Source organism: Podarcis muralis, chromosome 17 (genome assembly GCF_964188315.1).
Source record: "Podarcis muralis chromosome 17, rPodMur119.hap1.1, whole genome shotgun sequence".
NCBI classification, from domain to species: domain Eukaryota; kingdom Metazoa; phylum Chordata; class Lepidosauria; order Squamata; family Lacertidae; genus Podarcis; species Podarcis muralis.
The window spans coordinates 32,005,368-32,290,273 of record NC_135671.1 but is presented as its reverse complement, the minus strand read 5'-3'; the positions used below and the strand labels follow the sequence as shown (position 1 = coordinate 32,290,273).

General features: G+C 46.9%; 6 protein-coding genes and 1 pseudogene across 24 annotated transcripts in view; 3 read left to right on the top strand and 4 right to left on the bottom strand.

The window, feature by feature from the left end:
* PLPPR2 (phospholipid phosphatase related 2) overlaps positions 1–37,680 on the bottom strand; it is a 41,263-nt gene extending 3,583 nt beyond the window's left edge. Inside the window, exons 1-8 of one of the 4 annotated variants that reach the window (XM_028712011.2) lie at positions 36,875–37,545; positions 27,906–28,011; positions 24,596–24,784; positions 16,765–16,885; positions 14,165–14,421; positions 10,859–11,035; positions 5,219–5,359; positions 341–465 (exon numbers count right to left, since the gene is read on the bottom strand). In XM_028712011.2, coding sequence (XP_028567844.1) covers positions 341–465; positions 5,219–5,359; positions 10,859–11,035; positions 14,165–14,421; positions 16,765–16,885; positions 24,596–24,784; positions 27,906–27,971 — 1,076 coding nt within the window. In that variant the 5' untranslated portion in view covers positions 27,972–28,011; positions 36,875–37,545. Of the gene's footprint in view, positions 1–340; positions 466–5,218; positions 5,360–10,858; positions 11,036–14,164; positions 14,422–16,764; positions 16,886–24,595; positions 24,785–27,905; positions 28,012–36,874 lie in introns of all 4 variants that reach the window. The other 3 variants (XM_028712012.2, XM_077921137.1, XM_028712013.2) reach the window with 3 other exon arrangements.
* Positions 37,681–43,790: 6,110 nt separating this feature from the next.
* On the bottom strand, positions 43,791–72,022 carry CCDC159 (coiled-coil domain containing 159). 5 transcript variants are annotated; one of them, XM_028712016.2, is made up of 12 exons: positions 71,539–72,019; positions 68,903–68,995; positions 66,152–66,194; positions 65,387–65,460; positions 62,105–62,186; positions 60,412–60,583; positions 59,343–59,410; positions 52,842–52,918; positions 51,341–51,429; positions 48,583–48,659; positions 47,573–47,682; positions 43,791–45,640 (listed from the first exon to the last, which is right to left on the bottom strand). In XM_028712016.2, the coding sequence occupies exons 1-11, from the start codon at positions 71,830–71,832 to the stop codon at positions 47,582–47,584; spliced, it is 1,170 nt and encodes a 389-aa protein (XP_028567849.2). In that variant the 5' UTR covers positions 71,833–72,019; the 3' UTR covers positions 43,791–45,640; positions 47,573–47,581. The 5 variants fall into 5 exon arrangements, with proteins under 5 accessions (XP_028567849.2, XP_028567847.2, XP_077777015.1 ...); XM_028712014.2 differs by lacking the exon at positions 43,791–45,640 and adding an exon at positions 45,647–46,996; XM_077920889.1 differs by lacking the exon at positions 43,791–45,640 and having other exon boundaries at positions 45,647–48,659; positions 71,539–72,020.
* Positions 71,707–86,268, top strand: TMEM205 (transmembrane protein 205). Its single transcript, XM_028712017.2, has 4 exons — positions 71,707–71,835; positions 79,346–79,467; positions 81,600–81,763; positions 85,582–86,268. The coding sequence occupies exons 2-4, from the start codon at positions 79,368–79,370 to the stop codon at positions 85,882–85,884; spliced, it is 567 nt and encodes a 188-aa protein (XP_028567850.2). The 5' UTR covers positions 71,707–71,835; positions 79,346–79,367; the 3' UTR covers positions 85,885–86,268.
* Positions 86,269–101,448: 15,180 nt separating this feature from the next.
* On the top strand, positions 101,449–137,583 carry RAB3D (RAB3D, member RAS oncogene family). 2 transcript variants are annotated; one of them, XM_028712483.2, is made up of 5 exons: positions 101,449–101,685; positions 122,421–122,648; positions 128,937–129,055; positions 132,506–132,630; positions 136,868–137,583. In XM_028712483.2, exons 2-5 carry the CDS (start codon positions 122,421–122,423, stop codon positions 137,056–137,058), a joined length of 663 nt encoding a protein of 220 aa, XP_028568316.2. In that variant the 5' UTR covers positions 101,449–101,685; the 3' UTR covers positions 137,059–137,583. The 2 variants fall into 2 exon arrangements, with proteins under 2 accessions (XP_028568316.2, XP_028568317.2); XM_028712484.2 differs by lacking the exon at positions 101,449–101,685 and adding an exon at positions 118,397–118,566.
* Positions 137,584–150,606: 13,023 nt separating this feature from the next.
* On the bottom strand, positions 150,607–174,111 carry TSPAN16 (tetraspanin 16). 3 transcript variants are annotated; one of them, XM_077921071.1, is made up of 8 exons: positions 173,905–174,110; positions 168,311–168,434; positions 167,231–167,437; positions 162,982–163,056; positions 160,875–160,982; positions 158,468–158,605; positions 157,233–157,316; positions 150,607–154,213 (listed from the first exon to the last, which is right to left on the bottom strand). In XM_077921071.1, exons 2-8 carry the CDS (start codon positions 168,410–168,412, stop codon positions 154,157–154,159), a joined length of 771 nt encoding a protein of 256 aa, XP_077777197.1. In that variant the 5' UTR covers positions 168,413–168,434; positions 173,905–174,110; the 3' UTR covers positions 150,607–154,156. The 3 variants fall into 3 exon arrangements, with proteins under 3 accessions (XP_077777197.1, XP_077777198.1, XP_077777199.1); XM_077921072.1 differs by having other exon boundaries at positions 168,311–168,377; positions 173,905–174,109; XM_077921073.1 differs by lacking the exon at positions 162,982–163,056 and having other exon boundaries at positions 173,905–174,111.
* Positions 174,112–179,409: 5,298 nt separating this feature from the next.
* DOCK6 (dedicator of cytokinesis 6) lies at positions 179,410–274,746 on the top strand. Of its 8 annotated transcripts, XM_077921470.1 has the most exons (50): positions 179,419–179,667; positions 195,449–195,539; positions 197,963–198,138; positions 199,086–199,154; positions 201,605–201,734; positions 203,306–203,518; positions 203,944–204,029; positions 205,335–205,401; positions 206,770–206,919; positions 207,555–207,635; positions 208,321–208,477; positions 209,970–210,094; positions 211,049–211,142; positions 211,807–211,969; positions 219,371–219,488; positions 220,174–220,244; positions 220,557–220,695; positions 221,750–221,851; positions 222,044–222,130; positions 222,689–222,920; positions 224,190–224,348; positions 228,179–228,354; positions 230,747–230,851; positions 233,730–233,819; positions 235,399–235,494; positions 236,190–236,330; positions 237,252–237,365; positions 238,249–238,419; positions 239,855–239,994; positions 240,085–240,254; positions 242,370–242,521; positions 243,396–243,578; positions 245,024–245,150; positions 245,419–245,503; positions 246,459–246,555; positions 247,265–247,399; positions 248,543–248,695; positions 251,355–251,513; positions 252,938–253,038; positions 254,516–254,708; positions 255,060–255,203; positions 257,006–257,137; positions 258,617–258,631; positions 264,863–264,988; positions 266,928–267,017; positions 267,766–268,002; positions 269,033–269,176; positions 269,476–269,582; positions 271,028–271,195; positions 272,612–274,746. In XM_077921470.1, the coding sequence occupies exons 1-50, from the start codon at positions 179,624–179,626 to the stop codon at positions 272,652–272,654; spliced, it is 6,348 nt and encodes a 2,115-aa protein (XP_077777596.1). In that variant the 5' UTR covers positions 179,419–179,623; the 3' UTR covers positions 272,655–274,746. The 8 variants fall into 8 exon arrangements, 7 of the variants coding, with proteins under 7 accessions (XP_077777602.1, XP_077777596.1, XP_077777600.1 ...); XM_077921472.1 differs by lacking the exon at positions 233,730–233,819 and having other exon boundaries at positions 179,420–179,667; XM_077921471.1 differs by lacking the exon at positions 258,617–258,631 and having other exon boundaries at positions 179,420–179,667.
* LOC144325987 (uncharacterized) lies at positions 213,889–218,354 on the bottom strand (annotated as a pseudogene). Its single transcript, XR_013391157.1, has 3 exons — positions 218,047–218,354; positions 216,959–217,129; positions 213,889–214,035 (listed from the first exon to the last, which is right to left on the bottom strand). The product of XR_013391157.1 is annotated as an uncharacterized LOC144325987 (transcript).
* Positions 274,747–284,906: the final 10,160 nt, after the last annotated feature.

The following is a 284,906-nucleotide window of genomic DNA, read 5'->3' as shown; positions in this document are numbered from 1 at the left end:
GCTCACCTAGTGTAGGTGGATGGGAAACTTCTTGCTTCCTTCCATACTTCCTTTCCACCTGAAGGGTCTCCTCAAACCATCAAAGCAACTGACCCAACTCCCTTGACATCTTCATGTCTGTCTCTCTCGATCCATCCATTCGCACAGCCCTCTCTTCTCAACTCTTGCGGCCCTCAACTTCCTTGACCTCTAGTTATTCCCTACGCTGACGCCTTGCCCAAATATTATTCTCCCTCGATGAGTGTTCCGCCTTGAGCAAGCAGTGGGGATGGCATCTTGCAGGGGGCTGAGTCTGACCCAAAGGCAGTTCCCTCCCCCTTCCTCCGGATCAGTCACTTACTCGTAGGGGCGGGCCATTGCTGCGTTTCCAGGCGCCGCCAAGCGGAGAGATCGCGCTAGCTGCCTTTCCAGGCCTCTTGAGAGTAGTGTAGAAAACTCCTGTTCTTCTGGGGGGTCCCTCACCTGCTACATCCCCACCCCACCCCAAGGGGGGCGGGCAGGCAGCACCATAGCAGGGGAGTGGGGGAGCACACACGGATGGTTGGGAGAGAACGACACAGAGATTGAAACAATTAGCTGCTTGGTCAACACACACTTGCTTGGATTGGGGAGGGAAGGAAATGGAAGTTTTGGATTATTTTCAAGGTGTGGAGAATGGTGAGGGCTTGGGGACAAGGTGGCTCATGCCACACAAAGAAGGACTCGCGAATCCCAAAAGTTGCAGAATTCGGGGCATGGAAAGGTTCACAAAAACTCACTCTGTTTATGTGTTGTGAGCGGGAATCGCTTCCCGCAGCTGCAGGGGGGCGTGGCCAGGCCCCCTGTGTCATTGGAGTCCTGGGCCTGTGTCACACACTCCAGCCAGCCAATCCAGTGGGCTGGTGGGCGTGGTTTTGCTGTTTAAAAAGGCCGCGGGCCCTACAAGCTCCTCCTTCTTGTTCCCGGCTTCCTCAGATCACCCGCCCTCCCTTTAGGCTTTGCCTCAGCACCTGACCTTGCTATGGACCTCAGTCGGTCGCCTTGGTTGCCCAAGGGGCCTGGTAGTAAGTAAGTTCCACTTGGCAGATTGGGTCCAGCCACTTGGTTTTTCACCTACCTCGTAGCAAATTGTCACAACTTTGTAAGGCACTGGAAATGCATTGTGTGTCGGAGGGGAGGTTGTGGCCATCACCTCCCCCTCCCTTTGAAGGGTATTCTGTTAAAGGGATCTAGCGGTCGTGGTTCCTGTCCGAAGCCCAGTTGGCGGCTAGGGCCATGGCTTGACACCTGGTGACTCTGGTGGAAAGCTTCCAGTTGATTTGCATCAACAAGCTCCCCCTACTGGTTGTTAACCCTCATGTGACTCCCTGCAGAGCGGGCAGGAGTCAAGTATAGTCTGTTCGGATCCCAATGCCTAAGCCAATACCACTCACATTCTGTAACCAATAAAGTTGTGGCCTTTTTTAGCCCATTAACCTAAACTACTTGTGTCCGTGTGTCTTATTTCATCACAAAGCAGGGCCTCGACTCACAACTATGTAAACTCATGCTTTCTGTGTAGAAGGGCCACTTTCTCCTTGCCTGCCTGCCTGCAGCATTTGGTTGGGGGCAGAGGACCAAACAGGTACATAATCAGCCCCACAATTCCATCACAGGGGTTGTGTCTAAAGCAGGGATGGTGACTATGTGGCCCTTCAGATGTTGTTGTTTGAAAGTGTTGGGACTGCAGCTCAGCTTGTACTGGAGTCTGATGTGTCTGCATGGGGGAAAGTAGACACAGAGAACCTCCCACTTCAAATTTGCATCAGCCCCAGCTAGTACGGACAATAGCCAGGGGTGAGGTAGTTCACCAACATCTGGAGGACCCACAGGTCCCCTACCCCTGCCCTACACTGCCAATCCCACCCAACTATGCTGAAGGTGAGACTTTGCTTGAACAGGAGTCGCTCTGGGCTTACAGATATGTGAGCAGAGAAGGGAAGGGTGGACTGAGCAGGCTCTGAGATAAGCAAATTGCAAGGAGATTGGGAATTCAAGAGAGTTGGCTGGCAGGTGGCTTTCTCCCTCGTGGTCCAATCATCATTGTGGCGGTTAACCTCCCCGCATCCAGGGAGGCAGCTAGAGTTAGGGGCTCAAGAACTAAGGGGAGTAGCTAGCCTGACACACTTCCCTGTTGAGGTTAGAGCTGGCAAGATATTGGCCATGTCTTGCTGCCCCCTGCTTCCTCCTTTTCATCACCCTAAAGATCCACCATTCCAAGTTCTGCAACTCCTTACCTCCTGCTTCCTGGCCTTCCCTTATGCTAACCTTCCCCTCTCAAACGGTTCAGAATAGCTCAGCCAAGAAGAGCCTTTTTCCTTCTGACAAATGAACCCACCCTACTCAATTTTTTGGCACTGCTCCATTTTATTCTTGGCATCAAGTCTAGGCATCTTTAAAAGCTCTCTCCATTCAGACTGTGAGCCAATGGATCAAGCACTTTTTGCATGTTGGATTATTTTTTTCTGTGGTTATTTGTTTTAGACAACAAGGCACTTTTTAAAAAAGCACCTGTGTATTCCTTTTGCTTTTCTATGGAAGAAAGCAAGACATTAGCAGGAGAAAGAGGACTCCTAGCAAGTAGAGAAGGGAAGGACAGGGCAAGAAACCCAAGGCCTCGTCAGGAGAGGGAGCAGACATAGTGCAACATAGCGAGCGAGCGGAAACTGCAAGTGCAAAGAGCCGAAAGGTCTTTCCAGGATGTCGAAGCAGGAAGCAAAAGTGTCTCTGGAAGATAATAGGGAGCCAGTCCAGTAAGCAGTAAAGAGGAATGACATGATCAAAGCACCGCCATGCGGTATGGATTATTCAGCAAGCAGAACTTGGAAGAGAAATGAAACATTTAAGGTGGGAGAGAGCCAGACAGAAAACAAAACATGACGGGAATCCCAGATGAGAAACAATCAGAGCCCGAAGCAACGATTTAGCAACTGATAACAGAAAGGGATGGATTCTGGCAATATTAAAAGGAAATGTGTGGCATGATCTACAAAGAGAGAGAATTTGATGAGGTGGGTGGGGGAGAAAAGGTTACACAAACACACACCCCTGACACACAAACCTCACCAAGGCTACATACTTGGATAGAGAATTGGAGACCCGAATCCTTATCGAGATAAAAAGGAGTGGGGGGGGGGGGGGAAAGGTGGTTTAGAATGGAGGGAAAACTCAATGCTATGCATATAGATTATTAGTGAGTAAAAGCTCTGGTGCAGAAAATAACAAAGAGAGCAGTTGTAAGTGTAAAAGAGGCCAAAAGACGAGTTCGGGTGTGTCACATTCACGTGTAAAGGTTGGCAATCTAAACAGATTTTGTGAATAACTGAAAGCTCGGGGATACACCAATGAATGTTTATAGTCAGCTTGGTTTGGCTGTTGGCATTCATTCATACATTTCTAAAACTGAGGAAACACATACTCTGCTTTCAGACAATCGTGAATTAATCTGTGATGGTGGGTACTCAGGCGTGAATATTCACCAGGTTTCAGATATCCCTGTAAGAAGGGCAATTCTCAGAAACCATGCCAAAGGGGCTGCCCAGTTGTTCATCAAGGCAACAGCTAGTCAGTCCTCCCTTTGACCACTCCTGAAGTGGAGCAAAGAGATAAGAGAGTGGCTGCAGGACAGCTTAGGTACCATGTGATGGGCAGCCAGACATGTCCCATCACACAAAAGAGGTTGCTTTGTGTGAACATAGCTCTGCCCTCCCGTCTTCCTCAACCCCTGCCCCCTTCCCTCTGCACAAATTCATCTGCTCTCCAGTCTTCAACAGTCACCTTGGAGCTGCTCCCTACATCTGAGACAACCTGTTTTTCGTCTTTGCCTTCCCTCTTAAAACCCATTTCTTCCACCCAAACATTTCCTGGATTACCACAACCTCCTTTCTTGCTTCCTGATTACTCCCTCCAGCTATCATCTCTCATTTTTCACTAGACACATTATGTCTTCTCCCAGTTTTGTCCTTTCCATCACACCAAGATTATATGGGCCTCTAAGCAACAGAGACTTTTGAATTCTCCTTGTTTGGTGTATTATGGTACATGCCACTTTCATGGTGGAACTCAGGTAGTCATACATGGAATTCCCCATAGAATATCTCTTCTAAATTACTGCATCGAGCCCAGAACTTCATGTTGAGGACAACAAAAGGCACCAGGAATGAAATGTATGATTGTGGGAAGCTACCGGTACTTATGGACTATCTGAAGCTAACACAACAGAGCATTTCCCAACTCACTCCTTCCAGTGCTCAAGCTTTTAATTGCCACTTTCCATCCCTCACTGTCACCCCCTCCTCACTCTACTTAAACCCTTTGCATTCTTTCAAATCACCACTTTCTCCTTCTCTTTTTCCTTTAGTCCAACCTATGCTCCTGTTTAAAAGTGGCATTTTACAACCAGCTTTTGCTGCCCTTCCCCACCCTAACTTCATGACAACTCAGGGTTCTGATGAGAAATTCTCCAAGTAGGACTGAATGATGATAGCCTTACATGTATATCAGAAGATATATCTATTTATCTATCTATCAGACCCAGCACTCCAAGCAACTGGGTCTAGGATCTAAAATGGAGGCATTTCCCTCTGGGATGCTGTATGGGATTTAGGTAAAGGTAAAGGGACCCCTGACCATTAGGTCCAATCGCGGCCAACTCTGGGGTTGCGGCGCTCATCTCGCTTTATTGGCCGAGGGAGCCGGCGTACAGCTTCCGGGTCATGTGGCCAGCATGACTAAGCCGCTTCTGGTGAACCAGAGCAGCGCACGGAAATGCCGTTTACCTTCCCGCCGGAGCGCTACCTATTTATCTACTTGCACTTTGACATGCATTCGAACTGCTAGGTTGGCAGGAGCAGGGACTGAGCAATGGGAGCTCATCCTGTCCCCAGGATTCGAATTGCCGACCTTCTGATCAGCAAGTCCTAGGCTCTGTGGTTTAACCCACAGTGCCACCCAATTTAAGTGGTGGTTAAAACCAGTTGATCAGAGAGCTCTAGTTCCTCCCCACTCCTGCTCCCACTGTGTCATGTAGGCCTGTCACGGCCCACTGACTGAGGAGGGAGCCCAACGGAGGGCCACATTTTGCCCACAGCCCACCCCCAAACCTGGGGCCGACTGTGTGTCCTTGCATAAGCTGTAGAGATGTTTCAGGATGACGCAGAGCAGGAGGTAGGCAAGGGTTGCTGGGCGGGATGCCACTTACCTGAGCCACACTCAACTTTTCAAGGGAACTGTCCACACATGGCAAGCCCATGACAGGGACACTGGGCAAGCTGCTTTCAGTTGGGGTTGTTTTCTTGGCCGTAGGCGGGCTGCTCTGGAAATTGTTGACCACGCAAGTCACCTGCCAGCAAAAGAAGGTAGGAGCATAAAAACACTCTTCGCCTGATCCCGAACAATACAGTGAAAGAAAAAGGTAGACATTCTGCCCAACTTTAGTTCTACTACTAAACTTTCTGCCCAATTTTAGTTCTTCTACTTTAGTTCTTCACTTTCTGCTCATGTTAGCCTTCCTTGACTCCATGCCCATGGCTATTGACCAAGCTCCCTGAGTCGTCCTTTCCTTTCCTTTTTTTCCTTTTTGTATATATTTTTTATTAAATTTTCTGTTTTACACTTTAGAAAATGCATTTAAACAACCTTAAAACATCAATGACTTCCCCTCTTCTCTTTCCATGGTTCATTTTGCATAACACAAATCCCTGCATATTTTACATAAACTAAACCACTCAGTATTCCATTATTACATCCATCAAACCTTGTTTGCATTGTTGAATTTATCTTAATGCTGCCCATGTTTTCAAGTGTACACAATTTCCCCCCATATATGCAATAAACATCTTCCAATCTTCTTTAAATGTACGTTCTTCTTGTTCTCTTATTCGATATGTTAGGTCCACAAGCTGTGCATATTCCATCAGTTTAAGTTGCCATTCTTCTTTGGTTGGGACATTGTTCATTTTCCATTTTTGGGCTAACAAAACATGGGCCACAGTGGCGGTATACATAAATAACCTTTTTTGACACCTGGGAATTTCCGTCTGAATTATCCTCAACAAAAAGGACTCTGGAAAAGTACTTTTAAGCATTTTTTTCCAATTCATTATGAATTATTACCCAATACTCTTTTACCCTTTTGCCGGTCCACCACACATGGCACTTTCTGCTAATGCTAGCCTTCCTTGACTCCGTGCCAAAGGCTATTGGCCAAGCTCCTTGACTCCTTTCCATATATGGGGAAAGCCCTGGTGGGTCAGACCAAAGGGGGCCCAGGCAGTCACACATTATTTTCCCACAATGGCCATGGGAAACCCACAAGCAGGGGAAGAGTACCCTAGCCACACAATGAGCCACACAATTTGTTTGGGGCTGCAGGGGCTATTGTAGTCCCTATGTGCACTACAGTACCTAGGGAAGGTATAAGAATCATCGGGCCTCCTGATGTTCTTGGACTACAATTCCCATCATCCCCTGCTGTGTCATGTTCAGTTGCTCCCAATGTTTCCTGAGGTCCCCTGCAGCAATACCACCATCTGCTGGCATTTAAACAAACACACTTCTGTGCTCATAAATGAACTCTAATGAAACCCTGGTAAGGTCCTCTTAAAAGGCACCACCAAACCTGATCAGATTCAGGTATTCTTGGAGGACGCTGGTTTTCTGGATCCATATCAACCAAGGGTTAGGTGTGCTTTTGTCACTGCCTTGGGTTGCCCTGTGCTAGGAAGGAGACAGTAGAAATGTGATCCTCTTGGTTCTTCTAGACCTCTTAACCATTTTTAGCATCATCTACCATGATGCGCTTCTGGGATGACTGACCTAGTCAGGGGTTGCAGCTCCACAGGGTTCAATCTCATCGCCTATGCTATTTAATATCTACAGTACATTAAGCTGCCAAGTGGGGCATTCTGGAGTGCATTATCAACTTTTTGGATGGACCCACAGACACGTTTCTCCTTTTCATCTCCTCTGGGCGTGGATGTGCTGGGCATAGCAATGGACTGGACGAGAGGAACTAAATTAGGCTAAATCCAAACAAGACAGAGGTGCTGTTTGAAGATGGCTTCTTGGTCCAGAGAAGTGGTACTCAGACAGTTCTGGAGGTAGTTGCACTCTCCCTGAAGGAGACTGGGAACATTCCTACATCCTTTGTTACCACTGAAGGTACAGATGTCCCTGTGGTGTGGACTGCTGGTGGCACAACTGTGACCCTGTCTTGGATGGAGATAGCCTAGCATTAGTGACCTATGCTCTGGTAACCTCCCTCTATATTAATGCAGGAGGCTGCCCTTGAAGGTGGTTCAGAAACTTCAGTTGGTGGAGAATTTGACAGCACGGTGACTTACTAGGATCAGGTGTTCTGAGGATATTACACAGGTGGGTGCCAGGATGTTTCTGGGCCCAATTCAAAGTGTTGGTATTAACTTTTAAAGCCTTATGCAGCTTAGGAACCTGGTACCTGAACTCCTCCTAAATAAGCCTATCTTAACTTTATAATATGGGACACGGGTGGCGCTGTGGGTTAAACCACAGAGCCTAGGATTTGCCGATCAGAAGGTCGGCGGTTCGAATCCCCACAACGGGTTGAGCTCCCGTTCCTCGGTCCCTGCTCCTGCCAACCTAGCAGTTCGAAAGCATGTCAAAGTGCAAGTAGATAAATAGGTACCGCTCCGACGGGAAGGTAAATGGCGTTTCTGCACTGATCTGGTTTGCCAGAAGCGGCTTAGTCATGCTGGCCACATGACCCGGAAGCTGTACGCCAGCTCCCTCAGCCAATAAAGCGAGATGAGCGCCGCAACTCCAGAGTCGGCCACGACTGGACCTAATGGTCAGGGGTCCCTTTACCTTTACCTTTTTAACCTTATAATTGTCAGTGGGGGCTCTCTTCAAGATTATGTCTCCACTGGAAGTATAGAGAGTGGCATCAAATTGGGAATTACCCAAACTGTATAGAAATTACCCAAACTGACAGAATTACCCAAACTGTATAGAAATTTATTCATGTATGCAACTACAGCGGCAAGAATGTTACTCGCCCAAAAGTGGAAAGAAGAAGAAGTCCCAGCAAAGGAAGAATGGATGCAAAAACTTCTGGAATACGCAGAAAAATGGTGAAACTTACCGGAAGAATAAGAAATCAAGATAACAAACTTTTTATAAAAGAATAGAAATGGTTTATTGAATATTTACAAATAAATTGTAAACAGATAAGAACATTGGCAGGATTATTGTAATAATCTGCAGTTTTATAAGAGTATGTATTTAAAGTAGATGAATAAATGAGCAAATTCAGTTAATTTGGATATGCAGAAAATATTAAAAATGAATTTAAGGAACTGCAGAAAGAGGGGGAAGGAAGTCAAGTTTTGAAAGTTAAAATGATATATTTACAGATAAATTGCAAACAGAGAGAAACATTGGCAGGATTATTGTAATAACCTGCAGTTTCATAAGAGTATATATTTAAAGTAGATAATTAAATGAGCAAATTAAATGAATTTGGATATGCAGAATATATATTTTTAAACCGCAGAAAGAGGGGGAAGGAAGTCAAATTTTGAAATGCTAAATTGATTGTGAAACTAATGAAATGTATAAACTTGAAAAGTATAACTAAAAACAAAAATACATCAAAAACTGAAATGTTAAAATGATTGTAAAATTATTGAAATGTATAAAATTGGAAATTACAACAAACACACAAACAAAGAAACAAGAGTGGCGTCAAGAGACATGACTTTTTTGGTGATGGCACCCTTTCTATAGAACACTTTCCCCAGGGAAGATCACCTGGTGCTTTCTGTGCCATCTTTTCGGTGCCAGGCAAAGCTATGCCTCACCCCACGAGTTTGTTCATTTTTCTGTAGTCCTTGGCAATTTTGTCAGCTTTAACAGTGGTACGATTTTTAGGGCTTTAGAATTAACATCTCACCCCTGCTGTTGGTTTGTAACATTATTTACGGAGGCTGTTATTTTGGAGAGGCAAGCTTTTTACACGTAGTTTTGTACAATGCTTGCCAATGTTTCCATGTAATTGCATTTCCTACTTTGTATGTTGTACGGCACCTAGAGGCTTCAGTGTAGGTGAAGTGCTAATCTGATAATAATACTAATAATCTGGTGAGGAGGCTCCTGTAACTGCTGTGCAGACACTTATTAAATTAGGCTTCTTTCGTCTTCCAAAACAACTACTCTATTCCCAGCTTAAGAATAGAAAGCGAAATACCGGTGGACAACAAAAGAGGTTTAAAGATGCTCTCAGAGCAAATCTGAAAAAATATAGTATAAGCACTGATAACTGGGAAACACTGGCCTGTGAGTGCTCCAATTGGAGAACAGCTTTTACCAAAGGTGTCATGGGCATTGAAGACACTCGAACTCAGGAAGAAAGGGAGAAACGTGCTAAGAGGAAGGCACACTTGGCAAACCCTCACCATGATCAACTCCCACCTGGAAAGCCACTTCCGCCTTGAGGAGGACGTGGAGTTGTGGTCTTCACGGCCCACCCACGTGCGCAGTGGGTGGGAGGCCAGCCCAGCGTGACTGGGGGATTCCCGGCTGCGTCACCCCCCTAGCCAGCCAATCGGGTTGGTCCAGAGGTGTGGCCTGCCCCATAAAGGTAGGACGCAGCCGGGGAGCTCCCTCTTTTCTGCCTCCAGCTGCTTCAGTTTTCCCACCCTCCCACCCTTTAAGGTTTTCTTTCTTTGACCTTGCTCTGGACTTCTGTTGGTCACCGTTGAGGGGCCTAGTAGGATTTTTTCCACTTGGCAAATTGGCACCAGCCACTTGGTTTTCACCTACCTTGTAGCACATCGTCACAACTTTCTGGGTATTGGCGGTTAGGCATTGGAATAGGTCTGTAGATGGAAAGAAGGGAGGCAGCGCCATCACCTGCCCCACATATTGAAGGGTAGTCCATTAAAGGATTCCAGGGGGCGTGGCCCTGTCCAAAGCCTAGGAAGGTTAGGACCTAAGGCACACCCCCTATTGGTGACCCCGGGGGAGCTCCTAGTTGATGTGGATCAGCAGGACTCCCCCTACTGGTTATTAACCCTTCCCGGACTTCAAGCGGACGGGCTGAAGAAGAAGAAGAGTTTGGATCGGATATCCCGCTTTATCACTACCCTAAGGAGTCTCAAAGCAGCTAACAATCTTCTTTTCCCTTCCTCCCCCACAACAAACACTCTGTGAGGTGAGTGGGGCTGAGAGACTTCAGGACTTCAGAGAAGTGTGACTAGCCCAAGGTTACCCAGCAGCTGGATGTGGAGGAGCGGGGAAGTGAACCCGGTTCACCAGATTACGAGTCTACCGCTCTTAACCACTACACCACACTGGCTGAAGTCAGATATAGTCGGTTAGGTCCAATGCCTAAGCCAATACCGCTCATCAACTGTAACCAATAAAGTTGTGGTCTTTTTTAGCCCATTAACCTTAATATTTGTGTCATTATTTCTACTGGGGGGGGGGTCGGGAACTCGCCACACAAACCTATGCCCCCACTGTGGAAGGATGTGTGGATCCAGAATTGGCCTCCACAATCACTTACGGATTCACTGATAAAACCATGTTCATGGAAGACAATCTTAATTGCCAAAGAGAAAAGAATGAAGAGAGCAGAACAGAACATTAGCCTACAGCTCACGGAGTCCCTCCTTGAAGGCCCACATGGCACAACTCCTGAGCATCTAGGCCATCTCCCTGCATCTCAAGGTCTTGCACCAGATAGCATCCTGCATCTGGAGGTGGGGAAGCCCGAGCTCTCTCTTCCCCATGTCCTGTGTGGAAGCCCCGCCTCCCCCTGCCTGCCTTCAGTCTTGCCCACGACAGACACACCATCACTTACCAGGAAGGCAGCAATGGCCCCACCGGTGAGGAACCCTGCCAGCACATCGGACCAGTGGTTCCGATACTCCGCAACGCGAACCACACCCACCAGGAAAGCAGGGCACAAGAGAGCCAGGCACAGGGAGGGCTTGGCCAGGCGAGAGCCCTTCAGCCGGAAGACCAGGGTCACGTACATCTGCAGGGGGAGGGAGGAGCAACAGAGGGTCACAGTCGGAGGCTGGCAATGAGGGCAGTTGCTTAGTCTTCCTTGGAGGGTGTTAGGAACGCATAACAGAGTAGGGGGGCATTGCAGGATGCACAGCTGTTATATTGTCGTCTTTAAAAAATGTAAATAAAGAAGATGGGTTTACAGTTCTTATTGCGAATATTCTGTATTGTGGAGCTTCCAGAGAAGTAGCAGTCAACTGCAGAGTCCTGAATCATTCCCCGCCCGCCCCCTGCAGCTTCCCACTGAAATGGGCCTTAGAGCAACCAGCAATTTCCTACATTCCTGTAGCTGCCACCACCACATTTCCCCAAGACCAGTGACCAGGTGTGTCAGCTTGAGGGGGCCAAGATACTTTGTGTACCTCACAAAGTTCTTAAGGAGGGAGCCAGGCCCCCACGTTACATCAGAGCTTCGCACTACGTGGCGCGTGCGAAATCAGCACATTGCATGACGTGTCGTGTGACATTGGACATCGGATCCCTCAATAGTGGGGGCAAGTCAGTATCCCTGCCCCTGACCACTGTGCCTCCTCCCTAATGCTCTCCCCCCCTCTCTTTCTCTCTCTCTATCTCACCCCCCCAATGGAAAGCTCAGTACACACAGCACTGCTTTAACCCCAATTGAAACAGTGTGCCCCATATCGGTTCTCCTGTGGGAAGGCTCCTTTTCTTCATTCTCGGGGGGCTGACCAGCCCACATATCTGGGGTCGGGAAAGGTTCTCTGCCAAGTCAGTTTGGCCAGCAGTGCATCTGTGCATGTGCGTCTTTCTTCCTGCAAGACTCGTCTGCTTTGTTCTCTAGAGCTGGTTGTTCAGCTTATTAATCATGTTAATAATGAAAATCTTAATAATAATAAATCTTAATCATGTAAATCTTAATCATGAAACTAGCGAGTGCACAGAGCTAATAAATAAGCAAGCCCCTTTCTGCAGTGCCGCATGGTCTGAATTGCACTGTGTTTTATATGCAGGAAGAAGCCTAATGGGGAAGCTGGCTCGGCAGCCCAGGATAGAGGCTGCTCTAATCATCTTTCGGTCTCTTCCAGTTCTTTGATATGATGAATTTCTCTCTCGTTCGCGGCTGACATCCACTGCTTGCCCCAAGACATTTCGCTGCCCAAGGCAGAGCCCATGTATCTTCTCTCTCTCCATCTCTCTCCCTCTTACACACACAAACAAACACAGGCAAACACTTGGAGAAGTCTTGTTCGACATGCAGATATTAAGGGCTCATCCACACTTCTGTTTGTCCCTTGCCTAGAAAGCACAGGTCGGGGCAGTTTTCTGGTCCGAGCAATTTTGCCTCTGCTCTGTCGCTTTCCCTGGAAATCCTCTCTGTGGAACAAGCAGCATTCTGCAGAAAACCAATTGCCATTGGTTCCAATTCAGTAGCAGAGCAAATGGAAGTTTGGATGAGCCTTTATTCCTGCCTTTATGTATTCCCACCCCATAGCAGATTGCTGCCACCACCACAGCTAAACTCTTTCTTGCTGATCCTGGGCGTCCCCCAGATGTTGTTGAAGAGGCAAAGGGAAATTATTTAGAAACATAGAAACAAACTCGCCGGCTGGATCAGGCCAATGACCCATCCATAGCTGTCAACTTACAGATTTGAAAATAAGGGACCAGCAGCCTCGAAAATAAGGGATCAGCAGCCAAAATAAGGGATTTTAGTCACCCACCTGAAATAAGGAGTTAAAAGGGACCAGATAATTTCCAGAGGTTGCTGCTCAAACTGATGAAATACTGCAATTAAATAACTACAAGCAGCAACCACTTTTCGTGCAAAATGAAATCCAAGCTACAAAGATGCTACCCCAGGCAGAGAGGCTCAGTTCAGTGGCCGTGAGGAGGATGGTGGCGGAAGGGCCCGAGGCTCCCGCCAGTCCTGGCGGGGAGGGGCTCCCGGGGGCTGAGGCTGGTGAGAGGAGGCCGGAGGGGGGCGGGCCGGGCAACCAAGCAACACAGTTGGAGCCTCCCTCCTCCCTGGCTGGCAGGGAGGGAAGAAGAGGAGCTGCTTCCTTTGAAACCCGGGAAATTTAAGGGACATCATCAATAAGGGACAGCAGCGGGACACAGTGCTGGGATAAGGGACTTTCCCGCCAAATAAGGGATGGTTGACAGCTATGGACCCATCTAGTCCAGCGTCCTGTTCTCACAGTGGCCAACCAGATACGCCTTGTGGGGAACCAGCGAGGGGAACATGAGCACAAAAGCCCTCTGTCCTCCCGCGGTTTCCAGCTACAGGTATTCAGAAGCATGGTTGCCTCCAACTGTGGCGGTAGACCATTCAGTCTTCTCCATATGGAAAGAGGGTAGGTTCTCTGCTCAGATCAGACAACACTTTGTGACACTGCTGAGCCACCGAACCCATTTCTTTTCTGAGCCTTGATAGCAAAAGGCCCACTTTCCTCCCCTCTTTTTTCCTTCATGCCCATCAGAAGGCACCCCAGCCCTCCCAAGGAGCCCACTTTGGGGTGGAGCAAGCAAAACCCAGAGCTGGCTGGCATGCCTTGCGATCGTAGGTCAGGGTTTCCCCAGGGCTGCCACACATCCAGATTTCCCCAGACACTATCAGGATTTCGAAGCCACAAATGACGTTTGGGAGGGAATTTCCAAAAGGTGACGCTTTGTCCTGGATTTTAGGCAAGTCAATCAAATGTGTTTTTGGGGGGGGGGGCATTTTTGTTATTAAAAACAACAACTCTACAGCTTTTGGGTTTTCCTAAAAAAACCACAACTCAAAAATTTTGGGGTCTTCCTAACTTTCAGGGTGTCCTGGTTTCCCCTTTTTGAAATATGAAAACCCTAGATTTCCCAAATTTGAGTCTCCAGCTGTTTTGGGGCTACAACCCTAACTAGCAGGAGCAGTGGCCATGGATGATGGGAATTGTAGTCCAAAACCAGCTGGAGACCCAAGTTTGGGAAAACTTGGTGTAGGTGGCCTCTGAAAGGTCGGGCCCAGCAGTCACCTCCACCACATCCAACATGTCCTTGTGGGAAGAGATGGGCGCTTTCTTCGTACCCCTGCCACTTCAGCTCCCTCCTCACTCCGAAACCCATTTCCCTGGCCCCTCCACCCACCAGAGCCTCGTACCACAGTATAGGCTACAGCGTAGGCACTGAGAGCAGCATCCTTGGAGGGGAAGGCCTTGCGGGCGGCGGTGACCAGGACGGGGTTCCCCGTGCAGGCGGCCTTGTCCGTGACGTAGATGGTGCCTGGGGGTGCCTGGCAGCCGAGGGCAGTGTAGTTGGGTCGACACACCGACAGGAAGTGCGGAGTCTGGTTTCCGGTCACCACCTGGCCAGCGTTGGCAAAGATAGTGGTAGTGAAGAGGCCAAAGGAATAAATGCCTGTGGGGAAGGAAAGGGGAAGAAACGGGCTGAAAGGAAGGAGATGAGCAGCTGGAGGTGGGGAAGCTGGCGTTTGTAAAAGATATATCGTCCAAAACTGGTTTGAAGTCCATATCGTGATATCGGTTTCATAATTTTTCGCCTGGCAGCAGTGCCGGATTTACGTATAAGCTAAGCAAGCTGTAGCTTAGGGTCCCACTCTCTTGGGCCCCCCCAAAAAAATTAAGGGGGGAAAAACCTGGATGTACATTTCCAAAATATAAGATAAAAAACAAATAAATTAAAACCTACATACAGCAACAGTGTTTTGTGTTGTCTAGGCTCCTATGATGTAAGTCATGGGCCCCGCCTGCTAGCCTGCTCCCTAAAATATTACTGATTTGCTCATTTCTATATATAGAGTGCCTACATTCTGCTATTTATAATTATTAGTAATTTGCATGATATATTTACACCTATTATTATTTCATGTTATAGCAAGTTTATAGAGACTAGATTATAAGTAACTTGTGTTCTAAAGGAACTTTTGTTATTGCCAAATGCCAGTGTGTTTGCATTATTAAGTTTGTTATGAATAAAAAATCATTTTAAGTTAGAGCTTAACAATTATTTCACTATTAATATACTTCTTAATTGTATTTCAGTTCAACAATTACTTTGATAAAATACATATTTTGTTATGTGCAAATGGCTTTAGATACCTATTAGGTCCATAAATTACCATATAGCATATATTCAACACACAAAAACAGCGACAATTTGTTGCTGACAAAGTACAGCTGGACATATAAAGGGCCCCATTACCTTCAGTAGCTTATGGCCTCATCAAACCTAAATCCGGCCCTTCCTGGCAGTATACCATGAATTATCATGTATGTGTGCGCTATGCAAAAATCACAATGTGGGCAAAACCATGAAGCCAGCCTATGTGTCTCTCAATTCCTGCATCTCCCATTAACTCTGCTGGATCAGCTCTCCCCTGCCTCAAGCAGGCAGCAATAAATCACAAGAGCAAAATCACGATGCAGGAAAAACTATGAGGCCAGCCGATGCCTCTACATAGCTCCCTCCTTATTTCAGACACCATGATATAGCTGTATATCACGATGTTTAGCTGGCCTATATACTGCGATGTTGAAAACGAGATATCGCCCAGTCCTAGTGTGCATTGTGTGTGGAATGTAGTGAGCTTTGCATCTGCAGAACGTCTGCTTTGCAGAGAATTGTGCCAAGTGCAAATAAAGGTGCTATTGAAGCTAAAGCTGCCACAAGAGGATGGAAACTTTGGGGCCATCCACACTTTCATTTGGGGACGCGGGTGGCACTGTGGGTTAAACCACAGAGCCTAGGACTTGCCGATCAGAAGGTCACCTGTTTGAATCCCTGCGATGGGGTGAGCTCCCATTGCTCGGTCCCAGCTCCTGCCAACCTAGCAGTTCAAAAGCATGTCAAAGTGCAAGTAGATAAATAGGCACTGCTCCGGCGGGAAGGTAAACGCCATTTCCGTGCGCTGCTCTGGTTTGCCAGAAGTGGCTTAGTCATGCTGGCCACATGACCTGGAAGCTGTACGCCGGCTCCCTTGACGAATAAAGTGAGATGAGCGCCACAACCCCAGAGTCGGCCACGACTGGACTTAACGGTCAGGGGTCCCTGTACCTTTACCTTACACTTTCATTTGTCCCATGATTTCATGTCACAGGTCCAAGAGGAATATATTTTTTGTCCCGCTGCTTTCCCCACAAAACCTTGTCGTTTACTGTCAAATTGGAACAAACGTCAATCGAGTTTTCTCTTCCAATTCAGCAGTAAACAGCTCCTTTTCCTGAGGAAAGGGGTGGGACCAAAAAAATCCAACCTCTCAGATCTGTGATTTGAAAACACTTGAAATCATGGGCTGAACAGAAGTGCAGATAGGCCTTTTGCTTCAGTATTTATGTTAACTGATGACTGGGAGACTGGGCCTCTCTTAGAAACTGCCGGCATATTGCCAGATAACTTGCTTATTTGTGTCTCTCTCTGGGACCAGAGAGAGAACAGTCCTTAGGTAAGAACCTAAAGAAAACTAGACTGCATTGATAGTTGTTTAAGAGCAATGAGCTGATTTGTATTTTAGTCGGTTACCTTTTTTTTGTAACCAGTTTAAAGATGGTTTGCAGTAAAACTTTGGAACTCTGTTTTTCTCGGCGTGGAGAGCTTATTGATCCATATTCTGCACAAGGTCCGGATCAGGGAATTCTGCTCACATAACTCTTAACAGGGTGGAGCTGAAAGTGGGGAGGGAATCTTGGGAGTGACCTTGAGCCAAGAAAACGAGGGAGCATGGTAAAGTCATCTTTCACTTACCCAGAAAACGAATGATGCGCCGTAGAAGGGGGTTGAAATAGCAACACTCTCCTGAGATGATTGTCTTCTCCTCACGTCTCTCAGGCTGGAGGAAGAAGGCAGCCAGTTCTCCAACAAGAATCTGAGGCAGGCAGGTGAAGGGTAAGAGAGAGAGAGAGAAGATAAGCTTTGGCCAAGTCAAGTCCAATTCATTAACCACCGAAGTGAGAAAGAAGCTGTTTCTTTGACAGTGCTTCTGACACAGTGATTTTACACCACTTGTGGGTCCAACACACTTATTTAGCAAGATGGGGCTCACTCTTTATCGGGGTATCCATTTCTGAGACCATAAATGGCTGAAACAAATATATGGGCACTTGCTGCAGAAAAAGATGTGACTATCTAATTCTGCGCTTTGACCCTGGTCCCCAGCCGAGTCCAATTTAAGTCTGCTCCTGTCGGCAGAGATGCTGTTATTGCTACTGTTATTGGCCTTTATTGGCATAAGTTTAAGCAATAAAATCATACAACGTCATCCAAATACATTTATAATCCAAAACACACACAATATATAGATAAAGTCTAGATAGCCGCCATTGAGTAAATCAGGCCACTTTAGACTTAGCTTAAAAAATCTCGGCAAAATACCCCAAAACAATCTTTGTAGTTTCAGGAGTATCATCCCTCAATAAATATTGGATTACAGACTCTTTGTAAATTGATATTTTAGGATGTAAGGAAAGCACAAGGAGATCTCTGCCAAGGGTGTCGAAAAGAGGGCAGCCCAAAATTATGTGATGTATCTGGTGTCTTCTTATTACAGGAGCAGAATCTGTTCTGGAAGGGGGTTTTTTGGAAACCTTCCGAACAAAACAGATGAGGGGTGTTATGTACTGAAGTTCTCACCCTGGGCCAGCAGGGGGATACTGTAGATAGTTTTCACTCAGGTCCATGTATGCAAATAAGGAATTGAAAGAGACGTTCAGTGATTGGATAGTTACAGAAAGTTGTTACTGTTGTGTTGTAGTGGAGCTCTATATAAGCAGGCTGGCTGAACCCTTCAGTTCAGTTCAGTTCTGGCCTGTGAATAAACAGGAGCTGTCTGAAGAATCGCTGTGTCGTCTGATATGTTCACCCACAACTTAACAAGGGGAATGCATTTAGACGAGCTAGCATAAAATCTCTGCGATGCAATATCTAGATTATAAAAGTAATTAGGCATTACTCCATGGTAGGGCTGCAATCCTAAGTAAGCAGATGAACATACAAAAGGCTGGGGGGGGGGTAGAGTTTTGGGATTTCATGGTCTAGCAGCCTCTGCTTGATGAGAGAAAAGATTTGTGACTCATCCGATAGAAGAAGGGAATCTATTGCAATCCCTATTTGCCTGAGTTTGAGGGTAATATCAGAAAACCATGTAAAATTATGTGTATCTCTGCTACTAATCCTGACATTTGTTACTTAGGATTTCTCCAGACATTCTTTTTTAATCTTCAGTTATGCTCATGGTGGTATCGGAATAGTTATATGTGATCCTGCTTTCCATACTGTAAAGTGACTATGAGAGGGTCTATTATCTCATTTCAAAAATAAAAATTTAAATAAATTAAATTGAATTGAATAATAATAAATCCACATTTCCCCCCCCCCCTTAAATAAAATACAGTCATACCTTGGTTCTTGAACACCTTGCGAGTTGAACGTTTTGGCTCCCAACGCCGCAAAACCGGAAAGTGAGTGTTCCGGTTTGTGAACGTTCTTCGGAACCCGAATGTCTGATGCAGCTTCTGATTGGCTGCAGGAGCTTCCTGCAGCCTATCAGAAGCCACGCCTTGTTTCCCAAACGTTTTGAAAGTCAAACGGACTTCCGGAACGGATTCCGTTCAACTTCTGAGGTACCACTGTATATGAAATGCAGTCACTACACATATATTTAACCTCAAAAAAATTACACACACACCCAGCTAAAGAATAGTTCTTTTGGAAAAACCGGAGGTGTCCTTTAGCTTCTCTTAGTTCCGTTTGTTTAAGCTTTTTACATTTCTGGCAGTATTGTGTTATGCATTAATTATGCACAGGCATTTATTTATTTTTATTTCCATGCATTAAATTTGTATACCGCCCTTTATCTGAAGATCTCAGGGTGGTTCACAGCATAAAAATACAAAAATCCCTGAATTTCAGCATAGACTTTCATGGACCACAGACTACTTTGGGGGTGGGGGACCTGCTCATCTTTTCTCCACATTTCACATGTTGGTATGCCAGAAGGTGTGGTTTAAATGTTGTGGGAAACCCAGGCTATACAGTCACACGATGTACCAGCCAAGAGGACTACTTTGGGGGGGTGAGCAGGAATATTTAATCTTTCTTTCAGACATCTCTGAACAGTCTGCTTGGCAAAGAGTTCTTTGCAACAGCCTCTGGCCCATTCACCCATCTGCAGGTTTTTAGCTCAAGAAGAGTCACAATCTCACTTAATATTTCACTTCCCCAGTCAGTTAGTAGGGAGTTACAGTCGTACCTCGGCTTACAAACTTAATCCGTTCCAGAAGTTTGTTCTTAAACCAAAACCATTCTTAAACCAAGGTGCGCTTTCCCTATCTATATCACTTCCCCACTAGATGGTACCGTGGTTGTGGGGTGGGCAGCAGCACTGAGATACCTTAGCTAATGGAATGGACCATCAGAGGGAGCTGGGCCTATGAGGAGAGACATGCCCCATCTCTCCAACCCCAAGGGAGCAGAAGGTGCCATAAAGAGAAGCAGACAGACTGGAGCAGCAGTGAAGCCACAGATGCAGGCATAGAAATGGCTGGAGGGGTGTCAAATCACAGCTGCTGCCTTCCCTAGTCTTTCCCTCTTCCTGGGGTGAAAGCGGGGGAGAAACAGCATCCATGGGAGGCAGAGGATAAAATTATTTCAAGGAAAAAACAGGAAAAAAATATATACTCCCTCCCTCTAGAAGCAGGTCTGCCCCCCTCGTTACTGAAATTTAGGCATAGTTTGCAGGTACAATCCAAGCTTTTGGGATTGAGTAGGGTCTTCACCACTGGGACGCAGGTGGCGCTGTGGGTTAAACCACAGAGCCTAGGACTTGCCGATCAGAAGGTCGGTGGTTCAAATCCCCACGACGGGGTGAGCTCCTGTTGCTCAGTCCCTGCTCCTGCCAACCTAGCAGTTTGAAAGCACGTCAAAATGCAAGTAGATAAATAGGTATCACTCCGGCAGGAAAGTAAACGGTGTTTTCGTGCGCTGCTCTGGTTCGCCAGAAGTGGCTTAGTCATGCTGGCCACATGACCCGGAAGCTGTACGCCGGCTCCCTCGGCCAATAAAGCAAGATGAGCGCCGCAACCCCAGAGTCGGCCACGACTGGACCTAATGGTCAGGGGTCCCTTTACCTTTACCTAGGATCTTCACCATGGTTATGTGTTTTTTCCCCCATCAGTTGGACTGAGGTGATGCTATGGTTTAAAGTCTAAGGCTTTTCTAATTGTGATAATTATTATTTAATTATCATTGTCTCCATTGTATATATTCGGAACTACATGTTGATGAAGCACAGCTCAAAAATGGGAGGGAAGGGCAAAGAAAATAAGTAAACAAATTAGATAGATATTTAAAAATAGGATTGGGGGTCCTTTATTTGTCTGCTTTTGCTGGCAGTGCAAGAGATCTCGTGACACTGACACAAAAACTCTGCACATACAGTAAGGAAAAGCATGAAAGATCATTATCCCCTCTTCTTTTCTCCCCCCTCTCCCCGTTTCTCTCCCCCCACATCTCACAAGGTCTATGACAGCAGAGTCTCATGCCAAATGTAACAGACCTGTAGAAAGGACTCTATGAATTGAAAACAGAGATGTTAAATGTATCCTTGTTAATTATGAAAATCCTTCAGTAAAAACAAACGATTGCAGAGCAACAGAAGGTTTGCAAAGAAATGGCCAAAGGCTGTGAATCACTTGGAGTGTCAGAAGTTCCATTATGGGTTTTTGGACATTTCCACAAGGTTTTTGGGTACTATTTCACATTCTCCCAGGCAGGTTGAAGGTCAACAGAAATCATTGAGGGAGTCTATTTCCCCCAGGCCACTGACCGAAGGCGGAAAAAGGATTTGAACATCTGGAAGCATCCCCTAATGATAACAGCAGTATGTCGATGAAACGCGTTACCTTGAGGAAGTAGCACATTTTCCTTTTCTGGATTTTTCATTTCCACTTAGGAAAAGGCCTGACAGGAATCTGACAGTGCTGGGATGGAAGTCTAGATAGGGTATGCCATACATCTGGATTTTTCAATATATGGAATACTGTCGTCGGTAGCAGTGCTCAGTTGGAAATCAGGAAAAACATATGGGAAAATCCGGACGTATGGCAGCCCATGTTGACAGTGCCGTTTTCCCATAAAAATAGCTCAAAAATGGCATTTTTAAAAGCGATGTTGCCAAAAAAAGCTTGACAACTTTTCTGTCTGGATTTTCACAGTTTGAAATATGGCAACCCTAGTCTAGCAGGGTTATCCATTCTTATCCCATCCATTCTTAAGGAAATCAGCCCTGAGTGCTCACTTGAAGGACAGATCCTGAAGCTGAGGCTCCAATATTTTGGCCACATCATGAGAAGAGAAGACTCCCTGGAAAAGACCCTGATGTTGGGAAAGATGGAGGGCACAAGGAGAAGGGGACGACAGAGGACGAGATGGTTGGACAGTGTTCTCGAAGCTACTAACATGAGTTTGACCAAACTGCGGGAGGCAGTGGAAGACAGGAGGGCCTGGCGTGCTCTGGTCCATGGGGTCACGAAGAGTCGGACACGAATAAATGACTAAACAACAAAAACAAGTCTAGCAGGACAAGCCTTAGCAGGAAGCAACAGTGGGAATCCAGTCCAGGCTTTCTAGAGCAGAACAATATTCTAAAGGGCTTCCAGTCCACAAATGCTTTTGAACCCACATGGCAAGAATGCATCATGACAGGGCCAGCTCACCCATGAGGCAAGGTGAGACAACCACCTGAGGCAGCAGGATCCACAGGGGCAGCAGATCTCAGTGTAGATCTTTATTCCCTCCTTGTTCTGATGTAGATCTTCATTCCCCTCTTATTCCCTGGCAGCGTTAGGCGTCATTTTGGGGTTTACCTCCGGTGCCCAAATGTCTTGGGCTTGCCCTGACTAAAGATGACAACAACATTTGGTAGACTTTGGATAAAAAAAGGATGGTGTGCAGAAACATCTCCTGAGTTGAACCTGTGTGCACTATCAGAGGCATTATGCTTCTGAATACCAGTTGGTAGGAATTGCAGGTGTGAAGAGTGCCGTTGCACTGATATTCTGCTTATGGGCGTCCTAGCGGCGCAGGTGGCACTGTTTGAATCCCTGTGACAGGGTGAGCTCCCATTGCTCTGTCCCAGCTCCTTCCAACCTAGCAGTTCAAAAGCATGCCAGTGCAAGTAGATAAATAGGTACCACTGTGGCGGGAAGGTAAACAGCGTTTCCATGTGCTCTGGCACTTGTCACAGTCCTCCATGCACCAGAAGTGGTTTAGTCCTGCTGGCCACATGACCCATAAAGCTTTCTGTGGACAAACGCTGGCTCCCTTGGCCTGAAAGCGAGCTGAGCGCCACAACCCCATAGTTGCCTTTGACTGGACTTAATCGTCATGGGGTCCTTTACCTTTTCTTTTTACTGTGGGCATCCTGTAGGCATCTGGTTGTGTACTGTGAAAACAGGATGCTGGACTAGATAGGCGCTGGATCTGATCCTTCAAGCTCTTCTTATGTCCTTACCCTGTTCTTTCGGTCACCCTTCAACAAACACCCAACACCCAAATTGGTCTACATTTCCTGCAAGGACACCTGCATCTATAGTAGTGGTTCTCAACCTGTGGGTCCTCAGATGTTGTTGGACTACAACTCCCATCATCTGCTAAATTGTAGAACTTGTTAACACAAGTCGGAAAGGATATAATCAAACAATATATCCTCTCCTGCATCCCTAAACATTCCCACAAAAACTTGTCTTTTTTTAGACAAGCTTTTTAAGTTAGGGCATTATTTTTTTTAATTAATAGGTGATTGGGAGGTTGTTATCCAAAAACTGTGTTGTTGATTTAAATGTTGCGTCTGTACTTTGGGTATCCCACAGACACAAGTCTGAAAATAGATCAAATGACGGCAAGATGATTGTTTTGAAAAAGCTGTTTTAAGATTGGGTTGGTCAGGATATCATTAACCAGCGACCTTCTTGCAATGTGGGTCACTGTCCTTCCTCCAAGGGAACCGTTGTCCAGACACTGACAAGAGATGGCATCTGAATTAAAGGAGGGCACTGGGATAGCAGCAGCGAGAATAGAGTCAGACATTCAGCTTGCATGTTTAACAGAACAGTAGGGTAATATTAACTCTAAATGTGTGCAATGAAGACAGTCCCAGTAAGCTTGGCTCAGTCCTACTGTATGCATGTCAGTCTGCAATTTCTCCTGCATATTAATTCATGATGCACTTAAGATGAGATCCAGTATGATGGACTGGCGAAAGGGTTTGACTGTGGGTGTAGGGAGAACTGGGTTCAAATACATGCTCAGTGCTCTTAGGCCAATCCATGTCTCCCACTCTCTCCCACTTCAACAAGATGGTGTGAGGATACATGGGAAGATGCACATGCTGCCTTGAGCTCCTTACAGGAAGGGTGGGATTAAAATGTAACAATAGATTAGATGAATAAATTTGAGGTGGAGCATTGCAAATTCTCAACATACACAAGAGTAAGGATGGAAGGACATTTCAATTCTGGTTCTCTTGGTTTCCTATTTTTCCATAGTTCTGCGAATTTCTCCTAATTAACATATTTTATACGTAGTTTTGACACACGTTTGTGTCAAACATACAATGCTATTATATGTTATTTTCAGTAATATCTTCATTTTTTGCACCCTTCTCCCTAATACATGCCTTTTTTTAAACATTGGTTGGTTGGAGAACTGCATTGCAAAGTTCAGGGACGTGTGAATTTCAAAGGATAGCTGTGTTTTGGTTTGCATATTGTTCTAGAAAATGTGGATTTCATGGATTCAGCTTTAAATGAAATCCAAATTTAATTTCTCCTCTATCCCTATATGTGAGTGTCTTGCTCGGACTTTTTTTTGCGTGTAGCGGCAGTTCTTGAAGAATTCATACATTATAAATTCCTATACAAAGTGGCCGGACTAGAACCTCCTGGGCGAACGCAGAGCTTGAAATGTGTGCCTCCAAAGTTTGCGATGTAGCGTTCAGCTAATAAAATGTACCAAAATGCATAATTTAGGGTTGTGTGTGTGTTTGTGTGTGTGTGTGTGTGTGTGTGTGTGTTCTCAGAAAATGCATTCCAAAATACTATTTAAGTTCACATTTAAATATGCATTTTTGTAAGGACTTTTTTCATAATTGCAGATTAATGCAGAAATGGGACAGTACTGTCTTATGAATGAGAACAGGTCAAATTCATGCGCCCGAAATGGACAAATCTGCCCAACCTTGGTGGGTAGTCACAGCACACCTACATCTCAAGCATATTTCTGCATGTGTGTGTGTCCGGCACATTTGATCTACATGCCAGAATGGTTCTTGAATTCTAGTACAAAAGAAAATGACTGAACAACTCCACACCATTTTTCTGGAGGAGCTTCAAAGTTCTTTGCAAAGAAAGAGGTAGCTGTACCTCTGCTTCATTTAGCCCCTTGACTTTGATATCTGAAACCACGCTCCCTGGTGATCTTACCCCCAGAGGGAACATGTGGCCCCTAAAGCTCACAACAGCAGCAGGGGGGTTGTCACCCCTTCCATACCCACCCACCACGTGCCCTGCTGGGCTCTTACCGTTACGGTGGGCACAGCAGTGACGAGAGAGTAGACGAGGACGGGAGGTGCCCGGCTTGTGTCTTCAGGGCCAGGGTAGGGCTTTGCGTAGGCACTGTCGTAGCAGAAGAAGCCTTGGAGGTGCACCGGGAAAGTGTTCGTGTATTCAAAGTGGTACGCCAGCACCACAGTGCCCGCCATAATCACCAGCTGGAAGTAGAACATGGCACATCAGGCAGGGAAGCGGCGCTGAGGACTGAATGGGAGACGGAGGCAGCCAGGAGAGCCGGGTCCCTGGAGCCGCTGGAGCCTGGCAGCCCCCACCCCGCCCTCTGCCTGCTCCTCCGTGCAAGATTCCTCGTGTACTCCTTTTCACGCTTGGGTGCCTGCTGTAGCTGTGCATCACATCACGGCTGGCGGGAGAGGCACCGAGCCTGCCTGACTCAAAGTCAGGCAGACAGTTGCCTCCTTCTGATGCAACCCCTCCTTCTCCTGCCCCCCCCTCCTGAGCACCCAATAACTCCCCGGGCTCCGTTCCATATCCTGGTGATTTACTGCAGATGATTGCAGGGAGAGGGTAGGTGTCTGAGACCACATGTAGGTGACCACTGCCAGGTGTGCGTGCAGGAGCCAAGCCCTGTGACCAATAGGACTTTGCAGGACTGGGGCCTTCCTAAGTTTGTTCTGAAGAGGCAAGGCGCAGCCTCACAGGTGAGGCCGATTGGTAACTCACAGCAGCTGGTGGCAAGAGCCAAGAAAATATATAAGGTCAGCATTTCCCTTTGGCTCTTTGCCACAGCAACAAGCTCCCTGTCTTGCTTCCTGATCCTTGAACCTCAGCTTCTTGATCCTCAGACCCTTGACTTCTTGACTCCTTGCGTACTGATCCTCGATCCTCAGACCCCTGACTTCGTGCCTCTTTGCTTCCTGACCTTCAGACCCTTGGCTTCTTGACTCCCGGCTCTCTGACCCTTGGACTCTTGGCTTCCTGACTCCTGGTTTCTGGAGCGCCGTTCCTACTCCCACCCCGCCATCTTGCCTCCGGTCCTGACATCCCCTGCCGGGACTTTGATCGCCTGTGAACCGGACCGTGGCAACCGCATTTTCAGGGTCTTGGGAGTGGAAGGGCAGAGCTCTCATCCACCTGCCCGTTTTGTTTCCCATCCCTGCCAGCCTGCCACAGCCAGGCAACTTTTCAAATGGCACCCCATGTGAGTGGCACATGTGAAGGAGCTCTGTGCAAGGAAGGGGCAGCGGTGTCTCACTGCTGACACTGCCACAGAGATGTACACCTCATTGCTGGTCTCCCTCTGATGGTCTCCCTCTCCAGATTGCGTGTGGAGGTCTGGAGTGGGGAAGTCTATGTCTGTATGCCCCTCTTCAGACGTCCATACTCAGCATCTCCCAGAGTTGCTCCTGGCTCCATGGGGTTGGGTGGGTGTGGAAAGAGAGGCCCTTGCAAAATTAGCAAGGAACCATAGAATTGTTGACTTGGAAGGGACCTCAATGATTATCTAGGTCAACCCCCTGCAATATAAGAAACACCGCTAAAGAATCTCGGACACATGGCCATCCAACATCTGCTTAAAACCCTCAAGGAAGGAGAGTCCACCACTTTCCCAGGGAGTCCATTCCACGGTCGAATGGCTCTTACTGTCAGAAAATTCCTCCTGATGTTTAGTCAGAATCTCCTTTTTTGTGATGTGAATCCATTGGTTTGGGTCCCAACCTCTGTGGCAGCAGAAAACAAGCTTGCTCCATCTTCCATGGAATAGCCCTTTAGATCAGGGGTAGGCAACCTAAGGCCTGGGGACTGGATGCGGCCCAATCGCCTTCTCAATCTGGCTCACAGATGGTCCGGGAATCAGCATGTTTTTACATGTGTAGAATGTGTCCTTTCATTTAAAATGCATCTCTGGGTTATTTGTGGGGCATAGGAATTCGCTCATGTTTTTCCCCAAAAATATAGTCTGGCCCCCCACAAGGTCTGAGGGACAGTGGACCAGCCCACGGCTGAAAAGGGTTGCTGACCCCTGCTTTAGATATTTGAAGGTGGCTGTCATCCCCTCTTGGTCTTCTCCAGGCTAAACATACCCTACTCCCTGAACCATTCATCATGAAGCATGTGCAGCATCAGTCTCTGCACCCCAGCAAAGCAACAGAGCTGACCCAGCAACTGAGGGAACAACTGTGTGCAATCACGGGTCCCTGTTGATATTCCAAAGGCTGCTGCAGCAAAATTGCTTAGATTACGCTGAGCAGCTGTCTGCGCTGGACATGAATAAAATACTTCGAACGGCTTCAAAGGACTTAGAAGCACAGTTAATACGAAACACAATACAGCGGTGCCTCGCAAGACGAAATTAATTCGTTCTGCGAGTTTTTTCGTCTTGCGAATTTTTCGTCTTGCGAAGCACAGTTTCGGAAAAGTTTTGGAAAAGCTTCAAAAATCACCAAAGTCTTCAAAAACCTCAAAAAAGGCTACCACACCGCGTGCTATGAGTTGCTCCTCGAAGTCAAGTCGCAACTGTATTAACGGTGTTAAGAAAAAGGAAACAAACTTGCAAGACGTTTTTGTCTTGCGAAGCAAGCCCATAGGGAAATTCGTCTTGCGAAGCAACTCAAGAAACCAAAAACCCTGTCGTCTTGCGAGTTTTTCATCTTGCGAGGCATTCGTCTTGCGAGGTACCACTGTATGTTCAAGCACATTGCTGAACAATGATTCTTCAACATCAACTTTGTTGGACAGGTCATGTTGTGCGGATGCCTGATTATTGTCTTCCAAAGCAACTACTCTATTCCAAACTTAACAATGGAAAGCATAATGCTGGTAGTCAACAAAAGAGGTTTAAAGACTATCTCAAGGCAAACATTTCAAAAAAATTAGTATAAGCACTGATAACTGGGAAACACTGGCCTGCGAGTGCTCCAATTGGAGAACAGCCTTTACCAAAGGTGTCACGGGCTTTGAAGACACTCAAACTCAGGGCGAAAGAGAGAAACGTGCTAAGAGGAAGGCATGCTTGGCAAATCCTCACTGTGATCAACTCCTGCCCGGAGACCTATGTCCCCACTGTGGAAGGACGTGTGGATCCAGAATTGGCCTCCACAGTCACTTACGGACTCTCTGTTAAAACCGTGTTCATGGAAGACAATCTTACTCAGCTACGAGTGATCGCCAAAGAAGAAGCAGCACCCCTTAACTACATCATTGGGGTTGTCCTTGTGCAACTGAGCCCTGGAGGCCTAAATAACCCATGCCGGCTACTCCTTTCTCAGTACCTGGGAAACAGTCACATGTTCATTTGGCTAAATCCAGTGGCATCCTTACCTCTACAAACACAAAGCAGGGGATGATGGAGATGCTTCTCTTAAGCTCCTGCTTATCACCAGCCATGGCGACAGGGCCCGGATCTCTCCTCAAGGAAAGACGTAAACTACAGAAAGGAGATACCAAAGCCAGTTGGTCAAGTGGCTTCCGGACAAGCAAGAATATTGTTACGCGCCATTCCTCTCTCTGAAAAGTGTGAGATTCCAGGCACTTACCCAGGATTTATGTTTCTTTCAGAAATTAGGTAAAGACTGAGGTGTCTTTACAATATATGGTTTTATTTACACAACCTAGATGGAGGGATTGCAGAGCATTTGCATCCTATGATGGACACAGGTGGCACTGTGGTCTAAACCACTGAGCCCCTTGGGCTTGCAGATCAGAAGGTCGGTGGTTCAAATCCCCGCGACGGGGTGAGCTCCCGTTGCTCTGTCCCAGCTCCTGCCAACCTAGCAGTTCGAAAGCACACCAGTGCAAGTAGATAAATAGGTACCACTGCGGAGGGGAGGTAAATGGCGTTTCCGTGCGCTCTGGCTTCCGTCACGGTGTCCCATTGCACTAGAAGCGGTTTAGTCATGCTGGCCACGTGACCCGGAAAGCTGTCTGTGGACAAACGCCGGCTCCCTCGGCCTGAAAGCAAGATGAGCGCCGCAACCCCATGGTCACCTTTGACTGGACTTAACTGTCCAGGGGTCCTGTAACTTTTTAAAAAAATGAGGGTCTGGCTTCCCCCATAAGGGCAACATTGGATTCACAAGACAGCAAAAAGCTGTCCTCTGTGTCTCTTCATTCCAACCTGTCATCCCCAGCTGACTTGGAGTTCTGCCTCTCCTTCTTGCTCCTGACTGACTCCAAAGACCTGCCCCCAGCCTATGTCATTCAAAGTTGAAACCCTAAACTCAGCTGTTGCCTCTGCCCACTAGCACCCCACAAAGGAGGCCCCTTTACCTAGCAGTCTTGCCCTCTAATGGTTTCCTTGGTGAGTCATCACTGGCCTTTGTCCCTGGGTTAAACCAAAGAGCCTAGGACTTGCCGATCAGAAGGTCGGCAGTTCGAATTCCTACAACGGGGTGAGCTCCTGTTGCTCGGTCCCTGCTCCTGCCGACCTAGCAGTTCAAAAGCATGTCAAAGTGCAAGTAGATAAATAGGTACCACTCCAGCGGGAAGGTAAACGGCGTTTCTGTGCGCTGCTCCGGTTCGCCAGAAGTGGCTTAGTCATGCTGGCCACATGTACGCCAGCTCCCTCGGCCAATAAAGTGAGATGAGTGCTGCAACCCGAGTCAGCCACGACTGGACCTAATGGTCAGGGGTCCCTTTACCTTTAAAGACCCACCCTGTTAGCTCTGCTGAGCTGGCTTGGCTTCTCAGCCTAACTAAATCCAGGGGGTTTCCGTGTTTAGTAAAGTTTAATCAAACTTTATTTTTAAGTTTTGCTAAATGCAGGAATTATGGAGAGGATCTAACACCCAGGCATTTAGGGGAATCTGCCCCCCCCCCAATCAATAAACAATATATTCTGATTTGGTCACACACACACACACACACACGTTTTTCTCCAGTGCGTGGTCATAATCTCAACCCTTGAAAGTCACCACTTCATGTTGCCCTGCTTTAAGGATAAGCATGCACCAATTTAAGTACGTTGTTGTTGTTTCAGCTACTCAGGCTTTGCAAAGGAAGCTCAGATTTTGTCTAGCAGCTTGGGTTTCCCAAGGCTTATTTCAGCTAGTCTGCGGAGGAGTCAAAGCTGTTTCCGTGCTTTGCTTTGGTTTCGCAAGCTGAGCCCTTGGAAAGCTTTCCTCAACTGCTAAAAATAAATCTGACCTGAAAGTCTGGAGATCAGGCTTCAAACCAGGTGTTTCAAACTCCTACTGGGAGCGGCGATGGTACAGCACGTGCACATGCAAAGTGTTTAATCCTTGACTCGCTGCCACTTGTGCCCAAATGCTTTTTTCATGTGATCCTATCAGGAGATGATAAAGAGTTTGCTGCTCCAGCCAGCTCCCACCATGGAGTTCTCTGTAGCCCCACAGGCAAGTTATTGTTCATGGTTCCTATGGGGATTTCCCCTTACCTTGTCACATTTGGATGTTTCCCATTCCACAGAAGTCGTATCCAGATATATCCAGTATATCTGAAGGGGCGTCTCCACCCCCATCGTTCTACCCGGACACTGAGGTCCAGCACCGAGGGCCTTCTGGCGGTTCCCTCACTGCGAGAAGCCAAGTTACAGGGAACCAGGCAGAGGGCCTTCTTGGTAGTGGCGCCTTCCCTGTGGAACACCCTCGCACCAGATGTCAAAGAGAACAACTATCAGGCTTTTAGAAGACATCTGAAGGCAGCCCTGTTTCGGGAAGCTTTTAATGTTTGATTATAGTATTTTAATATTCTTTTGGAAGCCGCCCAGAGTGGCTGGGGAAGCCCAGCCAGATGGGCGGGGTATAAATAATAAATTGTTGTTGTTGTTGTTGTTGTTGTTGTTGTTGTTGTTGTTGTTATATCATAGATGAAGGAACTGGCTGTGACCTTCTGTATATTGCTGAACTTTAACTCCCATCATCCCTGACCATTGGCCATGCTGACCAGGGCTGATGGGAGTTGGAGTCCAGCAACACCCGGAGGGCCTCAAGTTCATCATCCCTAAGCTACAGGACCAGGGTGGCATTTTGTGTGTAAGTTTGAAATGACTTCTCTTTTGAATAAGGGTGAAATTCATTTTGGAGCTCTTCAGTATACAGTGGTGCCTCGCAAGACGAAATTAATCCGTTCCACGAGTCTCTTTGTCTTGCAGTTTTTTCGTCTTGCGAAGCACGGCTATTAGCGGCTGAGCGGCTATTAACGGCTTAACGGCTTAGCGGCTATTAACGGCTTAGTGGCTTTAAGAAAAAGGAAACAAACTCGCAAGAACTCGCAAGACGTTTCGTCTTGCAAAGCAAGCCCATAGGGAAATTCGTCTTGCGGAACGACTCAAAAAACGGAAAACCCTTTTGTCTAGCGAGTTTTTCGTCTTGCGAGGCATTCGTTTTGCGGGGCACCACTGTAGCCCTAAGCTAAATCTCTCCAGCCAGCTCCTGACCCTTCCTGCTCCTGGCTTGATGGCATTTTTTATTTTAGTTGCATTTTCATTTGCAGGCTTCCCCTCCACTTATGCACAATGGACTCTCACACAACTGTGTTTACTAAGGTTACCAGATTGTTTTCAAAGAATCCGGGGACACTATTTTTTTATTTTGAAAAATCATTTTTTAAAAAAATATTAAGAAGTAATATCTTCTCTTCTGGGTCTCTTCTAGAATAAGAATAAGAATAAGAATAATTTATTATTTATACCCCACCCATCTGGCTGAATTTCCCCAGCCACTCTGGGCGGCTCCCAATCAAGTGTTAAAAACAGTACAGCGTCTGTCATGCAGCCTTCCTCTGGGTCCCAGCCTGATCTTTTGGAGTGCTATCTGCCGTGGAGTAGGCTCGGATCAGGCCTGGGCTCAGCCACGTGTCCTTGCCCTCCCGGAGCTCTCCTACCTCTTCTCCTGAGTGGCAGCAGTGGTGTGGCAAGGTCGGGGCTCCACTCTTTTTTCTCCTTCCTCTTTCTCTCTCTTCTATCTCCTTCTCCTTTCCTCCTTCTCCCTACATCAGCTCCAGGGTTTTTAGTAGCCCTGGAGCGCTGCTGGGCAGTCGGCCAGGTGGCCAGGCGCTCTCACTCCTGGATCGATTTGGGTTATGGGGGATCGGCAGTTCCCCCAGTTGACGTGCCAGGCGTCCCCGGTTCCCTCTCGGCAGTGGCAGCAGCGGTCTCAGCAGCCTGGAGCCAGCCTGGTAGCGCAGTTGGCTCTGGCTGGCTTCAGGAGCTGCCCGCTGTCATGGCACTCGCCATTTTGCCTCGAAGGAAGTCCCCATATGATGTGTCTTGTGCCATTGAACCAATCACGCAACATTCATTCCCTACTAAGAAATCTACAACACTTAAAATATAAATCCGGGGACATTAAATGAAATCCGGAGACATTCCAGGGACGGATTTTGTCCGGGGACAGATTTGTAAATCCGGGGACTGTCCCTGGGAGACGGGGACATCTGGTAACCATAGTGCTTACCCACAGTGCTGGGAAATAAATGATTTCATTCAAACCCGGGAATGGTGGGAGAGCTGGAGAGTCCTTGTGGCTCACGATGAGACCCTTCCCAGAGCCTAAAGAGGACGTCAGTGAGGGCAGAGGAAGCCCCAAATAGACTCAAGGCACAGCGGGGCTTTGTATAGGCTGCTCAGCCTCCCCACCCAATAGCTGACGTGCAGGAAAGTTCAGCAACAACTGCTTTCTTGTGCGTTCTTCAGCCTCCAGCCGGTCCCCAGAGCTTCAACTCTAGATATTTTAATCTAGATTGGAGAGAGAGCTGGAGAGCAGGAAAAAAGCAGGTGTTTAGGTGCTTTTTAGCTCCCCATTTTACATGATTTCGGTTATGAGCACGGGAGGCCAGAACATAATCCCTGCATAGGTGGGAGGGATGGAGACGGCAATGCCTGTATATTGTGTCTTTCCTCCAAGTTTCTCAAGGCTACTTACATAATCCCTGCTTCCATTTTATCCTCAGCACAACCACTCCAGGTAGGATTACGCTGAGAAATAGTGACTAGCCCAGGGTGCTGAATGGTTGAGTGGGTATTTGAACCATGGTCCCCTAAGTCCTCATCTGATGCTCTAACCACTATACTGCGCTATGCTACACTGGCTCTTACACTGATGGTTTCACATACTCTGTCATGGAAAGGATGTTCCAGCATCTAGTTGAAAGAGGGCTATGGCACCTAAACGAATAAAATTAAAACAATAGCATCTTCCATTTTAAAAATGAATAAATGATACCAGGGTGGTTTGTTAAAAAGAGAGAGGATAAAATGAAATCAGTGTTAAGAAAAGAAAACAGAACACAACACAGTGGTTAAAAACAGCAGGATGAAAACTAGCTGTTTCTTTTTTCAAACCTCTCTGAGTTTGAATTACTCACACCTAAATATATGTCAGTTTCACTTCTCCTCCTTTCTCCAGTCTTAAATTCCGTTCTCCAAATTTTGCAAAAATTTGTGTGTTTTTAAAAAAAGAATCCTCATTAAAATTCATCAACATTTGATGAATTTCTAATAAATATGCCATTTTGACTACTGTAACACATTTTGGCAAGCAATTTCCCCATATGTAATGCATTTGTGCATGCTATTTTCATGTTTCTGCACGCTTTCCCCAAATATATGCATTTTTGTAAATACTGTCTGGTTGCCAAACTGCATAGCAATATTCGGCTATGTGTGAATTTCAAAGAATACCTGCATTTTGGTTCACAAAGCGCAAATTTGACAAATTTGGCTTTAAATGGGTCCTGAGTAGAACTTCTTCACCAACCCCACTTGCACCACCCAAAATTATATTCTGCGATATTTTACACACCTAAGAATGCAATCCACACTTTCCTGCGAGTAGGTACTATTGAATAGTGAGATTTTATGTGAGTCAGACATGCATAGAGTCGCTCTGTACATCCTGACATATGAAAAATGAAAAGTCACTTTGCTGCTTCATCACATAGCCTGTATTTGATTCTTCTGAGAGGCTGAAGAAGGGGTCAAGTTCTTCAAGATGATGAACCTGGTGGGATGATTCTAATGTGTTGAAGGGATCAAGGGAATAGAGTTTGTGTTCAGCAGGCTCAGAAATCCACCCCAGAAATCCAGCCTGCCCATTTTCCTGTTCCCACATATCATCGTGGACACATCTGTCAACAGAGGTGCACAAAACTGCATCTGACGGAGAATTTGAACACCTCAGAAAGAAATCCAAGTTTCCGGTTCAAAGGGAGCTCCTTTCTAGCTCTCATAGTTGCTACATTGCATTTGAATTTGTGTCAATAGTATCTGGGGAGAAAAACTGTAGTTCAATGTAGTACATAAGCATAGTGAACTGGGGTGTGTGGGCATCTGCGCAAACTTATATGCAGAGCCATCCCAAGACATTTTGCTGCCTGAGGTGAAGGACATTACAGTCATACCTCCGCTTACGTAGAACCTCTGGATACATAATCTTCGCGATGCGAACACGGCAAACCCTGAAGTATTTTTCTGGGTTTCACCATGCGTGCATGCACAGAAGCGCTTTACGTGCCGTGCACATGCACAGAAGTGGTCCCCTAGTTGCGAATTCCTCGGGATGCAGCTGGACCTCTGGAATGGATCCTGTTTGCAACTGCAGCTAGCAATGTATGGTGTTCCTGTCAGAAGTGGACTGGACTGGTAGCTGACCTGAGGGCAACAAATTAGGTATCCCCACGACAGAGTGAGCTCCCGTTGATCTGTGCCAGCTCCTGCCAACCTAGCAGTTTGAAAGCACGCCAGTGCAAGTAGATAAATAGGTACCGCTATAATGGGAAGGTAAATGGCATTTCCGTGCGCTCTGGTTTCCGTCACGGTGTCCTGCTGCGCCAGAAGCAGTTTAGTCATGCTGCCGACATGACTGGGAAAGCTGTGGACAAACGCCGGCTCCCTCGGCCTGAAACCAAGAGGAGTGCCGCACCCCATAGTCACCTTTGACTGGACTTAACCATCCAGGGGTCCTGTAACTTTTTAAAAAACCTTTTTTTAAGATACAGGGCGCAGGCCCAAACTGTTCTGATAGCACCGGTATCTCCTAGCATGCACTGCCTGAGGTAACCTCACTTTAAAGGTAGGGCCGGTGCTCCCATGTGTGTGTGTGTGTGTGTGTGTACACCCACACACTGTATTACACAGTCATAAAGGTAAAAGGTAAAGGTACCCCTGCCCTTACGGGCCAGTCTTGCCAGACTCTAGGGTTGTGCGCCCATCTCACTCAAGAGGCCGGGGGCCAGCGCTGTCCGGAGACACTTCCGGGTCACGTGGCCAGCGTGACATCGCTGCTCTGGCGAGCCAGAGCCGCACACGGAAACGCTGTTTACCTTCCCGCTTTTAAGCGGTCCCTATTTATCTACTTGCACCCGGGGGTGCTTTCGAACTGCTAGGTTGGCAGGCGCTGGGACCGAACGACGGGAGCGTACCCCGCCGCAGGGATTCGAACCGCCGACCTTTCGATCGGCAAGCCCTAGGCTCTGAGGCTTTTACCCACAGCGCCACAGTCATACCTCGGGTTAAAGTCGCTTCAGGTTGAGGGTTTTCAGGTTGCGCTCCACGGCGACCCGGAAGTAATGGAACACGTTACTTCTGGGTTTCGCCGCTCGCGCATACACAGACGCTCAAAATGACGTCACACGCATGTGCAGAAGCGGCGAATCGCGAACCGCGCACGTGCAGACGCGGGGTGCGTTCTACTCAGGAAGCGAACGGGGCTCCGGAACGGATCCCATTCGCATCCAGAGGTACCACTGTACACACAGATGGGCCAAGTCAATAGGCAGCTGCAACTTCCATGTCCTTTAGGCTGGCATCCTATGCATGCTTACCAGGGAGCAAGAACTCAGCAGCCCTCATAACCAGGCTGATTATGGTTTAATGAAAGTTTCTGCCTCACTATAACGTTACAGAACCATTGACCAGCTCATGCCAGAAGATCGATTAAAACAATAAAACCCTCGATCTCACATTTGAGGGGAAAGGGAGGAGCAAGCCATGAGTAGAATTGTTACGTTTTTGATCAATTTCTAGAGGACTTAACACGGTTTTATTTCAACAAATGTTAACTTTCAGCAGTTATTTTGGTCTCTGCGTTTTAGCATACAGCAAGAGGGAAATAGTATATAGCTAACGCTGGCTTCTAGGACTTGGGAGCTGGGTCCAATTGTCTCCGTGTTCCCACCCAGTTGGGCCCTGCAATTGCCTCCCTGCTTCCTTCTCCCTGTTCCTCTATTGCTCCCCTCTTACTTCCTGGCCTCCGCCTCCATGTTTCTCTCCGGCAACAGAATCTGAAAACTCAAAACGCCCTGCTCGGAATAAAGGAGGCACAACTCTGGACGAGGTACGTGTTTTTTTAGTATACTGTAGTGATTAGCAGACCTCATTCTGAGCAAAGAATCAGGTTTCTTTATAGTGCAGGATTTGGATTGGGGAGATTTGCAGCAGAGGATCGCCCCTATTCTAAATAGTAAGACTCAGAGACGTATGTGAGAACACCCTCAAGTCTTCTATTACGGGCTCAATCAATCCCAACTGTCAATCATGATAAATGCACATGGGACACAAGCTCTTTCTCTAGGTCTCTCCCATTATGAAGCAAAGGCTCTGGGTTCAACTGCCCTCCTTCCTTTCTTTTTGCACGACCACCGCACCACCAACGCCCCACCTAAAAGAACTGGAGATGACCCACCCCCAGAAGAGCAGAACCACGTCACTCCCAACACATGCCAGCTCAGTGCCACCTGTCCCAACTTTGCTAGCGGTAGGGAATTTGCAGCCATGAGAATCCAGCTGCAAAGATGCTGCTGCTGCCTGCCCCCTCCTCCTCCTCCTCCTCAGTCCAGCATCCCATCGCCAAGAGCAACTCGCCAGCCCCATGAGCCAAGATTAAGACGCGAAGTCTGCCTTGCTCCGTCTTCCTGACAAACGGAATCTGCTTACTGCTGGGCTGCAAAGAACGAGCGCCAGCAAATCTGCACCCGTGTCTGTGCGTGTATACACACACAGTGACAGACACACCAACAAACACACACACACATATCTCTGCACCACCATCAGAGTGTGTAACTTAGCAACGTGGCCTTTAAAACAGAAATGCAGACATATATATACACACACACAGAGAGAGAGAGAGCCCAGTAATTGTCAAAGCTGTGACAATGACTGTATGGATAACTGGGGTTTGGGGTGGGGGGAGAGGGGAGAAGGAAACAGAAAGAGGCAATTGATGCTTCGAAAACGGAGAGCCCATTTGACAGAGGATGAAGTGAGACTCTGCCCCCCCAGCCCCCCCCCCGCCATCACATCAGCCCCACAGCCCAGCCACTGCATCTCTCACCTTCTGTATGTCAGTGAGTGTTGTGTATTTTTTAGGCAGCAGCCATGGCTTCCTCGGCCCACATCCAATCTCTTCTCCTCCTCGCTCTCTTCCTCCTCTCCTAAGCAATTTCAACGGTCTGCAGGATGCAGCGGGGAATCCATGCTGATCATGCCGATATCCCAATTAGAAGCTGGACCGCTGGATTAAAACGTTGTTTCGTGTTAGCAGCTGGAACCCTTCCAGGGAGAGGAGAGGAGAGGGGGGGGAGCGACACACATATACACATGCATGCACGCGCGCACACACACACACACAGGGAGGAGAGAGGGGAGAGGAGAGAGGATATTTCAAGGGGGAGAATTCATTGAAATGCTGCCTGTGTCCGCTCTGGGTCAGAAGGGCAAGAGGCGCAACCTAGACGGCTTCACTGAAATCCATTCGATTCTCCATGTCTGCGACCAGCCTGTACTTGCAATCGTGTTGGCCTCTTTCGCTCTGCTGTTGAAAAGTAACTCCCAATAGCTACGGGTTGCCCTCTTCTCTTGCCCTAAATGGTCGAGCCCTGCTTGTGAATTTCTTCCTATTTTACAGACAGGAAAGTTAAGGCACTAGCTGACCGAGCCTGGCTTACTTACCAGGCGTGTACCAAGAGCAAGTGCCAAATCTTCACATTGTCAAGCTAGCACATTTGTTTCGAACCGAACAGGAAACGCCAAGGTTTAATTACTCCAGAGTGAAAACCGTAATTCAGCCAGGCATTGCGAATTAAGTTGGTATGAAAAGCACCTTCATCTTCTGAACTCTCGACAACAAGGCTTTGCCCAGAAGGTTGGCGGTTCGAATCCCCGCGACGGAGTGAGCTCCCGTTGTTCAGTCCCTGCTCCTGCCAACCTAGCAGTTCGAAAGCACGTCAAAGTGCAAGTAGATAAATAGGTACCACTCCGGCGGGAAGGTAAACGGCGTTTCCGTGCGCTGCTCTGGTTCACCAGATGTGGCTTAGTCATGCTGGCCACATGACCCGGAAGCTGTACGCCGGCTCCCTCGGCCTATAGAGCAAGATGAGCACCGCAACCCCAGAGTCATCCGCGACTGGACCTAATGGATAGGGGTCCCTTTACCTTTACCTCATTTTAGCGCTTTAGCAAAAAATAAAATAAAAAAAATCATGCCTCAGAAGCAGGAATCACCCTCTGGATACAGCACTCCCAAGGATGGGGCCAGCTGGACTCTGTCTTAGGGAACGTAGTTAGGGATCCAATTCTCTTGACTCTGATCTGGGAAAGTTTTTGAGGTTGTTGCTTTTAAGAGCAACACATGGAACCCAGTTATGGAGAGGTCGCCAGAGGGGTCAGCACTGGTTCCTTGGGGATCAGAAGGGCCCATTGGCGGAAGGAAGAAACTACCCCGACCAGAGAAGAATGGCAAACCAAGTTGATGGACTATGCCGAAATGGCAAAATTAACTGGAAGCTCAGAAATCGAGACGACAAGAACTTTAACGAGGAATGGGAAAAGTTTATAATGTAGTTACGAGACCGCTGTAAACGGGTGAAAACATTAGCAGGCTTTTAACCACGCTTATAAAGTAATGGAAAGTATGGATAATTTAGAAGGATTAAAAAAATGGATAAGTATGGATACAGTGGTGCCTCGCAAGACGAAATTAATTCGTTCCGCGAGTTTTTTCGTCTTGCGATTTTTTTCGTCTTGCGAAGCACGGTTTCGGAAAAGTTTTGGAAAAGCTTCAAAAATCACCAAAGTCTTCAAAAACCTCAAAAAAGGCTACCACACCGCGTGCTATGAGTTGCTCCTTGAAGTCAAGTCGCAACTTTTCTTAAATGGTTTTAAGAAAAAGGAAACAAACTTGCAAGACGTTTCCGTCTTGCGAAGCAAGCCCATAGGGGAAATCGTCTTGCGAAGCAACTCAAAAAACCAAAAACCCTTTCGTCTTGCGAGTTTTCCGTCTTGCGAGGCATTCGTCTTGCGAGGTACCACTGTATGCAGTTGTAAAAAATACTGTGAGGACCCATGGAAGGGATGGGGGGAAGTCAGGAGATTCAGAGCAATCTCAACATTTGGATTCGGAATTGCTTTTTGTTGTATGTATATACAGTGGATGCTCGGGTTGCGAACGTGATCCGTGCGGGATGCACGTTCGCAACCTGCAGCATTTGCAACCCACGTCTGCGCATGCCCGGGTTGCGATTCAGCATTTCTGCACATGCGCAAAGCGCGATTTAGCACTTCTTCACATGTACGACTGCCGAAACCCAGAAGTAACCCATTCTGGTACTTCTGGGTTTCGGCAGTACGTAACCCGAAAAAACACAACCTGAATCAGCTGTAACCCGAGGTACGACTGTACTTTTAAAAATCAAATTTACACACACACACACACACACTGCCACTGGGGGAGCCTGCCTGGTTTTGCTGCACATTGACACACACACACAGCCAGGACAGATCCCTGACTGACGTCACCAGCAGAGCTTTGAAATGGGAGGCAGGTTGGTGTGTGTGAGATGGCCTGGGATTCCGATTCTGAGAGTGAACCGGAGGAATCCCAGCCGGCACAGGAGTCCCCGCCTCCAGGGCCGGCTGAACTGGGGCAAGGCCTGGATTCTGAGGAGCCTGCACCTGTGCCAGATCCTCAGGAGCAGGCACCAGGTGAATCCATTCTGGCCCCAGAGGTGGTTGAGGACTCAGTGTCTACAGGTGAGCTTCCCCCGGGACCCAGTAACCCTTCAGCCTCTCCTGAACTGCAGAGGCTTAGGGCAGAGAGGCGAAGGGAACTGGTTTCTCCCAGGAGGAGTGCTCGCCTTAAGGCCAGGAGAGGCGGGTCTCCTGGGGGCCGGGGCCGCCCCTGGCCTTAGAGAAGATAAAGGCCAGTCAGCCCGGTCCCAGGTTGCGGGAGCAACGTCGTCATTGAAGAGCTGTTTCGGCCAGCATCCAGTCCTGTTCCTCCAGTGTTCCTGTTCCCCGCCCGGCTTCCTGCTTCTGACCTTCCAGCGTTCCTGTTCCCCGCCCGGCTCCCTGCTTCTGATCTTCGAGTGTTCCTGTCCCCACCTGGCTCCCTGTTTCGGACCTCGCCTCGCACCTTGTGGACTATTTCCAGGCTAGTGACTCAGGACTGAACTTTGACTACGGTAACAGTAACCTTTCCCCCGGGACCAGCACAGTGTGTGGCCTCAATGCATGTTGACCAGTCACCACCTCTGACACATTAGTAGCCCCTTTGCTGCATTTCATATGTTGCTGTACACACCAGAGCTAGACAGCATCTTAAAAAGCAAAAAAAAAAAAAAAAAAAAAAGCAGAGACATCACCTTGCCAACAAAGGTCCATATAGTTAAAGCTATGGTTTTCCCAGTAGTGATGTATGGAAGTGAGAGCTGGACCATAAAGAAGGCTGATCGCCGAAGAATTGATGCTTCTGAATTATGGTGCTGGAGTAGACTCTTGAGAGTCCCATGGACTGCAAGAAGATCAGACCTCTCCATTCTGAAGGAAATCAGCCCTGAGTGCTCACTGGAAGGACAGATCCTGAAACTGAGGCTCCAAGACTTTGGCCACCTCATGAGAAGAGAAGACTCCCTGGAAAAGACCCTGATGTTGGGAAAGATGGAGGGCACAAGGAGAAGGGGACGACAGAGGACGAGATGGTTGGACAGTGTTCTCCAAGCTTACAGCATGAGTTTGACCAAACTGCGGGAGGCAGTGGAATACGGGAGCGCCTGGCGTGCTCTGGTCCATGGGGTCACGAAGAGTTGGACACGACTAAATGACTAAACAAAAACACCACCACACACCAGAGAGGTGGGAGGGGGAGTCTTTACCTGATGTGCATTACTTAATTTGTTTCCCTCTCCCCCCCCCCCCACAAAAACCTCCTCCTCTGCAAGGAAGACGCCATCTGTGCACAAGCTTTTCTCATGGCTGTGCCTTGCCAAAATCCGATCCTACCCGCTGAATCGGACCTTGTCAGATGAGCAGAGCAACCAAAGAGAGGTTTTACTTCCATGGATTTTCAGTTCAGTGGGTGAGAGGGGACTTTCACAAAAACACAGCAGCAGAACAATGAGAAAAGCTCTCAGGCCCGGGGGGAATTAATTGGTACACGATCAAAATGTGGGTCAAGCAAAAAGTGTGGATGAGCTCATATGAAGCGGAAAGGCAAGATAAGGATAATAGCGGAAATCTTTTTGTAATCCAGCTTCTTAGAAGCAACCTGACTCATCGTGACTCAAAGAGGTGAGGGGGAAATCCTTTGTAGGGTGGGGTCCAGAGGAAGAAGCCATCGAGAGAGATACAGTGGTACCTCGGGTTACATATGCTTCAGGTTACACACTCCGCTAACCCAGAAATAGTGCTTCAGGTTAAGAACTTTGCTTCAGGATAAGAACAAAAATTGGGCTCTGGCGGTGTGGCGGCAGCAGGAGGCCGCATTAGCTAAAGTGGTGCTTCAGGTTAAGAACAGTTTCAGGTTAAGAACAGGCCTCCAGAACGAATTAAGTTCTTAACCCGAGGTACCACTGTACTCAACATCAGAATAGATCCCAAGGCTGCTATATTTTAAGCACAATCAAGAGAGGCTGAGAGGACAAAAGTGTGAAAAAATAACCAAAGGGAAGAAGAATCAGACCACGCTTTAAGTAGAGCAGAAAATCCCTCTTTGAAGCAGAAATAATGACATAAAGGTTAAAAAAATATGTTCCAAGGGTATTTGGGGAAGGTAGATGCCACCCTACAGCTTATCAGTGGTTTGGGATGTGGATTCTCCTATGATGGATAGGATATTATGGGGTACTCAGAAGGCCTGGAGAGAACTTGGGGGATTGCAAAATTTGCCCCAATGAGCATTCCCAAGTATCGCAGCAAAGCAGAGCCAATTGACTGCAGGCTGGAGACCGGAAAAGCTTTTGACACTGCTAAGTCCAAGGGGGAAAGCAAAATGGCCCGTTTAGAAGACCCTTCTGGGAAATCTGAAAATAGAATGGAATGAAAAAAGCAGCAACACCTTCAAAAGAACGCAGCAGAGCTTCCCACAGACTTCTAGTTGGCCACTAGTTGTTGTACAGTGGTACCTCAGGTTACAGACACTTCAGGTTACAGACGCTTCAGGTTACAGACTCCACTAACCCAGAAATAGTACCTCGGGTTAAGAACTTTGCTTCAGGATGAGAACAGAAATTGTGCTCCGGCGGCGCGGCGGCAGCAGGAGGCCCCATTAGATAAAGTGGTGCTTCAGGTTAAGAACAGTTTCAGGTTAAGAACAGACCTCCGGAACGAATTAAGTTCTTAACCCAAGGTACCACTATACTAGCAACAACTGATTTAGATGTGGCTGAATGATGCACGATCATGCACACACACACACACACACACAGCACCTAACATGGAAGTAGCCCCCAAATGTCATAAAGACGTCACACACAAAAGGGCGGGGTGCGCTTGTGTGTGCTATGCCACATGGAGGTCTGGAACATAACCCCCACACAAAACATGGATCGTCTGCACTAGGTGGGCGACTGGCCTGATTCCAGCACGCTCTGCTTATGTTGTTAAGGAGAGTATTTGCTTTGAGTGCAGAAGTCCCAGGTTCCATCCTTATTATTATTATTATTATTATTATTATTATTATTATTATTATTAATTGAGTCTATATACTGCCCTATAGGGACGTGGGTGGTGCTGTGGGTTAAACCACAGAGCCTAGGACTTGCCGATCAGAAGGTCGGCGGTTCGAATCCCCGCGATGGGGTGAGCTCCCGTTGCTCGGTCCCTGCTCCTGCCAACCTAGCAGTTTGAAAGCACATCAAAGTGCAAGTAGATAAATAGGTACCGCTCCAGCGGGAAGGTAAACGGCGTTTCCGCGTGTTGCTCTGGTTCGCCAGAAGCAGCTTAGTCATGCTGGCCACATGACCCGGAAGCTGTACGCCGGCTCCCTCGGCCAGTAAAGCGAGATGAGCGCCGCAACCCCAGAGTCAGTCGCGACTGGACCTAATGGTCAGGGGTCCCTTTACCCTCACTGCTTTATACCCGGAGGTCACAGGGCAGTTCACAGAAAAGATCACAACATATATAATCAGAATAAAAACAACAACCCGATAATACACCCCCCCAAAAAAAGAGCCACAGTCTAAAAGGGTGTTGGATGTCAATAAGATCAACCAAAGGCCTGGTTAAAAAGGAACGTATTTGCCTGGCGCCTAAAGGTGTGTAATGAAGGTGCCAGGTGAACTTCCCTGGGGAGAGCATTCCACAGACAGGGAGCCACTGCAGAGAAGGCCCTGTTCTCGTGTTGCCACTCTCCAGACCTCTCAAGGAGGAGTCACACGAAGGAGGAGGAGATGTGGAGAGGGTGTTGGATGTCACTAAGATCAACCAAAGGCCTGGTTAAAAAGGAACGTATTTGCCTGGCACCTAAAGGTGTGTAACGAAGGTGCCAGGTGAACTTCCCTGGGGAACGCATTCCACAGATGGGGAGCCACTGCAGAGAAGGCCCCGTTCTCGTGTTGCTACCCTCTGCACCTCTAGAGGAGGGTTATCTCCACGTAGGGCTAGGAGAGACACCTGCCTGAACCCCCGAGAGCAGCTGCCTGTCAGTGCAAACAATACTGAGCTAAATGAGCCACCGGCGTGACTTAGTATTAGGAAGCTTCCTATGTTCCTCAGCCAATTTGCATAGTCCTATTTCCCGGAGTAAACAAGAGGAGCAACCCACGCAAGGACGCCTTCGTGCATTGAAAGGCAGTTGCTTAACTCAGATCCTGCCTTTCCGCCGTTCAGACCAGCGCAGAAAGCTAAAAATAGTAAGCTGGTTCGAGCTCATTTTCAATGCAAAGGCACTTAAGGAAAACAAGATAACTTGACTAGTGAGTAGCCTTCTTCTCTTGCTGTCGCCTCGGCTCCATCGTTGGATCATTCAGCCTTAATAAAAATAATAATAAATTTTATTTATACCCCGCCCTCCCCAGCCAGAGCTGGGCTCAGGGCAGCTAACACCAGTAAAATTACAGTAAAACATAATGGGGGGGGGGGGGAACCAATTTAAAATACACGTTAAAATGCATTTTAAAATGCAGCCTCATTTTAAAAGTAGCTCATAGATCAAAACCATAAGGGGAGGGAAATATAAGGGTCAGGCTGAGTCCAAACTAAAGGCCAGGCGGAAAAGCTCTGTCTTGCAGGCCTTGCGGAAAGATGTCAAGTCCCGCAGGGCCCTAGTCTCTTGTGACAGAGCGTTCCACCAAGTCGGGGCCAATACTGAAAAGGCCCTGGCCCTAGTTGAGACCAATCTAACCACCTTGCAACCTGGGACCTCCAAAATGTTGTCATTTGTGGACCTTAAGGTCCTCCGCGAGGCATACTAGAGAGGCGGTCCTGTAGGTACGTGGGTACTAGGCCACATAGGGCTTTAAAGGTCAAAACCAGCACCTTAAACCTGACCCTGTACTCCACCAGGAGCCAGGGCAGTTGGTAAAGGACTAGATGAATGTGATCCTGCAGCAAGGACCCCATAAGGAGCCTCGCCGCAGCATTCTGCATCCGCTGGAGTTTCTGGGTCAGCTTCAAGGGCAGCTCCACGTAGAGCGAGTTACAATAATCAAGCCTGGAGGTGAACGTCGCATGGATCACTGTGGCCAGATCAGGGCGAGAAAGGTAAGGGACCAACTCCTTAATATGGCGGAGATGGGAAAATGCCACCTTTGCTGTGGCTGCAACCTGCGCCTCCATGGGAAGAGAGGCGTCAAAGGTTACACCCAAGCTCTTGACAGAAGGCGCTGGCACTAATTGAAGTTCACACCACACTTTAAACAAGGGAAGTAGTGTCTAATGGCCTGGCGTGCTCTGGTCCATGGGGTCACGAAGAGTCGGACACAACTAAATGACTAAACACACAGACACACACACACACACAGTGTCTAGTGGATGTAAAAGGCACAAGTGGGGACTAAGAGGCAGGGTTTCAGCTACCCACTATGGGGGGGGCAGGAATGTAGCTGACCAGTTGATCCCCAGCTGCCCAATAGCAAGGAGCTAGGAAAGCTATGGTTTTCCCAGTTGTGATGTATGGAAGTGAGAGCTAGACCATAAAGAAGACTGAACGCCGAAGAATTGATGCTTTTGAACTATGGTGCTGGAGGAGACTCAAGAGTCCCATGGACTGCAAGAAGATCAAACCTCTGCATTCTGAAGGAAATCAGCCCTGAGTGCTCACTGGAAGGACAGATCCTGAAGCTGAGGCGCCAATACTTTGGCCACCTCATGAGAAGAGAAGACTCCCTGGAAAAGACCCTGATGTTGGGAAAGATGGAGGGCACAAGGAGAAGGGGATGACAGAGGACGAGATGGTTGGACAGTGTTCTCGAAGCTACCAGCATGAGTTTGACCAAACTGCGGGAGGCATTGGAAGACGGGAGTGCCTGGCGTGCTCTGGTCCATGGGGTCAAGAAGAGTCGGACACGACTAAACGACAGGAAAGGTCCACGGCTCAGGGGCAGATCACACACTCTGCACACCCCAGGGCTCCTAGTTCACCTTTAGGCATCTTTGGGTGGGACTGGCAAAGACCTCTGCTAACCAGTGTGCAGGTGATATTGTGTTAGACGAACCAAGGGCCTGAGACTTGGTAGAAAGGAGCTTTCTGGGTTCCTGTTCTAGTCATGTCCAGGACAACCTTCTTTCCAAGCAGCGTGGTTTAATTTCATCTGCACTGTCCATAATTCAGACCCCAGGAAGGTGCCAGTCTTTCCAGGTTCCTGAGTTGAGTTTTGCTCTATACCTAAAAGACAGAATGGGAGGTGCAGTTAGTCTGCCCGGCGCCTGAGTCTTATTCATTTCTTTTACTTATTGCATTTACACCCCCACCTTTGTGTATAATTTTTATTAAATTTTCTAAGAATATTCATTTAAACAACCTTAAAAGGTCAATGACTTCCCTTCTTCTATTTCCATGGTTCATTTTGCATAACATAAATCCCTGCATATTTTATATAGACTAAACCGTTCAGTATTCCATTATTACAACCATCAAAACTTGTTTACACTGTTGAATTTATCTTAATGCAGCCAACGTTTTCAAGTGTACACAATTCCCCCCCCCCATATATTCAATAAACATTTCCCAATCTCCTTTAAACGTGTTCTTGTTCTCTTACTCTATATGTTAGGTCAACAAGCAGTGCATATTCCATCAGTTTAAGTTGCCATTCTTTTTGGGTTGGGACCTCGACCCCCCACCTTTCCTCTGAGGCGCTCAAGGTAGCGTACCTACCTCTCTTCCCCCTCCCTGGTTTCGCCCCATTTCATCCTCACAAACAACTCTGTAGGGTAGGTTTAGGCTGAGAGTGAGAGACTGGCCTAAGGTCACCCGGTGGTCTCTTAAGTGGAGTGGGAAGGGACAGCTTGCTTTTACATCCATTTACCTGCACAGTGGTACCTTGGGTTAAGTACTTAATTTGTTCCGGAGGTCTGTTCTTAACCTGAAACTGTTCTTAACCTGAAGCACCACTTTAGCTAATGGGGTCTCCCGCTGCTGCCACGCCGCCAGAGCACGATTTCTGTTCTCATCCTGAAGCAAAGTTCTTAACCCGAGGTACTATTTCTGTTTTGGTTTTTTTTAAGATTTTTATTAAAGTTTTCAAAATATTATAAAAAGAAAAAAAGAAAAAGAAAAAATACAAAGTAAAAACAGTTTAAAAAAATTCAATCTTTCCGTGTCTTATCTTTCATTCGCTTGTTCCCCAGACCTCCTCACACCTCCCTTTTTTGTATCCAGTTCAATTAGCTGGTTCAGCAAATCCTTTCCCTCTTTGTTTTTATCCTAGTCTTTAATCTTAATATATTATAACTTTAGATTATCCCCTGTTAACAATCCATTTTTACACATCTTTATAACATTACTACTGAAAACCACTTAACTTCAATCCAACATCATTCTAACATTCATTAATTTTGCAGTATTTCTGTAAATAGTCTTTAAATTTCTTCCAATCTTCTTCCACCGACTCTTCTCCCTGATCTCGGATTCTGCCGGTCATTTCCGCCAGTTCCATATAGTCCATCACCTTCATCTGCCATTCTTCCAGGGTGGGTAGATCTTGTGTCTTCCAATACTTTGCGATAAGTATTCTTGCTGCTGTTGTGGCATACATAAAGAAAGTTCTATCCTTCTTTGGCACCAATTGGCCGACCATGCCCAGGAGAAAGGCCTCTGGTTTCTTCAGGAAGGTATATTTAAATACCCCGAGGTACTATTTCTGGGTTAGCGGAGTCTGTAACCTGAAGCGTATGTAACCTGAAGCGTATGTAACCTGAGGTACCACTGTATACCTGAAGGAGGGTCTCCACCCTCATTATTCAACCCGGACGCTGAGAAGCGAAGTTACAGCGAACCAGGCAGAGGGCCTTCTTGGTAGTGCCACCCGCCCTGTGGAATGCCCTCCCATCAGATGTCAAAGAAATAAACAACTATTTGACGTTTAGAAGACATCTGAAGGCAGCCCTGTTTAGGGAAGTTTTTAATGACTGATGTTTTCATTATTTTTAATCCCTTGTTGGAAGCTGCCCAGAGTAGCTGGGGAAACCCAGCCAGATGGGCGGGGTATAAATAAATTATTATTATTATTATTATTATTATTATTATTATTATTATTATTATTATTATTATTTAGGATGAGGAGGGAGAGAGACGAGAAACAACCTGTGGACTCACCTCTGCATTCTACGAGCTGTTCTCTGAGCTACTGTGGGCCTGATATAGGGCTGAGTCCGATAAAAAGGCCTCAGGTGAGCTACATTTCCTTTGATGTTGGCTGCCCCGACCTGTAAAAAGATCCAAGAGAGCTTTTTCCTAAAACCCTGAGCCATACATGGCTGAACATCTCACCCCTTGCCCCTACCTTTCCTAGTGACATCCCCTCCACTCTTTCCACTAATTGTTATCACCAGAATGGTCGATACACACCTGTCATGGAATTCTACTCAATATTGATCCAGAGCAGAACTCCAACGTATAGTTAGCAGAGTTAAAAGCTCAAACACGTTGCAGGATTCCCAAAACATAGACCAGAGGCAATTGCATTTCATCCAGCAGAGCTTTACTGCTACTGAAGGCAAATGAGCACAATGGTCACAAATCTAATACATTCAGGATTAGCACTGTCCATAAGAAATCCAGTTGCAGCAGACTTAACTTAATAAGACTAAAACTTAACACTAAGTATGCTATATACAGAACACCACACCGGAAGGGAGATTGAAAGAGAAAGTGAAACCCAGGCTCCTTCTGGCCTCACTATTATAGTCAGCATGACCTTGACAGAAAGAGATAAGAGAACCAGTTTAAGCCTTCTCTGAAAGAATAACCCAAACATCTTGAGTCTTCTGCTTGTTTCTTTCACACAGAGAAGCTTCCAGAACCCTCTTGAATTAATTAAATAGGAAAGATATCTAGACATCAGATCAATACTTTCTGTACTAAGAAATGCAAACTGCAAGCTGAAGATTCAAGTCCAAAGAAGAAGTCAAGAGGGAGAGACCCCCATTGGAAAGCCATGCCAGATAGGTTGTGGTCACCCAGCCCAACGGGGCCCACACTTCATAGAATCATAGAACCATAAAGTTGGAAGGGACCGAGAGGGTCATCTAGTCCAGCCCCCTGAAATGCAGGAATCGTTTGTCCAACGTGCCTTCTTTCTTGTCCGGACCACTGCTGCAACTCACCTTTCATCCTCTGAGACCCCCTCTTGTCACTCCAGTTGCTGTTGGTGAAGGAGTTGCGCAGCGTGTTGACAGCTGACCTGTATGGGAGGAAGAGACAAGGACCTCCGTGTAGACTGCCTGCTGCTGAGACTGCAGGGCAGAAACATGACCCACCCCTTCATGGGTCTTCAATCCCCTTTGGTAGATAGTACAGGAAATAAATTCTCCAGGCTGGATCCAGGCTCCTGATCACTGTGGTCACCAACGTCTAGCTCAGGGGTTTTGTTTTGTGTTTTTTTAAAAATATATATTAGGTAATTCAACAAAACATATTATCTTAAAACATATCCTTAATTTCCCCCCTCATTTCCCCCCTCCCCCTCCCTCCCATAAGCAACCCACCCTCCCCGCCCCCCCGACTGCCCTCAGTTCCAATCTCTGGTTTCTCAATAAATGCTATTCTCTGCATGTTACAGAATTGTGTAAGTCCTTAATTTATCTATCTGATTATTATCAATAAAAAGTTTGTGAGTGTTTCTTCGAGGCCTGCCAGGGAGTCCAATTCACTTTGCTGCATCTTTAGATACTTTGTAAAAGGTTCCCATTCCTCTTTAAAGTCACAGTTATCCTTGTCCCGTAGTTTATGTGTCATTTTTGCCAGTTCTGCATAGTCCATCAGTTTCTCTTGCCATAATTCTTTAGTCGGGATTTCCTCAGTCTTCCATCCTTGTGCTATTAAGACTCTCGCCGTTGTTGTCGCATACATGAAGATGTTTTTCAACTTCTTTGTCTTTTTTTTTTTTTTTTTAATAAATTTTTATTGGTTTTCCATAAAACAAAACAAAAACATAAACATAAACAAACAAAAACACGACTTCCCCATACCACCCCTTTTCTGCATTCTTGTTTCAAGATTTTTCAGCAACCCTCTGATCATAACTTAAATATATTTCATATATTTAACTTCAGTTAGTTATTAATGCAACTGTAGTTCTTTATCTCTTATAACTCTGAGCCCCTAATTTTCCAAATTACAGCAGTTTTTAAGATAAACTTTAAATTTATTCCAATCTTCATCCACCGCCTCTTTCCCCCGGTCTCGAATTCTGCCAGTCATCTCTGCCAGTCCCATATAGTCGATCACCTTCGTCTGCCATTCTTCCAACGTGGGTAAATCTTGCGTCTTCCAATACTTTGCTAGAAGAATTCTTGCTGCTGTAGTGGCGTACATAAAAAATGTCCTATCCTTCTTTGGCACCATTTGGCCCACCATACCCAAGAGAAAGGCCTCTGGTTTTTTAACAAACGTTCTCTTCAGAACTTTTTTTATTTCATTATAGATCATTTCCCAGAAAGCCTTAATCTTCGGGCAGGTCCACCAAAGGTGATAGAAGGTTCCCTCCGTTTCACTACACTTCCAACACTTGTTGTTGGGCAAGTGATAGATCTTTGCTAACTTAGCAGGAGTCATGTACCACCTGTAGATCATTTTCATAATGTTTTCTTTTAAGGCATTACATGCCGTGAATTTAACACCAGTGGTCCATAACTGCTCCCAGTCAGCAAGCTCAATGTCATGCCCAATATCCTGTGCCCATTTAATCATATTAGATTTCACACCTAAAATCAACTTCTTTGTCAGGTTAGCTCAGGGGTTCTTAACCTTGGGGCCATGGATAGGCTTCAGAGGGGCCATGAACCGGGTGCAAAAAAACCCCAATCCCCCTCATTTGATTTCTTTCCTGTTCCTTTCTGTTTCCTTGCGTGCATTTTTCTGTGACCCATGGCTTTCATCAGGTTCTCAAAGGAGTCTATGACCCAAAAAAGATTAAGAACCACTGATCTAGTTGATCCCTCAGACCCGGGTGACTTCTTTACATTTTCATAGAGAGAAATCCAAGGTATGGATGTTGTAATGTGAAAACAGTCACATGCTTCTCTCTCTCTCTCTCTCTCTCTCTTAATCTGATGCATGTGTCTGGAATACAACAGCCTTTTGTTTCCAGATACGTGTACACATTGATCCAAAATACAGGCAGATCTTTATGCGGAATTTGGATCTGCCTATATGAAAATGTAAAAGTGAGGAGCAGAGGTGGAACTTCCTGGTATAGGAAATTCAAGGCCTACAGAGTTGAACAAGGTGTTGTTGTTGTTTAGTCGTTTAGTCGTGTCCGACTCTTTGTGACTCCATGGACCAGAGCACTCCAGGCACTCCTGTCTTCCACTGCCTCCCACAGCTTGGTCAAACTCATGTTGGTAGCTTCAAGATGTCCAACCATCTTGTCCTCTGTCGTCCCCTTCTCCTCCATCTTTCCCAACATCAGGGTCTTTTCCAGGGAGTCTTCTCTTCTCATGAGGTGGCCAAAGTATTGGAGCCTCAGCTTCAGGATCTGTCCTTTCAGTGAGCACTCAGGGCTGATTTCCTTCAGAATGGATACGTTTGATCTTCTTGCAGTCCGTGGAACTCTCAAGAGTCTCCTCCAGCACCATAATTCAAAAGCATCAATTCTTTGGCGATCAGTCTTCTTTATGGTCTAGCTCTCACTTCCATACATCACAACTGGGAAAACCATAGCTTTAACTATACGGACCATGTTGGCAAGGTGATGTCTCACAACACCAAAGTCCACAAAAGTAGAAGAAGGAGGGCTGTCCTTTCTTTCACCCCTCAAGGCAGCTCATATGGGCACAAAATAGAAGGGACAGGATAGGCTGAAGCTTTAGCGAGTGTTTAGGGTGAGATTTCTTGATAGGAATCCCAAGATGATGTACTTACCAGATATTTTTTAGCTCTTCAGTCACAGGCTTATTATCCGCAGCTTCTAAGCCATCGCCTGCTGTTCTGCACTTCAGCTGGCCCAGGAACTAGGAAGACCAGAGAAGGATACAAGTAAGGAACAAAACTGGGAGGACGGCAGCCAGCAGCTACCGTATTTTTCGCTCTATAGGATGCACCCGACCATAGGACGCACCTTGTTTTAGAGGGGGAGAACAAGAAAAAAAATCTCCCCCTCTCTGCTCAGCGCCCCTTCAGCGAAGCGGCAGGAGAAACAGAGCCCCTTCCATTTCTCCTCCCGCTTGGCTGAAGGGGTGCTGCGCAGCTCTCCCTCTCTGCTGAAGCCAGGAGAGTCTTGCTCTCCTGGCTTCAGCAAAAGGAACCCGAAGCCTCCGGAGCGTAGCGGGAACTCGCGCTGCACTCTGAAGGCTTCAGGCGGCTATCCCTGAAGCCTGGAGAGCGAGAGGCGTCAGTGCACACCGACCCCTCTCACTCTCCAGGCTTCAGCGAAAGCAACGCGAAGCCAAGGAGCGCGGAGGGAGCTCTCCTCTGTGCTTCGGAGGCTTCACATTGCTATCGCTGAAGCCAAGGAGCCTGCATTCGCTCCATAGGACGCACACACATTTCCCCTTAATTTTTGGAGGGGGGAAAGTGCGCCCTATAGAGCGAAAAATATACTATTTGTTGCTGTCCAGTAGGGGTGCTCCAAGGATGCAAATCTAAAAAAAAAGGTAGTATAAACACTGACAACAGGGAAACAGTGGCTTGTGAGTGCTCCAGCTGGAGAACAGCCTTTACCAAAGGCTTTGAAGACGCTCAAACTCAGGATGAAAGGGAGAAACGTGCTAAGAGGAAGGCATGCTTGGCAAACCCTCACCATGATCAACTCCCGTCCGGAAACCTATGTCCCCACTGTGGAAGGACGTGTGGATCCAGAATTGGCCTCCACCATCACTTACGGACTCACTGTTAGAACCGTGTTTATGGAAGGCAATCTCACTCAGCTACAAGTGATCACCAAAGAAGAGAAGCTCCAAGGAGGAGAATGAATTTCTCAAGCTTATTGCCACAAGATCCATGGCCTGGATGGCCACACATCAAACAGGACACAAGTGTTGTGTGATCTATATGACACACACTTTGTCCCCCATCAAAGTCAAAGGAGCTGGCGCTTCCGTTTTCCTATTCATCTGGGTCAGAGATCTCCATCTTTGGGTCCCTAGGATCCTCAGAACCCCAGGTGGCCTCAGCCTCAGACACTACCTCACAGATGACCTATTGAAATTAATGAACCTACGGTATGTTAATCGCAGCTGTTAATTTCTTTGAGTCTGCCCCGAGCAAGTTAGTTGAACACAACCCATTAATCTACAGTTGAAGGCAATGGGGTGTTGCTTCCTTTGATGCAGACTTGTGCAATGAAGAGCACCGGATCCTTGCAGAGGTCCAACAAACACACCTCTTGAAATCTCAGAGAACTGAGCCAGGAGAAGCTACTCACCTTGGTGCACTTCAGCTGATTTGCCTGCATTTTCTTAATGCTGCCCATGTTCCTGGTGATCTCAACCTCCTGGTCCTCTACGGTAAGAGTCCAAACATACTTGGGTCAAGATTTTCCCCTCTGCATTTCAACCTTTCTGTTTCTTGCCCAGGAACTGTGCACACACGCCCCTCCTTCTGCCATCTAGACCTTGCAAAAGCCACTTCCACCTTACGAAGGAGGTGGGGTTGCGGGCTTCACGGCCCCACCATGCGCGCGGTGGGTGGAGGCCAGCCCCGCGCAATTGGGGGGATTCCTGGCCACGTCACCCCCTGGCCGGCCAATCGGCTGGTTCAGGGGGCGTGGCCTCCCCTATAAAGGCAGGACGCGGCCAGGGATCTCCCTCTTTGCTGCTCATCCGCTGTTCCGGTTTCCACCCTCCCGCCCTATAAGGTTTTCCGTTCTTTGACCTTGCTATGGACCTTGGTTGGTCGCTGTTGAGGGGCCTGGTAGGAATTTTTTTCCACTTGGCAAATTGGCACCAGCCACTTGGTTTTTGCCTACCTCGTAGCAAATCATCACAACTTTCTGGGATTGGTGGTTAGGCATTGGTATAGTTCTGTAGATGGAAGAGGGGAGGTAGCGCCATCACCTGCCCTGCATATTGAAGGGTAGTCTGTTAAAGGATTCCAGGGGGCGCGGCCCTGTCCGAAGCCTGGGGAGGTGAGGGCCTAAGGCACACCCCCTAATGGTGACCCTGGGGGAGTTCCTAGTTGATGTGCCTCAGCAGGACTCCCCCTACTGGTGGTTAACCCTTCCCGGACTTCAAGCGGACGGGCTGAAGTCGGATATAGTCGGTTAGGACCAATGCCTAAGCCAATAGAGTGGTACCTTGGGTTACATATGCTTCAGGTTACAGACTCCGCTAACCCAGAAATAGTACCTCGGGTTAAGGACTTTGCTTCAGGATGAGAACAGAAATTGTGCTCCGGCGGCGCGGCGGCAGCAGGAGGCCCCATTAGCTAAAGTGGTGCTTCAGGTTAAGAAGAGTTTCAGGTTAAGAGCGGACCTCCGGAACGAATTAAGTTCTTAACCTGAGGTACCACTGTACTGCTCATCACCTGTAACCAATAAAGTTGTGACCCTTTTTAGCCCATTAACCTAAATAATTGTGTCATGTCTCATTATTTCCATGGGGGGGGGGGACTCGCCACGCAACAGCCACAGCTGAGACCCTCAGCTGGGAGTAGAGGCCTGAAGGTTTCTGGAGTCTGGTGAAGCAAGGACCCTTTGCTTGCACTCTACTAGATGCAAAGGGGTGGAGTGCGCTTAGCCTAGAGAGTCACCAATGTGCCCGTCAATGCCTCCTATGTTGTCCGCCAAAGGTCTCAGCAAATAACCTCTTCATTGGCTTGGCCTCTCCTGCACCAAACTTTCCCTGTTAAACATGCCCACATTTCATTGGATTCTGGGATTGGTCACTCATCTTCCCGTTCATTCGGAAGGGGCAAAGAGAGGTGCAAATGACACAATGAATTGAAAAAGATGTTCAAAATACCTTTTATTTAAAACACACACACACACAGAAGCTTTTATTTTGGGAATTATAGGGACAGAAGTACCTAAATTGTATAGAAAGCTACATCAGCAAGAATGTTACTTGCCCAAAAATGGAAAGAAGGAAGAAGTCCCAGCAAAGGAAGAATGGATACAAAAACTTCTGGAATATGCAGAAATCACTTACCAAAAATCAAGATAACTAACTTTTTATCAAAGAATGGAAATGGTTGATTGAATATTTACAGATAAATTGTAAACAGATAAAAACATTAGCAGGATTATTGTAATAACCTGCAGTTTTATAAGGGCAGATATTTACAGTAGATAATTAAATGAGCAAGTTAAATGAATTTGGATATGCAGAAGGTATTAAAAAATAAATTGAAGGAACCGCAGAAAGAGGGGGAAGGAAGTCAAATTTTGAAATGATAAATTGATTGTAAAACTAATAAAATGTATAAATTTGAAAAATTATTGTAAACAACGACATTTATTAGTAGGTTTGACAGAAAACGTGTATTAAAATTTGAAGTATGAATAAGGACTTGTAACATTTTGAGTTAGTGAAGAGATGCAGAATGAAAATTAAAACATAAGGATCTATAAAAAGGGGGGAGGGAAGTCAAAGGGAAAACGATGTTTGTATTTTGTTTCTTTTGTTGTTGTTATTGGTTGTAAAATTGAAAATGCAAAAATAATTTTAAAAAATAAAATAACGGCCTTTTCAGATCCAGGATTGAATTTGTTCTAACATGCTGTGGGGGACCCACATCTTAATGACCCCCCGACACCCCTTTGGTAGGGTGATTATGCTGCTACTGCAACCTTCCTTAGGTCTAATAGCAAATATTTGGGACACAGCCAACTCCCACCCTCCTTGACCACTGGCTGGGGCTGAAGTTGAGCTGGATCTCAAAATCTGCTGGGCCACAGGTCCCCCATCCTTGCCCTAGTGCAGGGGTCTGCAACCTTTAAGACAAAAAGAGCCACTTGGACCCGTTTTCGAAGAAAAACAACAACTGGGAGCCGCAAAACCATTGCGACATTTAAAACAAAGATATCTCCGGAGCCGCGATCTGACAGCGGGCGGGAAGGTGACGTCAGGACGGTGCGTGACTAACGCACGCACCGCCCCCATGCGACGTCACAGCCAGTACAGCGCCCGCCACAGTGGCGTAGCGTGGGTTGTCAGCACCCGGGGCAAGGCAAGTAATTTGCGCCCCCTAACCCGTGGATTTGCGCCCCCTAACCCTACCCCCCAGATGTTGCGCCCGGCCCCCCCTGCACCCCCCACGCTACGCCACTGGCCCGCCACAGTGGAGAGTGTCGGGGCGCACAATGCGCCTCCTCCCCTCGCTAGTATCCGCCCCGGAGCTGCAGCAAAGGTGTAAAAGAGCCACATGCGGCTCCGGAGCCGTGGGTTGCAGACCCCTGCCCTAGTGGATCCTGACTTGAAGGTGGAAGGGAGGCAGTGCCAAGAGTCTCCATATCTGGGGTCTCGACATTGGTCACAATTCTCCTAAGCAAACCTAAGATATGTAGAACTGGGGGGACGGGGAACCTCCTGCAAGGGGAACAATTAATTTAAAAACCACACTGCAAAGGTCAGCTGCTGATGTTACAAAATCAAACGGAAGACAAGCGAATGAGAGAGTTCACCGCTGAGGACGAGGCGAGATTAAGCAAGAGTGTTAAATTAAAGGAAATCTTTCTAATTAACAGGAGCAGCTCAGCGATAGAACAAGTCGCTTTGGGAGGCTGGGAAAGTCTCCTTCCTCCAAGATTTTTAAAGCAAAGGTTGCAAAAGGTCCAGAGAAAGCTTTTAAGTCTATAAAATATTCAGTTGTAGGAGGGAGAGTTGGACTGGCTGGCTGATGCCAACTGAATGAACACATGTGGACTTGCGAGATTTTAATTCTATTACCCTAGTTGAGTGGGAGGGCAAAGACCTTTCCCCTCTATATACTCTGAAGGTATAAACCAGGTGGCCCAGCAGACAGTGTTACGCCTGAGTCCAAAGCCATTCACATTTGCCACCTGCTCAGATTGCGGGAAGATAACGGAGGGTCTGCTATACAGGAAGATTCAGGATGGCTTGAGTTTGCAGCAGGTAAGGGAGGGGAAGGAATGCTGGCTGCATTCAGGTAAAGAGCCCAACTAGCAGTCAGAAGCAGCAGATTCTGATTTCTTTCCGCAGGGCCTGTAAGACAGAGTTGTTCCGCCTGGCCTTTGGCTTGGAGCCAATTTGATTCCCTCCCTCTCTTTCCTTTTTCTTTTCCTTCTCCTCCTGCGATGAGGTTACATTTTAATATTTTAATGTTTCAATATTTTAATGTTGTATTTTAATTTTGTTTTTAAGTTGTAATCATTCAACTTGTTTTTATTATTGCTTGTAAGCCGCTCTGAGCCCGGCCTTGGCTGGGGAGGGCGGGGTATAAATAAAAATTATTATTATTATTATTATTAGTGCAAAGGGGCTTTCCTCATCTCTCTTCCTCTGCACCTCCCCCCTATCTCTATATATCTATCTATTTCTAGATAGATAGATAGATAGATAGATAGATAGATATGTCAGGGAACTGCCATCGGCTCAGAAGCGAGGAACAGAAGAGCAGTTGTGTTACAGGGAGCCTCCGAAAATCTTGCGAAGCAGTTCCTCTTCCGGTGAGGAGGAAAGCCCCACCTCCAATGGGGAAGAGGTGCAAAGGCCAGAGGATGCTTGTGGAAGCCTTAACACCACTCCTGGGCAAGGCAGACAGGAGGGAAACACGCCCTTGCCATCGCCCATCCTGCACAGTAGCCTAAGGCGCAAAGAGGGAAGGAGAAGGTTGGGGGTAATGAAACTCTTGTGTTGGGGGAGGTCCAAAAAAAGACCACTCCCGGATTCTGCTAGCGATTGAGCCAGACATGAACTTTTGACGCTCTTCACTGTAAATAGTTTGCACCAAAATAAAGCCTGTAAAAGACAGGTTGGAGTCCTGCCTGGTTACTCTCAAGCAACCGCAACAGCCATCTGACAATATAAATATAGATACATAGATATATAATTAAATTTTCTAATTTATATTTCAAAATATTCATTTAAACAACCTTAAATCAATGACTTCCCTTCTTCTCTTTCCGTGGTTCATTTTGCATACCCAACATCCCTGCATATTTTACACGAACTAAACCATTCAGTAATCCATTGTTACATCCATCAAAACTTATTTACACTGTTGAATTTATCTTAATGCTGCCAACGTTTCAAGTGTACACAATTTTCACCCATATATTCAGTAAACATTTCCCAGTCTTCTTTAAACGTATATTCTTCTTGTTCTCTTATTCTATAGGTAAAATCTGCAAGCTGCACGTGTTCCATCAGTTTAAGTTGCCATTCTTCTTTAGTTGGGACCCCGCTTGTTTTCCATTTTTGGGCTGGCAAAACACAGGGTGCAGTAGTGGAATACATTAATAGTATTTTTTGACACCTGGGAATTTCCCTCTGAATTATCTCCAACAGAAAGGACTCTGGGTTTTTGGAAAGGTACTTTTAAACATTTTTTTCAATTCATTATATATCATTTCCCAATACTCTCTTACCCTTCCTGTTCCCCCACTCCTCAAACTGCATTGAGAGTGTTGGGTATAAGCAACCTTGCATGGCTCCAGCCAGCAGAGGACAGGGTTCCAGGGGTCAGCAAACCTTTTCAGCTGGGGGCTGGTCCACTGTCCCTCAGACCTTGTGGGGGGCCAGACTGTATTTTGAAAAAAACATATGATCGAATTCCTATGCCCCACAAATAACCCAGAGATGCATTTTAAATAAAAGGACACATTCTACTCATGTAAAAACACGCTGATTCCTTGACTGTCCACGGGCCAGATTTAGAAGGCGACTGGGCTGGATCCGGGCCCCGGGCCTTAGTTTGCCTACCCATGGTTGAGACTAACAGATAGTAAAGGCAAATACACTGTGTGCTGTCCCACTAAACACCTAAGCTACGCTCCTTCTGCGTGTTCTCTCTCTCTCTGCTGCACAAGGGAACCTGGAAAACCTCCTCTCACAATCCAGAGTCAGAATCCAAAGCCATCCTTGCAAATATTTATTTATTTGTTCATTAGGTATAAAGCACAGTCAAACCTCGGTGCAATCTGTTCCGGAAGCCCGTTTGGCTTCTGAAACATTCGACAACCGAAGCACGGCTTCCAATTCGTTGCAGGAGCTTCCTGCACTCAAGCAGAAGTCAGACGTTTGGCTTCCAAAAAACGTTTGAAATCCAGAGCATTTACGTCTGGGTTTTTGGCATTCAGGAGCTGAAACGTTCCAAAACAGAGCCTTTCGGCAACCAAGGTTTGACTGTAACAGGAAGTAAAGAACCCTTTTTCCCCTTTACAAATGGGACCCCTGCTTAATTTATTTTACCCTTTTTAGCAGTGCTAGTGATGCGTGAATGGGTTAGCTCCAGTTTCCAAGCTTCTATTTCTCTGAGACACACACACACACACACACACACACACACAGTCATACCTTGGGTTACAGACGCTTCAGGTTGAGCGTTTTCGGGTTGTGGACGTGCTGAAACCCAGAAGTACCGGAACGGGTTATTTCCGGGTTTCGGCGCTCACGCATGCGAAGCACCAAATCGCGATCCACGCGTGTGCAGACGCGGCGCTGCGGGTTGCGAACGCTGTGGGTTGCGAATGTGCCTCCCTCATGGATCACGTTTGCAACCCGAGGGTCCACTGTGTGTGTGTGTGTGTGTGTGTGTGTGTGTATTAAGCCAACCCATTTTATTTTTGAAACTAGGAGGGAAGGAGGAGAGGGGGGATTGTTTCGCCTGACAAGCTGAAAGACTTTGATTGGCAGAATGAGTGGAATGATCAGGAATTGCCGAATTCCTTCCAACATGGCTGGAGAGGCACCCACTGCATTTCGGAGAGGGGGAACCCACTGCATTTCGGAGAGGGGGAACATACTCAGTTTCTGATGAATGCGCCGCAGTTCACCCTGCACAGCTTCCAGCTCCTCCCAAAGCAACTTCTTGCTGCAGGTTGAGGGAAGGTGGGTAGGGAGAGGGGGAGAAAAGAAAGAAGGGAGAACTTCAAAACACAGTAATGGAGACTCCCTGAGAAAGTAAGAGAGCAACACACTCCAGTTTGGTCTGTTGAAGGTCTCCAACATGGTGCATGGCACTTGTTCTGGGACTACAACTCCCATCAGCTCCAGCCACTATGGGCATAGTCAAGAATTATGGGAGTTGTAGTCCACCATCTAAAGTGTACCGCCTTGGTTACATCTGGATTAAGATCATCCACCAAACTTCTTCCACTCCAGCCTAACACCTAAGCCTGCTTAGATGTGTCTGTGGGTCTATGGAGACCCAGGTCAGGCAGGGGTGCCCTTGATCAAGTCTTCCTCCCGGTATTTATTTATTTTTTTTAATATTTATTTATTGAATTTATATACCGCCCTATACCTGGAGGTCTCAGGGTGGTTCATAGAAAAAGATCACAATCTATAAAATCAAAATAAAAACAATAACCCAATAACACCCCCACCCCCCAAAAAAGAGCCACATTTTAAAAGGGTATAGGATGTCAGTCTGGTCTGCCAAAGGCCTGGTTAAAAGGGAACATTTTTGCCTGGTGCCTAAAGGTATCTAATGAAGGTGCCAGGCGAACTTCCCTGGGGAGAGCATTCCACAGATGGGGAGCCACTGCAGAAAAGGCCCTGTTCTCGTGTTGCCACCCTCCGCACCTCTCAAGGAAGAGGCACACGAAGGAGGACCTCAGAAGTTGATATTGGGGTCCAGGTAGGTTCATATGGAAAGAGGCGGTTCCTTGAGGTATTGTGATCCTGAGCCGTTTAAGGCTTTACAGGTCAAAACCAGCACTTTGAATTGGGCCCGGAAACTAATTGGCAGCCAGCGCAGTCGGACCAGGATCAGATATGCATTGGATACTGCACTGAGTACTGTGAAGTAGGACCTCACACTCCACCTAACAGCCCCTTCCCTCTTCTCTCGCCCCCTGTGTTTTCTCCCACCTCTCAAGGACCGCTTGCGACAGGTTCTCCATGGAGCTTTCCTTCTCGATCATGGATCCATGGAGTCCTTGGACCTCTCTGCTCATGACTTTCCATACATCCTGGATCCTTTTCTGGATGAAGCTATCAAACATCTCCCCACGAGGTGAGCGGGCAAAAAACTGCACCTCCTCTGGACAGGAAGAGACAAAGGAGTCGTTGGAGCAGAGCTTTCCAAGACCACCAAAGGAGAGGCAGGACAAAATGGCCTGTACTAATCTGAGGAGGCGGCAAGTATTCAGCACACCTTTGATCGACCTGCGCAAGTGTGGGGTTTCGCATCAGGTGCAGAACTTAGCCTGCCAACATTCTTGGCTTTCGTTTTTTAAATTATTGGGTTTCTTGCCTTTATGGCTGTGGAGAGAAGCTTAAAAATATATTGGTCTTGCTAGGAGAGCTGAGCAGGGTGGACTTCAGGAGGCTACAAAGTTCTTTGTAGAACGGAGGCGGAATAGAAGAATTTGGCCTTTCCGCGGTGCAGCATTCCAGGTTTTCCTTTTAACAGAGTAGGGTGATTACTGTATTTTTTGCTCTATAAGACTCACTTTTTCCCTCCTAAAAAGTAAGGGGAAATGTGTGTGTGTCTTATGGAGCGAATGCAGGCTGCGCAGCTATCCCAGAAGCCAGAACAGCAAGAGGGATTGCTGCTTTCCCTGCGCAGCGATCCCTCTTGCTGTTCTGGCTTCTGAGATTCAGAATATTTTTTTTCTTGTTTTCCTCCTCCAAAAACTAGGTGCGTCTTATGGTCCGGTGCGTCTTATAGAGCAAAAATACGGCAATTTACAAAATCAGTATCAACTGGCTACGTAGAATTGTGAAGAATACCCAACTCATTAGCATACACTGGAACACAGAGCATGACCTGTGATTAACATGGGGCATTGTAATAAGTTAGGTAAAGGTAAAGGTACCCCTGCCCGTACGGGCCAGTCTTGACAGACTCTAGGGTTGTGCGCCCATCTCACTCAAGAGGCCGGGGGCCAGCGCTGTCTGGAGACACTTCCGGGTCACGTGGCCAGCGTGACATCGCTGCTCTGGCGAGCCAGAGCCGCACACGGAAACGCTGTTTACTTTCCCGCTAGTAAGCGGTCCCTATTTATCTACTTGCACCCGGGGGTGCTTTCGAACTGCTAGGTTGGCAGGCGCTGGGACCGAGCAACGGGAGCGCACCCCGCTGCAGGGATTCGAACCGCCGACCATGCGATCGGCAAGTCCTAGTCGCTGAGGTTTTACCCACAGCGCCACCCGCGTCCCTTGTAATAAGTTACTTTCCTCCAATTGTTCAAAGTCTTAGTCGTGATAGACTTGGGATCCTAAGGAAAACCGTACTAGGAATTTTTCCAGATGGAGTCACACTGAAATGAACGGATCTTGCGATCCAGTTCACTTCTGTGGTGTTTCTGTAGAAGGCCTGCAGAAATTTCATAGCCATCAGGACCAGACACATTAAGACACCAGGCTCCATGGAGAATTCTGAACACACGGAATCCCCAAAGGTGATCATCATTCCTCCTTTGCACAGGTAAGTGATGCCCCCTTTGGAGCTATACTAAATACTGAGCAGACCACATTCTGCAAAGCCGTAAGCAGCACCAATGCATTTTAAAGCCATGCTCCAGATTGGCTGGTGCTTAGGAGTCTCCACAATCCTTACCTTCCAGCTCCTTGATCCGACCTTGTTGCTGGTTGCTCTCCTGCTCCAACAAGGTGATTGAGTGGCTCAATGCCTGAAAAGCCTGGCAGGAAAACATGGCACAGACAGGGTTAATGCACACAGCCACTGCCTTTGTGTAGTAGTAGTAGTAGTAATATTTCATTTATACCCCACCCATCTGGCTGGGTTGCCCAAGCCACTCTGGGCAGCTTCCAAGACACAAAAGCATAATAAAAAAAATTTAAAAAAATTTGATCTGATATAAAAATCACAATAACTTTAAAATAAACAACTTATATCAAACAAAGCAACATTCAACAATCCATCAGTAATCTAACAGTAAACAGTAAAATTAAACACCAGCAAATAATAATTAAACAGTTCAACCACAATAAAGAATTACCGTATTTTTCGGACTATTGGACGCACCGGTCCATAGGACGCACCTAGATTTGGGGGGGGAAATAAAGGCAAAAAAATTTATTCCCCCCCCCCCGCCAGGCGCGGGGCTGGGGCGGGGAAGCCCAAGCTTCCCCCTCCCCCAGAACGGGACCCAGAGCCATGCCGAAGCTGCGCGCAGCTTTGGCATCGCTCTGGGAGCTTGCGGGGCTGGGGGAGGAGGAAGCCTTCCGCCAGCCTCCAAACCATGTCGGGAGACAGCGGGATGGCGCGCTGCGCCTCTCCCGCTGTCCCCCGAGTTTGCGGGGCTGGGCCAGCCTTCTAACCAAGTCGGGGGACAGCGGGAAGGGCGCGCTGCGCCCCTGCCGCTGTCTCCCGAGTTTGCGGGGCTGGCGACGGGGAGGAGCAGGCTTCTCCCCCCGCCAGCCTTCTAGACAAGTCGGGGGACAGCGGGAAAGGCGCGCTGCGCCTCTCCCGCTGTCCCCCGAGTTTGCGGGGCTGGCAACGGGGAGGAGCAGGCTTCTCCCCCCGCCAGCCTTCTAGCCAAGTCGGGGGACAGCGGGAAGGGCGCGCTGCGCCTCTCCCGCTGTCCCCCGAGCTTGTGGGGCTGGCGGTGGGGCTCTCCTGAAGCCTGGAGGTTGTGGGGCTGGTGGGGGGGAGAAGCAGGCTTGCTTCTCCCACCCCCAGCCTCCAGATCAGGTCGGGGAATAGCGGGATGGCGGAGCGCCGCCATCCCGCTATTCCCCGACCTGATCTGGAGGTTGTGGGGCTGGGGGGGGGGGAGAAGCAGGCTTGCTTCTCCCACCCCCAGCCTCCAGATCAGGTCGGGGAATAGCGGGATGGCGGAGCGCCGCCATCCCGCTATTCCCCGACCTGATCTGGAAGTTGTGGGGCTGGGGGGGGGGGGGAGAAGCAGGCTTGCTCCTCCCACCCCCAGCCTCCAGATCAGGTCGGGGAATAGCGGGATGGCGGAGCGCCGCCATCCCGCTATTCCCCGACCTGATCTGGAGGTTGTGGGGCTGGGGGGGGGGGGGAGAAGCAGGCTTGCTTCTCCCCCCGCCAGCCTCCAGATCAGGTCGGGGAATAGCGGGGTGGCGGCTCTGCGCCTCCCCGCTGTCCCCAGCTTTTGGGTGCAGGCTGCTGCCCGCAAGCCTTGCGAGCCCGCGGGACATCCCGCCGGGCTTGCAAGACTTGGGATAGCTTCCTGAAGCCTGGAGAGCGAGAGGGGTCGGTGCGCACGGACCCCTCTCGCTCTCCAGGCTTCAGCAAAAGCCTGCATTCGCACCATAGGACGCACACACATTTCCCCTTCATTTTTGGAGGGGAAAAAGTGCGTCCTATAGTGCGAAAAATACGGTACCAATCTAATAGAAGTAACAGCAGATCACAATGCATAAAATACAGTGGTACCTCGGATTACATACGCTTCAGATTACATACGCTTCAGGTTACACACTCCACTAACTCAGAAATAATGCTTCAGGTTAAGAACTTTGCTTCAGGATGAGAACAGAAATTGTGGCGCAGCGACAGCGGCAGCAGGAGGCCCCATTAGCTAAAGTGGTGCTTCAGGTTAAGAACAGTTTCAGGTTAAGAACAGACCTCCGGAACGAATTAAATACTTAACCCGAGGTACCACTGTACCACAAAAACATGTAAAAGGATCAAACTGAAAAACAAAGAAGCACAATTTATAAAACTATTTAAAAAAAATATATCCATGAACTCCTCTCTTCCCAGCTGCTGCTGCTGTTCTCAAAGTCATAGTCTGGGAAAGGCTAGGTGGGGCAAGGCAGGTGGTAATGCCATTGCCTGAGGAGGAACAGAAAGTCTCTCTCCTCTGTGTTAGGGTACCAGCGCAGGGGAGAGCAGAGGCTGCAGACTGGAAGGCAGCACTGGATGACTGGCATGAAGACACAGTCCTCTTGTAGTCAAGGTCCCTGACTTCACCACAGAGCAGAGAGAGAGCTCTTGCCTCATGCCTGTGAGCTTCCTGGAGGTTATCTGGTAACAACTACTACTACTACCACTATCATCATCATCATCATATTATTATTATTATCCAGCCATCCAGCCAGATGGGTGGAACATAAATAATAATAATAATAATAATAATAATAATAATAATAATAATATTTATGTTCCACCCATCTGGCTGGGTTTCCCCAGCCACTCTGGGCAGCTTACAGCACATAAAAAATTGCAAAACATTAGACATTAAAAACTTCCCTAAACAGGGCTGCCTTCAGATGTCTTCCAAAACCCAGATAGTTGTTTATATCCTTGACATCTGATGGGAGGGTGTTCCACAGGGTGGGCACCACTACCGAGAAGGCCCTCTGCCTGGTTCCCCATAATCTCACTTCTCGCAGTAAGGGAACCGCCAGAAGGCCCTCAGAGCTGGACCTCACCATCAAGGCTGAATGATGGGGGTGGAGATGCTCCTTCAGGTATACTGGGTGGGCCGAGGCTGTTTAGGGCTTTAAAGGTCAGCACCAACACTTTGAATTGTGCCTGGAAACGTACTGGGAGCCAATGTAAGTCTTTCAGGACCGGTGTTATATGGTCTCAGCAGCCACTCCCAGTCCCCAGTCTAGCTGCTGCATTCTGGATCAGTTGTAGTTTCCGAGTCACATTCAAAGGTAGCCCCATGTAGAACGCATTGCAGTGGTCTAAGCAGGGCTGGGAATGTCCTTTTCCTGAAACCCTAGAGATTACCTACCTGTTGCTGTAGCCAATGCTAATCTCTATGGACCAATTGTCTGACTCCTTCCCTTTCTACTAAGCCAAAGCTTCCCAACTCCAATGGTTAAGTGCTTTCCCAAATGTACCTGGATCAGAAACGAGCATCTTCCACAGCCTTACCTCCGCCCAAGACCTTACCTTGGTTTGAGCATACAGCTGAGCTTTGATAAGATCCACTTCGTTTTTCACCATCTGGGATTCTGGGACCATTACTGCAAGAAAAAGGCAGCAGCTATGCATAAGAAACACCCAGCGGTGGAAATCAACATCTGAAGCTCAGGCTGAAGATCAGAAAGCCCAATTCTCTCTTTTTTATACGAAATTATTTATCTGGTTTTTCAGATTAAAATTTTACATATCCAACACACAACATAAAACCAATAATCCAAAAACTCTCCTGGACTCCCCTCCTCCCCTTTGTGGGTCCTATTGTTAATCATTTCCTCCTGGATCTTTTATGATAATCCAGATCTTTTACATCTCCATTGTATCCAAAATTCACCATTAAACTACAAGTGTTATTTCAATCTTACTAACATTTTTAGCTGTTTACAGTGGTTTTTAAGATACATTATAAATTCCCCCCACTCCTTATTAAAAATTTTGTCTTCCTGATTTCTGATTCTTCTGGTCATTTTAGCCATTTTGGCATAATCCATCAACTTAATCTGCCATTCTTCTCTGTTAGGGACTTTATCTTCTTTATCTTCCATCGGAAGCCCGATTCTCATTGCAGTTGGAGCCTGGGACTGCAAACCAGAAAGTGTTGGTCCAGCTCTGCTGTTTTCCCTGCTTCCTTCCAGATCACCTCCAAGCAGGAGAGACACTTGGCCTTTCCACATTTATCTCCATCACCAGTCAGCTAAGTTTCTGCAAGGTCACAAGGCAAAGAATATCACTTACGAGTTGGCTTCATAGTAGCTATCTCAAGCTGGCTCTGGGCGTGCTGCACAAAAAGGAGCAAAATAATAATAATAATAATAATAATAATAATAATAATAATAATCACCATCTTCCTCCTTCCAATAAGCTAACTCTTTAACAATGGTCCACAAGAACTCCAGAGAACCTGGTGGAGACCTGTGGGATGGAATCAGATGGCCTGGCAGCCAATGCGAGCAGAGGGTTTTCTCTGAAGTTCTGCCAGCAAAGGTACCTCTATTATACAGGATTCCTGATTGAAAAGTCATGCAGTTGTTATCCCTCCATTCATATGCAACGTGTGGGGTGGAGGGAATAGGACTATATACATTAAACCCGCTCAACCAACATTCACAGGCAGTCTAGCTCTGCCCTTCTGACAGCCGCACATTTGACAAATCATCAGGCAAGAGACCGTGTGAATATCCTCTCTACTCAGTCAATAGCCTTCTGCATCCTAGATTCCCGATGAGTGGAAAGCTTGTGTGTGGTCAGCTGTGTATAACATCAATTCTCCACCTAGTCAGTGTCAGGAGACAAGCACCTTCGCCTCCCGTCATGGTAGAAGGAGAGGAAGAGTACAAAGTAGAACAAATTCTAGACTCCAGGATATGAAGAAAGAAGTTGCAATACCTGATTGCGTGGAAGGGCTATGGCCCTGAAGAAAGATCATGGGAATACACAGAATATGTCCATGCGCCAGACTTGCAAAGGGTGTTCCATACACGCCACCTCAACCAACCGAAACCACCGGGCTGGGAGGAGGAGGGCTCTGGAGAGGGGGGTGATGTCAGGGACTGGGCAGAGGAGGAATAGTGGAGACCGCTTCCCCATCCTGACCCTCCCAGGGAGGAGGAAGTGGAAGACAGTACAGTGGTACCTCGGGTTAAGTACTTAATTCGTTCCAGAGGTCCGTTCTTAACCTGAAACTGTTCTTAACCTGAAGCACCACTTTAGCTAATGGGGCCTCCTGCTGCCGCTGGAGCACAAATTCTGTTCTCATCCTGAAGCAAAGTTCTTAATCCGAGGTACTATTTCTGGGTTAGCGGAGTCTGTAACCTGAAGCGTATGTAGCCCGAGGTACCACTGTATAGATTTACAACAGGGGCTTTGAGGGAAGTCACAGCCTAGAGGCAGATGAGGGGGAAAGCTGGGAAATCATGGAAGAGCCAGAACAACACTCGGCTGACACGTTGTCATTAGAAAGCATTCCAGATCCTCCACCTCCCAGAACCCAGGGAGCCTTAAAAGTAGGAGAGCAAAGAGCTCAAAGACAGAGGGCATGTAGCAGCACCCGTAGAAGAGATGAATGAGGAAGTAGGAGAGACGGGGGATGGGGTGGATATTCATTTGAGACAACACCATTTTCCAAGAGGCTGGGTTCTATAGCCTCTCTCTGTTAGGACTGAAATAAAAAAGGACAGTAAGAAACTTTTCCTTGTCTTTATACTTTCCTGGGCGACCAGACAGGAGCCGATGACAGCATTCTGACAGTCAGGAATTGGGTTCCTCATGCCTAAATCTTATAGGTTGTACAAGCATAAGCTATCCCTTCTAGATGGAGCAAGCTTATGCTACCACAGCAGCAAGGATTCTCTTAGCAAAGTATTGGAAGACACAAGAACTACCCACGCTGGAAGAATGGCAGACGAAAGTGATTGACTATATGGGATTGGCGGAGATGACCGGCAGAATCCGAGACCAAGGAAAAGAGACGGTGGATGAAGATTGGAAGAAATTTAAAGTTTACCTTAAGAATTGTTGTAAAATTGATGAGTGCTAAAATGTCAAGGTTAAGAAAATATAGAATTACAGCTGTAAATTGATTAAGTAATAGAAGAAAGGGGGGGGGAAAGAAAATGAGTAATCAGTCAATTGAAGCGAGGGGTTGCTGAAGAAATTTTGAAATAGGGATGCAGAAGGGGGAGGTATGGGGAAGTCGGGGAAGTAAGGTTTATGAAAAAGAAGTTGTGAAATTATACGTGTTTATATGTTTGTGTGTTTATGTATTGTTTATTGCATTGTTTTTTATTTATGTTGGAAAATTAATAAAAATTTATATATAAAAAAAATAGATGGAGCAAGCTTGTTTTCTCCTGCTTCGGAGGACAGGACGCAAACCAATGCTTTCAAGTTACAAAAAAGGAGATTCCCCCTAAACCTCAGGAAACGTTCAACGGTGGAATGGACTCCTCTGTAAGTCAGAGGCAGTGCTAGAGGGTGCAGTCCTGCTTCTCCCTGTCGCATAGAGGGATAACGACTGAGCAGGCCATGGTTTACAGCAGGGTGGATTTGATTTAAATCAAATAGATTTAAATCACTAGTCAGTAAGTCTTGATTTAAATCAGTAAGACTTGATTTAAATGAAGCTCCGCCACTGAGCACCCCCCGCCCCCCTGTCGCCACATGTCCAACATCAGTAATGTTGGCAGTACAGCTTGGTGGGTGCAAACCTGCCTCCCTCTCACACACGTGTTAGGGATAACCAGAACAGGCTTGCCTGCCCACCCGCAATGCCAGGACTGCAACAAGAAAATCCAAGATGGCAATTCAAGTCACCTTCAAGCCAGATACTCAAGAGCTACAGTTGTGGCTTGTGGGTCACTTGTAGCTTTGGCAGGCTCTCTATTTAAGCAGCCCCCACCAAGGAGCCAGGATTGCCCCTCCCGACCTTCCTTTAGCAGAACACAAGCGCTTTCCGCCACTGTCTTGTAGCCCACCCACGACACTTACCATTGGCATCGGGCTGCCTGCCCGAGACAGGCACCAGCTAGGAGAGAGGTTTCGGCACATATCATTGTGGGAAACTGGCATCAACAATGGCTCCTGGGAGAGAAGGAGGCAGTGTTTACATTTGATTTTGCAGGAGGGTCAGAGAAAGGAGGCCCAGACCAATAACCAGCAGAACGCTGGGACCCGAGCAGTGAGTCCCTATAGTGCCCCAGTCTCTCGGTTTCCAAGCCCCTGGACTGGATGTGTGAAAACTTGCCACTAGGTGGTGCTGCAAGTTTCTATTCCCAGCACCTACAACTGAACATCAGACGGACGCGGGTGGCACTGTGGGTTAAACCACAGAGCCTAGGACTTGCCGATCAGAAGGTCGGTGGTTCGTATCCCCGCAACGGGGTGAGCTCCCGTTGCTCGGTCCCTGCTCCTGCCAACCTAGCAGTTCGAGAGCACGTCAAAGTGCAAGTAGATAAATAGGTACTGCTCCGGCGGGAAGGCAAACGGCGTTTCCGTGCGCTGCTCTGGTTTGCCAGAAGTGGCTTAGTCATGCTGGCCACATGACCCGGAAGCTGTACGCCAGCTCCCTCGGCCAATAAAGCGAGATGAGCGCCGCAACCCCAGAGTCGGCCACGACTGGACCTAATGGTCAGGGGTCCCTTTACCTTTACCTTACAACTGAACATCAGCTTCAGCCAGTGCAAAGTCTGGAGAAGAGAATCTCCTGCACAGTTGTCTTAATATATATACAAGTAGAAGGGCTTAAGAGAATTAGTTTCAATCATTTTAGAGAAAGGTTTATTCAGAGAAAGAAATATCCCACTAAGCTATTTGAGAGATTCCTCCTCTTTTTGCCTACAGGCCTGACTGGGTGGAGGTCGTGTATAAGTATAAGTATAAATAGGCAGCTACGGCAATTTTTTTTAAAATTATTATTATTATTATCATTATCATTATCATTATTATTATATTGTATAAGTTGTATCTTTGCTTTCGATGTCCATTGTGATATTTTATGCACTGTGAGTTGCTGTTATTTTTATCAATTATAGTTTAGAACAGTGTTTCCCAAAGGGGGCGGATCACCATTTGCTCTGATTTATCCCAGCGCCTGCCAACCTAGCTGTTCGAAAGCACCCTCGGGTGTAAGTAGATAAATAGGGACCGCTTACCAGCGGGAAGGTAAACGGCGTTCCGTGTGCTGCGCTGGCTCGCCAGATGCAGCTTGTCACTCTGGCCACGTGACCCGGAAGTGTCTCCGGACAGCACTGTCCCCCGGCCTATAGAGTGAGATGAGCGCACAACCCTAGAGTCTGGCAAGACTGGACCGAACGGGCAGGGGTACCTTTACCTTTTTATCACTAAACAGCGGTTTCCCCCTCAAAAACATGAGTCAAGCAGAGACTCAGGCAAGGGAGACCTCAGACTTGCTTCTTAAAACCGCCTGAAACAGGCAAGGAGGCAGCAGCTGCCTTCGTCAGGCGCCTCTTCCAACCAGAAGCAGATTCCTTTTTTTGGGGGGGGGGGTGTATAATTTGTATTAAGTTTTTCTATTTTCTATTTTAGAATATTTATCTGAGCAGCCTTAAAATATCAATGGCTTCCCTTCTCCTCCTTCCATGCTTCAGTTTGCACACCATAGATCCCTGCATGTCTTACATAAACGAAACCATTCAGTAATCCATTGTTACATCCATTAAAACTTGTTTACACTGTTGAACTTATCTTAATGCTGCCAACGTTTTCAAACGTACACAATTATTTCCCATATATTCAATAAACATTTTCCAGTCTTCTTTACACGTATGTTCTTCTTGTCCTCTTATTCTATAAGTTAAGTCTGCCAGCTGCGCCTTTTCCAGCAGTTTATGTTGCCATTCTTCTTTAGTTGGGACCTTGCTCGTTTTCCATTTTGGGGCTAACAAAACACGGGTGCAGTAAAGGTAAAGGGACCCCTGACCATTAAGTCCAGTCGCGGATGACTCTGGGGTTGCGGCGCTCATCTCGTTTTATTGGCAGAGGGAGCCGGCATACAGCTTCCGGGTCATGTGGCCAGCATGACTAAGCCGCTTCTGGTGAACCAGAGCAGTGCATGGAAACGCCGTTTACCTTCCCGCCGGAGTGGTACCTATTTATCTACTTGCACTTTGACGTGCTTTCGAACTGCTGGGTTGGCAGGAGCAGGGACCGAGCAACGGGAGCTCACCCCGTTGCCGGGATTCGAACCGCCGACCTTCTAATTGGCCAGCTGCGCCTATTCCATCAGTTTAAGTTGCCATTCTTCTTTAGTTGGGACCTTGTTAGTTTTCCATTTGTGGGCTAACAAAACACGGGCGCAGTAGCGGCATACATAAATACCCTTTTTTTTGAAACCTGGGAATTTCCATCTGAATTATCCCTAACAAAAAGGACTCTTTTTTGTGTGTTTGTGTGGTGTTGTTGTTGTTGTTGTGTGTGTATGTTTTGGAAAGTACTTTCCCAAAAAGATACTTTCCCAACCACCAGCAGCTTCCATGGCTGACAGAGTGCCTGGGATGGACGTAATGCTCAGACCTCCGGGAGGAGAGCGCCCCTTAATCCGGATCCTGCGCCGCTTCTGGCCCGGCGGATGCTATTCTTTCCCACCCCACCTCCCCCTCTTTTACCGTCGTGGCCAACACCACCTCCTCTCTCGAGTCCATCGCGCGGCTCTGCCCCGAGCGCCCTCCGCTTGCCCTGCCGGGCGCAGACAGGAGCTGCCTGAGCGCAGCCCGAGGGATCCCGCGCACCGCCTCCCGGCGTGTAACAAAGGGGCGTGGCCCCTCGTGGCCTCGCCTCCCTTCATGACGCTGCTGTTTAGCACAGCCACACACCCCCCCCATTGCGATCCGCCTCCGTGGGGCGGAGTCTTGGTTACCGTGCTGCGGAGGAGCTCGGCCGCGAGGGCGGAAGAAGGGCATCAGGTAGGGGAGGCGCGATCTCGGGGTCCGGCGTGTAAGGGGACGGGGCGGGGGTGCAGGAGCATCGAAGCCCCCCTTTTCCTAGCGCTCCCCGTCTTTTTTTGTTTTAGGGGTGGCGGGGAGTTCCAACGACCCCACCCCCGATTTCCCTCCCGCCTCCTTCCAATGCTCGAAACGCGTCTTCTTGCAAATGCTACTGTCGGGGGGGGGGGCTGCAGGAGCGTGGAAGCCCCTTTTCCCCTCCACCCAGAGAAGCCAGTTCCTAGGGGCCGAAGGGTCTTCGCACGCACACCCCCATATAAAAAATTGGGGGCTGCACCTCGTCTTGAGATCGATTATATGCGGGGCGGGGCTTAGCTGGGCCGCCCCAATATTTCATTTAATTCAAGTTGGCACCCCTGCCCCCCACCTCTTGTAGGGGTGCGGGAGTGGGAGGAGGGGTTTTCCAACAGGCCCCCCCCTTGCATTTCTTACTCCCGCGGGCCAGCAGCCCGGCCCGCTTCCTTCCAACGCTCAACACGCGTCTTTCTTGCAAATACCACCAGAGGCTTGAGCTGCCATCCTGGTGTTGTGTTGTTTGCGCTTTCTCTGGAGCAAGCCTCGCTGAAATAGCAGGCTCTTGCCTCCGCTGACGAGCTGGGTTTCGTAACGACCGGACGGCTACTGGCGCCTCCTGTTCGTGGTGGCAGCAATAAGAATAAGAATAAATTTTATTTATACCCCGCCCTCCCTAGTCAAGGCCGGGATCAGGGCGGCTAACAAGCAATAATCAAAACAAGTTGAATGAATACAACTTAAAAACAAGATTAAAATACAACAAAAAAATACAGCAAAAGCGGGTATTAACCCCATTTCGTTTACTGCTATAGAATAAGTTGGCAACCTCCCACAAGGGGGTGTTAACTTGAATAAAATATTGGGGGACAGCAGGTAATCATCACAGAATTGATCACACAACATAGCACACACATACCATTTGAATGGCAGTGTCCATTAACTTGGGGGGGGGGGGGCGAAGACACCCCAGCCCCTAGGAGTTGGCTCCTATGTTCCCTCCTGCCAGCCCACCACCTTCATTTGTGCTCCTGGCATGCAGAAAAGTGCCTGCCCTTTGCGTTTGGACTTTATCCCCATCCCTTCCGCCCCACTCACCGCCATGCGCCCTGCACAGGAAACACAGCACCCTTGGGTGGGGAGGGCCAGAAGGGAGCAGCCGGCCAGGACCCCTGGGCTCCATTTCCAGGGGGGAATGAATGAATTTCTGTGCCCCACAAATAACGCAGAGATGCATTTTAAATAAAAGGACACATTCTGCTCATGTAAAAGCACACTGATTCTCGGACCGTCTGTGGGCCGGATTTAGAGGGCGATTGGGCCAAATCTGGCCCTTGGGCCTTAGTTTGCCTACCCGTGGTGTACATACTTCAAAGCACATGCCTCCCCTCAGAGGATTCTGTGAACTATACAGTGGTACCTCAGGTTAAGAACTTAATTCGTTCTGGAGCTCTGTTCTTAACCTGAAGCACCACTTTAGCTAATGGGGCCTTCTGCTGCTGCCGCGCCACGGGAGCATGATTTCTGTTCTCATCCTGAAGCAAAGTTCTTAACCCGAGGTAATATTTCTGAGATAGCGGAGTCTGTAACCTGAAGTGTATGTAACCTGAAGCATATGTAACCTGAGGTACAACTGTAGTTTGTTAAGGATTGCTGGGAATTACAGCTAAGGTTGTGCCTGCGTGCAATGTTGTTTGAGGAGGAGAATGTGCTTTCAAAAGGCATATTGCTCTGTTTCCTTGAACACATCGGATCTGACTTTGGAGTAAACGTACGGCTTTGAGCTGGGAATGGAACAGCTCTGGCTGACCTCCAGTGGTGTTTTTGTTTTGTTTTGAAATGGAAAAGCAATTGCGGAATCCTGGGGTTCTACAGAACTGCATTTTGGGCACCATCCAGACCTCCCTTAGGAGAAAAGAGCAACGGCTTTTGGAGGCAGTGTGGGCTGTTGGGAGTGAGTCACGTGAAACTCAGTCAGGCTTGCTTAATACATAGCATTTGTGTTGTGCTTTTGGCAGAGCCAGACTCCCATGAGGTTGAGTTAGGTGGCTGCCTTGGGGGGCAGGGGAGCATGGGTGGAGTGTTGGGCAGAGCGGCGTGTGCCACATGGCATGGCCATTAAGCTGGACTGCTTCCCTCCCTTGTGTGTCCCTCCAGAATGCACCAGTATATTGAATGGGACGAGTGGAACACTGTCTTGATAATGGATTTATATAAGGCTTACTTGCCCAAGGGACGCGGGTGGCGCTGTGGGTAAAAGCCTCAGCGCCTAGAGCTTGCCGATCGAAAGGTCAGCGGTTCGAATCCCCGCGGCGGGGTGCGCTCCCGTTGCTCGGTCCCAGCGCCTGCCAACCTAGCAGTTTGAAAGCACCCCCGGGTGCAAGTAGATAAACAGGGACCGCTTACTAGCAGGAAGGTAAACGGCGTTTCCGTGTGCGGCTCTGGCTCGCCAGATGCAGCGATGTCACGCTGGCCACGTGACCCGGAAGTGTCTGCGGACAGTGCTGGCTCCCGGCCTCTTGAGTGAGATGGGCGCACAACCCCAGAGTCTGTCAAGACTGGCCCGTACGGGCAGGGGTAAAAAGGTAAAGGTACCCCTGCCCATACGGGCCAGTCTTGCCAGACTGGGGTACCTTTACCTTTACCTTTACTTGCCCAAATGGCTCCTACGAGGTTTACTATAAAAGCAATTACAAAAAATAGAGCAGCATGTAATTCAAATGCACAATAAAACTAATTCGTTAAAATAAGAGCCCTTCATTAAAAAGTAGGGTAGGCCATTATCATACGACGTAACATTTAGAACAGCTAAAACAAGTGGTTAAAACAATTAAGATAGGAGGTTTGTGCACAAGGTGAGGGTAATGCTTGTCCGAAGCGCTACGTCTTCTTTCAGACAGAACTGATGGGGCCTTTCAGCAGGGAGACTATTCCACAGCATTGGGGCCACCACAGAAAAGGCCTGCCTCCATGTTACCCCAGGGTTAGAAACTGAGACGTGAAAGCTAGGAGCTAAATGGCACCTCAAACCTGGGTTATGGACGCAGCAACGGAATGCCAAGGCGTGCTTTTTTATAACGAGAACACAAAGCTGGAAATGAACAAACTGCAGCTAAAATATTAACTTCATTTTTCACATGGTCCAGTCCTTCCCCTGCCCATCCCCCCAATATTCTTAAGAGGCTCTCTTCTCCGGTCTTCAGAGAGTAGCTGGAAGCGGGGAGGCATAAAAAAGTCCTTTCCTTCCACTCTGCAGTTTTACTCTGAAATCTTAGGCGCAGTACTGCACCCAGAGCTCAAAAATTGCTCACTCTCGTGAAATTCCCTGTTGCAAAATGAGCCTAGAATGGGAGTTTTCAACACTGTTTTACCCCAATCATCCAGCTGTGGTAGAACCACTTGTTCAGCTACATGCCCTTACAATGGAGGGGAGGAGGGTACTGCCTGTTTCGGGTAAGAAGGCTTTATATGAGGGTAAAGGTAAAGGGACCTCTGACCATTAGGTCCAGTCGTGACCGACTCTGGGGTTGTGGCGCTCATCTAGCTTTATTGGCCGAGGGAGCTGGCGTACAGCTTCCAGGTCATGTGGCCAGCATGACTAAGCCACTTCTGGCGAACCAGAGCAGCGCACGAAAACGCCGTTTACTTTCCTGCTGGAGTGATACCTATTTAGCTACTTGCATTTTGACGTGCTTTCAAACTGCTAGGTTGGCAGGAGCAGGGACCGAACAACGGGAGCTCACCCCATCGCAGGGATTCGAACCGCTGACCTTCTGATTGGCAAGTCCTAGGCTCTGTGGTTTAACCCACAGCGCCACCCGCGTCCAGGATCTTAAGACTGGATTGGTGGTTAAGAGCCGGCCACTGTGACAGATCCTGTAATACTGGTGTAATAGGTGATCGATAAGGAGCTCTGCCTACCAACTAGGTTGCGGCATTCTGCGCCAGCTGCAGACTCTCCAGAACAAGGGAAGCCCCACGAAGCACACATTACAGTAGTCTAAATGTGAGGCTACCACTAGAGCTGGGTGTCGTCAGCACACACGGGTGACACCATTCCCGAAACCTCCTGATGGCTGCGCCCAGTGACTTCATATAGTGGCACTCTGTTTTCTAAGGCCAGCCAAGCAGGTATGAATGGAACGACCATAAAACAATGTCTTCCGACTCCCAACCAGTTCAGGAGCATAGCATGGTCAGGGTCTGCAAAATGCCTTGAGTCTGCTCTGCTTTTGAGTATTTAAAGTACTTCACATCTCCCATATTGTGAAGTAAGTTAGTCTTATTATCCCCATTCCATGGATTAAGAAATTAAGATATAATAAGGGAACATTCTTTCATATGTGGTGGACTTGTAAAAGGGTAAAAGAGTATTGGGAAATGATCCATAATGAATTGAAAAAAATGTTTAAAAGTACTTTCTCCCCCCCCCCAAAAAAAAACCCCAGAGTCCTTTCTGTTGGGGATAATTCAGACTGAAATTCCCAGGTGTCAAAAAAGGTAATTTATGTATGCTACTACTGCGGCCCGTGTTTTGTTAGCCCAAAAATGGAAAACGAGCAAGGTCCCAACCAAAGAAGAAGGGCAACTTAACTTGACAGAGTACGCGCAGCTTGCAGACTTAACATATAGAATAAGAGAACAAGAAGAACATACGTTTAGAGAAGACTGGAAAACGTTTATTGAATATATGGGAAAGAACTGTGTACAGCTGAAAACACTGGCAGCATTAAGATAAATTCAACAGTGTAAACAAGTTTTGAAGGATGCAATAATGGAATAGTGAATGGTATAGTTTTTGTAAATATGCAGGGATTTATGATATTTAAAATGAACCACGGAAAGAGAAGAAGGGAAGTCGTAGATATCTTAAGGATGTAAAAATGAGTACTTTAAATTGTAAAACAGAAAATTCAATAAAAATTATATACAAAAAAAGAAATCCAGATACAATGGCTCCTTAAAACCAGGGTTACTGTCGCCAAAACGCAATGCCTAGTTGCCATTTAGGGGCCAGATGGTTCGAAAGTCGTCATTTCAATAACAACTTTTTGGTTCCCGATGTTCATTCCGATTGTACAGATGAAATATCACAGACAGAATTCTACAGGATGTGTTGCTAGTGTGTTAAAACAGTCAAGATCCAAGGATCCCCAGGCATGCATAGCTCCAGATGGTGGAGATGTCAGGAGCCATCTTGGCACCCGGGCATCCTCACTTGGTCACAAGTGGGCAATAAAAAGGTAAAGGTAAAGGTACCCCTGCCCGTACGGGCCAGTCTTGACAGACTCTAGGGTTGTGCACCCATTTCACTTAAGAGGCCAGGGGCCAGCGCTGTCCGGAGACACTTCCGGGTCACGTGGCCAGCGTGACATCGCTGCTCTGGCGAGCCAGAGCCGCACACGGAAACGCCGTTTACCTTCCTGCTAGTAAGCGGTCCCTATTTATCGACTTGCACCCGGGGGTGATTTCGAACTGCTAGGTTGGCAGGCGCTAGGACCGAGCAACGGGAGAGCACCCCGCCGCGGGGATTCGAACCGCCGACCTTTCGATCGGCAAGCCCTAAGCACTGAGGCTTTTACCCACAGCGCCACCCGCGTCCCCAAGTGGGCAATAGCCAACTGCAAAATGCACCTGGCAAATTTTGAATGCTGGATTGTGGAAGCGGACTGAGGCTGGGGCTGGGGAGGGGAGCTTGCCTAAGACCAGCTGGCGAGAACACAAGACCAGATAGCTTTGCGCGTGACTCCTATGTGGGGCCTGCCTCTCCCATCTCGTCTTATCACCTTCGGCCAGCTGCTGTTTGGAATTGTGAGGAAGGCAGTAGAAACTTACCCAGGCCTTCTGAGCGTTTGTTTTTCAAATGCTAATGATTTTTGATACTGTTAGCATGATGTGAGCGGGTGATTTCATTCCCAATGCCGTTACAATACATGATTCACAGCTCAGAAACATCTGTTCTTCGAGCCAACGTGTTGAAAATAAAATAAACGAGGAGAAAAACAGTTGCAATAATTAACCAAAATATTGAAAGAACTTCTGTACTGTTGCTGATTTCTTGGATAGTCTTGATATGCAACCCAACCAGTTATATATCCATAGTAGTCTCTGCTCATCTTCCTCTCTTATCAGGAATTGTGTATATATTTTTAAGCTCTTGTGTTCTGATTCATGGGGTATTTCCTGTGTTGCAACTAACCATATCCCACTATCTTGGCTTGCCATAGCACAGAGAGCAGTGCACTTTTAGAGCACGACAACTTTATACTGATTACGGCTCATCTTGCCAGAGAGCAAAGGAGTCGTCTGAGTAAGAGTTTCCTGCTGTCTTTGGGCTGGGGCTGAAGAGAAAGATGAAGGGCATTGTGCTAATATCTGTGAAAGCTGTCACAATGCATAAGGCTGTCCTGCTGAACTGACCTGCTCCCTGCTTCCTTCATTTCCATCCATGGCAACGGTGTTAAGAACGCGAGAAGAGCCTGCAGGATCCAGCCAAGAGCTCCCTCTAGCCCACGCATCCTGTTCTCGCATGGACCAACCAAATGCTTATGGGGAGCGCATAAGCAGGATGTGGGTCCAACTGCCCTCTCCTTCCCTGTGGCTCCTCGCAGCGGATACTCAGAGGCATTCTGCCTCCGACACCATTATGTTAGGCTGATTGAGACTTGCCAGAATCCCTTTCTAGATGTTTCTTGAGGTTCCGTGTCCTGAGTTCTTTTGAGTATTTCTGACCCTGTTAATTTCTGGAACTGACTGCAATCCTTCTGTGGTCAGGCTAGGGTCAGGCAAGTTCCCAAGGTGGACAGCTGTGATCACCATAAAACACACACACACACACACACACACACACACAGAGAGAGAGAGAGAGAGAGAGAGAGAAGGTCCGTATGTCCTAGTCATTTACAGTGGTACCTCGGGTTACAGACGCTTCAGGTTACAGACTCCACTAACCCTGAAGTAGTACCTCAGGTTAAGAACTTTACCTCACGATGGGAACAGAAATCGCGCAGCAGGTTAAGAACAGTTTCAGGTTAAGAACGGACCTCCAGAACGAATTAAGTTCTTAACCAGAGGCACCACTGTACTGCTGTTCTCATTCCTGAAGGAGCGTCTCCACCCCCATCGTTCAGCCCGGACACAGAGATCCAGCTCCGAGGGCCTTCTGGCGGTTCCCTCACTGAGAGAAGTGAGGTTACAGGGAACCAGGCAGAGGGCCTTCTCGGTGGTGGCACCTGCCCTGTGGAGCGCCTTCCCATCAGATGTCAAGGAAATAAACAACTCTGACTTTTAGAAGGCAGCCCTGTTTAGGGGAGTTTTTTATGTTTGATGTTTTATTGCGTTTTTAGTGTTCTGCTGGCAGCCACCCAGAGTGGCTGGAGAAACCCAGCCGGATGGGTGGGGTATAAATAATAAATTATTATTATGATTATCACAATCATCTCTGTTTCTCTCTGCCCAGTCTTAGGTCTCTTACTGCAGAGATGGCAACAGAGGGGGAGCCGAGCAGCTATGTCAAAATCATCCAGCTTTTTGTGCTCTCCACAGCCTGGGGGATGCAGATATGGGTTACCTTTATTGCAGGTACGTTTCCCCAGGGGGATGGGGGTGGGACAAAGCTTACTTGAATTTTTAGCCTGCCCGGGGAGGAAATGGTATGTGCTCCTCGGATCCTTTTCTCCAATGCAGCTCTGCCTAACCTGGTGCTCTCCAAATTCTTTGGACTACAAAGTAACTGCTGGAGAAGGCTGCTGTAATGCATTCGTTTCAGATCCTGTTGTGCCCACTGACTCTCACTTCCAGAACTCAGGGCTTATTCACACCTTTGGTTGCCCTGCTGCTTTGCCCAGTGCCGGATTTACGTATAAGCTAAACAAGCTATAGCTAAGGGCCCCACTCTCTTGGGGGGCCTCCAAAAAAAAATTAAAGGGAAAAAAACAATGTACATTTCCGAAATGTAAGATTAAAAAAACAAAATAAAACCTACATACAGCAACAGTGTTTTGTATTGTATAGGCTCCTATGATGTAAGTCATGGGCCCCGACTGCTAGCCTGCTCCCTAAAATATCACTGGTTTGCTCATTTCTATATACAGTATAGGGTGCCTACGTTCTGCTACAGTGGTGCCTCGCAAGACGAAATTAATCCGTTCCGCGAGTCTCTTCGTCTTGCGGTTTTTTCGTCTTGCGGAGCACGGCTATTAGCGGCTTAGCGGCTATTAGCAGCTTAGCGGCTATTAACGGCTTAGCGGCTTTAAGAAAAAGGAAACAAACTCGCAAGAACTCACAAGACGTTTCGTCTTGCGAAGCAAGCCCATTGGGAAATTCGTCTTGCGGAACGACTCAAAAAACAGAAAACCCTTTCATCTAGCGAGTTTTTCGTCTTGCGAGGCATTCGTCTTGCGGGGCACCACTGTATTTAGAATTATTAGTAGTTTGCATCATATATTTACACCTATTATAATTTCATGTTATAGCAAGATTCTAGAGACTAGATTATGAGTCTTTGTAAATTGTGTTTCTAAAGGAACTTTTGTTATTGCCAAATGCCAATGTGTTTCCATTACTAAGTTTGTTAGGAATAAAAAATCATTTTAAGTTAGAGCTTAATAATTATTTTTTTTTTTTTTATAATAAATTTTTATTAGTTTTCCATAAATAAAGAATAAACAAAACAAAAACGTAGACATAAACAAACAAAAACATGACTTCCCCATACCACCCCTTTTCTGCATTCTTGTTTCAAGATTTTTCAGCAACCCTCTGATCATAACTTAAATATATTTCATGTATTTAACTTCAGTTAGTTATTAATACAACTGTAGTTCTTTATCTCTTATAACTCTGAGCCCCTAGTTTTCCAAATTAGAACAGTTTTTAAGATAAACTTTAAATTTGTTCCAATCTTCATCCACCGCCTCTTTCCCCCGGTCTCGAATTCTGCCAGTCATCTCTGCCAGTCCCATATAGTCGATCACCTTCGTCTGCCATTCTTCCAACGTGGGTAAATCTTGCGTCTTCCAATACTTTGCTAAAAGAATTCTTGCTGCTGTGGTGGCGTACATAAAAAATGTCCTATCCTTCTTTGGCACCATTTGGCCCACCATACCCAAGAGAAAGGCCTCTGGTTTTTTAACAAACGTTCTCTTCAGAACTTTTTTTATTTCATTATAGATCATTTCCCATAGAGCTTAATAATTATTTCCACTATTAATATACGTCTTAATTGTATTTCAGTTCAACAACTACTTCGATAAAATACATACTTTTGTTATGTGCAAATGGCTTTAGATACCTATTAGGTCCATAAATTACCATATAGAGTATATTCAACATGAAAAACAGCGACAATTTGTTGTTGACAAAGGAGAGCTGGGCATATAAAGGGTCCCATTACCTTCAGTAGCTTAGGGCCTCATCAAACCTAAATCTGGCCTTGGCTTTGCCCTTTGGTTTAGCGCTGAATTGGGCCGGGGGGGGGGGGCAGCCACTGGGTTTTCCACTGACTGCCGTTTGTTCCGATGCAGCACTAAATAGCAGGTTTTCTGGGGGCAAGCAGCGAGGCAAAGGCAAAATCGCTCGGACACCTGCATAGAAAAGCAGAGGACAAGCGAAGAATCGCTCGGACCTGTGGTCTCCAGGCACAGGACAATTGGAAGTGTGGACGAACCCTTCGTCCACCTGCTGTAACCCACTCCCTTCTCTCGCCTGCGCAGGGTTTGTTCTCTTCCGGGGTGTGAGCCGCCATACCTTTGGCCTGGTGCAAAGCAAGCTGTTTCCTTTCTATTTCTACACCCTGCTTGGCTGCACCTTCCTCAACCTTGCCATCTTCGCTTCGTACCACCCGCGGGAGCTTCTCAGCGCCTGGGATACGGTCCAGGTAGGTACCAACCAGTCATCTACAAATATTGCAGCTTTTCGTTTGGGGCCTGTGGGCAGGAAGTGCTCCTTCATGTAGCTTCTTGAGAACGTCACAAGTCAGCTATGGACCTTCTGTCATGGTCCAGTTCACGGGCGATTGAAGTCCCGGCTGGGGACGTCGGGACCAGGGGCAAGATGGCGGGATGAGAGCAGGAATGGGAGTCCAGAAACCAGGAGTCAGAAAGCCAAGAGTCTGAGGGTCAGAGAGCTTGGAGTCAAGAAGCCAAGGGTCAGAGGGTAAGGAAGCAAGGAGTCACAAAGTCAAGGGTCCAAGGATCAAGAAGCAAGGAGTCACGAAGTCAGGGGTCCGAGGATCAAGAAGCAAGGAGTCAAACGCAGTAAGGCAGGGAATGTGTTGCTGTGGCAAAGAGCTGAAGGGAAATGCTGACCTTATAACCGTTCCCAGCTCTTGCCACCAGGTGCTGTGAGTTACCAATCAGCCTCACCTGTGTGGCCGCACCTTGCCTCTCGAGAACAAACTTAGGAAGGCCCCAGTCATGCAGAGTCCTATTGATCACAGGGCCTGGCTCCTGCACACACACCTGACACCTGCAGTTTGAAGGCGTGAGCCCCTCAAACCTCCAAGCCAGTGTTGATGCTGCGAAAATGCCTTCCTCGGTGGAATAAACCTGGCCACTTCACTGTTCAATGTGTGTCTTTTAGAAGACCTCGTCTTTCCTTCATTCGTATTTCGTATGGAATTTCCCTCACCCTGCGAGGCCTTTCTGTCCTGTGATCCTTTGCAGGATTTCTCCGTGTTCTTCCTGCCTCCCTAGTTCCATCACAGTGCAGGCAGGCTTAGGCCTAAGGCAGGGGTCGGCAAGGTTTACCTCACCTGGGCCAGTTCACTCTAGCGCAGATCCCTCCCTGGGCCAGATCACGCCCGCAATTTCCAGTGTCTGTGCAGACGTGATTTTCGGCACTGCGGAAGCGAGTCCCTGTGCCGCGCTGCGCCAGTTTAGCACAGTGGGCGGGGACTCACCAAGCAGACGGCCCAGTTTGGGGGCGGCTCGGGGGCCGGTTAAACGACCCCCATGGGCCGCTTGTGGCCCATGGGCCCTTGGTTGCTGACCCCTCACCTAAGGCAATCACGATGCATTAAAAAGTTTTATATTTATAAAGGAACCTGAAATCTACTCCTCCTTATTCAACCCTGCTGCTACATAAACCTCTGCCCACCCCCCAAACACTTTAAAATTATTTGTAATTCAATCTTAGAACATCATTTACCATAAAGACTATTGTGTCATATGAGGAAGGTGGGAAACAAAATACAGTGGTACCTCAGGTTACATACACTTCAGGTTACAGACTCCACTAACCCAGAAATAGTACCTTGGGTTAAGAACTTTGCTTCAGGGTGAGAACAGAAATTGTGCTCCGGCGGTGCGGCGGCAGCGGGAGGCCCCATTAGCTAACGTGGTGCTTCAGGTTAAGAACAGTTTCAGGTTAAGAACGGACCTCCGGAACGAATTAAGTACTTAACCCAAAGTACCCTGTATACAGGGATGCGGGTGGTGCTTGCCTAGGGCTTGCCGATCAGAAGGTCAGCGGTTTGGATCCCCGCGATGGGGTGAGCTCCTGTTGCCCGGTCCCTGCTCCTACCAACCTAGCAGTTCAAAAGCACGAAGTTCAAGTAGATAAATAGGTACCACTCTAGCGGGAAGGTAAATGGTGTTTCTGTGCGCTGCTCTGGTTCGCCTGAAGCGGCTTAGTCATGGTGGCCACATGACCCAGAAGCTGTACGCCGGCTCCCTCGGCCAATAAAGCGAGATGAGCGCCGCAACCCCAGAGTCTGTCACAACTGGACCTAATGGTCAGGGGTCCCTTTACCTTTACCCCTGTATAACATTCCAGCAAGGAAAGCAGTCCTTTGTATCTGGAAGGCTGATGTGAGGAAGAGGAGCAGTTTTTACCTTGTGTGCTGCAGCTACTCAATACAGTCGGTTTCATGAACAGCTACCTCCCCGTTTCTTAAACCCGAGAGCATCAGGAAGAAATGTGAGCAGTCCAGCTCTGGAAAAACCTGTTCAGAGTGGCCATGGAATCTCTTTGTTGGTAAAGCACTGAAGTACAGCCTATCCTTTTAAAGGACAGGAGGTGGGACTACTTGATCTACCAGATAGGAGCCGTAGGTAAAAGGTAAAGGACCCCTGGACAGTTAAGTCCAGTCAAAGGTGACTATGGGGTTGCGGCGCTCATCTCGCTTTCAGGCCGAGGGAGCCGGTGTTTGTCCACATTCAGCTTTCCGGGTCAAAAACCAGGAGCGTTGCGATTGACCGTAATCAGTCTCAGGTTCCGCCAGTCAATCGACATGTTGTACATGCCCAGGTTATGCTATTAGAAATACACAGAATGGTAATTATGAAATTATTGTGAGGTTTAATAAATTAACCGTATATATTTGGACAGCTTTTCTGCTGTACTTTATTGGAAGGAGAAAAATAATCATTTCCTTAAGAACAATTTAATCAATTGATTTAACTAAAGCAATAACATTATAGAATATGTCTCCATGTTTGTTAACTGATGTGGTTAAACAATTAAAACAAAAAAACTTATACTGAGTTTTAGCACGCATGAAAAACTTAAACATATCCTTATTTCCTGGTGAACAGCCTTTGGACTATAATGTAACTTAAATAGAAAATTATCTTTAGAAAGATTTTTCCTCCAAAAGCATTTTATTTTTTATTTTTGTTTTCTTTCTTTCTTTCTTTCTTTCTTTCTTTCTTTCTTTCTTTTTTGAAGTTTTATTTGAGTTTGGGATTTTTACATACATTATATTATCTCCTTCCAATTTTAAATTTCCCGTACAATTTTCTCCTTTCCCTCCCCCCCCCCCCCAATATCCATTGGAAGGGTTCAAACTATTATCCTCAGCCAAGGGCATAGCGTCTTTAGTTTCCACCGAATGTCTTTTGTTCCAGTAGTTTTTATCCATTGAAGATAGGGTTTTTTCCATCTGTTCCTTATCGTGGTGGACTTGACCTTCCATGTTGTTTCCTGTGACATGACCTGTCAGGGAACTGACATCAGTACTGGAGGGAGAGCGCGAAAGCCAGAGGGATTCCAGAGGGCGTCCAGGGATCGGGAGAAGCAGCCCATCTTCTGGGGAAGAGAATCAGCGTAGCACCAGGGGAGAAGTGGGGGAAGTGGCGAGGCGGTCCCATGACTCCTTGCCTGGGACCAGCGGGGAGACTAGGGGTCCTCCGTTGCCCACGCCCTCCCGGCGCAGAAGGAGGGTAGGCGGAGACTAGGCATCAAAGAACTTCTTTGCTGGAAGAAGTTTAAGAAACGCCCACTGACGGATTCTGCCAGCGATTGAGACAGCCACGGGCGAGTGGCTGTCCGGACAGAGGAGGTTCACTTCGGCAACCCAGCCAGGTGTTTGCACCCAGCCAGGAAGGTAGGCACCTGCTTACGCTCAAGCAAGCCCTTAGGAACCATTACATGACCAAAAGCATTCTATTTAAAAATCCACTTTAAATTTTTAAGAAATCTGATTTAAATAAAAAAAACTGAATTAAATTTTAAAAATCTGATTTAAATAAAAAAAACTGAATTAAATTTTAAAAATCTGATTTAAATAAAAAAAACTGAATTAAATTTTAAAAATCTGAAAATTTTAAAATCTTATTTAAATAAAAAAATTAATTAAAAAAAATCTTCTTGATGTTTTTAAAAATAATAATAATAATAATTGATTTTTATCCACCCTGGTTTTACCCCAGAATTCCAGAAATGGTCACGATATACCTTGTATCTCCTCTGCAGATTGTGTCCTTTTTTATTGGCCTCATTCTGACAGCTTCCAATGCTTCCTGGCTCTCCCAAGTAACCACCAAGACCATGTTCAAGATGCAAGAGATTGAAAGGGAGCACGGCCTCGGGGACGAGGTGGGGCTGTCGGCTCGGCGGGAGGCTTACCAGCTTCTGAAGGAGAAGGATGCCAAGTACCAGAGCCTGCGCCAAAAGTTCTTCAAGTTCCACGGCCTGTCCTCTCTCTGCAACCTGGCCGGCGTCTTCTGCACCGGGGTGAATTTGGCATGCCTAGCACTGCAGTTGGACAGCCTTTAGACTGCAGGGGGCGCTCTACCTATCCGCTCCTCCTATAGGATTGTTTTCTAAGGCACAAAACTGAACTTTCTCTCGAAGCAAAGATGACAGCCTGTATTCTGAGCTATGATTGACCACTTGGAGAGAAGGAGTTTGACAGCAGCCAGAAATCGATTCATTGGAGTGAATGGTTGTGGGGGAAACTACCCACTCCCGAAACAGTGAGATTTTTCCCTCTCCCTGAAGGACAGAATTGGATAATCTGTGTTGCAATCTAGAATAAAGCCTGTTTGGTCATATTCCTCCGTGCCCAGACCTCTGGGTCCCCTCCAACTCTTTAAGATTCTATGCTCTTGTTTTGGACACTTTTGCATAAATAAAAGCCATTTCTATTTCTGCATCTCAGATTGCCTGGCAGCCATTTTTTAAAAATAGTTTTTATTAAGTTTTGTATCCTACACAAATATCATTATCACAAAATACATATATAAATACCAATCCCTCCCCCCCCCCAACCATGACTTCCCTCAACTACTTCTTCTGGTTCTTTAAATATTTGCTTCTCCTGCCTATCTTATTCTACCTTAATTTTGTAATCTTTTAGTTAAATATTGTTATATTCTTATCATTTTTGTACCATATTTTTTCAAATTACACCTTACATTTTGTTATTTTCCCTATTATTACATCTTACACTTGTACTTTTAATGCTTGTTTTCTTAATTGCAAGTGCTTACTCAAACTCTGCTGGTGAGTCCACTTCTTTACGATGTTTCTGTAAGTACAACATAAACGATTCACAGTCCTTTTTGAAATCTCTATTGTCCCTCTCTCTTAATTTTCCAGTTATTTTTGCCATTTCAGCATATTCCATCAGTTTTTCTTGCCATTCTTCTTTCATTGGTGTCTTGTTGTTTTTCCAACTTTGGGCTAGTAACATCCTATCCACTGTTGCAGCATACATACCGGTAAATAGTTTTTTCCCACACATTTGGCAAGTCTTGACCTATAATGCCTAACAAAAAAAGCTTCTGGTCTTTTAACAAACGTTGTCATAAACATTCTTACCATTTCCCAATAGTTTTTGATTATTTTACAATTCCACCACATATTATAAAACGTGCCTTCTTTCTCTTTACACTTCCAACACTTAATTGGAGCTACTGAAAGTCCTCTATAAATAGAGGCCGCTTAAATGGACGCGGGTGGCGCTGTGGGTAAAAGCCTCAGCACCTAGGGCTTGCCGATCGAAAGGTCGGCGGTTCGAATCCCCGTGGCGGGGTGCGCTCCCGTTGCTCGGTCCCAGCGCTTGCCAACCTAGCAGTTCGAAAGCACCCCCAGGTACAAGTAGATAAATAGGGACCGCTTTCTAGTGGGAAGGTAAAAAAACGGTGTTTCCGTGTGCGGCTCTGGCTCGCCAGAGCAGCGATGTCACGCTGGCCACGTGACCCGGAAGTGTCTCCGGACAGCGCTGGCCCCCAGCCTCTTAAGTGAGATGGGCGCACAACCCCAGAGTCTGGCAAGACTGGCCCGTACGGGCAGGGGTACCTTTACCTTTAAATGTCAGCCCATCCTTGTTCCAGCCACGGTGCTCCTTTAAAAACCGAAAAAAGGCTCAGCAGTTCTTCTGATAAAATGTCAGACTTCCAAAATTTGTGTCCACCTACATTAGGGGGCAGTTGATGGTGAGCACCGAAAACCAACACACCAGGTATTGCATGTTGCAGATAGGGGAACCAGCTGCTACTGAGATGACCATTGATTGGTCAAAACTACCAGAATGGCAAGTGGTATTCCCCTACAGAAATCAAATCTCTCATAGAAGGCCTGAAACTAAATAATGCACCAGGTGAGAATAGTATGCCACCAGAGAGCTCCTTACGGCACACACAGATTGCTGGCAACCCATCCTGGTATATAAATAACACAGCCCAAATGCCAGCAGGCTGGAGATTGAATATCATCGTCCCAATTCATAAGAAAGTGTATACCCCGCCCCCAATTATCGTTTACTATATGTTCCTTCCAAACTCGGGGTGATATGATAGCCATGTTCAAATATATAAAAGGATGTCATATAGAGGAGGGAGAAAGGTTGTTTTCTGCTGCTCCAGAGAAGCAGACACGGAGCAATGGATCCAAACTACAAGAAAGAAGATTCCACCTAAACATTAGGAAGAACTTCCTGACAGTAAGAGCTGTTTGACAGTGGAATTTGCTGCCAAGGAGTGTGGTGGAATCTCCTTCTTTGGAGGTCTTTAAGCAGAGGCTTGACAACCATATGTCAGGAGTGCTCTAATGGTGTTTCCTGCTTGGCAGGGGGTTGGACTCGATGGCCCTTGTGGTCTATTCCAACTCTATGATTCTATGACACCCGTTTATCAAACTGACAGATTTTGGCTCCATGAAAATAACATCCTATATGAGGAACAAACAGGGTTTAGAGCTAGCTATAGTACATCATTAGCAAATACAGTGGTGCCCCGCAAGACGAATGCCTCGCAAGACGGAAAACCCGCTAGACGAAAGGGTTTTCCGTTTGCGATGCGCTTCGCAAGACGAATTTCCCTATGGGCTTGCTTCGCAAGACGAAAACGTCTTGCGAATCTCGCCATTCTTCCCCCGCTTCCCCCCCCCCCCTTTTTCAAAGGCGCTAAGCCACTAATAGCCTTTTAGCAGCTTAGCCGCTAATCCTTTAATAGCCGCTAAATCGCTAATAGCGCTAATCCTCTTAGCTGCTAATGGGGTTGCTTCGCAAGACGAAAAAACCGCTAGACGAAGAGAATCGCGGAACGGATTCTTTTCGTCTTGCGAGGCACCACTGTATATTAAGCAAAACAAATGCAAGCTTTATGACGCCTTCATTGAGCTATCCTACCCGCCCCTCTATTTTTTTGAAATTATTTTTATTGCATTTACAAATGTAAAATTGTAACAATCCAAATACATATCCATATATACAGATTACTCTGAATCTCGCAACTCCCCCCCCCCCTTTGTGGGTCTTATTATCAACTGCATATTATTCCATAATCTATATATCAATCTACATTATCTATGGTATTTGTTACATTACAAGTGGGATTAAAATCCTGCTAATGTTTTCATCTGCTTGCAGTGGTCTCCTAAATAAATGACGAATTTCCCCCCTTCTTTTTTAAAGTTTTTGTCCTCTTGGTTCCTGAGCTTTTCAGTCAGCTTTGCCATTTCGACACAGTCAATCATCTTAGCTTGCCATTCCTCTCTGGCAGTATCACATGTGCATAGGATGAGCCCATTAGATGAGACCAGTGGCTCATCTCGACCAGCCTCCTTGTTCTTAATGGCCAGTCAGATGCCTATGGGAAAGCCTATAAGCTGGATCTGAGTGCAACAGCACTGTGCCCACCTGGGATACCCAGCCATGGGCATTCAGAAGCATGCGGTCTCTGACAGTCAAGGTAGAGTGTAGCCATTTTGACTGGTAGCCATTTGTTAGCCTTGTTCACACTTGCCGTCTTTCGTTGCCAGAGTGCCTCCTTCTGCAGCAACCTCTCTCTGTTGGAAGTGCAGCATTCCTTCCCTTTTTTGTCACAAAACAGCTGTTGGGAACTTCTGGCCTGCCGGGCCTCAATTCACGGAGACCATCCTACCTGCCCATCACCTGACATCAGGCACAAGCCAGGTAAACCCACAGGGACGTACAGGGCCGGATTTAGGTTTGATGAGGCCCTAAGCTACTGAAGGTAATGGGGCCCTTTATATGTCCAGCTGTCCTTTGTCAACAACAAATTGTCGGTGATTTTGTGTTGAATATATGCTATATGGTTAAATGGCTAAAGCCATTTGCACCTAACAAAATATGTATTTTGTTATGTATTGAAGTTCTCACCCTGGGCCAGCAGGGGGATAATGTAGATAGTTTTCACTCAGGTCCACATATGCAAATAAGGGATCGAAAGTGACGTTCAGTGATTGGATAGTTACAGAAAATGGTTACTGTTGCGTTCTAGTGGAGCTCTATATAAGCAGGCTGGCTGAACCCTTCAGTTCAGTTCAGTTCTGGCCTGTGAATAACAAGAGCTGTTTGAAGAATTGCTGTGTCGTCTGATATGTTCACCCACAACTTAACATATTTTATCAAAGTAATTGTTGAACTGAAATACAATTAAGAAGAAGTATATTAATAGTGAAATACAATTAAGAAGAAGTATATACCAGTCCATGCAGAATGTAGGCACCCTATATAGAGAAATGAGCAAACCAGTAATATTTTAGGGAGCAGGCTAGCAGACGGGGCCCATTACTTACATCATAGGAGCCTACACAACACAAAACACTGATGCTGTATGTAGGTTTTATTTTATTTATTTATCTTTTATTTTAGAAATGTACATCCAGGTTTTCCCCTTTAAATTTTTTGGGGGCTCCCAAGCGAGTGGGGCCCTAAGCTATAGCTTGTTTAGCTTATACGTAAATCCAGCACTGAGGACGTTTTGAAACAGGAAGAACCAGGAGCGCACCCCTGACTCTTTCACTCCAGTTGCTGGTATAATTTGGCACCCCTTCTCTGACCCCTGTTCAAAACACGGTGGATTGCAGCTGGAAAGTAGGAACCTGGAAGTCACTGGGATCTCGATTCTTCCTGTGGCTTGGATTTGGGCTGCGGCTGCAAAGCGAAGCAGAAAGGGAAGCATGTCTTTTCTGCCACCAGCTGGGCTAGCAGCCCTGCCTGCTTCCAGGACTGTCATCCTCCTCTCCTGACAGAAGCAATTGCCCCGAAATGCTTCCTGCATCCACTGTCTGACTTGGCCCATGCAGCTCACCAGATCCCACTAGCACATCAGCCCTGGCAAAAGTCTTTCCTTCCTGTCTGCAAAACCTGACAGCTTTAATGAAAGGCCTTTGACTCTTGGAGACGTTCCCACCTTTCCTAGTTTATAGGGACACGGGTGGCAAACTCTGGGAAGCCTGCCACACGTTGGGAATACAGCCTTTTTCCACAAGCCTGTGCCCACCTCAGCCTGTGTGAGACAAGCTTTCAAGTACTGTATTTTTCGCTCTATAAGACACACCAGACCACAAGATGCACCTAGTTTTTGGAGGAGGAAAACAAGAAAAAAAAAATTCTGAATCTCAGAAGCCAGAAGAGCAAGAGGGATCGCTGCACAGTGAAAGCAGCAATTCCTCTTGCTGTTCTGGCTTCTGGGATAGCTGCACAGCTTGCATTCGCTCCATAAGTCGCACACACATTTCCCCTTACTTTTTAGGAGGGGAAAAGTGAGTCTTATAGAGCAAAAAATACGGTACTTGCTGCAGAGGCAAGTTTGCATGGGAGAGCCTGCCATTGCAAGGCACACCAACAATCCATCTTCCTTCTCTTTCTCCTCTTCCAGCCCAGGGGCGAAACTTGGCTTCATTTCTTGCCCAGTTTCGCCCCTGGGCAGGAAGAGAAGAAAGAGAGGGAAGAGTCTTGATGGCACAAGGATGGAAGAATGAGAAAACCCCGACAGAAGAACAGTGGCAAGAGAAATTGATGAACTATGCAGAACTGGCAAAACTGACATACAAATTGCAAGATAAGGACAACTGTGACTTTAAAGAAGAACGGGAACTTTTTACAAATTGTTTAAAAAGACAGCAAAATGAACTGGACTCCTTGGCAGGTTTTGAATAAACATACACAAATTTATTGAGCGTTAATATAGTAGACAGATAATAAAAGGATATGTACAATTTTACAGTATGCAGAGAATAACATGAGTTGAGAAATCAGAGAGAGGAGCTGAGGGAAGTCTTGGGAGAAGGGAAGGAGGAGGGGGAAAAGGGGGGGAAATAATGAAGATGATTTGTTTTGATAATTTGTTAAGTTGAAATTGTTAATAAAAAATTTAATAAAAGAAAAAGAAACTGGGCTTTATTTCACCCGCGTCACAGACCCAGTTTGGCACCCTCATGTGCATTTGTGTACACACACACACACACACACACACACACACACACATATGCCAGGAGCCTCGATGGCGCTCTCTGCAGGCTTTGACCAGGGCTAAAAACCCGCCAAACAACCCCCCCCCCCAAGCTATAGCTATGCTCCAGCCACCAGTAAGTTCCCTTGAACAGCAGACATTTCTGAAGAAGAAAGATTGCAGCACTTTAGCGCTGCGTAAGAGGAAGCTGTAAAAGCTAAATTCCCGGTTGCTTCCCTGGGGATTATCTGAGATGGATGGAACGCAGTGGGGACGATCACATACATAGCAGCACATTCATCACAACTGCTGGGCACAATTTCCTGTTTCTCTGAAAACAGCTGGTGACTAGTTCCATGTTTTTTCTTTGCATGACACACAACTCAATTAGAAAACTTCAAAAAAAGAGATTTATCTCCCTCAACCCCAGAATAACCTTTGGTCTATCCCATATCATATCGCCATGAACAGGGGGCAGTCCACTGAGATCCACAACACTTTTCTCAAATCAAAACTGTATAACTGGAAAGGAAATTATATTCCAAGCAAAGAAGAATGGTTGAATAAATTATGCAAATACTTGGAATTAGCAAAGTTGACTGATTTGATAAGACAAAAACCAAAAAATATACAGTGGTGCCCCGCAAGACGAATGCCTCGCAAGACGAAAAACCCGCTAGACGAAAGGGTTTTCCGTTTTTGAGTTGCTTCGCAAGACGATTTTCCCTATGGGTTTGCTTTGCAAGACGAAAATGTCTTGCGAGTCTTGCGGTTTTTTTCCGCCCCCCTTTTTTCTAAGCCGCTAAGCCGCTAATAACCTTTTAGCCGCTAAGCCGCTAAGCCTTTAATAGCCGCTAAACCGCTAACAGCGCTAAGCCGCTAATAGGGTTGCTTCGCAAGACGAAAAAACCGCTAGACGAAGAGACTCGCGGAACGGATTATTTTCGTCTTGCGAGGCACCACTGTAATCCAGAAACAAATGCTTAAATGATTATCTGTGTAGACAAGGATTAAATGTAAGGTATTGGTTCTGTTTAGAATAGATTTATGAGAGATTTAGAAAACTTATTGATTAGAATATTTGTGTGAGATTGCGAAAAATACGGAATAACAGATACAATCTTGCTTAAAATGTATATAGGAAGTACAGTGTAAGCGATGGAAGTCAATCAATGAAATTTTATTACTATTTTCATATTGAGATATTTGTAGAATAAATTTGGAAGAATTCCCCCCCCCCTTTTCATATATATGTGCTTATTAGAAATATATATGTATGTATTTGTAACATTTTGCTTAAATTTTGTAACAATTATGCTAAATAAACAATAAAATTATTAATAAAAAAACCTGTTGTATTTGTGCGTTGCTCAAAAACACATGGTGATCTTGAACGATAACAGCAAATAGGGAACTGGGGGTGTGAACCCCACAATACACTTGGGGCCATGCCGAATCTTACATCCGTACCTCTAGGAGAGCACCCTTTACGAGATGCCAACGAATTACACCTGACTCGGTGCTTTTCTGGGGTGAGACACACTGTTAGGGCTGTTTGCTCACACAAATAGTAGCCAAAATATGCCGAAAAGAATAAGGAATTGGAGGTGTACACCCGCAAGGTAAGAGGTGCATGGGATGAAAACGGGGGTGGGGAGAGAACTTATGACTAATGGGAAGGCATTTACAGTAAACACCCCGTAAGCAAATTAGAAGGAATGCTCATTGTCATAAAACCACCCTCTAAACCAGGGGTCTGCAACCTTTAAGACAAAAAGAGCCACTTGGACCCGTTTCCGAAGGGGGGAAAAACTGGGAGCCGCAAAACCATTGCGACATTTAAAACAAATATATCTCCGGAGCCGCGATCTGACAGTGGGCGGGAAGGTGACGTCGGGACGGTGCGTGACTAACGCACGCACCGCCCCCATGCGACGTCACAGCTAGTACAGCGCCCGCCACAGTGAGGAGTGTCGGGGCGCACAATGCGCCTCCTCCCCTCGCTAGTATCCGCCCCGGAGCCGCAGCAAAGGTGTAAAAGAGCCACATGCGGCTCCGGAGCCGCGGGTTGCAGACCCCTGCTCTAAACAAATCAGAATGGGTGCTCAGTAAAGGCCCAGACATAGTCTAGACACCACGTAAGCTTTGTACAAGCAAATCAGGATGAATGCTGATGAAATATGTTGCCTGGAGGAGTCCCATGAGAGGCTTTGAAGGAGAGATCCATTTCCTAACCATTTGCTCCCAATGAGGAAACAGTAGATAACAAGCAAACAAGTAATTTACAACATGGAAAACACAGAGAAGTGTTCCTCTTTCTTTTGTGTGAAAGTGTGCAGTACCAATGAGTGTGCCTGCCTTGGCACTATTCTGTGATTGTTGGTGGTCCCTGTCCCCACTGCCCTGAATTAGGAAATCATTTTTTGCTATGGAGCAAAGGGATTCATTTGACCCATTCCTCTATGCATTGTTTGCTGTGTTTTATCACTATACAAAGCAGACGATTGTTTGCACACTATCAAAAGTGAATTCATACTAATAAAGTTTTCAATAAAACATTTGCCCATCATTTGTAGGTCAAGTTCTAAATATGAAAAATATTGGGATGTATGCAGTGATGCGGGTTTTCCAGCAAACGTCAGAGTTGAATTTTTTCCCCTATGCCAATTTGAGTACTTTCAGTCTGCACTGAAAATTTTGTTTGCTGTGTCCAGGGATTAAGTGGCTGGTACCCAGTTAAACACCCTGAGCCTTGATTAAATTCTGACACTTACTGGATCCAAGAATGTATTGGAGTCTGGCACACACAAACTCACTGAGTTGTGTGATAACACAGAAAACCCTATCAACATTGTAAGCTGGTTGAAATGTACCGCATTTTTCGCTCCATAAGACGCACCGGACTATAAGACACACATAGTTTTTAGAGGAGGAAAACAAGGAAAAAAATATTCTGAACGAAACAGTGGATGTATGATTTTTGTGGTTCATGCTGTGGCCACAGACATGTGATTTGACGGTGAGTTTGGGGTATGCCAATGCAAAAATCCTGAGGATCCATGTGTATCCATGCTTTGTAACCACGTTTTTGCACCATAGCGGCCCCAGGCAACAGTGGATGTGTGTTTTTTTGGTGCAGGCTATAGCCATGGACATGCTATGTGATTGGATAGTGAATTTGGGGTGACCCAATGCAAAAATCCTGAGGATCCATGTGGATCTGTCCTTTGTAACCACGTTTTAAGTGGGGAGGGAAGGAAAAACACTGAAGGGACAAGGAGCACGCGTGGGGTGTGTGGAGAAGGGGGTGGCTAACAATCCAGGAGAGGAGTTTAAGGGGAGGGAAGGAAAAAACACACTCGCTTTAAAGCAGCCAAACTGGACAGGAGCCACTTACACCTGTGTAAGCGGCTCCTCTCCCGCTTTGCTGCTTCAAAGCGAGACACGGAGGAGGGAAGGAAGGGGAAACATGGATCCTCTGCTCGCGACTGCAGCAGATCCCCCCGCCATCTGTAGGTATTCACTCCATAAGACGCACAGACATTTCCCCTTACTTTTTAGGAGGAAAAAAGTGCATCTTATGGAGCGAAAAATACGGTATATATTATCATCTCCAAATAGATCTAATATAGGGACAAATCTATATTAAACTGTAAATGAATACCCCTTGTTCATAAGAGGCCAGAAATGCCTTTTCAAGTCATTTCTATCAGTCATTTCTCTATTAATGCAGTGACAGGCCTGCATTACCCAGTCTTCTGTGTGCAACCTCTTATGATAGAGCTGGCTTTTGAGTGACTGTTTTGCTGAAATTGCTCAAGTAGGGAAGCCAAAGCCTGCAGTAGCTTTACAGTATAAGTGTCACATGTTGTAGATGCTTTCTTTCCGGCTTCTGTGGCAGGAAATATGTCACGTGTGAAGAGGGCCCTCAGATAACTCAAGAGCAGCGATAAGCTATAGCCAGGAAGCTTCTTGAGCCAGCAAAGATCTGAACTCAGATCTTCCCAGTGATGCATAAGATCGAATGGTTACCATCTTTTGTCCTGATCAGAGCCCAGTGCACACTTTGTGTTCCATTTGCTGCACAAAAGCCACACACTTTTCCTACTGTGATGATGTTGCAAGGTGAAGTCTGTGCATCACATCTTATTCCTGGAACACTGCACCAAAAATTAATACATTCACTGGTAGCATAACTCTTCCATCGGATATGACTGTGCAAATCTCCTGAGCACTGAACTGGCTGCAATTTCTGATGTAAGGAATGAATGTCACAATATCCCCCTCCCTGACCACGGGCAATGGTTCCTTGAACATGCATTTCATTTATCAACATTTCTTTGCAAAGGCCCAAAGCAAATAACAAAATAAAAATATTTTTTTTAAAAAAAGATTATAATTAACTGAACAAACCACCCAATCAATTAAAGTGCAATCTGAAATCTAACAATCTGCACAACCAGTGCAAAACCTTAGCAGAGATTAAGACTTCCTAACCTCCTTAGGCAGGGTCTAAAAAAGGTAAAGGTAAGGTAAAGCACCCCTAGACGGTTAAGTCCAGTCAAAGGCAACTATGGGGTTGTGGTGCTCATCTCGCTTTTCGGGCCAGGGGATTTGGCATTTGTCCGCAAACAGCTTTCCGGGTCATGTGGCCAGCATGACTAAACCGCTTCTGGTGCAACGGGACCCTGTGACGAGTGCCAGAGTGCACAGAAACACTGTTTACCTTCCCGCCACAGTGGTGCCTATTTATCTACTTGCACTGGCGTGCTTTCGAACGGCTAGGTTGGCAGGAGCTGGGACAGAGCAACGGGAGCTCAACCCACAGCATGGATTCAAACCGACCTCCCGATCAGCAAACCCAAGAGGCTCTGTGGTTTAGACCAGAGCGCCACCCGTTCCCCTAACAGGGTCTAAAGAGTAATACTAGCAAGGGTTCTGCTGTTTAAAGAATTCATGGATCAGGAAAGAGGCCTGCCAAAATGGGAAGAATTCTTAATCAGAAACCAGAAAACCCTATATAAAAAGAGGGGTGCTCAAATTTCAAGATGTGTCATATTTGACTGTCAGCAGTGGCAGCTGAGCTTTAAAGAACCCAATTAGTGCAGAATGAGCCACAAGAGATACCAGGGGGAGCATTAATGCACAGCAAATGTACAGTGGTGCCTCGCAAGACGAAATTAATCCGTTCCGCGAGTCTCTTCGTCTTGCGGTTTTTTGGTCTTGCGAAGCACGGCTATTAGCGGCTTAGCGGCTATTAGCGGCTTAGCGGCTATTAACGGCTTAGCGGCTATTAACGGCTTAGCGGCTTTAAGAAAAAGGAAACAAACTCGCAAGAACTCGCAAGACGTTTCGTCTTGCGAAGCAAGCCCGTAGGGAAATTCGTCTTGCGGAACGACTCAAAAAACGGAAAACCCTTTCGTCTAGCGAGTTTTTCGTCTTACGAGGCATTCGCCTTGCAGGGCACCACTGTAGTTTATTCTGTATCCAAGATCCACTTACGGTAGAAAAGGAAGGGATATTATCTAAAACCCAATGGCAACTCAGCCCTCGTGACTCAAGAGCTACTCCTGGGTATGAGGTGCAAGCAGAATTTGTTGAAAGAGTAAAGCTAAAATTGGAGGTTAAGAAGACAGGGAAGGAAAAAGCAAGACTGTAAATCGAAAAGGAAGAAATGAAGTTGGATGGATGAGAGGACTGAGAGCTGGAGGAAACTGGGACCAAGCAGGAAGAGCTCTGAAAGCAGCATTCAGGGATGCAGCAGCAGCAGCAGCAGCAGCAGAGGCCTGAGGAGCCTATCAGCCATAGATTGGAAAGGAACACTCTACATTCCCCAATTCCGGCTTTACAAAAAAAAAGCAACAATACTCAAACTGCCACTTCTTCCACATCTCTGGTGCTGAGTGCACAGAAGATCTGCAGCCCCTAACTTGTTGGAGGGAAGACATTGTTAAAATATTTTTAGTATATAAAAATGTTAACATCAAATTGGGGGGGGGGGGGCACTTCAGCAACAGGGAAGTGTTTTCCACTTCAAAATTGGTATGATTTCCACTCTAAGCATCACTAGGTGGTGCTATACAGCTGCATCCGGTTTCTTCCGAAAATTGCTACAGACCTGCAAACAAATATTTGCTTAGTTAATGAAAGCCTAGTCAGCCTTCCTCAAATCTTCAGGTTCTCTGCCGCTCTGGTTCTCTCTGCCCCCCTCAAATGCCCCCTATCTCATTTTACTCTTCTTTCAGAAGCTGGCGACTGACGTTATCAACTTGCCCTTGACCAGCCTCTGCACCTGTGCGTTTAAAGGCAAAGTACAGCAAGAGACAACATTGACCACTAGATCGTGAAGAACACCTGCTGATTTGTGCAAAAGAAGTGGCTGCTATAGGCAGAAGAGCAAGTCGGTTAGCAAGCCAGGCAGTCTTCATAATCTGGACACTGGCTGAGCTGAGACCTATTTAGGGCCGAGCAGTGGATACAAGGAGCAGTGGTTTCCAAGCACAATTCAAAGTGTTGCTAAAAGTAAAGGGACCCCTGACCATTAGGCCTAGTCATGGCCGACTCTGGGGTTGCGGTGCTCATCTTGCTTTATTGGCCAAGGGAGCCGGCCTACAGCTTCCAGGTCATGTGGCCAGCAGGACTAAGCCACTTCTGGCGAACCAGAGCAGCGCACAGAAACGCCGTTTACCTTCCCGACGGAGCAGTACCTATTCATCTACTTGCACTTTGACATGCTTTCGAACTGCTAGGTTGGCAGGAGCAGGGACCGAGCAACGGGAGCTCACCCTGTCACAGGGATTTGAACTGCCGAGTTTCTGATCGGCAAGCCCTACACTCAGGGACGCGGACTTATAAAAAATATTGGGGGGGCCCGGGAAAGCTCATGAATAATAAATAAGCTCATGAATATGCAAATAAAGTGGCGCCGCCTCCTCGTGAGCGAATAGGGGAGAGCGTGCTGCGCCTATTAATCAGCTCCAAAGGAAATTGGGTGGAGCTTTTGCTCGGGAGGGAGGGCAGGAGGCATGCAGCCCGCCCCTCCCTGTGCATTTTGGGCTGGGAGAGGGGCGGCGATGGCGCTCTGCTGGAGGGGCGCCGGAGATTATTGGGGGGGCGGAGCCCCCCCAAACGAATTTTTGAGGGGGCTCGGGCCCCCTCAAGCCCCATGGAGTCGGCGCCTATGCCTACACTTGGTTTAACCCACAGCGCTGACCTTTAAAGCCCTAAACAGCCTCAGCCCAGTATACCTGAAGGAACATCTCCACCCCCATCATTCAGCCTTGATGGTGAGGTCCAGCTCCAAGGGCCTTCTGGCAGTTCCCTCACTGTGAAAAGTGAGGTTACAGGGAACCAGGCAGAGGGCCTTCTTGGTGGTGGCACCCGCCCTGTGGAACACCCTCCCATCGGATATCAAGGAAATAAACAACTCTCTGACTTTTAGAAGACATCTGAAGGCAGCCCTGTTTAGGAAAGTTTTTAATGTCTGATGTTTTATCGTTTTTTTAATGTTCTGCTGGGTGCCACCCAGAGTGGCTGGGGAAACCCAGCCAGATGGGCGTGGTATAAATAATAAATTATTATTATTATGGGCTGAAAATAACTTGGCATTGGTCACCTGTAGACTCTGAAATTCCATGGTGCTAGACAGATAGTTCAAATTGGGAAAAATAAATACAGTAAATGGACAAAAGTACAAAGATTCACAAAATGTTTAGGGGCATGCATACCCCCTGCAGAAGTAAAGGTAAAGGTACCCCTGCCCGTACGGGCCAGTCTTGCCAGACTCTAGGGTTGTGCGCCCATCTCACTCTATAGGCCGGGAGCCAGCGCTGTCCACAGACACTTCTGGGTCACATGGCCAGCGTGACAAGCTGCATCTGGCGAGCCAGCGCAGCACACGGAACGCCGTTTACCTTCCTGCTGGTAAGCGGTCCCTATTTATCTACTTGCACCCGGGGGTGCTTTCGAACTGCTAGGTTGGCAGGCGCTGGGACCGAACAACGGGAGCGCACCCCGCCGCGGGGATTCGAACCGCCGACCATGTGATCGGCAAGTCCTAGGCGCTGAGGTTTTACCCACAGCGCCACCCGCGTCCCATGAAAATCATAGGTTTCCTTAAAATATGAAGCAGCGTTTCAGAGGAGGCCCAAATCCACCACAATGCCAGCCCAACTGCAAGAAAGGTCCAGATAAAGCCAGCCCCTCCTTATGCACCCTACATTGGATGGGGGGGGCACCCTCCAAGGGTTATTGGATCACAACTGACATCACCTCCAACCAATGCTAGCTGGGACTGATGGGAAACAGAGGCCACAGGCTCCCCTTCCCTGGTCTGGATGCAAACCCATTTCTCATCCTGCACTGTAGGTCCTGGGAGTGGCCTAAACATGGCCAGAACTTCCAAGGGGGGAAGAGCAGGTTTTGGAACGAAATGGGATGGGAATAAAGCAGGCAGAGAAAAAGCCTGCAAATTATGGATACATTCACCTTTGAACTTTGAACTGGTTCCAACAGGCTTTGGGGAACTGAATGCATTTAATGCAAGGGCTAGTGCCATTCTGTTTTATTGTAGTTATTTGCAATACCTATTTATCTGTATCTATTTATCGATATCTATCTATCTATCATCTATCTCCAGTGTTATTTTTCTTCTAAAAAAATGTTTAGGGCTACTCTCATTTTGACTCAAGAAAACCACCATTTGATAGTTCAAATTGGGAAAAATAAATACAGTAAATGGACAAAAGTACAAAGATTCACAAAATGTTAAGGGGCATGTGTACCCCCTGCGTACTCCCCCCCAAAAGTACTGTCTATATCTATACTATCACTTTATTTTTTTTAAACTATTCCCCCCAATGTTTTGAGCTGCTCTTATTTTTATCTGTAAGCCGCCTTAAGTCCTTGTCTAGAGGAAAAGGTGGGGTATAAATAAAATAAAATAAAATATGAAACACCTGCTGGATTTTGCCAGCGGCAGTAACTAATGGTGCCGACCTAGCCATCTCTACTCAGAAGGAAGCCTTATTGGATTCAAGTGCGCTTACTCCCAGGTCAGCAGGGTAAGGACATGATAAAGTGACTAACAAATCTAATAAATAATAAGAAACCATAAAACCTCTCTCTCTCTTTGCGGGTGAATTGGGTGCACTCTGTGCAGGTGGGGATAGGAGAACCTCTGGGATTGTAGGTCTGGCTGAAGCAAAGGTACAGCGGGCAGGGCTGGCCCACCTTAGCAGCAAGGTGAGGCAGCTGCCTCGGGTGGCAGGATCCACAGGGACAGCAGATCTGGCCACCAAGCGGATACTCTTCTTGGTGGCCAGATATGCCTCCTCCTCAGCAAACTACCTTCACCGTGGCGCATCTATAGGGCGCCCCTTGTTCCTGGTGTAGATTTTTCTTCCCCGCTCCTTCCGTTTTGTGTTCCGCCTCAGGCGCCGAAACGTCTTGGTCCGGCCCTGACACCAGGCTTCGCCTTGGGCGTTTTCTGCAGCCCGGCTCCTGCTTGCAGGCGGCGCGCGTGTTCCCAACATTAGCCAAGCCAAGACATGGGCGAGGGCGCACGGACGAAAGCAAGCAGGCAGGCAGGCAGGCTGCGCGCTTCTCGCCGCCGCCGCCCTCCCCTCCTTACCCGCTCCGAGAGGGAGTGGCTGGGTGATGTGGAAGGTCGATTGCTGAGGTCTGCAGCGGAAAGGCAGCCCGGGCACACCTTCCTCCTTTCGCCAGGGAGGCTCCGCTCTCGTGCGCGCAAGCCAGGAGCTGCCGCTGCCTCCAAAGACTCCGACATCCGGCTGGGGAGGCGGAGAAGCAACTTCCAGCAGCAGCTGCGGCAGGAAAAGCCCCAAACGGCTCCGCGCCCTCCGCAGCAAAAAAGGTAACTTTGCGTCTTCGTTGTGATTATTTTTGCTTGCTCATTCATCCTGAGGGAGTTGGGAGTGCTGTTTGTTTTTTGCAAGGGGTGGCGGCGAGGCAGCTCCTCCCTGGGAGACCAAAGGCGAGGTGATGCCGAGACAGGGCTTGGGGGGTTGCGTCGCGCAATAGCGCAGCCGGCTTCGGACCTACCCGCCTTCCCTGCGCGCTGGTGGAGAGCCGCCTTGCCCGGGAGAGAAACGCCTCCTTGGAGAGTCTTCGGGCTGGATCCGCCAGGCGCAGCCGGAGGAGAAAAGGCGTTGGTTTTTTTGGGCAACGGAGGCGAGCTCCGGATTAGAGATTCTGTGGGCGCGCGGGTTTTCTCCCCTAATAATAATAATATAATAATAATAATGCGGTTAGTGGGGAATATTTGGGCAGCACGATATAGAGCCCAGGGATAAAGAGATCAGGAACGAATGGCATTGTCTTTATTTTGAAGCTGGGGGTGCGTTGGCCAGCGAGGTTTCCGTGCCACCCCTCTTTTTGGAAAGGATGTAGGAGGGAGATTAATTCTGCCCCTGGACAATGTTGGATCCAGTTCGGCACCTGAGTCAAGAAACAAAGGCAGTGTGGGCTTTACTCCAAAAATGAAGGGGGTATGAGTTGGCCCCTCCTTTTTGAAAAAAAACAAAAAACCAGCCTCTTCTGTGCTTTTGGCAGCAGCCGGGATGTGCAGAGGCCAGCAGGTGACGGTGCTTATCACCTGCTGAATTCAGCCCCATGGTGCATAGAGGTTCACCTGCTGAGTTCTGTCGCGAAAGGCGCAGGAGCAGGACATGCCTGGCCTCTTGTGGTTAGTTGGCAACCGCTTCCTATAGCTAGGAAGGTGGTTTCAGGAAGTTGAACATCTGATGCTCCTGGCAGGTGGCCAGAACTTGCTAGGCAGTAGCAAGCTAAATATGTATGTAAATATATAAGTTCCAGGCAGTGCTCACTGGGGTGGGCAGGGCACCCGCAGAACTGAATGCCTCTTCCTGGCTTTCAGTAATTCAAAGGGGCATTCCCAAAGCCAGGACAGCTTGGGTGGGGTACACAGATAAGCCAATGTAGGTCTAGGTTTATGCATCTTTTTCGTTACCCTATAATGCAATTGACATTTAGGGCTTTGACATTTTAAAATTCCTCATTGAGGTGCTTTCCAGATGTTGTCAACCCCAACCAGCATGGCCAAAGCTCAGGGGTGATGGGGAGAGGTTTTGTAGCCTGGCATAATCTGGAGGGCACCACGATGGGCAAGGCTTGGCTACAGCTTGAGAGCAGTGTTGCCATGCACACATACAAAGGCCACGATGGCAAATTCGAGAAATATTCAATCATTTGTTTATTTGTTTTATTAAAGCCCGACAAAATAAGCCCAAGTCTAAGGCCTTCTTAATAGGTAAAGGAACCCCTGACCATTAAATCCAGTTGTGGACGACTCTGGGGTTGCGGCGCTCATCTCGCTTTACTGGCCGAGGGAGCTGGCGTACAGCTTCCGGGTCATGTGGCCAGCATGACGAACCCGCTTCTGGCGAACCAGAGCAGCGCACGGAAACGCTGTTTACCTTCCCGTCAGAGTGGTACCTATTTATCTACTTGCACTTTGATGTGCTTTCGAACTGCTAGGTGGGCAGGAGCAGGGACCGAGCAACGGGAGCTCACCCCGTCGTGGGGATTCAAACCGCCGACCTTCTGATTGGCAAGCCCTAGGCTCTGGGGTTTAACCCACAGCGCCACCTGCGTCCAAGTCTAAGGCCTTCTTACCCAGGTGTTAAAGCTGCATCTGCACTGTAGCACTTCAGACAGTATGTGAGGTTTTGGAAAACTTGACTACCCATAATAAAAATAAATCCCTGAATGTCCAAAGCCTGCCTGTTGGTCGAGAGGGGGGAGGTGTTCTAACTTAGCATCCTTCTGCTTTTGAATGGAGAAGCATTCTGTCATTCATTCCCCCATCTGCTGGCAGAAGTGGTTGTGGCTGTTTACTAGAAAAGCATGTTGCACCTGCCATGTTCCTGGCGTTGTGATCAGGTTCAAATTAAGCCCTGTTACCGTTTGATAACCATTTGATAAGTTGGGCTACCTGCACAGTACACACTCTCATTTTAACTCACTGCCCCCTCCCTAAATTACGGGGTCCTTGCCGCGGGATCACATTCACCCGGTGCTATACCAGCTGCACTGGCACCCAGTGGAGTACAGGATCAGGTTTAAGGTGCTGGTTTTAACCTTTAAAGCCCTATATGGCCTAGGACCCTCGTACCTACGGGACCACCTCTCCTGGTATGTCCCACGGTGGACTTTACGGTCTTCAAATAAAAACATCTTGGAGATCCTGGGCCACAGGGAGGTTAGGCTGGCCTCAGCCAGAGCCAGGGCTTTTTCGGCGGTGGCCCCAATCTGGTGGAACACTCTGTCACAAGACACTAGGGCCCTGGGGGACTTCCGCAGGGCCTGCAAGACAGAGCTGTTCCACCAGGCCTTTGGCTAAGGCACAGTCTGACCCCCTCTCTCCTTCTGTAATCCTCATAGAACTCTAGCCCAATGGTTGCCATTAATTTGACTCTGAATTGATTTTAGAATGTGTTTCAATTAATTGACTGTGATTTTATGTAAACTGCTATTTTTACTGTTGTTAGCCGCTCTGAGCCCAACTTTGGCTGGGGAGGGTGGGATATAAATAAATTATTATTATTATTATTATTATTATTATTATTATTATTATTAATGCACAGTGGAGCATTCCATTGTCAGTCATAGACAAATGTGCACAGCAGCCTTCAGCTACTTCCTGCCATGGAAGCTATCTGTGGCAATAAGGAAGGCCTGGATTTTGGTTAGACTCCAGCCGTGCAGAGGGAGGGGGTCTGCTTTTCACAGCATGGCCCTGTGACACTTTTTGACACTCAGGTTTTGCCACTGGTTTTTTGCTCAGTGGCAATCCAATTTAATTATCTGCTGTGGAGCTCAGCAGTGTCCTGGGGGAACCAGTCTTAAACGGTTAGCACTAATGACTATGGGCAAGGGTCCACAGTTCCTCTCATCATGGCAAATGTTGTGCTTCCTTCCGGCAAGCAGGATGAACGTCAGACTTCCAGCCTTGGGAGCTGGAGAAGCAGTCAGGGGATTGCCCTGCAGTTGCAAGTCCACAGTTGGAAGCGCACTGGGCTTGCTTTCCTTCTGCACTCCTGAAGCATATGTTGCAAGCTTCTCAGAAGCACAGCAGCCGAAAGTTAAGCCCTGTCCATCATATCCCAGAAAGGAAGGCCAGGTCTTCTAGTTTGGCTTTGCCTTCCTGAAGCCTCCAAGCATCCCCACAACTGCAGCAAGGTAGCATAAAATGTAAGGGGCAATCCTTGTCTCCCTTTCCAGCTCCAGATTTCTATTCTGCCTGTCGGGATCCGGAATCCTCATCAGGCAGTGTGCAGAAACAGTCACACAAAACCGACAATTTAAAATCCACGACCACACCTCTTTTAAATGAGCAGTTAATCAGAATTAACGAAAATCAGATTGAATAAAGGCATCACGAGTGTTTCCATGCTCCGAGTGTGCAACACAATTCTAGCAATGCAAGGGGTTGTTCTCCAAAATGCAGTGTTTTAATCTGGTTTTACCTTGTTTTTGATTTTAATTATTTGTGAATGTTTTAAATACTTGTTTTCAACCCCCCACCCCAATAATTTCTTTCTTTCTTTTCTTTCTTTTCTCTTTCTTTCTTTCTTTCTTCTTTCTTTCTTTCTTTCTTTCTTTCTTTCTTTCTTTCGTAATCCACCTTGAGGTTTTATTACAATCAAGAGGCATGTAAAATAAAAATAGGGACAAGATCCCACCCTTTGGGGTAAGGGGCTTGGTGACCACAAATTTTTGGTCGGCCACCCAAACCAGTAAAAGGTTTTAGACTATGGCTGTAGGATTCAGAAGAGCTAAATGGACAATATGTATCAACGACAGTACAGTCGTACCTTGGTTGTCGAACGCCTTGGTACTCGTCTGTTTTGGCTCCCAAACGCCGCAAACCCAGAAGTGAGTGTTCCGGTTTGCAAACATTTTTCGGAAGCCAAACATTCAGCGTGGTTTCCAAATGAATGCAGGAAGCTCCTGCAGCCAACCAGAAGCTGTGCCTTGGTTTTTGAACGGTCCCTGGAGTCAAACGGACTCCTGGAACAGATTAAGTTCGACAACCAAGGTTCCACTGTACTGTATAACCCTTTGAGATCTGTTGGAAAGACCTGTCTGAAATTCCTTCATTGTGCCATGAGAAATCTCTGAAGGTTCATAGGAGGGCTATCTACATAAATTTCTGCCCACTGGCCCTGAGATTGGCCATATTTAGGCCATATAGTTTGTTCCCTCAGGTATGCTCTCTGAAGGCTTAATTTGGCTGCAGGTGTTTAATATTGTTATAACTGTGTGACTATGTAGCTTTATAGCTGTAGGATTATTTTTAATTGCGTTTCTTGTTGAATTGTTGTACTTAGGTTCCCTTTACTACATCCTGGGCCTCTGTAGAAATGAATGTTGTGCACCAGTTTGGTTATCCTTTTGGTGCTGGGTGAAGACCTCTTAGGTGTTATACTGAGAACAGTTTGGATCTTACTTGGTTCTGGTTTTAATCTCTTTCTGTTGTTTTAAAGTTGGCATTTTTGCTTCTGGTTTTCATTTTTAAAGAATTGTTAGGTGTTCTGGGAGTCGTTCACAGCTGAAGTGTGGGACAGAAATGTGTAGAATTAATTTCAAAACACACACACACAATATATATGTTCAGCTCTTTGAAATGCACTGTTCCCAAGATACTTTGCAAATGCAGATTTACTATTTACGTAGCACTCCCCTATGGTGAAGGGACGCAGGTGGCGCTGTGGGTTAAACCACAGAGCCTAGGATTTGCCGATCAGAAGGTTGGCGGTTCAAATCCCCGTGACGGGGTGAGCTCCCGTTGCTCGGTCCCTGCTCCTGCCTACCTAGCAGTTCGAAAGCACGTCAAAGTGCAAGTAGATAAATAGGTACCGCTCTGGTGGGAAGGTAAACGGCGTTTCCGTGCGCTGCTCTGGTTCGCCAGAAGCGGCTTAGTCATGCTGGCCACGTGACCTGGAAGCTGTACACCGGCTCCCTCAGCCAATAAAGCAAGATGAGCGCCGCAACCCCAGACTCAGCCACAACTGGACCTAATGGTCAGGGGTCCCTTTACCCTACCCCTATGGTGATTTATACATTTTCAGCAGTTCCTAAAAAATGTGAGGATGCTCCAACCAGTATTGTTCCTGCATGTCCTTCTGTTGCCCATAATATATCCAAAGCTGTAGTACAGTATACTTGTAAGTTACTAGATGCTAGAGACAAACAGGGAAGGGCAGATTCATCCCAATCTGCCTGGACCAAATGTTGAATTAGATAGATAATAATTTTTAATAATAATTTTATTATTTATAACCCCCCCCCACCTGGCTGGGGATCTTCTTATGTGCTTGTAGAACAATTTAAACCAGTTCCAACTCTTCTGCCCCACTGGCATTCCTGCTCAATCTCCTTCCCAGATCCCTGCACATAATTTCTGCTTCCAAAAACCATTTCCCCCACCAAATTCACCTTCTCACAATATTCCCCCCCCCCCCTCATTCATATTATGCCACCATTTCAATGTTTCTGCAGCCCAATCCAGAATGCACCTGTTCTCCTGATGATGTGTTGAGCCTCATTTGCAGCTAAGGAGGGTGTTATGTTTTGATGTTCTCACCCTGGCCACCAGGGGTATTGTGTATATATAGTTTTCACTCAGGTCCACGTACGTTAATTTAGGTGGGAAACCCTGGGTTGTTGTGGTTACAATGCTGACAGCCGGCTGCCTATAAAAATAGGCCGGCTGAGCTCTTCAGTCCAGTTCCAGCTTACTATAAAGAACCACTTGGAGTAATCTCTGTGTCGCCTGCTATGTCCACTCACAACTTGATAGAGGAGAACCGTAGGGCTTCTTCCCATCTGCTTTGTTCTGCTCATAGGCGCCGACTCCATGGGGCTTGAGGGGTCCCGAGCCCCCTCAAAAATTCGTTTGGGGGGGCTCTGCCCCCCCAATAATCTCCGGCGCCCCTCCAGCAGAGCGCCATCGCCGCCCCTCCCCCAGCCCAAAATGCACAGGGAGGGGCGGGCTGCATGCCTCCTGCCCTCCCTCCCGAGCAAAAGCTCCACCCAATTTCCTTTGGAGCTGATTAATAGGCGCAGCACGCTCTCCCCTATTCGCTCACGAGGAGGCGGCGCCACTTTATTTGCATATTCATGAGCTTATTTATTATTCATGAGCTTTCCCGGGCCCCCCCAATATTTTTTATAAGTCCGCGTCCCTGGTTCTGCTTCTCCCTGCTTCTCCATGATAAGGCTTTGGGGATAAGGCACAAGAGGGTAAGAGGCAGATGAAGCTGATGGACTACATGGAAATGGCGGAAATGACTGGCAGAATCCGAGACCAGGGAGAAGAGTCGATGGAAGAAGATTGGAAAAAAAATTAAAGTATATTTACAAAAACATTGTAAAATTAATGAATGTTAGAAAGATGCTGGAATGAATTTACATGGTTTTAGCAGAAAGGTTATAAAGAATTAAGTAAAAATGGATTGTTAATGGGTGAAAGTGTAAAATTTGAGGTTGAATTGCGTTAAGATAAATTATGGAACAAAATCTGAGAAAGAGGGAAAGGACTTGCTGAAACAACTAATCGAATTAGAATATAAAAAGGGAGGCGTGAGGAAGTCAAGGAAACAAGTAAATGAAAGATAAAGATATGAAAATACTGGATCTTAGTGTTTTTAAGTGTTTTTGCTTTTTCACTCTTATTGCTTAGCTGTACTGTTTTTGGGTTTTTCTTCTTTTCTCTTTTTTCTTAGTATTGTATTTTTTTATTTTTGAAGTATTGTAATCCTTTTTTCTTATTATTGTCTGCTTTTCTGTTTTCTGTAATTGTTAAACTTTAATAAATATCATTAAAAAAAAAAAGGCACAAGAGGGTAAGTGGTGTGGCAAGAGTGGCACAGTCCAGGTCAGCCCTGGCTCCAAGAGGGTTGCACATACTCTGCTTGCTAGAAAAGGGACTAGCCTATTTTGACAGAGAGCTCACATTTCAAGGTCTCCCTTTCTGTGCTCAGAAGAGAGCAGACCTATTGCTTCATGTTGTTATGGAGGAGCAGGCAGGAAATGAATCCTGCCTGCTCTTTTTGCAATATTGCTTTGCACATAGCCTGAGAAAAAAATAAACCTGCCCTTCTCAGCCTTTCCCTATGCATGTACAGTACTGTTGTAACTTGATTTAGGTGCTGCACTTACGGTACATAGGTTATCTTTTTCTGAATGCTGTTCAGTGTTTGTACTTGGGATTGGAGGCAGAAGAGGAAGTACGTTTTCCTATTAGTGCTCTGTGTGCATAAGAAGCCACAAGTGTCTGCTCTGCTGCAGAATCATATGAGCGTCTCTGGATTCACCAATGGAAGTTGCAAGTTGGTAAGTAAAGGAAAAGGGACCCCTGACCATTAGGTCCAGTCATGACTGACTCTGCGCGTATCTCACTCAATAGGCCGAGGGAGCCAGCATTTGTTCACAGACAGCTTCCGGGTCATGTGGCCAGCATGACTAAGCCGCTTCTGGCGAACCAGAGCAGCACACGGAAACACCATTTACCTTCCCGCCAAAGCGGTACCTATTTATCTACTTGCACTTTGACGTGCTTTCGAACTGCAAGGTTGGCAGGAGCAGGGACCGAGCAACGGGAGCTCACCCCGTCGCAGGAATTCGAACAGCCGACCTTCTGATCAGCTAGTCCTAGGCTCTGTGGTTTAACCCACAGCACCACCCGCGTCCCTTGCAAGTTGGTGGCCTAACCTTATTGGGGGTCCTTGATGAGGAGTTCTCAAATGACCCTAGTTTGTTTCCTTCAAGGCACATCCTCAGACAAGCCAGGAATCATCTTAGGAAAAGGCAAATAATCTTACCACCCATCCCCAGAACTTGCTGTCCTGCCCTGCATGGGGTTTTTTAAAACCCAAATTCAGACTCTGAGAAACTGGAACAGGTGCAAAGCTGTCACTTCTACAGTAGTGAGAACAGGTGGACATAACAGAACCAAATAAATTAGCCAGTAAGTTGCCGTTGGGGTAGAAATAAGATGCAATTACTTTGAGGGAACGTGGGTGGCGCCGTGGGTTGAACCACAGAGCCTAGAACTTGCCGATCAGAAGGTCGGCAGTTTGAATCCCCGCAACGGGGTGAGCTCCTGTTGCTCGGTCCCTGCTCCTGCCAACCTAGCAGTTTGAAAGCACATCAAAGTGCAAGTAGATAAATAGGTACCGCTCCGGCGGCAAGGTAAACAGCGTTTCCGTGTGCTGCTCTGGTTCGCCAGAAGCGGCTTAGTCATGCTGGCCACATGACCTGGCCAATAAAGTGAGATGAGCTCCGCAACCCCAGAGTCAGCCACGACTGGACCTAATGGTCAGGGGTCCCTTTACCTTTACCTTTACTTTGAGGGGAAAGGATAGATTTGAAGGTGCCCACAGCTGCTGGAGTGTGGTGGCAAACTGAATTTCAGTAGGGACAAATACAGCATTCTGCACTTAGGCAAGAAGAACCAGATGCGGGACATTTGGCTTACTGGTTGTACATGTGGAAAGGCTCTAAGGGGTCTAAGTAGACCACAAGCTTAACATGAGTCAACAGTGTGATCAGGGCCGGATTTAGGTTTGTTGAGGCCCTAAGCTACTGACGCGGGTGGCGCTGTGGGTAAAACCTCAGCGCCTAGGGCTTGCCGATCGAAAGGTCGGCGGTTCGAATCCCCGCGGCGGGGTGCGCTCCCGTTGTTCGGTCCCAGCGCCTGCCAACCTAGCAGTTCGAAAGCACCCCCGGGTGCAAGTAGATAAATAGGTACCGCTTACCAGCGGGAAGGTAAACGGCGTTCCGTGTGCTGCGCTGGCTCGCCAGATGCAGCTTGTCACGATGACCACGTGACCCGGAAGTGTCTGCGGACAGCGCTGGCTCCCGGCCTCTTAAGTGAGATGAGCGCACAACCCTAGAGTCTGTCAAGACTGGCCCGTACGGGCAGGGGTACCTTTACCTTTACCTTTAAGCTACTGAAGGTTATGGGGCCCTTTATATGTCCAGCTGTCCTTTGTCAACAACAAATTGTCGCTGTTTTTTTGTGTTGAATATATGATATATGGTAATTTATGGACCTAATAGGCATCTAAAGCTATTTGCACATAACGAATAGGAGCCTACACAACACAAAACACTGTTGCTGTATGTAGGTTTTATTTTATTTGGTTCTTATCTTATATTTTGGAAATGTACATCCAGGGTTTTTTTCCTTTAATTTTTTTGGGGGGCCCCAATAGAGTGGCGCCCTAACCTATAGCTTGCTTAGCTTATACGTAAATCTGGCACTGAGTGTGATGCACAGGCAAAATAAGCTAAAGTAATGCTATTCTAGACTGCATCAACAGATGTATTGTGTCCAGAGCGAGGGAAGTAATGGTGCCTCTGTATTCTGCCTTGGTCAGACCACACCTGGAATACTGTGTCCAGTTCTGGGTGTCACAATTTAAGAAGGATCTTGACAAGCTGGAAAGTGTGCAGACAAGGGCAATCAAGATGATCGAGGGTCTGGAAACCAAGCCTTATGAGGAACGATTGAAGGAGGTCTGGGTATGTTGAGCCTGTAAAAGAGGAGATGGTGTGATGGCCATCTTCACATATCTAAAGGGCTTCCACATGGAAGATGGAGCAAGCTTGTTTTCTCCTGCTCTGGAGGGTAGAACTCAGAACAAATGGCTTCAAATTACAAGGAAGGAGATTCCGAGTAAATATTAGGAAGAACTTTCTGACAGTAAGAGCTGTTTGACATTGTAACAGACTCCCTCGGGAGTTGGTGAACTCTCCCTCATTGGAGGTTTTTAAGCAGAGGTTGGGTGGCCATCTGTCATGGGTGTTTTAGTTGAGATTTCTGCATTGCAGGGAGATGGACAAGATGACTCTTGTGGACCCTTCTAACTCTATGATTTTATGATTCTATGACTCTCTTTGCCTGCCTCTTTCCCTCATTTCATGTACATGTCCTGCTGCTGTTCTTAATAATAATAATAATAATAATAATAATAATAGTTATACCCCGCCCATCTGGCTGGGTTTCCCCAGCCACTCTCGGCAGCTTCCAACAGAATATTAAAATACAACAGTCTATTAAACATTAAAAGCTTCCCTAAACAGGGCTGCCTTCAGATGTCTCCTAAAAGTCTGGTAGTTGTTGTTCTCTTTGACATCTGGTGGGAGGGCGTTCCACAGGGCAGGTGCCGTTACCGAGAGTGGCTGAATCGTGTGTTGTCTTGAGGGGATGCAAAAGATCATTTCAGCTGCGCTCTCTTAGAATTGCAGGCTCAGATCACGGTCTTTTTGAGAATCATTTCATTGAAAGGCAGGATGCAAATAATCTAATTAAACGATAGAGCATTTTGAGTGCACTCGCAGCTGCACGTCGGAGCCCATTCTTTGCATGGAGAAGGCCCTAAGTTTGACCTGAGCATTTTGGGTAGCAGGGCTGAGAAAGTCCTCTGCCTCAGGATTCTGACGGCCACTGCAAGTGCCAAGCTGGATGATGAACCAACATTAGTCTAACTTAGTATAAAACAACGTCATAAGTGCAAAGCACGCAGGACCTGGTTCATCTTTATGCAGACTCATCATACAGTCATTCATGCATTTGCCTAGATTACATAATGTAGTCTGATTATCATCTAAATACTGTACATTTTCCAGCATTCAACCTGTGAGCTCCCAGTGACACTTTGCATGGTGAGGACTAGAGCAACGCATTCCTTTTTTAAAAAAAAACAAACTGTTTTTTAAATAACGCAAGTCTGAGAGGCATCCAGTGAAATTCAGTATTAAATTAGGCACTGTACTGACTTTCTCTTCGGGGTTAAGCAAGAATACCTTTTTAGATATATCACCCGGGTCCCATGAGGGCCCTTGCATTGCAATCCTATACATAGCTGCATAGGAGCAGAGTCCATTGAGTTCAATGGAATTTACTGCCATGTACATTTATATGCCCACAGACTTCAAGAGGCTTCCTGACTTTGGAATTTGGAATTCTGTCCTCTAGAGATTTGGGTTTTGTTTTTAATTTTATCATGTACCGGATGGCAGTGTGATTCTGTAAAGTTTTGGGGTGTTTTTTTTTTACTATTTATTTGTAATTGGACACATCAAACAGCATGCCTCTGGGTTTTTAAAGAGGATGATGTGTGGTTCTGTCACACCAAAGTGCCACAAGAACCCAGTTGGCGCTACAGTAGTTGTGCATTGTTCTTATAACAGATACTCCAAAAACTAATTTTGTTTTTAAAATCATACCTTGTTCTTCCTCCTGAAGGAGCCAGATTTTGTGATAAATGTTACAGCTCTCAGAATGTGTGTTCCTCTTCCCACTATGATTCCTTTGTCCTTGTTTATTTCCCCCCCTCCAGTTTACCTTATCTGTATACGAGAACCCGCCAGTGTGGTGTAGTGGTTAAGAGCGGTAGTCTCGTAATCTGGGGAACCGGGTTCGCGTCTCCGCTCCTCCACATGCAGCTGCTGGGTGACCTTGGGCCAGTCACACTTCTTTGAAGTCTCTCAGCCCCACTCACCTCACAGAGTGTTTGTTGTGGGGGAGGAAGGGAAAGGAGAATGTTAGCCGCTTTGAGACTCCTGAAGGGGAGTGAAAGGCGGGATATCAAATCCAAACTCTTCTTCTTCTTCTTCTTCTCAATCGAAAAGTTAGTTTGTGCTGCCATATGCCAGCGAGTTGCTTACCGTGCAACAGATTTCAAAATCTGTTTCTGGCTTGTAAGAAATAGGATTTCCCCCCCCCCCCAAAAAAAAAAAAAATTTGAGTCCTTCAGACACTACTTGTGTCATGTGTGAAAACTACTAATACAGGACAGAATGTGGAGAAGAAACCTAATGCACGTTCTCAGCAGCACAGGTTTTGCATTTGTTGAGTAAAAAGAAAATACCCCATTTAAACCTTCCCCACCCCAGTTTGTGCTGATGCTGAGATCTCCAACCCCTCTGGCTCCCTGTTCCTCTCTGTGATGTGCAGGAGGTGATGAAGCAGCAAGATTATCACAGCGCTGAGCTGTGCCGTGTTGTTGCCAAGAAAAGACGGATCTGCGTGGCTAGTTAAATTGACTCCCATTCCATACTGCAGCACTTTTCCCGCAGGTTTGTGGCTCTTAAGTAATGTATCTGGGAACACCTCACGAGGAACAGTTAACATCTTACCCGTACTTAAATGTTCTAATTATTACAGTGGTTAATGATTCCATGGGGTGTTCTGCGTGGCTCACATTCAGCAAAAGTTAAAATATTATTCCGTGCTTCACAGTGCTCTAAAAAGCAGCATTTTAAAAAGGTGCATTTGTCCCTTGCACTTTGCTTGAAGAGGAGGGGATGGGTCAGGTCAACGGGTTGGTTGATCCTGAACTTCTCCTGGCAATTGCACAAGCAGAGGACAGAGAACAGTGGGTGCAAGTGAGGTGGTTAAAAGAGCCAATGGAACACAATACATTTGCGAGTTTGGAAGACGGAAAGGTTTGTTTAAATGGTCTTCTAACAAATTCGGCACTTCTCACCAACACTGCATGCGCAAGTCTGTTGAGCCCTTTAGTTTTCCTCTAAAAATACCAGCCACCTCAAGGTAATGCAAGAATCCCTGTGCGAGGTTTATTGTCTACAGTCAAACCTCTGCTCCCGAACACAAAAAACCTGGAAGAAACTGCTCCGGTTTTCTAACGATTTTTGGAAGCCAAACGTCTTCCAAGGCACATTTTTCATTTTTTTCCATTGACTTTGCAGCCAGCCATTGACCCTCGGTTTTTGAACTTTTCGGAAGCCGAACGGTCTTCCGGAATGGATTAAGTTCAAAAACCGAGGTTCCACTGTACAATGATCTGTGTTGATGACGTAGCAGATTGCTCTTCGTCTCACATTTATTTATTTCATTACATTCACGTCTTGCCTTTCTTCCAGAAAGCCGGGGGTGGTGTTCTGCCCCCTCCCATTTTATGCTTACAATAACCTATGAGGGAGGTTAGACTGGGAGCTGGGAGCTGGCCCAAGAAATGGCCCGGCGAAGATTTGAACCTGGGTCTCCTCAGTCCTCATCTGATGCTCTCGCCACTATTGTTGGCTGTTTTCATCAATACTAGACTCATCTTTTCAGACTCAGGATGGATTTAGGCACATAAAAAAAGCGTTTCAGGAAAACAGATTGTAAACCTCATAGTGGAAACTCAAATTGGCAAAAGACAGGACTCCACAGTGCTCTCTGGTGTCACAGTGTTATAACATATATAAAATGCTTTTTCTTTACTAATGTAGCTGAGTCCATGTCTCTCCTTGTCTCATTTCCTCAGCCTATTTCCCCCCCACTCACCCAGTTTGTAGCCTCCCTCCCTTCCTTCAAGCCCTCTCTTGTCTTACATGCCTCTCTTTCATTCCTTCTCCTTCTTTCTTCTCTGCATTCTACCCCTCAGTCAGTTTCTGCAATGCTCTGGGTGTTAACTATATTAATTATAGGTAAAGGACCCCTGACAGTTAGGTCCAGTCGCAAACGACTCTGGGGCTGCGACGCTCATCTCGCTTTACAGGCCGAGGGAGCCGGTGTACAGCCGGTGGCCAGCATGACTAAGCCGCTTCTGGCGAACCAGAGCAGCGCACGGAAACGCCGTTTACCTTCCCGCTGGTGTGGTACCTATTAAACTACTTGTACTTTGACGTGTTTTCGAACTGCTAGGTTGGCAGGAGCAGGGACCGAGCAACAGGAGCTCACCGCGTCACTGACCTTCTGATCGGCAGGCCCTGGGCTCCGTGGTTTAGACCACAGCACCACATATATACATATGCATATAAGAGGATACCCATATTGTTTTGATTTTGAAGATGAATGGCTTAGGATAGGGACAGTCAATGGTGATTTTATTCTTAATAGAAAAATGGTAAAAAATCTTAACATTTCCCTGCTTCCTCCCCCCACTCACCCCCACCCCAGATTCAGAATACATTAGGATTTAAATTGGTTTGGTTCCGGTTCAGGCCAATGAAGCTTTCCTAACAAATTTAGAACACAGAATCATTTCAGTATAAAACACGTCATTCATATTTACTTATTTATTTATTCATTCATTGCACTTACAGCTCATCCGACACCAAATGCCCCAGGGCAGGTTGCAAGAAGATCCTAATTAAAAATAAGTATAATTGACATTAAATGAAACCATAAATAATGATGCTGATTTGCCTCCAACATTTCTCCAATGAAGATAGGGGTGTCCTAGGAAAAAGTGGGACATTTCAGAATAAAATAAGTAGCTGAAACGGCTTCTGTAAATCCAGGACTATCCCTGGAATATAGGGACACTTGGAGGGTCTGTCAGAGATGTGGAGTGACTTTTATGAAGTGATAATGAAAGTGAACCAGGAATACTTAGAAACTGAATCTGGGTTCTCACATACAAAACATATGAAAGGATTCTTGCAGTGCAGAGATGATTTAGTGGCAAACTGGTAGTAAAATGTGAAGTGCAAAGTATCTTATCTCATTCTTGTCAATCAGTAGAACTACTGGTAGCTGAGTCCTTCTATTCAGCTGGTTATTTAGATGAATCTTAGTATGAGGGATTTAGTTGGTAAGAGTCGATTCCAAACTTAAAACTTGTGGGGGAACTCAATGCAGAATTCAGGGCTAGAGGCTGCCTGTGTCCCAGGTTTTCTTTGGCCCTGAACTGGATTTGTTTCTGTTCAGAAACGCTGGAATCAGTAGGCCTGGGTGCTGATCAAACTTGGGGAACTGGAAAGGTAGCTTTTCTGAGCAGCACTTTGCCACAGAGAGCTAAACCTGTCAGGCTGGTTGGATTGCATGTCTGCGCTATGGGAAGCCTGCCCAGAGAGGAAGGACCAGGTAAGGCTCAGGTGTATCAGTGCGCTCATGCATCTGCATCACTAGCATACTGGGAAGGCTGGCTAGCCTAAAATATAACTGCGAGTAGACAGTAATGGATAAGAAGATTTAATAGTTCAATAATTATTATTTGGACCCAGGGCCGGATTTAGGTTTGATGAGGCCCTAAGCTACTGAAGGTAATGGGGCCCTTTATATGTCCAGCTGTCCTTCAGTATGCCCATTACCTTTCTAGTGAGAGAAAGTCTGTTAGCTCTCTCTCTTCCAGTTCTTCTTCACCTTGCTGTTCACCCCTCAGTTCTTCCCAACTTTTGTCTTCAGAACTATGCCCCTCTGCAAACCACTGTTCCAAATCTATACTGTCCTGCTCCCGGGCAGCTTCAGGATCCTGGTCAGGGGGAGGGGGAGGCTCCCAGCGTTCCTCCTCAGAGCAGTACTCCTCAGCCTGGTCTCTGACACCAAGTGAAGATGCCTGGGCACCAAGATGGTGCGTGATGTCTCCACCATCTAGAGCAGTGTTTCCCAACCTTGGGCCTCCAGCTGTTTTTGAACTACAATTCCCATCATCCTTGACCACTGGTCTTGCTAGCTAGGGATGATGGGAGTTGTAGTCCAAAAACAGCTGGAGGCCCAAGGTTGGGAAACACTGATCTAGAGGTGCATGCCTGGGGATCCTTGGATCTTGACTGCTTTCACCCACCCTGTAGAACTCTGTCAGTTACATTTTATCTGCACAATCAGAATGAATTTCAGGAACCCCAAAATCGTATTGAAAGATAAGACTTTTGTGCCGTCTGGCCCCAAAAGGAAACTAGACATTCTGTTTTGGTGGCTGTAAATGTAGTTCAAGGAGCCATTTTGCGCCCAGCTTATATATCTGAGTTTCCAACACTGGCCAGTGACTCTGTTCACAAACAGCCATCAGTCAATACCTTTCCCTGAGGCAGTGGAGGTGAGGCTTTGCCTAAGGAGAAGCAGTATAAAAAAAGGTAAAGGACCCCTGACAGTTAAGTCCAGTTGCAAACGACTCTGGGGTTGCGGCGCTCATCTTGCTTTACAGGCTGAGGGAGCCGGTGTTTGTCCACAGGCAGCTTTCCGGGTCATGTGGCCAGCGCTTCTGGTGCAACGGAATACCGTGATGGAAGCCAGAGCTCTTGGAAATGCCGTTTATCTTCCCGCTGCAATGGTACCTATTTATCTACTTGCACTGGTGTGCTTTCGAACTGCTAGGTTGGCAGGAGCTGGGACCGAGCAACGGGAGCTCACCCCGTTGCGGGGATTCGAACCGCTGACCTTCTGATCAGCAAGCCCAAGAGGCTCAGTGATTTAGACCACAGCGCCACCCGTGTCCCGGAGGAGAAGCAGTATAGTGACAGCTAATTTCATAAAGAAACATTCTGTTATACCTGAGCAGGGTTCTCCTCATCTTCCAACTGTCTTAGGTGGCCGTAGTCATGCCAGGGTGGGGCTCCTTCTGGGTGGATGTTCAAACACAGCTGTTTGCTATTTAGGATGTGTCGAGATGTGTCATAGTTTGGAGGGGGGGGTTGCACTCGCTTTCACAACAGGGAAGAACTCGGTGACTCCTTCTGTGTGCTTTCTTAGCCTGAGGTGACACACCTGAAGAGGGATTCCGGATGTGGTTAGGGACTGGAGCTTTACTGCTCCGCCCTGTCAGAAGGAGGTGGCCGCCTCTGCCTCCTGGATTTCTGCACTGTTTGGTCTGCAAAGAGAAGAGGAAGAGAGGCTGCTTCTTGCACCAGCAGCTGTTGAAATGGGTCTGTTTCTCTGTGTGTGAATATGTGCGTGTCAGGGGGAAGTAGACTCTGCTTTGGATTTGACAATCTACGTAACTTAAACGGGAAGTCCAAAGGCTGACAAACCAGTGTAAGTAAAGTAATGTATTTGCTAGGGGCAACCCAAGGGCACAATGCAGTGTGCAAGCTTTAGATTTGCACAGTATGCTTCTTGAGCGTAAAGTTGTTGGGTTTTTAAAATAGTTTTTCTTAAGGCTTGGCGTTCGGGGGGGACGGGGACCCAAAGCACATGTTTCTAAATGAGGACACGGCTTTAAAAGTTCTTGACTGCACAGGTAAGTCCTGTTGGATTCAGTGGGGCTTAAAGGGAAAGGGACCCCTGACCATTAGGTCCAGTCGTGACCAACTCTGGGGTTGCGGTGTTCATCTCGCTTTACTGGCCAAGGGAGCCGGCATACAGCTTCTGGGTCATGTGGCCAGCATGACTAAGCCACTTCTGGCGAACCAGAGCAGCGCACGGAAACGCCGTTTACCTTCCTGCCGGAGTGGTACCTATTTATCTACTTGCACTGTGACGTGCTTTCGAATTGCTAGGTTGGCGGGAGCTGGAACCGAGCAACGGGAGCTCACCCCGTCGCGGGGATTCGAACCGCCGACCTTCCGATCGGCAAGTCCTAGGCTCTGTGGTTTAACCCACAGCACCACCTGCGTCCCTCAGTGGGGCTTACTCCCAGGTAAATGGGAGTAAGGTTTGGAGCCCTCTTTACAGGTGTGAACAGAATTGCAGCCATCAATAGGATGGATGCGGTTTTTTTGTGGTAAGGTGGGGTGGGGAATGCCAGCCCCCCCCCCCCCGGGCCTTCCTCAGCACCCTTCCCAGGCCACAACCCTCACTGCCCCTCCTTGAGTGTTTCTGCCTGCCTGGAATATGTCCTTGAACTTGGATAATGGCTCTTGCCTGCCCGGATGAAGGATGGAGGCTGGTGTCTGTAGAAACGAGGCCAGGCCACCGTGCAAATGTCAAATTTGCATGCATTGTTCTGGCCACTTTCACATCTGGCCCTGCAGAGAGAGCTTATATTAGAAAAGGTGGAGATCAGTGCTTTTTTCTGGGGGTTCTCAAGCATACACAGTACTGGCACTTTCTCTCCCCCCCCCAAAAAAAATGTTAAAAGTGTGTCACTTACTGTAAAAACTTCATGCATCTGTTTCCCTAAAATAACAGAAAGCACTGGTGGAGATTAATTCTAGAGAGCATGCTAGGCACAAAACTGTAGAAACCAAATAGGGTGGCACTATTTACTGCTTTGGTAGGGACGCGGGTGGCGCTGTGGTCTAAACCACAGAGCCTAGGACTTGCCGATCAGAAGGTCAGGGGTTTGAATCCCGGCGACAGGGTGAACTCCTGTTGCTCAGTCCCTGCTCCTGCCAACCTAGCAGTTTGAAAGCACGTCAAAGTGCAAGTAGATAAATAGATACCGCTCCGGCAGGAAGGTAAACGGTGTTTCCGTGCACTGCTCTGGTTCGCCAGAAGCAGCTTAGTCATGCTGGCCACATGACCCGGAAGCTGTCTGCGGACAAACGCCAGCTCCCTCAGCCTATAGAGTGAGATGAGCACCGCAACCCCAGAGTCGTCCACGACTGGACCTAACGGTCAGGGGTCCCTTTACCTATTTAGTGCTTTGAGGCAGAGGTGCTGCCTCGGGCCCAATGTTGTGGGGGCTCAGCGCCATGCCACACGTTTGACCTTGCACACCTGTGACGTCGTATATTTTGGTTCTCCTGTCATTTCGGAAGGTATGGGTAGGTTTCATTTTAAACGTGAACTGAACTGAATTTATCCCCGTTCCCAGTAGAACACCTGCCTTGACCTGTAAGTAAGTCTGCAGATATCATAGCCAGCCACAGGATGTGATCTAAAGACTCACACAGATTGGCCCCAGCTCTTTTCTCTGACTGATGGCCCTGGTTTTTGTCCCTGGCTGCCTATGACCTTCCAGAGCAGGGATCGGCAAACTTTTTCAGCAGGGGGCCGGTTCACTGTCCCTCAGACCTTGTGGGGGGCCAGACTATATTTTTAAAAAAATAATGAATGAATTCCTATGCACACTGCACATATTTTATTTGTAGTGCACAAAAAACAGGAAAAACAACACAATATATGGGGAGAGAAAGCAAATATGAGAGCGTGGCAGGCTATACGTGGCCAAGATGGCGGCTGCTCCCAGAGGGATTGACCAAGCAGGTGGCAGGGTCCACGGACCGGATTTACGAGCCTGGTGGGCCGCATCTGGCCCCTGGGCCTTAGTTTGCTGACCCATATTCCAGAGTGTTCAGTCTTCGGGGTTATAACGCAACCTGACACATTGCTCTAAGATTATAGCCGCAGGGACAATGGGAGTCACTAGGTGTGGGCATGTTCCTTTGCAAGAATCGATGGCAGATTGCCCAGAGCTAGTTATGCAGGTGTTGCTCTTTTATTGCCACCAATGGCATGATGCTCTCTCTATCTCCTACCACAATCCCTATGTCTACTGCCAACAACTATGGATTGAACCATGTGAAGGGCAGGGGAACAAGTGATGCTGTTTTGGGACACTTCCTTTTAATCAAAGCTTCAGAACAGAGTCTGTGAGTTCTGCCGGCTTTAAGATTTGAGAGGAGGGGGGTCAGGCAATGCCCCCTCGGTGGGCCCCCTCCTACAAGAGGCATGCATACCATGGCCGTAGCCAGGATTTATGTTGGGGGGGGGCGCAGGACACCCACCTGCCACCATCCTCTGCCTGGCTCTGTCTAGCAGATTCGGAATGAAATGTCTCAACAACAGTTGTTTTAAATGGGTGGGGTATAAATACATTCGTACCTCGGAAGTTGAACGGAATCCGTTCCGGAAGTGTGTTTGACTTCCAAAACGTTTGGAAACCAAGGTTGGTTTCCGATTGGCTGCAGGAAGCTCTTGCAGCCAATCGGAAGCTGCAGAAGCCACATCAGATGTTCGGGTTCCAAAGAACATTCCCAAACCGGAACACTCACTTCCAGGTTTGCAGTGTTCAGGAGCCAAAACGTTCAAGTCGCAAGGCGTTTGTCAACCAAGGTTCAACTGTATAATAATAATAATAACAACAACAAGAACAAGAACAACAATAATAAGTTGTTAACTTTCTTTTGACCCCAAGTGCTCAGGAAAAAATCTGTCAGACACTTCAGTCAATTGAAAACTAGTAAGTTTTTTTTAAAAATTAACGTCAGGGAGTACCTTTTATGCAGTTAATGAGTATATTTTGCAAAATTACAAAGCACATTCACCTTTTTAAACCCTACTTTAAAAAAATCTAAACTAAAACAAGTTTTATTGGATTAGCTGAAAACCTTTCACAACATTATCCAGTGACCTCAGCAAGCATTTCAATTTCAGTTATTCTGATACTTTGAGTTAATTTTTTTTATTTATTTACTTGATGGGGTGGGCAGCTGCACCCGGTACACACGGCCCCCCTTCTATGCCCATGATGCATACTGTAGGGTTGCCATATTTCAGAAAGTGAAATTCTGGACACATATGTTGAGTTGAGGGTTTGGGGCAAAATTGGGTGGGTGGTTGATCTGTTTTTTTAAGAAAACCAGCAAAAAAACCCCACCCCACTTCTGGCATGGGTTGCCATACGCCTGGGTTTTCCTGGACAATTAAAGCAGTTCCCAAAAATTCTGCCTGGACACAATTTTTGACGGCCGAATAACAATGATGTCCAGAAAATTCTGGACGTATGGCAGCCCTAGAAAACTGAGGCTTCCCTCTCTGCATTAATCCTGATCTTCTTGGGTACCTCATGTAAAGTGCCACTCCTGAAGCAGTGAGCAATTTGGTCAAACTCAAGGGCCAAACAGAAGCCTTGACTCTCTGGAGCTGGTTTTCTCTGTGAGCTCTGGAGAGAGCGGTGGGAATTTGACCCTTGGAGTTTGAACTGCCTTCCTCTCGTCTCACAGATGGCCTCTGCAAATGACACCCGGCAGGCGCCCAAAGATGCCGCCGACCAGAATTTTGACTACATGTTCAAGCTGCTGATCATCGGCAACAGCAGCGTAGGCAAGACGTCGTTCCTCTTCCGATACGCTGACGACTCCTTCACTTCGGCCTTCGTCAGTACTGTGGGCATCGACTTCAAGGTCAAGACTGTCTACAGGAATGAAAAGAGAGTCAAGCTGCAGATCTGGGTAAGAAACCATTCTTGGCGAGGGGTGCAGAGAAACATGGCCAGTTATATGTATCCTATGCAGTAAATGGGATGTGGGTGGTGCTGTGGGTTAAAACACAGAGCCTAGGGCTTGCCGATCAGAAGGTCGGCGGTTCAAATCCCCACAACGGGGTGAGCTCCCATTGCTCGGTCCCTGCTCCTGCCAACCTAGCAGTTCGAAAGCACATCAAAGTGCAAGTAGATAAGTAGGTACCGCTTTGGCGGGAAGGTAAACGGCGTTTCCGTGCGCTGCTCTGGTTCGCCAGAAGCTGCTTAGTCCTGCTGGCCACATGACCCGGAAGCTTTCTGCGGACAAACGCCGGCAGAAACATCTCGCCAATAAAGCGAGATGAGTGCCGCAACCCCAAAGTCGGTCACGACTGGACCTAATGGTCAGGGTTCCCTTCACCTTTTTTATGCAGTAAATACATCAAATTAAATTTCTATTCCAATCCCAGGCAATCCAAGTCCTGCAGGTGTCCCTTCTTTTGCTAGGCTGCAGGAGTGAGAAGGAACAAAGTGGGGAGCAACCGATAGAACTATGGTTCAGCCACACTTCTGCCTTCAGAGACCTCTGGCGGCATTGCCACCCCCACTCGGGTGTATTTTGGCAGTCATAAGGACTAGAAACTTGCACTTACAAAAACGAAAAGTGAGGTTCTCATCTGAATTCTGTGCTCCAGCAGAATATTGGCTTCTCTCTCCACTTGCAGACTGACCATGGTGTGCATTACATGGCATGGGTGTCCTGAATAGGATGCGAGCAGATATTATGGAAGCGCAAATTGTACCTTCTTCTATTTTTGATTTTTAGTGTCTTGATTCAGTCAGGTTTGTAGCCCTCTGCTTCCTTTGAACCCTTGAATCCAAGCACTGAGGTGGCTAGCTTTTTGGTCCACTCCTCGGGAGATGTTTTTGCTTCGCTATGCCATCAGCTCTGGCTATTCCTGGGCTCAGAGTGCAGCTTGTCAGCTCCATGTTTCCTTGCTTCATCCTCAAGTTTCTCTCCAGCCAGAGTGCTGGAAGCAAGTGCACATGGGGAAAGGCACTGGCTTGTGTGCCAGCACTGCTGCTTCACTCATCTGGGTGTGCCACTGAAAGGTGACATGTATGATGGGCTAACAGAGTACAACTCTTGAAGGTGTCTGATGATGTAGGACTTTAGGCTGCATGGGCTCTCATGTGCCACTGAGCTATAGAGAAAAGCCAGAGTTCATCAACGTCCCAGGCCATATCAGCACTCTAGATTTAAACCTGGTCTCACAATAGCAAAACAACAAAAACGGAAAGTTCAATTGGCTGCCATTCTCTACAGGCACAGTGCAATTCCGTTCGTCTTCCCAGCAACTATATAGTGAAACTATATAGACTCACACTGTGCCTGTAGAGAATGGCGGCCAACTGAACTTTCCGTTTTTACACAAGGTTCAGACTATGTGCCACACTAGTTTTGTGTGCCTCCATAAAAAAGGTAAAAGGTAAAGGACCCCTGGACGGTGAAGTCCAGTCAAAGGCGACTATGGGGTTGCGGCGCTCATCTCGCTTTCAGGCCGAGGGAGCCGGTGTTTGTCCACAGATAGCTTTCCGGGTCATGTGGCCAGCGCTTCTGGCGCAACAGAATACGGTGATGGAAGCCAGAGTTCTTGGAAACGCCATTTATCTTCCCGCTGCAATGGTACCTATTTATCTACTTGCACAGGTGTGCTTTCGAACTGCTAGGTTGGCAGGAGCTGGGACAGAGCAACGGGAGCTCACTCTGTTGCAGGGATTCGAACCGCCAACCTTCTGATCGGCAAGCCCAAGAGGCTCAGTGGTTTTGACCACAGCGCCACCCACATCCAGCCAGGTGTCCCCAGTCCAGGTTTGGGAGAGAGATGACATAACAGGAAGACATAACCCTGCAATAAGTAAATAAAATTTAAAAATGGAACGTGTCTGTTTAGCTAGAAAGGTTGTGTGCTTGTGGAAGTCTCCAGTGACGACCATCGCCAGTACTGAATACAATGTCCTATCTTCTGGTGGAGCAGGAAATTGCTGGCAGCATCCAAAGGTCTACACTGGCTTCCTCTTTATTTGGACTTTGAGCGTGCACCAACCCTGAAAAGTCAGAGTAGGTTACAGCATTTTTTAAAAAAACCCAACTCAACAAAGTGCTCCCCTACTGATAAAACCAAATTCAGGAGAAGGAGTCTGTCCCAGACCTCAAAAAGCTGAACCACATATAAAACTGTGATATTTCTGTTGGAAGATGCTCAGACTTTAGGGTTTGTGGGGGAAGAGAACTCCAGACCTGAAGAGGGTCTCTCTGCATATCTTCTGCATGTCTTGACATGGCACCATTCTCCACGGTCCATAGTGACCATGATGAGAGTGAAACAACTGCAGCATGTCCACAACTGAGCAAACCTTCTGGTCCAAGTGTCTTGGGCCCAGCTGAACCACTGCCAAGGCTCAAGTGACTTGGCCTGCACCTTGTCTTGTTTCCGTTGTTTGTTGACATCTGTCTGCCTTCAGAGACAATGGAGTGTGCCTCCGGGGGTGAAGTCAAACCGCTGCGTTAGGAGCACGGAAGTGCCCTCTTCGGGGTGCAAGGCTGGGCAGTGTGTCTGGAGGTCCTGGGCTGCCGAGACAACAAGCCCCTGCTCTCGGCCTTACTGATGTGGTCCAAAGGAAAGCAGGGCAATACGTTTGGCACCAACTTGGCTGCAGGAGTTTCTGGAAGGTGGCGTACAAGGCGCCATCCCAACCGTCTTAAGGACTCTGGATTCGTGTAGAGTTTGCTCCTTAGCCTTTTCTTCTCCTGAAGATGTCCCACAAGGCAGCAGAGGTTTAGGATCAGAGTTTTTCTTCTCCTAGATGGGCTGTCTTCCCAGGTTGATGAGCCCCATCTGCCCCTCACTTCCCTCTACAGCACATGCTGTACAGAGCCAGTGCGGTGTAGTGGTTAAGAGCGGTGGACTCATAATCTGGTGAACCGGGTTCGCTTCCCCGCTCCTCCACATGCAGCTGCTGGGTGACTTTGTGCTAGTCACACATCTCTGAAGTTTCTCAGCCTCACTCACCTCACAGAGTGTTTGTTGTGGGGAAGGAAGGGAAAAGGAAGTTGTTAGCCGCTTTGAGATTCCTTAGGGTAGTGATAAAGCAGGATATCAAATCCAAACTCTTCTTCTTCTTCTTCATGCAGAAACTGCTATTGGACCACTATTGGTCTTGTCTGCTCAATTTGCCAGAGGCTGTCTTAGCAAGCAGGGGAAGTCCCTAATTCACAGAGGGTTTGAGGGCCATTGGCTACCCTCCCTTGCTTTAGCCAGCCAGTCAAAGCCATTCCCAGGGTGTGGCCACTGTCGCATGCTGACAGCTTCTAGGAGCCACAGGTGAGAGCTGAGTGCAGGCTGGGAACCAAAGGTGGACAAACTACCCCAGAAGGAGCACGGTGTGTCCCCACCCCTCCCCTAACACCCCCCCACCCTTTGCCTGGGCCCACTGTAAAGTGGTGTCAGAAAACATACTGTTCTGGTGTGCTGTTTTTGGAGCTCAATCTTTCTTGGAGCATTGTTCCAGAGTGTTGGCTGACATGGGAAAACAAGCCACTTGGCAGCTGTGCGATAATCCTGTGCAAATACTAGATACAATGGGTCTTTTGCAGGTGGCGGCAGCAGCTGACATTAGTCGCCAAACGGGTCAGGGCTTGGTGGAGGGGGCAGCGTGGAGAGTCTTCCTCCCTAATGGGCCTCTTATGGTCTCCAAGGTAGTGACATCCAGCTGTGTAGGGACCAGCCATTCACACAGGATTGACAAAGTAAGGCATCATATGAGGAAAGGAAAGCTCACTCAGGAAGCTGTCCTTCAGTTGGCACAGAATGACTAAGGCCAGATTTACTCATGAAATACGATGCAGACACTGACTCCAGAAAGGCGTTGGTACTGACCTTTAAAGCCCTAAACGGCTTCAGCCCAGTATACCTGAAGGAGTGTCTCCACCCCCATCATTCAGTCCAGACACTGAGGTCCAGCTCTGAGGGCCTTCTGGAGGTTCCCTCCCTACGAGAAGTGAGTTTACAGGGAACCAGGCAGAGGGCCTTCTCAGTAGTGGCACCCACCCTGTGGAACGTCCTCCCATCAGATGTCAAGGAAATAAACAACTGTCTAACTTTTAGAAGACATCTGAAGACAGCCCTGTTTAGGGAAGTTTTTAATGTTTGATGTTTTATTGTGTTTTTAATATTCTTTTGGGAGTCGTCCAGAGTGGCTGGGGAAACCCAGCCAGATGGGCGGGGAATAAATAATAAAGTATTATAATTAAAGGTGCTAATAATGGCACCTGCCTGCTGTGTAGATAGCATTAGCATGTCGTCTCTACCTTAGACCAGAAAGAAGAAGCCCACTTTAGAGAGGGACCTCAGGTGGTCCAGCTCATGGGATGTGCAGTCACTGGTTGTTAGAAAACATTCTCCGCAATGTCTCTTCAAATGGGTGAAAGCATTTCTCTGTGGGAAAAGTGTCTGTGTGGATGAGCTTTCTCAGTCCTCCTTGCTTCTTTTGCCCCAGGAAGGTGGGCTTCACAGAGATCGTTCTGGGATTGGGGAGATGATGGCTGGTTGTTGGGTAGGATTACTCTTTCACCATCTACAAATATAAAGAAAAAAGAAAACATACAACCACAAAGGGCCCCAAAGGATTCCCCACCAAACCACAGGACAGAATGGATTTTAGAGGCTCAGCTTGTTTTGCGGACTGTGGCATGATAACTGGTCAGCAGTGGGGAGAAATCTCCAATCCTGAGAATCTCTTTGATCAAGACTTGGCTGTTTGGTGCCCAGCTGTCCTTCCAGCTAAGTCTGCTGCCCTCCCCAGAGCATCTCCTTGACTCTTGGTCCTTGGGTGGTGCCTCTTAAGAGACCTACCCTCGCTTTCCTTTTAAATGCTCCATTAAGCTTTGCACCTCTTTAAATTTTAATAGCAGTCAAATGGCAGTCCTTACGCACATCAGAGCCATCATGGAAACTCTCCCCTGAGCCTGCTGTCAGCATGAAAGGAAACCTATGTCATAGCCCTGAAAAGTAAGCGCTGGTTTCCACAGTAACGGCAAGTCTCCGGGCTGCAAGGGAGCAGGTGTCCAGGAAGAACCAGGGACGACTCTTGTCTCCAAGGCTAAGCAGCTGGGGATGAGCTACCATTCCACAGCCTTTCTGCATCTGTGCTTTATGTGTGACCTTAGCTCTTGCTCCATATCTCACTTGGTCATCATTGTGTATTCCTTTAGTGCTCTATTATATGTATTTATGAGTCATGTTTTCCACTCAAGAGAGGGCTCGCAGCGATGCACAAATAAACATGGTAGCCTTAAAATTAAAATATAGATTCCCACCCCAAATGAGAAGCCTGACTTCTCAAAAAGCCAAGTGTATAAAGCTGGGTGCATATGGCATCATCTTTCAGCCACAAACCAGTCTGGAAGGTGTATGGCTGGTCAGGCAGTAACTGATTCTGGTTGGGTGGGTGGAAGGGAAGGGTGCCGTGTTTGGGGAAAGCCTGAGAAATTTTCTTGCCACTTTGAGAAGCAGGTTGCCAGACAAGATGGAAGCCACCTAGAGTGGATGGGGAAACCCAGTCAGATGGACAGGGTACAAAATAATAATAATAATAATAATAATAATAATAATAATAATAATAATAATAATAGAAGATCTGATTCAGTAGAGCTCTTAGGATTCCTTACAGTGGGTGAAGTGAGATGGATCCTTCCTGGGGATTTTGGCTGAAAAGACTGTATTCTTACTGGCTAACCTTCTTCTCTTTCTCTCTCTCTTTTAAATATAATTTTTATTAATTTTTCTGTTTTATAATTTAGAATACTCATTTAAACATCCTTAAAATATTCAGTGACTTCTCTTCTTCTCTTTCCATGGTTCATTTTACATATCATAAATCCCTGCGTATTTTACATAAACATAAACTAAACCATTCACTATTCCATTATTACATCCATCAAAACTTATTTGCACTGTCAAATTTATCTTAATGCTGCCAACATTTTCAAGTGTACACAATCTTCCCCCATACATTCAATAAATGTTTCCCAATCTTCTCTAAACGTATGTTCTTCTTGTTCTCTTATTCCATTAAGTCTGCAAGCTGTACATATTCTGTCAACTTAAGTTGCCACTTTCCTTTGGTTGGGACCTCGTTCGCTTTCCATTTTGGGGCTAACGAAACATGGACCGCAGTAGTGGCATGTACATAAATAACCTTCTTCTCTTTCTCTAAGGACACAGCCGGCCAAGAGCGATACCGGACGATAACAACAGCCTATTACAGGGGAGCCATGGGCTTCTTACTCATGTATGATATTTCCAACCAGGAGTCTTTCAGTGCTGTACAAGACTGGTAAGGAATGCTGCACAGAATTCTAGGATGAGACTGGGATCTATGTCTTCCTATTTCCCAGGATGTGGATTTCCAACCTTACCTGTGTGCCTTTAAAGCAGAAAAGGGTGTGTGCTCAGGTAGAGGTGTAGCAGGGTGTGCCTGAGGTCCTTTCTCTCAGGATGGCCAGTGGATTCTCTACTTTTGTATCGAGAGAACTTTATTCAAATGCTACGCAACCCGCTTGGTCTTCTGCTTGCCTACACCCAGTTCCCAGGAAATGAATGGGACAGGCCTTTATGGAAGTGCCCAGTACCAAAGCCCCTTCTCCAGTGGGCCAAAGGCACCATAGCTCAGTGGTGAGACGCATCCTTTGCACCCAAAGGTCTCCAGTTCAGGATATTGGATAACAGAGCTGGGGAAGACCTTTCCCTGTTTGAGACTCCAAAGAGACACTGACCGCCTGAGTAGACACCACTGAACTAGGTGGACCAATGGTGCGACTTGGTTATAAGGCAGCTTCTTATGTAGGATATATATGCTATACAAATGTCCCCTTGCTGTCGGATAAGGTTCTGGCATGTATGGCAAAGTCCTTGAAACCTGTAAAGACCTGGCATGCCTTGAAGTCCTATTGTGCTATGGAGCAAAGCATTGGGTTACCCTCTTCCAGGGTTCCAACCCGCAGGTTCCTCGAACTTATTCCCTTTTTGTGGATGGCTTTTTAATAATAATAATAATAATAAATTTTATTTATACCCCACCCTTCCCTGTTCAAAAACCGGGCTCAGGGCGACAAATTTAAAACACTTAATTGTAAAAGCAGCATAAAATACAATATAAAAACATGAATAACAATAAAATTCAAAAATCTATTTAGGGGAAATAAGCATTAGATAATCCCCAGGGCTAGCTGGCTGAATTGGTCCTACTTGGGCCAGCGAGGAGGCCAGAGGAGAATTAGCTGTGGGGTCTCAGAGCGGGTGATCTGCATAAAAGGAGTAGGGGGAGGGAAGAAAAGGGAAATAAAAGATCAGGCTGAATTCAAATTAAAGACCAGGCGGAATAGCTCTGTCTTACAGGCCTGACGGAAGGAGGTTAAATCCTGAAGGGACCAAGCTCATGGGACAGAGCATTCCACCGGGTCGGAGCCATCACTGAAAAGGCCCTGGCCTGGTGGAGGAGACTTCCTTAGGGCCTGGGACCTCTAAACTATGGTTATTCATGGACCTTAAGGTCCTCTGCAGGGCAGACCAGGAGAGGCAGTCTCGTAAATGCGAGGGAAATGAGTTGCAGGCAGTGCTTTTTAGAGGCTGCTGGGGCAGGTCTGCATGGGGATTTCTCCGCAGCTTGAACTGCATGAAATCCTCATGGCACCAGAGCCATCCCCTCTGCAGATCCCGGCTAATCCTCCAAGCCGACTAAGAGACTTGTTGGGTTGGACTGCGGGTTAAAAGTTGCAGCAACCCACAATCACTCACTGCTACTCTCACTTCTGGCTTGATAACCAAAGCCCCAAAAGCTCTTGCACAGACACACCCAGGAGGAGTTGCAAGCCTGTTCAGGTTTTGTTGCGTTGACAGAGATCTTTCGGGCATCAGCTGCTTAGCTGCAAGCCCATCTCGGTTTCACGTCTGAGTTCTGCCTTGAGTTTATCCACCTGAATAATTATTGTATCCCTCAAAGCATTCAAGAGTGGTGTCTGTACATATGATGCCCAGAACCGATGAAGAGGACTCTGGTCCCTGAAAGCTTGATACCACAATAAGCCTGTTAGCCCTTACTGTTCCACAAAGCTCTTGGCTGTGTTTGTTGCGCCAGACCAGGATAGCTAAACACCCCTGTTACATTTCCAAACAGAGAAACCACATGAGCTCTTGCCTGTTTATCCCCATTCGTTCTTAAACAAACAGTGTGTGGCAAATGATGTGTCTGTCTACATTCCACATGCTGAAGAGTTCATTTAGCCTTCTTTGGTTGGCGCATTTGACAATGCAGTATGCTACCTGGAAGCTTCTTTTGAATTATTTTCTTTTTTTATGCTTTATTAACCGTAATTGCATCCGTACGTCAAAGACATTTTATAATCTGTAAATCAAACTTATCAAAATAAAAATCCCAACAAATATACAGTGGTACCTCGGGTTACATACGCTTCAGGTTACATACGCTTCAGGTTACAGACTCCGCTAACCCAGAAATAGTACCTCGGGTTAAGAACTTTGCTTCAGGATGAGAACAGAAATTGCGCAGTGGCGGCGCGGCGGCAGCGGGAGGCCCCATTAGCTAAAGTGCTGCTTCAGGTTAAGAACAGTTTCAGGCTAAGAACGGACCTCCGGAACAAATTAAGTACTTAACCCGAGGTACCACTGTATATATAAGTCTTCCTAGTATAAATTTAGTACATTAATTTGACTTCCCATCCTTCTCAACATCTTTTCACTCTAATAAACCCTATTATCTAAACTTATCAACCTTATTCATAATAAAATAACAATATACATCTATGTAAATGTATCTATTTTAACCCATTTAACCTTTGTTTACGGAGATTATTCCTGGAACACAGGAAGCTTCTTGTAGGGGAGACCAGATAGCCTTCACCCTTGGGTCAGTGGCCACAGCAAGAAGCTAGTCATGCTTCTTCCATGATCCCTGTGGTCAGGGATTGTGTGACTTGGCAAGAGCAGTGTGGGTGGCTGACAGCAGGGATCAGAAAAGCTGAGAACATTCTGTGTACATGCTGATGGCTCATTCTGATCTTGTCCATACTCATACAACCCTCGGTTCTGTGGTTTCTGTAGGCCAAGGATGGGGAATCTGTGCTGGCTGGGTCTGATGGGAGCAGGACACAAACAATATCTGGAGGACTGCAGATTCCCCATCCCTGCTGTAGGCACTGAAACTGGAATCCCATTCTTTTTAGCCCAAATCACTATTGTTTTGCACAAGATTGAGGTAGTGAAGGGCAGCGGTGCTGCTGTGTGATTTTAGAGTTGGATGGTTTCATTTACAGTGGTACCTCGGGTTAAGTACTTAATTCGTTCTGGAGGTCCGTTCTTAACCTGAAACTGTTCTTAACCTGAAGCACCACTTTAGCTAATGCGGCCTCTTGCTGCCGCCACGCCGCCGCTGCACGGTTTCTGTTCTCATCCTGAAGCAAAGTTCTTAACCCGAGGTACTATTTCTGGGTTAGCGGAGTGTGTAACCTGAAGCATATGTAACCCGTGGTACCACTGTATTTATTTCATAAAATTCAGAGTGGCTGGGGAAACCAGCCATAAATAAATTATTATTATTAGTAGTAGTAGTAGTAGTAGTCTTATTAGTCTTATTAGTCTTATTAGTCTTATTATATTTATTTAGATACCACTTGACCATAAAGAAACAAACTCAAAGCGTTTGCCAAAAAAATAATTACAAGATCAAAAAGTCCCTTTCTCCTAAATGCCTTCTCTGTCCCTCTCACAGGGCAACTCAGATCAAGACTTACTCATGGGACAATGCGCAAGTGATTCTAGTTGGGAACAAGTGTGACCTGGAGGATGACCGAGTGATACCCACTGAGGACGGCAAGAGGCTGGCGGATGAGCTAGGTGTGTCCTGACCTCTCTCCTATCTACACAGCTCCAGATTAGATCGGACCCCTCCCTCAACACCCCACCCCTCAAAGCATTTTGTCACGCAGCACATAGTGAACCCCTCGCACAGGAGGCAGGGATGGCCAACAACTTGGAACAGCTTAAAGAGATGGTTAAGCAAATTAATGGAAGCTAAGACCAGATGCAGAGCTAGCTGCTCTGGCACCCAGAGCGGCGCGAATGCTGTTCACCAGGGGCGGGGCTAGCTGCCTGCGGAAGTGGGGTGAGCGTCCTGGGGGGTGGGGCAGCGATGTCCCTGTCAGGTGTTCCGCCTACATTCGGGTAGCACTCTTCCTCCTTGAGAGCCAGTGTGGTGTAGTGGTTAAGAGCGGTAGAGTTGTAATCTGGGGAACCGGGTTCGCGTCTCCGCTCCTCCACATGCAGCTGCTGGGTGACCTTGGTCTAGTCACACTTCTCTGAAGTCTCTCAGCCTCACTCACCTCACAGAGTGTTTGTTGTGGGGGAGGAAGGGAAAGGAGATTGTGAGCCGCTTTGAGACTCCTTTGGGTAGTGATAAAGCGGGATATCAAATCCAAACTCTTCTTCTTCCCTCCTGGTCGCTCATTCAGGAGCTTCAAAAGCTTTCTTCTGCCCGAACATCACAGCCAACAGACATCGGCACACTTAGGGATCCGCAGAGTCTTCGCAGCTTGCGTGGCAGAACCCTAGCAACTCTGCATTTTGGCTAATCTACTTTATTTACATATAAACACACACGGAACACTGCAACATGGCTTCCTCTGTCTCTAGCATCAGGCAGCAAAGAGGAAAAGAACAAAGGACAACAGTCCCACTTCACGGAACGCAGTAACACAAACATCCTGTCTCCGTCACTTCCCACTCTGTGGAGCCAAAACATATACCGTCATGTGAAAGACAACAATATGAGGTTTGGAACTTAACTGGTTAAGAAGTTCCCATGATGCCTCAACATTCTGACGTCAGCTTTTAGAAGCTGGGAGGAGCTGGGAGGAGTTTCGTTCTGTTCCCCTCTGGTCTTTGAGGGAGAAAGACGTAGTCTGTAATGGCTGCAAGGAGCCCAGGAGATCCCTGGGGGAATGTCGGAATAAAGAGCTGAAATGGACAAACCTGGACTCTGTATGTGTTTGTCAAAGGACGTGACAGTTTCACACCGCTGTGTCTATCTCTGCTAAGGCGTGACTGGAGCGACTGAAGAGCTGCGGGAGACGGAGCAGAGTCTCGCAGGGAAGTGTGCCGGGCAGCCATAAATAGCTAATTGAGGTTCGCAAATCAATTAGCGGGGGTCGCGCCAGATCAATAAATCAATTTCGCCACAGGTTATGGGTACTAATCACCGCTTGTAAAACTGTCACTGGAAGTGCCGGAATGCGTTTGAAGTTGGCGATCTGAGAAACGGAAGCTGGCCGGAGGTCGGAGGCTGCTTTCAGTGAGTCTCGCCTGATGTCGAGGATTTTGCCTGGTGTTAAGAGGCAAGGAGAGCTGCGGAGCTGAAGGCAGCAAGGAATCGCTTCTCCACGGGTGCCAGAGGAGCTTGTGAACTGTAAGTACAGCTTGGGGCCCCTTGGGAGAACGGAAGAGGATGGCAGGCTGCCAGGTCTTGGAGGACATTCCATGCTCACTTTAAGAAGTTGGGCAACCTGGCTGCTGATCTGAAGTCTACTGTTCTGGGTGCCAGGAAGCCAGAGGCCGTTTGGCTAGTGCTCCAGGGAGTTTGTGAGGCTGGAGGCGGACAGCAAGGGCCGGGAGATGGCTGCTTCAGAACAGGAAGGCAAGATGGCGCTGACCACCTTCGTGAGAGCCGGTGCACAGCTGCGAAGGGCTGTGGGCCCCAGAGGGGGGGCGAAGGGACTTTTGGCACTGTTGCTGTTGCTGCCAGGTTTGCAGAGTCTAAAAGGGCTGTCTGGGAGTGTGCTGTGAAGCTTCAGCAAAAGGCCAGAGCCCTGGAGAAGGAATACAAAAGCCTAGAGACGGCTGGAGCCCCTGTCCCTGATGCTTTAGCCACAAGGAGTGCTGCTGAGCAGGGTTGGGGGCGGACTTTTCCAAAGGCACGTTTAAAAAGTTTTCCACTGTACGTGCTGGAATGAAGTGGAGGTTCAGAGGGGGCGGAGCTGGCAAGGAGTGCTTTTCCGGAAGAAGGAGGAGGAGGCCAGCTGGGAGGTGCCCAAGGCAGTGTTTTTCCACTGGAGTTCAACATCTGCGTGAGGAGCTTGGAGAGAGGCAAGCTGCTGGGAGCCCTTTATCTACCACTGGGGGTGCAGGAAAGCGTCCTGGGAGCCCTGGGAGCAGTGGGGGGGGGGCGGTGAGCAGTAAAAGCACAGAAAAGCCTCTTTTTCCAAAGGCTGCCAAGAGATGTTTGCGTCGAAAGTCGAGGCCTGGGAAACAGGACACAGCTACAGGCTTCAAGGCCAGCCATCTGCTGCAGAGGGAGATACGTGCTGCAGAGTTGTCTGGGAACTCTGAGATAAGTCCAGTCTTCAGAGCAACGCAGGATGTTGCGGTTTCGGATGCTGCCAAGGACAGAGGCAGCGGGACGTTTGTTGCTTCTATGGCAACTGTGAAGAACAACTCCAGCCAGGACACGGTGACACGCTGGGTGTTTTTGGATTCTACTATCAGGCAGTACCTGATAGGCAAACCTGCTGGCAAAATGCGGAACTGCAGGGCTGTTTCAACAGGATTGACTGTTATGTTCGCAGACGGAGCACAAAAAATCAGTCTGTGGTGTGGCTAACGTGTTTTTCTCTCCTTTACAGGAGGAGCAAGAGGTCTACGTTGTGCCAGGACTGAATAGTTGTCGGTTATCTGTATCTGCTCTAATGAAGCAGGGGTTCAAAAATGTGCTTTGAAAATGACACCTGTTCCATTTTCAGAGGGGGGCGACAACTGATCAAGGATTGGGTTGCGGAGGTGGAACTAAGGTTTTCCACCAAGGTGCAAGGGTTCAAGAGCGACCGAGGGTCACAGTTTACTGGGTCTGCTCTGGAGGAATTTTTCAAGGAAAAGGGAATACGTCACCAGGTGACGGGTGCAAAGTCTTCTCAAGGAAGAAGGGAGGCTGTGGCTGAATCCGGTGACGGGGATCAGGTCCAGAATCAGGGTTCAAAACCCGGTGATGGGGACCAAGTCCAGGGTCAGGGTTCAGGGCAGGTTTGGGCATCTCCAAGGGTTGTGAATGGAGTGTCCAGGTGTGAGGCTTCATCTCCGGTAATGGAGAAAGCTCACGGAAGGGTTGTCAAGTCAGAGGGGGAAGAGTCTGACGGAGAAGACACAACTGCTGGCCTTAAAGGGTCAGTAGGGTATCAGGTCGCAGGTGCGTGGAAAAGTGTCGCACAGTGTGATTCTGGGAATGTTGAAGGGGTTCAACGGGTGCCTGGGAAAGATGCCGGGAAGGGGCACAAGGCAAAGGTAAAGGTGTTGAACTCAAAAAGGTCTTGTCAGAATTTTCGGCAAGAGGGGGTATGAGGTTTGGAACTTAACTGGTTAAGAAGTTCCCATGATGCCTCAACATTCTGACGTCAGCTTTTAGAAGCTGGGAGGAGCTGGGAGGAGTTTCGTTCTGTTCCCCTCTGGTCTTTGAGGGAGAAAGACGTAGTCTGTAATGGCTGCAAGGAGCCCAGGAGATCCCTGGGGGAATGTCGGAATAAAGAGCTGAAATGGACAAACCTGGACTCTGTATGTGTTTGTCAAAGGACGTGACAGTTTCACACCGCTGTGTCTATCTCTGCTAAGGCGTGACTGGAGCGACTGAAGAGCTGCGGGAGACGGAGCAGAGTCTCGCAGGGAAGTGTGCCGGGCAGCCATAAATAGCTAATTGAGGTTCGCAAATCAATTAGCGGGGGTCGCGCCAGATCAATAAATCAATTTCGCCACAAACAATCCCATGACTGCAACCACGGAGCAGGAATTCTAACAGTCCCCCCCCCCATCAGGGATGACACCCGGGGCCAACCGCCCACCCTTCCTCCGCCAGTGGCTAAGGCTACTAGCCATACTTCTGAAAACCATTTGTTGGAAACTGCAGGAAGGAAGAGTTTTGATGCTCGCAGGTCCTGCCTTCAGGTTTCCCGCAGGCGTTTGGTTGGCCACTGTGAGAACAGGATGCCGGATTAGATGGGCCATGGGCCTGATCCCGCAGGGCTCTTACTTTCTGTGCTCCTCTGGCCCCCTCTTCTTCTTTTTTACAAAATGCTTTCCCCCCCCCCCCCTGCAGGTTTTGAATTCTTTGAGGCCAGCGCGAAGGACAACATCAACGTCAAGCAAGTCTTTGAGCGCTTGGTGGACATAATCTGCGAGAAGATGAACGAGAGCCTGGACGCCAGCCCTGGCATGACCAGCAACAACCACAAGAACACTGCCCTGAATGAGACCCCTCCTGCACAGTCCAGCAGCTGCTCTTGCTAGAAAGGACTGTGCCCACCCCTTGGACCCTGTAGCAATTCATTGTCGTACGTAGAGAGGAAGACTCAGCAGCTGTGCACCTCTTCACCTGACCTTTGGTTGGCTGATCTGCCCTGTTTGCCTCTGGCTGTACCTGTTTTGCCTCTGACAGCATGTGCCAGCTGCCCAGTCCCCCTCTGCCCACCCCCCCTCCCCATCCCATAGCATGATTGGCATTTTCTAGCAAAGGAGCATGATTGCCTGTTCTCTCTGCCCTTCTCTCTCTCTCTCTGAGACTCACACACTCCCTCCCTCCAGTATTCAACCTATCTTTGCATCCCGGGAGATGCTGACCCACCTCCAGAACAGTGGAGAACTTCCCCCAACTTCTTTTCAAGTCTCCAGCCAAACTCCAACCGTTTACATACATTACCAGCCAATCCTGCCTGTATCGCTGAAGAGATTGGGAGGCCAGTTCTCTTTTTGCCAACTTCAGCCTTTTGCCAACTTCTCCGCTATTTAATAAAAATAAACCCAGTGGCAGTTTGATGACGGGTATCCTCATTCCCTGAGCTTTTAAGGGAGGGAGAAATACAACTCGAAGGGCTGTCACAGTGGGGTGGTGGAGGGGCCTGCTCCTTTTATTTTATTTTGGCTTTTCCAGAATTTCAATACATACATGCATATTCTACATATTTCCCTTCATCTGTTCCCTTTAGACTTCCCATTCCACACTTCCCGTTTTTCCACTTTATGCTGCATATCCTCAGACAAGAAATAACCACCATTATTTTTCTAGTTACAGATAGGTAGCCGTGTTGGTCTGCCATAGTCAAAACAAAACAAAATTCCTTCCAGTAGCACCTTAAAGACCAACTAAGTTAGTTCTTGGTATGAGCTTTCGTGTGCATGCACACTTCTTCAGATACACTGAAACAGAAGTTGCCAGATCCTTCTATATAGTGAGAAGGTGGTATATAGTGAGAAGGTGAGAAGGTAATACCCCTCCCCACCTTCTCACTATATAGAAGGATCTGGCAACTTCTGTTTCAGTGTATCTGAAGAAGTGTGCATGCACACGAAAGCTCATACCAAGAACTAACTTAGTTGGTCTTTAAGGTGCTACTGGAAGGAATTTTTTTTGTTTTCATTATTTTTCTATTTATTAACCTAGTTGGAGCGGCCTGTTCCTTTCAGGGTGGTTCATAGTGGAACGGATGATTGATTGATTGATTGATTTTACCAAAAATCAAAACACAAAACGTGAAAACAAACAGTGAAAATATTGGGCATCCATAATCAATAATAACATATTCAAATCAACCATATGTACAATTCTATATACCTTAACACTCCTCCCTCCACAAGGTTTATTTAACTTTTAACATTTTAATTGCCCCATTTTAATTGCTGCTTGGATAAAAGACAAACAAACCTGTTTTTATCCCCACCTGTGGGTACACACAAGGAATAAGATACGTCATTGAAATTCTTCTCACTATTGATCCAGAGTAGATTCCAATGTATAGTTAACAGACTAAAAACTTACACACAATGCAAGATTCCCAAAAAATAGACCAGAGGCAATTGTATTTCATCCAGCAGAGCTTTACTGCTACTGAAGGCAAATGAGCATATTGGTCACAAATCCAGTACATTTTCCATAAGAAAGCCAGTTGCAGCAGACTTAACTTAAACTTACAATAAATCATAATAAGACTAAACATTAACACTATCTATGGGCAGAACACCACACCAGAAGGAAAAGAGATAGAAAGAGAAAGTGAAACCCAGGCTCCTTGACAGAAAGAGACAAGAGAACCAGTTTAAGCCAGCTGTACTCAGCTTCTCTGAGGGAATAACCCAAACATCAGGAACCTTCTGCTTGTTTCTTTCACATAGAAGCTTCCAGAAGAATTAAGTAGAATAGGAAAGATCTCTACACACCAGATCAAAGAACTTTCTGCACTAACAAATGCAAACTGACAAGATATTGGCAGGGCGGGTGAGGGGGAGGCAGTTTGACCTTGTGCTCCTTGTTCCCCTGCATCCTTCCAAATTTAATGTATGCAGGAGACATCTTCAAGCCTTGCTGATTTCTCAGTGCTGGCTTGCTATGGAGGCATTCCTTTTCCTTTTCCAAGGAACATAAAGGTAAAGGGACCCCTGACCATTAGGTCCAGTCGTGGCCGACTCGGGTTACGGAGCTCATCTCGCTTTATTGGCTGAGGGAGCCAGTGTACAGCTTCTGGGTCATGTGGCCAGCATGACTAAGCCGCTTCTGGCGAACCAAAGCAGCACACGGAAACGCCGTTTACCTTCCTGCTTCCTATTTATCTACTTGCGCTCTGACATGCTTTGGAACTGCTAGGTTGGCAGGAGCAGGGACTGAGCAACAGGAGCTCACCCCGTTGTGGGGATTCAAACTGCCGACCTTCTGATTGGCAAGTCCTAGGCTCTGTGGTTTAACTCACAGCGCCACCCGTGTTCCCTCTGATTATTATTATGATACATTTATTTATATCCTGCCTTTTTCCCTGGCAGGGGCTTAAGGCAGCTTAGAAACAGGACGGCCCCAGCCCTTTCATTGAAAGTACCGTATTTTTCGCCCTATAGGAAGCACTTTTCCTCCTCCAAAAATGAATGGGAAATATGTGAGCGTCCTATGGGGCGAATGCAGGCTTTCGCTGAAGCCTGGAGAGCGAGAGGCATCGGTGCGCACCGACCCCTCTCGCTCTCCAGGCTTCAGGAAGCTATCCGCAAGCCTGGGGAGCCCACGGGAGTTCCTGCCGGGCTCCCTAAGCTTGCAGATAGCCGCTTGCAGCCCGAAGCCTGGGGCGCACTGAGCCCCGGGCTTCGGGCAGATATCTGCACGCCTGGGGAGCCCACGGGAGTTCCCGCCGGGCTCCCAAGGCTTGCGGATAGCAGCCTGTTCTGGGGGCTGGGGTCAGGGGAAGCTCGGGATTCCCCCGCCCCAGCCCCGTGCCTGGGGGGGGGGGAATAAAAAAATTATTTCCCGCCCCAAAAAATTAGGTGCGCCCTATGGGCCGGTGCGCCCTGTAGGGCGAAAAATACGGTAGTTCCCCAAAGCCTGTTGGAACAAGAAGGTCTTCCTTCATCTGTTGGTGGAAGGACAACTTCTTTAGGGAGGGAGTACCAGAATCTAGAAGCAGCCACCACCAAGAAGGCTCTCGCCTGCATCCCCACCGAGGGTCGTGGGACCAAGAGAAGGGCCTCCCTTGAAGATCTCAGCACCCAGGCAGGTTTGTATGAGGGAATACCATCTTTCTGATAGTCTAGCCCAGGGGTCAGCAACCTTTTTCAGCCATGGGGCGGTCCACCATCCCTCAGACCATGTCATGGGCTGGACTATATTTTTTTGGGGGGGATGAACGAATTCCTTTGCCCCACAAATAATCTAGAGATGCATTTTAAATAAAAGTACACATTCTTCTCATGTAAGAACACGCTGATTCACGGAGCGTCCATGGACTGGATTGAGAAGGTGAATGGGCCGCATCCGGCCCCCAGGCCTTAGGTTGCCTACCCCTGGTCTAGCCCTAAGCTGTATCGGGCAGCAAGGGATTCTGTGGACTAGAGGGAGACAGAAACCTCGCCCACTGCATAAGGGCTGGTGCCTATTGGTGAACTGGGGGGTGGAATACAGGGAGAAGGAGAGTAGAAAGCATCAGAGCCAAATAATGTAAATTGTTTCTGCATCCTTCTTCCTGCTGACTTCTACAAGGACTGTTGCAATGCGTCCAAGGGAACGGGGGCAATTGGCAGACCCCCCAGCTGGCTCCAGCCCACTGGCCAGCAGCCAGTCAAAGTCCTGTCCTCAGTTCTGCATCAAAACTGACTCAGAGCTTCAGAAGCTGAGCACACAAGCCAGCAGAGATAACAAACTCTTTGCGATGGAAGGATAGACAGAGAGATATGTAAGGCATATTTACAAGCAGTTTATTCAGCATAGATCAGGACAAAGAAAACATGTCTGCTCTCCTTCATGTCCAAGAGCAAGAAAGAGCATTAGGCAAAAGCTAAACACGAAATGGAAGTTCCCAGCAAGCTGTGCTGGAAAGTAAACAGACATGTGACATACAACAGCTCCACACATCTGTTTAGGTGGAACGGAACATCAATATCCTAACAAGGATAGCAAAAGAGAAGGAAGCTAATGGACTGTACCACCCCATGGTAAGGAAGAGGGCAGGCAGGTGGGGACTGGAGGAGAGGCAGTGCCCCATTGGCTCTATCAGACCAGCCTGCGCTGCTAAAGGACCTTGGTGTGAGGATGGTCACACAAAAGGTGAGCTTCCGGGATCTACTGGGGATGGAGAAGGTAACCGAGGAAGCCACATTTCTAAAGCAGGACAGATCAAATGCTACTAAAAAATGGTTTCAAATACAATTTCTGTAGGTTTATCATCACAGTCCCCTTCCTGGGCAAAGCAGTCAGACCCAGGAGGGAGCCAAAGAGGAAACAGACATGGGTCAATCTCTGTAAGGAGCCCTGTCAAGAAGACGGGCATTTAGGATTCCTTCTATTCTTTCTTGGCGTTCTTCAGAAGTTCAAAAGAGCTAACCCTGCAAGTTTGTTATCAATAAAGCTGGTTTGGTATAGGTTTCCCCATGAATTTATGTAGCAGAGAGCCAAACCCAACATGACTGAGGACCCTGTTTTTCAACTGTGTGCACAATTTCTTCATCCCCTCTGATCAGATAAGCTGTATATGTCCCTCCTAGTTATTTGCTTCTGCTTTCACCTCCCTCCAGAAAACAAAGGAAGACTGTCTGGGCTCACAGCAGTGACAGGAGTTTCAAATCAGCTTATTACGTGTATGAGGATGTCTGCTAGAAACTTCTCGTCAGCTCAAATACAGGATTTCTACTAAGTAGCCAAACAAGTTTTAAGTCTATCTCACCCCGCACACCCCTCTCCGTGTGTGTGTGTGTGTGTGTGTGTGTGTGTGACAGAGAGAGAGAGAGAAAGAGAGAGAGAAGATAAAAGACATATTCACTCTTCTTAAGCACAGTAAATTGATTGTCAACCAGCCAGGATCAACACTCAGGAAGGAATCATGTGAGGTGTTGGTGCACAAGGTTACTGATGATGGCCCACAGGTAATAGAAAGGGCAAGCAAGTGCTCATTTTGGGAATGTAGTTAATCTAGCCACTGATAAACTGTGCCTACAGGTTCCAGATTTTGTGAGCTGAAGAGCTCTTGTGGTTTTTTTAAAAGGTTTTGCTGCAAAAGTCAGCCCTCTGCTGTCAGAGACACACTAAAGGTGCCTACAGACATTTTTAAAAGAGTCACATGGCCTTTTCGCCAATGAGGCGATCACTCCAGAATGCAAAAAACTGACAAATAAGCAGATCAAACAATCATTTCATCAGTTAGACAGTATCCACACTTATCTTTTGTCCGGCCCTTTCCAGGCAAAGGTCTGCACTTTAAAGCTCTGTGCCCAAGTGCTGGTTTTGTTTGTTTCTGGTTTTTGCCCTATAGCTTTGACTGTGAAAACCCACTCTTTAAAGCTGAATTGGAGAGAATGGCAATCTGCAGAAAACCCAAATTGCTATTTGTTGTGCTTCAGCTTTAAAGAGCAGGTTTTCACGGGGAAAGCTATGGAGCAAAAGAAAGAAAAAGCACTTGGACACAGAACCTGGAAAGAGTAAGGCAAAAGGTAAGTGTAGATAAGCCCTCTCCTCACCCCAGGCCACCTGTCCTGAAGAATGCTGAAGAAGCTCTCTTGAAACGTTCTAATACATGGGGAGGAGGCTACCAGTGTTATGCCCCTTACCTGCACATTAATTTTGTATGGAATGAACACCTAGAATCATTACATCCCAAAGTGGGGTCCACAGCGAGTACAGTGGTACCTCGGGTTACATCCACTTCAGGTTACAGACTCCACTAACCCAGAAATAGTACCTCGGATTAAGAACTTTGCTTCAGGATGAGAACAGAAATCGTGTTTTGGCGGCACGGCAGCAGCAGGAGGCCACATTAGCTAAAGTGGTGCTTCAGGTTAAGAACAGTTTCAGGTTAAGAACGGACCTCCAGAACGAATTAAGTACTTAACCCGAGGTACCACTGTATAAGCCTTCACCTTCAGATGAAGCTGATCTAATGAGCACCATTTGACATTATTTACTGACTTTTTGCAAGATATCCATGCTGTCCAGCTTCTTCTGGAAACTTTTCATTTGAATAACTAAGGATAGATGCTTACAATATTTGTAGGGCAGGGATGGGGAACCTGCAGCTCACCAGATGTTTCTACAACTTGCATAAGCCCTGATCATTGGCCATGCTGACCAGGACTCATGGGAGTTGCAATCTAACAACATCTGGAAGGTCACAAGTTTGCCATCCCTGTCATTGGACCTTAAGTGGCAGGTCAAAAACCCCATCTGGCCAATCAGGCGCTGTGAAGGATTTGCTTAATTTATGCAGTCCCCTCCCCCATTTGTTTTGAGTGGAGGACCCAAACCACACATCACTTAAAGGGCTCGGTGGAGAAGCAGGGCTGAGTGCCTCCTACTCTTCTGTGCAATTTCCAAACAGGGACTAAGGAGTTTGAAAATAGGGGATGTTGTTCCATTAGTGCTACAACCTGCACACATTCAAATATCTTTGTGCCAAACACAGATTTTTAGAGTTAATCATCTTCAGTCATAATTGTATTTTTGTTAATCAAGAGCTGAAATGAGTGAAATACAGGGTGACTTTCTCATCAGGTTTTGTTATGTGAATTCTACAGTGTGCATCAAGGCCACACATCATGTTTTGGAAACCCTTTAAAAAAAACACCAGGCCGAGTCAGATGACCTTGATCTAGGAATGTACTGAAGGTCTCGCCATGCCAAGAACAACACACGGCCCCAAATCACTCCAAAGGCAGCTAATGTTCATAACTCCACATTAACAAAGTGATTGTGTAAGGTCTGGAGACACAACGGCTGGTTGGGTTGACTAAAGGACGCTTTATATTTATCGACTGAATTATGGATCAGCCACCTTTCTACATTAAAACTTCCTTTAAAAAAACGAGCTGCAGAAATGAATAATAGCTCATTAAACTTTAAAGCTAAAAATATAGCATAATGAATAACCAATCAACTAATAATAGCAACAATAAAGGCATTTGCAGCAGCTGGCACGGAACCAAAGTTTGTAAAACATATGTGATCGGAGAAAGCACTTTAGCTGTCAATGGAAGCCTCCTAGATATTGCCAGGTGGAAGTACCCTGCAGTTATTGCACTGCTTTAACACTGTAAATTAGATGACTCGAGACAAGGCCACAGACATACATTAATGTATTGTAACAAACCAGCCCGATCTCCGAGCAGTGCAAGATTCCAGGAGTCCAGGCGCTTACCCAGGGTTTGTGTTTGCTTTGGAAATGAGGCACAACGGATGCTGTGGTGACTTTATGATAGATGGTTTATTTCAGGGGTCCTCAAACTTTTTCAGCAGGGGGCCGGTTCACTGTCCCTCGGACTTGGTGGGGGGCCGGACTATATTTTGAAAAGAAAAAAAATGAACGAGGGACGATGAGCGGCGCGTGAAAGGGCTCTGGAGAGGGGCTGCTTTAAAGGACGGCTGCTCGAGGGGGGGGGGCGCTCAGCCAACCGTGGCTCCTGTGTCCTGCGAGCAGCATGGGCTGGCGATGGAGGGACGAAAGGGCTCTGGAGAGGGGCTGGCACCAACAAAGCCCAGCCCCCTTCCTCCTCTAGGCAGGGCAGGGAGAAGCCAGGAGGAGGGAGGGAGGAGGCGCCACCACTGCCGTGTGAGGGACAAGGAGGGAGAGGGAAAGAACGTGCACGCTGGCGATCCATACTGTGTTGGTCCCAGGGGGAATAAGGTACTATTACCGTAGCCCAAGATCAGTCCAGAGTCTCTAGCAGGGTAGACGATCACTAGATGAGACGCGAGGTCCGAGACAGGGAGCCGGGCGGGGTAACAGGAACGATGGTAGGGCAGAAGCAGGAAGCCAGGCGAGGAACAGGAACACTGGTAGGGCAGAAGCAGGAGTCCAGGCGAGGAACAGGAACACTGGTAGGGCAGAAGCAGGAATCCAGGCGAGGAACAGGAACACCGGAGAGTCAGAAACAGGAAGCCGGGCGAGGAACAGGCACACTGGGAGTGCCGAACAAGGACTGGGTAAAACAGGTACTCCACAACGACGTTGCTCCCGCAACCTGGGACCGGGCTGCCTGACCTTTATCTTCTTCTAAGGCCGGGGGCGGTCCCGGCCCCCAGAAGCCCCGCCTCTCTTGGCCTTAAGGCGAGCACTCCTCCTGGGAGACACCAGTTCCCTTCGCCTCTCTGCCCTAAGCCTCTGCAGATCAGGAGAGGCCGAAGGGTTACTGGGCCCCGGGGGAGGCTCACCTGTAGCCACTGAGTCTTCCAGCACCTCTGGGGCCAGAATGGTTTCACCTGGTGCCTGCTCTTGAGTTTCCTCAGCATCTAGGCCTTGCCCCAGTTCAGCCGGCCCTGGAGGCGGGGACTCCTGTGCCGGCTGGGATTCCTCCGGATCGCTCTCAGACTCGGAGTCCCAGGCCATCACACATGCACTGGCGATCCACGTGGTGATTCCCGGACCATCTGCGGGCCGGATTTAGAAGGCAATTGAGCCTGATCCAGCCCGTGAGCCTTAGTTTGCCGACCCATGGTTTATTTACTTATATATACAACTTGAGCCTAGATGGAGAATCCCAACATTGCACCCTGAGGGTGCTTTGCTTCTCGCATAGGTGCAGCAGGCTTGGATCTGCCAACAGAGAAATCAGTCATGCTGTCTGTGTCTTCGTTACGGCCTGTCTCAGCCAGCGCACGTGGTGTTCCAGCCCCTTTCTCCATCTTGCAAAACTAGCACTTCCTCCCCTGTTCTTCCTGATGGCTCCTCTGCCTGGCAATTTCTGCCAGCCAATTTCCTGGATATGGAAAAAGTGGTTTAAACTCCTGCACCTACTGGACCTAAGGATGCAGGGGTCAGCAAACTTTTTCAGCAGGGGGCTGGCCCACTGTCCCTCAGACCTTGTGGGGGGCTGGACTATATTTGTAGGGGGGAAATGAACGAATTCCTATGCCCCACAAATAATCCAGAGATGCATTTTAAATAAAAATACACATTCTACTCATGTAAAAACACAATGGTTCCCGGACAGTGTGCGGGCCAGATTTAGATGGTGATTGGGCCGGATCCGGCCCCCGGGGCCTTAGTTTGCCTACCCATGATTTAGGGGGTTGCTCAAATTCTAACTCTTTACTGAATCCTGAAATTTTTAGGGGAGTCTTGCCCCCCACAAACTTATAAGAGTATATATAGCAGGAGACAAAGGTATTCAGGGCTCCGGCCATTTCTCAGAGCAACCAGGACTCAGAATCAATCTCAAGAGCTGACTGGGAGTCAGTGCAAACCATTTGTTTTCTGCAGCCCCCACTGGCCACCAGCATTTTGCACTAGCTGAAACTTCTGCCTGCACTGTCTTCAAGGACAGCCCCACATAAAGTACATTGTAGTAGTCCAGTTAGCTTACGACTGCACGGGTAACTGGAGCCAAACCCAATTATAAAAGTAAACAATGAGTGCTGACTACCAAATCAGCCCATTTTATGTGATTGTGTGGAGGCTGCTAGTAGCCAAGGTATGTGGAGAAATAAAGGGAAGCGGTGGACTAAGATATCCCTTTTTTAGATAATTAAGGATGAATCAGGTTAATCACAGCCCTGGGCCCAGTTTGAAGGCTTAAAAGGACGTGTGCTATAATTATTCAAGCTGAGAGATAGATCTAAGTGCTTTATTTCAACTAACTGTGGCTAAAGCTGTTCCCTGCAGGTGGAAACATTAACCAAAGATCCATTTTTTAATGTTGGCTTTTGATTTTATCTTGGCCTTCTGCTGTTGCATTGTTTTATTATTACATTCAGTGCTTTTTTCTGGGGGTACACAGGGGTACACATACCCCTAAACATTTTGTGAATCTAAGTTTGGCCACATTGAGGGGCCGCATTTCAATATGAGTAGTCATACCTCGAGTTACAGACCCTTCAGGTTGCGCGTTTTCGGGTTGTGCACAGCGCCGAACCCGGAAGTACCGGAATGGGTTACTTTCGGGTTTCGGCGCTCGCACTCATGCAGAAGCACTAAATTGCACTTTGAACATGCGCAGAAGCACCAAATCGCAACCTGCGCATGTGTAGACGCTGTGCTGCGGCTTGCAAACATGCCTCCCACGCGGATCATGTTCACAAGTGCTCCACAAGTGTCCACTGTACCCCTAAACATTTTTTTAAGAAAAAAAAAGCATTGATTACATTTGTATTATTGTGATTTAATTTAATTCTGCTTTGGAAATCAATACGATTGAACATCAGGCTAAAAATATAGCCTAAATGAATACAATTAATATATTAAACTGAACAGGGGCCAATAAGGCTCTTCTGGGTGCTTTGTTTCATACTAACCAAATATCAGGTCTGATGACATCAGACATCTCTGTTGATGAACAGGAAGTGCACCTTTCTTTTTTACTACAGGTGTTTGTCTTTTCATTAAATATACATCATAAAAGCTTGGGCTGCACAGAAGCAAAGCTTTATTTGCTCAGTGGAAACACAGCTGTTCTGCAAGTGCATTCACAGTGTTCTTGTCAGACAAATCATATTCGCCAAGACTGAACTCAGTGAAAACCACTTCGCAATCATCCCTAGGGCCTTTCTTCAACCAAAAAAATTGTACTTTTTCTTTAAAAATTAGACAAATCTATGCTTAACTGAATAAATGTTATATGCAGTGTTTCAGAAGAAGGAAAAAATAAAGACAGGCTGCCTGAGGCCTGGAGAGATGGGCAGGATCAGGGGAGGGGAAGTCTGTCAATTTAAGGCTTATTCAGTATCTCCTCTTTCCAAATTTCTAGTTTGCCTAGTTTCTCTATTAAGTTGTGTGAGGGGGGGAAGTGTGCTAGTATTCCTGTGCACTTCCATGCACATTTCCCCTAAAATAACATGCTCTTAGTGCTGCTTTCACATATGTATAATTTGTATTCACACTTTCCCACAATATACAATTCTTTTCTGTGTGGTTTTTTTTTTTTTTTTGCTCGGAGAACTGCACTGCAAAATCAGAAGTATGACTTTCAAACATTATAACAATACCAAATTATAATACAATTGCTGATACCAGTTGTTCATATACCGAATTATATAATTTACCGTAGATGGCCTCCCATGTGCTAGAATTGATGGTTTGATGATTTTCTATTTGGGTTGGCAAAATGGTGGAGAGATGGGATGTACCAATAAGAAGATAAATAAGCAGTTTTGTTGTTGTTTAGTCATATCCTACTCTTCGTGACCCCCTGGACCAGAGCACGCCAGGCCCTCCTGTCTTCCACTGCCTCCCGCAGTTTGGTCAAACTCATGCTGGTAGCTTCGAGAACACTGTCCAACCATCTCGTCCTCTGTCGTCCCCTTCTCCTTGTGCCCTCCATCTTTCCCAACATCAGGGTCTTTTCCAGCAAGTCTTCTCTTCCAATTAAATTCCAAGTCCCTTTAGCATTATTCAGTTCACTCCGTAAATAATAAAGGATGGGGAAGAGTCAGCTCTAAGTTTCCATCATAAACCTTTTGCAAAATAGAGTCTCCCTCACTTTTTCCTTTTTTTTTACACACACAGTTCTGTTTAATGTTCCATATTTATAAACCAGTTTCATCCCTCCTCATTTGTACATATATAATTTGAACTAACATTCAAGGGAGGTTTGCCGAATAATAAATGTAGAGAATGGAGGCGGTTGGAGGATGTTTGGTGGCTAACAGATTGAGGTTGAATTCTGACAAGACAGAAGTACTGTTTTGGGGGGACAGGGTGGGTGTGGGGGATTCCCTGGTCCCTGGTATGCAGCCTGGGAGTCATTTTGGACTCACAGCTGTCCATGGAGGCGCAGGTCAATTCTGTGGCAGCTGTCTACCAGCTCCATCTGGTATGCAGGCTGAGACCCTACCTGCCTGTGGACTGTTTCGCCAGAGTGGTGCATGCTCTGGTTATCTCCCATATGGACTACTGGAATGCGCTCTACGTGGGGCTACCTTTGAAGGTGACTCAGAAACTACAAGTAATCCAGAATACGGCAGCTAGACTGGTGGCTGGGAGTGGCCACTGAGACCATATAATGCTGGTCTTGAAAGACTACATTGGTTCCCAGTACGTTTCTGAGCACAATTCAGAGTGTTGGTGCTGATCTTTAAAGCCCTAAATGGCCTCACCCCAGTATACCTGAAGGAGCGTCTCCACCCCAATCATTCAACCAGCACACTGAGATCCAGCTCTGAGGGCCTTCTGGCGGTTCCCTCACTTCAAGAAGTGAGGTTACAGGGAACCAGGCAGAGGGCCTTCTCAGTCGTGGCGCCCACCCTGTGAAACACCCTCCCATCAGATGTCAAGGAAATAAACAACTATCTGACTTTTAGAAGACATCTAAAGGCAGCTCTGTTTAGGGAAGTTTTTAATGGCTGATGTTTTAATGTATTTTTCATCTTTTGTTGGAAGCCGCACAGAGTGGCTAGGGGAACCCAGCCAAATGGGCGGGGTATAAATAATAAATTATTATTCTTAATTATTATTATTTATATAAAGAAGCCGTAGTCCCCCCCCCCCGCCCAACAGTCTTTAACACTGAATGAAGTCTTCTCTCAAGTTCAGACCTTAACAACCTTGCAGCTGGTTCTGTTCCGCAGTTTATGATCTCATCTCTTCTAGCGCGTGCCTGTACTTTAGTCCAAATTAAGCTCTAACAGGAGAACCTCTGTTTCTTAATAGCAGTGCAGGGGGGGGGGGTTGGCAGGTGAAGTGCTTTTGCACTCAGCGCCTCCCTGCCTCCTGCATTCCATGCCGGAGCGAGAGCCAGGTACTGAGATGAACTGCGAGTGAAACCCATTCCCCGCTGTCCCTGGATAACTTTCAAAGATAACTATCCTCAATTATCCCTTTGCCAATGATCTCCCACTATCATGGGAGCTGCCTCCATTAAGGCAGACCGGAACCAGAAGCCAAACAACAGACTTCTAATACAGTCTCATAATGGGTCAAGGCCAACCAAGCTTCCCTGTTTTGCTTGCCAAGGTTGCTTGGGCCAAGCAGGACAAAATAATTCCCTGTGGCAGGGACCACAGAAGAGGGCCTGGCTTGAAACAATGAGGGAGTGATGGAAGCATGTTGTTGGATGTTCTTGTTCTCTGTAGTGCTCCAAGGATTGGTCCATCTTGTTTGGATTGATCAAGGGAAAACAGATTGGACTTGATGACTTTGTACTCTGATGGACGTGGCGGTTATTCCTCTCCGATTGGTACATCCCGGTTCCCATCTCTCCACCATTTTGCGAACCCAAGTAGAGCTTTTTGCTAAAGATCGAAAGCCAGACTTGTATGTTACATTCCCTCCATCAACATAAATTTTACTCAAAGAAGGTAGAACTAGATACCTGGTACCTCAACACATCAGGGAAGTTCTGGATTATGATCATTAGGGGAAATGATGGTTATTATTTATTACACTGTAATAAAAACACTTTTTTTTTACTTTGATATGTGGAAAAATGAAGTCATATAATACATACAGATTAGCTTCCCTCCTATCAATGAGCAGGAGCATTCACTAATTTAATATTTCAACAAAGTATACTGAAGTTCTGCTGCTCATATGAAAATTATTATTTATTAAATATGCATGCTACCCTTCAATTGACAGCTGGTTAATCAGCTAAGTGTACTTTAATAAGCTGACATCCTTAAACAACTAATTTCTGTACTTTCAACAGATATTGCCTGCAACAATCTCAGTTTATTATATTTGAGATGGGATTACAAACTATGGAAATGAAATACATTTTGGCAATCTGGGCAGGGCCTGGGAGCAGAGGCAGGCAGGCACAGAGGAGAAAAAGTCCACAGAAAATGCTCTGCCCAAGGGGCCTATGCAACCTCAAACAGATTGCATAGCTCCCTTCCCTCCCTGAAATCACAGGAACTTTGCAGTGGCACTCGTGCATCTGTCATGAATGAGCCAACCCCCAGGGAAGGTTTGCAGCCAGCCCTCAGGGAAGGGTTGCTGCCAATTGAAGGAAGCAGCCAGGAACAGAGAGGGTTAACTGACATGCAGGGTGAGCATCATCCCCCGCCCCTTGGAATGCAGGCTGATAAGGCAATGGCAGGGAGCCAGCTAGAACACAGTCAAAGCTCACCGGAAGCACACACAGGTGGGAAAGAGTTAAGAGACAGCCTCTCAGCGAATGGGGAAGGGGAGGGAGCTGACCCCATCTCTCCGAGGTCTTGGCGAATGGGAGGGCTCCAAGATAGGAAAAGAAGTACAAAATGTAAGTTCAGTTGCTTCTGGTCTCGCTAGAAGCAGTTTTCAGAAGGGTCATCATGATTAATGAGAATGGTGGCATGTTAGAGCCATCTGGAGAACTCTGTTTTTGCAATAAATCTTCCTTTTTAGTTAACCACGCTTGCTATGTTATCAAGTCGGAAACTGGGACTCCTGACAGCATCCCTCAGCTGTTGGGAGGAAGGCACATGATGATGATTGTCCCTTTCGTCTTCCCCATCACCATCCTGCTCCCCTCAGCTTGCCGCACATCTGAGAGTAGTGCAATTGTGTGCACCTATCAGCTGGGGACTGGGAAGAAGGCAAACAAGTGATTTGCTGAGATCCCATCTTGCCCCTCCCCACTGCCCAGCTGATTGGGCAGTGAGCGCTCCAATTGGAGAACAGCCTTTACCAAAGGTGTCATGGGCTTTGAAGACGCTCGAACTCAGGATGAAAGGGAGAAACGTGCTAAGAGGAAGGCACACTTAGCAAACCCTCACCATGATCAACTCCCATCTGGAAACCAATGTCCCCACTGTGGAAGGATGTGTGGAACCAGAATTGGCCTCCGCAGTCACGTACGGACTCACTGTTAAAACTGTGTTTATGGAAGACAATCTTACTCGGCTATGAGTGATCGCCAAAGAAGAGGAGCATTGTTGAGTGGTCTACTCCTCAGCTCTGTCCAGTGCCAAACAACTGGGCTGCAGAGAAGCGTGAGAAGCATAGCTGTCAATTTACAGATTTGAAAATAAGGGGCCAGCAGCCTCGAAAATAAGGGATCAGCAGCCAAAATAAGGGATTTTCCGGGCACAGGTATGTTCAACTTCTGAGCCCCTCCGAGCCAAAGGCAGAAAGCCCAGCCAGCAGCCAAACAAAGCCTCAAGCGCAGCAACCTGGCAAAGGCGGTTGCAGCAAGGGAAACCACTGTCACTTCTCCGCTGGGAAGCGCTGAGCAAAGGCGAGTCCCCAGGAAACGCGGCCGATTTGATGGGCACAAGGCATGCAAGCTCCACCCCCCGGTCGTTCTTAGACTCCTTATTGGATGAGCAACACAGCCAAGCAACACAGTTGGAGCCTCCCTCCTCCTTGGCCGGCAGGGAGGGAGGAAGAGGAGCTGCTACCTTTGAAACCTGAGAAATTTAAGGGACATCGTCAATAAGGGACAGCAGCAGGACACAGCGCTGGGATAAGGGAGTTTCCCACCAAATAAGGGACGGTTGACAGCTATGGTGAGAAGAGATCTCAGCAATCTCTTCATATGTCTTCTCCCCACCTAGCTGATGAACATGCTGAAGCTAGTGCGTGTGTGTGTTCATAAAACAGTTGCTGGGGGGCGGGATTATATGTGTGTGTGTTTGCATGCATATGTGGCCCCCAACTCACTGGCTCATCCTCATGTGGTCCTCAGGGCCATCAAAGTTGGTCCACCCCTGATTTAAGGTCGCATTACTGCACACAGTGGTACCTCAGGTTAAGAACTTAATTCGTTCTGGAAGTCCATTCTTAACCTGATGCTGTTCTTAACCTGAGGTACCACTTTAGCTAATGGGGCCTCCCGCTGCTGCCACGCCGCCAGAGCACGATTTCAGTTCTTATCCTGAAGCAAAGTTCTTAACCTGAAGTACTATTTCTGGGTTAGCGGAGCCTGTAACCTGAAGCGTCTGTAACCTGAAGCGTCTGTAACCTGAGGTACCACTGTATAGTTTAAATCTCCCCTTCACTAAAAGTGCACACCTGATCGCTCTGCATACACGATAGCAGGCCTGTACAGATCAAAAGACAATTCAGGCTACATCGCAAATCAGAAAGCAAGAATGCAGGTTTGAGGTTTTCCACAATCAAGCGAGATATCCATTTTACGAAGTATAATAAAATTTTCATTCTCTATTACACCAGAGCCAAAGGACCTTAAAAATGAGACGTCTGCCCAAATTATAGCCTCACAAATGAGAGGCATTATTATGTTGAGGGACAGATTCCAGCCAGGCAAAAGAATTCAGGGAGGGTGTAGAATAGGGCTGGCCTGAGAGAGTCCCAAGGGTGAGATGGAGAGGCCTGGGAGGCCATATTTAGCCCACAGGCTGGATGTTCCCAACCCCTGATGTAAAGACTCCCTTGGATTTCCCACTATGTACGCGGGTGGCGCTGTGGGTAAAAGCCTCAGCGCCTAGGGCTTGCAGATCGAAAGGTCGGCGGTTCGAATCCCTGCGGCGGGGTGCGCTCCTGTTGTTCGGTCCCAGCGCCTGCCAACCTAGCAGTTCGAAAGCACCCCCGGGTGCAAGTAGGTAAATAGGTACCACTTACTAGCGGGAAGGCAAACGGCGTTCCGTGTGTGCTGCGCTGGCTCGCCAGAGCAGCGATGTCATGCTGGCCACATGACCCGGAAGTGTCTCCGGACAGCGCTGGCCCCCAGCCTCTTGAGTGAGTCATGACTGGCCCGTACGGGCAGGGGTACCTTTACCTTTTACCTTAAAGCAAAGGAAGCACAAAACAATAGGTGTACATATTTTTTCAGGGTTTTTTTTAAGCAAGTACTGTTAAACTAGGGTTTAATGATTAGTGATGGATTAGTAGCTAATAATTATGGATGAGGATGAGGATCATGTCGCTCTTTGGATCCAGTAAAAGTGATTGCCGCATCTGCTCTTTGAATAAGGGTGCTTGCGATGTCTCTTTCATGGCTGGTGCAGAAGCCGAGAGCTGGAGCCAGAGCTGTGCGGTAGGTAGCCAATTTTGCTTCAGGCGTATGTACCAATCTGACAGTACAGGATCAAGGAGACAGCCAGGGCAGCCAGCTAGGGGGCAAAAGGACAGGTGAGGCAGCATTTTACACACAGGACCCCCCTGGGAGACATGGAACAATGCTGCTGGCCATTTTTACTATCTCGTCACGACGCTAGCATTTCCTGCAAACACATCAGTTGGGAACTGGGTTACAGCAGGAGGAGGTAATAGACTGCACAAAGTTCACATGGAAGTGATACTGTTTATATACACATCCTGCACCTTCTCGCAGAAGAGCCCACGGCAGCAAACTTGTCAGTACTAGAACAATACAGTTAAAACTCCTAAAAATAGTTTAAAACTCCTAAAAGCAATCACCTCCTTTCAAACTAATAATTTCGGGTTTGCCATGGACATAACTTTCAACCATCAAATGTCTGGGCAAACAGGAGTGGTTTTAAAGTTCTCCTAAATGTTAGTACAGTGGTACCTTGGTTCTCAAACTTAATCCGTTCTGGAAGTCCGTTCCAAAAGCAAAGTGTTCCAAAACCAAGGCGCGCTTTTCCATAGAAAGTAATGCAAAATGGATTAAACCGTTCCAGACTTTTAAAAACAACTCCTAAAATGAATTTTACTATCTAACGAGACCATTGATCCATAAAATGAAAGCAATAATCAATGTACTGTACTATAAAAGAAATAAGACAGTATTGTAGATGATAAAAATTAAAATTATTTGTCAGGGGTTCAGGGACAGAGGCACAGGTGAGGGAGGAGGCGGAGAGCGAGGGGGAAGAATCCCAGGGCAGCGAGGAAGAGGATGACAATGACTTGAGGGATTCCATGAGTCTTTCAAGTGAGTCGGAGGATTCCCAGAAGGGGGCGCCTGTGGTCAGGCCAAGGGGAGTCACAGGGGGGACTCGTCAGGAGCAGGGGACCAGCGGGGGAACCCAAAGTGGGAGCTGGGAGTCGGGACCGGCTTCTCCGCCAGAGCGCAGTGAAGGGGGTGGAGATTCCAGAGTGACAGGGGAAGCAGGTCCGAAAGCAGAGAGGGAGGGGAGATCGGAGCAAGACATCCTCCTGGAAGGGGAGGGGAGTAGTGCAGGGAGTAGTGTAACTGTCAAGAGGAAGGTTAGAGGTTGCGAGCGTGCGCCAAGTTCAAATGTGGAGGCGCGCGGAAGTACAGGGAGCCCGGAGGAGGAGCCAGGTCCCAAAGCACGCAGGAGGGGGGAAGAGCTGTCTGGGGATTCCGCGTCAGGGGAATCCAGGAGGGGCGAAACCCCAGGGGGCAGGAAGACCCTGCGGAAAAGGAAAGAAAGGAAGAGGTGGAGCAGCACAAGCCTCTTAAAGTGGTGCAGAGGCGGGACTGACTCAGAGGGGACTTCAGCGGTCTGAGCGTAACAGACGTGGGGCTGCGCGCCTCGGCTGTGGAGCGGACAATACATTCCAATAAACATCTTTGTATATAAACTGGACTTGGCATTGGTCTCTTGTGAGCTGGGACCTGAGGCAGCCCTGACATTATTATTTTTTCCTTACCTGTACTGATGATAGTCATTGTTTGGATGGGGGGCTTTTATCCATTTCTGCAGTCACACAATCTATCAATCAGTAGCTGAACTGGGTTCCACACAGTCACAAAAACAAATTAACTGGAAAAAGCCTCAAAAACAAAAATACAAAATAAATAGCAAAAACAAAAGCGCCAAACTTAATCCATTCCGGAAGTATGTTTGACTTCCGAAATGTTTGAAAATGAAGGCGCAGCTTCTGATTGGTGCAGGTGCCCCGGAAACAATAGTCGACAACTGCATCGGATATTCAGGTTCCAAAAAACAATTGAAAACCAGAACACTTACTTCCAGGTTTTTGGCATTTGAGAACCAAGGCATTTGAGAACCAAGGTACCACTGTAGCGAAGAAGACTGATACACCTCACTAGAGAGGGCATACTAAAAACAGAGGGCCACCACCTAGAAGGCCTTGCCCCAGGTCTCTGCCAACCGGGCAACTCCTAATGGCAGCACCACCAATCTACAGTCAGTCCAAGGTGGTTGATATTGGGGGAGGTACTGAGGTCCCAAACCATTTAGGGCCTTGAATGCTAGCAGTGCAGTGGCTCACTAGCAAGCAGTGTAGTACTCTAGGGACTAGATCAGGGGTCAGCAACCTTTTTTAAGCTGTGGGCCGGTCCACTGTCCCTCAGACCATGTGGTGGGCCGGACTATATTTTTTTTGGGGGGGGGGGTGTGAACGAATTCCTATGCCCCACAAATAACCCAGAGAGGCGTTTTAAATAAAAGCACACATTCTACTCATGTGATGGCACCCCCCGGAATGGCACCCGGGATGGACCGCTCCCCCTGCCCCCATGTTCATCCACCAGTGCCAAGAGCCCTTCCTTGAATGGTGCATACCGGCGCCTTTTTTTCCTAGAAAAAAAAAAGCACTGTCAAGGACCTTGCTGAAACACACCAACCCCTTAGGAGCCCCTAGGCAAGATGGTATATTGGAGCTACTAGCTCAGGGGTCAGCAAACTTTTTCAGCAGGGGGCCAATCCACTGTCCCTCAGATCTTGTGGGGGGCCAGACTACGTTTTGAATTTTTTAAATAAATGAACGAATTCCTATGCACCACAAATAACCCACAGGTGCATTTTTAATAAAAGCACACATTCTACTCATGTAAAAACATGCTGATTCCCAGACTGTCCACGGGCTGGATTGAGAAGGCGAATGGCTTAGGTTGCCTATCCCTGGATTAGAGAAACATAGTCCCATTGGACTATGTCTGATCTTTATTGAACATTTGTTCCGGTTTCTTTATGGGGTGGTTTTATGCCAACGAGCATTCATCCTGATTTACTAATGGGATTGTTAAGCATCTCCCCATTAATCATTTGTTCATCCTACCCTTTTCAAGGCATTTACCTGGCACTTTACAAAACCACAAAAAGCTCTTGTTTTGTGGACTTGTACAACAATGTCCTTTAATCCGCTTTAAACTGCACAAACCTAATGTTCTGGTATGCAAAATGCTGACATTCTGGAAGCACCTGGGGTGATCAAGCCATATATGTGTGAGCTTACCTCAAGGACGCCAATAGCTAGAGCCACCCCTCCAACAATTTTCCCATTGCGGCTCAGGAACACCTGGAATTCGTTCAGGCAGCCCTGGAAGGAGACATAAATACATGATGCAAAAGAGACTGCTTCAGAAATATGCTCACTACCACTGATACTTCCATCTTAAGCTTACATATCTTGACTTTTAGTAATGCTATAGACACACCAGTTCTTGGATCAGGTTGCCAGCAGATGTAACTTCATAGATTTTTCTTAATAAGAAGAATAGGGCATAACAGCAAAAGACAGAGCCTTCTAAAAGGCTGCAACGTTAATGGTGAAGTGTATTATTATTTGTCTGGTAGAAAAGAGTTGGGGTTTTTTGTTTTTTTTTGATGAGCTGATAGATTCTAATGAATTTGATTTACTTTAGTTTTGGTATGCCTAAGAAACTTGCTTTCCTTTTTTGTCTTTGTTAATATTCTGAAATTCAATAAAAACAATTTGGGGGAAAAGATATAAATTATATTGTTAACTATTTTTCTAACTATAAGAAATTCATTTTTATAAAAAGAATTATTACATGTCTTTAAAGGCATCACGTTTGGGAGCTCTGGAGCATAAAATATTGCTTTGAGGGTTAAATTGGAGGATTATACGAAGTTTGTATGTTTTTTTAAATTGGTTAATATATGTTGGCATATTGGCACAGACACCATAGAAGCCAGTCTGTTTCTTGTGCTGCCCTGACTTTGCCTCCCTTGCTCACTTGGGGAATAAATATCTCTTCAGTGTGTCTGTAACAGCACCCGTGGTTGGTGGGGGGTGTTGTGTTTTTGCAATTATGTTGACTATCCATTCTGAATACTGCCAGATCATAATAACCTCTGGAACTCATTGCTACAAATAAACCAGTTCATTGGTTAGCAGCACTATCAGCACCATTCAGAAACATGTAAGCAGCCTCCACACTCTTCTCCCCCATTGTAACACATGGATGATGCCAACTTCAGCCAGATCAAAAAACTACTTTGGCCTCTGATCTTCTCTATTGACAGAAGAGAACTCCTACTGTCATTTCTTACTTTCCAGATTGGTAGAAGTTGACCCAGAAGGTTCTGGTTTGCCAGTTGTTTTTCCCTGCCACAAAGATTGAAGGGGCTGAGTTTGCTTTAAGCTCCTTTTTTAAGGTGGCCCATGGCACACAATAACACAAATGCATGTGATCTCCGTCTGTGATCTCTGGGAAGCCAAGTTACCTGTTTGTCGTGGTCTACTCCAGATTCCTGGCACTCTTTGTCGTCTGAGCAGCAAAAGGAGGGGTATTTCTCAGTGTGTGTTTGATAGAAGTAGGAATTGTTGAAATCAGTGTAGTTGTTGAATCCACAGCATTTCAGCTACAAACAGAGAAACGATCATCTTGTTTTATAGTAGCCGTTTTATATCACATGCACATTTGAGATTGGGAAGCAGCTGTTGAACAAAAAAGAAATACTTGGGCAGGGACACGCAATGGGGTGCCCACCCAGATGTGGACTACAAGTCCCATTGGCCCCTGTCAGCATGGCCAAAGGTCAGGGATGATGGGAGCTGGAGTCGTACAACATCAGGAGGGCAAACTGATCTAAGGAGAGCAGTTGTGCAGAGCAGCTTCCTGCTCTGTTGGCTTAAGGCAGGCATCCCCAAACTCAGCCCTCCAGATGTTTTGGGACTACAATTCCCATCATCCCTGACCACTGGTCCTGTTAGCTAGGGATGATGGGAGTTGTAGTCCCAAAAGATCTGGAGGGCCGAGTTTGGGGGTGCCTGGCTTAAGGTGTACTTTCATTACCGCCTTAAAGTGCCATGAAATTGTCCCCCACACCATGTTTCACAGCTCTGCCACCCCCCAGCTCTTCACAAAAGCACAGCTTCAATTTATTTCTGTCTGTGTTCACATCAGGGGATGCTGGCAAGGCAGGAATGCCTTTATCCATTGCAAAGGTGTGCACACCTTGGCTATTTGAATTAGGAATGACTTAAGGACTCCAATCTTTGTGAAGCTGGCTTGAGAAACAACACATCAAGCAGCAGTATCTTAATCAAAGTACAGTGGTACCTCAGGTTACATATGCTTCTACTGCAATGCGCTCTACGTGGGGCTACCTTTGAAGGTGACCCGGAAACTACAACTAATCCAGAATGCGGCAGCTAGACTGGTGACTGGGAGCGGCCGCCGAGACCATATAACACCAGTCTTGAAAGACCTACATTGGCTCCCAGTACGTTTCCGAGCACAATTCAAAGTGTTGGTGCTGACCTTTAAAGCCCTAAACGGCCTCGGTCCAGTATATCTGAAGGAGCGTCTCCTCCCCCATCGTTCTGCCCGGACACTGAGGTCCAGTTCCGAGGGCCTTCTGGTGGTTCCCTCACTGCGAGAGGCCAAGTTACAGGGAACCAGGCAGAGGGCCTTCTCGGTAGTGGCGCCCGCCCTGTGGAACGCCCTCCCATCAGATGTCAAAGCGGTAAACAACTGCCTGACATTCAGAAGACATCTGAAGGCAGCCCTGTTCAGGGAAGTTTTTAATATGTGACATTTTAGTTTATTTTTCATCTTTGTTGGAAGCCGCTCAGAGTGGCTGGGGAAACCCAGCCAGATGGGCGGGGTACAAATAATAAATTATTATTATTATTATTATTATTATTATTATTATTATTATTAAGGTTACATACGCTTCAGGTTACAGACTCCGCTAACCCAGAAATAGTGCTTCAGGTTAAGAACTTTGCTTCAGGATGAGAACAGAAATCGGGCTCCGGCGGTGTGGCAGCAGCAGGAGGCCCCATTAGCTAAAGTGGTGCTTCAGGTTAAGAACAGTTTCAGGTTAAGTACGGACCTCCAGAATGAATTAAGTACTTAACCTGAGGTACCACTGTACAAGGTACATCAACATTTTGAGCAACATCCTGTGGACATGGCTTAAAAAGCCAGCACTGGAAACACGAGTGAGTGCACAGTAAATGGAGGTGTTGTGAACACAGCCTTAGTGTTGCAGTACAGGAAGCATCAAGAAAGAAGTTCTCTGTAAAAAATAAAATTAAAAAAGCACACGTGTTCACCTTCCTTCAATCACAAAACTGGTTACACCAGCTGTTCGGATGATAGTTGAACTGCCACAAAAATCAGAAGGAGACCGGTTAAGGACTATCCGTTAGGGAGTCATTCATCCAGAAACAGGGAGAAGATTCCAGAACAGTCATATGTAAGTGGGAGTGGTACTCCAGGCATGCGCAGCTTCAGCTGGAAGTGCCGATAAAAGAACTTTCGTTTTTGATTTTTGCAGGCGACTGACCAACAGATGCTGTCTACAGACTGCTGCATCATGACTACCTATAGACGGTGTCTGCCTATGTCTTGCTGTTCAAAACAGAAAGAGGGACTGAAACTTACGTATGCCGTTAAAGCTGTTGCTATAATGATTGTAAATAGTGCTACTGTGATGCGTTTATGACCAATCAAGCAATAAATCTCTTGACTGAGTTTTACAGCGTCCACAAAGCTCAAGGCACATTTCAAAACATTTCAAAAAGTATTTGGAGGCTCTTTCAAAACCTCTGTCTTACAACACCAGAAATTAGGATTTATCCCGAGATAGATGGGTGCCCCCAACATCAAACTTCACTCACCTCTTTCATTGTTGTTGACCAAATGCCTGTGATGTCCTCTTGCTTGCCATAGTCCTCTTTTAAAGTCTTCAGGGCCCAATTTTGCAAGTGCTCAACAAATATATCTGCCTGCAACCAGGAGACAGGTGAGTAAGAAAATCACAACTTCCATAAAAAACAATAAAACCAGGACTTCCTTGCACTCATGTTTTATACAATAGGTTAAAACTGTTGCCTGTCCTCCTTTCTGACACTGGATGAGCTATGGAAGTCAAGGCATGTTCACAAACACGCTGAATGCTGCGGATATAATGAAAGAGAATGTTGGGGGTAAACACAGCTTTTGGAATAGAAAGATCAATTTGGCTGAAGAAAATAGTGCCCAGCCAAGAAGAGTGCTGTAGCAGGAGGCAACACAAATATAGGGTGCGCTTGGAGGCTGACAGCTAGGAAACTAAGTGGGGAGGAGGCCCAGAAGAAGAGAGGCTAAAGGACTGGGGAGACAGCAGGAAGTCAGGAACCACAGGAAAAGATGAGTGGCTCATGCACAGAGTTGAGGAACTGACAGCACTCCCAAAAAAGAGGAGACATGGGGAAAGGTTGACAAGACCTTTCTTGTTCAGGAAGGACTATTTAAATGTTGGCAACAAGTGAGAGACCTTGCTCTGCATTTCATCATTTGCTGTAGCATCATTTGAGCATGGAGCAAAGACGTTTTTGTTTTGGTGCCCACCTTATGGAACTTCAGTCCACAGGAAAACACACTAGCCCTTCTAATACCCTCTCCTGGTATGTCCCGCGGAGGACCTTAAGGTCCAAAAATAACAACACTTTGGAGGTCCCGAGCCTCAAGGAAGTTAGATTGGTCTCAACTAGGGCCAGGGCCTTTTCATCACTGGCCCCGATGTGGTGGAACACTCTGTCACAAGAGACTAGGGACCTGTGTGACTTGACATCTTTCTGCAGGGCCTGCAAGACAGAGATGTTCCGCCTGGCCTTTGGTTTGGACTCGGTCTGACCCTTATGTTTCCCTCCCCTTACGGTCTTGATTTATCAGCTACAGTCATACATCGAGTTGAATGTGCTTCGGGTTGAGCGCGTTCGAGTTGTGCTCCACGGCAACCCGGAAGTAATGGAGCGTGTTACTTCCGGGTTTCGCCGCTCGCGCATGCGCAGACGCTCAAAATGCCGTCACGCGCATGCGCAGAAGCGGCAAAACGCGACCAGTGCACGCACAGACCCGCCATCGCGTCTCACGTTCCATTCAGGATGTGAACAGGGCTTCGGAAGGGATCCTGTTCGCATCCCGAGGAACCACTGTACTTTAAAATGAGGCTGCATTTTAAATTGCATTTTAACCTGTATTTTAAATTGGTTTCCCCCCCCTTTTCTCTCCCCCCTCTCTTTCCCCCCTATTATGCTTTTACTGTGATTTTATTGGTGTTAGCCACCCTGAGCCTGGCTCTGGCTGGGGAGGGCGGGGTATAAATAAAATTTATTATTATTATTATTATTTAGCTTCTGCTGGCTACTAAGTGCCACTCTTTGTTGCTTATGCTAAGGGGGTGCTAACCCTCCCCCTTTCCAGGGGCAGGCTTTCATAAGATGGTGTGCTGAGCAAGGATAAAATTTGGCACCCTTCCCCCTCTCCCTTTTCATACTGTGCATGCTCTCGTCCACTATATCATAGTTTTGCATACTCTTATATGCCCTGTGCGGGGGAACTGCCCACATCACCCTAAATCTGGTGCTGCCCACCCCCCAGGCATTTTTCATAGGCTAGTGGCAGTGGCGTAGCGTGGGTTGTCAGCACCCGGGGCAAGGCAAGTAATTTGCGCCCCCTAATCCATGGATTTGCGCCCCCTAACCTGTGGATTTGCGCCCCCTAACCCATGGATTTGCCCTAACCCCAAATGTTGCGCCCGGTGCGCCCGGCCCCCCCTGCACCCCCCACGCTACGCCACTGGCTAGTGGGACACCTTAATCCAGAAACAATGTGAGAATTAAGAGGTGGTGTTGTGTTGCCTCCTGCTGGTAAACAACACAGATTCTACTTCTAGTCAGGGATCCTTTGCTGCAAAATTCGAATTGCAGAAGCCACAAACTCCAGACGCTAGCACTGACTTACCACAGAAGAGAAGAGCAGCACCACGATAGCACCGGCCACTTCTGCTATGAAGAGAATCAGTATGACCACAAAGAACTGGAAACGGAGGGAAAGGGAGGAGGAATCCACAATTAGCAAAAAAAGGAGAGAGCTCATAAATGTCAGGGGAGAGATCACCTGAGGTGGCAAACAGGAGGGTGCTATTCAATGAAGCTTTACTCAGAGGAGACTCGTTGAAATTAATGAATATAATGAAGTTGAGCAAGAACTGTGAATAAAATTTAGTTGAGTATTACTCGGAGCTTGGGGGACTCAAAGTGGAACGGCTGCCCATTCTCTTCACCTGAAGACATTCAAGACAGCAGCATATAATGGCCTAGAACTTCAGGTTAGAAAGCCTTTGAAAAGGTTTGTTCTCGTGGTGCCTTTCTTCCTCTGATGTAAACCAAGTTTTATGGTAACATCTGTCGGAGCCCAAATATTTCCATTCTACTTTCATGCTGTTTTTAAAGTCATCAATGCAATTTGAGGTAATGGGCTGAAATATACTCGGAGTCGAGTGTGGATTTCATGCTCTTTATTCAGCTCATAGTGGTAAGGAATGAAAGTTCCCCCACAATATCTGCTTTATATACATTATTTACACAATGGGCTGCACATGATTGGCTAATTCCTGGATTCTCTTGTAGGCCAATCAGGTTGCAGATTCACTTCCACCTGGAGATGGATTGGGTGGCTCCTGCAGACCAATCATACTGCTGCATTGTTCTAGGACCAATCAGACTGCTGCATTGTTCTAGGACCAATCAGACTGCTGCATTTGGATCCTATTCAACTCAGTACATAACAGGGCAAACCTGGGCACATCACTACTAATATCTAACCCCAGATAATTTGATAGGTTTAAAAGCACCAGTTCCCAGTACAGATATTAGCAGACCATAGTTTAGTACAGAGGTGGGGAACCTCAGGTCTAGGATCCAAAGTCAGCTCTCCAAATTTCTTTATTTGGCCCTCGGGACTCTTCTCAGGCTACACCTCCTCTGCCACATCCCTCACTGGTCCTATTTCACATCGTCAAGTGTCTTTGCCTGACTGGAATGTGTCTTTGAACTCTGATGATACCGGTTACTTCTCTGGGTGGAAGATAAAGGGGTGCATTTGAGTGTGTGTAAAACTAGCCAACTATACAAAGGTGAAATTTAGATTAGTTGCTGTCAACTACCCACTGTTTAGCACGAGAGCAAGCTGTAGTGAAATTTGGCCTTCCACACCCTGTGCCACAAACACAACAAAGAGATCAGAAGTTTTCCCACAACTGCAGCTAGAATTTTGTTAGCTAAGAATTGGAAATCACAAGAAGACCCGACAGTGGAGGAATGGCAGATGAAGATGATGGACTTTTCAGAGCTAGCCAACCTGACTGGAAGAGTCCGCGACCAGAAGGAGGAGGAGTACCAGGAGGAATGGATGAAATTTAAAGACTATTTAAATATGCTAAGATAGCTTAATTGGAAAAACTTGCAAATTCCAGATAGGTTTAGGATTTAATTATGTAATTTCAGAGAATAATATGTTTAAATTTAAAATGAAAACAAAGTAAGAGCTTAAGTGATTAAATTAATTTTATGAGAAAATAGGTTTTGGAAAACTGTTACAATGATATACACTGAAATTCAGCCAGGGGGATTTGAGGAAGTCACTTAACAATGTTACTAAGATTGGATCAAGTACAATTAAGATGTATGTTTGTTTGTCTAAAAATTTTGGAAAACACTTAAAAAAAATTGGGGGGGAAAAGAAGTTTTCACCACTGAATTTGAAATAAACACTGTTTAGAATGCTACCCAGCTTCTATAAAGGTGAAGGGTAAAGGGACCCTTGACCATTAGATCCAGTCGTGACCAACACTGGGGTTGCGGCACTCATCTCGCTTTATTGGCCAAGGGAGCCGGCGTACAGCTTCCAGCAGATACAGTGGTACCTTGGGTTACATAGGCTTCAGGTTACAGACTCCCCTAGCCCAGAAATAATACCTCGGGTTAAGAACTTTGCTTCAGGATGAGAACAGAAATCATGCTCCGGCGGTGCAGTAGCAGCAGGAGGCCCCTTTAGCTAAAGTGGTGCTTCAGGTTAAGAACAGTTTCAGGTTAAGTACGGACCTCCAGAATGAACTAAGTACTTAACCTGAGGTACCACTGTATTACAGAGGACAGATGTGCCGAGTTACCAATCAGACAGGATTTCAGCAACTCTGTGGTGGGAACAAGAAAGCTGGCTATGCGGATGGTGCTGTGGTCTAAACCACTGAGCCTCTTGGGCTTGCCCATCAGAAGGTTGGTGGTTCAAATCCCCGCGATGGGCTGAACTCCTGTTGCTCTGTCCTAGCTCCTGCCAACCTAGCAGTTTGAAAGCACACCAGTGCAAGTAAATAAATAGGTAGCACTGCGGTGGGAAGGTAAATGGTGTTTCTGTGTGCTCTGGTTTCTGTCATCGTATCCCGTTGCACCAGAAGCAGTTTAGTCATGCTGGCCACATGACCCAGAAACCTGTCTGTGGGCAAACGCTGGCTCCCTCAGCCTGAAACCAAGATGAGCGCCGCAACCCCACAGTCGCATTTGACTGGATGTAACCGTGTGGGGGTCCTTTACCTTTTTTACTTTTTGTCACCGAAAAGTTGGTCAAGTGTCATCACTGCTATAGCCACTCCCCAGTAAGTTTGTCAAGGCCTCCCTTTTCCTTTTGACCATGTCTTGCCAGTCCTGTATTCAATTGGTATCCCTTCCCTGGGATTTCCAACCTGCTACAAACCATTTCAGAGCCAGGGACGTTATACCAAGTGTCTGCATAGCTGTCTGCACACATCAGATTAGTTATCACGTATTGGCCTCCTACATGCTTAAAGGTAAAGATAAAGGGACCCCTGACCATTAGGTCCAGTCGTGACCGACTCTGGGGTTGCGGCGCTCATCTCGCTTTATTGGCCGAGGGAGCCGGCGTACAGCTTCCAGGTCATGTGGCCAGCATGACTAAGCCGCTTCTGGCGGACCAGAGCAGCACACGGAAATGCCGTTTACCTTCCCGCCGGAGCGTTACCTATTTATCTACTTGCACTTTGACGTGCTTTCGAACTGCTAGGTTGGCAGGAGCAGGGACCGAGCAACGGGAGCTCACCCCGTCGCGGGGATTCGAACCGCCGACCTTCTGATCAGCAAGTCCTAGGCTCTGTGGTTTAACCCAGCTTCTAAACTATGGTTAATCTTAGCTCTGTAGAAACAAGCCAGGTTCAGAATTTTATGGTTTTAAGCTGGCTCGTTTTAAACAAAGATGTACTACAATTTGTCTGGGGGAAGAAAAACGTTGCCTTCATTTTCACCAGCTTCCAGGCTCCTGCTTGCGGCTGCGCTGGGATGGGGCTGGGAGCACATAAACCCAAGGCAGCTTGTTCTCGAAATGTTAAACTGTGGTTTAGCATAACATCTGCAGTTGCCCATTAAGTCACCTATAAATTATGCCTGACCCTTTACCTCTGAAGTTTTAAAACTCTGGTGGTTATATATTATGATCTTTTATAAAGAACTTAGATTGGAGAGGCCTTTGTACCACTTATGAATATGTTCAGTGAATTCAAACTTCAAAGGAAGTAGGTTCACCGCCCACCTGACCAAGGGAGTCTTGTTAACATTGGTTAAATCTAATTAGTTCAGCTCTCCTGGGAGCCAAATGTGGCAGATCCTAAGCTCTTCTTTCTCTGCAATAGCCTTTCAAAAGAGTCTATGTGCACCTATGGAAAAGGTCAGATTTCACTCATTCTCAATAGAACTGAAAGTTTAAAGGTGCTTTTGAAAGGGGAGCCTTATATCACAAACGAGTCATAAAGATCAGGTTTTTCTGTGACAAGTTCCTCCCACCTTTGCACATTTCTAGTTTTTTTAAGCCATGGATATTAATTGCTATTCTGCGATGCCATCCCTACCAACAAGTGAAGCTTAACAGAATATACCTGGGCTGTGTTTTTTAGGCCCTTCCTTCAATCACTCCTTCCCCAACCTCCAGGAGAATTTCTCTGTTCTGGGCATGCACGCATGCAGGTATTTCTGTACCTGTAAGTGTACACCTTTTTTAAAAAAATAAATCCCTGGAAGTGCACAACAGCAAACATTACCAGCTTTGGTTATCATGTTGCACACTGGGCAAAAATTAGGTTTTTGTGGGAGGGCAACATCCATTTCTTTTCTACTTTTTAATTCTGAGGTTTTATTTGACTTACCACAAGCAACAGGCATTTGCTTTCCTTCACGGCCCCCCAGCATCCCATGAAGCCCATGAGAAGAAGGAAGGTGCCAACGGCAATTAGCAGGTAGCCCACGTTGATCAGCTGCATTAACTGTGGAGCTGCAGCTCCCAGGACCTTCGCAAAGGAACCGCCATCCACCTTCACCCAGATGCCGATGCCCAGCAAAGCCAGGCCCCCCAGCTGGACAGGCAAGGGAGAGAACAGAGGTAAGAAGGTGCCATTTCTCATCTAGGACGCTGTCATTCTGCAGTGAACTCTGTCATTCCGCTAGCTTTTATACATATAGAGAGGTTTCCAGCTTCCTTAACTCTTAACATCCACTTTTGAGGATGTTAACATGTTAATACATGTTCCTAATCACATGTATGCTAGTAAATACAGGGCTTGGGGTATCTGCAGGAAAAGATCTGCAGGTAGCACAGGGGGTTTGACCATTTCCCCCCTTGCCAATTCTCCCAGGCAAATTTTCCCACCTATGTTTCCCAGACAGTTTGCCTTTTTCTCCTGGCCTCTGTGTCCAGTTGAGGGGGTGCAGAAGACAATACAATAAGCCTGGGGGTGCATTTGCATCCCTTCCTATCACTATTTCTCCCCAGTGAATGCCCCGTTATAAAAGACATATGCAGTTGAATGGAACCATGTGGTTTTGTCTTTGCAACATTTAAAGGTAAAGGGACCCCTGACCATTAGGTCCAGTCGTGGCTGACTCTGGGGTTGCGGCACTCATCTCATTTTATTGGCCGAGGGAGCCGGCGTACAGCTTCCGGGTCATGTGGCCAGCATGACTGAGCCACTTCTGGCGAACCAGAGCAGCGCACGGAAACGCCGTTTACCTTCCCGCTGGAGCAGTACCTATTTATCTACTTGCACTTTGACGTGCTTTCGAACTGCTAGGTTGGCAGGAGCAGGGACCGAGCAACGGGAGCTCACCCCGTCGCGGGGATTCGAACTGCTGACCTTCTGATCGGCAAGCCCTAGGCTCTGTGATTTAACCCACAGCGCCACCCGCATCCCATCCACCTTGCATACTCACCATCCACCTTGCATACTCACAAATATTATGCCGTTGAATACAAACATCATCACCTTCAGAAGGGAGAAGCAAACCATCTTTCTGCACCTGTAGCAGCAGAGATGAAGCCATTGCTTAGCCATTGACCAGTCCTGAGTTTGTCATCTAGGTGAAGAGACCACAGAAGAGCTGACATTTGCACAGGTATTTAACACTGGCTTTGGCTAGGTCAGCAGCAGCTACTTCTACTGGCAGCTTGTTTTGGACAGGAATAGGTGTTGGAAGGTTAACTGCTCATCCCACCCTCCATCATAGGAGCCAACTCCTAGGAGCTGAGATCACTCTCCTCCCCATAAAATATTTGACTGAGCCAGTGGGCCCCAAGGTTGATGGGCATTGGCATTCAAATGGGGTGCGTGAGCCATGACATGTGATCGATTGTGCGGGGTGGGGCTTACCCGCCCCCCTATTTTATTCAAGTTAGCACCTCTGACCCCAACCCAACATCTTCCATTGCTTGCTAGCAAATCAAGCAACCATTCCCCATCTTCACCCTTCTACTGCATGAAATTTGGGTGAGGTGAGAAACAACAGCACTTACTAGTGAGAGTGGGTGCTTCCTCCTTTTGAGCATTGGCTTTCCTTCCTATCTGCTCACTTTGACCCTTTCTTCTCCAGGAGTGCAGTGGGGAAAAGGTTGAGTCCCTAAGCTGCTAAGCTGCCCACCACTAGGCTAGCTGCCCATACATGTGCTTGCTGGGTTAATTGACCAGATCTGAGATTGTCACTGCAGTTGCTTCATAGTGAAATCGCATCGGAGTTCCAATCTGCTGCATAGGCCTCACCTGATATTTGCCATTGGCATGATGGCCAAGAGAGGACCCAACATTTAATGTTTCTTTTATTTCGCCACATGGTTACTTAAAATAAAATCTAAAAAGCTAGCAGGGTGAAGCATCAGCCAGCCCTGTGGTGTTCTGCTCATGAAGAATTTTCAGAGGCAGCTGCTTAGCTGAGCACCCGCTAGTTGTGAATCTGCAGTTTATTTTGAGGGATCCACAGTTTGGCATTTGTAATGCTAATCAGTATTCCAAAGCAATTCTCTGAATCTAATTTGACAATTATAATTAAATCTGAACTTGACGCTCAAGTTCAAGGGGAAGCATACGAGCCGACTCCTAGGAGCTGAGGGGGTCTTTGGGACCCTCATAAAATATTTGAGGGGATCCCCCCCCCCAAGTTGATGGGCATTGTCATTCAAATAGTGTGTGTGCACCACATCATGTAATCAATTATGTGGTGCAGGGCTTGCCTAGCCCCCCCCCCAATATTTTATTCAAGTTGGCACCCCTGCAGGGAAGGATGGATGCAGGATAAATAAAAGTATTAGTGGTGGCAAAACTGAATATTGCTAGCAGTTAGAAATAGAGGAAATATGTCTGAATCACTCAGCAAAAAGAGTTGCAACCACATCATCCACTGAGCAAAGACACAAGTGGCAGGAAGGGCCCTCGATGGGGATGAACATGGGAAGAAACCTTCCACACCCACAAGCAATGCTGTTTGGGGACACACACACACACACACACACACACACACACACACTGCTGAGTCTCCAATATCACAATGTTCTGACTACAACTAAGACACATAGCACGTGGGGCTGACCCAATCATGATGAGTTATGTTTTAGTCTGCAAAGTTGGTAGCAGATACAGTGGTACCTCGGGTTACATACGCTTCAGGTTACAGACTCCCCTAACCCAGAAATAATACCTCGGGTTAAGAACTTTGCTTCAGGATGAGAACAGAAATCATGCTCCGGCGGTGCGGTAGCAGCAGGAGGCCCCATTAGCTAAAGTGGTGCTTCAGGTTAAGAACAGTTTCAGGTTAAGTACGGACCTCCAGAATGAATTAAGTACTTAACCTAAGGTACCACTGTATTACAGAGGACAGATGTGCCGAGTTACCAATCAGACAGGATTTCAGCCACTCTGTGGTGGGAACAAGAAAGCTGGCTATGCGGGTGGTGCTGTGGTCTAAACCACTGAGCCTCTTGGGCTTGCCCAGAAGGTTGGTGGTTCAAATCCCCGCGATGGGGTGAACTCCTGTTGCTCTGTCCTAGCTCCTGCCAACCTAGCAGTTTGAAAGCACACCAGTGCAAGTAGATAAATAGGTACCACTGCGGTGGGAAGGTAAATGGTGTTTCCGTGTGCTCTGGTTTCTGTCACGGTGTCCCGTTGCACCAAAGCAGTTTAGTCACGCTGGCCACGTGACCCGGAAAGCTGTCTGTGGACAAACGCCGGCTCCCTCAGCCTGAAAGCGAGATGAGCGCCGCAACCCCATAGTCGCCTTTGACTGGATGTAACTACCCAGGGGTCATTTACCTTTTTTTACTTTTTGTCACTGAAAAGTTGGTCAAGTGACATCACTGCTATAGCTACTCCCCAGTAATTTTGTCAAGGCCTCCCTTTTCCTTTTGACCATGTCTTGCCAGTCCTGTATTCAATTGGTATCCCTTCCCTGGGATTTCCAACCTGCTACAAACCATTTCAGAGCCAGGGACGTTATACCAAGTGTCTGTGTAACTGTCTGCACACATCAGATTAGTTATCACGTATTGGCCTCCTTATTGCACAGCAAGTCTGAAAGCAAGGCAAACAGCTAAGTTCTAGCCCTCACATGTGTCAAGCCTCCCCATATCTTCCTTGGAAGATTTCTGAATGGTTGTAAGACCCCCTCAGTCAAGGCTGCAGCGGCTGTACCTAAATCCAGACATGGAGTGTGTTGGTTCTGGATTGAGGTCTCCAGGGGGGTGAGGACAACTTGCCACCAGACTGCTGGCAACAACTGCATTTGCTGCTTTGCTGGGCCATTTTGCCAGCGTCCTTTTGTTGCTCGGCTTGGGTCCTTGTTTTCCTTGTTGCCGAAGACAAGCCAAAGCTGTTGCTTAGCAGCACAGCAGCAACTGTTCTTTTCTCGGAAGTGCCTGGCTTTGGTTTCTCAGAGGAATCTCCACCAGGAGCCTTCGCTGCTGAGCACACTTGATGCATCCTGCAGACCAGGAAGCAAAAGCCTCAACCGGGTGCCTGACAAAGGAAGCGTCCTTTCCCAGGGTTCTCTGCAGGGTCTCTTGGAATGGAACTATGCATTATTTTATAGCATTTTATTAATTACATTTCTAACCCGCCCACGCTCCCAAAGGAGCCCAGGGCAGCAAACAGCAAAGTGGAAAAACAATGCAAAGAAAGACAAAATTCAAACGTATTTAAAAAGGTTTTAAGAGCATTTAGAGGCACCACAAACATCTAAAAATATTTCAAAATAGCCACAACACAACAGGAAGGTGTGAATCAGGGTCAGTGGGGTGTGGCCTGGGAAGAGTGGGTCCGGCTGGTATGGAGAGCATGATGTGGGGAGTCCCTGGGCAAGACAGGCAAGAGCTGTTCGACAGTGGAATTTGCTGCCAAGGAGTGTGGTGGAGTCTCCTTCTTTGGAGGTCTTTAAGCAGAGGCTTGACAACCATATGTCAGGAGTGCTCTGATGGTGTTTCCTGCTTGGCAGGGGGTTGGACTCGATGGCCCTTGTGGTCTATTCCAACTCTATGATTCTATGATTCTATGATTTGGGCCAGAGCTTCTCCAACTTTGGTTTCTTGGTCTGCATATGAAGTATTCCCACAGACTCTGACCCAGCCTTCCCTTCCCCTGACTTAACATTCCCCTAACTTGCATCCCCTTGATGGACTCTTAAAACACCTCACTAAACCCACACAAATGTCAACCCTTGTAACTGCTACTGAGAGAATTACATATCTGCTCCTTGTTATATTGGGTCTATATGGGATGACTCAGTGATAAGGCATGCAATCCGGTCAGGACCAGGCTGGGCACTAGCTGAGGGCCCAGTGGTTTAGAAGTGTCCTTCACTGGCCCATCGCAGCTATGCCATCATTCATAGCCCTCCCTGCTGGACCACTGGGTGCTTTTCAGTGGTGGCTGGTGAATGGCAATGCCCATCAACTTTGGGGGGAGGCAGCACCCTCAAATATTTTTGGAGGGGCTGAAGACCCCTTGGCCTCTAGAAGTTGGCTCATATGAACCCAATAGAATCTATGGGACAAGATTATAGTTCCTAGTTCCTAGTTTGTTATCTGTGTAAGAGCTTGGAGCACTTAAAATTGGAAAACTTAAAAAGGAACTGTCCCCCTACAAAAGCTTTGGCCCATTGCATATTGCCATAGCCATAGAATTCTGGCCCAAAGCTTATTGTGGGGTGCACAATCCAGTTCCTTATCCATGTATACATATCCAGGCTATAGTAGACATGAGATGCTGTGCTTGATGGTATCTTGTAACTAAACAAAGCACTGGGCCAAGCACAATTCTTTGCCATCTGTAGAGGACTCTCTCCTGTAGGAGGAGTAGGATATGGAGTGGCCCAAACCTTAGTTTGGCTTGCACACTCCCAGTTACCTATTTGTAAAATGCCATGTGCATCCAGGTGTGCAAAAGCAATTATTTTCACTGCTGAGAATGGTTGTGGATCTCAAAGGGGAGAGTCTGCCAGTTATGAAGATATATGATATGAGGGGGACAAAGCTCGTTTTGGGGTGCAGATGCATATAAACCTCAGTTCCTCATGAAATGTCCCTGCTGAGTTCTGTTTAGAACTTTTATGCTGACTAATCACCAACTTTCGCTTTGTAGCTAGAAGTCTAAAGCTGCAACGGTTGACTGGGCTACACAATCATTGACTGAAGTCTTAGTGTGCAGCAAGCAAACATTAACCAAACTCTGATTGAAGAATAATTCTGGACAGTAAGTCCTCAAGCCTGATCCCATCTATTTGAAGAAAGAGAGGGCGCCTCTCTGTGAAACTGCTAGTTCAATCTCTCCCCTGAGCCAGACAGGCTTAACCTAAAGCACCCCAACTACTGCACTGATTCCCCAAGTTAGTCCAGGACTCTGAGAAAGGAAAAGACCCTGAGAACTTCAAAGTAGGGCTGCTTGATTTGCACCCCTCACTTCTACTTGTTTGAGCTGCAGAAATCAGCAGGTCAAACTTTACAAAGCAATGTGATGAACATTATCGCCTGCTAATATCTGCAGATAAAGCTACTATTAAAGGGCCCATCTACAGGGAATGGGAAAGAATCTGGCAACTCTACTTGAGAGTTGGCAATCTCACAAGCCCCTTAAACTGCTCCGGAGGCCAGTTACTGGTATCAAGAAACACTGACATACCACATACCAGTTCAGTTTTACAGTCCTCCCCTGCTGCCTTGCCTTTATTAACCAGCTTCTGATGGGACCCCCATCCTTAGGTAAAGGAAAGCAGTTATCCATGTGATAACAATCCATGTCAACCAGAGATCAGATTAGATGTAGGATTGGGCAGACTGGGTACTATGCCTTGAATCACACAGTGTCCAAGCAGCTATTTCACTAAAATTCATTGGCAACTCCTACTGATTTTTGTCTTATCATACAACTCTTAAAACATGGAGGTGCCTTGCTGCCCTTCTTTCTGTCAGGGCACTCTAGATCTGGCCCAGCATGTCTTTCAATAGAAATTCAACACTTTGCGCTCCTTTCAACGTATCCAGGTGAAGCACCTGTTCTACTCAACTTACCTTTAGATGGTTTTCAGCTATGAAATGTGCCGCCGTGCCCCCAGCACCTCCTGTGCTTCTGGTTTCCAGGGTGTGGCCAGCTACTTAATAGGCACCCATATTCCTGCTGCCTAGATCTGTACTTTCTCTCCCTGCCCTGCACCTGGTTCTGTGACAGTTTTGTCTCTTCTCCTCTTTGCTCCTTAACTCCCAGCCTGGAAAGAGGGAGGCGATTACACAGCAGTCCCGGGAGATGAGACAGTTCCTTAACCCTTTATTTCCAAAACCCAAGGAACCAAAGTGACTGCTGGTCTATATTTGCACCCAAGTGGATTGGCTATCCCCAGAGGAGCTGCACCCAAATATCTTATCAGACTTTGGAAATTCTGTTATTGCTCACATTACAGCTATAGGCAATGTCAAAGGTGCTTTGTAAATATATGAGCACAAGAGGCCATAGGCGCCAACTTGAACAAAATATGGGGAGGGGCCTCTCCCCCTCCTGCTCTTCTCTCCCCACACCACCTTCCTCCGCTGTGGGGAGCCAAGCCAGGAAAAGAGGGCAGCTTCCGGCTAGTGGGGAGGTGGCTGCCCACGGTTGTGAGGGAGGAAGTTGCCAACTTGCAGAAAATATTGTGGTGTATGCCCCCCCCATTTTATTTGGGTGGTGAAGGGCCCAGGGCCCTATAGAGTCAGTCCCTATACAAGAGGCACCTTGACACCCACATGTTACAATCAAAAGGCGACACGCAAGTTGTGGTTAAGATGCATTCCAGTTTGTTGTTGCATGCCTCTGTAGTAGATGCCATTGTGGAGTGTGCTCTGCATCACCATGAATGTAATGATGACACAGGGTGTTCCTTTTAGGGTAGTGTTATAAGAAAAAACTGCTCCCTTTCCCTTATGGGGTATCTAAGAGCCCGTATAGAGTCCTTAGGTAGGTTCTCTTTCGGTAGGAGGAAATAACAGAGGCCAACCAGAGAATATTGAGAAGCAAAGCAGCTAGTAAGCATGATCTTTATTAAACTGTTGCAACAGAATCCCCTACTCCCCCCACACAGGGAGGGAGGAGAGGAACTCAGAACAATAGTGTGCAACCTCTTATATAGACTTTTGAAATTGCCCACCCTGTAGCTCAAGACCACCCCAAAAAACATCATACATACATCACAGAAGGAGGCGGTCCGCAGCAGAAATACATCACAGGCGGGTGGGGGCAGTCTACTACAGAAATCCTGTCTGCCAGGAAACCTGACAATGGTCAATCATTGCTCTACCTGGGCAGGCCTGGCCATTCTTTTGTGATGGTAAATGCTTTAATTCCTGAACCCAGGTCACATGCTCACCCTATTCATACACACATACACCCTTAAGACAGTTGAGCAAAAGACAGTGGAGAGGCTTTCCCATTTCCTTCCTCCTTGCAGAGAAATATTTGAGGTCAGTTTGGGAGAGTCAAAATGGTTTCAGGATTGCTCTCCTGTACTATTTCAGACACATGGTTTATATACTTATGTATGTGTTTGCCTTGTAAATTTATGAACATATTATGTGTGTGTGTGTGTGTGTGTGTGTGTGTATATATATGTGTGTGTATATATATATATATATATGCAGGTTTTGGTGTCCTCGGGTATCTTCCCGTGTAAAAGTTGGGGTGTCTAGGCGACGTTTCGACGAGGTCTCACTCGTCATCTTCAGGCTGGTGCTTTCGGCTTCTTGTTACTGGAACAGAGCAGGATCGTGTATAGCCACAAAACCACAGCTCGCCCCTATACACGAAGCCAAGCCAGAGCACAACTAAATGTAGTACACCCATCTTCTCAGAAAAACTCTTCACAAAGTTCAAGAGGTCAAGACACAAAGGCTTTAGCAACTAATCCACACCTAATGACCCACCTAAGTGGTACTCAGGATATCACCCAAGAAATCACTCAAGATATCCCTCAAGCAATTAAGGAACAAAAGAAGAAAAGGCACACTAGCCTGGGAACTTCCTCTCTGCCCAGAACATTGGAGGCCACACCTCCTCAACAGTATTTATAGGAACTCAAACACTGAGATCCTGCTCTGTTCCAGTAACAAGAAGCCGAAAGCACCAGCCTGAAGATGACGAGTGAGACCTCGTCGAAACGTCGCCTAGACACCCCAACTTTTACACGGGAAGATACCCGAGGACACCAAAACCTGCATTCCTGTACCCGTGAAAATCTACGAAAGCATATATATATATATATATATATATATATATATATATATATGAGAGAGAGACCTTAGAATTCCTATAACAGCAGAAACTTCCAACACCCCATTTTTAAAAAGGATGTTGTGGGGGAAACTCATAATTTGAATCCTAAATGCTAATTGGGCATTTGTACATATGGAATCCCCTGTAACCAAACTAATATCCCAGGTAAGGAGGAGGAGAGCATGAGAACCAAGCTTTGTTACGAATAGAGATGGAAAATGATTTACACACAGGCTTCTGGTATAAAAAGTAAAACACCTGACAACCTGGATTTAGAAAGGAAATCAGAAATGCACAGGTGTTTCAGTACACACCTGAATGACTGCTGCTGGGGATTTCCCCACCCTTTCAACCATTTTTTTAAAATGAAAATAAATACGACAACTGAACTCAAAATATCTTCTAGTCTAGGGAGTTCTTTAACATATATTCCTATTTTTATAACTCATATTTAAGACTATTAGTAAAATAGTACATGCAATTTTACTTTAGATACAAGCTTAAAAGAGCTGTCATGAAGCTTGCATATGTGTGAAATTTAGTTTTCACAATTCAAATGTTTTAAGTTTAACAACTTGCATTTAAACTTGAACATATTAACAAACTTTGATTCGGATCCCATGTAATTATTTACAGTATCTATCTCTGTGACTACATTTGACTGACTGTTGCTATGTGAACAATTCAAAGCATTTTAATGGTTAAGTCTCCATCTAGTGGAGACATTTGACTTGAGGCAAATCCTAAGAAGAAAATAGAAACAGAATTGTGTTTTTTTGAAAAATAATTTTAAAAGATGCCAGCGATCAAAACTCAGGCCCAGCTCTAAAGCCATGAACTGAAGCTTTAATTTGGATAATTAGATAAAAGGGAGAAAGAGTGCTCAAAGGCAGGGTCTGCTTGATAAGTCTCCACTAGGAGACATGATTGTAAAAAGATACCTCAAAGTGGTTTACACAAAGATAAAACAACAAAATCGAGAAAACATCACAACCATACTTTTAAAACACACAAAAGTTGAAATACTAACGCAGATTAAAATTACCTTGGCTTTCTAAGCAGCTGGGTATTTTTCTCTAAACAAGAGTGTTTTTAGCAGGTGTTGAAAAACGTACAATGAAGGTGCCTCCTTGATCATTTACTTTGCCAAACCTTTATTAGGCATTACAAATATAGGGCATCATAAAACACCCATATATACAATTTTAAAAATATATACACATAAACAGCCATGTAAAATATGTAATAACAAGGATTTTCATTGGTGTTTCTCTAAAAGATACTTAGAGATACCACTCTAAGAGATACTATTGACAAAAACTCAGCCACCTTTGCAGTTACTTCCGGGTTAAAGTCAGACAGATAGAATCTAATACTTTCATTGTGCCGTGATGTTAGAGACCTGCTTGATCTCAGTAGACAGGGAGTTCCCAAGTGTAGGTGCTGCCACACTAAATCATTGTGTTCTTACAAATGCGGAATGGGTATTACGTGGCACCTGTAGTAGCACCAATTCCACCAATCAAAGCAGTCGAATGGGTGTTATGTAGGGTAAGGCGATCTCATAGGTAAACCGGCTCCAGGTTCTTATGCGGTTTACAAGCTAACAGTAACTTGGCGCAGTAGCAAATCAGCAACCAGCACAGACCTCTGAGCACGGCTGCTACATGCTGACAAAGCCTGTCCACAGTCATGCTGCAGCATTCTGTGCCAAAACACAGCTTCTGGATCAAGAGCGATCCCAGGACACTGAGCCGAGTGGGCACAAAGTATTAATAAATTTAAAATGGATTTTTTTGTGCAAATAAGAAATAGGGGGGGGGGGAGCAAATAAGAGCCAGTGTGGAACATATGACCTGGTGGAACATATGACCTGGGAGAGTGGGGTTCGAATCTCCACTCAGCCATGAAACTCCCTCGGGGACCTTAGGCCAGCCATCTTTTCAGCCCAACCTACCTCACAGGGTTGTTGCGAGGATGAAATGAGAAGAACCATGAAATGAGGAGAGCCATGTGCACACCACCTTGAGCTCCTTGGTATATATATATATATAGAGAGAGAGAGAGAGCTATATAAAGAGTGGTGTGTGTGTGTATAGATCTATATATATCTATAAAGGGTGGTGTATATATATAATATATTTGTTGTTTGTTGTTGTTTAGTCGTTATCCCCTTTTCTTTGTGCCCTCCATCTTTCCCAACATCAGGATCTTTTCCAGGGAGTCTTCTCTTCTCATGAGGTGGCCAAAGTATTGGAGCCTCAGCTTCCTTCCAGTGAACACCCAGGGCTGATTTCCTTAAGAATGGAGAGGTTTGATCTTCTTGCAGTCCATGGGACTCTCAAGAGTCTCCTCCAGCACCATAATTCAAAAGCATCAATTCTTCGGCGATCAGCCTTCTTTATGGTCCAGCTCTCACTTCCATACATCACTACTGGGAAAACCATAGCTTGAACTATACAGACCTTTGTTGGCAAGGTGATGTCTCTGCTTTTTATATATATATATAATATATGTGTGTGTGTGTGTGTGTGTGTGTACACCCACACGCCCCAGTCCTTTTTTCTTGGGGGGGACGAAGGGATACACATACTCCTAAACATTTTGCAAATCTAAGTTTGGCCTCATTTGGCAGTACCCCTAAACACTTTTTAAGAAAAAAAGCACTGTGTCTGTATGTATACATGTATAAGGCAGTACAGTGGTACCTCTGGATGCCCCGTTCGCATCCTGAATAGAACGTAACCTGCGACTGTGCGGGTAGCAATTCGACGCTTCCGCGCGTGACATCATTTTGAGCGTCTGCGCATGCACGAGCGGTGAAACCCAGAAGTAACGCGCTCTGTTACTTCCAGGTCGCTGCAGAACGCAACTCGGAAATACTTAACCTGAAGCTACTTCAACCCGAGGTATGACTGTATATAAATTCAATATATACAGCATTTATATACCGCCCTATACCTGGAAGTCTCAGGGTGGTTCACAGAACAAAATCAAAATATAAAATATTTTGAATATAAAACTTGTCCTCGCGAAGGGTGCCATATAACCAGAGTCCGCACCTGCTCCTGCGAACCCTGCCGCCTGAGGCAGCTACCTCAGCTCGCCTGGAGGGCGGGCCGGCCCTGCCACCGAGACAACCTGAGGCACCTGCCGCCGGGCAGGATCCAGACTGAGGGAAGGAAAGAAGGCCGCCCCATCCTGCCTCGCGCCGTTCCCGCCCTCCCTCAGGCAACCATCCCGAGGCCGACGGGAGAAAGCCAGCGAGGGAAAGAGAGCGGCTGGGGTTGCCTCGGCCTCCTCAGCCGCCAGGGGCGGCCCTGGCCTCCGAGGCGGGGCTTCGGGGACGGGGTCCCGCCTCCTCCTCCTCGGCCGGCCGCTCCTTCCCTGGCGCGAGGCTGCGCCGGAGAAGCGGAGGGGCGCCCAGGCGCCTTCTGAGGGACGCCACCCCGGAGCCGAAGTCGCGCCGGGCGCGGGCGACGCCAAGGCGGAATGGCGGCTGCGGAGCGGAGGGCCTTCGCGCACCGCATTAACCGGTGAGGGGCGACGGGAGAGAGGAGGGCAAGCGAGGGGGAAGGCGGGCGGGTTCGCGCACCAGCAGCCGACCGGGGTCGAGGGGATGGCGGGGCTTCCTAGCCCGGGGCTCAGCGGCTGGCGAGCGGGGGGTGTGAGGGTGGCCAACCCGACCCCTCCCTCAGCCGCTCAGCTGTTCGACAGCGGAACTGGCTCCCACGAGAGGTGGCGGGCTCGCCTCCCTTGGAGGTTTCCAGGGATGATCTGGTTGAGATTCCTGCATTGCAGGGGCCCTGGACCAAGTGATCCTCTGGGTCCCGTCCAGCTCGACCCTTCCATATATGATTCCAAAGGTTCCCTTGCCTTTGCATTTCTCTTTCTCCTTCCACACTCCCGGAAACAAATGAAAGCCCAACCTTGGGAATGCCCATGAAACCTGCCTAGTCCTCCGAAAATTGTTCCTCAGAAAAGTGGCTGGGGAAACCCAGCTAGATGGGCGTGGTATAAATTATTATGATTGTTATTGTTATTCCTCCCTTGCCTATACAGTGGTACCTCGGGTTACATACACTTCAGGTTACATACACTTCAGGTTACAGACTCCACTAACCCAGAAATATTGCTGCAGGTTAAGAACTTTGCTTCAGGATGAGAACAGAAATTGTGGTCCAGCAGCGTGGCAGCAGCAGGAGGCCCCATTAGCTAAAGTGGTGCTTCAGGTTAAGAACAGTTTCAGGTTAAGAACCTCCGGAAGGAATTAAGTACTTAACCAGAGGTACCACTGTATGTATGCCAGTGCTAAGCTGTTTGCGGTTCATTGGTATGTTGGAGGCGGGGAGGAATAAAAACTAGTCCTCAGGAAATTGTTCCATGCCAATGCATGCTTCTGCTAAGACTTTTGGGGTTCGCTGGTATGTTGTGGGGGAGGTAAGTGTGGTTCAAAAGATTGACCATCCCTGATCTTGCCCTTTTTTGTTTCTGCTCTGAGTGCCACTGCATGGGCTACCTGAATGGATGCTCCTAGTTACTAAGTTACTCTTGTCTTGGGGTTGTGTGTACAAAAGTAAGGTCAAAGAGGAATAAGAACAGTGAGCCCATCCATTCAGACACTATCACTTTCGGTATGGGTTCAGTCCTGGAGGGGTGTGTGAGCAGGTGCTAATGACTGCTCTAGGTTAATTCATGTGCAACACGATGCGATCTTGTGTGCTCACCTGTTCAAATTCAGGGTGTCTGCTGCTGTTTTCTTGAGTCTGTATCTTGCCCGAAGAATTGATGCTTTTGAATTATGGTGCTGGAGGAGACTCTTGAGAGTCCCATGGACTGCAAGAAGACCAAACCTATCCATTCTTAAGGAAATCAGCCCTGAGTGCTCACTGGAAGGACAGATCCTGAAGCTGAGGCTCCAATACTTTGGCCACCTCATGAGAAGAGAAGACTCCCTGAAAAAGACCCTGATGTTGGGAAAGATGGAGGGCACGAGGAGAAGGGGATGATGGAGGATGAGATGGTTGGACAGTGTTCTTGAAGCTAACAACATGAGTTTGACCAAACTGCGGGAGGCAGTGGAAGACAGGTGTGCCTGGCGTGCTCTGGTCCATGGGGTCACGAAGAGTCGGACATGACTAAACAACAGCAGCAACAACAACACAGCTTACAGAGTAATACAAAAGGCCAGGTCTCTATCCCAAGCAGTTTACACGTTAGCATTTTAATATGGGTGAGGCCACAGAGGTAGCAAGGGTTAAATAGTACAGTGGTACCTCGGGTTACATATGCTTCAGGTTACATACGCTTCAGGTTACAGACTCCGCTAACCCAGAAATAGTACCTCGGGTTAAGAACTTTGCTTCAGGATGAGAACAGAAATCGTGCTCCAGCAGCACGGCAGCAGCGGGAGGTCCCATTAGCTAAAGTGGTGCTTCAGGTTAAGAACAGACCTCAGGAATGAATTAAGTACGTAACCAGAGGTACCACTGTACATTTCAAAGCTGAATATATATTTTAACCACAAATGAGTGGGACAGTATATGTAACTGTTAAATGAATTGCCGCACTCCCTTTCTTGTTGCTGTTCTAATGGTCTCTTCTTCATCTGTACACTCCCATTTTTCCACCAGAAGTAGTGGAACAGAGGGAGGGCTTGATTTGCCTTTCAGAAGAAATATACTTTATGATGGAACAACAGCCCTACAAACAAGGGTACTTAACATCTCACCCTAGAATGTTAATTGCTCAAAACTGGAAGAACTCAACTTTACCAACGGTGAAAGATTGGCAACTTAAATTATATAATTTTATAGAATTGGCAAGAATGACGCAAAGAATTAGAAATCAGAAAAATACAAAGTTAAAAGAGGACTGGAATAAATTTATGGCATATATCGAAGGCAATTTTAGTAACTTACCAACTACAGTAGGTTTGATCTAAATCTTCCGATGTTACAAACTAAAAACCAATACCAGCTGTAAGATGAAACTATTAAAAGTAGAAATCCGAAATCAGGAGGGAAGGAAGTTGATGTTAGTAAATTGTGGTATGTGTTTCTCTTTCTTTTTTTCTTTTTTCTCCATTTCTTTTTTCTTTATTTAATGTCTTTTTAATGCTTAATGTTTCTTTTTAATGTTTTGTTTTTCGGCTGTGTTTCTGTGGATGTGTACGATGAAGAAAATACAATAAAAAGCATTTATAAAAAAAAACAACAACAAAAAAAACAAGGGTACAGCAGATTATCACCTTTATGGTAAAGGTAAAGGTAAAGGTACCCCTGCCCGTACGGGCCAGTCTTGACAGACTCTGGGGTTGTGCGCTCATCTCACTCTATAGGCCGGGAGCCAGTGCTGTCCACAGACACTTCCGGGTCACGTGGCCAGCGTGACATCGCTGCTCTGGCTAGCCAGAGCCGCACACGGAAACGCCGTTTACCTTCCCGCTAGAAAGCGGTCCCTATTTATCTACTTGCACCCGGGGGTGCTTTCGAACTGCTAGGTTGGCAGGCGCTGGGACCGTGCAACGGGAGCGCACCCCGCTGCGGGGATTCGAACCGCTGACCTTTCGATCAGCAAGCCCTAGGTGCTGAGGCTTTTACCCACAGCGCCACCCGCGTCCCACCTTTATGGAGGTGGAGGCAAAACGGATTGCCCATTCTTGTGATAGATGAATGTGTAATCATCTTCCACATTCCCCATCCTCATAAAGTGAAGCTACTTTGAATTGGTTGAGTTCACATGACAGGAGCAGTAGGGAGAGAGACAGACAGACAGACATATGGTAACTTTCAGGGAGGTAGAGTGTGAGACTACCAGAATCAGATTATAGATCTTCAGCGTCAATCTGCTGTACTCATTCTGATTGATAGCATGGCATATATTGTACACTGTATCTTAATTTTTCCTTTTTCGTGGAGTTAACTGGGGATGAAGACATGGTATTCTCTTTCACTCCATCTCTGCTCTACATACATAGTTTAAAAGGTTCTTTTTTTGATAAACAAATGGGAGCTTCTTAGCAAGTCAAGGCAAGGCTAAGCTTTTAATAATTAGCTTCAAGTTTTTAAAAAGCTAGAAACAAGTAGCTTTTTAGCAAGCGAAGCACATGCATACATTTGTTTGTAGGGAAAGTTTTTCTGCAGACTACTAAAAATTTGTATGTCCATACTATACTGGTAGCCTGAATATGAATGAATGAATGAATAAATAAATAAATAAATAAAGTGTTATTCAAAATCAAGGTTGTCCATATACTTAAGTGTGTGGATCTGTGAAATAGGTAAATGTTTAATGATACGAATCTGTAGGATATGTTTCAACAGTGAAATAGTTGATAGTAGAATATACTGTTGTTTAATTAATTGTAATGGTCATTTTCATTATCTATTTTGAGAGCTAGTATAAGATTGTGGTTAAGAGAGCTGCTTGAAGTCCTACTATTGCTACAAACTTACTAAGCATCCTTAAGCAAGTCACTAGTCCTCAGCCTCTATGAGCTTTTGTGGCTTGCAGTGGGGGTGGGGATGTGGGTGATCATGTGGACCCTAACATCCCCCCAATAGATAGCCTTTTCCCACTCTGTTCTCCCCCCTTTTTGGGGGTACAAATGTGCCCACATGCTATAGCACTCATTTTGCTAACATAGTGAATGACCCATAGCTCAGTTGGTTAGAACATGGTGCTGAAAATGCCAATGTTGTGGGTTTGATCCCCACATGGACCATCTGTATATTCCTGCATTGCAGGGAGTTGGACTAGATGACCCTCAGGGTCCCGTCCAACTCTACAATCCTATGAGTGTGTGATTATATGAGTAAAAGCTCCCATGAGTCTAGGAGAATCTGTCTGCTGTGTCTCTGCATGATACTGTATACTGTTCTGGCCTTGTCCCTTGTGAAAACACATTCAGATCAGTGACTTAGTAGGAAACGCAGAAGGATGAGCTCCTTTGAGAATGTATATACTCTTACAAACTTTTTGAGCTGCAGACTTGGATTGTGCCTCCCAATTATAATTCAGGAAAAAAGTGTACTTCAGCTATCAAAATGTGAGGGGCCCTAGCACAATGACAGAGAGCCTCGTTTGCAAGCAGGTCGTTCCTTTGCATCCGCTGGTAAGGCTGGGAAAGACTCCTGTTGGAAACCTTTTGAGTACTGGACATAGTACTAGATGAACCAGTGGCCTTAAGGCAGCTCATAAACGAGTGGTAATGCTAATTGATGGTTCGGATTCTCAAATCTCATAATTTTAGCAGTCATAGCCCCTCCCCCAGTCCATCCAGGCAAACTTTTAAGAGGATGGAACGTTTGTTACTATTGCTATACTGTATTCTTCATATAGATGTTGGGTTATAAGTGTAGCATCATTTACGGTACCTTTGTATACTCATTGCGTTACTTACCTGCACTGGATATTAATGACTTAGCTTCACAGAGCATACAGTAAATAAAGGAAAAAGAAAAAGAATGCAAGCGAGGATGCTTTAGTTGGATGTGAGCCACCTTTGTTTGTGGGAAGATTTGAAGTACAATCTTGTGTGTGTCTATTTGGGAATGAATTTGATAGTTGATAGGCATTCAGCTATACAGTATTGGTACACAATACAGACCAGCCTTTCCCAATCCGACGCCCTGCAGATGTTTTTGGCTCCAACTGCCTTCAGCCCTGTCAAAACATCTGGAGGGGAGGGCTCCAGAAGAGGGAAGACAGATGAGTATAAAAATGGGGAATTCGTGGAAGGGAATTGGGGGCGACCTTAGAAAAAGATTCTAATGTATAAAGACTGAGGTTTATAAGGTAAAAGTGGTTATATAAAATGAACTAAATATATTAATGGACTAAATATAATAAGGTCAAAAATTGAGGATAAGAACTTGTTGAACCAAATAAGTGGAATTGGAATACAAGAAGGGGAGGTGTGGGGAAATCTTGGAAATATGTCATTGAAAATAAGGTTTAAACTCTGAATGTTTTCTTCTTCTTTTCTTTTTCTTTTTTCTGGATTTTTTGAAAATTTTAATAAATATGTTATTAAAAAAAACAGAAGAGGGAAGACAGGTATACAGTATATGGTATTTTCAGGATCTTGCAAGTCTAACATCAGGGCAGAACTTGGATATTCAGAATACTGAAATGTAACATATTTCTAGCTCTGTGGAGGACAAATAGAATGTGCACAGGTTGACAATAGGTCTCAGTTTTTGTGGGGACGCACCTTTGCTTGAGGATATTGAGAAAGAAGAATGCTTTCTGTAATTATAAGGGCTAGAGTTCTGGAGCTGGAGGCTTGCCAAGAAGAAGCCCAAATGCATATTAAGCTGGACTTTAATACTGAAGAGCAAGGAGAGAGAATTTTGCTTTCAGATTAGCAAAGCTAATCTCTTTCTTGAGGGTGTCTGCCTGAATAAGCCTGAGACTTCTCAGGAAGCTCTCATGTTGCAAGCGTGGGAGGAAACATGTTTGTGGGAACAGATCCTTAGTGGATAAGTAGCAGTGCATGCTTAAATCTCAGTCCCATCCACCCTCTGCTGTTTGCAGTGTTTTATGGAAAGGAAGGAAACAGTATCTTCCTTTTGATGGGAGGAGCCTTGGCAGATGTGCTGTGATTTTTCTTGCATGTATTCCCCCCCCCCCTTTGCTTCCTGCCTTTGCTCCCTTTTGACCGCTCACTGGAAAGTTCAAGCTAATGTTTTTGGAATGCAGCCTAATGGTTATTGTTGTTGCTTGAATGGTTCTTGAGTGAGCCCTTCCAGTTGCAGCTCATTTAAACTTGAGCAGCAGTTTTTGAAACCAAAATGTTCTCTTCTCTTCCTGCCACTCCACCCTTTCTTTCCTTAAATGCTAGCGGGCAACAAATAACTAAAATGCGTCTGGTTGCCTGTTTGTGAAGCACAAGGCACTGTGGGGAGCCTCAGGGTGACTTCAGTGCTGGCAGAAGTTGAGGGTGAATAATTTCTGGTACTCTGGTTCTGTGGCTGCTCTTGGTTTTCTCTTTCTTTATCAAGCCAGTGATAGACCTATAGAGGAACATGGGTGCAATAACAGGTCCTCAATGGTTGCATTAGAGGGAGGAATGTACACCTTTATTCTCCACAGGGAGACTTAGATCTCTTTTTTCCTAATACAAGTGTGTGTGTGTGTGTGTGTGTGTGTGTGTGTGTGTGTGTGTGTAATATACTGCTGGTTTAGGATGCATCTGATATGCAGACACTTGTCTATGAAAGCTTATGCCATAATAAATTTGTAACTCTTTGAGGTACTACAAGACTTTGTATTCAAGGGTGATTGTGAATAGATGAGGAGTTAACGTTGTATTTGACTGTACAGTGGAACCTTGGTTCTCGAACTGCTCCGTTCCCGAATGTTTCGGCTCCCGAACATCGAAAACCTGGAAGTAAGTGTTCCGGTTTTTGAATGTTCATTGGAACCTGAACGTTCGATGCAGCTTCCAATCTGCAGAAAGCCTAGCTATCAACCAATCAGAAGCCATCCCTCGGAATTCAAATGTTTTGGAAGTCGAACGTCCTTCTTGAATGGATTACGTTCGACTACCGAGGTTCCACTGCACTATTTTCTGCCATGGAAGTCTATGGCACACAAATACCTGATGCAGTTTATTTTATGTATCTGTCAATTCACCCATCTACTCAGCCATCCAGACAGTTTACAGGGACATACCTATTCAGCTTGAACAGCAGAGCTGTATCATGTGCCTTCTTTACACAGTTAACTAACTTGCACAATCCCTTCTTGCCCTGTTCCACATAGTGTTGAACTTCAGATTTGCTTTCCTTCAGTAATGATGATTCTGCTAGTGTATACCTCCTGGTTTTGTTAGTTTTGTAGCTATTGCTGTCCATGGAAGAGCTTAGATTGCAGTATTGGGAGCAAGTTAATAGCATTATATACAGGATCAAGTGCTGCTGGTGTTAAGACAAGGGCTGGCTGACTTCAGTCTTGTATGTTCTGATTTGCTTAATTTAAAAAACTAGGGTCCTGTGATCCAATGATGTATGCTAAATTCAAAAAGGAAGAGGGTACTCTCAGGCTCTCGTAACAGTTAATTAACCAGTTTTGTGATTTCAAATATTTCACGTTTGCTTAAAAAGGACCGCCTTGATTAAACCAAGGCCAGCTAGTCCAGCATTTTCATTTACTTTTGCTGGAGTCCTAGCAATCACCAGATGGTAGGTGGTTCACCAGAAGTTGTTCAGTGAATTGCAATCTGCCTTCTGTCCTTAGGAGAATTTCTTTTCCTTTACAGACCTCTTCCTTGTTTTCTGTAGGCACTTTCTCTCCAGGGAAGTGAGGAAATGATTTAAACTAAGGAACCAAAGTTAGGCAGTTTGGAAGTCCAGGAGTTAAGTCTGTGGTTGAAGGTAGGTGAGCCAAGAGAGAAAGAAAGGGAAAACAAATGGAGTGAGAGGTGAGTTGCCTTGGGGACCCTATCAGCTTATAGCATCCCTGACCACTGGTCCTGCTAGCTAGGGATGATGGGAGTTGTAGTCCAACAAGAGCTGGGGACACAGGTTTGAGAAACACAGGCTTATAGGATGAGGTGAACATTGATGACAGAAACTCCCTTCCTTTCCGGCTACATAAATATAGCAATAAATCTCTTGTGTTCAGGGCTGGCAGTCCGCCCTGAGCCATTTATCACAGCAGAGAATGATTTCAGAAAGACAGAAAAATGTGAACTCACCTTCAACCCAAGAGTGCCAGCAGTAGGTATTGCTTAGAAATCCTGGAATTCTTTCTTCTTAAAATCTGAGGATTACACCCAAGATAACAGTCTCTGAATATTATTCATTGTTTTAATAGCTTACACATTCTCCCAAAATGTGGGAGTGTTACGTTAGCCTTGCAACAAACATGTGAGGTTCCTCATTGGTTGGACTGTGAGGTTCTCAGAGAGTTGTGTCTTTGTTCAGTACTAGTATTGTTACTGAGGTTAGATTAATTGAGCATAGCAATGACAAAGGGCCAGGAGAGGAAGACAGAGAGATGCCCTCCACAAGCATTGGGGCTTTTTACATCCCAACCACCTTGAGATTGTATCTGAAACACCGCAGGAAAAGTGGCCAGGTCAGGCTGTAGGACAGCCTGTTGGAAAGTTGGTTGCTTGTGTTCCGGGCAACTTGGAGAATTTGTTGAGCCATGAAATCATTGTAGGTAGCCTGGACATGGGGAGGAGTTCAACCTAGTACTATGGCAATTGTAATGCCAGATGGAACAACACCTCCCTTCTCCTTCATGCTGTTTCTGGGGATTCTCCAGACCCCACCGTGACTAATTTCAGAGACGAATGGTGCAAGGAGCAGGGGAAATCCCTGCTCTGTTAGAGCAAGTCATTGTTGCTATAGCAGGACTCTCATTAGTTTGAAACCTGAAATTGTGGGTGGCTGTTGTTACATATGAATCTGAGAATGGTAGCCTTGAATCCAGTGGAAGTTGGTTGAAACTTCAACTGCCCCTGCAACCTGGCTTTCAGGAATGATATTCAAGTATGACAAAGTTGAGAGAACTTTGAAATATCTTCTTGTGTGGAATGGACTTGGAAACCAAGACTTTAAAAACTAGAGGTTCTTTTGGCTTGCTTCTTTCCTGTCCTTTAACTATATCATCTATATCCTTATATATTCCTTTCCTGAGGGTGTGTGGGTGGATGAAGTTTCTCAATAATAGTTTCAAGGAGAAGGCTGAGGAGTCTATATTCTTCCCCTGTTCTTGATAATATATAAAAAAATAATAGATATGTCCAGTAGCACCTTTAGATAATGTTCTTCTTGAAAATGTTACTTTTGAGTTAATGTAATCTAAAGTGGCATTGATGATGGAAAGTCCTACTGTCAAGCCAGTGAGCGTAGTACCCTTTTCCCTCTGGGAGGCCAGTGTGTGCAGAAGAAATGAACGAGGCATCAGTCTGTTTGGCTCAGTGCTGTAGAGCACACAAAGGCATGGTGGAGGTGTCACTTTGGAAAATGTTTTGCTTTATTCAGCTTGGCAGGCTACAGCACAAGCAAGGAATAATTTATGGCTTGTGGCTTTGGTTAGTCTCCCACCTCAGAAAACAAAAACAAGCCCCCTAAACTGTTGGGCTTCTGCCCCAATGGGGGGACCAACTTGAATAAAATATTGGAGGGGCCCAGGTAAGCCCCACCCCACATAATCAGTCACAAGATGCAGCGCTTTCATGCCATTTGAATGGCAATGTCCATCAACTTCGTGGGAACCGAGCCCCCTCAAATATTTTATGGGTGGGGGCTGAACAGACCTTGACCCCTATGGCCGCTAATCTTTTCTTCTAGGCCATTTGGGCTGGGGAGCATCACAGTTATATCAGCAGGAACTGATTCAGGGTAGAGCTACACGTTACTTACAAGCATGGGTAACCCAGCCAGCAACTGCAGTTAGGGGAAAAAATAGTATTGGGAAAGGGGTATTTAGAGTGGAAAAGTGATGGTGAGTGGGTGGTGCTTAACCCTTTCCCTGCTTGCTGTTTTTCCCCACTGCAGTTACTCTCCCTGGGGGTCAAACTAGAAATTATATGATATTAAATGACTCTGTGTGTTTTAAGTGCAAGCTTTTTTATTTATTTAATGCAAATAGTATCAGCTTTGGTGCGTCTCTGTGTGTGAGATATAGTTATCAGGATTACAGCAGGTGCATGGGAGGAATGTAAACATTTCCTCCATGTGTTCCTGAAGAGATTGCAGATTAGAAGGTGCCGCTGGGGGATTTCTCAATGGAAAAAACCATTAACTTCAGAAGAAGGCTTTTCCTCAGGACTGTGGCAGGGAAGGATGATGTTAAATTTCTTCTCATTGTTTGTTCCACTCTCCTTGCTGATGCAACATGCATTTTTAAAAAATCCATTCTCATTAAATTGAAAAATCTCTAGTTTGGCCCTGAGCCCTGCTTCCATGAGATTCTAGATGGTTGTTTTTGATGGTAAACATTCATCTTGAACCTTGCGGGAGAAACGGCGGGTGCTTCTGTGCTCCAAATCACCCCAACCTGATAGTGCTTTCACCTAATAGAAGCAGCTGTCGGAGTTTTGTTATACATGTCTGTAACATGTAGTAGTAATGCCTTCACTTTAGCATTGGAGAGTTAATCTCTGGGACCTGTAGACCAGGATTTTTGTTTTGTTTTGAACACATATTAAGTTCTGAACAGGAAAAAGGAAAATAAAAAAGGATCCTCAGCCCTGCAACTGGAAACTATAAATTCAGGGTTCTAGGGGAAATTGTGCCAATTGGCCGTAACTTCCTAATCAGGTAATGTGAGAGGATTATTGGGGGAAATCTGCTCAAGGGTTGTGCCAAGCAGTGAAGAGAGAGAACCTGCTGCCACTGGAAGGTTTACTTAGTCTCTGTTCTGCTTGTTTCGAGCTGTAGTTGTCATGAATGTTAGAAACATGTCTTTGGGGGCCAGGGAGGTCTTGGGAAAAGATCTCTAATGAAATCTTCATGTGCATAGTGACCTTCTGTCTTCGCTCATGAACCCTGGGTTGCTTTGGCCGCCCAAATCCCCAGGTCCTTTGGTCTGTTAAAGGGACAGCCCTCCTAGCACCATCAGAGTTGCCTGCACACTCATAAAACTTAGAACAATTGTTCCGTGTTCAGATTTTACAGCACTCTGAAAACTTGCGTGCCCAATTGCTAAACTGCCTCACAGGTTTGTTGCAAAGCTAAAGTGCCACTCCAGGCTCTTTGGAGTATATGCGAGATAAAAAACAGTGGATATTATTCAGAGATGTTATTACTTCAGGCACTCAGTGTGATCTGGTTTGATGTGGAACTGTGCGGGTCTTTCCATGAAGCAGGCAGTTATACTTGGTTGCTTTTCGGACCATTCCCAGTCTGTGATGTGACTTTGCGGTGTTTTTGTTCTGCTCGGAAACTGTGTGCATTGTTCTGCATGGATTCACTGATAAAGCAACTTCCTTATCTAAAGGAAAGGGTGAGGTAGTTTCCTGGACCAGTCCCCAAGAACCTAAGGCCTTGCCTGTTTCCTTCCAGGCTGCAAAGTTCTCGCTTAATTACAGTTTATTTACAACCTCCTGCTTCCTCTCCCTTCTTCTCCAAATGCCCTTTGATCTTGTTAGGGGATTTAGTGGTACATCTGCCTGTTTTTTAAGTAGCCTGCTTGGAGGTAAATATATGCTAGCTGGGGGTGGTGAGTGTGGCGGAGAGGAGAAGCAGTTCCTGCTGTTGATCTAAGAACAAGTTTCCCAAGGCGTGTCTTCCTAGAATATGGAGTGGGATGTATTCTCTGCCCTTTCTCACTCTGTTTACAAACACAGATCCCACAATAAACCAGTTAAGCTCTTCAGATGTCCTTGTTTTGTTTGAATTTGCACAGTCTTTACTGTCTCTGTTCCATTATTTCACTCACTGAGAATCCATCTCACACCAATTGTTGTCAAATGTACCGTATATCCCACCCCTTTTCTAATGCTCAGATGGTCTTAAGACTGTCATGCAGGCATTTTGTGTGATGCATTTTTTTTAAAAAAAGTATCCAGGAAGCCATGGATCTGAAGTGTGGATTTCAGAAGCTGGAACTCAAGTCTTTTGAGATTGTAGCCATTGGCTTAATTTTACCTGGGCGTGGGGAGTCTAGAGGAAGAGAAGGTAGGGCCATTGGGCAAAAAGGCCAAAACGGATACAGTGATGGAGGGAGGAGGATGGGAGCTCTCTGTAAGCAATTGGTTCAGACCCTTGGCAAGAGCAACCTGTCCCACCCTTGGAAGCCCTTTGAATGGGGAGGGGAGAGAGAGAAGATGCAGACCATGCACAGGATTTTCATCTTGTGCAGCTTTACCATAGGGAATATTCCTTTTTAAAAAAAATAGCCATAGCAAGCTGCTGAGATTATATGTGGTCACTAGCTTTTCTCCCAGTCCAAGCCTGCACAGATGGCACAGAAAGCCCATGATTTGCTCACGATTACTAGCTTGTCTGCCTCTTAATTTGTATTATGCTATGTAAGAATAATTGGAACCACTTGGAACTGGGGCAGAACATGGGGCTGGATTATTAGTAGGCCATTAAAGGGGAGATAAACTTTGTTGTGTTAAGGATCCAACAAATGTCATGGCTTAATAAAAAATATATATTAGGCAATCAAGTCTGTCTCCTATATATGCCCTCAGTCTGTGTAAATTCTGCCCTGAGAAATTTGTCTTGATAAAGGAAAGCACACCCTGCCTTAAATAGTGCCCAGATTTGCTGTGTTTTCAGACTTCAATTGGTTAAGAAGCCTGGCTTGTTGGTGTGGAGCTGGGTGCCCACAATTTTATCCAGCAGAGTGAACAAGTTAAAGTCTTAGGTTGAGATTGCTCCAGCCTCCTATCAAACCCTTAATGGTGCACCTGTGGCTCTATCCTATGTTACACAAGTGGTATGGGAGCTACTGTATTGTGGCTTCATCCTGTACCACTGAGGTAATGTGAGAACCAGGGCCGAAAAGGTTATTGGGCATGGTTTCTTGGCTCCCACGCCATGTACAACATACAATGGGGCTATGCAGGAGCCTCCAGAAAAGACTAAATTAATAAAGAAGACAGGAATGATGGTAGGTACTCTTCTCTTTCCCTCCTTCTTACACAGAGCTGCTGCTAGATGCTGAATAGGTTTCTTTGTACAGTTGTACCCTGGTTCTTGAATCTACGCTAATCCGTTCTGGGAGTCTGTTTGACTCCCGAAACCATTCGAAAACCAAGGCTTCCTGCAGTCAAACGGAAGCTGCATCAGACACTCAGCTTCCGAAAAATTTGCAAACCGGAACACTTACTTCCGGGTTTTTGGCATTTTGGAGCCAAAACATACGAGTACCAAGGCGTTCAAGAACCAAGGTACGACTGTACTTCCACACCCTGACTCAGCCTCTGTGATGAGCCAATCTCCTTTAAGAGGGTGGGGATGGATCGGAGGACACAGAGGTCAGATCAGACAACCTCCCAAAGTAGTTCAAGTGGTTGAATGATGAGCTGCAATTTAAACATGCAGTAAAGTTAGCAGACTGGGTGCTTTTCCAAAGGTGCAGCATTTGCTCAATTTCCGAGCTGAGCTAAACCTTGCGGAGGTAGTCTCTGTGATGTGAGTTTCTTTCTGAAACCCTCCAGTAACAAGGCACTTGGACTTTAAGAGTTCTCTGTCTCTTGTCTTACAGCTGGCTTTCTGAACTCGTGGAAGAACAACGTCCACCAATCTTGCACGACAGTTTCATAATTGTAGAACTACTTTGAAAGGCAGAGAAAAGGAGTCCCCTTGTCTTTTTCCATTTTGCTTGTACTGCCCGTTTGTGCCTGGCACATCATGATGCCTCCCAGTTATCTATTGCCTTTAGTGTTGTGCCTGAAGCCAGAGGGTACTGAAAGTGTTCCCTTTAAGTAGTTTCCAGCGGATTTCTACAGGGTTCAGCACTGATTTTTCACTGGGCTGCTTCAAAGCCAAATTGAATCTGCCTCAGAGTCGGAGTTCTGTAGCTTGGCTGGTCACATCCGCTGTATTAAATAAATCGTTACAATCCTGAGTTCCATTTTGGAACATAAGAAATAAAAGTATATAGAATTTGCAGCTGGATTTAGATACTTAACAGGTATCTGACAGCACGTAATTTGGTGGCCAGTGGGCGCTGATTGTTGAGTCCGGAGAGCTGTAGCTTCTTTGTGGTCTTTATGCAGGCCTGCACAATCCTATGCACTGATTTTAATAGGACTGTTTTTTGAGACTGAGTGTGCATAAAACTTCAGCCTTTGTCCAAGAGGAGTTTGCTTGATGAAGGCTTGGAGTCGCTGGATCATCCTGATTACTATTTTTACCCTGCTTTTCTGTTCATGGATACACAAAGTGATTTGTAAGATTAAACACAATAGATCAGTGGGTCCAGGGACGCGGACTTATAAAAAATATTGGGGGGGCCCGGGAAAGCTCATGAATAATAAATAAGCTCATGAATATGCAAATAAAGTGGCGCCGCCTCCTCGTGAGCGAATAGGGGAGAGCGTGCTGCGCCTATTAATCAGCTCCAAAGGAAATTGGGTGGAGCTTTTGCTCGGGAGGGAGGGCAGGAGGCATGCAGCCCGCCCCTCCCTGTGCATTTTGGGCTGGGAGAGGGGCGGCGATGGCGCTCTGCTGGAGGGGCGCCGGAGATTATTGGGGGGGCGGAGCCCCCCCAAACGAATTTTTGAGGGGGCTCGGGCCCCCTCAAGCCCCATGGAGTCGGCGCCTATGAGTGGGTCTTCCTCAGCAATATGGGAAAAATATAGTTTCAGTGGGAGCTTCCCCCTCCCAAGCTAATAGTCGGGTTGCAGTGGGAGGGAAATGTCCTATCTTCACACCATCATTGCCATCCTGATCAGGTCTCTGCACCTTCTATTTGTGAAATAAACATTGTGCACTTAAGGGCAAACCATGTGATTCACATAACCAATGGTTTGGCTGTGGATCAAACAGGACTTTCAAGACTTCTTGGTTCATGCTCATAAAACTGGCTCCCCATTTTCTTTTAGTATTCCTTATGAGAAATGTTTTCTGCTTGATGGCTATCTTAAGAATTTCTTACATTGCAAGATACCATGGAACCTTGTGCTACGTACGGTCCTCCTTGCAAATGCTTTGGGTTATGAGCTCTGCTAGTAGATGCTCCTGGTTGTGAACCTTGCCCTGGGATGCGAGTGGAAGTCACATGCTGGCAGCAGCGGGAGGCACCATTAGCGAAAGCGCACCTCAGGTTATGAATGGTTTCGGCTTAAGAATGGACCTCCGGAGCGAATTAAGCTCATAACCGGAAGTACCACTGTACAACATAGCTCCCCCTCCCCTTTCAGATTAAATGCTTTTGATTTTTCAGAACCAAGCCTTCCCCTGCTCCCCGCCTTTCTGACCTCTGCCTGATAGTTCAGTAAGTTGTTATGCTATGTATTTGTGGTGGTAAAGATTCCTGCCAGTGGCAGAGAAGACCTGGAAGGAGCTGGTGAAATGACACTAATTTTCTTGTTGCAGAGATTGTGCTTCATGAGTTGCTGAGGTTGCTTATTATTATATTTCTATTAGACTCTTCTGTATAGTAATTGCACCTGGGGTGTTCTTAAAAGTTGGTTTTCAGACAATAACAGTAAAAGCTGCTTGTGCTTGACAGCTTTTGGAGTGAATGCTTTCTTAGGGAAGTCTAATGTGGGTGGGCAGAAATTCTGCTCCCGTTTTTGCCAGACTCTCTCCAGGGACACAGTGGGGCATACCTCTCTGGATAGCTTTTTGAGACCCAGAAAAGTGGATGTTTTATTGTTTTCTTCCTCCCCTACAGGACAGTGGCAGCTGAAGTAAGGAAGCAGGTGTCCCGAGAATATGGCAACTCCCCTCAGCTTTCCAAGAAGCGGGGTGGGCCCCCACAGTCGGTGAGTTATTCAGTAGTATGTCATGGTCCAGGGTGGAGATCTGGCAGAAAACACTGCAGCTTCTGGCTAATAAGGCAGGGAAGAAAATCTGTTCACCCGAAGAAAATAGGCAATATGAGACAACCATAATTGGGAACCTGCCCATTTCCAGGGCATTTTAGAAATTGCTAGTAATCCAACATATAGCAGGGACAACCATTTTGCTCGTGCTTTAGGAAGTACTCTTAGTTAGAATTGGGTTTGTTTTTTTAGAAAAACAACAACTTAATTAATTGATATCTATATTTAAATATTCCTAATGAACTTCTCTAATTTTTTTAAGCCATCCATGTTGGTGGCCACTTCTGCCTTCTCAGAGAGTGAGTTCCAGAGTTTGACTATGTGCTGCATTTCTGTCCTAAATCTTTCCCTTTCTTAGCCAATTGCTACCCTTTGCCAATGGGTTGCTGACTTCCACTATTTGCTCATGGGAGACAGGATTTCCTTTTGGCTTACTGTCACTATGGACCTACCTGAGGCCTCTTCTGAGATGGAAAATTGGAAGAAGCTTAAGAACCACTAATATCTCCTTTCATTTCTCCAAGAAGCGTATTGGGGAACCATGGCTACATATGAATTAGTTGCGTTATTCCTCTAGTCCACCTCCAGTCCCAATCCAAATAGTAGAGTCCCAATCTCTGATATTGGCTGCATTTTATTTGTTCTTCCTGGGTGGCATAAGGACCAGAACAGCTGCAGAGACTATGCTGTATTTTCTGGAGTTTCAGCTTTAAAACAAACAAACAAACAAACAAACAAACAAACAAACATCTGTGGCCTTCTCAAAACTCCTGGGCTTCCCTTATGTAGTGTTTCCTAAAGCAGCTATTGGGTGAGGACAAGGTGGATTTCAATTTCCCAGGTGTGAAGGAGTTTGAAATTGGAAACTTTTGAGTGGGGTTTGGCTGGGTGTCTTTGAAAATAGTTTTAGTCTCCCAGACCTCTGTGCTTGGTTCCTCTCCCCAGTCTTCCCTTCTTGCAGGTCTCTGTCATTTTGTCTCTGGCTTTTTCAGGGGATTCCTCCCTGGTTTCATTGTGCCTGAGAAGCTATCAGAAGAAGAGAGCCTAGCCTCTCAGTAGGCTCTCTCCCTTGCTCAGCAACAGCAAGACAGTTGGTGGAGATGGGAGGGAGAGAAAATTTAGCTTTTGCCATTTGTCATAAGAACAAATGCTTGCATTTGGACAGTTTCCAAGTGGCCTGTGACATGCAGTGTTAATTGTGCCTTGAGGAAACGAAGGGGTCTTTCTTCTCCTCCCCACAGCACCTGTTTCTTCTTGCTCCTCTCTGAACAATAGTGCTCAACAAAGTCACTTAGACTATGTTGTAATTATAATAATTTAAGAGCAGAGCTATGTGTTGTGGCGGCTCAGATGACTTTTGTGCTGGTTAGTTGGGCATTGTAGTGGAAACTGGAATAAATTTACTAGTCTTAAAGATGAGCTCCTGCAGTCTTCCTCACCTTGGTTTCTGCATTCTCTTGAAGCTTCATCTTGGAAGGACTGCAACTCCCTCAGGCCTGTTGTTGTCCTTCAAGATGAAGGGAGGCGCCTCTGTCAGAAACTTCTGTGAAGGACCAAGAACCCCCCCCCCAAACCTCTGTATTTCTCTGACTCCTCTGTTGGACTGAGGGGAAGAGGTGGGGTGTGTGGAATTCACACACTTTTTTCTTAGCTTTCATAGTCTAACTTGGTGGTAGTAGTGAGCATTTACCTGAAACATGTTGGAATCATGGATTCATGGGGAGGTGTTCATCCGTTTCCTAGTCTATAAAATGGAGAATACCAGACTCAGGCCTTGTGTGACAAATCCTTATCAACCTTGTTACGATGTGCTACAGCTAGGAGTGATTCAGGCACACCAGACAACTTCAGCAAGTGAAAGCTTGTCCAGACTTCTGCTTGTCCCGTGCTAGAAAGAAGGGACCCCGAGCAGTTTTCTGCCTGACTCTCGCTTCCGAGGGAAAAACCGCTGTTTAGCGAAAAAATCAAAGCAAATGGTGATCTACCCACTTTGGGAAACACTGTTCTGAACTGTAATCGATAAAAAGTAACAGCAAGTCACAGTGCATAAAACAACGCAATACAAATTGAAAGCAAAGACACAACTTATACAATTGTGTTTGTTTGTTTTTTTAAAAAAATATTGCTGTAGCTGCTTATTTGTACTTAATTTCATGCACACGACCTCCACCCAGTCAGGCCTGTAGCCAAAAGAGGAGGAGGCAGATCTCTTGGACAGGGAAAAATCTCTGTTTGGCTCTAAATCAGAGCAAACATCAATCCGGAGAAACCCCAAATGGCCATTTGCTCTGATTGAGCGCTAAAGACTTTCTGACTTGTAGGTTCCTCTTCCTTACCCCCACTCCTTGACCTTTTTCTCTAAGGTGCCTCTGACAGAAGTGGTGGAGCCCGTAGACTTTGAGGAGTACCTTGACAGCCATGTGCCAGATGCTGAGCCCGGTCCACTTCGTGATCTGGTTGAGTTTCCCACGGATGACCTAGAGGTGATCCACCAAACACGGGACTGTCGAACACTGGAACCTGGCATCCCTGAAGATGAGTAAGTGGTGGGATTATTAATTGTGGATTGTGGTTCTTCCGATACTTCCATTTACTCCTGCAGCCTTTCACTGCAGAGCCCCCTTCACCTCAGGACAGTCGTATGTAAGAGTTGCCAAGGAAAAAGAACTTGGCAATTTGCTGGCAGTTTTCTGCATTAGAACTTGCGAGTTCTGCAGTATTGACCAGCGAAAACGTGGTAGGCAAAGACTATTTTTTAATCTTCACATTAACAATTTCAGCGTGGCTGAATGCCGTTTTGGAAGGCTGATTTAAATGGCAATATAACTGACTTTTGACATCTGCATAAAGCTTTTGGGAAGGCATATATTTAATTCCCAAAGGAGACTTAAGTGTGAAGAGGTGTAGGTCATTCTTGAAAGTCATCTGGGATTTTACAAGATAAACCCCTGGTGGGTTCTGCTTACAGGTCTTTCCCCTAAGATATGTGGATAAAAATTCTGAAGGGTTTTCACAATTCTGCCTTTTTGATAATCCCACAGAGGAAATAACATATTAACAGGGAAAATAGACATCAGTGCACTATTCGTCATGGCACTAAGATGCAGAAATCATCACAAAAACTATCCAGTTCACCATGCTCATAGGAAGGAATGACCAGCTTTTCAAATAGAAGGGGAAAAAACCCACTCTTGACTGCTACTAAAACCCAGGAATGCCTGTAGGCTCAAAGCACAAGGAGGCTCTTATTGTAGTGTTTATCAAGCACTAAGGCTAGTAGTTTTCAAGGGCCACATTTTTAATTTGTTTCTATGTGAGAAAAAAGAATATCCAGAAGGTATTATCTGTTGTTTAATAAAGGCGTGGAAGCAAAACATCTGGAGAGAAATTTGATCCTTATCTCTCCTTGCAGATAGGTCTTTGGATGTTACCAACCTGTCGACATTTTTACTAGCCTGCTTTTCTTCCTCTTTCATTCTTCTCCAGGAAGCAGGATGCTCGTGTACGAGATGCTGTACAAGTCTACACAGAAGACTGGGTCATGGTCCAAAGAAAGTAGGTTGGGTAGCTCTGCACCTCTTCTTTGAGAAAGGATAGCAAAGACTGATTCTTTGTTATTGTGGCGGTGGTGAAATTTGCTGACAGAGCTTAATCTTTTTGGATGTGGATTAAATATGGACCTAACAGAAGGAACCTTTGGTAGGGGAGTACTGCGTTTCAAACTGAAAAAAGATTTTAAACAAACATTCTTCTAACTAAAGGAACCTATTAGACTCCTCTTACTTCCACCTGGCCTAGCCGTGACTTGCACCTTCCCACAAGCTGTTATTCACCCATCCTCCAGCCCTCTGAAGTATCAATGGAAGGGCTAGAGAAGTTGGAGGGAAATTCCTAACTTTCTATGGAACTTCCTTAAGATTGCGTTGGAGTAAATCCTTGTACTGTAATAATTGTATCTGCTTATAAAATTCACCATTTGATAGCCAGAGCCCTAGTTGCCCAAGTCCTTTCAATTAGTGCATAATTATTGCTTCAGCAGTCGTTCTGTAGTGGTGGAAAAGTTGTTTCATTCAGATGAGTCGTAGTATATGTTCTGGATTGTAATCTCAGTTTTTGGGAGCCTTTCAAATAGAGTTCACTGTTAATTAATAGTGCCTTTTGGTTCTTGCATAACAAGCATTTCAGTGCCCTGCCTGTGATTGATGACTTGCCTTCCTAACCAGGTAAACCCAGTGAGTAGATACAAAATACTAAAATACTAAAACTAAATATTAAATACTAAAGCAGATTAAAATTCACACCAACCTTTCTAAGCATCTGGGTAGGATTGTCTAAACAAGAATGTTTTTAGCAGGTGCCGGAAAGAATTCGGTGAAGGTGCCTGCTTGATATCAATAGGTAGGGAGTTCCCAAAGTGTAGGTGCTGCGACACTAAATGATCAAATTCTAACAAATGCAGAAGAGGTGGCACTTGTTGCAGTGCCAGTTCCACTGGTCAAAGCAGTCGAAGGGCACATAGGGGTTAAGGTTATCTTATAGGTAAACTGGTCCCAAGTTATTAAGGACTTTGTAGCCTAAGAGCAAGGGACGCAGGTGGCGCTGTGGGTTAAACCACAGAGCCTAGGACTTGCCGATCAGAAGGTCAGCAGTTCAAATCCTTGTGATGGGGTGAGCTCCCGTTGCTCGGTCCCTGCTCCTGCCAACCTAGCAGTTCGAAAGCACGTCAAAGTGCAAGTAGATAAATAGGTACCGCTCCAGCGGGAAGGTAAACGGCATTTCCCTGCACTGCTCTGGTTTGCCAGAAGCGGCCGGAAGCTGTACGCCGGCTCCCTCGACCAATAAAGCGAGATGAGCGCCGCAACCCCAGAGTCAGTCACGACTGGACCTAATGGTCAGGGGTCCCTTTACCTTTACCTTTTAGCCTAAGAGCAACACTTTGAACCTGACCTCGTAGCTGATCGGCAACCAGTTCAGAGCTCTGAGTTATATGCTGACAAGTCCTCACTTCTGTCAGCAATTGTGCTGCAGCATTCTGTGCAAACGGTAGCCTCCGGCTATAAAATACCCACATATAATTTTTCAGCAAAGTTCTCAAAGCAGTTTAGGGCAGCAGTTCCAAAACGGCTTGCTTTTACATTTAGACATTTACAGGACATTTAAAGGACATACAGGCCGTCTTGATAATATCACAATTTCCCTCCCTTCCAATTTTTGGTTTTCCTTTTTTCTGTCTTTCTGGTGCTGTCATTCTGTCTTCCCCTCCCCCACTCACTCAACCAAATTGTGCTGGAAAGTTCTCCTAGCTTTATTGCAATGGAGGAACCCCAATGAGACACCTACAACAAACTGTGTTGCCCAGAAGTATTCATACAAAAAATCAGGAAGCAGCCAAAGTTTGCATAGAAAAAAGAGAAACAAATATCTCCTTGTTAGTGAAGTTAAGACACCTGTGTTTGGCATAAAGTATTTAAATGCACAGGTTGATGTGGTCCTCCTACAAACTTTTTTGCCCTATCAGTTTCTTTTAACAACACAAACTTTTGAGCTTGGTTTGGTAAGAAATAAAGCTGGTCTTTTGTATTAGGTTTCTCTTTTTAATTTTGTGTGTGTGTGTTATGGCTGCTTCCAGTTTAACCTAAGTTTTTCATCGTATATCTGACTTGCTAGAATTTTTAATATAATAATTCTCAGTTTTTTTTAACCATTTTTATTTTGTGACTGGACAATTGTTTAATGAATATTGTATGATCTTTTTAGAGAATCCCTTGAGAGAGGCATTTTGGGCTGAAACACATTGGGCACATTGTATAAAGGCAAGAAGCCACCCCCTTTTGGGGGATCTCTGGGATTAAATTATAATCCTTTTTGCATACCTGAAATATTCATAGCAAGGTGAATGGCACCTTTGTAGAGGTTGATGTGATTGTCTTTTAAAGTCTCTGCATTTTAAGTCGCAAAGGTTCCCAGCAGGCATTGTCATCACAGTTTCTTCTGCCCTGGTTCAGGTACCAAAGGCTGAGCACCATGTACAATGCTATTACAGCCGAGAGACAAAGGGAGAGGCAGAAGGGGCTGCCTAGGCAAGTCTTTGAACTTGATGAAGTAGCTGAAGAGCGGAGCAGTCAGGGGGATTCGGTAAGTCAAGTCAGATTTGTGAAATCTAGCATGTTGGAGCAGCTCTTCTGTGTCCTCTATGGCAGTGTTTCCCAACCTTGGGCCTCCAGCTGTTTTTGGACTACAACTCCCATCATCCCTACCTAGCAAGGCCAGTGGTCAGGGATGATGGGAATTGTAGTTCAAAAACAGCTGGAGGCCCAAGGTTGGGAAACACTGCTCTATGGGATCCATGAGCAAAGAGTCACAATATAATATGAAAGACCATCTTTTTTGGGGTGGGGGTGGGGTGGAGTTCTGTTAGTTTGCATTTCTTTTCTTTTTTAAAAATTTATTTACGCTTTTCAGGTTTATACATTTCACTAATTTTACAATCGTTTTGACATTTCAAAGTTTTACTTCCTTCCCCCTCTTTTTGCGGTTCCAAATTAACTTAATTTGCTCATTTATTCATCTACTTTAAATATGTACTCTTATAAAACTGGAGGTTATTACAATAATCCTGCCAATGTTCTTATCTGTTTACAATTTATCTGTTCTTATCTGTTTACAATTTAAATATTCAATACACCATTTCTATTCTGTTATAACAAGTTTGATTTCTTATTCTTCTGGTAAGCTTCACCATTTCTGCATATTCCATAAGTTTTTGTATCCATCCTTCCTTTGCTGAGAGTCACTTTGCATTTCTTATTGCAGAAAGTATTGATCAGATGTGTAGAGATTTTCCTATTCTACTTAATTCAGGAGGGTTCTGGAAGCTTTTCTGTGTGAAAGAAACAAGCAGAAAGTTCATGGTGTTTGGGTTATTCCTTCGGAGAAGCTGAGTTCCAGCTTAAACTTGTTTTGTTATCTCTTCTGTGAAGGTCATGCAGAATATAATAATAGGCCAGAAGGAGCCTGGGTTTCATTCTCTCTTTCTATCTCTTTTCCTTCTGGTGTGGTGTTCTGTACATAGTATGCTTAGTGTTAAGGTTTAGTCTTACTGTAAGTTATTGTAAGTTTATGTTAAGTCTGCTGCAACTGGATTTCTTATGGACAGTGCCAATCCTGAATGTATTAGATTTGTGAGAATTATGCTCACTGGCCTTCAGTAGCAGTAAAGCTCTTCTGGATGGAATATTAATTGCCTCTGGTCTATTTTTTGGGAATCCTGCAACGTGTTTAAGTTTTACTCTGCTAGTACTAGTGCGGGTGATTGGTGGCTGCGGCAATGGCTGCTGTCGATCGGGCGCTGCTGCAGCAATTGGGCGGGTGATTGGCAGCTGCTGACGGCGAGCAGAAATACGACTGGATGCTTCTGCATCATGTCCCCCCCAAAAAAGCTCAACGACTCTGGGCAATTTCCCCCCATTTTCTTAATTTTGAGCCCCCCAAAATGGGTTGGGGTGTCTTATACACGGGGGGGTGTTATACATAGAAAAATACGGTATGCTGAGCCTGGAGAAATGCTCTGGGCTGCTGTGCATTTGCTAGATTCTCTGTGAAGTTTGCTGTTGTCAGTAGGAAGACAATGTGGCTCTCGGCAAGGCAATGCCGTGGGGGACAAGGCCTTTTACTATGGTACATCAGGTATTCCTTGTCCCTTCCAGGATGACCTGAAGCGCTGCTCCACCTCCCTTGATGATACACCCCGTGGCAGCTGGGCCTCCAGCATCTTTGACTTAAAGAACTCTGCGGCCGACTTCTTGTTGCGCTCTCTCTTGGTGCGCACTGCCATCGAAGAGACTGACCGCACGAATGAGGAGCTGCGCAAGAAGAACCGGCACGGTGAAATCCTGGCCCTTTACCCGGCCCCAGATGAGGTGAGTGTAGGCCCTGAGATTCCAGTAGCTTTTGCATGATCCTGTAGCATCCAAGAGATGGCAGGTATGTTTGGATGTGGGCTGATGAGGATTAGAAGGTGCCCGTTTGCCTCTTGGGCAGGTTGTGCAGAGGATACTTTTGACGGCCACAGACTTTGCTGAGTGGTAAAGGTTGGAGGAAGAACCACCACAGTCTTGTCATTCTTTTTTAAGTGGTTTTGTCAAGAAAGAGGAGTGGGAGGGATCATTACTTTGCCAGGCACCCCTCCTTTCCTCCTCCTCCAGAGATCTCAGAACTGTCCAGTCTCTTCCCTGCCCTATGACACTCTGTTTGGACTCACCTTTGTTCTAGCAAGCTCTGATACTGTTTTCCTAGCGCTAAGCACATGGTTGTATAGATGATGTGCTTCTCTTTATCTTTTCAGGATGAGGCAGTAGAACGCTGTAGCATCCCAGAAGTTCCCAAGGAGCACTTTGGTCAGAGGATCCTGGTGAAGTGTTTGTCTCTGAAGTAAGTCGCTTTTTATTTGCCAAACCAAACTCAAAGTAGGACATGCGTGGAAGTTTGGGTCCATTGGAGTGCTTTTCACAAATGCTTCAGGGTGCGGTGCTGTGCAAAGGGTGTGAGGCCCTGGCTGAACTTTGTGTCAGTTTGCATTTCTTAGTGCAGAAAGTATTGATCAGATGTCAGAGTTCTTTCCTATTTAATTGCCGTATTTTTCTCTCTATAAGACACACCAGACGATAAGACGCACCTAGTTTTTGGAGGAGGAAAACAAGAAAAAAAAAAAATTCTGAATCCCAGAAGCCAGAAAAGCAAGAGGGATCTGGCTTCTGGGATAGCCTCTTGCTGTTCTGACTTCTGGGATAGCCGCGCAGCCTGCATTCGCTCCATAAGACGCACACGCACATTTCCCCTTACTTTTTAGGAGGGAAAAGATGCATCTTATAGAGCGAAAAATACGGTAATTCAAGAGGGTTCTGGAAGCTTCTCTGTGTGAAAGAAACAAGCAGAAGGTTTCATGATGTTTGGGTTATTCCTTCAGAGAAGCTGAGTACAGCTGGCTTAAACTGGTTCTGTTATCTCTTCTGTCAAGGTCATGCTGACTTTAATAATAAGCCAGAAGGAGCCTGAGTTTCACTTTCTCTTTCTATCTCTTTTCCTTCTGGTGTGGTGTTCTGTACATAGTATGCTTAGTGTTAAGGTTTAGTCTTATTGTAAGTTAAGTCTGCTGCAACTGGCTTTCTTATGGACAGTGCCAGTCCTGAGTGTATTGGATTTGTGACCATTATGCTCATTTGCCTTCAGTGGCAGTAAAGCTCTGCTGGATGAAATATGAATTGCATCTGGTCTATTTTCTGGGGTATCCTGCAACGTGTTTAAGTTTTACTCTGCTAACTATACATTGGAGTTCTGCTCTGGATCAGTATTGAGTAGAATTACATGACACTTTGCTGGACGATTTCAAAGCTGTCTCTGCGGAAAACCAAATTCTGAATCCAGGGGTCCATTTCTTATGTACTGTTCTCACTGGAGGGTGTGCATGCCTCTGTTTCCAGTCATGTCATGGTGGAGAGCAGCACTGGCACTAGGTTCAGTCCATACAAGAGGCCCCCATGCTAAATTGCAAACAACCTGCAATTGCCTTGGGAAGAAGGCACCTTGTTGCTTTGCCAAGAGGTGCCCATGTTCATGGACAGCACAAGGTGCACTGCTGGCTATGGTTGACGTATGGTTGTTTTCTCACTGAACCATCTCTCTCTCTCTCTCTCTCTCTCTCTCTCTCTCTCTTTCTCGTACCCTTCCATGGAGCAGGTTTGAGATCGAGATCGAACCGATCTTTGGATCGCTAGCGCTTTACGATGTGAAGGAGAAGAAGAAGGTACTACTCTGTGATTCTGAGCAATACTTGTCTTTACAGCTAGAAGCAGGACCATTTTATAAAAGGGGCAGAGAGCAAAGCATAGCAAGGTAGGATGCAAATTGGTCAGTTGCCTAAAATTGCTGAGATGTTTGAAAGACTAGTTTGATAGACATAGGAAGCGCTGGGTTGGAGGTGCTCTTGATTATGTCCATGCAGCACATATACAAGGCTACTTGATGTGTCTTCTTGCTAGTTCCCCTGGAATCAGAGCAGTCTGCAGTCTCTTCCTGTTCTGGAACAGGTAGGAACCGCCTCCAGACATTTTGGAGGAAAGGGGGCGTTTTCTCCCCTAGCTATTGCCCTGCCTTCAGTTAGTGTTGCAAACTCTTGTGGGTTCCTGCCTCAAGCGCTTCCTTCTAGTTAGAGGAGTTTCAAAGGCAGGAGAATGAACTGCCTCAGCTGAGCCAGGAGGGAAAGGTGGATCAGAGCATTCTGCAGGCAGCAGCTATGCAGGTGCCTTCAGACTGTGCTTTATCTGATCCCTCACTCCGATCCCAAGGACACAGGGTGACTTCAGCTGCAGTGAGAAGCCTAGCCAGCTGCATGCCCTGCTGCCTTTAGTCTCTGTGCCTTTAGTTCTCTCTGGCTGGATCTATACAGATTTTAAAAAATGCTATGGAAAAAAACGCTATAAAAGCTCTTAATGGAAAATCCCATTGGTGACGGATCGCTGCTCTATAGCACCATCTGGTGCCACATGTTTATAATGCAGTTATAACGATATACAGTAGTACCTTGGTTTATGAACTTAATCCGTTCTGGAAGCCCGTTCTTAAACCAAAGCATTCTTAAACCAAGGCGTGCTCTCCCATAGCAGCGGGGGACTCAATTTACAAATGGAACATACTCAACATGTTCTGCTTCCAAGGCAAAGTTCGCAAACCAAAACACCTACTTCCGGGTTTGCAGTGTTCTTAATCCAAGTTTTCATAAACTAAGTTGTTCTTAAACCAAAGGTACCACTGTAATTGACAAGTGTAGCTGGAGGCCCCTCTCTTCTCCCCAGCACAGTCTCCTAAGTTTGGCTTTAGTAAGCGCCTCAGGAAACTACTGTGTGGAACCAGGCAGATCTGGCAGAAGCCAGTGGGAAACAGGGCTGCTGCTCTCTGGCTGCAGGAAGGAGAAGGCCCAGGTGTCTTGTTACAGTAGTGGTGGTGACAGCAAGCCAGATTTCAAGCCCACAGTGGATAGGCCTTGTCCAGATCTAAAGTCCTCTGACTGTTGTGGTTCTCCCAGCTTTGTTGCTTTTATTGCTGTCGGGTTGGGAGTGGGTCTCGAGTGCATGGTAACTTTGCCCGGCTTCTTCCATTTCCCCAACTTTTCTAGATCTCTGAAAACTTCTATTTTGACCTCAATTCGGAGCACATGAAGGGGCTTCTGCGAGCGCACAGTGCCCACCCTGCTATCTCCACGCTGGCTCGTTCGGCCATCTTCTCCCTCACACATCCTTCTCCAGATATATTCTTAGTGATCAAGGTGAGATGTTTGATCTTCAGTCACGCCTCCAGAGCTCATCCCCCTTTGCAGCCATTCTGGCAAGCGCTGTGCGAGCAGTGGAGACACATACGTTCTGCCTCCTTCCGTGAGTGCAGGAAAATAGCTTGTTTGAGCTGGGCATCAGAATTAGCAACCTGAGAATCTCAGCTGTCCTCAAATCAAAACAAAACAAAACATGTTTCTAGTCCCTATGGGTTTGGAGGGAGATTTGAATGTGTGTGGGCGATGTCTAGCAGACTCTCTGAAACTGGAGTGAGGTCTGGGAGGGCCCATTCTTTTTCATTTTGCTTATGGTTTTGGTTAGCTGAATGAATAATGCAAAAGAAACATAAGCAAAAGAAAAGTAATTACATAGTGCAGAACACAATTTTGTTCTCCTTGCCCCATATTTTCTTTTCAAGTACTGCGTAAGCCCAGCTCTAGGTGCAGGACTTTTCATCTTTCCTTAGCTTCAGGGACAGCTGAGAGGACTCTCTGGTTGCAGGCCTCTCTCGTCAGGGCTAGTTGTAGAACTTGAGGTGGAGCTCACAGCACTCTCGGTTTAATATTTGGGAACTTCCAAGGCATCTGCTAGACTTCATCACCAGTAACTTGCTTTTCCTTTCCCTGCCCAGCTGGAGAAGGTGCTGCAGCAAGGGGACATCAGTGAATGCTGTGAGCCATACATGGTCATGAAGGAGACCGATGCTCTGAAGGTAGGTAGATGGAAGCAAGATGAGGAAGCAGTTGGGTTCCTGGCTGTGCTGTGTGTGTGTGTGTGTGTGTGTGTGTGTGTGTGTATGATAAGGAAGCAGTTGGGTTCTTGGCCATGCACTCTCTCTCTCTCTCTCTCTCTCTCTGTGTGTGTGTGTGTGTGTGTGTGTTCATGCTAGACTTGGCCCCGGGTTTCAATTCTACCTGTATCATTAAATCCCTGGATGCCTGGGATGACCTCTTGCATGTTCTCAATGGAATGAAAATGGCCTGCTTTACAGGTTTATTTTATGGGTGGATGTCATAGGGGGTTCAGCATTTACAGTTTGGTCACAGTAATGGTGAAGTTTCCCCCCTTGTGCTTCCTTTTTTAATTTTTATTTATGATTTTCAATTTTATACATTTCAATAATTTTACAATCATTTTAACATTTTGAAACTCGACTTCCTTCCCCTTCTTTCTGCGGTTCCTTAATTTTTTTTTTTTAATATTTTCTGCATATTCCAAATTAACTTAATCATTTATGCATCTTTTTTAAATGTATACTCTTATAAAACTGCAGGTTATTACAGTAATCCTGCCATTGTTCCTATCTGTTTACAGTTTATTTGCAAATATTCAATAAACCATATCCATTCTTTTATAAAAAGTTTGCAATCCTGATTTCTCCCCCCTTGTGCTTCCAGAATAAAGAGAAGCTGGAGAAGCTGCGGGTGGCAGGAGAGCAGTTCTGCACCCGTCTGGGAAGGTATCGCATGCCATTTGCCTGGACTGCCATCCACCTCGTGAATATAATCAACAGCACTGGGATGCTTGAGAGGGATGCTTCTGACTCGGAGAGTGGTGAGTATAGTGCTGTGACCAAGCTCTGTGAGAAAGGATGCTTCCTGTCCTGTGGGGAGTTGGCTGCTGACGCTGCTTTTTCCCAGTTACATGGAGCTTTTGTCCAAAGGAACCTTGGGAACTGAGGCAGTGTGATGTAGTGGTTAGAGCAGGCATAGGCAAACTCAGCCATCCAGATGATTTGGGACTACAGTTCCCATCATCCCTGACCACTGGTCCTGGTAGCTAGGGATGATGGGAGTTGTAGTTCCAAAACATCTGGAGGGCCGAGTTTGCCTATGCCTGGGTTACAGTGTCAGGTTGGGACCCGAGTTTAAATTCCCAAATGGTCATGAAGCTCACTGGGTGACCTTGGGCCAGTCACACACTCTCAGCCTGATCTACCTCACAGGGTTCTTGTGAGGATAAAATGGGGAGGAGAACTTTGTAAGTCACTTTGAGCTCCTTGAAGGAATGGTGGGATGTAACAACAACAACAACAACAATGCCACAGATTGCACCGTATGTTTATAATCAGAAATGGGATGACTTGTAACTGGCAGTTGTGCATCACAGGAGTAGTTTAAAGCTGACTCACAGCATGCTAGCATTACAAACAGAGTAAAATCAAGCCACAAATTTGCAGTCATGTCCATGCAGTCCTAAAGCTCACAAAACAGAAATGTAGAATGAGGTAGATTGTTTATGCTCATGAGCTAGAGACTGAGACAAAGGAAGCGGCAGTTTCTATGTTTTGCTCTCCTTTCTTAAAACAAAGGTATCCTTCAATCTATCAGCAGGGAAAAATTGGGTACGAGTGCTCTGTACGGCAGGCCTCAAGTGTAATTTGCTACACATTATACCATGTCTACTAAAGCATGCAAACAGGTTTTTTTATTCAGTGGACTTAACTGCAGGGGCCTCTCAGTGTCTGTACATCTGCCTCCATAGAGCACAGTACCACCTCTGTAGCAAACTGACAGCTTAATGGGTTTAGTTTTCTTGGCCATGATCAATCATTTATCACTTAAGTGTAAACCTGCATGACATTAGTGATACGGCTCCCCTTCATTGGGCTGGAGATTCTGAAGTTTGTTTACATTGCAAATTGTAAGGTATTTGTCAAGGGACAATACTGCACTACTTTAGAAAAGCTGCTTCCAGTGTTATTGTGGGACACCTATTGGTTTTGTAGAAACAACTCTTCTAAGTTGTTGAGGAAGCTTGTGGGTAGTTTCTGCAAAATGCCTATTAGCGCTACCATTGCACTCTTGTACAGCGTTGTGGTCTCCATTAGGTTTGCCCTCACAACAACCTTGCAGAGTAGGCCACACACCCCTCCCCAGCGCTGTGGACATGAAGCTGAGAGGCAGTGATAGCCACTCACCTAATACCAAGCATGAGTTCCTGGCAGAGCCCAGTTCTCCTCTCACTGTTGCCTATTGCCTAAATATGACTCCTTATTTGTGCTTGTGTGCACCTCAACTATTGAACATATCTTCCTCTGTTCTAGATCGCAAGGGAACCTGGAATGAGCGCAAAAGGAAAACATACGAGCGCATGAGTGTTGGGGAGGAGATGTGCAGCTTCAGCAACTTCCGCCCAGCTACCCTCACTGTCACCAACTTCTTCAAGCAGGTGGGAGGCTTGGAGTCTGGGCTGTCTGGACTGATTCATAATATCACTGTCTTTTGGTTTTCACATCTGTAGGAGTGCAGCTAACAGGACCAGAGATTTTTTACCTGTTTGTGCTAGAAATTTTTTTCTTTCCTCCTAAAAAGCTTGCTATTCTTCTTCCACTGTTTCCCCCACACACCATAAAATGCTAGGAAATGGGTTGAAGGTGGGGTATGGTCACAGCCCAGGGCCCAGCAGGTTTCTGTGCCTTTATTTGCAGGGCTCCTGCTTTTCTTACAACAAAGATTTTCAAGCACTTTCCACAAGAGTCTTCAGTGCATGCTCAGAACTTGTATGCTCTAACAGAGCTTTAGATCCTTGACAGAACCTTCAAGTGACTTGCAATTTATGACTTTGAAAGTTAAGTTGTATACAATGAAGTATACGTTCTGGCAGAGTCTTAAAATGAACCTGAGGAATATCTCAGGTGCCTCTCACATCTACTTGTTTGGCAACGCCTTCTCTGTAGTGGTGCCCCAGTCGTGAAATTCCCTGTCCCTAGAGGCTTATACTGCCTCTCTGTTAATGAGTTTCTGATGTAGGTTAAAATCCAATTCAGGGCATCAGATGAATTGCTTTATTTCAGTCTGGTGTCAAGATCTTATCTTGTACTTTACTGCTCAAACAATCATTTGTAATGGTTTAAGATTGGATTTTTTTCCTATGTATGCTTTGATATGTTTCCTTGTATTATGTTTTTAGACTTACTGGAAATGGTCCTAGCAGTGCAATGCAGTGAACAGTCTATACATAGGGTTAATGAGTAAATTGGAACAAGTATTGCTAGAGCAGTGCCACATCCACTGAGAAACTCATAGGGGTCTTAATGCCACTGTCTTGGTGGATGTTATTCTCCTGTTCTGGTTCAACTCTCCCCTTCTCTTTTCCTCCCCCCCCAAAAAAACCCACCTCTAGGAAGGTGATCGCCTCAGTGATGAGGACCTATACAAGTTCCTGGCAGACATGAGGCGGCCATCATCTGTCTTAAGAAGGCTCCGACCAGTCACAGGTAAGGTGGGTGCCTGTAAATCAGCCTGTGACAAGGCAGTGCCTCTTGTTGAGAGCTCTGTGGAGTGGGAAATTCTGGAGCAGGTGTTGATTGTGGTAGCCGTGTAGTCTGTTGTGACAAAAGCAATAAAACTCTTTGGCCAGATCCCACTTTTGCCAAGAGCAGGAAATGGTTCCTGAGAACAGAAAGCGGAGAAAAAGTCTCTCTCTCTCTCTCTCTCTCTCTCTCTGTGTGTGTGTGTGTGTGTGTGTGTGTCTGTGTTTGTGTTCAGTTTCCTCCCAAAGTGAGGCAGAAAGATCAGTCATTACAAGAAATAGCTGTAGGTGTTTCAGAATCCAGTCAAATGAGAGCAAGAGCAAATCAGCATAGTTTATTATTATTTAAAAAGTTTTTAAACCATCCTTCATCATTGTTCTCTGTTTGAGGTGAAGGAGGCCTCTCTATAGTTTCTGTTGTCTGTTTCCATTCCTTGTGCAATCTGTGTGTGTGTTCATTCTTCTTTGTGATATAATAGAGATCAGGAAACTCAATCACCCTGGAACTCTCCAGCCCTCTACCGCACATTCTCGGTCTCAGAGGTCTGTCAGTTTTGTCATGTTGGGTTCTGTATGCAAACTCTCCTTACACCCCCACACCCACACACCCTCTTGTTTCTGCCTCACAGCCCAGCTCAAGATCGACATTTCTCCTGTGCCGGAGAACCCCCATTACTGCCTGTCGCCGGAACTTCTGCATGTGCTGCCCTATCCTGACCTTCGAGTTCGGCCCACCAAGGAGATCCTGGAGTTTCCAGTCAAGGAAGTCTACACACCGCACACAACGTACAGGTAGGTTTAAGGCAGCTTTGCTGGCCAGCGGGTGCAAAAGCAGCTCTGTTTTGTGCGCTTTGTGGTGCTTAAATTCCGTGCTTTTCAACCTTGTGGTACTGAATTCCTCTGTATTCTGAAGTGGCAGAAACAAATGCTACAATGGCAAACTGATATTGGTTGAACAAGGTATTGGTTGCAACTTTCGTTCCCTCTCCTCCACCAGTTCATCTGTAACCTGTTTTTTCTTAGTTGCCAACAAGCTGCCTCCCTTTATAGGAAGCTCCGCTCAGGACTTCCACTCATTATCCTAGCCCTCTGTGAATAATGTGTGTTGACTCCTTAAAACTGTGTGCTCAGGAACAAAGGGATGAGTTTCTCCTTGGTTGATCTTGCAGTTCTCAGTACTAATTTTAAGTGAAACTGTGACAAGCTGCCAGCTTCCTCCCATCGCCTGTCAGGCTGCAGGTTGCTATATAGCAATATGACCACAGGGTTGTCAAGAGTTCAGCACCAAGATTTTGGCCTTAAGTGTTCAGCTGCCGCTGTCATCATACTGAATAATGACCCAGATCTTTTTCGGCGCACAGTAGATAAAACTGTAGTCCTTTGGCAGCAACTGTTGTGGCTTCTTCCAGTATCTGATCTGGTGAAGCACTAATAATATTGTACTCTCATTCCTGGTAAGCCCTGGCAGCCAAGGCAGTATTGCGGCGCAGAATGCCCATCCACACTGAAAAGCAGATGTTCAGTGTGTACACATAATGTGCTCTGTATAATGAGATCCATCTCTGATGCAGCAGTCAGTAGCCTTGGGTAAGGCAATGTAGCTTTCAGAAAGTTTGCTTGTTTTGCTGATACTGCGACTTTTCTAAAGATCCTTCGGAGGACTCGCAGTTCCTCACTTCAGAAGGTGAGGATCTACATATTTAGATTAGGTCAGGCAGGTGTTGGCGAGTTCTCGTCACGAGGCTGGATGATTCTTCTAGCCTGCTGCTGATCTCCTACTGGCCACCCTGTGGTTGCTATGACACAATCAGCCATGTTTCAGGACAGGTGCAAATAGTTGCCACCAAGCCGCTGCGAGCAGAAGGTTTTCTGCTCCAAAAATCACGATCCCCTCTTTGGCATGAATGTTGCTGTGGTGTCTTTGTCCAGGTCCCCCACGTTCAGCTTCACAACTTTGTGATTCTTCATCTGGAAACAAGGACAAGTAAGGCGGCATTAAGCAAGCGGATCTCAAAGATCAAACCTACGTTCCCTCAAGTGGACTTCCTTATTTGTGGCCCCAGAGGCCTGGGCTCTTAGCGTATGTCCTCGTCTTTGAATTCTTAGCAAGTTAGAGGCATGTGTGGTGCTCTTTGTGTATTGGGGATCAGACTTGTTTCTTCCCTCCTCTGGTACCCTCCCATGATTATTCCATAGTTTTAAAAAAAGAAAAGGTTAAAGGACCCCTGGATGGTTAAGTCCAGTCAAAGGCGAGAATGGGGTTGCGGGGCTCATCTCACTTTCAGGCCGAGGGAGCCGGCGTTTGTCCACAGACAGCTTCCGGGTCATGTGGCCAGCATGACTAAATTGCTTCTGGCACAACAGGACACCGTGACGGAAACCAGAGCGCATGGAAATGCCGTTTACCTTTCTGCCACAGCAGTACATATTTATCTGCTTGCACTGGTGTGCTAGGTTGGCAGGATCTGGGACAGAGCAACGGGAGCTTACTCCATTGCGGGGATTTGAACCGCCGACCTTCTGATTGGCAAGCCCAAGAGGCTCAATGGTTTAGACCACAGCGCCCATTACTATAGTAAGGGTACTTTACATTACTGAGATCTTGGCATGAGTGCCCTGCATCAGAAAGACGGTTACCACAACTAGCAAATGGCAGCAGCTTTGAGCCAGGACCTGTCCTTATCACAGCAACACACTAACTTGATCTTTGTTTATGAAACGTCCCCAAGAAGCACCTCTTGCCTTGCTAGTCTTTGGATCCAGAGCAGCTGTTCTGTCTGCCGAGCCATTTGCTGCTGCTGCTGTTGGGTAGCTCTCAGCAGGGACCAGATGGTGAGATTCTGTTGTTGCATGTGTGCCTGAGGGGAGAGGATATCGGTTAACTGAGACGAGGGGGTTCTCTTATCCATTGCTAGCAGTTTCTGATGTTTTAGACCCCTTAATCTCAGTCTGCAACCCTGGGGAATTCCTCATCTCAGTTTTCAACCCTGGGGACTCCTAAACCATGACTTCATTCACTTCCCATTCTGGCCCATCTATTCATACAGTTATTAGGCCTTCTCTCTGCCACTTCCCCTCACAACCAGTGCAGAATATGATCCCTCTTCAGCAGGACTATGCCATAGGGATGTTTTCTGGTTGTAATACAGTCACAATTTCAGCCTAGTATTCTGCTTCACCCAAGAAGTCAATCCTGGAGAGCTGTTGCAGCCATTACTAATGCTTTCTGCAAGGGGTAACATGCTCAATTTACTAGCAGTGCTAATAGAGAGAGGAGTGTGGTGCTCTTATGACAAGTTGATATCAAGAGCCAGGAGGAGACAGAGGTACTACTGCTGCTGCTGCTTACATGCAGGTTTCCCTCTATAACTTAACAATAATTTATTATTTATACCCCACCCATCTGGCTGTGTTTCCCCAGCCACTCTGGGCGGCTCCCAACAGAATATTAAAAACACGATAAAACATCGCTAAACAGGGCTGCTTTCAGATGTCTTCTAAAAGTCAGAGAGTTGTTTATTTCCTTGACATCTGATGGGAGGGCATTCCGCAGGATGGACGCCATTACCAAGAAGGCCCTCTGCCTGGTTCCCTGTAACCTCACTTCTCCCAGTGAGGGAACTGCCAGAAGGCCCTCGGAGCTGGACCTCAGTGTCTGGGCTGAACGATGGGGGTGGAGATGCTCCTTTAGGTATACTGGGCCGAAGGCCATTTAGGGCTTGAAAGGTCAGCATCAGTGCTTTGAATTGTGCTTGGAAATGTACTGGGAGCTATTGTAGGTCTTTCAGGACCAGTGTTATATGGTCTCAGCAGCCACTCCCAGTCCCCAGACCAGCTGCCGCATTGTGGATTACTTGTAGTTTCCGGGTCACCTTCAAAGGTAGCCCCACGTAGAGCGCATTGCAGTAGTCCAAGCAGGAGATAACTAGAGCATGCACCACTCTGGCAAAACTGTCTGCAGGCAGGTAGGGTCTCAGCTGCCATGCCAGATGGAGCTGGTAGACAGCTGCCCTGGACACAGAATTGACCTGCACCTCCATAGACAGCTGTGAGTCCAAAATGACTCCCAGGCTGCGCACCTTGTCCTTGAGGGGCACAGTTACCCCATTAAGGACCAGGGAGTCCTCCACACCTGCCTGACCCCTGTCCCCCCAAAACAGTACTTCCCCTCTTGGGAGTAAATAACTGCCTAGTCTTATTTATGCACTGAGCTCGGAGAGCCCTAATCCTTACCCTCTCTGCCTCTCCACGCACACCCCTCCCTGCTGTTCATGCTGTTAAAGCAGACGGTACCTTAAAAGAGATTTGGATAAGCTGAAAATAAGCTTATGAGTTTAAAACGGGTTGGGATCTGGCTTGATATTTCAGAGCAATGAGATCCTGCCACTGAGCTTTCGAGCATCTGTGTGTTGCTTTTGAGAGAGCTGGAATGTTATGCTGTGCTTGGTGTGAAGCTTTCCTAGCTCAGGCCTGGATGTGAGCTTTGGGGCCCCATCAAGCTTGGCTCAAAGAGGAGGAAAGGGTTACAAGGCTCCCAAATTCTTATCTGGCTTTGAATAACACAAATTCCCAACTTAACTCCTTCTCACCCAGCCAGCCCTCAAAACGACAGCTTCATGGAGCCCACAGGGGTTCTGTCAGGACTTCATCTGGCCATGGGAATTATTATTGTAGAATCATAGAATTGTAGAGTTGGAAGGGACCCTGAGAATCATCTAATCCAGCCCCTACAATGCAGAAATCACAATTACATTGGCTCAGCTGCAAATAACAGCTTTGCATGGCACAAAGGGGTTCCAGTAGGGCTTCTCCTGTTCATGCAATGCTGTCAAAGGCTTAGAAGGTTCCATGATCTCTGGCTGCCTTTGATAGCAGTGCAAATGCCAGGCGGCGGCCACTGAGGCTTCTGCTGTCCATGCCGAAGAGTTTGAGGTAGTTGGGATTGTGGAGGCTTGCAACCTCCTAGGATCTTTAAATGGTGGTGAGGAAGTCCCCACCTCTACTGGACATTTGGAGTAAGACAGTCCCCATCACCGCCAGTTTCTTTCAGGGGTGCAGCCTCTTTATCTCCCCACTTTGCTCTCCCTGTGGCTGCTTGAGCAAGCTGAACCATTCTCCTCAGCAAGTTCCCCGTGGCTGCTGGCTGACTAGCTAGAAGCCTCTGGTGGAGCTTTGGTTCCACTACCAGTTGGAGGCCTCCTCCTGTGGAGAAGGCCCATTCAATGATTGCACCCTCTATGAATGGAAGAGCTAGAGGGGTGAGGGGCAAGATCACGCGTCAGCAAACTTTTTTAGCAGGGGGCTGGTCCACTGTCCCTCAGACCTTGTGGGGGTCCGGACTATATTTTTTGGGGAAAATGAACAAATTCCTATGCCCTACAAATAACCCAGAGATGCATTTTAAATAAAAGCACACATTCTACTCATGTAAAAACACGCTGATTCCCAGACCATCCGCGGGCCGGATTTAGAAGGTGATTCGGCCAGATCTGGCCCCCGGGCCTTAGTTTGCCTACCCATGGGCAAGATTTTCTATATGAGTCCATGTCCATTGACCTATGCATGAGTTGGTTCATTACTGTATCTGTAAGTTTGAGTGTAGTGATCAGTGGGGCTACATGGAGATGGCTTCTCATGCTGTACAGATTAGCTCAGAGCTCAGAGTCTAGGCACTTCTTCAAGCCCCCTAGAGATTTTGGAGAGCAGAGTGGCAGAAACTGCAAGGGGGCCAGAACAAGTGACTTAGGGTGCCACCTTACAGAGGAGAAGGTGGCGGATTACCTTCAAAGCAGAAAATTCCCGTCCCTTATTTTGGAAACCTCGCTCTTCCATGATAGCCAGCATCCCTTCGAGCGCCTTCACTTGTCGCACGAGGTCCTGCTGGCCCGCAAGCATCTTCTGCAACACCTCCTTGTTGCTGTGAGCCTGCTGTCGTCTTGCCAGGCTCTTATCCTATCAAAGAAAGAGCAGGAATGGTGGATGAGGAAGACTGACCAAGGGGGCTCTCTGATGAAGGTGGGACCCTGGTGGGGGGGGGGGAGCGAGACTAGGTAGGGAAACTTAACATTGTATAGTTGGAAGATTACAAGATTGAATATGGAGCTATAGGTGTAAGCCCCTGCTTAGCTTTCGTTATTCATTTGTTTTTGTTTTTTAATTGTAAAATGCTTAACACAGAATATCCAAACTATGGACTAGAGTATATACCGCATTGGCCCGAATATAAGCCGCACCCGGAATATAAACCGCACCTTTAAAATTGGAGGGGGGGGATTAAAAAATACCCAAACATAAGCCTGAGGGGGGGGGAGCTGCATTATGTTGCTGGCAGCCTTTCCACTTCCTCGCTGTCTCCCTTCCAGGCCTTGGGGGAGAGGATGGGGGACTCCGTGTGGGGTAGGCACTGCTTTGCCACGCTCCTGGCGCTGTTTGCCCCACGCTCCTGGCTGCATACCATAAGGTTGCGAATATAAGCAGCACTTTAACTTTTCCAGTCGGAATTTGGGGGGAAAGGTGTGGCTTATATTCAGGCCAATACGGTAATATAAAAACCAGCCAGTAAGCAAAATTACAGTGCACAATAAAAATCCTCATTTTTTTGTCATATTGGCTGCGAACTGAAAGCAACAGTTCAGCTGGGAGGTTTTTTAAAAAGGAAAAGTTTTCAAAAGGCATCTGAAGCAAAGGATCATAACTGCCTGTCTAATCAGCAAGGGCGGGGGGGGGGGCAGCATTTCATAAAGCTGGTCAAGGCCCTGTTGTCCCACCAGCAAAATATGGCTACCGCTTTGCTCTAGTGCAATGCCTTTTAATCTGGGCTGGCGCTGTCTTCCCTCCTTCCCCTGCCCTTGTAATTTAAACACAGTTACCTCCAGCCCCTCAACAATATCTCTGATCTCTTCCTGCTTCTACTGGGCTCTTTGGGTCTGACGACGCAGCTCCTCCAAGCCCCGCTCGTAGAAGTCGGAGCTGCGTCTGATCTTGTCAAGCTTCTGCGTCGTGGACTCGTAGAGGTCACTCAGCGTGCTGGCGAACTGCATTACCCCGTAGAAAAGAATGTTTACCTCCTGCGGGGCCGCCGGCTGCTGCGGGCCTGTGAGGATAGGGGCAAGCATGGCTGCAGAAGGCAGCAAGATACTCAGGAATAGGAAAGTCAGCATGGCTGTGACTTGCAAGCCAGTGGAAAAACCGAAGGGAGTAAGCCTGCCGCTTTATATGCAGAAGCGAGGGAGGGGTCCGATGGGGAAAGAGACGATTGAGCTGGACTGAGCAACCCACTCCAGCATTTAATGAGCCAGCAGTATTTTTAGCATGGGCACAGAACTTCTGACCTAGGGCAACAGAGTTGCACAATGCTGGCAGATGGCAGCTTATTGCAGAGGTACCTAAAGGCTGACTTTGGATTCTGGCACCTCTGAAGGGTTGCAAGGGCTATTCAGGGGTTGCGGGGAGGGGAAGGTGGCATGTCTGTCCAAATGCTGGCTATGTTTATCCTGGCTGGGCTGTGGGATGGAGCAACGTGATGTAATCCGCTGCCTCTTGGAGAGGGTGGCATGAAGGACTGGCGTGATGCAAAGATTTGATGCTCCAAAGGTCTCCTGCTCTTTTACCTTTATGCCGCATCTCTTGCCATTTCTGTTGTTCTCATCCCCCGCTCCATGCAAACACTCTCTCTGCACGATGGTGAGCTGCGCAGGAGCCTATGTTCTCATTGCAAACTCGGTCTCGGAATGTGGATCATTCTGTAGCCAAAAGGACACCGCTCGTGCGCAAAAGGGAGACATGAGACAAGTTGCAGAAATGCAAAAATAATTAGGAGTAAACTAAGTGGTGGTGGCGGGGAGGAGAAAGGGTCCAAGACAGTTCGGTATGGACTGAGCATGCTCTGTGCATATGGAACTCTGACCAACTGCGGGCGGGGAATGGGGAATGGGCAGGAAATGGAGTAGGAGCTGTTGGTGGGCTGAAACTCTGAACACAACACATTCTAAGTTATCTGCAGAGCCTGTGAAAATCCCTACTAAGTGGTTCCTTAATCGTTGAGTGCAACTGATTCCCAGCAGGTGTACATGGATTTCTTTTGCAGATAAGGAAAAGGTGTTCTGGCAATCACATCAGTTATGGGTCTCTCTGCCATGTACACATTTGCTGCCGCTCTCCCTCAGAACTGTAAAGATTCCCCTTCTCTTGCAGGAACCTGCTGTATGTTTACCCCCAAAGCCTGAACTTCAGCAGTCGGCAAGGTTCAGTGCGGAACATCGCGGTGAAGCTCCAGTTCATGGCTGGAGAGGACCCTGGCCAAGCCATGCCAGTGAGTGAGGCAAAATCCCTGTGGCTTTCTTACAACTTTTGCAGCTCCACTGGCCTTCTGGAGCAAAGATCTAGGTTGTGCTGTGAGGGAGCAAGGGAACATCTGAATATATGAAAGGAAGAGCCCAATATGCCATTTTGTCCGAAAGTTTAGTCTCCTAGCCAGTCCCTCTCTGTGTTTTGAACTCTCCCATTTCTCTTAATTATACGTAGTTTGGAGGGAACAGTTTTGCTAAGCAGATTCACAGTTCCCATTCTTGTAAGGCCCTCTTGGGTCAAGATCCTAGTCCTCATCTATGGGAAAATATAGCTACATCTGCGGCAGATCTAAGCCTCTGGGGTGGTGCTTTCATGCTAAGGGTGGGCAGCTGGTGACCTTCCACGCTGAATTCTAGCCAATGACCGAAGTAACTCCTTCTGTAGCCTCCCTGGTTCAGGTGGCAGATGCTGCTGTTGCCACCACCCCTTTTAGTTTCTCAGGGGGATTAAGGAGAGGGCAGTGGCATTGGTGAGAGTCTCTAGCCAATGTGGAAAAGCGTTGAGACATACCGGGTAATTTTTTTTCTGCAAGCAAACATTGAAAATTGCATAGCCTTTCCAGGTGCCCCTTTGACCGTTGCGGTCTGCTGGACTTCAGCCTCCCTGTCTCTGACTAAGTCTATTTCTGCCTTTCCTAACAACCCCAGGTCATCTTTGGGAAATCGAGTTGCAGTGACTTTGCAAAAGAAGCTTACACAGCTGTTGTATACCATAACAAGTGAGTCCTAAGTAACTATGGTGGCAGGACGGGATAATTGTTGCAAATGAGGCAGGGAGGGGAGAGTTGCAGCTTTGATCAGGATGCACAGCTCCCTGGATAAGGAACCAGCGGTCTCCCAAGCTAACTGCCTCATAAAAATAAGCATTGTTCTCCAGTGCAATCTTCTTCCTGGCAGTTTTCTTTCCCGAGGAAATTAGAAATTGTCTGATGCATTCAAGAGCAGTTGATCCCCTGTGGGTGGGTGAGGCTCTGGCTTAGCCAATGCTGGCTCCTGGTGGACCACTGTGACATCCCTCTTGTATCCTGCAGGTCCCCTGAGTTTTACGAGGAGTTCAAGCTAAAGATCCCAGCCAACCTGACGGACAACCACCACCTGCTCTTTACCTTTTACCATATCAGCTGTCAGCAGAAGCAAAATACGCCTTTGGAGACCCCAGTTGGCTACACAGTGAGTGCTTTCAGAACCCATGGCGTTTCGTAGCTCAGAAACCCAGCTCATGTGCAGAAGCTCCTCTGTTCAAAACCCATGTGGCAAAAGATTTCTGGTAACTTCAAGACTTTGGAGAGCAACTGCCACTTAAACGGCTCTGGGCTAGATGAACCCATATCCTGACACTGTGGAAGGCCTCCTAATAATAATAATAATAATTTTTTATTTATACACTGCTCATCTGGCTGGGTTTCCCCAGCCACTCTGAGCGGCTCCCAACAGAATATTAAAAACACGATAAAACATCAAACATTAAAAACTTCTCTAAACAGAGCTGCCTGCAGATGTCTTCTGAAAGTCAGATACTTGTTTATTCCCTTGACATCTGATGGGAGGGCGTTCCACAGGGCAGGCATCACTACCAAGAAGGCCCTCTGCCTGGTTTTCTGTAACCTCGCAGTGAGGAAACTGCCAGAAGGCCCTTGGAGCTTCCCGTCAGTGTCCAGGTTGAACGATGGGGGTGGAGACGCTCCTTCAGGTATACTGGGTTGAGGTCGTTTAGGGCTTTGAAGGTCAGCACCAACACTTTGAATTGTGCTTGGAAACGCACTGGGAGTCAATGTAGGTCTTTCAGGACTGGTGTTATGTGGTCTTGGCGGCCACTCCCAGTCACCAGTCTTGCTGCCACATTCTGGATTAATTGTAGTTTACGTGTCACCTACAAAGGTAGCCCCACGTAGAGCACATTGCAGTAGTCCAAGCGGCAGATAATCAGAACCTGCATCACTCTGGTGAGACAGCCTGCAGGCAGGTAGGTCTCAGCCTGCATACCAGATGGAGCTGGTAGACAGCTGCCCTGGACACAGAGAGAGCCCTTCCATCTCCTGTGTGGGATTCCTGTCCTTCCACCCACCTTGAGTACTGAAGATTTCTCAGCAGGCAGTATTTGATTTGCTGCTGTCCCCTGCTCAGTAAAGGCAGTCTGTGGGCAGGGAGGGGCAGGTGAAGGACTGACAAGGGAAGACATACCATCCTCCTAGGACTCACTCAGGCCTTTTCTCTCTCTCTCTAGTGGATCCCCCTCATGCAACATGGCCGGCTGAGAACAGGACAATTTTGCCTGCCTGTGTCTGTTGACAAGCCTCCTCCCAGCTACTCGGTACTCACCCCTGATGTAAGTAGCGGCTGTTGTAAGTAGCCTGGGGAAAGGAGAGTCCCTTGAAGGGCTTTTCCTTACATGCTGAAATGAGGAATGTTCTCTTCTTCTTTTCCTTGCTGCCTCTCATCTCCAGCTTTCCTTCTTCTCTCATTCCTTTGCAGACGCCCTTTAGTGGCATTATATTTTATCCCCGTTGCTTCTTTGTAGGTACAGCTGCCTGGCATGAAATGGGTGGATAACCACAAGGGGGTCTTCAATGTGGAGGTGCTGGCAGTGTCTTCTGTCCATACTCAGGTGAGAGGAGGTGGTGAGGTTTTCATGTTGCAAGCAACGGAATGTAGAAGCAAGACTCAGTTGAGCCTTTTTCTTGCATGCCAGCTGGGATTTTTGCTCCTGCATCAACTGTCCTGTCTCCAAGCTTTGAACTAAATTAAAGCCTGATGCTAGCTCACTTTCTAGCATCATGCTTGTGGAAAGCTGTTTGCAATGTTTTTTTGGAAGCTCAAAAACAGTTGCCTTGTTTTTCAGTTTGGAAAAATCAAGGAGCATCTCAGAGAGAGAAATGGGGTTTTCTTGGTTACTTCATCAAAACAATGCATGTTGGGAGACCATACATCTGAGCCATTTACCTCTCTGGGGTTTAGGATACTGAGCTGGACTGAACATCAGTTTGGTTCAACTTGGCAATCCTTACTCTTTCAAAGAGAAATTATCAAAGACATACAAAGGATTCTTGAGATAGCACATATCTGTTCTTCCGTTGATGTTGAAGTGAATAAAGGACACTCCACATTTAAGAGATGCTTTGAACTCTGAGTTACACCATAGTTTTCTTATCCTTTATCCTGGCAGGACCCATTTCTGGACAAGTTCTTCACCTTGATCCATGTGCTGGAAGAATACACTTTTCCGTTCCGCCTAAAAGACGTAATCCTCACAGAAAACAACATGGATTCTGAGCTGAAATCCAGTGTGGGCAACCTACGAGTGGCTAGCTTGGAGTCCCTGGTTGTCTTTAGCCACCAGATTCTCAACAAGCTCATCCAACTCATTGTGTACCCACCTGTTATCGCAGGGCAGATAGGTGAGTGCTGTGCTTCTCCTCCTATTCCACTCCCTATCCCATGGTTACCATTGTCTGGGCCATATTGAGTTCTTTGGTTGAGCATCTGGGATGCTTCACAAAGGGTCTTCAGAACCTGAAATTGAAGCATTCTCACATTTCGCACAGTCTTATGGTAAGAGACAAGGTTTTCCATACTGGCATCACTCACTCCAAGGACAGGGTAAGGGAAACATGGGTTGTGATAGAATCCCGGCTTCATAACTCTGGAAGTAGAAGGATGTGTGTTAAAATGAGTCAGCTCGCAGGTTGGGAAGAGTCGAATGAAAAAGAAATACACATAAAACAAGTCATAAATATAAGAGCGCACCATTCAGTTGGTTAAATTTGGGTGGGGTTCCCCAGGAAAAAAGAGACTACTTTTGAACAAAACTCCTTTCTTAATATAAAAGTGGAGGGCTGTTATGTTTGGGGCATTTCAGTACCACAGTTGTTTTAACCAGTCATCTACAGACAGTTGCTTATTACTTTTCCATTTACGTGATTGCCAGTGTTGCTGTCACAATTAAATTCACTTCTCTGAAAGATCTGCCTTTTGCTAGGGACAATGTGTTTTGTTGTTTCCCCCTCACCCAAGTCTTCTGCCAAAAACTGAGAACTCATGGGAAGGGGAGAGGTCTTTTCTTTCAGGGTCAAGAGCCCCTCCTGATGTTTCCCACCCCACACCACGTCATGCTTTAAAGCAGGTGTTGGAAGCAGTGAGCAAGAAAGATTTACGATGTGCCTTTCTTCTTCTAAAGTACAGCACACAGCAATAAAGAAGACCAAAGTCCCATTTGTATCTGTATTCTTCTGCGCCTAATTCTAGCTACAGCTGCATCTTTCTATGTAAGGATTTCTGAAGGAAAACATTATTTTTTGGAAACACATTCACTACATTTTTGGCACAAGGTCAACCTTCTTCCCAGGTTAAACGTAGGGAAGTGTTTTCTTTTGGTTTTTAGTTTTCAGCAGCCTGTGCATTTGTTGTCCGAGGAACTAGAGATGGGGAGGAAGAACGACAAGTGGTAGACCTTGCAAACTGGGCAATAAAAAAGCCCGCATTTGCTCCTTTTTTCCAAATTTATGCACGCCCTAACATGCTATGAATTCCCAAGATCAAGCAGCCTTTATCCTTCTTGTTTGCTGAAAACCATCTGACCTTTGCTTGCCCTTTCTGTTCCAGTGTTTGGTGTTTTGCGCCACTTTTTGGTCATTAACACAAGTCCACACATCTCCCCATTTTCTCAGTGAACCTGGGCCGTGCTGCCTTTGAAGCCATTGCCGTGATGGTGAACCAGATCCACAAGAACCTTGACAGCAGCCAGGACCAGCATGGCCACAACCATCTGCTGGCCTCTTACATCTTCTACGTTTTCCGTCTTCCTGTGGCAGAGCCAGGCTTACCAGGTATAGCACAGAGTGTTTAGTTCCGTGTGTGTGAAGGAGGAGGGAGGAGCAAGTGCCTGGCTGTCATTCATGTTGCCCTGGGTGCCATTTTCCCTGGTCTGCAACCCAGGCGCTCCAGAGTTATGAGAGATGCCCAGCTCCTTGTGCTGATAGCAGTGTGTTTCTGTCTCAAGGGAAACAGCGGCCTGATTTAATCGGCACCCAGCGGACACTGTGAGATGTTTGCAGTCTTGGAGTCGAGAGGCAAAAATGAGCAGTGCTCCTTCCTTCTCTGCCTGCCATCTCTTTCCTTCCACTTATTCTCCTCCTCCCTCTATCTCCATGAAATTAGTCAGCAGGTTGCCTGCCCCTAAGGGATAGATGGGCATGTTCAGGGAGGTGCCTAACTTGGCTCCATGAGTTTCCTGCCAGGAAAGGTCATACGTGGGACAGATGGGACTTCTGAATAATTTAAGGCTAATTGAAGCGGATGAGTCATAGCAGTAGACTAGTAGCTTTTAGGGACAGAGTGCATAGCCCAAAATGGAGCATGAGAAGCTCAAGCTGATGTGCTTAGTGCAGGGGCCGGCAATTTTTTTTAGTAGTGGGCCGGTCCACTGTCCCTCAGACCTTGTGGTGGGCCAGAGAAGCGGCATGGGGGAGGCTGGAAGAAGAGGTGAGGGGGTAAGTAGTCCTCCCCACTCCCCAGCCACTGTGTTTACCTTCCCAAGGGCTGCCGCCGCCACCACCGCTGCTGCTGCTTCTTGTGGATAGGCAGAGCAAGCTCGTCCGCTCCGCTCTCTGGCCCACAGAAGCACCAGGGTGGCGTTGGCTGGAGGAAGAGGCTGAGCAGCGGCGGCTCTGCCAATCAAACGGCGTGCCTGGTTTACCTCAGCGCGGCACGGGGATGTCTCTGCCAATCAAATGCCGCTGAGGTAAACCAGGCACGGCATTTGAGTGGCAGAGCTGCTGCCGCTTGGCCTTTTCCTCCCGCTGCCATTGCCGGGAGTCTCAGCTTCGCAGCAGGTTCCGGCTTTGCGGTGTGGGCCAGACCCAGGACCTAGATGGGCCTGATCTGGCCTAGGGACCGTAGTTTGCCGACCCCTGGCTTAGTGGCTACTGGAAGCTAGTCCATTAGGGCAAATGGGGTGCTGCCCTCATTTCTTCCCCCAGCCAACCCCCAACTTACAACCATCTGGCTCTCAGCTTCTTCCTCCTTTGTTTCAGTGCCTCCTTTGCAGGGCTCAATAGGGAGCAGGATGGAGACTTGGAGTTAGTTGGCTTCACCCATCATTGACTCCACTTACTGTTGACCTCCAACCCTACTAGTCTCAATGCACATCAGCTCTCTCCCTGCCCCCATGTAATAGTCACACACACCCCTTTTTTGGACCCTAAAATCAGTCTCCAGAGCATTCCCCGCATAATAGTCGCAGGGGTGTCAGTCGGACATTTTGTTTTGCTCTGAAGTGCTTTGTTTTGCTCAACGGCATTTCCCCGCTTTTGTAAATGGAATAACTCTTGGCACAGCTGTTTCCCACCCTCTTCCTGTTCCACTGCGGGCCCAGGCTTGCCTGTAGGACTTGCCTGTTGGCCGAGTCAGCCCTCAGCCTGTGGAGGATGAGGCAGTTTTGCACGGGGAGCAAATGCGGTGGCAACCGAGGAGGCCTGGCTCGAGAGCCAGCGATGGAGGAGAAATGCAACAGCAGCAAGGTCCTGCCTGGAGGCGGGCAGCTGGGACCTGTGGATGTGCCCAGTGCCCGGTAACTGCCTGCGACAGGGCCTGTGCAGCTGGCCTCCTGCTTCTCTGTGTGGGGCTTGCAGGATTGGGTTAGAGACCTAAGCTAAGCTATGCATTTACCGCATTTCACTGCGTAATGGTCGCCACCACATAATAGTTGCACCCTGCTTTTTTTGAAAAGAAAAATCAGCATTAAAAATGTGACCATTATGGAGTGAAATATGGTACTCTCTCACCCTGCGCTCTCAGCCAATATTAACAGTATCGCGAGATCTTCATTCTCTTTGTATTCTTGACAGGGGTGGGGTGAAAGGAATGAGCTTTATTCGTGGTAATGAATGTATGTATATGATGGAGGAGGTTTTTAGAGTACCCCCACTTGGAAAAAAGAGGACCAATCACTTCCCTTCCATCCCCAGCCAAGAAGTTCTGATAGTGAAATGACGTCATAGTAACACTCTTAGTGAGATGCATAAGGGGAGATTATTTGTTGCGGTTTGCAGGAGATGGTGGGAAAGATGTGGCACATATTAAATTGGTGAAGTAAAGTGCACTTGCTTTGAAACAGGCTTGCACTGGTGAGGGGAAGAGAGACTTTGGTCCTTCCCCACATCCATGGTCATACATGTGAAGGCCATTGCACAGAGCACTGAAGGCAGTTCCTCTTCCCAGCTAGCAGCCCTTCCTCTTCAGCCAACACACTGTGACGGGTGGTGAACACATCCTCCTTAATCTCAATTCTTTCATCATTGGAGTGGACTGAGAATCTCCCTTGTGCATGTTTCTCACCCAGAAGGGAGACAGCATCCAGTTATGGGCTGGCTCCTTCCACCCAGTACTGGAAAACCCAGACTCCCAAGGGGCCAGGGGAGGGGGATCATTCGGTGTTTGTCCTCCATGGACTGCAGTACTATCAAAAGTCTCTTGGGGGACAAAAATAGAAAAATCTTAAGACTTCCTTATCCTCTAACTTTTCTGGCTGCAAGGGTTGGGGATTTCTGTTTTCCCCTTCTCCTGGCACCATGCCTGGCAGTTAAAAGTGCAGATTAGATCTGGCACCAAAGAGCAAGGGAGCTGGGCAGCCACCGATGTTCTGAGTTTCCTTCACCAGGCTCCTGGAGTTTCTTCTCAGTGTAAACACTCCCTGCACATTTTCATCCTAGCAGTGCCTCTTCCACATTCTACCTTTGGTGTTCAGTGGCAGCTCTGTGCCAGGAACAAGGCAGTGGGGATGGGAAACCAGACTCTTGGCCCTACAGAAAAAGGAGTGGCCTAAACACAGCTACTTGCTCTTCAGTGGTCTCTGGTATGCAGAGAGGCAGGATCGTCCTCGTTTTTGAGGAAAGAGACTCAGAAATACGGGTGATGATCTACCCCCAAAAAGGGTGCAAAACATTATTAGGGCTTGCCGAAAGGCAGTGAAGGTTTCTTCTGCTCTGCTGGAGAGAGGAGGGTATCCATTTATGGCAGGCGTTGGCAAACCCCAGCCCTCCAGATGTTTTGAGACTACAAATCCCATCATCCCTGACCACTGGTTCTGTTAGCTAGGGATGATGGGAATTGTAGTCCCAAAACATCTGGAGGGCTGGAGTTTGCCTATGCCTGATTTATGGGCAACTGACTGTACCCACCAGGAAAGGCAGGACTTGTAGAGCCTTAAATTTCCATAGGGATATTAGGGGGTTGAGGACAGAAAGTACTACAGCTTAGGAAGATGCACCAACTAATAAAACCCAACAACGAAACATGGCCATTCCACCGGAACATGGAGGAAAAACAAAGCTTGAAAAGAAGGTATCCCAGATCCTACGGGGGAAGCAATTCTGGAGCGCAGAAGTGTGTCCCGGCCAGATCACGCCCTCTGGCTGAGCCAGAAGGACTCTTCACTTGAGATGCTCCTTTCTGGTGCAGGGAGGAGGCATCCAAGGATAAAATAATGGAGGGTAAATTGGGACACAGTGGCAGCGCATTGTCTTCTCATGGCCATGGGAAGTGATGGCCTATTCGTGACTCCTGGAGGCGTCGTCCCTCAGTAGCATTCTTCCCACCCCAATAGGCCCGCCTGTCCTTTGACTTAACCTAGTGGTTTGTGTGTGTTTGTGTTTTACAGAGACTGGAATGCCACCCCACAGTGGCCCCATCCAGTACGCCACCTTGTCCCGCACAACGGGGCGCCCTGTCAGCCTGAATCTCTCTCGCTCCAAAAGCATCAGCAACAGCAACCCTGACCTGACCACCACACCAAACTCCCCAGATGAAGAGGTTCAGAAGATTGTTGGCAGCAAGGTAAGCGCTGCTGAGGGTTCTTGTTGTTGTTAATTTATTTTCCCATGATGGGGGCTAAAGGTGGCTTAAAGATAGAATAAAGGTAAAGGGACCCCCAACCATTAGGTCCAGTCGTGCCCGACTCTGGGGTTGCGGCGCTCATCTCGCTTTATTGGCCGAGGGAGCCAGTGTACAGCTTTCAGGTCATAATAATAATAATAATAATTTTTATTTATACCCCCCCTCCCCAGCCAAGACCGGGCTCAGGGCGGCTAACAACCAATAATAAAAACAAGTTGATTAAAATACAATTTAAAATATTAAGATACAATATTAAAACAATTAGGGAGCAATCTCATCATAGGAGGAGAAAGGAAAAAGAAAAAGGGGGAGGGAATCAAACGGATTCTGAGCCAAAGGCCAGGTGGAACAACTCTGTCTTACAGGCCCTGCGGAAAGAGATCAGATCCCGTAGGGCCCTGGTCTCAAGAGACAGGGCATTCCACCAGGCCGGAGTCATGTGGCCAGCATGACTAAGCCGCTTCTGGCGAACCAGAGCAGTGCATGGAAATGCCGTTTACCTTCCCGCTGGAGCGGTACCTATTTATCTACTTGCACTTTGACGTGCTTTCGAACTGCTAGGTTGGCAGAATACAGATAGAATAGGAACAGCTAAAAACATAGAAGAAGAAAAAGCCCAATCGTTACAAAAATGATAGAATTAAAACTATTTATAGGTATAAAAGATCATACAGAGAGTTGCAATAAAAACACCACAGCACCGGCCCTTTCATCAAAAGCAGTCAGTTCCCAAAAGCCTCTTGGAATAAGAAAGTCTTTACCTGTTGGCAGAAGGACAAGGAGGAAGCCAGTCTAGCTTCTCCAGGGAGGGAGTTCCAAAGTTGTCCGAGAGCATCATATACCTCAAGGATGTGAAGCTGGATCCATCCCTTGGATCAGAGCCTTATCTCCCCCCACCCTCCATGGACCAGGTTTGATAGAGGAGTAGGGCAGCTTATGTGTCAGTCACCGGATGGCACAGTGATGTCAAGTGACCCCCCCCCCTTTTTTTTTTGCCTACATGATTTGAAATCAAACCACGCAGGCAAAGGCACGTTTATTTGCAAGCCCCAGTAACTAAAGGTGGTTTGCAGGTGCAAGACTTTGTGGTTGCTTGCAAACCCCATCTTTGTCTGCCTCACGCCAGATGTCGTTTATGACTTCAGGTGGAGGTGACATGAGATGTAGGGCAGGTGAAGGTGATTTGACTGAAACAGCCTCGTAGGCCAGGTGGGGAGGCCTGGATGGGCCTAATCATCTCTGTGGGCCAGAGGTTTCCCACTGGTAATAAACTGTCAGTATACATCTGGCATTTTAATAATCACATAAATAGGAGTCCAGTAGTCATTGCAGTCATTTGCCATGAGTGCCCAAGCGCCACCCTCCTGGGCCCAGCACCAACTTGTACCACCCTGCCACTAATCCTAATTCTTTGTTTTGGAAAAACAATTGCCTGAAATAATACTTTCCCTCTTTTGAAACATTGGAGGGTGATCACTGCCATTAAGATTCTTCAAGGGGCAGAGTATGTGTGATGTTTTGTTACTTGGTTAGCCCTGGTATGCAAGAGTTTTACAAAGGAAAGTACAGCCAGTGCGGGGGTGAGGAGGTCAAACTGGATCGGGACCATGGCATGAGGTGGGTGGGTGGCAGGGTGAGTGGTGGTCTTTAACCCTTTGCTTCTGCTGTTGTTCTGATCAGAATCACCCCCTCCACGTGCATGCTTGCTGTTCATAATTGGAGGAAAGCAGAGTGGGAGACAGTATAGATCAGTGGTTATCAACCTTTTTTTGGCCATGCCCCACCTAAGCTTCTCTAAAATCTTGATGCCCCCCAACATATAATTTTATTTTAATTTTAAAAATGTGTATGTCACAATATATATTTATATACTGTATATGAGGCCCCTAGAACCATAAGAAATGCAGAAAACCACTGTTAATAACTCATTTTCAAATTGCCCCCCTTAAAATCAAATTGCCCCAGGTATAGACCCTTACAGGTGTTCATGCCATGTCCTCCCCTCTTATTTTGTCCTGCTTCCCTGACTTCCCTACAAACTGGTGCCCCACTCAGGTGCATTTTGTGACCATAAAACATATGGCACACAGCCCCAGCCCCCCTAGTCAATGTGCTTTGTGGCAATGGAAAACCTGGGCTTCTAATGCATTATAATGCTTTGTGTGTGTTCCTTTTGGTCACTTGCATGGAAATTGCAGGCCCTGGTTTAACTAAGGCTCCTCCTCCTCCTCCTTCTCTGCGATCTCAACAGCAATGGTTGTGGCTCTTTACCTTTGGTTTCTTGGTTCTGATTGTTTTTCCTTTCCTGCTCTTCTCTTGCACGCTACCCTAGGGGATTGACCGCTCTCACTCCTGGGTCAACTCAGCATATGCCCCCGGAGGCCCAAAGTCTGTGCTTCGTAGGAATCATCCGAACTCCAGCATGGATCTGAAGCAGGTGCCTTTGCCTTTCCCCTCCCCTCTCCCTGGTGCTCCGACCCCTTGCTCCTCTCCTTGACTTGCTCACCAGGGTGTGCCTGCCATTAATGCCTGCGTTGGGGTAAAGACTAATGTTTTCCCAGAAGGCTCGAGTTGGGGGGGGGGGCTGTTGAGCACCACAACGGGTGCCAGGGGACATGTTTTTCATGAAAAAATGGAAATGAAAGCTGTCTCCCTGGACTGACCTTTGAAATTTCATCCACTTCTCCTTTGCCACTCCAAAAGAATGGCATTACATTCAAACCTCGGTTCCCGAACGCCTCTGTTTTAGAACATTTCGGCTCCTGAATGCCGAAAACACGGAAGTAAATGTTCCAGTTTTAGAACGTTTTTCGGAAGTCGAACATCTGCCACGGCTTCTGCTTGAGTGCAGGAAGCTCTTGCAGCCAATTGGAAGCCACGCCTTGGTTGTCGAACATCTTGGAAGCCAAACGGGCTTCCGGAACGGATTACGTTCGATAACCAAGGTTTGACTGTATTATTATTAGTGCCTTTTTGTGACAGAACTCACCTCCAGCTCTCTGTCTCTCAGTCCCCATGGCAGCCATTTTGTGGTGGTACCCATGACACTTTGATCGAAATAGGAGTACTGGTGCTTCATTTTCTACCCCAAAGCACTGATTGTTATTAATATTAATTGTTATTTATTCTGTTTATATTCCACCCTTCCTCCCAAAAGAGCCCAAGGCAGCCTTAGGTTTTAGAGGCGTAGTCCCAGCGTGGTACAATGAAGGTTGCACTGCCTGACACGGGAAGCATAGTTCTGATATCGGTAGCCTTCCGTCATCTGAGGTTTGGTAATGTCAGGGGAGAGGTTTGTTTGCAAAGGTCTGTGCAAGGTTTTATTTATTTTCCTCACGCAACTGACCCTTTTGTGCTTGCTGAAAGCAGTTTGGAAGAGTGTTTGAAAGCAGCGCAGACATAATGCTGTCTGACACAGTTAGGAGTGCAGTTAGGAGACTGGGCAGCACCTCACCTCCTCTGCTTCTTCCTGGGTTAGGGCTGTCGTGAAATCTCCTTTATGGATTATTTTATAAATGCCACCTGCATTCTCTTCAGGCTTCAGTTTCCCTTCCATGATGGATCACAGTTGGCAGGATTCTTTGCACTTGACATTTGGTAACCCTGCCTGGAAGGCAGAAGGGGCAGGGGAAGGCGGCAGGTGGATCGCGCATGCAGAGGAACGACTGGCTTGGTTTGCAGGTCTAATTTGGGCCAAAGCAGCGAATAAACTATTGACGCAGGAACTGCTGCTTGCCAGGGGCCACACTTCAAAGCGGGAAGGGGGAGGGGGAGGAGCTGTTGTGGTGCAGTGCAGAGATTGTGGAAGTTGGACTAAGGGGATTTCAGTTAAAAAACACACCCTGTCAGCAATTATAAAGTTTCCAGGATATCCTTCAACCAGTCTCCACCTCACAACCTAACGTGCCGCAGGATGATGCATGAGATTGAGTAGGGGTTAACCCCATGTATGCTGCCTGGAGATCCCTGAGGAAAGACAGAAGCAAAAATGTGATAGATAAATTTTTTAAGCGTCTTTTTGTTTTAAGGAAACAGCAGCGTGGATTATTTGCTCCCTGGCTTTTTTGAACTTGCAGCCTAAGCATATGTGAGGTTCAAGGTTTCCAAGGTTCTCTCTGCATCCATATAATACAGTACCCACCTTCCGAAGTCCTTCTGCGCAGTGAAATTAGGCAGTTTCTTGGCTTGCACAGCTGCTGCCTCCACCATGCGCAGCAAACATATGGCCGGTATTATGCTTCTCTGTGAAATTGTTAATGTGCGCTGGACGTTGGACACTCCTGTTACATGGGAAAGATGCGTCTCCCTCACCTATCCTATTCTATCCTATCCTACCCTGCCCTTGGCAGTCAGTGAATATTATTGGGAAGAAGCCATAACCTGTGTGATTTTATGTAGCATTCTCAGTACAGGGTGTGTTAGGTACAGTGGTACCTTGGTTTGCAACCGTTTTGGATTACAACCACGTCAAACCCTGAAGTGTGTGTCCCTTTTTTTGGGGGGGGGGGATTACAACCGATTTTTTTGGGGGGGGAGGCCCCATTGACGAAAGCACGCCTTGGGTTGCAACCTGTTTTGGTTTACAACCGGACCTCCGGAACGGATTATGCTTGTAAACCAAGGTATCACTGTATTTTCCTTATCAGAGCTCTCTAAATTGGGCAATTGTCTTTCACTCTGCAACAGTGCCATCTACTGGCAGCTTTGTGGATTGCATGTACCGGTCTCGCCTAGCTGCTGATAGTTATACTAGCTTAAAAAAATAAAGCTGCTATGATGAGAGCGCATCCTATGGCTATAAGCAAGTGCTCTCCATACCTTTGCTGTATGTTTGCCTTCTAATCTACTGAACTGGACAGCAGTGCACCACTAAAGAGGCAGGCAGGAGTGGAGGCCTGGGTCTTTACCTAAAAGAACCCCACGGACCCTCCTGCTCTTCCTGTGTGCAACAAGTACTCATCCTTTCAGGGCAACAGGTTGATTACACTTGGTGTTTATTACTCTTCTTGAACGTGCTCTCCCCTTGTGTGTGGGAAGTCGTCCTGTTTGTTAACTGAGTTGCATATAAGCATTGGTTTGGCCTATTTGATCTAGGTTATGCAGCCCTGAGTTTGGTGACCTTGCAAATCCATTCTAGACTCCTGCTTCCTTCCAAATTGTGGTTTGCTTTCAAATTCTGAGCTCCTTCCTCTCAGTAAGGAAGCCGGCCACTTTTCCTGCAAACCATCACCTCGCTCCTCCTTCCATCCTGAGTAATACCTCTTCACCACCACTGTGTCCTCTTCTTTTCTCTCTTGCTTCTGCTCATCTCACAGGCTGCGGAGCGAGCACCTAATCGTATCTCCTCCTATCTTGAGAACTCCACTTTTCCTCCGGCCACCCCGATGAGATCAACAACCAAAAAGGTAGAGAGAGACTGGGAAGCACCCCAGACATGTCGCCCTGGAAGACAAACTTAAGACTAGGATCCTATGCACCCTTGGGAGTAAGTTGCATGGATTTAAGTGGAACTTCCTTCCAAGTAGACATGCATCGAATCCATCTAGTATAAGCAGTGCTTTCTTTTTTCTAAAAAAATGTTTAGGGGTACTCTCATTTTCCTACTCATATTGAAATACTGCCCCTCAGTGAGGCCCAACTTAGATTCGCAAAATGTTTAGGGGTATGCATCCCCCCAGAAAAAAAGCACTGAGTATAAGTATTTGGTTTAGAAGCAAGTGGCGCTAGTTGTTGTGAATGTGTAACAATGTTATGTGCTCTGAATAGGCAACAGAAGCGCAGGCAGCTCTGCGATGTGGCATTGCCTTGGGTAAGCCCTTTGGGTGGAGATCATGTATCTGTGGTGGTTTCTGCCATGAAGAAATTCAGGCCCTGCTGATTTTGGGGACTAAACCAATTTAGTCATGATAAAAATCCCACCCTCCTTTGAATGCTATTCCGCTTGCTCTCATACTTCAGTCTCTACTTTCTTTCCTTCAGTGTTATTTGCCATCTTTTTGGCTTTTTCTCGCAGAGCTGCTGCTCTGAGTCTTATATTCATAATACACAACTCACCTGAACCTTCTTCACATGTCTATGGGAGACTTTCAACGTGTCTGCCAGGAATAAACATGTAGACTTGCTTCTTGCTTTTAGGCAGTCCTAGATGGGAACTGCTCCTGGCTGGAGCTCATTGGGAGGGAGGACAACTTGAGACTCTTGGCCACTTCAGCTTTTGCTATTTCACTGATAACATATTTAACATTATATGGAATTTAAAAAAACACACCAACCTAATCAAGAGGAAGAAAGTAGGTCTGGCCTGTCGAGTTCTGAATGCAGATTGGTCCAGAGTCCAGACTGTGCTGTTGTATCCAGATAATAGTACTTTGAGAACTACAAGGGAAAGTTGGATGCTGATAACTCTGTTTAGACACGAGAGCAGTTTTGTGTGTGCCCCCCTCATTCCCATTCTGCATGCAGGAGGCCTGAACAACACAACCAGTCGCTCAATGGCTGTGTTTATAGTATGTATGCTACAAGGCTTCTGACTCCTTGGCCACTGACTGAGATGAGGCAGTGATCTTAGTGAGATGAGTTGGGTGGGTGTCAGTTACACCAAGAAGCATCCATCTGTGTAAATTGACTGGGGAATGAATGACTCCCCAGAAATCTCATTAGGGATCTGTGGTTTTTCAGACTAGGCCTGTATTCCAAAACCTGGCCCATTTCCTAGTCTTTGTCATTCATTGTTTTTCTAACCTAACAGCAGCTTCTGAAGATCTGTGACTTTTTTTTGACAGGCAATCAAACAGATTCTGAGTTGAAGAATAGGGTGTACAGATGAGGGCTGTATTTTTACTCCCTTTCTCTTCCCCTGGTTTGAAAGCAGCTGGTAGCTCCAGAAGCACCAGCCTGTGACTCTGTACTCAGTCCTGCAATGGTTGAGCTGAATTTCCGCAAGGGGCGTGCTGAGTGTTTCCTCTCCTTGTGAATCTCTTTTAGCTTCTTCATGAAGAACTGGCCCTGCAGTGGGTGGTGAGCACCAGTTCCGTGCGGGAAGCTGCCTTGCATCAAGCCTGGTTCTTCTTCCAGTTGATGGTATGCCCCTTGCTGCTGATCTCCCTAAAAAATTGCTGGCCTTCTGCCCAGGAGCATCCATGATCTGGTTGCTGGCTTTACGTGTTGCCTTATGTCCCTTTGCTGTCCAGTTTCCAAATTTCTGCTTTGCACAGTGTCACTATAGAAAGTTATGAGAGAACTGAGTTGTCCCTCAAGGTGTATCCTAGATCAGCCTTTGGGAAAAAACAACCACCTTCCCTAAAATATTAAGCAATGAAAAGAACTGATGTGCAGTTCTACAGGGTGCTCTGTTAAAAGCACCACACCTAGGTCCAAATTTCATCATTTTGTATTTGGAAGTCGAGGAAGGTTTCCGAAAGGAACAGAATTATGAGTGGCTCAGTCGCTCTGTGATAATCCCAGTGGCAGACTTTTCAGATTTAAAGTGAAATTCTTTTCTGCCTGTCTTATTTTGCCAGTTCTTTTTAGGATATTTAACCTCTCTTCAGTCAGGCCGGCAGCTTTGGCACAGTAGTTTAAGCAGCCTAACTGATTTTCAGCTGCTCACGTGCAGATAGTCCCAAGTGGAGTGCACTGTTCTAAGAGAGGATTTCCCCAACCATGGTCAGCTGTACAGGTCAGCTCAGTCTAAATTGGAATTCCCAAAGGGGTTAGAATAATTGGGCAGTGGCTGCTGATCCAGGAGGATGAAACTCCCTTGATGGTCTTCTTAGGTGAAGAGCATGGCACACCATCTCTTCTTGTGTGACAAGCTGGAGGCACCTCGCAAGCTGCGTTTCCCTGGCCGTTTTGTTGATGACATCTCAGCCCTGGTGTGCACCGTCAGTGCCGAAATCGCCAGCCGTTGCCAGAAGGTTTGTGCAAGTTTCTTTTGTTTGGCTTCCTCTCCATCCATTCCTTCAGAGTTTTCTATCCGCATCACTCTACAAACAAGCCAAGTGACTTAATTTGCATGTTTTAAACCTTGACCTGCATTAGAGTGCAAACTTTAAAAAGTTCAGTGTTGGGAGCAACAAGGTACAGGTTTCTCTGCTTTCCATATTCTTTCTCCTAAGCTACAGGTGTAAACAAATAAAACCCAAGCTTTACATTTTCATATAACTCCTAGGATCTCTCAAGTGACAAAAAACATAATGGATATGGAATTTCCTGCACTGAATGCCCTAGAATATATTGTTGTGACCCACTTTTCATGTAAAATGTGATTTTTAAAAAACAACCAAAACAGACTATCTGTATAAAATAGGATCCTTGCTAGATTAAAACATTAATGGTGGGGATATAGCAGCCCTTAATAATATAGGTAGATACATGCAGCAAGTCTTACCCACCTTCTTTATAAATGTGCATCCATTCGTGCATATATATTACATTTGAGTGACTTAGGCTGTATTAACACCCCCGCAAAACCCCCCACAATCTACAATTTTTTAAAGTGGGTTTTAAAAAAGAAATGGTTTATGTGATTATATAACCACAAAAGAATCCAAAGATGGCTAGTTGTTCTTGATCTCCCTTTAAAATTCACAACTGGAGCAAAATGGAAACCTTTGTGTATAATCTGCTGAGAACTTCTATATGAACCTCATTGAAATGTGTGGGAATTCTGTGAGATATCTGCCCCATTTTGATTCTGTGCTAGCAGCTTGCACTCGCTCACATGGTCTTAATCCCCTCTGCCATTTGCTCAGTTTCTGACCTGCATTCAGGGTTGCCAGAGCCCCACAGAAGCCCCTTCAATTGCCACCTCACATACTTCTGTGCTTCTTCTGCAGGATATTGAGCTAGTGGAACGTCTCAACAGCAGCCTGGCCTTTTTCCTCAATGACCTACTATCCCTCATGGATCGCGGCTTTGTCTTCAACCTCCTGCGTTCTTACTACAAGCAGGTAACAAGAGGAACCCAGTGGTTCTCTTTTCCCAGGCTGCTAATTTTACCTCCTGGAAGAGGGCACAATAACTAGGAGAGAGGGCAAGAGTTTTATTTACATAGGTGGATGCGGAAAACTTTCTGTATGTGCAGAACATAAAGATCCAGTGTGTTGTAGGGGTTGGAGTGTTGGACTAGGACCTGAGAGACCAGGGTTCAAATCCCTGTTCAGCCATGAAGATCATAGGGTGGCCTTGGGCCAGCCACAGGTCTACTTTGTAGGGTAGTTGTGAAGATAAAACGGGGAAGAAGAAAAGCATGTATGCCACCTTGAGCTCCTTGGAGGAAAGGTGGGGTATGAATGCAAATATATACATAAGTAATTGGTTAAAGCTTGAACCCTCACTCAGTTCAAGTGATGTTAGACTGGACACTGGAGAAGGAGATGGTGACTCTGGGTGGCCTCTGCTAGAGGCTGGAGGGTTCACAGTGCTGTACCAAGCCTACAAGGGATGCGGCAGGTGCTGTGGTCTAAACCACTGAGCCTCTTGCGTATGCTGATCGGAAGGTTGGCGGTTCGAATCCCCGTGATGGAATGAGCTCCCGTTGCTCTGCCACAGCTCCTGCCAACCTAACAGTCCGAAAGCACACCAGTGCAAGTAGATAAATAGGTACCGCTGCGGCAGGAAGGTAAACAGCATTTACGTGCGCTCTGGGTTCTGTTACGGTGTCCCGTTGCACCAGAAGCGGTTTAGTCATGCTGGCCACATGACCCAGAAAGCTGTCTGTGGACAAACGTCGGCTCCCTTGGCCTGAAAGCTAGATGAGCGCCACAACCCTATAGTCGCCTTTGACTGGACTTTACCAAGCCCACAACAGCTACCTTCCTTCCTCCTCTCCAGATCAATAACAGGCTGCTGACCACCCAGAACCCCAATGCCCTCATTGCTCTGAGGATGGACTTCATCCGTATCATCTGCAGCCATGAGCATTACGTCACTCTGAACCTGCCCTGCAGTGGCCTCTCCCCACCTGCTTCCCCTTCCCCCTCCGTTTCTTCAGCAACCTCCCAGGTAAGCAGCCCAGCGTAAGGGAAGGGAACGTGAGAAAAGGACACTCTTGGTGGATCAGAGTCAGAGCATGACTCCATCCGGTCCCACCAGCCTGCCTTGAACAACCCTGAGCCAGGTGTCTCTGCAAGCACACCAGCTGGGCATGAAGGCGGCAGCTGACCTGCTGCCCCCAGCCTCTGCTATCGGATGCCCTCCCTGGGAAATAGTCTGATCCCTTTCAGAGCTGCCTTAAGCAAGTGGCCAGGTAGCAGATACCACTGGGAATTGGGGTAGGGGTGTGTGTTGGGGTGATGACTGCTGGCTCAAAGAAGGTTTGCTGAAGAAGTAGGCTTCCAGGAAAGACTTGAAAGAGATGGAAAGTTTTTCTGGTAGCGAGAGGAATCAGCATGTTGAAAAACCAAGAGGCAAACGGCAGCATTGGAGGGACAGGAAAAAAATTGGGAGCATTGCCATGGATTGCTCAGTGAGCACCAAGAGGTGACTGGGCAGGGGATGCTAGCTGACTCTCCCTGAGGAGGTCATTCCCCTGCCCCCATGGCTGAAAGGGGCAGCATTGTCACCCCTAGGAAGTCATGAAACACTGCAGAGGATTGATCCCCTGCCCCTTAACTCTCCCTGCTTCCCTTGCTCCTGCAGAGCTCTATATCACTGTGGCGATCACACAGGGTCCCCGGACGTTTAACTGTCTACTGATCCCTGTGCCACCACTGTGATCACTTCTCCGCTGCCACCAACCAGTTACTCTCTGGTAAAACACTGAGTCCAGTCAGTTGTTAAAAGTGAACCACAAAAAAAAAAGTTTATTTTACACACATTAACAAGTTTATGGTTTCTCCGATAATATTCCTGTCAGTATCTTAACTTTAGTTTCTTTGCTGGCCTGTACCTTCCTAACACCTTCTGACTGATTATCTCAACTGTTTGACTGACTCCTCTTAACAAATTCTCTCCCTCTCTCACACCAGTCTAGCCCAACTCACAAACTTATCTTCCCTCTCTCATCTACCTCCAGACTGTCTTCTCAACCACTCTAACCCTAACTCTTCTTAACAAATTCTCTCTGTGCTGAAACCTTATACACAGTTAACTCTGCCCCTTGGTTAGTCATTTTACAATTAGTTAACCCTTTCCCTATGAACCCAGTATGATGTCACACACATAGGAGGGCAAACGCCACAATCACCTTTCGTAGTTGACAATTGTGGAACCTTTCCTTTCTTCTCCTTGCCCCCTCCCCCCTTTTAAAGAAGTAGTTCATGAAAGCAACAACTGAGAGAGACTGGCTCATTCGAAAGGCTACCAGTAAATGATGGCAACTGAGATGTGAAGCTTGGACGCTGTTCTTTTCCATGCAATGATAAGGAAAGGAACGATTCACGACATGCTGGCTGGGGTCAGCCCTGCTTGTTTTCTCATGGCCTTTCCCCTTTCCCAGGGCTCAGCCTTCTCCAGCCACACACAGGACCAACGAGTGGCCAGCATGTTTGAGCTGTCGGTGGCCTTTCGGCAGCAGCACTTCCTGGCAGGGCTGGTGCTGATGGAGCTGGCTCTCATCCTGGAGCCGGATGCAGAGGGGTAAGTGTGGTCCTTTGGGATGGTTCCCTGATGCCCTTGTAGCCAGAGCCCTTTCTGACATCCCTGCTCTCTTCCCTTCCCTTGCCTCAGAGCCTTCTTCTTGCACAAGAAGGCAATCAGCACTCTTCACAACCTGCTGTGCAGCCACGACTCGGACCCTCGCTACATGGACCGTTCGGTACGGGAGCACGTGGCTCAGTTGTACTTGCCTCTGATTGGCATCGTCATGGACGCCCTGCCCCAGCTCTACGACTTCACAGGTGAGGCCAGGAGGCCCTTCTGGAGGCAGGGAGGAGGGTGATAATGGGTGGAGGTACCAATGTGTGCAAATTCCTAGCCGGTTTTCAGAAACAACAGCCTCTCCCCAACCTCCCTTGCTGCCAGCAAGCCTGTTGTCTTCAGTTTTGTTCCACATACTTGGAATAGGGCCAGTTAAGCAGAGGGCTTGGGTGGCCATGGCATCAATCCCAGTTGTGTCAAACTCGCTGACTGTAGCTGCTGCCCTCCCAGGCGAGGGAGGAGAATCCAGCTGTCCAGCATATGAGTTTCACTATCTGAGGTTTGATATGGTGGTCATTCTGTGAAGCCATACCAAGCTGACGTTTTAAAAAATGCTTTGCTGTTCTGCATTGGGTCAGTACTTTGGCCTTGTTATTAAAACCAGGTTCTCTCTTTATTTTATATTGTTTTTAGTATCACTGAGGATCTCTCTGGCTAGGTCTTATCACATCCACCATTAAAACTGTTTGTTCTGTCTCCTTATCTAAAGTTTCTCCAAAAATAATCACACTCTTGGTGAGAGGTGCCAACGGTGACATCTCTTTGTATCTGAAAATTCAATCAAAGAGATTTCCGCTTACATCTGATGCCATTTGATTCCTATTTGTAGTTTATGAAAGCATATTAGCTTTCTGTCTAGCTCTGAAATTATAAATTCTGAGCAACTTGCTTCATTCATTCTTTCTAATATCAAAGTCAATGAAGTAACTGTTCTCTGATTAACAGGATACAAAGGATTTGTTCCAAATACAATGCCTTTTAATGTGTTATGATTTGACACCCAGCTATAAGACTAGAAAAAACATTATTTTATATTTCGTTGCCTTCTGTTTTTTCCTAGTTAATTCCTTTTGTACTCTGTCCTTTAATTCCTAACTAGAACATCCTTAGCCAGTTTCCCCATCATCAGTTCAGCACACACTTACTGAACAACACAAAAGCAAAAATCTAAAGCCTGTCAGTTGAGCAAATGCAATTTAAGTGAGCTTAAGAGTGGCACTTAAGAAGAGAGAACCAGTCTTTGAATATTCAGAAACATGTCAGTCTCACAGCCCAGGAAATCCTGGAAAACGGCCACAGTTTGAGTGGTGATTTGTGGCTTGGTTATGTGTCATAGCTTCCCATGTCGTTTCTCATTTGTTTTGGGGAAACGTACAACATTTGAAGCAGAGTCAGAGCCACAAAGGAAGTCTCAAGTCATGCAGATTTAAAGACTACATGATATAGTATAGAGAAGCTAATGAAAGGGAAAACAAGGAAGTTGTGAAGGAACAAAAGAAAAGAAAGCCAGAGGAAGAGTCTGGGATTAAAGTCTGGTGCTTATAATAGAATCCAGAGCTTTAAGCAAGGAATCTCACAGCCTGACACTTGGAACTGACTTGATAAGCTACCCAGGACTGCGTGAGCTCGGTCCTAGAACAGCCTTCCATATCTGTGGATCTCGAGAGGTTGTTGGACTACAACTCCCATCAGCCTCAGCTGTCCTGGCCCAGTGGTCAAGGATGGTGGTGGGAGTCCAACAAAATCTGGAAGGCAGTAGGCTGAGAGAGGCTGCCCCAGAGCTTATATAAGGGAAAAGAAGTGTGTTTTGTTAACCCCAATAATTTGCAGGTAGCTTTGAGGCCCCTGGAATGGCCAAGTATACACTGCTAGGAATCTGGCCCTTCTTCATTTTAGTGGTCAGCATTGCAGAAGTTCTTGCCTGCAGGGATGGTTCATGGCCCCTGCCTGGCCTTGGCTCTGATTTTGCCAGAAATCACTTCAACGAAATCAGTCTGTGAAATCAACCAAACAAAAAAATCTTGAAGTGGCTTCCCCATCACCTTAGCTTGCATTAGCTTTGGTGGGTTGCTTAGCTTCCGTTGCCTTTATCGTTCATTTTAGCTGCTTGGAATGTCTCTGAAGAGGAAAATGAGAGTCAAAACCTTATTAAGGAACATTTGTGCAAATTAGCTTTTCTTCTATTTCTCTATATATAAATATATATATTTAAATGGAATATCAGTATCCAAAGTTATTGACTGGGTGGTGGCGGTGGCTGGGCTATCTTTTCTTCTCTTATCGGTCCTTATTGGGCAATTAATTCAACTTTACAGAGAACCTCAGCCAGCGAGGGCGGCTGGCCTCTGTGACAGTTGAGGACGGCGATGGGGATGGCAGCACCATTAGCCAGTCAGTTGCCATGGCCATTGCTGGCTCTCCCTTGCCCCACGCTCATCGGTCCACTGTCTTCCAAATGCCATCAGTGGTGAGTGTACACTGCCCTCTGGGGCTAGAGAACGAAACCGAAACTTGGGTGGGGAATACTTGCACATTAGAAGGGGATGAGGGTTTGTATAGCTCTCCAGTGCCGTTGGACTCCCAACTCCCTCCCTTCAGCCCAGTGGTCAGGGGTGATGAATCTAACATCATCTGGAAGACCATAAGCTCCCTATCTCAGCTTTAGAGACAGAATTCTCAGTGATAATGATACCTGGTATTGGACAGCCTCCCATTTAAGCAGGGAGCCATTTCTATTGGGAACTTGTGGAATGAACCCAGGAGCATACAGCTCTCAGTCCTCAGCAGGAAAGTCTCTGTGTGTTCAGATTTGTAACATGGTTTATCTCAAACACAATAGGAGATTTAACAGTACAAAAACTATTAGTTGATTGCAGTGAGTTTTGTTTGATTATGTGAGGCAGGTGGTTATTGGGTCAGATTAGCCTTATCAATTTGTATGCTGTTGCGGGGTTTATATTACTATCTTGTTGGGCTGTGTATGTAATAAAGGACAGCCATACTGGGGTGAAGGCATCCTCTTTTGTAACTGAAAATCCTTTAATAAAAACAAACACCCACACAAGGACTTGCATGAAGCAGCCAATTTAAAAACTCCATCCAGCTACTACTTGCATTTCCTATTCTGACATAGTGATATCATTAGGCAATGTGGGCCCAAAACATTGCTCCTCAAAACCAAAGGAAAGGAGGTCCTTATGAATAGAGAGCAGCAGGGCACCACTGCTGCCTCTGCCTTCTTTGATGCACTGTGCCATTTGGCACGCTTAGTTGGGAGAGGGGGGAGTGGGGAGTCTGGGTCAAGTGGAGCTGGGCTGAGCTCATCTCTTGCTTGTTTGCAGCCACCACGCCAGTATAGCATGCTGTCAGCTGAAGCAAGTCGCAACCTGCTGGTGTGTCTCCTGTGGGTACTGAAGAATGCGGATGGAGCTGTGCTGCATCGCTGGCTTGCTGACCTCTCTGCTTTGCATGTGAACCGTCTCCTTGACCTGCTCTACCTCTGTGTCTCTTGCTTCGAGTATAAGGTTAGAGTCCAGGCGCTGAGAGAACCAAACATGGCTCCCCTGCTTCCCTCCTCCCCTTCCCAGGACTTTGGGGGACAGAACGCAAGAATCCCACCTTTAGCTGGCTGGACTCCTCACCTAGACGAACTCCTTAGTGGTTGCAGACCTCAAAGCATGCAGTCTTTGACAGAATGTGGCCAGCAAAGAGGGGAGAAGAGGCAAGAGAAATGCAGCCTCTGACTGCAACAGTCAGAGGCTGCGTTTCCTTCCAAGGAGAGCCTTAGAAAACAGCGGTTCTACAACACTTTGGGTGTCTTAAGGCAAGAGCAGACAGGCTTCAGGCTGTAGGAGCTCTCTGTTGTTTAATAGAACACTAAGAGTTCACCTGCTGGAGCCTTAGGCAAAAGACATAAAGGTAAAGGAACCCCTGACCATTAGGTCCATTCGTGGCTGACTCTGGGGTTGCGGCGCTCATCTCGCTTTATTGGCTTCCGGGCCATGTGGCCAGCATGACTAAGCCGCTTCTGGTGAACCAGAGCAGCGCACGGAAACACCGTTTACCTTCCTGCCGGAGCAGTACCTATTTATCTACTTGCACTTTGACGTGCTTTCGAACTGCTAGGTTGGCAGGAGCAGGGACCGAGCAACGGGAGCTCACCCCGTCATGGGGATTCGAACCGCCAACCTTCTGATCGGCAAGTCCTAGGCTCTATGGTTTAGCCCACAGCGCCACCTGCGTCCCAGGCAAAAGACATACACTTCAGTTAAAGAATTCTAAGTCCAGGAACTTGTACCGAGTACCAGAACTGAGTCAAGTTCACAGTCCTTCCATATACAAAATGCACCCCCTGGTTCACACCCATCTAAGCACAACCACGATCCATTTCAGCAGGTAGAGTCATGTTGTTGTTAAATTGTGGGGCATAAATCCTTGCCAATCTGCTTCATGCCACACAGAGATCGACCAGTAGATCCTGATCTACCTTCTTCCCACCCCTGCTGTAAGAATTCTTCTAACGTGGTGATTGAATAGGAAGCTAAATGTAAGAAGCCACTGACAGTCTATAGTGAAACCATTCCTATAAGATATTGTGAAGTCCAGTAGTGCAATTCAGTTCAATATAGTGCTGTTGTTGGCTATGAGCTAAAATGGGGAGTGGTGGGAACCTTGCATTTGGAGCCCCAAAATACCTCTTTGCCAGATGTGAAGTGTGGCAGCTTAACAATTCTTGCCTATTGTATTTGGGGCTGATGTGGCCCTAGCCAGAAGCATTCTCCATGGTAAAAGCTGAAAGGACTTCACATCCCACTGCTCAGCGCCTGTTGAAATGAGCACCCGGCCACTTTCTTCAGTGAGCAATTGCCTGCCTGTTCTATGAGTTCTGGGCCTGCCAGGTTTTGCTCCTGCAGCCAAACTCCCCCTCTTGCTTAGCAGCGAGGACTTTTAGACTCACTGCCATCCACAGGGCAAGAAGGCCTTTGAGCGCATCAACAGCCTGACCTTCAAGAAGTCTCTGGACATGAAAGCACGACTGGAGGAAGCCATCCTGGGCACTATTGGGGCACGCCAGGAGATGGTGCGACGCAGCCGAGGTGAGAATGAGAGAGGGTGGGGCTGTTTATCATGAGCTTGCTTCTGTAGTCTCCAGAAGCAAGCTTCTGGAAGTAAGCAGATATAAACTCTTTGGAGTACCATCTGTGTGATCAGAAGAGAACTCTATTCATTCCCTTGAAGGCTCACTCTAGCTGAAGCATCTTTCAGACGTTAAGGGCTGGTTTTCGGTTACTGGAACTAGGCTTGGTGGGAAGGAGTTTTCAGATCTGTCATGGTACTCATGCCCTTTCTCCCCTTTCTACACAGAGCGGAGTCCATTTGGAAACCAAGAAAATGTTCGCTGGAGGAAGAATATTGCCCATTGGAGGCAGAATTCGGACAAGGTGGACAAGTGCGTTTGTGGGCAACTCCGGGGGGGATCAGGGGATAGGTAGTACCTTGTTTACATTCACACATTGGACTGGTTTACCTTTAATACTTACCAAAACCTTGGCTGAATGCAAATGAGCAACCCTTTTATTTTTATTTTATATACCGTGATCTGTTTATGTGAACCTGCTGAGACCTTTGGGAATAATAATAATAATAATAATAATAATAATAATAATAATAATAATAATAAAGAGAAGACGGTGGCCACTTTGCTCCCCCTCCGCCCTGTTGCTGTTGCAAATGAAGCCATTATTTAGCATAGCATTAACACTGAAATCCAGATTCATGGTTTATTTCCTCCAGACAAACCGCAAGCAGTAAGCTATAGAACAATCCTCACAGTGCAGACAGTTACCCAAGAACAGGAACCAAACGAGCCTGAACACACAGTGACTCTCATAGTGTGTGTGTGAGTTATGTGCAGTGCCTTAATCATAAATTAGTGTGTTTGGTTTGTCATATAGCCATGGCATTCAGGGCATCTACTAGATTATTATTTTTTTATAAAAAGAATTAACTCAGGTTTTAGTTTTCATGATTGTGTTGGAAAGCATATAGAGAAAAAGACTGTGTGGGATAAAGATTCTGAGTCCAAGATAGAGATGTGCTTTTAGTTCCTTCTCATTGGCTTGCCATCATCCCATATCCCAGCTTTCCCACCCTTATAGAGAAGGTGCTGCAGGCCCCTTGGGGCTGCTCCTGATCTTTGGCAAGAGCTAATTGCAGGAACTAGCTACCTATTTCATGGAAGCCAAACGACTTTGGCTTTGCATGTCCCTAGTGTAGTTCCAACCTTTGGCAGGCCTGTACGAGCAGCACAGTGAGCAGAAAACCGGAATAACCATGCAAGCGAGGATTGGCATCTGGTGACTCTAAACGTCTTAAACCCACACCCTTTTTTGTCCCTTGCTCAGATCCAAGGAAGAGATGGAACATGAGGCTCTGGTGGATGGGAATATGGCCACAGAAGCCAACATGGTGGTGCTGGACACCCTAGAAATCATTGTGCAGGTAGGATCTGATGGAGACTCCAGTCTTGCACCCACCCGCCAGAGCAAGGCTCTGGGATTAATTTGTTCTTCCAGGGTGAAGATTGCATCTCTTATCCATGCTCTGCAGCGGTACCTTCTGAATTGTAGGAGCTTCCCCGCCCCCTCACAGTTCACAAGCCACACCCACAAGGAAAATTCAGTTTCTTGATGAAAACTGCTGGAGACAACTTTTCTCATCCAGCTTCCATAAGCAGAATCTGATTTGGCGAGCTGGAGGACAAAGTTGTCTCCAGTTTTTCTATTATTGATAAAGTGTTTCCTTGGAGTGCATTGAGAGCCACATCTGTCTTCTTTGTCCTTGGCTGTTTTGATCCTCTCTGTTGCGGTTATGCTGAACTGGGCTCTCCTAGGTAGTCCGGGGGCTGGAATTCACTGGCCAGCATAGCTCTTGGTCCTTTGCCATCTTTAGCAGAGACAGCGGAACACCTAAGGCATGCAGATGATAAGCTTTGCTTGTTCGTTTTACATAGTCACATCTCTGCCTCGGCCACTCATGTGCCAGTGACTTCCATGGGCTTCTTGGTGCAAAATGAAGTCTGGCCTGGATAAAGCAATTGTGACAGCCTCACCACGTTACAAATGGGGCTACACATTCTTTGAGTACAATTTCCCACCCATTTTTTCTTTCTTTCTCTACCTCCCTCTCCTCCCCGGTTTCCTCTCCACAGACTGTGATCTTATCGGAAGCCAAGGAGAGTGTCCTCGGCGGGGTGCTGAGGGTGCTTCTGCACACAATGGGCTGCACTCCCAGTGCGGCTTTCTTGCAACACTGCTTTGCTACCCAGAGGGCGCTAGTCAGCAAGGTGAGTGCTGCTTGGTTGGGAAAACTGCAGATGTGAATGTTGCGGTTGAATTCCAGCTGATTTTGCAAAGCATCTTGCTCTGCTCCTAAGAAGGCAGTGCAGGGAAACTATTGACTTGTCTGCATCCAAGCTCACCAGCTCTGGTTGTAAGTGGAGCCTGGCTACTTCAGGAACAAAAAGGACTTATCTACCCCTCAGGTTGTTAGCTTCTGTCTGTCACTGCTCATGTTCTCCAACCTTTAACTCTGCTGAAGGGGCTTTTTCTCTCCAGGGTGCCCCCTTTTGCTGAGATTGTCCACAGCAGAGTCTGATTACTTAAGTGTGTGTGTGTGTGTGTGTGTGTGTGTGTGAGAGAGAGAGAGAGAGAGAGAGAGAGAGAGAGAGAACAAACAAACAAATACACACAAATATAAAACCAGAATATGAATACCAACCTCAATCCTACAGAGCATATACGCCATGTCTGGGAATCCTCCAACTTCACAATGCGTGTTTCCAGAATATCTTTCAAAACATGATGTCCAGATGTAAGACCTGTTTCACACCTCCTGTACTTGTTAACCAAGCCAATGTATTCTCCAAAAATTGCACCTGTGCGAGCAGGGGCCTGGATTCCCCACTGACTGGAGTTGATTTATGAGATAAATGGCCCCCGGTCATCTGAAAAGGCATCCCATTCTATTTCACCCCTAGTGAGCCAGCATTGCCAAAGGGTAATGTCAGCAGCCAGCAGTTGCCATATTCTATCAGCCCACTTTCCCAAAGCAAACTCTTCCTTGCTTTTCCAGAAATAAGCTGTTTCCATGCCAAGGTGGATTATTGAATAAGTGCTTTATTTCAGCCTTGAAAGATAGAGACCAAAGCCAGCCCATTATGATTTGAGTCTACTTAATTATGATACTGCAGATCTGGAACAACCTCTGTAAAAGGGCCTGACAGACACTTCCAAGGGTTGGGTGAAACCCTGATTCACAGAGGCTTTTAATATTAAATCTTACCGCTCTTGAGTGCATTAATACCTTGCTTTTAAGATTATCAACCTGTTGGGTTTTATGCATCTATTATCCATTGCCTTCCTTGCAGTCCATAGGAAGGCCAGTATTATCATTGTTAGATAGAATAACTCCAGTCTCTTGCTTGCAGTTTCCCGAAATGCTTTTCGAGGAGGACACAGAACTGTGTGCTGACCTGTGTCTGCGCCTTCTCCGCCATTGCAGTAGCAAGGTGGGCATCATCCGCACCCATGCAAGCACCTCGCTCTACCTTCTCATGCGACAGAACTTCGAGATTGGCAACGTAAGTGCTCACTGGAGTAAGGAGGTGCTAGAGCTGTCCTATGTCTCTTCTGCTGCAAGGGTGCTTCTTGGGAGCAGGCCTGGGCCATCACCAGAGTCCAAGCAGTTGTTGTTGTTGATGATGATGATGATTGAATGGTGATAATTGAATGATGATGATTGAATAATAATAATAATAATAATTACAGTGGTGCCTCGCAAGACGAAATTAATTCATTCCGCAAGTTTTTTCTTCTTGCGAGTTTTTCGTCTTGCGAAGCACGGTTTCCCATAGGAATGCATTGAAAATCTGTCAATGCGTTCCTATGGAGACCGTCCGGGGACAGAGGGGAAGCGCCGCACGCCTTCCCCTCTGTCCCCGGACCTGTTTTAAAGCAAGGGAAGGGGCAGTGAGGAGAATCGCTTCTCCCCGTTGCCGCCCCTTGGTTCAAAAGGGGTCCGGGGACAGAGGGGAAGGCACGCGCCTTCCCCTCTGTCCCCGGAGATTGCGGGGCTGGCAACGGGGAGAAGCGATCTTCTCCCTGCCGCCCCTTGCTTCAAAAGAGGTCCGGGGACAGCGGGGAAGATGCGCTGCGCTTCCCCGCTATCCCCGGAGCTTGCGGGGCAAGCTTCGTTTTGCGAAGCAAGCCCATAGGGAAATGTGTCTTGCGAAGCGGCTAAGAAAACGAAAAACTCCTTCGTCTAGTGAGTTTTTCGTCTTCTGAGGCGTTCGTCTTGTGGGGTACCACTGTATTTATTTATACCCCGCCCATGTGGCGGTTTCCCCAGCCACACTGGGCGGCTTCCAACAAAGTATTAAAATACAGTGATCTGATAAACATTAAAAGCTTCCCTAAACAGGGCTGCCTTCAGATGTTTTCTAAAAGTCTAGTAGTTGTTCTTCTCTTTGACATTTGGTGGGAGGGCGTTCCACAGAGCAGGTGCCACTACCAAGAAGGCCCTCTGCCTGGATTCCTGTAGCTTCTCTTCTCGCAGGGAGGGAACCGGCAGAAGGCCCTCGGCGCTGGACCTCAGTGTCTGGGCTGAACAATAGGGGGTGGAGACGCTCCTTCAGGTATACTGGACCGAGGCCGTTTAGGGCTTTAAAGGTCAGCACCAACACTTTGAATTGTGCTCGGAAATGTACTGGGAGCCAATGAATGAATTTATATACCGCCATATACCCTGAGGTCTCAGGGCAGTTCACAGAAAAGATCAACATAAAACCCACAATATACATATAATCAAAATAAAAACAACAACCCAATAACACCCCCCCCCCAAAAAAATAAAGAAAGCCACATTTTAAAAGGGCATAGGATGTCAATCAGATGAACCGATAGCCTGGTTAAAAAGGAACTTTTTGCCCAGCACCTAAAGGTGTATAATGAAGGTGGCAGGTGAACTTCATTGGGGAAAGCGTTCCACAGACGGGGAGCCACTTCAGAGAAGGCCCCGTTCTTGTTTTGCTACCCTCCGGACCTCTTGAGGAGAAGGCACATGAAGGAGGGCCTCAGAAGATGATCTCAGGGTCCGGGTAGGTTCAATCAGTTCATTGATCCCTGCAGCATTGCCACGTTGCACAAACTCTTTCCCTGCCTCTGTTCTCTTCCCCCACCTTTGTCAAAATTTAAATTGTTAAGCTTCTTGGGGCCAGGGGCCCATCTTGTGATTCGATTACTCTGTAAAATGCAGCGTACACTGATGTAAAGGTAAAGGGACCCCTGAGCATTAGGGTCCAGTCGTGACTGACTCTGGGGTTGCGGCGCTCATCTCGCTTTATTGGCTGAGGGAGCCAGCGTACAGCTTCTGGGTCATGTGGCCAGCATGACTATGCCGCTTCTGGCGAACCAGAGCAGCGCACGGAAACGCCGTTTACCTTCCCGTGAGAGCGGTACCTATTTATCTAATTGCACTTTGACGTGCTTTTGAACTGCTAGGTTGGCAGGAGCAGGGACTGAGCAACGGGAGCTCACCCCATTGCGGGGATTCAAACTGCCGACCTTCTGATCGGCAAGCCCTAGGCTCTGTGGTTTAACCCACAGCGCCACCCGCATCCCTTGTACACTGATGGCGTTATGTAAATAAAAATAATACATTTTTACCAGCCTGGATGCCCCTGCTGATATCCTTCAGTTGCTGCTATGGGAAATGGGAGAGGATCCCCTCTGAGACGCTTCCAGACACCTGCTTCTCTCAGAGCCTTATGTGCATGACCATCCCTGGCAGCTTCTTCAAAGTGTTTGCCATGAGTTGCCAAAAGCAACAGTTTTGAGTTGTTATCTAACTTGTATTCCTGGGGTGGGGGTCTTAGAGAAAGGCATGTGTATAGGAAAGAGGAGTGGAAATAAAACAAGGAGCAGCAATGCTGAAAAGAAGCACGCTCTCCTAAATAGTGTAAACCTTCTCTTTAATTTTAACTTTCTCTTTAGTTTTAACAGTTGGCCAAGCAATTACTATTCGCATTTTAAAGGAAATAATACCAGTGGGAAACTTAAATTTTAAAGTGTTCTGAACTAGCCGTTTTTCTAGGTGATTTTTAATTTAAATCCGTCCACTCTAGAACTGTGTTCTGCAGAATCCATTCCAAGCATCGCCTCTGCTTTTATTTGGCTCAGGATTTGAATAATCTTTCTGGCTTGCCCTGCCTTGCTGACTCCTGCCGCGTCTCTCTTGCACAGAACTTTGCCCGAGTGAAGATGCAAGTCACCATGTCACTCTCCTCGCTTGTGGGGACGTCACAGAACTTCAATGAGGAGCACTTGCGGCGCTCATTGAAGACCATCCTGACCTATGCCGAGGAAGACCCGGAGCTGCGAGAAACCACATTTGCTGAGCAGGTACATTGGATGGCAGACCCATAAACATCAGACTAGGGGCCTTTGGAAGTGCCAGAAGTTGGGTTGTGGCTTGAGCTGATACCTTCTGACCCTGGCAGTCTCTTCTACAGCTTCTGCAGTTAATTGTGAACAATTTAATCTTCATTGGGATTTGTAGGCATTTTTCCCAATTTCTCAAGAATACATGTGTGATAGATACAGTGCTTTTTTTCTTTAAAAAATGTTTAGGGGTACTCTCGTTTTGACTCAAGAAAATCACCATTCTGTAGTTCAAATGGGGGAAAATAAATAAATGGACAAAAGTACAAAGATTCACAAAATGTTTAGGGGTGTGCGTACCCCTGTGTACCCCCAGAAAAAAGCACTGGATAGATATATTGGTTTTATTAAAAAATATTACGATGCTTTATTTACCAGATAACAACGTATGTTCAAACTAAAGCAAACATTTTGCTATTATTTTTAAATAAAAATATTTATTTAAAAAACTGAAATGTGATACTGTACTAAAAGACTGTTTACTAAATTTGAAACATTAATTTTCCAAGGAAATAGAAATGTTTCCCAAAATACAAAACAATATACATATTGTATAGTCATATTGTAGAATCCTATGGAAATATAAAGTGTAAGCCTAAATGAGAAAAAAATGATCACCTCCTATATCAGAAACTTTTGATCTTTCTTCTTGAACCAGAATTACAGTATTCAATAGAAGCAATGGTGGATCTTGGGGTCTCAAATTTCAGCAGCACCCTCTGTAACACCAGAATTCAGCACCCCTCTGTCTCTCGTGTTCCATTGTAAACCATAGTTGTGTCCCTGGCGGCACCAAACTGGTCACGCTCCCCTAAATCTGCCTCTGGTAGGAACCTGAAAGAAAATTGCTTAAAATGGTTATATACCCTGGGCAATGGTTAGAGCAGACATAGGCAAACTCAGCCCTCCAGATGTTTTGGGACTACAATTCCCACCATCCCTAGCTAACAGGACTGGTAGTCAGGGATGATGGGAATTGTAGTCCCAAAACATCTGGAGGGCCGAGTTTTTCCTATGCCTGGGTTAGACTATCTAAATTTGGAAATGGCTACTTCTGTCTTAGATACAGCTAAGCCAGTGTCTACCAAATGTGATGAAAATGCAAGAGATTAATTATAGACCTAGTTTTGCTGTTCTTTCTCCTCCTGAAAAGTGGGCAGATTGGGGGGTGGGTACCAGGTTCAAGGTAAACACAGCCCATAAGTGAACAGGGCTATGCCCATCTCAATCCTGTCGGCAAGTATTGCGTCAGGGATGTCCTCTTTCGCAAGTGCCTTTACCTGAGTGCTTGCGGCATCCCCACTCTTGATGGAGGCAATTGTGTGTTCTTGTTCCTGCTCTCCATGCTTGTGACTTAGAAGGTGCTTCCTCTTTTCCCTGGCCAGGTTCAAGACCTCGTCTTCAACCTCCACATGATCTTGACAGACACAGTAAAGATGAAGGAACATCAGGAGGACCCGGAGATGTTGATAGACCTGATGTACAGGTGAGACAGTAGCCAGCGCTCTGGGTACGGAAGCGGCAGGAAGGCCCAGAGGCAAGCAAGGCTTGCTTTCTTAGCCTCAGTTTCCCAAAGGGAGGGTGTCTAAATGCAGGAGCCAACGTGACTGCGTTGGCACCTGAGACAAAGAAGGTTCATATCTCAGATCATCCACAGACTCATTGGCTGTTGGCAAGCCTGTTGCAGCATGAGATCTCTCCCTGCTTTTACACCTGCCTCATCTGTTGCATATGGTGAGAGCTCCTCTTTTTGCTCCCACTCAGCATGTAATGGAAGTGGGTGACCTAGCCTTACAGCCAAGGAGATAGCTATGCTGTCCGGGATATAACCTTCTTCATATAAGGGGGCCAAGCACTCTGGGGCTGGAAAAGGGTGGTCTGGGGAGTGCACACCTTCCAGAGAATATTAAAGGAAAAAGTCACACTAGGTGGTAACATTGCTGGGGGGTTGGGGAGAGCCTTGCAGGCGTTCATCTCTTGGTGGATGTGTGTAAGCTTGTAGGCTTAATCAACCCAGGCAGAAAGCATTGACACAAATGGGACGACATCATGGAGGTGGGGAATGTCTGTTGCTCCTTGTGTTGATGTAAATGTATTGAGATGCATATGTATATGTCCGTGACACAAACACAGCCACTGTTCGTGCATCACTCACTCATGTCCAACAACAACAACAACAACAATTGTTTATTTATACCCCGCCCATCTGGCTGGGTTTCCCCAGCCACTCTGGGCAGCTCCCAACAGAGTATTAAAAACACGATAAAACATCAAACATTAAAAACTTCCCTAAACTGGGCTGCCTTCAGATGTCTTCTAAAAGTCAGATAGTTGTTTATTTCCTTGATATCTGATGGGAGGGCGTTCCACAGGGCAGGCATCACTACCAAGAAGGCTCTCTGCCTGGTTCCCTATAACCTCACTTCTCGCAGGGAGGGAACTGCCAGAAGGCCCTCAGAGCTGGACCTCAGTGTCTGGGCTGAACGATGGGGGTGGAGACGCTCCTTCAGGTATACTGGGCCGAGGCCATTTAGGGCTTTGAAGGTCAGCACCAACACTTTGAATTGTGCTCGGAAACATACTAGAAGCCAATGTAGGTCTTTCAAGACAGGTGTTACACGGTTCTGGCAGCCACTCCCAGTCACCAGTCTTTCAGCCGCATTCTGGATCAGTTGTAGTTTCTGGGTCACCTTCAAAGGTAGCCCCACGTAGAGCACATTGCAGTAGTCTAAGCAGGAGATAACCAGAGCATGGACCACTCTGGCGAGACAGTCTGTGGGTAGGTAGGGTCTTAGCCAGCATACCAGATGGAGCTTGTAGACAGCTGCCATGGACACAGAATTGACCTGCACCTCCACTGAACTCCATTCACCTAAAGCAAGTTACTTTAAAGTGAGTCAGTAGCAAAGGCGGCCATGGAACTCAGCACTTCTGTCCCTGAACATTCATTACCTGCCTCTCAGGATAGCCAAGGGGTACCAGACATCACCGGATCTGAGGCTGACCTGGCTGCAGAACATGGCAGCGAAGCACTCTGAGCGTGGGAACCATGCAGAGGCCGCTCAGTGTCTGGTGCACTCCGCTGCCCTGGTAGCTGAGTACCTGAGTATGCTGGAGGACTGCCGCTACCTACCTGTGGGCTGTGTCACTTTCCAGGTAAGAAGAAGGCCAAGGCATCATTTCAAAAAAAGAAGGGTTGATCTGCTACATCAAGGCATTGACCAGCTCTTCTCTGTTCTTTCTTAGCTTCAGTACTTACCTGTAGCCCCAGTCCTACTTTCCTGCAGGAGAGATGAATGAACAGAGGGTCTACCTCCCATTTCTCCTTCCCCCTAAACCAAAACTTGGGGTGATGCCCAGATGTTCCCTGCCCCTAGCAAGGCCTCTGCTTCCCTAAGGCCCTGGAGACCTAGAGTTCTTGCCTTGTTCAACTGACAGGCAGTTTGGGAGGGAAGAGTGAGAAGACTTGTGCCCCCCCCCCAACAATAACATCTGTCCTTTTCCAAGAACATCTCTTCCAACGTGCTGGAAGAATCTGCTGTCTCGGATGATGTCCTGTCCCCTGATGAAGAGGGCATCTGCTCTGGAAAGTACTTCACTGAGCAAGGGCTGGTTGGGTTGCTCGAGCAAGCGGCTTCCTCCTTTACTATGGTGAGAACTTGAACTTTTTACTTTCAGTGTACTAGAGCATTCCCTGTGCTCAAGAGTGGCAGCTGCCTTCTCCTGCTGCAGTAGGCGGCTGAATCCCAGGTGTCTAGACTCCTGGAGATTGGGCACCAGCGCCATAGAACACAGCTTTTTGTGCACAAATTTCTGCTTCCTTTTAAAACTGAAAATGGCTTAGAAACCTGAATGGTGTGGATTGTGGGTGGGTGGGTGAGTGGGACTTGAATGGTCACGGAGAGGCTGTGTTTTCTGCCCTTCCCATAGCAGCCAGTTCTTGTAAATTCTTTCCCACCTGTTTTCTTCTATCTCTGCTTTTGTCTGTTTTTCTGTAAGCTTCAGCCGTCTTTTCTCCCCACGTTGGCTGCATTCCTTCACTTTGATTGTTTCCAGATGCTCAGTTTGCAGAGCATTGAATGCACCACTGCTTATCTGGGGTGCCTTTCCTCAGGGAAGGAGCTCTCTGATTTCAGGGGTGTTGCTTTTTCCACTTCTCGGTAATGCATTTAGGCAAGCGGCCAATTGTGTTTCCCTGCAGGTATCTCAATCCCTTTGTTTTCAGTGAAAATTAAAGTATGTGGAGGACCGCAGACCTCTCTCCCCCTCCCACACTGCCTTTAAAACAACACACACACAAAAGCCACCTCCTGACGCATGAAGCTGCAGTAGGTGGTGATTGTAAATAAACACTTGTGTGAAGTAGTGTAAATTCATACAGTTGGTTTCCAGAAGCAGAAGTAGGAACCTGGTTGTAACCCACAAGTAACAATTAGCTGCTTCCCCCTGCCCCATTGGACCAAAACGGCTCAGGACCGCAATACCTCAAGGACCGCCTCTTTCCATATCAACCTACCCAGACCCTGAGATCATCCTCTGAGGCCCTCCTTCATGTGCCTCCTCCTCAAGAGGTCCGGAGGGTGGCAACACGAGAAAGGGGCCTTCTCTGCAGTGGCTCCCCATCTGTGGAATGCTCTCCCCAGGGAAGTTCGCCTGGCTCCTTCATTATACACCTTTAGGTGCTGGACAAAAACGTTTCTTTTTAACCAGACCTTTGGTTGATCTGATTGACATTCTATGCCTTTTAAAAATGTGGGGGTTGGGGGGGGGCTATTGGGTTGTCTTCATTTTTATTATTTATTTTGTGGTTTTATATCTTTTTAAAAAACATCTTTATTGAAAGTTCAAAAAGTACATAATTATATGTGTACTAAACATGGTGAGACATAAATAGAAGAGAGAGAAAGAAAAAGAGAAACAGAACCCATGTAGAAGGTAAAGTAAAGGAGGGAGGGGGGGGCAAAACTGTATATTTTACAAGGTTGTTATTGTACTTCACCAGATCTTAACCTATTACAGTATTTGTAAGAATGAATTCCAAATATCATGGAATTTGTCCATGGCAATACTACATTTATATGCAAGTTGTTCATATGTTGCGAGTTTGTATAAGTCTTCAATCCAATCGTAGAAGGGAGTTTTATATCTTGATTTTGTTCTGTGAACCGCCCTGAGGCCTCCGGGTATAGGGCAGTATATAAATTAATAATAATAATAATAGCAGTCTTAGTAAAGCTTCATCCCTTAGGAGAGACTTAACTGTCTTCCAATGAAAATTAAAACCTTTTGCAGGCAAGCTCTGCTCGCATATTTCCACACAGGCCTCCACCTTGACTGGGGGCTCTGTGAGGTTCTAGCCGTGTGTGGCCCAGCTGCCTTACCCCCTGCAGCCCCATGTTAGGTCTTCCCTGCGGACCGAAGTGACTTTCTGAATTCCTTCTCGCTCTCTCCAGGGTGGGCTTTATGAGGCTGTCAACGAGGTCTACAAGATCCTCATCCCCATCCATGAAGCCAACCGCGACTTCAAGAAGTTGGCAGTGCTGCATGGCAAGCTTCAGGATGCCTTCAGCAAGATAACCAGCCAAGTGAGTACAGCTTCTTGGACAACCTTTTTCAAGCCAATGGCCAAATTCTCCCCCCCCCCCCGGGGCCACATTCTCTTCTAGGGGCCGCAGGCAAGAGCTGGGTGCAGTCGGAGGCAGTAAACGTAGATCTTACCTTTGTACAGTGGGCTAGTTTCTATACATAACGCACCTACCTGTCTCTGCCATCCAGACAATCAAGAGGCATTATAAGGATTCAATGACATATTTCAGCCAGGCAAAAGCACTTGGGGTGTGAAGCAAAAGCCAGTGAGGGGTGTGGCCTGGGGAGAGGGGGTGTGGCCTAGGAAGAGTTCTGAGGGCCCGATATCAATACCTGGAGGGTCACATTCAGCCCTGGGGCCTGAGATTCCCCACTCCTGGTCTCTAGACCTTTTTGGCAATGCCTTGTTAGGGCGATGGCGGAAGAGAGCCAGCATAAGCTCTCCTTCCTCCATGGTTGCTTATGTCCCTCTCACGTTTCATTTCGTTACGCATGTCAAAATAAGTAAACGTGACGTGAATCTGGCGGATTGGAGACTGAAATCTGAACGGTCTGAATGTCAGAGCCCCAAAACCGTTATGCTGGGGAAACTTTGGGTCTGTGGGCTGTGGCATGGGAGTTCCGAGCTTTGGCATACTGTAAATCAAGATGCTGTGGGCAGTGTTCATAGTGGAGGTGCTATTTATGCACTCAGTTGAATGAGACAGAGAGTTGCAATGGGAGTCTATAAAGTCCGCTAGGGCCTTGTGACAGTAGGAGGAAAGCATCAGCACCCCACTTGCTGAACTAGAACCCATAGCCTATCCCCCCCCCAAAAAAAACCCCTCTGTTGAATCATAGAGAGGGGAATGTGCCAGTATGGGTTCGGTATAGAGCAGCCAGGTGTCCAAAATTATAGGATTTGCTCCATACAGGATTAGAGCCTAGTGAGGATGCTGCCAAGCCAGAATTTATGGCTCGCTGTTCTTGTAATTCCTGTTCTTGTGAGGCATCCCAACCACTGCCAATTTCTTGAAGAAGCAAGCAGGAGATGGCACCATAATCCTAGCTCATTTCAAAGTGTATTTTACCATCATCTGCAAGACCCAGCCGCAAAGACTAGTACACTGCCAACCTGAGACCTTGAACACAACTTTGACCTTGGCCCAGGAGGGCAGGGAGGGATGTTTTGGTTTAAAATGCCACCTGCAATCAATATAGATCCATCAGCTCCCAATAGCTCTTCTCACCTTTTTGCAGGGTCGACACTGTCGGCATTTGACAGAATGCCCAAGTGAACCCTGTAAGAATCTGGAGCTCCCTGTTTAGCTCTAATTGTTATGTTCAGATCGGCCTGTGACCATTCAGGGTTATGCCTGGGCCTAGCCTGTGATCGGCTTGTGACAAGACGGGTGCTGAGTTTTAAAAACAAATAAATAACCACCTTCTTCTTCCTGTTTTCTCTGTTCCCTTCCTGTCCTCTCCGTCCTGTCAATCAGGCCTCTGGCTGGGAGGTAGGCTGCATCATGTCTTACATTTTCTGTGTCAGTGTTTGTGTGAGTGTGCATGTTGCTTCCGTAATCTCCACCCTCCTCTGTGCACTTACGGCCAAACTCCTCCTCTAGCTGGCATTGTTGGTGCAGTTACTGCAACTTTTAAACTCTGTGTGTGTGTGTCTGTCTGTCTGTGTGTTTGTCAGGGGGTGGTGGTTATTGTTTCTGTTTGTTGCTATGGTACGTATTTTTGTGTTTCTATATTGTAAGCTGCCCTGTGATCTTTGGATGAAAGGGAATATGGAAATTTAATCAATGATAATGACACCAGAGTGGGAGCCCCTGAACTTTTCTTGTGCAGGCTGAGCAAAGCAAATGTTTGTGCATACCTCAAAATGGCAGCAATCCTCAGGGAAAATAGACAGAAACAGTGCGGTTTCATGGTCCCACCCAGGATCATAGTTCCAAATCTATGCCATTATCCTGCACGCTACAGTACTCTTACAAATAATGTTTGCTGTAAATGTTAGAGGCTGGCTACTCTACCAAAAGGCCTGCTGGACCTGTGGAGGCTGTATCTTGTAGCAGCAAAACAGTCTTACTTTTTCACTTTATGAGACATATCTGTTTTGCTATAAGGAAGATTGCAGATGAGGGCCTAGCGTCTGGGAAAGGAGCACCACTGTGTTGCAGAATCCTACTGGAATGCCCAAGAGAATGGACTTGACCCTGTCTGCAGAGACCCCAAAGGCCCTCTCTGTCTTTTCTGGGCCCTCTCCAGTTAATACGTTTCGTGTAGGCTAGGACCGGTCAGTTTGTTCCATGACTAAAGTGATGGAACTCCATTCATATTTTCACAAGCCTTGTGCCAAGACTGCCGTTGGTACAGGGTGCTTTCTTGTGCTTTTGGAGTGTGTCTATTGAGTGGCAGCTTCCTGTACTACAGATTCTCAGCAGGAAGCACAGGTGACCAGACTCCCCATTCAAGAGAAGCCCATCCTTTGAAACTAGGAATCTTGCGATGCAGATTGAACAGCCTAAACTGCTTCTGTGCTGCAGAGTACCTAAAGCAAGCAAAAAAAAAAAGCGTGTGCCTCCTGTGGAGGTTCAGCCCCTTTGAAAAAGCTTGTGCTGCCAAGCTCTTTGTCCTCCCACTATCCTGGCAGTCTTCCAGTGGAGAGGAAACACACCACGACACAGGTTTGCAGAGGGCAGCATGTTTTGCCCTTGCCTGTTATTTATTATTAACTGCTCTCCAGCTGCCGCCGGTGGCCCCTTCCTTCTCCTGTTGCCACACCAGGAGCTTATGCAGAACCATCGCTCTGTGATAGAGTGTCTGGCTTGCAAGCAAAAAGTGGCAAGTTTAATCCCCAGAATCTCCAGGTATGGATGGGAGAGACTCCTGCCTGCTGGTCAGTGCAGACATTTCTGAGCTAGATGAGCCAGTGGTCTGACTCAGTATAAAGCAGCTTCCTATGTTCCATCTTGCCCAGGGAGGAGAGGGGGTAAAGCAGAAGCAACTTTTCATAAACAACAACAACAAGCAGTGGTTTGTCTTCTCTATTTTATGAAATAATGTTTCTTTGTTATCATTTAAAAAATAATTTTTTTATCTAAACTGCTCTGTGAGGTCTGAAAACAGCTCTATAAATGCCTTAGATCAGCCTTTCTCCGCCTGTGGGTCCCCAGATGTTGTTGAACTACAACTCCCATCACCCCTAGCTAGCAAGGCCAGAGCTCAGGGATGATGGGAGTTGTAGTCCAACAACACCTGGGGACCCTCAGGTTGAGAACTGCTGCCTTAGATCATAGTTGGGAGTGGCATTCCTTCCTTTTGGGGGCTCCCAGCCACCGCCAGAGCCACACACACCTGACTGAGGCAGGCAGGTAGCCAGCATCATGTCCCATTGGTCCAGCTCACCCTGCAGATTTGTGCCCCTGGCCTTTGTCCACTTCCATATATCCTGCAGCTGGTGCTGTCCACGCTCCTCTTCCTGCTGCTTTGCTGAGGCCCTTCCTGCGGCGTCTCTATGACACCTCCATCAGCTGGTGGGTCCTTGCATAGTGTGCAACTGGAGAGCTCTGTGCCTGCTGCTCACTCACTGCTTTCAGTTGTTGGGTGGAGAGAAGGAGCTGTCCTGGCCATACTCTTCTTGCCCTGCCGTTTCCATTCTCTTCTCCCCATCCCCATTTCTCAAAACAGCTGCTTAGGGCTTGTTACCTCTGCCCCGAGGCCTGCCCCCTGCATCCCATATGATTTGGAGGTCTGGAAGTGTATGCTCAAAAGTATTTCTCTATAATGAGATCCACAAGTGGATAACCGGGTTTTGTTAAGGTAATAGGTTAGGGTCGTTGTGACTTCTACTTTTGCAGTCCTTTGTCAAGCAAAGTTAATAAATGATCCAGCACCAGGTGCCATCCATTTAAGCAGGTTGAGAAAATGCAGTGCAAATAATAAAGTTGTTTGCTTGTTTGAAAATTTACACCCAGACTTACAATGTGCACTTCTCTTTACCAGAGCCAAGGCGGTAAACATATATGTAGTAAGGAGACATCAGAGTATGACTTCAAAGTACAGAATGGCTCAAATCACATTCAGTTCAGCCCTCCCATAGTTGGGTAATAACAAGGTGCTTAAAAGCTGTTCTGAACAGGGAAGCCTGCTGGGGCCACTCTCAAGAAGGCCCCCATGCAGGGCATAATGACTGTCATTAAGAGACTAGATACTAGCTTCCGATGCTAGAGATAATATATAGCCATCGTGACTAGTGACATTGATAGCCTTATTCCCTGTGAATATGTCAGATCCCCTTTTGAAGCCATCGTACGTTGGTGGCCAACTCCCCATTTTGTGGGAGTGAATGTCATGATTTAACTACAGTACGTACTGTGTGAGGAAGTGCTTGCTTTTGTCTCTCCTGAATCTTCCCAGTATTCAGCTTGGATTGTTCCAGTGTAGTATCGTGTGTGGGGGGGGGGTACTCTTTATCCACATCCCTTTCTTGGCTTTTTTAATATAAATTAAAATGTCCCAAAGCATTATCTTCCCTGAGTAGGTAGGCCTCTTCCCAGACAGTTCAGTATTTTGCATTCAGCAATCTTATCTTCGCCTACTAAAATACTCAAAGCAAATTTAGTGTATTTGCAGAACTTTCATCTGGTTTAAAGATTACACTTGTACACCAGCGTGTCTTATTACTAAGAGCAGCACCCCGATCCTGAGTTTTGTGTGTGTCCAGATGGATGCACCCACACACCCCACTCAAAACAAACATGCACAGTGTGAAAGAATGGAAGGAATGGGTTTTTTTGGCAGTGAAGTGCTGTGTTGACATTGTAGCATGCACCTCTACAGTGGCTCCAAAGGATTTTAGGAATAGAGGTTCCTAACGTTCTTAACCTGTTTGGTATTTGTTAGCTTTTACCTGTCTCAGAACTGATTTTCCACTGAAAAGATAGACCACAAGGGAAGCATCACTCATTTTAAGCCTCTTAGTATCACAAAAACACTACATTGTTGGGTGTTGTGGGGACTCAGAACAAGAGCCGAGTAGATAAATTCTTTGTTTCTTACTGTCACTGGACAGATAAGAGAATTGGAGGTGGTCCATATGGAGATGCTAACTCCACATACCAAAATCTTCCAGGTCTTTAGGGATCAGGGCCATTCTGGAGAGCTAATCCCAAGCCACTGCTTGCTTCGAAGTTTGTTTCATTCCCTCAGTCTGGGTAACTTACAGCTGGCAGATGCCACCTGGCTATGTCTCTGTTCTTTTGGTTGAATTGTCTACCTACCTCTTGGTCCCTCTGCTCAAGATACTTGCTTTTCGAACCACTGGATTAAAATCTTGCCTGCAGTGAGGCCTGGATACTTGGCATAGACATTAGCTGACACAGCCTACCTCTGAGACCAGTGCAGCTTCCTTTTCTAGCGCATACAGACCACAGGGAAATCTATACAAGCTTTCTCTCCCTCCCCAAGTGCTTCCCCCCCCCCCAGCACTCCCCCCCCCAAGCACTTTCCAGGGAGACAGAGAGAGAAAGTACTATGCATAGAAGAGTCCAGGAGTGAAAGGTGCTGGGATTTGGATGTGGGAGAGGAGGCATGAGGTTGTCTGTGGGTCCCTAAGCCAGCCACCTGCCATGGAGGGGGCCCCAAGACACCACTTATTGGTGTCATCCTGCCACTGCCCTGAAAGCTCGAGGTAGGTAATAGAATATCTCAGAAACATTAAAATAGGAGTGATTTAAATAGCTCCAGCTCAGTCAACAAGTGCTTCTTAAACAGGGTAGTCTTAAGCATATCCGGCGTTGTGGTGCAAAGAACCCTCCAGCCCCCCCCCGCCCCCTTTCCCAGAGTTATCAACCATTTTGGGGGGCTGGAGGAGGCGGGCAGCGGCTGGAGGGCGGCTCCTCTGGTGGGTCAGAGGTGTAGGCTGGATGCGCTGCCTCCAGGCTCAACTGGCCACTTCGTGCCACGGTAGGCAGCACACTGAGCGAGCTGGCATGCGCTGAGCGATCATGGGCGTAGGCGCTGCTCCCCGAGCATCGGCTCGGTTTTTTCCCTTCGAGCCTTCTGGCACCCCGCAGAATTTGGGGCCTGCAGGCTAAAAGGGGAAAACCCAAGCTGACACTCGGCGGGAGCAGTGCACGCACCCTCACTTACTCAGCATGCTCGTTCGGTGTTTCCCGGACTCTCGCCTGGTGCCCTCCAGAACTTGGTGCCCTGGCACCCCACCCCACCAGCCTCTATGGGTAAGACGGGCCCGTTCTTAAAGGACTCTGATGAATTTTCAGGAGAAGTGGTTCCATAAATTTCAAGCAGATGCGATGCTCAGAGCGTGTTTGAAATACAGATGATGCTGTGGAGGAGGCAATTTCGTTCAGTTTTGGGCTGTGTGCAGGCAGTCATTTCTAGGGCAAAAATGGAAGCAAGGTCCTCCTAACTATTGCTGTGGCTGTAGCCCTGATCTAGCAGCAATGCCTTGATGGCTGTAGTTGTGAGAGGGAATGCTTTTGTTTAATTGCACCTACTTCTTCCAGACCCAGAGGAGCCGGCACAACTTCTTCTGGCATTGCCTGTAGAAGGGTGTGCCACTCATCACCAGCGCTATTGTGGGTACCAGCCATGGCAGTATAAACATCTGTTGTGGTATATCAGGTTGTGCTCCCGGGGGCAGGTTTTGGTTCTTCCCAGATACTGCTTGAAATGTCTCAGAGACCTGTCCGACCAATTTGGACAGGGAGTATGGTGGGAGAGGGGGGGAATAGCACACAGCAGGTGATGATAATTCTGCAGTACAACTGAGAGATCTCTGGAGAGAATTTTCTGCACACAGTCGTAGGGCTTACAGCGGCTGTTAGGAATGAGGTGGTATTTTGAACTTTGTAGAACAACAAAAAATGGAAATAGTCCAGCTGCCCTCCACTTACCCGCCCCCTTTTGACAGTTGCTGTGTTCCAGTAGCTGCCGTACTCTTTCTAACTTCTTTTTTCTTATTTTGCTTCTCTTTCAACTTTGCCATCTGCTTGTGGTCCTGCTGGCCTGATTTGGTAAGTTGGAGTCCACTTCTTGAAATTTTGTCTTGGGGAGCAGTGGTCTGGTTCATTTGTGTGTGTATTAAGGAGAACTACTTTCACCTTACAGTGGTACCTCGGGTTAAGTACTTAATTCGTTCCGGAGGTCCGTTCTTAACCTGAAACTGTTCTTAACCTGAAGCACCACTTTGGCTAATGGGGCCTCCTGCTGCTGCTGCGCCTCTGGAGCACGATTTCTGTTCTCATCCTGAAGCAAAGTTCTTAACCCGAGGTACTATTTCTGGGTTAGCAGAGTCTGTAACCTGAAGCATCTGTAACCCGAGGTACCACTGTACAGGAATTGGGGTGGAGGCTTCAGGGGAGATTCTAGAACTGTAGAAACTATATTTCAGGTGGGGTCACAGGTGCAGATTTTGTGATTTAACCCCATGCAAAGATCACTAAAGCACATTGTGAACCCAGTGGTCATTGAGTTGGTTCTTTATGGACTCAGTGACAGTGGGAACATGAATGTAGGCTTCCTGGATCTCAAGCACCAGATTCACCCATAGTGCATATGGAAGCCTCCAGGGAGAGAAGTGGTTGGGAATAGGGCAGGTATTTTGGTGGTTGATTTAGTAAGCCATGCTTGCTGGGGCTTTAGAGTCAGCATTCAAGTTACCTGCCTGATTTGTGTCGCGGTTATCCTAACTCTTACCATGCAGATCACTTAAGAGAATGTTTGGAACGTATTTCCGAGTTGGTTTTTATGGCTGCAAGTTTGGGGATTTGGATGAACAAGAGTTTGTTTACAAGGAACCCTCCATCACCAAGCTGGCTGAGATCTCTCACCGGCTTGAGGTAAGAGTTAAAACATCCTTGAAAAGAGGTATGGATCAAGCATGAAGGTTGAGAGTCGGTTTGGTCATTTATGTCGTTATTGAAGTGCTTCTCATGGAGCATCCCGAAGCAGTTTACAAATACAAGATTTTAATCTAAAAAACACTTTTTAAAAATAAATCACATATAAAAACCTTTTTTAATAAAAACAACAACTATAAATATAAAAGCAGTCTAAAACACAGTCACAAGAGCAATTTGTATCCGGGACAGATTCCAACTTGGATAAAGATTTTAGAAGACTTGTTGAAAGAGGAATGTCTTTATCAATATTTTTATTTATTATCATTATTTATTATTCAGTTTATATACCACCCTTTATGAAAAGGTCCCAGGGTGGTGTACATTAAAAATACATTACAGAACATCAATTATAAAAAACATAATAAAAACATGGTAAAACGCATAATGACAGACAGCCTAATAATAAAATAATCATCATAATAACAGGCTCCAAAAGGCTAATAGAAAAGTAATGCAACATTTTCCTTGGGGGAAGTGGGGACAATGTAGGAGATGAACAGGTCAAAAATACCTGGCATAAATGTGCTGAGAAGATGCTGCTAGGCTTGGCTTTCAAGCACATGTATGCAGCTCAGATAGTCTACATTCAGGGAACCCACAAGTTGTTGTTTAGATGACATCATCAGAGTACATGGTGGTCTACACAATAACAAGCAAAAAAGATAGATTCTGCTGCCCTGAGGCACTCAGATTAGACACTGAGGGAGGCAATGAAAGCCAGGGGAGCCAAGGAAGATAGAAGGAAAGATGCACTCAGCTCAGTTACATTTCCATGTGGGGATTCCATCCTATGTGAAATAATAGCCTTTACTCTCAACTACCTGCAAGAGTTTACAGTTAGTTGGGGTGGGATGTTCTGCTAATGTTTGACCCCTGTATTTGCATGGATTCAACCTGTCTCTTCTCCTTGTCTTGCCAAGAATGGTACAGCAGTTACGGTAACTTGGCTAAAGAAGTGTTGAAGGAGGGAGGAAGCTGTGACTTACAACAAGCAAGACTCACACTCACTCCTACACATGCACAACCCCTTCTCTTCACAATCCCTCTTCCCAAAAGCTCCCTCGCTTTAACCACGGCAGCTGTGGCTTTTGGCAAAGGTGTCGCTCAGCTGTAGTCCAAGCAGAGCCAAAGGGAAGAGGCTTTGGAGCCAGCTCTGATGGAGGCGGCTGACTGCTTTCTCAGGGCTGATTCATGGCACCTGTCCATGCAGATCGTCGTGTCCTCGGGGCTTTTCCCACCATTTACTCTGAGGACCAAGGAGAGCATATGTCTCTTAAAGGCATCCTTCCCTATTTGACAAAAGCATAGTTGCAATAGGGTCTCCTTTGTATATCAAACTGAGCATTGGGATGTGGTGTGGAAACTGAAAGCCTTGCTTGCCACACTCAGGTGCTTTAAGTTATTTCTCACCCCCAGCCTGGGTCTGCCATGCACTTGCTTTGACAGGAAAAAGGACTCCTACCTACCCCTTCTTTATACCCAAATTGGCTAGTGCACATTTAATAAAACATACATACCGTATTTTTCGCTCTATAAGACACACTTCCCTCCTAAAAAGTAAGGGGAAATGTGTGTGCGTCTTATGGAGTGAATGCAGGCTGCGCAGCTAACTGTTCTGGCTTCTGGGATTCAGAATATTTTTTTTCTTGTTTTCCTCCTCCAAAAACTAGGTGCATCTTATGGTCTGGTGCGTCTTATAGAGTGAAAAATACGGTAATTCTGGTTTGCCCTTCAGAAGCAAGTGCAGAATAAGCCTCTCTCCACGATAGCTGCGAGGAATTTTCCTTGGTCTCAGTGGCTGGAGAAGCCCGAATGTTCATCTCTGTCCCTTTTGTCATGATCTGAAGAATTCCCCTGTATCCTTTCCCCTTTGCAGGAGTTTTATACTGAGCGCTTTGGGCATGAAATGGTAGAAATCATCAAAGGTTCCAACCCTGTGGACAAAGCCAAGCTGGATCCTAACAAGGTAGTTTCGCTCTTTATCATGTGTTGGGAGTGCATTGCATTAGCAAGCCAGGCACTGCTGAGGGACTAGTCTGCAAATTTTGTTGGGCTGGAGTAACTATAGGGAGGAGGGGGACTTCTGCCCCATGTGGTCTGGGATTGTGCCTCATGTTCAGCAAGGAAAGAGATCTCTACAAGATTTGATGCATGCTGTTCCTTCTAGTCTAAATGGCCACCTTCCTTCTCCCTGCCCCGTATATCACAATTAAAATAGGTTCTTATTTCCCCACTACTTCCATATCCCTTGGCTTGTTCATAAGAAGCTGAAATTATGGTGTGACCCATGCCATAGCAATAGTTTTGGCAGCAGGTAAAGGCATTTTATTCCCGCAGTCTGCTAAGGTCATTTTTGTCTGCAATTCCTGCCGTTGTTGCATCCAGAATGAAGTTCCAGATAGTCATGCCCACCAGCAGACTACTGAGAGCTTCACTCTGACTGCAGCCATTATAAGCACAGTCTGTAAAAATGTTGCCCTTCTTAAAACGTTGTGGGGACTGCCGCTGCTGCAGTACCAGAGACATGGACCTGTAGTCCAGCCTTTGCAGCACCAAGGGATGCTTTCTCCTATAGTCAGATGTTCCCAGTGTGTTTGGTAGCTTAGATGACAGCCAAGACAAGCAGATCTCTTGTGTGGCAGGGGAGAATGAGGTGATGCTGCCCCAACTTTCTACTGACTGCCCCTGCCGCCTTGCTGTCTTCCTTGCCGCAGGCATACATCCAGTTGACTTACGTGGAGCCGTTCTTTGACACGTATGAGCTGAAGGATCGTGTCACATACTTTGACAAGAACTACAACCTGCGCACTTTCATGTTCTGTACTCCCTTCACGCTGGACGGGCGAGCGCACGGCGACCTGCACGAGCAGTTCAAGCGCAAGACTCTGCTCACCACCTCCCATGCTTTCCCCTACATCAAGACCCGCATCAATGTCATCCACAAGGAGGAGGTACCTTGGGATGGGGATGGTGGGTGGGTGGAGGCATATGAGAATGGGGGACGGGGCTGCGGACGCTACAATTCTCAGAAATCAAAAAACAGTGTAGTGAAAAAATTCAGCTAAGCAAGAATCTCAAAAAAAATTCAAAAGCACATTTTGAGTCCCTGAGCTTGTGAGCAATGCATTCCACAATCTCAGAAACCAGAAAAAACTGTTGCATGTTTTCCAGTGGGGTGGGATTCAGCATTTCTGCTAAAATGTCTCTCCCCACTCCCCTTGTGAGACTGACAAAACTCAAAATAAATAATAAACATTGCAGAATCGAAACACAATGAATCATGCCCAGACCTCGCTATGTGCATAGCTGATTCAGATATCTGAACAGCCAGAGTTCGCCATCTGCCTTGCTTGCTTATGCTTTCCTGGTTGGCGCCTGCCATTTCCAGGCAGAAACCATGGAGCAGAGGCAGATTTAGGGGAGCGTGAGCAGTTCAGTCACACTGGGTTCAGGGATACCACAGGGGGTGCTGCAATTATGATGTAGAATGGAAGGCAAGAGGAGGTGGGGCCACTGAATTTTGGCATCGCACGGGGCACTGCTGAAATTTGAGACCCCAAGGTTTGTCACTGCATGGAGGGAGCCAATGGAGAGCAAAATTGGATAAATCAAAATCAGGAGAGATTGGACAAATCAGTTTTTCCTTTGTCTTTCTCTTGCTAGTTGACTGCAGCCATTTTAGGAAGAAGCCATGGTAGGGAGGGGTAGGGAGATCACAGATTAGAAAAGTTCCCATAATGCTCTTATTATGTGAATGCTCAATTTCCTGGGAATGTATTGCATTTGCTAAGTGGGACTTGGATGTACAGTATATATACTCAATTTGCTTAATTTTTACAGTTGGCTGAACTGAGCCCTTTTTTTTTTAATGCAGAATTTAGATTGGGCCCAGAATGTCTTGTTTGGGGTTTTATATGAATGGCACATGCCCATCTCCTGACGCTTCAGCTGTGTTTCTGTTGTTTGGACTCTTCTCCCCAGATTATTCTCATTCCCATAGAGGTGGCCATAGAGGACATGCAGAAGAAGACCCAGGAGCTGGCCTTTGCCACCCACCAAGATCCACCTGATGCCAAGATGTTGCAGATGGTGCTGCAAGGATGTGTTGGCACCATAGTCAACCAGGTAGTTGCCCACGGAATGGGAATAAGTGATCGATTTGGGGGGAAAGGGAAGCTTCCAGCCAAAGTGGACTGTGGAGTCAGCAGATCACAGGCGTGGGGTGAGAACAGAAATTAATCCTGGGTCTGATGGGGGTAAGGAGTTCAGGTTAACGCTGAAGTAGAGGGTAGGGGAAGGGAGCCTGAAAACAGGATGGAGACCCTTGGTGCCATTGTGATAGCTAAGAGTGAGTTACTGAGTCAGAATCAATGGGGAGGGCAGTAGGAGGACTTCTCCTTGACCTCAGGGCCCTTGTGTTCCAGGGACCTCTGGAGGTGGCCCAGGTATTTTTGGCTGAGATCCCCGAAGACCCCAAGCTCTACCGACACCACAATAAGCTGAGGCTCTGCTTCAAGGACTTCACCAAGAGGTACTGCACAAGCACACCTGCCCTGAATCTGTAGCTTGAAATCCTTTTCCGCCTGTAATGCCCTTACATGGATATATCCACTCAATCTTGCTCTGCTTCAAGTGCCTTTTCGGAGAATTGAGGTTGCTTATTAGTACGTTTTGTTGTGGCTGCTGATGTCTGGCATCCTGCTGTGTTTAATTAAACACCCTGCCAAGAGCTTCCTGTCGCAATTTGAATCTTGTTGGATGTGAAGTTTCTGTTGGAAATTTAGCTTACCTTCTTTCCAGGAGATTTGAATGTCTGAATTTATGCTGAATGCTTTGAAAATGGAGGGCTAGGCTAAAAATGACTTCCTATCCCATTCCCACACATCAGCCATTGAACAGGAAGGGGCTTTGCTCCTGTTTCGTTCTCTACTTTGATCTGTGACAAGTCCCACTAGTATTCACAGAATCATAGAGTTGGAAGGGACCCTGAGGATCATCTAGCCCAACCCCCTGCAATGCAGGAATATGCTGCTGTCCCTTACGGGGATCAAACCTGCAACCTTGGCGTTATCAGCATTGCACTGTAACCAACTGAGCCGTCCAGCTGCATGATCTTGGTGCAATTCTTGTTGAGCGAGGGGGGTGGGAAAGTAGGGTTATTTTTCATGAAGCTACCTATTCCTTAATTGTAAATGCAGGGGGAGACTGCTGAAAGCACCTGCCGGCTGCCTATATTATATTTCTCATTAGACTAGTATTCTGCCCTTCACCTGAAAGGCCTCAAGGCATCTTAACAGAATAACAAAATACAAGAATCCAGAAAATCATTTAAAAACATTAAAATCAGTCAGTCCAACAAGAAAACCACAACACATCATCAGTAGAAATCAGTATGGTGGTTTCACCAGCACCTTAAAGCCTGAAGCTTGACAAATGAGGATGTTTTAACTGCCAGCATACTCAACATTACTTGAATCGGATAACATATATTCTGCCCCCTGAAACCACTTCCAGAGCAGTTTAATAGCTGTTAATAAGAATGACCACTCTTTTTTAAGAAGGTGGTGCCTTCAGAGAATATCCTGTAGTTTTTAAGCCTCTAAATGCTTAAAAATAACATGAAGATGTTATTTATAGTTTATTAATGGTTCAGTTGTCTACTCAGGCAAGTTCCATTGAGTTCAGAGGGACTTACTCTCAGGTAAGTGAGCATAGGATAGCAGCTTAAGAATCATCTGAGGAGGCTGAATGGTCTTGGGTTTTCTTGCCGCAGAGAACAGACCTAGCTCCCCTCTGTCCAGAGGACTGACAGTTCTAATTCCTGGTTGTGCTTCTCTTTAAACTAAGGAAATTTAGATGGTCTGCTTTTCAGCACTTTATGCCTGGAGTCTGTGCCTGGAGTGAGTGACAACTCCTCAAAGCCAGCTCTGAGCTGGTTCCACCACGAACCTCTTACTCGCTGCCCTCTTTTTTTAGGTGTGAAGACGCCCTTCGCAAGAACAAGACGTTGATTGGACCAGACCAGCGGGAGTTTCTCCGAGAGCTGGAGAGGAATTACCAGCGCCTCAAGGAAGCCCTGCACCCGCTTCTCAACCGCAAGATCCCTCAACTCTACACCCCTCTGGCCCCCCATTCTGCACACAGGTGAGGGAAACCTTGTTGCGCAGATTCCGAAAAAGGCCGTGAGCAGAGACTCAGATCGAAGATGCTTCGATCAGACCACACAGGCAGCTTTGGTGGTGACAGCTGCCAGGATTCCACTGGCCACCTACTCGTCGTTTTGGCCTCTGTCTTTCCCCCTTCAGCAAAGATCTTTATGAGAAGCCTAGAAGGGACTACTGGGGTTTCTCTGCAGACATGACACCTTCGACTGGAAGCCTCTCCCCAAGCCCTTGTGCTTCTCCCCAGGGCAGGAAGCTCCTGTTGGGATTTTGCCTGGAGGTCTGGAAAGAAAACACAGATTACAGCATGAGCTCCATACATTTCATTTCAATTTTTTTTAAAGGTCATGTTCCTTCCTGAACCTGGAAGTCTATCCGTAATTTCCGCTAAATGTTGGTTTTATTTCTTTATCCCATTTATGTAGTTTTTGTTTGTTTGTTAGGAAAAGGAAGTTTTGGTCCCGGTCCTTGCTCGCAGGCCCTGGTCAGAGAGTTGGAAGTCACCAGAAGGGCACTCCAACCAGCCTCTTAAGGCAGAGCCCAGGGCCATCTGCTCACCAGCACAGTGGAAAAAACCTCTGGGGTCCCCACAATCCTGTACACCAGTTCTGAAGGGCCGTTCCCCATCCCCCAAGAATACTGCACTGCGGCACATAGCCGGTGCAGACACTTCCTTCATGTGCATAGTTTCAGCCTAGCAGGTTTTGCTAACCAGCGGCTCTGCCTATAGAAGTTGCTGGTCTACAGCTCAAATCATCCTTGATCATTGGCTATGCTGGTTTCGACATGGGAGTTAGATTCCAACATCATTTATCTGGAGATCCACCTGTCTGCCCACCCCACTCCAATTCTAAGGTGTAAATACCTTGGGGCTTTGACTCTTCAGTGGTTTAGACAATACTGAACTAAGTGGACCAGTGGTTTTTGAGCTGGCAAAGGCAGCTTGCTCTGTACCTTTTATAAAGGTGGCAGTTTTTTGGAAGCTGTGCTTCGGGCTTTACTAGTGTGGCTTTTATCCATTCAGGATGTCTTAGATTTGGACAGTACAGTGGTACCTCGGGTTACAGACACTTCAGGTTATAGACTCCGCTAACCCAGAAATAGTACTGTGGGTTAAGAACTTTGCTTCTGGATGTGAACAGAAATCGCAGTGCAGCGGTAACGGGAGGCCCCATTAGCTAAAGTGGTACCTCAGGCTAAGAACAGTTTCAGGTTAAGAACAGACCTCCAGAACGAATTAAGTTCTTACCCCAAGGTACCACTGTACTGTCTTCTTATCTGCCTGAAACTTCAGGATGAAGCCATTTGCCATGCTGTTATCGTTCCCTCCCAATCCCCAGTTACAGAACATGTTTTTTTTTCTTCTGAGTCTTGCGCTGTGCTTGTTTCCTCCTGCCAGAAACTCCTTCAGCAGACTGAGTTTGCGGAAGACTGAAGCCTAGAAAGGGAAGCCCCCGCTGGAACGGACCACCTGAAAAACCGCAGGGACCATTCGCAGGAGGGAACTACTGAGCCTTGCATCCCCCAGGGTTGCCGCCAAGCAGGAAGTCAGGCTGCTTGCTCTGTTCTGGGAGCCCAACGCCGAGACTTGGAGTACCCTCCCGTGTCATTCCAGGCTCTCTCCAGGATGTGGGCCAGTCGGACACTTCAAGAGGAAGGAGACATCTCTGTGGGAGCTGGCGGTGGGAGTGATCTGGCTCCCACATTTGTGCAGCTCAGGGCTGTGCCCCACCCTCAGGAAGCCTTGCAGTCCACAGCTTTCTCGATGAAGCACCCCAGCTGTGAGACCATCTGCAGATCCTCTTCCCTGATGAACTGAAGATTTGCTTTTGCTCTCATGGGCCTTTGACTTCCACAGAGAATAGCCAGATTTGAAACTCTGGGTATGGTTGCAGTTGGAGGCCCACCCACTGTGGATTCTGTTTTGTCTTCTGTCTTGACAGCTGGGCTCAGCCCAAAAACTTAGCTTTCTCCCTTTCTCCTGATCTGTTTTTGACACTCCCCTTTTTGGCTACCAACCCCTTAGATTTGCCAGCTATTTGTTCATAAATCAACAAGAATGACAGGACCAAATTCTTGTTCCCATTCCTGACTGGAGAGGGTGGGGAGAAGAGAGAGAGGCAGTGGTCTCTGAGGTTGAGTTAGGGGGCTGAAACCTAGGACACCTGGGTTCGCTTCCTCACCTTCAGAGGTGAACAAGTCCTCTTGCACTAAGAGCTTGATATGTCCACCCATTGCTTGGGCTGAAACCCAGGAGTCCTGACTCCATACTTCCTCGTCTCTTCTGTCCACCCCCTTCCCAGGAGATCCTGACTGCCGGTTTTTATGTAGCTGGTCACCAAGTGATGGCCTTCTGCCACCTGCCTTCTGGGACCCTCAGCTTCCTCACTTGCAGCACGGGCCAAAGACCCTTCCCTATTTCACATGCCTCTTGCTATACCCTTTCCGAGGCAGGGGCTAGTATTTGCACACACACTTGATCACAGCAGTGCCTTCTAGAGTGAGCAGAGGAGTTCTGTTCCCCTCCTTCCGCCCCCAAAATGCCAAGGGGGAGGGGCTGTGTGTGCATTTGTTCGTTAAGAGGATGAATGAACTGTGAGCATCCCTCACCTTCGTCAGTGCCTCTCCCCACCTTCCCAAGCAAGTGGTAGTGAAGGAAAATCACCGCTGTAGGCTCGAGTTGAGTTTAGACTTTGATCTCACTCTTATAGGAATGAACATCCTTCTCCTGGGGGAGTAGTGATTAGCTCCTGCCCATAGTGGCAGAGCGAAGTGTATTTGGGAGAAATGGGTGTATTCTGCTTTCTTTAATAGGGCATGATTTGAGGATCGAGGGCAACGGCAAAATGCTCTTGTGTTTTTACTACTGGAGAGAGTAAATCCAGATTTACTTGAAAGCAATGGGGAGCATTTCATTCAAACACATAGGATTAATCCAGACGGTATTTCTGTATGGACTCCCTTAATTTGGACTGAGTATTTTTTCCCCTTGCTCAGTTTAGCATCATTTTTGGTGAAAGCAAAACAAGCTAGAACAAACAGATTTGTGTAAGCGGTGCTGATTCGGTTCCAAGTTTCTCCTTTTTGGTTTTCGTAGATTCGTACAGGCACTGGACCAATCCAACAGGTGAAACTTCCCACTGTTTCTCTCCCTTGCTCAGTAACCCCCTTCACATAACCACCCAAAGACCTTTTTAAAAAAAATAATAATTAAAGGTTGGTGCTCTTTCCTAACAGTGGAAGACAAAAGGAGCTAAGTGCTGGAGTTCAGTTGCTTACTTATAACCAAAGCTGCAACAGTTCGGATTCAAAATGTCACGTTCTCGTGTTTAAGAAATATCCTTCTCTCTGGATCATAGTTCCACTCCTCTTACCTTGCTCCAGGCCAGATATTCTGGACATGGTAAATGCTACATTTGTGCTATGGCCAGGCCAGTGGTAGGCAGCTGAGATTTGATTTCTGTATGTCTTGCTCCTTGGTGGAGAAGTTTGTAAACATTTTATTTATAATGCCATTAAACAAAATCCAAAGAGGCTGATTCTGTTCTTATTAACGAATAGGGTTGTGTCATTTGCTCACACTCAAGTCACCTAGGAATCTGTACTACCTACAGTTGTGCCATAAGCTTCAGAATACAAACACTAATCCAAGAGCCTAGTGAATCCAGAGAACCCAACTTTCAATTTTTGAACTGGTCAAGCTTTAGGTCCTCATTGTTAGCAAGAACCCACGGCTATGGGCAGAGTTTGCTTTGTGCTTTGAAATTTTAGCACACCCTTGGGATAGGGCTGCTGTTGTCCCCTAATCCCTGTTCCTTCTCTGTTTTGACAAACTTGTTTTTCTAACCACCACAAACACCCTTTCTGCTGCCATTGGCAAAACTCAATGGCTCTGAATCCAAACATTTATCAAATGCAAACACTTAACTTCGGCTGTCTGTATTTTCCAGGTGCTGATTGTGGCTATATTTCTAGGGCAGCCTTTTAGCCCTTCCTGCACCAATGTTTCCGAATCACAAGTGCTGCCATGCCAAGGATGGGGCATTCAGGGGCCTAGAAAAATAAGCCGAGGAACTGTTTTGAGGAGAGGCATTTGCAAACAAGGAAGCCAAGAGAGGAGGAGGAGTATGAAGCAAAAAAACGATAACAGGGAAGAGTCATGCGTTATGCAAAGCATTCCCAAGTACCACCGTGGTTCTCTGCTGTCCAGGAACAACAAAACAAAACAACGTGGGGCAGGAGGGCTGACAGTTACAATGGGAAGAGCTTGAATCCCAAGGTGGAAGATCCAGCTTACAGACAAGGTTTCCCAATAGCAGTGTGGGTTTGGTGCCCAGGTGCAGGGCAAAGGCGTAGCTGGTGCTCAGTGGGGCCTTGTTTGCAGACCATGGGTTGGTTTTGCAATTGTGCCTGGGCTTCTGCAAACCATCTGGCCAACAAGCTAGTGAAAGAAGAGAGTGATGGGGGAGTTGAGCCCAAAGATAAGTGAGCCACAGGAAATCCCACAGGCGAGTGCTGGGAGTACCTGGTGTCTTGCAGTAACACAGGCAATTTGAAAAGAAAAGAGTACAAGGAGCTTTCATCATTGAAGCTGCCATGCAAACCTATTGACACACTGTGGGCTCTGTAATCACACTAGACCATCCATGGCACTTCAGTGCTTTCATGGTTTCCAGAGCAGTAACTCTTTTTGCATTAAAAACAACAAAGTGCGTCTGTGCATATACCTGTAACTCAAGATCACACTTCTTGATGAACCCTTCTCATGGGTTGTAGTCTATCCCATAATAAATGTGTACAGGTGCCACAAGGCTCTCTGCTGTTTTTAATGAGCATCCAGGCCACAGCCCAGGTGGGCAGCTGATGTTTTGCTGCGTTGGGAAAACTGGGCTGATATGAAGGTATTATGCACTGGAAATGGGTGGAGGGAAGAAGAAATCTCGCTGTTAAGAACGTTTGAATTGTGAAAGTGTAATAGGGCAGGAGGCTAATGGCAAAGCCCCAGAAGGGGGTCACTCGTGTGTCGGGAACGTGGACAGCAAATACCGTACTTTTCTGTGTATAAGACTAGGTTTTTTCCAAGAAGTGTGTGTCGTCTTATACATGGATAGTGCATAGGGTGGACGTTTGATTAGCTGCTGCCACAGCTGTCGATGGCTGTTATTGGTTGCTGCATCAATCAGTGGTGTTGATTGGCTGATGCTCCGGCAGTTGGGCATGCGATTTGCAGCTTCTGTTGGCGATGGGACAGACAGGAGCAGATTTAGCGACGTGAGCGGGTGAGCAATTTTCAGCAACCCCCCCTCAAAAAAAGCTTAGCAACTCTGGGTGATCCAACCCCCCCCCCCCAAAAAAAGCTCAACTCTGGGCAATCCTCTGCAAAAAAAAGCTCAGCAACTCTCTGCCATCTCTCCCCATTTTCTTAAATTTGAGTCCCCCAAAATAGGGGACGTCTTATACATAGGGGCATCTTATAGACGGAAAAGTATGGTACTCCAAGGCTGGGTCTGTTATTATAATAGTACCTCAATGTCCAATTGGAGAGGTCTTTCCATGTCTTGGCGTAATTCTGAAGGGATGCTTTCATATCTGGAGAGGGCCTCCTGGGTCTTGCAGGAGTTAGTATTGCTGGCCCAGAACATTTAATGGGAACCCCATGACTTTGGGATGTTTACAGCAAAAGCAGAAAATAGCATCTTGTCCTTGTCTGATTATCTTAGCAGAAATAAAACAGAACAGTGAAGGAAGCGCTTTGCTGAGGCAGCTCAGAATAGAACAGTTGTTTGGGTTCACACACAACCTGTGTTACTCCCCCCCCCCCAGTACAAATTACTTTAAAAGCCAGAAGCATCAGCAACCATGTCTAGACACTGGGAGAAAATAGGAGAATATCTGCAGAAATGTGAGCTTTCCACTACAAAGGCCTTTGCTCAGAAATTTGTAACTGCGGTGACTCCCTGCTAATGGGGACAGGAGGTAATGTTAAAATTAGTGATTTGTCTTTAAATGGGTAATTGTGGTTTAAAAACAAAGCAGGGGTGAAAGGACTATGGACTCCTTTTGACCCCCTCTTATTCCACGAACCAGGGGACGCTGGTGGTGCTGTGATCTAAACCACTGAGTCTCTTGGGCTTGCCGATCGGAAGTTTGGTGGTTCGAATCCCCACGATGGGGTGAGCTCCTGTTGCTCTCTCCCAGCTCCTGCCAACCTAGCAGTTCAAAAGCACACCAGTGCAAGTAGATAAATAGGTACCGCTGCAGCGGGAAGGTAAACAGCATTTCTGTGTGCTCTGGTTTCCATCATGGTATTCCGTTGTGCCAGAAGCAGTTTAGTCATGCTGGCCACATGACCCGGAAAGCTGTCCATGGACAAACACTGGCTCCCTCGGCCTGAAAGTGAGATGAGCGCTGCAACCCCATAGTATATTTGACTGGACTTAACTGTCCAGGGGTCCTTTACCTTTTTACCTTGTTCCATGAACCCTTTCATATTGGAACAGCAGAATGGGACAGGGACATGCTCCCGCAAGGTCCTTTATCCCAGAGTGGATGGTGGAAATGTCCTCTTCGAAAAGCCAAGCAGAGGAGGACTGTCAGAAGGGGATTATTTTCCACATGCCTAAACCAAGCATGTAGAGATGTGTGCTCTTGGTCTCTCTTTCTTCCTCTTAAGCCATCACATACAGAACCCTCTGCCTGTTACTGGGTGATAGACCAAACCAATGGCTCTTAGCACTCCCTTACCACTGTGAGACTTTGGCAGGGGTGTAATTTACTTTCCACACTTAATTGTGGAGGAGAGTTAGGTTTTTTCTTTTCTTTCTCCCCTCTGTGTACATCTCATTATATTTCATTCACACTACTGGATATTTGACACCCATCTGGGTGGGGAAGAGCAAATTCACTTCACAATACAATCTCGGTCGCGTTTTAATTTGCACTGCTGGAGCACTTTTTAGGGAGGCAATGTTTTGCAATTTAACCTTCCCCCCCCCCTTAAAAACAACAACACCAAACAAGCTAAAAGTGTTTTTATGGTAATTGAACACTGGGGGATTTAAGAATAGTCCATTTTGGAAAATTTATGCTAAAATGCTTTTTCGTTTAACCACTATGGTGCGGGATTTCTGAATATTTTAAAACTATCCGTAGGTGAAAAGGCATGTTAGTGCAAATTTTAAAAATCAACTAAAAATCAGCATGCTGCTAAAAGGGTACTTCAAAGAGTGCTAAGTGGGAAAGTTGAGAGATGGTGGATGGATTCACCTGCTTCACTTATCACATCCCTGTTTATGTAAATAAGCTCTCCTCTTTCTCATAAACAGGCCCCTGAGAGTGCAGTACATGGCCTCTGAACATAGCCATTAAGGCCCTTGATAACCTTTAACCTTCATCATGAATCTGTCTGTAATATTTTGATATCTTTTTATTGTGGAGACCTGGATGCGCTCCAGAATTTGGCATCGCAAGGGCAACAGAAAGATCAAATGTCATTTTTTATTGTATCAAAAAGGGAAGTAACATACTTAACAAAGATGTTTGAACAGAGGAAAGAGTTAAAAAACAATTGTTCCAAAAGCATGCCTGAAAACACAGAAAAAGTAAGGAAAGAGAAATGGGGGTGGGGGGCAGCCGGGGGGGTGATGTTGGCTGAATGAGAGAACAGGGAAGATTAGACTGAAGGATCTGCTTATTTTGGAACAAGGGATTCAGAACAGGAGAAGGGAGTTTGGGTAGCAATTTTGGAGAGTTTTGGCAGAGGCAAATCTAGGCTTTATTTCATTCGGGTAAAAGACCCAGTTTGGTACACACACCCACACACCCACATGGGGTTGCCGTATTTCAAAAAGTAAAAATTCCTGACACCTGCAAAAATAGTGATTTTATGCGCTTTGACCTGTTTCCACTGCTTTTTCCATCGCATTGCCATACATCCGGGTATTCCCTGACATTTTGCCAATTTGGCAAAATTCACCCATGACGCCATTTTTACACCCAAAAACCAGGACATGCACACACACAGAGGCTGGGAGCCTCAATGCTACCCCTCTGGAGGCTTCACCCAGGGCAACCCCCCCCCCAGCTAGCGCCCCTCACGGTAGCTGTGACTCTGGCTTTGGGAAAGTTGTTAGGTAAGAACCAGAAGAGAGCCAGGAGGAGACTTTGGGGTAACAGCTGAGAATAAAAGCCCAGTTATTGCAGTGCGTGGCTACAGATAGTCAGGGAAGGAGGATCTGAGTTTGGGGGCTGAAAAACAGTGGAAAGAGGGAATGAGCACAGATAAGGAGAAGAGGGAGCTGATTCCCACCCCACCCCCCAAGCCAACAGCGTGGGGTGAGGAACAGGAAATGTGGAAAGAATTATATATCCTTAGGGACTCCAAAGATTTCCCGTTGATAAGGTGAAATGCATCACTTTTTATGTTCAAGATACACTTAAAGACAAAGATTACTAATCCGGACTTCCTGGCAGTGAGTGGGCGTTAAAAGTTTTCAAATGGTGCCAGCCAAGAAGAGGGCATCCTAAATGCCAGGGAAATGACTTCCAAAAAATGCATCTTATTTCGCTTTACAGGTAGGATGGGAAGAAAGAGGTTGGCATACCCTTTGGGCTCATTTGGTGAGAACCTCAGACCATTGAAACTATTTGATTAGGTGTGAAAAAGGAGTGACATTTTAGATGATCCTACCTTGCGTAGTAACACTTCTAGATAGAGCCCAATGTTCTTTGGTTTGCTTTAAATGTACAAATGATAATGAAGGCTGATGTGCAGGAGAGAGCAACCCAAGGATTTAGCAGGAGGTGTTGCAACTCAGCTTGCTGGGAATGCAGTCTGCTTGCATTCCCCCAGGACAAAATTGAGCTTCCTTTTCAGGTAAAGAGAGCCAGTGTGGTGTAGTGGTTAAGAGCGGTAGTCTCATAATCTGGGAAACCAGGTTCGAGTCTCCGCTCCTCCACATGCAGCTGCTGGGTGACCTTGGGCCAGTCACACTTCTTTGAAGTCTCTCAGCCCCACTCACCTCACAGAGTGTTTGTTGTGGGGGAGGAAGGGAAAGGAGAATGTTAGCCGCTTTGAGACTCCTTAAAGGGAGTGAAAGGCGGGATATCAAATCCAAACTCTTCTTCTAAAGGCTACCGTAGCAAAAGCTGGATTTTTTGGTGTACTTCATAACAGATGTCTGTCCTGAAAGCAGCGGCAGAGGAAGCCGCTCGGGCGAACAGAGCCTGCGCGCGCCCAAGCCACCCTGTCTTTCCCAAGAGAGACGCGGTGGCTCGGGCACACTGCAGGCCCCGGGGTGAGCGCCGCCTGGCATTTTGTCACCCCCCTCAGTGGTGACACCTGGGGCGGCCCGCACCCACCGCATCCCCCTTCCTCCGCCCCTGCCTGAAAGCTGGAATATCATGCCGCCCACTGTCCTAACCACTGCCTGAAAAAACAAAACAAAGCACCAAGGAAGAGAAAACAGCGTTGCCAGTGATTTCCATATTTGTCGAGGGTGTTTTTAGAAAACAGAGCCTTGGTTTTGAATTTGTGGGAACCCACACCCTACCCTAACAATCTTTAGGCTGCAATCTTAAACATGCTGGTTTGGAAGGAAGGCAGGAAATCTCCCTGGAATCCATGGCCCATAAGATTAGGTCATGTAGCCTAGTGGACATGATGGCTTAGAAGGCATTGTGTGTGACGGGGAACATCCCCAGATACACTAATCTGCTCTATGGTAGCCATTTCAGCCCAGAACTTCAGGAACCGCCACTGTGATAGCAGAAATCACTCCAGGAAACTCAGATTTTAATCTGGGGACATGTACTGCATAGTATTCCTTGTGAGGGTGGAGAGACTCAACCAGCTTTCTTCTCAGACCCTCCAAGTGTCCCTATTTCCAGGGGCGTCCCTGATTTAGAGAAGTTGTCCCGGTTTCATATTTGATCCTGGAATGTCCCACTTTCCCTTAGGATGTCCCTATTTTTATTGGAGAAATGTTGGAGGGCATTTTGGAGTTATCCGACTCCCTAGCCGTCTGAAGGCAATCCTGTATAGGGAAGGGTTTTTTGAAAAAATAGTTTTATTGTGTTTTTATATATGTTGGAAGCTGCCCAGAGTGGCTGGGGCAACCCAGTAAGATGTATGGAGTATAAATAGTAAAATTTTCATTATGGAATGGGACATCCCTTTTTTCATCGGAGAAATGTAGGAGGGCATGTTCTCTCCTTTCATGAAAGTGTGTTTAGAAATATGTGATGGATGCTATAAGGTAGACTTGTCACTTTTTAGCCCCCCGTGATTTCTGCAGTAAATGTTCTTGTTCTTCCTGAAGGAACAGGCTTATTAACTACGAACTACAAAAATTGGGATCCCCTCCAAACCTGTGCCAGAATGACACCCAATGTAACATGAGCATCTCATTTGCTCATGTTATTCTCCCTCCTCCTCTGTTATTGAATGAATCACTTCCTAGCAGCTGTCTGCTCAATCTGTGCCCTCCCTTTGGGCGACACTCATGGGGTGACCACTTCCTGCCTGCTGCCCCAACTCTCTCCTACCCACTACCAATGTATCGATAAAAGGAGGGGGGAAGCTGCCCCACCACAATCCCCTTGGGGTGAGCTCAAGAGGAACTGCTCTGATACAAAGGCATGCTAGATGCTGGCGACTGGCTGGGAGGAACTGAACGGTTATCCAAATCACGAGACTGCCCACGCTCTCCCTTCTTCGATGTCTGCAGAGCTCTGTGTTTGGGGCAACCGCTGAATATCACAGATGTAATGGAATTGGAAATCTTTACAGGAAGGATCAGGCCATTAAAAGGCCTACAGGGACTATTTTGTGACTCAGGGGACTTCTGCCAGCTGATCTACCTCCCAGCTTGTGAGAAGCTGTGAGGAGACCAGACCAACAAGCTTGTTGACCTGAAGCCAAGACTTCAATTATGGTCAGATGCATTAAGGACTGAAAGAAGGAAGTTGTCCTGGCTCAGTTAAGGGTTGGGCAGAAGGTTCCTTACCATCAGCATGAATTGAGGAGGAAGGTCCCACCCATATACATGCCTTGTGTCGTTCCTCTCCCTTTTAAATGCATCTTGCCAGAGTGCCCACAATTCTCAAGTGCACAGCAGATTCTGCAGGCGTGAGGAACCCATGGTCCCTCCAGAAGTTCCTGGACTTGCAGCTGCCATCATTCTTGGCCAGGAGCCATTGGCCATGCTGGCTAGGCCTGATGTGTAAAGGTAAAGGGTAAAGGGACCCCTGACCATTAGGTCCAGTCATGACCGACTCTGGGGTTACGGCGCTCATCTCACTTTATTGGCCGAGGGAGCCGGCATACAGCTTCCGGGTCATGTGGCCAGCATGACTAAGCCATTGGAGAACCAGAGCAGCGCACGGAAATGCCGTTTACCTTCCCGCCGGAGCGGTACCTATTTATCTACTTGCACTTTGATGTGCTTTCGAACTGCTAGGTTGGCAGGAGCAGGGATCGAGCAACGGGAGCTCACCCCGTCGCGGGGATTCGAACCGCCAATCTTCTGATCGGCAAGCCCAAGAGGCTCAGTGGTTTAACCCACAGCGCCACCCGCGTCCCTTAGGCCTGATGTGAGCTGGGACCAAGCAACATATTGAGGCCCCCGCGTTCCGCATCTCTGCCTTTCTGCATACCCAGTTCTTTGTTTCTGAGTGACAGGATCGGTCAACAAGCTTTATTTGGGTCCCTGAGCTCTAGTGAATCGCTGTCTTCTTGTCAAGACCGTTCAAATTATTAGGAACAAATCACTGACAAAGGAACTCTCCCATGTGAGCAACTAGGCTAGAGCACAGCACATATGTGCCCGAGCTGCCATTGCGCCATAAACTTTGCTATACCTACTTAACTGCCCTCCCAGCTTCCTCCTCTGGTCCATTTGCCTCCTCCTGAAAAGGGTGGGCAATGGCAGCCTGTAGTCTGCCTGGAAGTGACAGAAGCTGTTGCTAGGCAGACATTTTCCCTCCCCAACCCAGCCCACCCCCCCACTGCCTTTGCAAGAGGCTGCCACTTTGGTCGTGCATGTATATTTCCTGAGTACAGTTCAAGTTGTGAACTGACTCCACTGAAGGGTCCTGCAACTGAGCTGATATGAAAGTTATTTTTGTGGTGTTAGAGCTGCGGAGGCTTTTACACATGTGCAAAACATCCTTTGATGTTTCAGAAATCAAGTAAAGCAAGTGTGTGTGTGAACTTTCTCCCTGGAGGCTACTTTGACAACTCTTGCTGTGCACTAAATTTAGCATTTCAGGGGGTGGGGGAACAGGCATCTCCCCTGAAAGCTAGCGTTCTCCTTTGCAACTGTTCTGACTTGAGCAACAACCTATTTCTCTGCCATTCTTAAGCTTCGTGTGACTCCCTCTCCTGGGTTTATTCTTTAGATGGATCTTCCTATTTTATTTTCACGTGGGAAGAGAAGGTGCTTGAGAAGTTTCCACACTAAAACGCAGCTCTTTCTGCACCCTTCTGTGGAGAGAGCCACCACAGTGCCATGATCGATATGCCAGCACAACAGTTCTGACAGTTAAGATGCCAGGGGTACATAGCTTAGAGGGGTGGAGTTGTGAGTAGGGGGCAGACTGCTTATGCCATATTACAAGCAGGGCACTTTCCACCACCCCCCCAAGCCGGAACTCAGTTCCAGCACCTCTCAGGTGGGTGCCTTTGGCATTCTAAGAGAACGAGGGAGGCTTTCATGGCGAGTTCTAGAAAAACAGCACTGATAAGAAGGAATACAAAAATCCATTAAAATCAAGATTGGTTGCAGCTGATATGCATTTAAGAGGAAGTTCAACCAAAATAAGTGGGGTTTTTACTTGACAGTGTGTACACAGCAAGGTTGACCCTTCCACAAGGCAGACTGAGACAGGTGCCTTCACAGGTGTGCCCCCGCTGCCAACACAGTTGCAGGGGCTTCTGGTGAAATCTCGCAAGAACCCCGCAAAATCTTGCAGAGACCTCCCACGACCTTCCCGAGATCCCTTTCTCAATGGGGTTCCAGGAATGCAAGGCCTCTGTGTGAACTCACAGGGCTCTTGCGAGATCTCGCTGGAACCCAGAAGCCACAGCCATGCGACCCCAGCAAGCGAGGCTTGGACAGAGGTGGCATGGAATGGATGGGTGGCGCTTGTGCAGGGCAGCACCTCCCCATTTTGCCTCAGGCGGCAGAAGGGTCTGGGTCAGAGGCTCCAGGAGCAGTGGCTGCCAGCCCGGCTAGGCAATCCCTCCACTGTCAGTTGTTGGGAATGACAAGCAGGGCAAGGGCAAAGGCCACAGCTCAGTGGCAAAGCATCTGCCTCACAAGCGGAAGGTGCCAAGTTCAGTGCCGCCAGATCAGAGTCGGGAGGCTCCTGCCAGAAATCCTGGAAAGCTGCTGGCAGTCAGTGCTGGCAATACTGAGGCAGATGGATTCCCCCGATGAGCTGACAGTGTGCTGGTACCAAGGGTTATCCGTGCGACGAGGTCCAAGTCCAGTCCGAGGTCGAGGGTGCGGTATGGAGGCAGTCTGTCAAAGCTGAAGCTGGGTCCAAGGCAGGGAGTCGGGCGAGGTCAGGAACTCTGGCAGAAGAGCAGGACAGGGTGCAGGCAGGAACAGGCTACCAACAATGTTGCTCCCACAACCTGGGACTGGGGCTGGCTGGCTTTTATCTCCCCCGAGGCATAGGGCAGCCGGTCC

Excerpts from the sequence above, each read along its gene's own strand:
- TSPAN16 (XM_077921071.1), bottom strand. The coding sequence starts at position 168,412 with ATGGCTAAGCAATGGCTTCATCTCTGCTGCTACAGGTGCAGAAAGATG. Across the intron at positions 158,606-160,874 it reads GGTCAACAACAATGAAAGAG|CTGAAATGCTGTGGATTCAA; the intron begins GTGAGTGAAGTT and ends CTCTGTTTGTAG. Across the intron at positions 157,317-158,467 it reads GAGTAGACCACGACAAACAG|GGCTGCCTGAACGAATTCCA; the intron begins GTAACTTGGCTT and ends GTCTCCTTCCAG.
- TMEM205 (XM_028712017.2), top strand. The coding sequence starts at position 79,368 with ATGGCAACAGAGGGGGAGCCGAGCAGCTATGTCAAAATCATCCAGCTT. Across the intron at positions 79,468-81,599 it reads ATGGGTTACCTTTATTGCAG|GGTTTGTTCTCTTCCGGGGT; the intron begins GTACGTTTCCCC and ends TCGCCTGCGCAG. Across the intron at positions 81,764-85,581 it reads GCGCCTGGGATACGGTCCAG|ATTGTGTCCTTTTTTATTGG; the intron begins GTAGGTACCAAC and ends TCTCCTCTGCAG.
- CCDC159 (XM_077920889.1), bottom strand. The coding sequence starts at position 71,832 with ATGCCCTTCTTCCGCCCTCGCGGCCGAGCTCCTCCGCAGCACGGTAAC. Across the intron at positions 66,195-68,902 it reads CAGGCAGCCCGATGCCAATG|CACGCCCAGAGCCAGCTTGA; the intron begins GTAAGTGTCGTG and ends CTTTTTGTGCAG. Across the intron at positions 65,461-66,151 it reads AGCTACTATGAAGCCAACTC|TAATGGTCCCAGAATCCCAG; the intron begins GTAAGTGATATT and ends TTTTTCTTGCAG.
- DOCK6 (XM_077921470.1), top strand. The coding sequence starts at position 179,624 with ATGGCGGCTGCGGAGCGGAGGGCCTTCGCGCACCGCATTAACCG. Across the intron at positions 228,355-230,746 it reads AGAAGATTGTTGGCAGCAAG|GGGATTGACCGCTCTCACTC; the intron begins GTAAGCGCTGCT and ends ACGCTACCCTAG. Across the intron at positions 269,177-269,475 it reads TTGGCACCATAGTCAACCAG|GGACCTCTGGAGGTGGCCCA; the intron begins GTAGTTGCCCAC and ends CTTGTGTTCCAG.
- RAB3D (XM_028712483.2), top strand. The coding sequence starts at position 122,421 with ATGGCCTCTGCAAATGACACCCGGCAGGCGCCCAAAGATGCCGCCGAC. Across the intron at positions 129,056-132,505 it reads TTCAGTGCTGTACAAGACTG|GGCAACTCAGATCAAGACTT; the intron begins GTAAGGAATGCT and ends TCCCTCTCACAG. Across the intron at positions 132,631-136,867 it reads GAGGCTGGCGGATGAGCTAG|GTTTTGAATTCTTTGAGGCC; the intron begins GTGTGTCCTGAC and ends CCCCCCCTGCAG.